Here is a 288,358-nt window from a genome sequence, read left to right as displayed (position 1 = left end):
GTTTATTGGAGAGGGCCCTTTTCAGAAGGTACAGTCGTTCATCATTTGGGCTGAGGGGGTTGGTCGGATGGGTTGGGGGGGGTGGGGGGGAGTGGTCGAGGGGCACCACAATTAAAAACACACTGTGACCTTGTGGCTGGAAGGACCTATATAGGTGGAAAATTTAAACAGGAAGAAGAAACAACAGGATGGTGCAGTCTCCATTATCCTGCCCTTCAATAGCCATTAACACCATCAAAATATGAATGATAGTATTCAGTATTGTTGATGGTTTCTGAACCTAAATAACAAAATTTGTTTTGCAAATGAGAGGCATTTTATATGTTGGTCTAACATCTGAATATGTAACAACAGCAGTCACAGATCCATTGATATTTCTGTAAACACTACAAATGTGCTGTGCCTTAAAAGCACTCTTATAAACTTATCACCTGATTGTGAATTGCTATTCAGAAAGAACATGGAATCAAGTTAATAAACCATGAAACACTGTGGATGGACCTATTTTATCTGCTCCATTCAAATCATTCATTCCATGTCAGATCAATCTACACAATATTTTTTCCTCTCATAGTGCAGAGAAATAGATTAAAGAGCAAGTTAAGTTTCAAAACAATCATTCCACAGGATCTTCTCAAATGGCCTGGACAAATTCATTATTACAATAAATGGTGTTAAACAAGTGTATTGTAGTTACACTATGTTCTTCAATTAGCGTTACAAGTGTCTTCAACCTTATAGTCAGTCATCCAGACTATTTAAATAAGAAAAGCCCTCACAGTGCTGGTTGGTATCATTGTGTGCATCACACTGTACAGGAGAAAGTAGAGAACTGTCTGAGGTAATAAGGAAGAAAATAACTGTCAAGCTTGATGGTCAAGGTAAAAGCTACAAGAGCATCTCCATGAACTGGATGTTCCTGTGACCACAGTGACAAATGAAGTTTAAGGTCCATGAGACTGTAGTCAACCTCCATGGATGTGGACACACAAGGAAATGCAACAGGACAGTTCAAACACAACCACGCTAGCAAATACAAACTGACCTCCAAGATCAATGAACGTCCAATCACAATGTCCTTACATGACTTACCGAATGAAAGATGAAATCATGGAAAAAGACACTGACTAGAGTTTTGTAAACTGCACATTGACAAACCACAAGGCTTATTTGAGAAAGTCTTGAGGACAGATGAAACCAATGTAGAGCTTTTAGGTCACATAAGCTCTGTATACATAGATGTAAAAATGATGCTTTCAGAGACAGAAATGAATCACCACCATGGAACATGGAGAGGCTCAATGAACTTACAGAATTGCTTCACTAAATCTGGCACAGGCCCTGAGTCTCCACTGGTTGTAGGACATGGCTCCTTCAACAGAAAATGAACACACCCAAGGCACCCGAGAACAGATGAGAAGAAATGAGTCCCGATTTAAAAAATGGTAACAAGTAGGAAGTGAAGAAGAAGTCTTTTCTCACAGTATTTTCCTCCTTTTTTTATTTGAAAAAGAAACTGTGCTGTAGACTGTGAATAATAAAGTAATCAAATGTTTAAAAGATCAAATAATACAGATAATAATAAATATAACAAATTATTAAAATGAGAGTGCTTGAACAGAGAAAGACCAAGTGTTTTTTATTTATTTATTTTCTTTGGGGGGGTCTATGTCCATGTGTGTATGTCCTCCATTAAGCCTGAGTCAATCTGTGCCATGTACCATCTGTGTGTATTTAATTAGTGCTAATTAAAGACATATTTTCATTTGGGGAAATTCTGTCTGTTTTCACCTCCCAGCTTCTCTCAATATTTCTTAAGTCTTTTCATCAATCTTTCCTGCTGCCCTCTGCTTTTCTTTCAGCACCCCAGCACTATAGATGCTTAATGAGCCATAAAATATTATTCAGAAATGATAGTTGTCTGAAATGTCTGAAAGAGATGGATTGGGAGAGAGATAGGACAGTCTTTCTATATAAGCAAAATAACGTCTTCTATTTTTGACACAAACCAAAAATTCCACCCTGCAAAACCAGGTCGGTTTCATTTCCAGAAAATGTAACTGTAAATGTAACTATGTGACAAATATGTCACATATGTCCAACCTCTGGCGTTTCATGTAATTCTTTCCTGGTGGGAACTATGTCTGTTAAGTAGTAAAAAAATGTAATATGGATTTTATTAAAACTCAGTCAAGTAGTTCATAAGTAATATTAAGCGTTAAACAGCAACATTGAAAAGACATATTTTGTATAAATAATAAATTACATTTTTATACTACATATGTAATATTTAATATGATATTATATCATTCTAGATAGGACAGAAAAAGATGATGAAAGTGATATATGGCATCACCATCTAATACACATATTAGATGATTGTAAGTGATTGCACTAACACTGCTGCACAAACATTCCTCCTGTGTCCTGCTGTAATGTTTGCATAGATGTCCATATCAGTACAGTCCGCTCTAACTTCATGAATATCCATATCGGCTGATGTCATTCTGTCACCGAGGCAAGAAAGAAAGAATCAAAAAGAGAGAAAGGCAGAGAGAGAGAGAGAAAGAAAGAAAGAAAGACACAGTTGTACAAATGTTCTAATGTGTTCAGTGAGTTTCAAAAGGCCACATTATGCTGCTTAATCCATTGATGTATTCAGCACCTTAACCTGCTGCAGTGTGACAATAGAAACCTTTCCTCTTCCAGCTCAACTTCACAGTTCACATTGAAAGCTGGCCCTCATGTACCAGTCAATGATGGGTGAAACAGCTCTTATTAGATCCAGTGACAGTGGAAGTCATACTTTACATGTACCGGCTGCACTAGGCTGTCCCTTTGTGTTCTCTCGCCTATAAGGGAGAATATCAAGATAAATGAACAGCAGAGTGGTTTCAAACGATAGATTCTACATCCTTTAAAATAGTGACTAGTTGAAATACTTCTATTAATTATGAATATAGTTCACAATGCTTTTATACCTGGCACGTGATGCTGAAAGGTTGTGCCACAAAACCATTGACCAAAATTCTCTACATTATCATTAGACATTAAAGCTCCATTTAGCAATTTTCAGGATAATAAATTGAATCATATGATTAAATGTTGAGTGAAAGTAGCTTATGCTAAACCTGTAGAGTCTGCAGCTGTTAAAAACATGAAATAGTTTACAGTCTGGGTTACTTGATCCACACAAGGACCATATGACTTATTAACCATGGTATGTTTAGACTGAACACAAAGGTAGTTATTCACTAAATAGGAACAGTTGAGTTCAGATTTAATAAAAAGATGAGTGAACTATGACAGTTTGCTGTCGTTGGTGCAAATTGAAGTGAGGACATATCTGCACAATTCCTAGAAAATGAGCTTGAGCATGAAATGTAATGGAGGTTTAACATCATAAACATAAAGACAAGAGGAGAAGACAAAGTCTGCAGGGGAAAACCTGCTTCCAGTTGGAGGTGCTCTCAGCCAATTACAACTGACATTTATATGGTTATTGCCTCTTTGTGGCAGATAAACTAATTAGCATCAAAAGCTCGACTTACTCAAATGTGATACTCGGGTTATTCTGTGTTGGCTAAATGTGTAGGCCAAGTGACAAGTTGATAAGCTCCAAATACACTGAAGGATGTCTTGCTGTCATGGTGGTTTTTTGTTCTCCAGGGTCAGTTGTTCTCAAGAAAACAGCTGAAAATCATAGGCTACCTGCCAGGAAGAAAACAAGATGACACAAGTCGACAGCAGTGCGAGTGGCTCTGAGACTGTGTTATAAAATCAGTATGCTAACATGCTCCCAATAACAATGCATGTCCTTCATGATTTGTTAACATAAGCTACTAATCTACTAATTCCACAAACATTGTTCCGTCTGTCTGTTCATTTTATCGGCCTCAAACTTGGCGAGAGTATTTCAAATTGCCTGAGAAGGTGCAGTACTGATTTTGGTGTGATTTGGTCATATTAATAGGCTAAAAAGGGCAAAAAAATTGAATTAGGCTAAAAAATGGAATAAGGTGACCAGCACTCTGTAGCAGTCAATGGGGGAATGGCAGTGTGCCTTCAGTCTGCGGACCCAGTTGAATATGTTTTCACAGATATTCACGAGTGCAGATCTCTGTCATGGCAACATCATTCATAGCATCACTTCCTCTTTAGCAGGTTGTCTTCAATGCTGTAACGTTTATACCAAGCTGAATTGCAGAGCTTTTAATTTGAAGAGTTGTAAGCTGTAATGGTCTGAGTGTATCTTTTATAATAATCTGTCAGTGCTGCATATTCAATTTATAAAGGCAATATTTGATTTTATGAATTCTAAAATAGATACATCAATTAAACTTCATCAAATCACCAGAGACCATTTAACGAAGGTGTGTGTCAGAGCTTCCTCTTTTTTTTTACTTCTGCATGTTAATTTGTCAGAGGTTTATATATTTGATTACATTTGTACATAAAGTAGAAAGAGACATTTCTTACAAAAAATATAGACAACAGAGCAGTCAGTAGATGTAGAACTGGTTTATTAATGATAAGAGTTAATTAAACTGAGAATAATGGCAGATGAAGGGGATAGGACTGTGTTTGTGTGTGTGGGTGTGTGTGTGTGTGTGTGTGTGTGTGTGTGTGTGTGTGTGTGTGTGTGTGTGTGTGTGTGTGTGTGTGTGTGTGTGTGTGTGTGTACTGGTACAGATATATTTGTGAGGACCATTTTGAGCCTACAACCTACAGAGTGAGGACAGAGTGAGGAGATCACGTGATTTTCTTGACAACACACAGACACCGGTGTCAGCTCTTATCATCACAAACTCTCTTGACATCTTCATCTGTGTCTTCTATTTGTGTCTCACGACTTTTTCAGTGGTAGATATTTGTTTTCTTTTAGTTTTTTTCATTTTTGCGTTTGTCAAGTGTTAGATTAACCCCCTCACTCGCTCACGGTTAATCCAGCAGGGGATCCCCTGCTGTGTTCACACATCGACTTCTCCTGGATTTCTACGAACTTTATACCAGGAGGCCAGGCGGAGAAAATCCACAGAGTCTGCAAAGCGTTTCATTCGGACGTTTGCGTTCACGCATGCAGCTCCTCCGGAGAAAATACGGAGGTACAGTTCAGTGCATGTCTGAAAACAGCTATACTGAAAACACACGTCTTGAGATATCCCTCTAAAAATTTAAGGAAAAAGTTTTGAGAAAGTGCTTATTATTTTCAGAAATGTTCACATTATTGGAGACACTATACTAAGTCATTTATTTCGAAATTCTCATTATTTTGCTATATTATGTCATTCTTTTGAGACACTGTTATCCCTGGAGAATTGTCATCCCTTTCAGATACTTTAGCTGTTCTCAAACAGGAGGATGTCTACAGAATTGGGTCCGGACTTTCTCCAGAGTTTGCCACATGAACAATGCAACAGGATATTCTCTGCTCAAACGTGTTCTCAACAGCACAGAAATCTCCAGAGTGTTCAGGTGAGGGCCGGTGCAGCAGGCAGAGGCAGGATGTCCCATACAAATGTCACCGTGGAGTTCATGTGTTCTGGTTCACAGCACATTGACACTGGCGTCAGCCCTTATCTCCAAAATCTCTCTTGACATCTTCCATATTTGCGTCAGTTGCATGTTAGATATGTCATCTCCCCACTCGCTTGTGGCCAATCCTGCAGAGGATCTCCAGCTGTGTTCTCACATCCACTCCTCCGTAATTTCTACTGACTTCTTACCAGGGGGCTGGCTGTAGGAACTGCGCAGAGAGGAGCCGATGTGAGTGGAACAACAAGCAGCCATCACCAGCTGGGCTCAATGGAACACAGAAGGTATGGAATTCTAAGGTGCATTTTTGGGCAGCGACAAGTGAAAACTGGGAGGCTTCAGTTGAGAAGATCAGTGCCTGACTATCTAGATGAACTTAGAACTTAGAGCCAGCCCATTGACCTACAGGGGGAGAGCTAAAAGGGTCAATTCACGTCAAATCATCACACTTTTAGGATGCATATGGTTGGTTTCTTATATGACCAAATCAAAATGCCAAATTATATGGTGGTGCAGCCAAACGTATCATTTTCACATGGACTATCCCAGAAGTACTGGATGCCTCAATGTTCTGGCACGGGTGTGCAGTTGTAGAACCTTGGGCAATCAGTCTGAATATCTTATGGGAAAGTTTTGGAAGATGGCCAGGGCATGATTGACCACTGCAATTGTGTTACAGAGAGTCACTGTCAATATCCTTGTGGAAAGACTTGCTTTTTATATACAGTCCATGGGCAAAAATAGCTGGAGTTCAAGGAACAAAAAAATGTGTGGAGGAATATAAGGGGAAAATAAAGGAAGAGAAAAACAGGTCTAAAGGTGCATTCAAACCCAACGTGACCATTTTAATTTTTTATTGATTAGCCTTGGTTTAGAAGATGTTTTGGAACCTAATCCTAGTCCTTGGAACATGGCAGCACCTGCAGGGAAGACATGTCACCTTGGTTTACTTCGTGATGGGTCAGGTGAAAATGAGCATTTGACTCAAGCAGCAAGATGAAAGACTATGGACTTGGTTGGTTGGTTCTGTTTCGCATCATGGAGATCATTTTTGTACTTAAATGCACCAAATCCCCTGTTCTTATTCTTTGTGTTTTTGCTGTGCATGTTGAGTGCATCAGAGAAGTTCTGTTTTTTATTTGTATATGTGTTTAATAAATGTTTCTCTCATCTCCTCCTCTCCTATGTGCTCTCATCTTCTCTACTCTCCGCCTCTCTATGATTTGTCTTCTGTCCCTGCATTTTCAGATTTCCCCCTGTACTGTTCATCTGACCTGTCATACATAGTATGATCAGGTAAGCGTTCTTAATATTGAATTGTTTCAGTGTTTGCGGAGTAATCTGTGGTTGTGTGTTTTGGAAGGAATGTCGTAATTCGGAGGGCAACCTCTGTCAAAGATAGTCCCGTCACATTACTGTGAAAAAGCTTCTTTTGGCTATAAATGAACAGGTAGGACATGATCAACAATCGTGGCATGTTTGCAGAGATGTTGTTGTGCAGGTTTCCCTGCTGTGAGTTCCCTCCACACAGATCACCATCTGTTCATACCTACCGAGGTGTTGGACAGTTGTTGGTCTGTTGCTTCAGCAGGTTTGCCAGGGGATTTAAAACATTGACTTTGAGGTGTAAGGATCCCAAACTGAATCACAGTCTCTGAGGTGGCAGGAATTGATGTTCCTGGACTCACCTACACAAACACTAGAGCTGCTCTAATACTGTGACGCTTAAGTCAGCTCAGGACAATTGTGTGGAGATAAAAAGATAGTTTGCTAGTTTGCTTCAATGGCTCTCCACTTGGCCTGTGGTCTGCAGTAGATCATGGTGCTTTTAGTGCAGTGGCTGGGGCCTCTGGTTGACATTCTGGAAAATTAGGTTTTACATAGGGAGGACCAGAATCAGTATGAGAAGCACCAACTGTCTGTGGCTCCATAGAACCTGTGCAGCCCCCGATCCACAGGCACAGTACAATCAGTGGAGACTTCTGAGGGAGGAGCCTCTACAAGTTCTGGAGGTACATTTATCTTCAATGAAAGAGAGTATTCATGAGCCAGGCATCATGAGGAGATGAAATGGAGTGTGACTTTTAGTCAGACTACTGCTGAAACCTCTAACAGGAACATTAATGCCTACACTTTAGAAGTTATAAATCATTTTCTGGATTAAACAGTTGGGAATTCTGTCAGAGTGCACGATAACTTTGGAGATACTGAAATTCATCAGATCTGTTAGCATAGTGAAAAGAAATGTGACCCCTGTACATTGCGACTCTGAAAAAAAGTTAGAAAAAGAGTTTAGTACCTAACATGATAATGGATGTTTTCCTCCTTTTACTTTTACTTATTCATCTGTTGTTCTACATTTAACTGTTCTTGTCTGTTTCTTTTCTCACATGTCTCTATAGACTAGGGTTTATGGTGGGAGGATTTGTATGCTCTTCCTCATGGCACTATCTGAAGAGCACAGGTTGCTGCTCTGCAAATGCAAGTTTTTTATCTTTTACTGAAGTAGTTTTTTCACTGTGCTAAAAAAGAATTACCATCATGACAAAGTTACCATTATCGTGGAGATCAACTGTACTGTACTTTATTGCAAATGGGACAAAAGAGGAACCCCACCCACTGTCACCTCAGAGGCTCACCCATCTACAATCCAGACTATACTGAATATTGGTAATGGTCAGAATTAACAGAGGGGGTATGCTCAGACTTGACCGGATTAAGATCGCCACCAAGACTTTGCTCTAGACTAGTCAACTTGTTTTGCTAGGTGAAGGAATAAAGTCCTACTGGTTTTAACTGCAATTCAGTAGTTTCTGTCAGTGCACTTTTGTCTAAATACAGATCGATTATGTTTTAGTACATCAAAGCTGTCGTGGGAGATTAGTAAATCAATGTTGACATTGTTTTGCCATTTCACTGGCAAATAATAAAGGCAGCTAAATGAAAGCCAACATTAGTAATATTGAAAAATAGCCATATAGAGACAAAAGTCCCACTTCTGGTCAACCGCTGTAGGAGGAGAGTTTCGAGTTGAGTTCCTTCCTGCAAGAGAGAGTGAAGGGAGCTCTCGTTCAATTTCCTCCAGCTTAATGATATGGATACTCCAAGCTCTTTCTTTTTCAGTTTGTGGACATCAGTGACACAGCAGAAGCAGATGCACTGCCACAAGCTACCAGGAGACAGTATGAAGACTCGTCCAGGATAAGGAGTCATGCAACAGACGTCTACACTGAACTCTTTGGTGCAGCACCATGGATAGCTCCTGGCTTCCCTGGCTAAGCCTGGAGGAGAAAGCTGCTCTGGGCTGTGAGCTGACTCTGGAGGAGTTGACTCCTATGAGCTTCTCTGGCATTTTACTGGACATGATTTCCATGGTGTTTTGTTAGATTGTTTCAGAACCAAACCTCTTCCTGTCTCCTTCACCTGCTGCCTAAACCTGGTATCTCAACAATTGGAGGCATGTTGCCGTCATCTGTTCAGGCTATACGGTATTTTCCAGAGCCTTATCATCCTGTAAGACATGGTGGTCCTCTTTCTGGTCAACTATTTAGACCTTGCTATGCAGTTTGAGGAGTTGGCTCAGTGCCTGGATCATTCATATCTGCTTATACAGAGAACAAAGACTTTGTTATTGCTTCTGTCTCCAGTCAGGAAGATGTTGAGTGTTTGCACATTGTATTCATGCCTCTCTTTATTAAAAGGCCTCATCTGCATGGGTGAAGCTTTGCTGGTTGGTTAGTGGAAGGATCAGGCAGTGCCCATGTCTTGCGCAAGGAGTTCAGTAGAGGAAGTATAGGGCTCAAATTGAAGAAAGAACTAAGCGGGCACTACGGAGAAAGTTTGTGTTCAGCTGTCTAGTAGCAAATAGTTGTCACATACTGAAAGACTTCCTGTTGCCTGTTACTCGGTTGCTTGGAGTCAGTGGCACAAGCTCATCACTCAGACACCAGGAGCAATGAGTCTATCAGACCCAATGCAGGACATTCAAAGGGCCATCCCCCACTTCATCCAGTCAGGTCAGCACTAAGTCTGTGGCTGAAGGAGGCAAGTCAGCAGTTGCTATTCAGTTCAAATTAACTGATTTGTAAATTTCTACAAAGAGAATATTATTTTTGAGTTTGGTTGAATGATTTTGTTGTATTCTAGAAGTTCTTTTCTCATTTGAACTCAGGTAATGGTTTTACAATGATCTAGTTTCTCCTGGTCTCAGTTTAATAAAAGGATTTTTGAAAACCAAAGATCCTATTTCCTCTCCTCTCCTGTCCTTTCTTCTCTTCACCTCCCTTCTCCTCTTTTCTCTTTACCTCTTTTGCTCCTCTCACCACCTTCCTATCTATGTCTTGGTGAAAGGCTGGTGTGAGCATAAAGGCCTGCTCTGGTAGGTAGTTATAGAGCTCCATTGTCACACAGCCTTTCTTTATCTGCTCCATCTTAATAAGAGCAGTCATCATTTAGAGTCTAAGTCGCTCTCAGCCTCCTTGCTTTAATTATGACGTATCGATTGTCTCGTTAAGTCTAGTTTGGCTTAATGAAATCTATTGTTACCTCTAATTCTGTCTTCCATTGTCCCGCCCTGCAGCGCTCGGTGTGTGATGTGGACCTGAGCTCTCTTTGTGCTGTCTAATCTGACGTGGTATATGTGTGTGTTTGTGTGTGTTCTCATGTCTGCTTCTATATGTTTGTGTCTCGGTTTATCTGTGTTTGTGTCTCTAGGTGTGTTTTTTTAGTGTGTGTAAATCTTGGCCTCAGAGCATCAAATCTGTGTGTGTGTGTATGTGTGTGTGTGTGTGTGTGTGTCTTCGCGTCAATGGGTCCCCGCTCTAAAAGGCGCTGCTGTCACCGTTTATCTGCTGCTTCCTGATTCCCTTCCATCGACTCTCAGCCAATCAATTCACTAAATGATGCAATTATACGCCCCCACCACCACCACCACCACCCACCCCTACATTTAAAGTTGAGAGGTTTATTTTGGATCAATCCAGACCACTTTGTGTGCAAATTACACAATTGCATTGCCTTCAGGTTCCTTAGGCAGCCCAATTGGAGCAAGTCCTTGGTGTGAATGCCTAATGAGAGACCCTGTCCTTCAAAAAGGCTCTGTCGAACACAGGCTGAGACAATTAAAGAGGCGGCAGCGAAAAAACAGCCATTCCTGTTTCTTTACAGGGCTGCAGTCCTCAAGCTGGCTTTACACCATATTGGATTCACAGGCAAGTTTCATTCACCCAAATCCATTGGCTTAAATGGTTGATCATTTTGAGCCTGTTAATATGTCTACACCAAACAAATAGTCCTTGATCTGCCACACCAGAGGTCCTAATGTACTTTTAAGAATCCTTGGTAAGGGCCCTCCTCATAGATGGAAATGGATAAGAGTACACCCTCAGTTACACAATTAGCTGTTCAGACAATCATTCCAATGGTTAAATGATATCAGTAATTTTTTATTGGTTCTACTGTAAAACAGATTTCTAAGAGCAAATGTATAAAAATAGCTCTCGCCTTCCATTACAGAAGAGTTGGGAAACCTCCAGCATGTTATGACCCACAAGGTAATTTGATCTTGCCTGCGAGACAATTCATAAAAACAAAAAGCAAATACAGCATTTATTTTTTTCTGCGATGAAGGAATTCTTTTTTAGATAGTATGATAGAATAACGTGTGGTCTATTGTGGCTGAATGCTTGTCAGGTCATGGGCAGGATGAAGGAAACACACACGTAGCTGTTACGTATTGTTGCTGAAAAGAATCGTGGTGACTGTCAAGAGAAGTGGGCTCCATTTGGACCAAAAGCACCAGGAACTTTTGGTTCCAAGAACCTTTTTCAATTAAAAGCTTCCTGCAGACCATTGTTCACCATTGTTTCCACTGTGGCAAATTAGCCTGTAGATGAATGAACAACTGACAGTTACAATGCTCGCAGTACACTTTCATGTGCACCTGACACAGCAATAGCAGGTGTGGCTGTCTGCTTGTTGACAACTCTTTCCTTATTCAATTCAATTCAATTCAATTTGATCTGTATAGTGCCAAATCATAATATACATTTTCTCAAGGCACTTTACATTGAAGGTCAAGACCTTAAAAATTATAGAGAAACCCAACAGTTCCCACAATGAGCAGCACTTTGGCAACTGTGGAGAGAAAAATTCCCTCAATAACTGGAAACAACTTCTAGCAGAACCAGACTCAATGTGGGCGGCCATCTGCCTCAACCAGTTGGGGTGAGCAGGGAAAAATGGGGAGGAGAGGAGAGATGGGTGGAAAAGAGGTGAGATAAGAGGGAGAGATAGGGGGGAGGGGGAGGAGAGGAGAGCGAGACCAGGAACACTTGTGCACCATCAAAATAGTAAGAGTGTAATGATTTGATTAACGATAGCAGCAACAATTCATATAATAATTAATAATAATAATAAGTATTATTATTATTATTATTATTAATAGTAATAATAATAATAGTAACAATCATAATAATAATAATAATAGTTGTTATCCTGCAGCTCTGGCATCAGAGATACCTGCAAAGTGAAAGAGAAAGGGAGAGAGAGACTATGGCCAGCCGAGGACAGTAAAAACATGTCTGTGCACCATCGACGTGGGGAAAGAGAGCCAGGAGGAGAGCTGCGGACAGGCAGACAGCAGGAGAATAATAGTGGCAGGAGCCGGGGAACAGGCTGAGTCTCTGAACTGTGTGGGCTCTGTGAGCAGTTGGGGTTCTGGAGGTTTGGAGCTGAGCAGAGGTGGGGAGTGCAGGATTGGACCAGAACAAGACCATTAAGCAGGTGAGTGTAGGACAAGGCTGGATTTAGCTGGGCAGCACAGATGAGTATGGCAGGTCTGAGGCCTAATAAAGACAGGTTCAGGCAAAAATCCAAACGCATTCAGAAAATACAAAAGGCATTTGCCTGAGAGTAGAAAGAGGGTGAGCCATGCCCAGCTTGACACACACACAACAGCTGAGACAAACTGAGGACAACCCCTCAATAATAGAGAGGGAGAAAAGTAAGGGGAAGTAAATAGACAGAAGTACTGCAAACCCTATCAAACATAGTTTTTGGTTTGAATGAAGTATGTTGGGTAGTACTTAGCTGCCTTGTAGTACAAAGGTTGAGTAATACTTACAACCAGAAGGTGATTTGTTGATTATTGACAGGGAGGACAGTCCCTGGATTAAAGGTGTAGGCGTTGACTTCATTGCATGAATATGTGCTTCTCTTACAATGCATACTCACAGCAATATATCTATCAAACACTATGGTGTAGTGTGTTGCTGTGGCATTTGATCCAGCTCGACAAAGTATACATATATGTGTATGCCTAATTGAGAGAGCTGTCTTTGCCCTAATGGTCTTCAACATTATTTACCAAAAAGTCAATAAAAGATCAAAAGAAGAGAAAGACACTGAAGAAGAACATCAGCAATGGCATTCATATCATCAAATTGGCATCAAATTAACTTTCAGCCTTCTGTTTGAAAGCAGATAAAACTGGTAAGTAAAACTCAACGCACAGTGATGACGGGGTATTTACTCAAGTACAGATGCTTGTACTATAAGTAACTAAGCTTTATATCTCCACTATATTTATTTGACAGTTTTACTTTGCAGGTTAAGTTTGAAAAATGTATATTTTTATACCTCTGATGTAACTTTTGATACTTGAAGTATATTTTCTGATAATACATACATACATACCTGGTACATTACTGTTTCAATGCAAGACTTTTACTTGCATTGAGTATTTTTTCACTGATGCTGTTTTTTCTTACTAAAGACTTTATTTGGTCGAATAAATAAGGAAAGAAAATGTCAAAGGAACAAACTGTTGTATAGAAGAATGTCAAAAACATACTTGATCCAGAAAAGAACAAATTTGCCTAAAGTCAACAAAATAACAATAAAATGAACCATCTTTGTCCAGGGCTGTCGTACAAGTTTTTGTGGTTACTATGATCTACTCACAAGTAACCAATGTTCCTCACAAAATGAAACCCAGTTTGCTATATTACTGTTCACGAGCATGGCTTATAAATATGTATATATGATTTATTAAATTGGTGATATTGTTTTCATAAATTGCATGTTGGCTATTTCTGTTGAGCAATCGACACAATCCTCAGACCCAAGTTCACAACTTTTCAAAATAAAAGCTCTGTAATTCATAGCGACGTAAAGCATCACAGCAACAAAATGAAAGTTGTGCTTTCACTTGGTAGACACATTGTTAAAGAGATTCTATGAATGTTGCTGCCATGACCACCTGTGAATGTTGTGTCAGTTGGATATGGTGACATTTTAAAATAATACTGAAAATGATCTGGCGGACCAGGTATTATTGCTGGTTGGCCAGTTTTGGCCCATGGGCTGGTAGAAGCAGACCACTGCTGTACATTGACCGAGGACATAGAAGAGGACATCACCTCGTTCTGCAGATTGCCTGTTAGCATGCTGACTCGCCCCATTGTATTTGCTGATGTTGTATCTTTCAAGACTTTATTATCAGAAATGAAATGTTATTTGAAAGCAGTTTGCTTAAGTTTGACTAAAATATTCATTCTTGGTCTGGACTAACACCGGACTAAAATGTTTTACCTTGACTAAGCCGAGACTAAAAGTTTCAGTGGACTCAAAACAAAATGAGAGAGTTTGACTAAATATCTCAGGTCTAAGACGAATTAAAAGAAAAAGACTAAATGAATGCTCCATCAGACATCTAGATTTGTTCATGTGCCAAAATCAAAGCGTAAACTTGGTGCTTGTTAACCTTTTATTTGCATATTATTCCAGCTGGCTGCAGAGGTTGGTGAGAATCACTGCTGCCGTTTGGGTAATACTTCCTATATGACTGACATTGAAGGAAGAGAAGGGGGAAACACTAGAGCACATAAGGATCCATGATGAAGACACCAACACATACATGGGTACATACAAATGTAGTTTCTGGGAGGGGGACAGATGTGAGTTAGATGACAACCACACAAAAGTATAATGCTGGGTTTATCACCACTACACAGTCCCTCTCTCTCTCTCTCCGTTCCAGTTTGTTCCACAGCCAACAGGAAAACTCTTGGTTCTCTCAATAGCCTCTACATTGATCCATTAATGGTTGATGTACCCTTTAGCACATGTTCTCAGTGTGACCACCCTCAAAGAGTGAACAATAACATCTATGGAGACATGACAACCACTATCAGAGCTGGGGGATTGACTATTTCACATCTGGTGTTCTGGAATTCACTAAAGTTTAGGAAGCATTTCATAGAAGAGAGCAGATGCTAAGGAAAAATATGCTAGAATTCTATATAATATGTGAGACAAACATCATCTGCTCATCTATTCATACACCTACCTGACCAGGTGATTAAGACCAATTCACAAATGATTCCGGTCACACTAAAGTATTTCTTTATCAGTCAACTGTTACATGCTACTGCAAACCGTAGTTGCAAACAATACAAATCTTGAAGCTATAGCCCTACAAATCAGCCTATAACAAACATGACAAATAAAATAAGCCTAGTGCATAATCAGTGATGAATAAAAAAAAAAAAACTTATACTGTTGTTGCCTGCTGACCTGGTAGTATCTGGTTATTTCATGCCCCATCCACATAGGTTCAGTTTGGAGCTGTGCATAATTAATACAATCACAGAGGAGGTTTTGTCAGCCCTTCACAGCATCTTCCCCTTAAACATGTTTCTGAATTTTTCGCAGATTTAAACCTGCAACCTTTCTTCTCAGCAGGATCTCAAACCTCTAAACAACTTTCTCCCCTTCATGAATGACACACAGACCGACAGCTCAGCTGTAGTGCTGGGGCTTTAAAGGAGTCATTCACCCAAATCCCTGTCTGACCCTGGCCTTTTGAACTCTCTTTTATGTTGGCTGCGCTTAGTTCAGTTTCTAACACCAGTCAACTAGAAAACACTCTGATCCCCGGCTATGACTGGTCCCGTGTGTGTGAATGTGCATGAGCTGGACAAATCTACCAATCTATTCCCCAGCAGCAGGCCTGACCAGTCAAACATGGCTGGCAGTGTTGGCTGACTGGAGGGATGATGGATGGAGGCTTGGTTTGCTCTGCATCATGTAGCCCACTAAACACAGAGTGCACATGGCAGCCTGAAACAGCCCTGTGATTACAACATCACAGGTTGTACTCCAGAAATCACCAAGAAAACCTGAAGGTGAAAATAAAACACAGCCGCGACCCCACACCTCTCCATGTAACACACACTCAGACTGCTGCCAAAAAGGTTGTACTGGTTAACTCCCAGTGGGCAGAGGTACAGACCATAGGGTACAGACTGGTTTTCTACAGGCCAAATCCCAGACTACAGAGGATTGGGATCAGGATCCGGGTCTATTGAGATTGTTATTGGCAGATCCTAGAAGATAGAAACATAGACTGAGGGGCAAGGAAGGAAGAACCCATTACATTTTGGCGTTGACAATATGTGAGAGATTTTTTGACAGTTTAATCAATTTCCCAGGGAAAAAAGAATGGATCTTCTCCTTCAGAGGACTCATATCCTTGAATGTGTACAATTTGTTGTGGCTTACTTGATTTAAAGAGGACTAACCCTAACCCTAACCCTGGAGGAGATATGTGCTACATGTAAACAGTCACGTTTGTGGCAGGAGAACTTAAACACTGAGCTGAAAGAGGCTAACGTGTTCTGCAAAGCTGAAGAAAACTGCAGTGTTGTGGATTCGTTCCTGTGAGTGACTCATTTAATTTAATCTGTTAATGTGCAAAGGTTGATCAGTGTAGCTGTAAATTATCTAAGACTTGCTTAGATAACTTGCTACATTGTGAATTTGATTAAAGGAACTTTAACCGCATTGTTTTTTTACATTTGAAGACGTAGTCACCAGTTATTTTAATTGTATTGGATTTAGCTGCAATGCTGTTTACCCATGAAACTCCAAAAGTGTTTTGTGGACTCAAACACTTCACGCACCTCTCCATCTGCATATTGGTGAGTAGAAAATGAGTGATTTTCATTTTTCCATGAACTATCTCTTTATCAGTCTGCAACATCAGCACTGTTAAGTGGAGAGAGGCAGTAGTGGGGAAGGTGTGGTTTGATCCACAGGTTTGACTATCAACCACTTACCTGTTCCATTTAGCTGTGCCAGTAAAACCCTAGTAAGCCCTATAAACATACACTGAATGCAGCCATCAGTAATAAATATATATATATATATATATATATATATATTCTGTGTTTGACAAGAGAATGGAGTAGAGCTGACTCAGGTCTGAGTCTGCCGAGGGCTCACACTGGTAAACAAAATGTAGTACAGTTTAAAAGTGGAGCTCCAAGATGCTAACCAAGATGAAGTGGTAAAGCATCTTTAAATGTGTCTGGAGTCCCGCTCTTCCTCCATCATTGGAACAGCAGCATTGTTTATATGTATAAAAAGTTGGTCTGTAACAATCGAAAATAGTCCTGTACTATTACATCAAAGCTTGGCTGACATTTATCTTGGTCTTAAAAAGTTCATTAAACATTTACTTTTCACGTGGAAAATGCACAGTGTGAGAATACCGCATGTGACTAACTTACTAAGACCATTCTTAAGCTCGGAACACCTTTAAATTATTAATTTGCAGAAAGAAAAACTTCCACCATATGTACTATATGAATGTTGACTTAGTCTTGTGTTTTCTTTATTCTTCTTGTTGAAGGAAACAAAATCAAGATGTATATTTAAGGAGTTTCTTGTGGCCATTTCAGTATTTAGTTTTTTTTTGTCTGTCATTCATACCTCTCGCTCGTTCTGGGAGGAGAGAAGAAAGTAAATGTGAATTAAAAGTAATGGTCAAGATGAGGAAAAAGGAGACAGAGGGATGAATATACCAAGAGAAAGACTGCGGAGAGAGGAGAGGTATAAAGAGAGGGGGTGAGGGAGACAGTGGGGAGAAACATGCAGCCCAAGGCAGCTCTATGTTGTGAGAGGAGGGGGGAGGAGGAGGCCCAGTAAATCAGCCAGCCTCTTGTCAACACCTCCCACCAGCTCATCCCCCACCCCACCTCCCCAAACCCAGGGGCTTCTGAAGGCACTGAACTGAGAATAACAAATGGCCGTCATTGGCCAGGCAAAAAGCTGTGATTATAATTATCACATCCCACACTGACCTTGCATAAACCTTAATCCTTCTCCAATGGAGCATTTAAATAGGCTGCCAACAGCGACAGAGATGAGGAGTGAGGGAGGGAGGGTGAGAGGGAGGGGAGGGAGGTGATGTGGGAAGGCAGAAGAAGGAGGAATGTGGAGAAGAGTGGAAAGGAAAGCAAGAGATGTACAGACAAGGAAGTGGAAAAGAAAAGAAGACGTAGTGGAACAATGAGGCAAGTGAGGAAGAGAAAGAGGAGGTGAAAGTGAGAGAGGAGGAAGAGAAAGGAAGGTAAAGCAGGGGGTGTGTGACAAGTGCAGTGATTCAGCAGCACACGTGGAGGATCAGCAGTTCAACATGAGGAGTAATGAGCAGGTGAGACGGCAAGTCACTGAACACAGCAAGAAGAAGAGGAGGGGGAGTACAGCCACAACAATTAGACTTAAGGTGTCGAGTGATTCTGTGTGACTCTAAGTGCGTATGGGTAATAGTGGAAAAAAGTCAGAAAGAGGGACAAAAGTGAGTCATAACCTTTACCGTCACTTCATTTTGACCCTAATGAACACATTTGACAGATTATGGTTTTCGTGCTCTCCACCATTTCCCTCATCATCGTCAGCAGCATCATCATCAAGGCATCCGATGAGGGGGTGTTTTGGAATAATACTGTTGATCATCCTGTAGATTTGTGTGAGACAAGCAGCACTGAAGCTGCTCATGCTTTGGACGTTGAAAATAAATTTACAATTACCGTCATGACCAAATAAACACAAGATCATATTGTGTCTGCTGAAAAACTGACACATTGAGTTTGGAGGTTTACCTGGAATATTTCTTTACCTATGAAAAGAATTTTAACTTCCAATGCATTTTCCAAATATCTCTAAAAAAAACATAAATAGCAGAAAAGATCCAAGGTGAAATCTTTTAGGAGAAATTTTGAAGATTGAGTATTTACCAAACAGAAGCAACAGAGAAATCTTAATTCAACTCAAAAAGAAAAATACAACATATAACATATAACATATATTTCAAAAGCAGTGGTAGTAGAGAACAGGTTGTAAAAGTGGATAGAGTCTTAGATGGAAACTGTAAAGAAATATAAAGGTCAAACTTACCAAACCTTTCTGTTGGACAACACCGCTTTTTTTCAATCTAACGTCCGGGCCACACAGCCTGTGGTTCAGCTAGCTGCTCTTCTAGAGATTCCATGTCTTGCCTATTTACTTCATGTACCACACACGGTTCACAGCAGAATAGATAGTGAAAATGATCTTTCACCACAATTTCAATGCTTATCTGTTGGAAAAAAAACATACATGTTTGCAACACTTTCATTTGAAAATAGAAGCACTCCAGCGTTTCTGTTGACTGAATCTAGTCATTTGTTTAAAATAGGTTTTGATTGTCAGATATTTTCAGAAGCAGAAGATGCACAGCTTCACACTGTAAAGTACTGGTATTTATTTGAATACATGGGACCACATTTATACATGGAAATACAGTAGCCATTTATGGCCATTTCTAAGGCAAACCCTATTTAAAAACATAGCGCTGGCAGTAGCTGTTCCGCAGAATCACAGCAGACACGCTGCCAGTGTGAACAACAGACGACCGTGACACACAGCCGAAACGCTGCGCAGGATGGCTGCAGCCAGTGTGGCCCGGGCGTAATTCATCACTTATTGTTTTAATGTCAATATGGATCAAGGGCAATTTTGGAAGATTGTTTTAAGGTACAAGAAAGAACCTTGGTGAATAGTCAGCAGCTTAGCCCCATATGCAGCCTCAGGGGAGCCCTGATTCTTTTCATCCAACCACATCAGCCTGTCAACTGAGTGAATCTACAAATAAACACATGCGTCTGGGGGGATAATTATTCAGTAAAGTATGTTAACTGCACATTTAAGCAAATCCAGATCATCTCAAAGCTTTTGTCAGCGTCATTTTTCTAATTACGTTGTGAGATTTCACTGAGAGGTTTATAAGCATTGATTCCATCACAGTCGCTCAGTACCCTGATAGACATTGTGCAGCAGGTGAGTGTTACCTCTTCTCAGCACTAGATGGGGTAAAACTGAAAACTATCACTGTAATCCAATGGACACAGCCCAGCGTGGCTCCAACCCAGCTCTAATGCTAGTAGCAAGGCACCGTGTCTCTTGGAGTTATCATCACAGAGTGAAGGTTTGGATGGCCACTGGAGGAACCAGCTGAGCTTTCACTGTATGGTCATTTTAATTCAACACAATATAAGCTGTAATGCTGCTGAGCACTGTAAAACTAACAGTTCATCCTAAAACTAAATGCAGCTCTGAACAAGAGAACAATTAAGAGACACCCCAAATCCCCAGAAAAAAATGATATCCTGGAAGCATGACTTCAGTGTCTAGTTACTTGCAGCAATATACACACAAATTCATGGACTAATTAATTACCTTAAGTCCAAGTTTATTTCAAATTGTGACTTTTTATAACTTATAATGTTATATGTGTGTGTGTGTGTGTGTGTGTGTGTGTGTGTGTGTGTGTGTGTGTGTGTGTGTGTGTGTGTGTGTGTGTGTGTGTGCACTCGTGTTTGAGTGTGTATGTGTCTGGTTGGATGGGTGCATGTGAGAGAGGGTGAGCCTCAGGGAGATCACAGGTCAAGTGGTTTGACCCTGAGGTCAATTGACTAGTGCTACCCTCACTCATATAATGTTTTACACACTCTCACACACACATAGACACACACACATAGACACACACATCTCCTTAATGAGATATGAAGAGCTGAAAATGTGTTGAAAATACTGCGGGGTCTAATCGTTCTGCTTTCGTCACTGCTATCAGCAGGTTTTTTTATGGACCTCTGTTATTCCCATTTAATGGCTGGATTAACAGAAATTATCACACTTGGCTTATGAAAAATTCATAAATGGTTTTCAAAATACTATAATAAAGGCTTTTCAGACATGTTTAAGTGTTTTCTTATATATTTAATGAATTTCTCCACTTATGGTACATTTTTAACTGTACTGCACTGCTTATTATTTAAATATTTTCTTAAAGTAAATAACTCTAATAAATACCCCCACAAGACTTGAGCAGGTTCTCTTCGCTAATGAAGACGACTACATGCATCTAGCCAGAAGAATTCTAGTAAGGGGCTCTTGAATTCAGAATCTTTGTTTAATACTATTTCCAATATTTAAAATAATCTATTAAGCATTACATAAACAATAAATGAATGCTTTTGAACACACTGTATGGTTTATGTGTGTTAATGTGAGTCAACCTACTGTGATATAAATCATAAACAGTTTTTCATTAGAAATATGTCTGTGAAAACAGTTTTCCGGGGTTCTGGACGAGCCCTGTCACATCTGAGAAAATAACCACGATTATGTTGTTTTGATGTCATCATGTTTATCCTGGTTCATTAACAGAAAAATTGACAGAAGGCCTGTGTTACAAATTGGAGGTGTGGAGTTCAAAATAATTAACCAGTGCCTGCATAACAGGCAGCTATGGCTCAGGTGGTCGAGTCGGTCGTCCACTAATCTAGAGGATTAGATTCCCGGATCTTCCAGTCCATTTTTAGTCAGCTTTTAAAAATGCCTTTCAATTTTTTAGCTTTAGAGTCAATTATCTCTTTACACAATGCTCTAGGTCAAATTTGAGCCTGAGTATATTGTTGGCTCTCACTCACTACTAAATGGTATGTATTTACATAGTATATATATTATATACTACTACTACGACTACTGCTCTCTCACTGTAGAAGCCAGAGTTACATGACTTTCTATCTTTGTCTTAATACTCAGTCAGACCTGCCATCTAGAAAATATGTTTATATATTAATTAACTGTTTTCACAGTTACATGGTTGCACCATAGTTATGGTCAGGATTATATTTGCCTGCAGTGATTTAGTTTTGAATGAATGTGCTAATTTTATGAACTGCTCCAGACTCTGACCTTAGACCATAATCTTTCTCTTAAGCAAATGCTGTTTGCCCTTCTACATAGATATGGCCAGTAAAAAGGTTTAATAATGCTGGAGTCACTGCAAATGGATTTTGTATTACAAGATCAAATTTTTCTAGGAAAAACAAATAAGGTATCTGGGAACATTTTACTTATAACGATCAACATTTTTGCAACTTGCCAAATACATAAATCAATAATATTTCTGAATTACATTATAAGCAAAAATAATCCTGCAAAAATTACATTTGCTGTACAATTTAATTGCTGTTGTCAATTAGTTGAATGAAAATGTGATTTCTTGGAGACAAAGTTGCCACAGAATAAAATAACCTAACCCTAAGGCCTAAACAACAGATTCACACATTAGCCTTGGCTACTGCTGCGTCTCACACACGTCTGTTGTTCACACAGGCAGTGTGTCTGCTGAAGAGCTGCTACATGACTACAGTATTTTATTTCAATCAAAATAGGGTTATGTACTCAACTAAATGCCAGAACTCTTCAGTATGAAGCTGTGCGTGTTCCGGCCCTGCAATAACAATAAAAACATTGTTTAAACACATGAATGGGAGTGCTTATATAGAGTGCTTCAGTCAGATAGTTAGAAACTATCACAGAAACTGTGGTGACGGATCATTTTCACCGTCTAGTTTACTGTGAATATGTTACGTGGAGAAAATAGGCCCCGACTGTCTGGAAGAGCAGCGTGGCTTACAAGCCTGAGTCGCAGGAAGTGTAGAAACTGTAACCTGATAACATCTAAATGAAAATGCAAGACGCTCATCCAGTTAGGGCCTGGCGTGAGACAAAGAAGTTTGGGCTGGAGTTTCAGGGTTGCTGTGCAGCTGAATGCGCTGGGCAGCTTGGAGGATCAATGCCTCCATTTTCTCCTGCAGCCTCCATGGACCCCCAGGGAAATGGCCAGGCAAGTTCCTTAGGGTCTTCCGGGTCTGAATTTAACAGATGGTTGGTCAAAGAAAGATCAGAAATCTGTGGGTCCAATGCTAGCCAACTTGCCAGGCTGGAACTATAGCTGATGGGTCAGGCAAAAAATGTATTCTCCATACTTTTTAAAACTTTACAGCAAGTCCGGTTAAAGGCTGTCTGTCTTTTCTTATTTTCAAATTCAGACTAAAGAGGGCATTTGTCAGTTCATCAAGGTCTCTTTTCAAAATCTCTTTGGTTAAATGTGTCGGTTTTTCAGGATCCAAACAGGAGATGAAAAAGGCTGGCAGGTTCATTAAAGATTCTTTAATTCTGTCTGTAATCTGAATTTTCGAATAAATCCTTATTATGTTTCACCAATGTACATTTATTTGTTTTCTTGTTGATATGTTTGTATGTCAGTAGGATTATGCTGAAGGCTACTGAATGGATTTCCATTAAGTTGGTGGAAGCATTTGAACCATGGAAATTTGGCGTGGATAAAGGAGCAGATGCAAGAAGTTTGAATCACTTTCTTTAACATTGTGAGATATTTTGACATTGTCACAGATTTCTCAGGGAATAATATGGATCTTGATAGAAAAAAATCGGTCATATTTACTGTAGGTAAGTGATATCTATGAATGTGGGCAATATGGTCCAGCTTGAATGAATTCAGTACAGAGTGCCAATCTATTAATATTAATATTAATATTAATAACCTCACGGCAAAAAGGTTCACAGTTTGAATCCTGGTTCAGCCGGGGTCTTTCTGTGTAGAGTTGTTCCCCTCGTGTCTGCATGAGTTCTCTTTTGGTACTGTGGGTTTCTCCCACAGTACCAAAACGATGTGGATTAATAGGGGACTCTAAATTGAACATAGGTTTGAAGGTGAGTGTGTATGTTGTTGGCCCTGCGATACGATGGTGACCTGTTCAGATTGTCCACCTCTTGCCAAAATGGGATTGGCTCCAGCTCTCAACATAACAAATGGATGGATTATTACAACTGTCAACAGTATTAATTAATAGTAGTGTTAATTGATTGTTATGGTCCATGTCCCTTCTGCTAGCATGGAGGAGGTGGGATCGGCATCTATTGCACTTCTGTCCGTCCTGGGAGAGGGATCCCTCACATGTGGCTCTCTCTGAGGTTTCTACCTTCTTTTGACCCTGTTAAAAGGGTTTTTTAGTAGTTTTTCCTTACTCTTGTTGAGGGTTAAGGGCAGAGGATGTCACACCTTGTTGAAGCCCCATGAGACAAATTGTGATTTGTTAATAATATAAATAATTATAATAAATAATAATTATACAAAATTTGATTGATTGATTGATTTATGGTGGCGAACCAGGATGCAAACAAGGGCTTCCTCCTTCATATACGCTCTATGGTTAGCACACACACATGCATACAGCACTTGCACGTAAACATGCACACATTTTCTTTCCACACAGGGACACACACAGATATGAGTGCTCATGGACAATGTGCAGGCCACTGGTGCTGTGCCCCCAATCCATAAATCATAATGTTTCAGCAAAAGCAGAATTTCATTTCCCTGCCGGTGTCTTATCAGGCTGAGAAGAGATATACAGCCCATCACCATGCTCGTTTATTATCTCTGTGAATAGGCTGTAGAAGGGATAGGGCTATACCCTGGAAACAGCAGGCATGGGACTAGATTAGACTATTAACTGGAATTTCATATCATGGATAAGTCTATTACCTAAAGCACTAGTATCTTGCTCCCTTCCAGATATTCACTATCCTGATGCAGCCATGGCCATAATGGGGAGTGCATTTCATTTGTTACATTATTATCTTCTCACTCTCTCTTTTGATTTGCACATGTGAATTGGTGTCCCTGAAAACCCAGTCTGGCCCTGACCTGAAGTCTGGCTTTGTAGCTTGTCGGGCTTCATCACACTGGCCTAAAGCTCAGATATAATAGTACCTGCTGCAAACAATTACATAGCCCTTGTAAGGAGTTTTCCTGTGGGCTGGGAAAGGAGGGGTCACTGCCAGCTTTGTAAGGATGATTTTAATTTGAAAAGTTGCACCTCACAATTGACCTTCAGCAGCAATGTCCAGTGCTAATGCAGGAAGTAGCACATTCAGCATGCAGTCAATGGAAACCAGAGTATGAATCCTGTTAGCTTTGCTGTCTCTTGGAAATTAGATTCATATACAACAAAAATGTTTTCCTAAAGCAATACAGTGGCTGGCTGGATTAGGCAATATTTATTTTTGAATGAATGAAGTGGTACATATGGATGGATGTGGATGGCAGCTGTACTCAATAGTTAAACTAACCAGAGACTGGGGTTTGGTTTGGTTTTGGTTTCAGAAGACAACAATCACCCAATTGGTAGTATAGCATTTAAACTGAGGATGCGATAAAAAGATATCTGATTACATTTCTGACATGTCTGTGTCATAAATAAACTCAAATATTAAACAGACATGTAAAATCTACAAATCAATTCTTTAAATGGTTTGAAGATGCGTATCCCACCATCAGCACACTTTCTGAGATAAAAAATTAATTATGGTCACAACAATTTGTTAATCTTTTCCAGATTTCACCACCTGCTGAGTTTGACATTGGTTAAACATCAGTCTACTGAAATGGAAGTCAGCAGGCAGCTAATTGGAAATCTCACAGAGCAGGACACACTTACACCTTATGTGATTCTTATTTTAACAAATTCTATTACGATTAAACCACAGAAAGCAATGTGCTAAAGGTGTATCCATTTCTCTCCCCCTCAACGACACATGTGTAATGTACATTTTTTAATACTATTCCTTTATAGTACAACCTTATAATCATATTTTGATGTGAAATCCATATTATGCTTTAGGAGATTTGGCAGTAAAGAATATACAATTCCTTGTATATACAATTTCCTTTGTTACTGTACATAACATTTTTCATGAGTCTGTATTGCACCTAAGTAGATTTATTTTTGGATACTTTTCACTTTTACTCCACGACATATATATGCCAATATCTTTACTTTCTACTCTTGGATGATCACATAATTATTTTATATTTTTAAAAGTAATAATGAGAGGGGAATTGGTCCAATCATAGCTGGCAGGTAACGTTACACCAGACCTCCTTCAGCAGCAGAACTCGCTGGTGAAGAAGAAACATCTCAAATGGATTCTGAAGAGGCCACCTCAGCAACAATGACCTAGTTGACTGTTGCTACTTTAAGTAAAAGCAGATGCTTACTTGCTTTTACTCAAGTAGAGATGTTATTGTGGTACTTTTACTTTTACTTGAGTACATGTCTGTCTATGTATTTGTACTTTTATTGAAGTAAAATGTTTGAGTTCTTCCTCCACCACAAGCTCTTTTCTGAAAGCAGTCATATTACACTGAAAGAGAGGTTGCGTTTAGGAAACATGACGACAGGCTGGAAACAAACTTGGGCAGCAGTTGCTTTTTTAGTATTAACCAAAGAGATGTTTTTCGTCACTAAAACTGTATTTCCTTAAGTAATAGTTCAACCTTTTGGATGCTCATGGGCATTATTTTCCAGTGTATGGTGAGAAGTCTAAATCCATTGACTAGTACAGCAGCCTCATTACAAAACAACCCTTGACACTATCGCCCCTCTAAAGAAGAAGGTAGTACATCAGAGGAGGTTACCTCCATGGCATAATTCTGAAACACATGCACATATACTGCCCAGTACAGAAACCTCAAAACCAACTGTTGCACCAGATTTATATTTAGAGCACTTTTCTTCAATAGATCTTTCTGAGCCTACTTCACTTGTTTTGTCCTCTAAACTATAAACTTGTCTGTTAGACCCTATCCAGACTAGACTTGGCTCAGACATAGCTCAGCTATGTGCCGCAAGCTTTTAAGGTGACAGTAATAAACTTCTGTTTGAAAAGCCCACTCTTGAGGCAGATGTTTTTGCCAAATATAGACCCATATCAAACCTTCCATTCATTTCCAAAATCATTGAAAAAAGCTGTTGCTAAGAACAGACTTTCAATTAGGATTTAGATTTCATCACAGCACATAAACAGCACTGTTAACTGTTCAAATTTACCAAGGACCTTTAATGGCCCAAGACAATGGACTCATCTCTGTACTTGTCCCGCTTGATCTGAGTTCCTTATTTGACAACTAGATCGTGAGATTATGTTACAGAGACTGGAAGACGTAGGGATCAAAGGAACAGCACTAGATTGGTTATACTTGTCCTTATCAGATAAATTACATTTATTAATGTTAACAATGACTCCTCCATGCACACAGAAGTTAGTCATGGTGTTCCACAAGGTTCTGTCCTTGGACCGATACTTTTCACTGCTTCTCCTAGAAAGGTTCCTTCCAGCTAATGAGGTTTTTTTTTTCTTCAGAAGCACCAAAGTGCTTGCTCGTTGTGGGAACTGCTGTGTTTCTCTTTAATTTTGTAAGGTATTGATCATTACGATCAAGTGCCTTGATATAATGTATGTAATGATTTGGTGCTATACAAATAAAATGGAATTGAAATTGAATTAAATTATCATCTCTGTTCATTCAGAAGTGAACTATTAATTCTTTTTGAAACATTCATTCAAAAGATATTTTAAAAATCTCAATGAGGTCATACAGTATATTATTTTAAAGCCAATCGTGTGTGCAGGGAGATAGAAGGAAGTCAGTTGGCTAAGCCAGACAAAGGTGGTGGGGTGCATTTAGTCACTCAGCATAGCCACAGGAGCAAAATGGAGGGTTAAATTCATATTGACTAAGCCTAGAAACTTCTTGGTGTATCTGTCCAGCAGGGGTATGGCTATGTGTGGACCTGGGTGGTCCTAGGCCCACCCACTTCTTGTCTGGGTCCAGCCGATCAAAAAAAAAACTTTGCAGTCCTAATTTCTTGATCCCTGTCTGTTTATTTGGTATTCAGAGCAGGGGATATTGTTTTGGTTCTAATAGGAAGCAATCTTTACACACTTAACACACAAGACGAGAATTCAAATTTCAGTTTAACTTTGAACCTTTGAACTTAAACACATTGTGACTAAAAAATGGGAACTATTTAATGTGAACAAGACCTATCATGGAAATGAAATGTCTTCTTGGCCTGTGCGCAGTTAACCAATGTCCTGGTTCTGACTGACTGAATGTTTGCTCTACAGCCTAAGAGGAGGAGACATCTGTGGCTCTGACAGCTGATTGGCTGTCTGAGGCTCCTAAGGATGCAGCCATGCGTTGTATTGGATGTGCGCGTCTCAGTCTAACTGACATGCTTGAAGTCGTCAGTGATAATGTCATTCAAGGTAGATAATGTATTTTGACTAGGCTGAGAGTGTGAGGTTATTGCTGAGATAATGAATTAGGACATTGAAACTACAGTTAGAGGAGGTGATCAACAGTGACAACTCACCGATGAATAACTTTATTATTTTCTACTTTAATTCAACATTTTCCTCTAATTTGTCTCCTTTAATCTAACCTTTATTTAAGCAGGAAGGAATCAATTGTGATTCAGAGTGACAGCCAGGCTAAAATTACAGCTTCAGAACTGGCAGCTAGGATTATATAGTGATACTCTTCAGAATGAGATAAGAATGGAAATGTAGTGCACTGTTCCTGGATGTAACTGTTCATCCTTTCTCCTCTGTCTTTTTATTATTATTTTTTAATTATCCATCAAATTTAAATATACATAAAATAATGCGAACAACTCAAAAACATTGAGCCAAAATTATCACCAGGGGTTTTAAAATTCCTTTTGAACATGCATGATGATCTCATGCCTGAATTAGCAACCTGAATTACAGGCATGATAGCAGTAATCTTACATTATTAGAAGGGTTTGAATGAATCAACCGAGACTATCAGAAAATGTTGATTCAGATATGACTATGCTCGATGATTTTCACCTACTGTAAAACGTCTGTTGATGAGATGGCTATTGGAGTCAACTGTAAGTGGATTCTTATCTTTTCAGTCCATTGTGAACAGATGTTTCATGCAGTTGATCATGTTACATTACATTACATTACATTACATGTCATTTGGCAGACGCTTTTATCCAAAGCGACTTACAATTAGTGCATTCAACATCTATGAGGGGCCAGTTGTGTTAAATCCTGAAAGGTTTTTTTGTTTCAGCTTTCTGACATATTGCTCGGCGCTAATATATAAAATTTAAATTAAATTAAAAAAAGACTCTCCTGGGACTAATGATTGTTTTCTGTATCAGTTCATCTCCTGATTATTTTCCTGATAATTCTATCACTTTTTTATCTGCTATAATTTCAGAATACCCTTTTTTATTCCACTAACAATCTAAAAACCCAAAATATTCATCTTACTATTTTAAATGACAATGAAAAGCAGAATCCTCAGTTAAATGGTTGGTAAATGGTTTGTATTTCTATAGCGCTTTTCTAGTCTTGATGACCACTCAAAGCTCTTTACATTACAGTTTGCCATTCACCCATTCACACACACATTCATACAGTGCATCTATTACAGCACCTTTTTTTCTATGAGGGGCAATTTGGCGTTCAGCATCTTGCCCAAGGACACTTCGGCACATGGGGAAGACTGGGATCAAACCGTCGACCTTCTGGTTGGAAGAACTGCTCTACCACTCAGCCACAGCCACCCTAGTTCTGAGAAGTTGTAGCCAGGGAATGTTTGATAGTTTTACATTTCAAAATGATTAATTGATTGTCAAAATAGTTGTTACTTAATTTTCTGTAGATTAATTCATCAATAAATCAACTAACTGACTACATCAATACCAATGCATCCTGTAAGCTATACGATTTGATTTAGAAAAGCTATAGTTAAGTTACTAGCACTAAGGACAGAGTATGTGATTGAAAATTTCAGCGAGTGTGAGAACAGCTTCACGGTGTTTTCTGTTCTGAACTCTGGTTTGCTGCCGTTCCTTATGTGCTGATTCAGTCTAACAGTAATGGCTGGCTTTTCCTCACTCTTGTAGCGGTCACAGGGTTGTGATGTGATGCCGGTGTTTGTGACAGGGCCCAGAAAGGCCTCCGCAATAGGCCACAGCATGAAGCCGCTTTGAGATGCAGATCTGCACTAATTAATTCTCATGTTTAAGGGAATTAAACATTGTGCTGGAGAAAAGAGCATTCTGGTGGGAGCCACTTTAATATCTCGCTCAGATTAAAGGAGGAGTGTATTTCTCTGTGATGGACATATATTTATTCACATTTCCCCAGCCAATTTCATTTCAGTGTAAAATGTGGAGATGAGGTTAGAGAATGCAGGGAGGAGAGTTAGCTAATAGAAAACAATGACCGGTGTTTTATTCTCCAGAGGCTATTCTGTCGTTGTCAGCGCTCTCTCTCTCTCTCTCTCTCTCTCTCTCTCTCTCTCTCTCTCTCTCTCCCCAGCCGCACAATGCTCAGAGACAAAGAGAGAGCGCAGCAAGGCCAAGTGCCTCTTCTAAAACACACAGCAGCTTATTAACCCCAACATGCACAAACACGCACACACACAGAGCACAGCGGCGGTCTGCAAAGCGATATCAGGTAGTAATATATTGAGGTTATATTCAGGTTGTAATGGTGTTATTAAAGCAACAAGCTCAGGCTGAATAGAGAGAAAATCCTATTAAAATAATTATGGAGGCCTGGGATATCTCTCTCGCATGTGCATTCGTGTGTGTGTGTGTGTGTGTGTGTGTGTGTGTGTGTGTGTGTGTGTGTGTGTGTGTGTGTGTGTGTGTGTGTGTGTGTGTGTGTGTGTGTGTGTGTGTGTCTAAAAAAGCAGAGAAAGCAAGCGAGACAGAGTGCCCTCATACGCTCAAATACAATATAAAACTGTGTGTGTGTGTGTGTGTGTGTGTGTGTGTGTGTGTGCGTGGCTTACTAATGTGTAATAATTGACTCTGCTAATAGTGATTGCCAGCTAATTTTATTGCTGCTTTACATCAGCCTCAAGATTAATTAGAATGTATTGCTTCTACATTCACTTTTACTAGACCTATTAAGAAATAATTATTCCTACATGTAATTACATCATTACAAAATAATCACACTGAAGAGCACTTTGAAAATAATGGATGAAAAGCAAACATTAAAAATCCTTATTTTGTGCAAAATCCATAAATATTTAATTGTTGTTTATCATGTCAATGTTTAGTTATTCTTGTTTTTAATATGTTAGGCCAATGAATTATATGTTACAGTAGCATAACTTTGTGGATACATAAAAAGAGATAGTGATTATACAGGAGAGGCAGGAAATATGGGTGAGGGCAAATCAGATTTTATTACGTATTATTTTAATGCGCACACACCATAGACTGTATATAAAAAGGCACACACTCACACTAGCATTCAACAAAGCTGACATTATTCTAGATTTCTGCCGAACAAATATTTAAAATTAACTCACAAATAAATAGTTTAATTTCTTAACTGCTGTTGGGGTTAGAGATGTAGTTTTAATCCACTTTTACTCAAAGAGGGGGAAATCACGCATTTGTTTAGGACTATATTTAGTGCTGGATTAATCCATATTTGGTGATGTAGTATTTATGGCAACAGGACAGTGTATCAAAATAAAGATCCATGTGACCTCCTCGCTGATGTGTTTTAAATAGTTTCTGGACAACAGTGGAGCTCTGTAGCTCAGAGGGATACGATATATCAGGCTCTGATACACACAGAGTGCTTTTATTCATTATCGGTTTTGGTCATTTCATGAGATTAATTGACAATTAAATATATCAGTAGCCTTATCCTTTAACGTTTAATTTCACATATTTGCACAGGGTTGTAATTGAATACACACATGCCAAAGGCTTGATTCGACTTAAGTAGACTGTCTAATCTTTCCCTCTATTGTACTTTTTTTTTTGTGGCTCATGTTTTTTGTTAATAACAAATTTAATATAGTCAAGGCTTTTGTGTGAACATTAGAAAGATGGTAATATGGACAGAACTTATCAATGTGATGTCACATACACACTCCTTCTCTCACTGCCTAGCGTAGCAGAGTGCAGCAGTTAACAAGCAAAGCCATAGTTAATGAGGAGTTTTCTGTCAGTCAGTCATGTAGTGGAAACGTACAGACAGACAACACTGCGGAAAGTCTTCCTGAGGTGTGCGTCAAGGTCATAGACTCCCGTTATAAATAATAATGCGTGAATAGGCCTTTTCTGTTCCTGTTCACTCAGCATGCTTGCTGGTGAGTTGCAAATTTTAGCTCAACTACTACATGGAACTACTTTGTCATCAGAGTTGTTGATGCTAATTCAGGTAGGCCTATGTGATATAAAAGAAGTAGTCAGTTTAATGCATTTTTTTCCTGTTTAATTTATCTTTAAAGGATTTCTTATTTCGATACATTCAATGTATCTGTTCCTTGTTTTATTACAGACCACAAACAAACATAGGTAGCCAATACATTTCTTCCTGCCTCATTTCTGTCATATCCCAACCCATACCAGTGACAGAGGTTACACTTCCCTCAGCATTTGGCACCCTACGATGTTGAGTATCTGTCCTCTCAGCGGCCTGTTACCGCCACAGCCCAAGTAGGACAAATTGGCCAGAAGAAGGCAGCCACGGGAGACAGTAAATCCAGTTCCCGGTCATGTTAGGGCTCAGGATATTCAGCTTGGATTCCATCCAAGTCAGGCTCTATTTGGTGTATAAGCAGTAGTGCTAGAGGACAAGGTTAAGCATTTGGAACTCACTGAACTTCAGCAGCTAGAAGAGGAAAATTAGGCACACCTTAAGTGGAAATTAAAAATCCCCAAGCCTTCTCTGGCCTACAGGAGGACACTTACAAGAGGAGTCCCTCCAGACTGAATTAATCATGATCAAGCAGCAAGAGCAGCACATACACCAACAGAAAGTGGAGAATGAGCTAGCCATTGCCAAGTTTGTCACCCCCATTTTACAGCCTCGTCAGTTTTGCTCCCTTATGCACACCAGCAATTGCTAATCAACAAAGCCACATGTCCCCCCTCCTTCTACTCTAAGGCACTACAGCATGGCAGCGGGATATGGTGCCTCTTCAGATGGATATCAATCCTCCCATGTTATGACACTAACCTTGTCGCATCCACCCACTAACGTTCTCCCAACACTAATTTGGTCGTGTGCAGGTTCCAGTTACTACATTGCCACCAGCAGGGTCTGTTCCTTTCTCGGTGCTCCACACTACACTTACCTTGAATGACAAATGACTCTAGTGCCACTATGGCAATATAATTTGACTAGACCCTTCAGCATGCAGAATGGGAAAGACTGGGATTGAACCACCAACCTTCTGATTAGAGGACACCCTCAGTCACAGCTGCCCCAGCAACCTCACTCTAAGCGGTCTTCTTTAAACTAATCCCAACTAAACAACAATAAGAAAAAGTTCAAGTAATTCAAGTAGAGTTCAAGTAGCTGTGAGGTTCTGTAGATGATCAAAGAAGGTGACTGTTGTTGGAAGTGCAATCGTAGTCACACAGCCACTGCCTGCACTTAAATTACTTGAGCTTATCTGACCACACTTACTCGGTAGCAACACTTAAGAAATGCTACGAGCATCTCAAGGGACTGTATTGGCCATCCATTCATCACACCAACCGTTACTTCTTATTGGCTCAGATATGCCACTTCTGCTGGTACCAACTGTCTGTGTCATCTGCACCTGATTTCAAATAGACTCTCCAAGGTTTTACTGGCAGCTACTTAACCCTCTTGTCTTCACATCACTGCTGTTTCTCCAGCTACAGAACTGCTTAGGAGCATTGAATGCTTTTAACAAATATACACACTTCCCTATATGAGTGAGAAGACTGCTTCTTGCTCTAGGCAGGATCAGCAAGCACCCACCCAACTGCTGACAGCCTCTATGCTGATCTATGTTGACGGCATCCAGTGCTATACAAACACCCTGCTTCGGTGCCACCCATTTAGCACTTTACAAGCTCTTAAAGAAGCTGTGCTTCCAAGTCCAAGCAGTTCGGAACAGAGGACCACAAAATAGGCAGGGCTGACTGCAATGAGATGAACAAACTTGTACAGGCTGGCTATGTGGCAAGCTGATTCTATCAAACTGCTGACCTTCTGGTTGGTGGCTGACCCACTCTACCTCCTAAGCCATAGCCGCCCTGTGTAAGTCAAGTGTTTGGTTGGAATGATACCATTCAACTACAGAATCTGTTGGAAATGCTGCGAACAGGAAATCCCTATGCTGAACCATCTAAAACACACCCGACCAACAGTCCACAATGTGCAGATACTGCTCTCAAAGTCCCACGGACAGTCACAGATGAACTGAAGGCCCTCAAGTCTGGTCGTCCTCTACCCTCTGACAGCCGACCCACTACCCTCTGACAAAGAATGAAAAGAATGACAAAGCCACAGAGTTACTCATGGTCATTGGATGGCTGCAAGATGCAATTACCTTTTATCTTGTACCCAAGTACCAAGTTGCTGATTCAAGACATGTATGAGTCACTCCTACAAGCCTACCAGTTTTAAATTTCATCAACAACACATACTCTCTTTTCTCACGCCCTCCACAGTTTAGTAGATATCTGAAGTTAACTAGTGCTGGCACATGCGGGGGAGAAACTTTTGATGGGGGGGTTGATGATGCTTCTAACCCGCAAAAGACGCAAAAATGAAAAAAAAAATGAAAACAAATATTTCCCAGTGAAAAAGCAGTGTCACACACGTAAAAGACACCAACGAAGATGTCAAGAGAGTTTTTGGTGATAAGAGTTGACGCCGGTGTCTGTGTGTTGTCAAGAAAATCACATGATCTCTGCAGCTGAGTTAATACGTCACTTCCTGCCTCTGTCTGCTGCATCCAGCTGCTCCACCTCAGGTCTGAATAACGCAGAGGATTTGTTGCTGTTGTGACCGTGTCTGTGCAGAGAACCTCCCGCTGTGTTGTGCATGTGTGAAAGGGAAACTCCATAGCCAATTCTCCGGAATCAACCCAGCGGTCAAGTCTGTCACTTCGTTTTCCTTTAGCCAAACTTACTTGCTAACCTCTGATATACAGTAGAACTATGTGGTTTGTTGTAAGATTCTAAATATATAGCGTCTTATTAAATTTACAGCTATAGGGATCTACAGTGTCCCAACCCACACCAGTATAGATTATGACCTCCGCCAAGTAGGGTATGTTTTCAACCTGACTGTTTGTTCCTTGGTTGGTTTGATTGTATGCAAGATAATGCAAAACCTACTGGAAACATTACCTCAAAACTTCATGAAAGGATGTGGTATGGGTCAGGGAAGAACTCATTTAAATTTGGAGCAGATCCGGACCATTTACATTCTAAGATGGGGTGTTTTTCAACATTTTCATGGATTTCACAAATTGATGAAAAAAGATCTGGCATATTTAGGGTATTGCTATTTACGAGTGTGCAATATTGTGCATTGGTTTCATAAAGGATCTGCTAGGCCCTGGCAGATGTATGCACTCTACCGAGTTTATAAAAGCTGCCATGTGATGGTATGGCTGTCCTAAACAAATAGGACACACCTCTTTTTGTTAAATTTCAGTGTGTCCACTGTTGTATATGAATATTTATATTTGAAACTTTTTATTGCTTTCATGTCACGTGACTTAACTCGTTTTACTAGATTTTAGTGCTTGTTATATTTTATAAGAAATATATTTTAAATCATGCTTTTTCAATAACTTCTATGTCATGTGACCAACAAACTCCAAACCAATGCTGAATTTGTATATTACCCTCGGCCAAAAGACTAAAAATGATCGAATTTCTTTTCCTCCGCCACGGAGGTTATGTATTCAATGGCATTTTTTTCTTGCAGTCAGCTGGATTACTCAAAAACTACTGAAGCAATTTCCCGGAAAATTTTGTGGAGGGTAAGACCATGGCCAAGAAGGAACCAAATACATTTCTTAGTGGATCCAGATAAATGGGCAGATCCATGGCGAGATAGGGCGCCAGCCTTGGTGGAGGTATGCTTTCTCTGGGTGTCATCAAGTGATGCAGAAGTCGTCACTCGTCTTTCCTGAAATGTCAAAGATTATAGATCAGTGGTTCATATACCATATAAGTACTCCATTGGTAACCCACAGTAAATTCTTCGTTAAATCATGAATTGTTACCACTGTATTCCACCGCTTCACATTTTATTTCCCACTGCATACAGTAAATGTGATTATTTATACTCTATTCGTACAGCGTTAGCACAAAAACTTACACTATCACTCCAAAGTATTTACCCCCCTGGCTGTTGGTATCTCAAGGCTTTAAATTCTCGCCTTAGTATCCAGTATCCATAATCTTCCAGTGGCCTTATTTGATCTGGTCTGTTTGGTTCCATCTGCTCTGCTGGTCTGGTTTGTTTTCAGTCAGCTCCTTTGTAATGAAAAGATTCCTGAGGTGATTTTTTTCTCACTTCATTCCAACTCTTTCTAATTTACAGGAAATTTGAGAAAATTGTTCTATTCCATTTTCCCAGGCTGGTTGGAACCGTGTCTATGTTTTGTGTGTGTGTGTGTGTGTGTGTGTGTGTGTGTGTGTGTGTGTGTGTGTGTGTGTGTGTGTGTGTGTGTGTGTGTGTGTGCACTCTCACATGCACGCTGATAGACATCAGGGAGCCAGATAGCTGAAGGCTGTGAAGGCATTAAGAGAGGAGGGGAGGACATTAATCTAAAGAAAATTAAAATCTGGAGAGGCGCGTTTAGGATGGAAAACGACCGCCACTTTTGATAAGAAGTGGTTAAGGAGAGCACAGATTTAGATAAATGGGCAGGAGAGAGGGGGAGAGAAGAAGGAAGTGAGGAGAATGGGGTGGAGAGACAGTGGAAAAGAGAGGAGGAGGATGAGAAGAAGAGGAGGAGATGGATGGGAATTTGTGGGGAAGACCTAGAGATGGGAGGAGGGAGAGAAAACGAGTTGAAGGGAAAACAGAAAGATGGGAAGAAAGAAGGTCTTTCACCAAGAGAGAGAGATAGGAAGGAGAGGAGAGAAGACTGTCCAAAACTCTCAGACCTGAGCTAGCTGCTAATATGGTCTCTCAGTGTGTGTGTGTTTGTGCGTTTGTGTATGTGTGTGCGTGCGTGCGTGTGTGTGTGTGAGTGTCTGTGTTATGCAGCACATGTAGATAGCAGTGGCTCTGTGGTCTTGAGCATCAATAACATCAGGTTATCTGCACTGTGGTCTGGTCGCACACACACACACACACACACACACACACAGTGAGTGATAGTGGTGCCACAGAGGTGGCTGTCTGAGGTTAGCAAAGCTATGCTCAACAGAATGTTGTAGATTTAAGACTGTGGCCAGCAGACAAGATGTGGAGCAGATTTAGCTGCAGCCTGCAGCCTCAGCTGCCCACTGACACACCACATGGCCTTTTACATGGAGAGCACCAGGCTGGGAAATGATATGGCACCCTTCCTTTTATCTTTTGTATTTTATTAAGTAATTTATGTTTCACTTTATTATTTTTGCACAGATTTTATCAGCAACAGATTAAAATCGGATAACAAACATAAAATTGACCAGTAAGGTCCAATGCCGCTCACAGATAAAAAAAAACATGTTCGACTCATTACTTATTCTTAGTACAGTAGTATGAAAAATATGTTTTAATGTGAAATGTTCACAAACCTCTATGATGGTGTTTCGTGTGATTATTAATTAATATTAATATTAATATTTTGGAATGTGACATTGCTATCAGTTATTTAAATGAACAATATTGTGCAGTGCCCATTGAACATGGCCTGGGTTAATCCAGTTTCTTGGGAGCATCATCCAAACAGCAATGCATTTCCTTGGGTCCTGAGCAATTCAACTGGTGATTGTGTCCCCTTTTTATTCTGACCTTTTGTGTGGTGATGATGGCTGTGAAAAATGTGCATTAGTGAGAAATATAGTGGGAAAAATCCGGGGAAAATTTAGGATGTCAAACTTGCCTTCACAATTATTATTATTATTATTGCAATGAAAATGAAAACAACACATAGGATTTTTTTTCACCAGAGAACAGGTTCTCCAACAGCTGTTCTCCCAGCAACAATCCTCTGAACCCGAAGAGGACGCGGAAGAGCAAGACCGAGAAGCGGACCGAGAAGCAGACCGCAAGTCTACACCGGAAAGCCGAGCGGCGGACGCCCAGAACGGAACCAGGGGTTGCGGGTAGTGCTCGATGTCATGGAGGGACTGCATGGTCGTAACGTCACGTGTTACTTCACCTCCTACGAACTCGCGCGGCAGCTCCTGGAGAGGAAGATCACCGTGGTCGGCACTGTTCGGAAGAACAAGCCCGAGCTCCCGACCGGGCTGCTCGCGGTCAAGGGAAGAGAGGTGTTCTCATCCAAGTTCGCATTCACGCCCACCGCCACTCTGGTGTCCTACATCCCAAAGAAAAAGAGGAACGTGGTGCTCCTGAGCACGCGGCACGCCGAGGCCGACATCAGCGACCGCGAGGACGGGAAACCGGTCATCGTCCTGGACTACAACTGCAACAAAGGAGACGTGGACAACCTAGACAAGGTGATCGGAACGATCGGAACGTACAGCTGCAGGAGGATGACCGCGCGCTGGTCCCTGGTCGTCTTCCACAACATTCTCGACGTCTCTTCCTACAACGCCTCCTTGATATGGAGAGAGATCAACCCCGACTGGATGCCGGGCAAGCAGAACAAGCGGAGGGTGTTCCTAGAGCAGCTGGGAAAGGCTCTCGTGACTCCGTTCATCGCACGAAGGGAGCGCATCCCCCGCACGGACGCGTCCGCCGCGGTTGTGAAGGCTGTGAGAGCTCTTGACCACGACGACGACGACGCTCGACCCGAGTGTCCGGCCTCCTCCCTAGCCCTAGTCGCCGCCGCAGCAGCCCCGCTCGGGGCGAGTAAGAGGAAGAGGTGTCAGATATGCCCCAGGAAAAAGGACTGTAAAACTCACACCATGTGCCGCGGGTGTAACAAATACATCTGCAAGGGCTGCTCACTTGTCTATTGCCCTACGTGTGCGTGCTAATATGTGGTGGGCTATGTGAGGGGGCCAACAGCCGGGGGAAGCAGGGACAACACAAGGGTTAAGTGTGTTTTTGCTAGTATGTCTGTTTCTACACCTTACATTGTGTAAGGCAAATCCCACCTACAACCGTCAAGCTCTTCTGACCATTGGAATACAGCAAAACCAGACAGTTACGAGTACATTTATTCACTCGCACAACATACAGGAGGAGATAGTCAGAACACCGGGCTCTCTGTGGATTGTTGTTTGCTCCGGCAGGCATCGAGAAGCACAAGCGCGGATGCCGGTTGGGCCTTTTTGCTAGGCTAAGAAAACAGCCACAAAAACCGCCACTGCCCAGCATTCTTCTCACCAACTAACCCTGGATGACAAAGGAAGTTAAATCTCTTCTCAAACATCGGGACACAACCTTCAGATCCAGCGACAGATCCCTGTACAGCACTGCTAGAGCCAACCTGAAGAGAGGCATCAGGATGGCAAAAGCAGCCCCCCACCCCATCAGCCTCAAACTGCCTCACCCTCACTCTACAAGAGCATGATGTGAGGCGTGTGCTCAGAGCCGTGAACCCACGGAAAGCTGCTGGCCCTGATGGCGTGACAGGAAGGGCCCTGAAGGAATGTGCAGACCAGCTCTCCGATGTCTTCACAAAAATCTTCAACCTGTCCCTGACCAAATCCATCATCCCAACTTGCCTGAAGTCTTCCACAATCAGCCCACTGCCAAAGAAGAACGCCATCGGTGACCTCAATGACTACCGTCCGGTCGCACTTGCTCCGGTCATGATGAAGTGCCTTGAGAGGCTGGTTCTGCAACACATCAAAACCAGCCTCCCACAGACCTTGGATCCACACCAGTTTAACTACAGATGTCTACTGAAGACGCCATCACCACTGCTCTTCATACTGCAGTGACTCACCTTGAACACCAGGGGAGCTATGTGACGATGCTCTTCATAGACTTCAGCTCTGCCCTGTCATACTGGGCAGACTGCTCACAAAACTGACAGACCTTGACTCCCACAAACCTGGAGGAAAACTGGATTAAGGACTTTTTGACAAACCGCCCTCAGACTGTGAAAATAGGCCCACACCTCTACTCCACCCTCATCCTTGGCACCGGCGCCTCCCAGAGCTGCATGCTGAGTCCCCTCCTCTACTCCCTCCAAACTCATGACTGTGCCCCTACCCACCCCACCAACACCAGCATCGCGGATGACACAACTGTGGTTGGACTCATCTCAGGAGGAGACAAGACAGCCTACAGAGATGAAGTCCAAAGACACGAGAGCCTGCTGACGTACTGCATCTCAGTGTGGTACACTGGATGCTCAGCAGCAGACAGGAGAGCTCTTCAGAGGGTCATCAACACTGCCCAGAGGATAATCGGCTGCCCAGTGCCCTCTCTGGAAGACTTATTCAGGTCTCGCTGCAGCAGCAGACCAGCAAACATCCTGAAGGACCCTTTTCATCCTGGACATCATCTGTTTGACCTGCTACCCTCTGGCAGATGCTTCAGGTCGATCAAATCACGGACAAACAGACTGAAAAACAGCTTCTACCCCGCGGCCATAAGAGAACTGAACCCTGCTAAATAACTGACACACTGACTGTTTGGGACCTGAAACATTCACAATGTTTACAGATGTTTACATCCACTGCAATGCACCTTCTGTACATATTCTAAATTGCACTACATGTACACATACACATTTATACATCTGCTGTACTGTTTTTATATTTAAATTTCTTCTACCTCATATATACACTTTTTTATTGCACCTTTTTACCCTTTTATTAATTTTTTTGTATATTATGCACCTTGAGGATTGCTGCTAAATATTGTTTTACACTATGCAATGACAATAAAAGATTGTGTTCTATTCTAGAGGAGACATGGCACAGCTTTTTGTGTTCTTTTTGCCAAAAAAGGAAATTCTGCCTGAATTTTATAATCTGGGACAGGTCACTTGGTAATAGGAGACACTTGTATTAGGTCTTTAAAAAAAAGCCTAAATCACCTTGCTTTATGCATCTCAACCTCAATATTACCAATTATCAATTACAATCTTACCCATGGAAAGATGAATAAGTAAATTTATATTATTCATGGAAATATTATTGCTTCATATTAACATGTAAAAGTCATACTTTTTTAGAACCCTGTCTTAAATAAAGAAACTATAATTTTCAATTAAAACATTATTTTAGAGGTGCATCACATTTTATTTAATATAATTTAGAATTCAATAATTTGCTGTTTTCTATTGGGCCTATTCAGGCCCCAAACAGTCCTTGCAGGTGAGAGACCATCATCATTGATCACCCAATTGTCTTCTCCACATCTCGTTTGGTAAAACGAGTGCCTGCAGACCACCGGACAGAAACTCTTCTGTGCTTTTTGGATCATCTCTGTCCTAGAGGGCAAACTGATTATGCGCTAGTTAGCTAACCTGACAATCACTTTAAACAGACAGGGACAGACTGTATTCACTATTAACTCCTGTCTAACAACTGCAGATCATATGTTACATCTCTTTAGTTTATCTTTTTTTTCCCTTTAAGTTTAAGTGCATATTTCCTCATTTAGAGAACATAATTGACTGTCCCAGATTACCTAAAGCATTCTAACCCACATTATTAGTCATATTTGATAAAGTGGCACAACAAAAAAATGGTTAACAAAAAAGTCACATGATGTCCATGCTAAATTTTTGTAAAGGTGCTGTTGACTAGATTTTTTCAGAACAGGAAATAAATAGACTGAAGCTTAGGTGTCCCACATTACCGAATGTCCCCGAATTCACCATAAGTTCTGTGCATGGCCTTTGTATATTACACAGACTGGTCCTGGTTGGAAAAGAAATTACAACATGTCCATAACTGAGGTTCCAGAGACGGCCAAATAAAGACCCACAACTCTGGCCACTTAGCTGAAGAGATACACCTGAGAAGCAGAGGCCAAGAGAATAAATGACCCGTTCTCCACAGACTCATCCATGCCTTTCTCCCAGTTGCAAGGAAATATTATCAAAGTTACAGACCCATCCAGAGCTGAGACTGAGCAATTATGGAAGGACATATGTGAGAAAAAGGCTTCACACATCAGAAATGCCAAGTGGATCTAAGAGTAGATCGCATAATTCTCCTGGAACAAGAATCAGTCGTGATCCAGATTCCCACAATGGCACAACACCTTCGTACTACCGGACGATAACCTAACTCTCCACCACATGGAAGCTCCTCTCAGAGGGTTAACTGGTTGACAGAACAATCAAGTGTATTCACTTTTTCTGAAATTCTCTCAAACCCTATGTTAACCTGGGTGTTCTGTCAGAGTGTGATAGAAAGCTTGGCATATACAGAAGCACTGTGTGAATGTGTGTGAATGGGTGAATGTGACTTGCAGAATAAAGCATTTGAGTGGTAATTGATGCTAGACTAGCACTACATACAGCCCATTAACTATTCATTTATTTCATTTATTTCCGCTGTGTCTGGTCTTTACAAAAGTAACCTTGTATGGTCAAACGTTTCAGTATTATACAGAGTAGAGTACATTTAAGAAGTATGCAAATATGTGCATTTCACAAAATGTTTATTTTAATCTTTAAGACAATCTAATTTGGGGAGTGTAATTAGTCCTGGTTTTTAAGGTAACTAATTGTTTGGGACAGTATCATACATTCATATGATATCATACTTTCCGTATACTATATTTATATATTTACTTTTTTCATAGCAGCAGTGTACATTAAAATACCAGTGTTGTGTGTAGCATACACTCTGCAGATTAAGTGGGCGTTGAGCGTTGACTGGCCTCCAGCAGTAGTGTCTGACACCTATTTAACACCAGTCAATGTTCTGACCACTTTATTCAGTAAGAAAACCTCCCATAATGGATTGTGGGATCAGTCAGGTACTCTAAATGTGTGTATGTCAGGTGAACTGACATCTCTAAGTCACACACACACACACACACACACACACACACACACACACACACCGTCGCAGGCAGTCAGTGACCAGTCAATCACTCAGAACAAAGCTTTGAAGCTCAGAGTCAAGCCTGGTAGACCATGTGAAAGAGTGATTGTGTGTGTGTGTGTGTGTGTGTGTGTGTGTGTGTGTGTGTGTGTGTGTGTGTGTGTGTGTGTGTGTGTGTGTGTGTGTGTGTGTGTGTGTGTGTGTGTGTGTGTGTGTGTGTGTGCATTTTATCATCTGCCACCCATATGTACCACCTCAATAGTTCTGTTCTATGTAGGTGTCCCACTAAGCCAGTGTGTCTGTGACCCTAAATGGACAAAACGTCAACCCTGAAAGTGAAACAAAACATCCAAATTAGATGTTGTTTATTGTATTATTTATGTCGATGATTTTCCTCCAGAGAATTTACAAAATATCTTCAAAAGCTCTGTAACAAATCAGAACTTGTATATCAGAAAACTTTCAGTGCCAACATGTTTTACTATGGAAACTACTGTGTGGGATTATTACATCCTGCCCTGTCTTTTCTCTTCCTTCTTATGTTTGTTTGTCCATGTTTGGGTGTGGCTTCCTGATTCCCATTTTATTTACAATAATTCTTGTAGGATGCAATATACATTTCCTTGCACAAGACTGTCAAATCAACTTAGAAAAAGTGCTGTCTATAGATGCACTGTAATGGATGAATCGAAAAAAAATACTCTACTGTAAATTTCTTTGAGTGGTCATCAAAACTAGAAAAGTGCTATATAAATACAGACCATTTTACCATGTATTCACTGGAACACCCCACTCTTCCCATTGCACAGTAACTGAATATAGCCCATCTATCTCAGGCTTGGCTCAATCATATTTCAGCTACAGACATATCTTGGCTACAATAGGAAAAGACATTTGAAAATGATGATGCGGTCGTCCTCCAACCAGAAGGTCGGTGGTTCGATCCCAGTCTTCACCATCTGAATGCCGAAGTGTCCTTGGGCAAGATGCTGAACCTTGAATGGCCCCTCAAAGAAAAAAGTGCTGCCCATAAATGCAATATATGAATGTGCGTGCGAACGGGTGAATGGCAAACTGTACTGTAAAGCGCTTTGAGTGTTCATGAAGACAAGAAAAGATCTATATAATTACAAACCATTTACCATTTATCTTGAAATGTTCATAATGTCAAGAATGTCTTGAATCCTTTCAAACTAGCAAGGTGCTTCATTTCTAACACTGTCCGACTGCAGCCAGGGAAAGTCTGTCAACAAAGAAATGATAACTTTAGTTATCATTAGTAAGATAGCAAGAATAAGGTAAATTATAAGCTACCTTTCGGCTCGGTTAAAAATGTCAACAAGCTAGTCTGCCTTAGCAGCTTGTTAAAAAAAGTAGACTTTGTGAACTGGTAACTGAAATCATGTTAGGAGTGTGAAAAAGGACTGTTCCCGTTGACTCTTCCGTGGAAATTATGTTTTCAGAAAAAGACCATCTCACTGGAGCATTCATTCTGGTGGTAAACAGTTTACAGGCAGCCTGAGTTCCAGTAATAGCTGTGACAACAGGTACTGTGTCAGTCTGAAGGCTGAGTTATTATTAGTTCAATGCAGGAAGGTAAAGATGCCGCAGCACAGACTGAATGCCAGGACAGGTCATATGAATTACATTGTGTCGAGTTGTGTATGATGAGGTATGTTTAGCAGCTATGTTGGGGTGTGCAGGTGATTTCCAGTGATAGGGTTAAGGTTGGCCAGATTTCCATTAGTCTAGACAGGATTCAGTCACCTTCACTTTCACTCTTCCTCAGGCCATACATTAGCATTACCGCCATGTCTGCCCTGTGTGTGTCTATGTGACTGTCTTGCTGCCATTTTTCCTGTTTGTGTCTCTGTGTATACTTCAATGTGTGTGTGTGTGTGTGTGTGTGTGTGTGTGTGTGCTGTAAGGGCTAGTGTTAGGATCAGTTAATGCTGGTCTATGTAATGTCCCCAAAAAGTACGTATGAAAACATATGTGGGTGTATGTGTGTGTGTGTGTGAGAGCGAGAGAGAGAGAGAGAGAGAGAGAGAGAGAGAGAGAGAGAGATGGTGTGGGTAAGTGCTAATCTCCTCAATATTGCCTCCATGAAATTGACATTTAACAGTAATTGTGTAGCGACAGCAATCCGGTCCGTCCTGTGCTCTGATTGGGCGAGGATATTACACGCACACACTCTGACCGGTCACACTTCCCGCCGGTTAAGGGTTCAAATATAACAGCAAAACAAATCCCCACAGTTTTACAGGATGGAGGATGGAAAGTGGAAGAGATGCATGGATCTGGATTTTCATTAGCCAGGAAAAGTTCAGAAAGACACAAAGAAAGAAATGAAGAAATACCTGTGTTAAAGACGTCTTTCCATCTAATTTGACCAGTTTTAGATGAATGTCTTTAATAAGAACATTTCCTACTTAGTGGTCTCTGATCTGAGCCCATTTTGATTTACTATTGATGCAGTTTGCAGCAATGTGATCTCAGAAGCACACAGTGTTTACCTTATTTAATATTATATACATTTCATCAGAACTAATTCCTTCAGTAAGACATCAACCACACAGTCATGTTATACTCCCCACTCTGCTGATCCAAGTTTCTGTTTAACTAAAACATTGTTTTTATTTGCCCACTTACTTTCCAGTTACTTCCATTTTGCACTTTTTAACACAGAAATGTTGCAGCTGAAGTAAGAACAAATCTTTGCACCAATATTTTTAAAATAAAGGTTTTTAAAGGAATTTAAAGATTTGTTTAGCATTTTGTTTGCTGAAGCTAAAGCCAGAAGGTAGTTGGCATGAGCTGAGCATAGAGAACGGAAACAGTCTCTATGTATAAAGAAACTCAGAAACTAAAACCTCTTTAGTCCACTAGTTAACAGGATGTGAGACCCTCATGGTGAGGCACCTGTCTACACCTGTGACCTTCATTATCTCTGTATGACCAGCAGGCCTCTCTGGTCCTGGTCCACTAGACTGAGAACAAAAGGTGGTCAAACCTTAGAAGTAGTTGCTCCAACATGATGGGAAATCTCTACCATTACAAATACAACCGGCATCTGTTGAAGTTGCCTTATATCTCACACTAAGGCGTCAAGTGCTTATTCTTTGGTGTGTTTCTTCTAAGGTCTTTTGTTGTTAAAGAGGATATTATTATGTTGGGATAAATGTGCATTACAAATCAAGAGAGCAGTGCATTTAGGTCTTATTTCAATGTGTCTAATATTGTTCCCGCCATTGTTGTTTTGTTTTTGCTCATCAACGAAGTATATATTAGGCTACATTTAATCATAGTCTTAATTTTCAAATATTTCTTCTAGTTTTTGTCTTAAAGAAAGGGTCGTTGAATAGTATTTTAAGTCATGCTTTTCAGTAGCAAAATGAACACTGGACCATCAACTTTATTTGTACATGCTGGACATTTTATTATTTTCATTCTAATACAAGCTTTTACATGCTTCTGCAGACAAGAATTTCCTTCGGGATTAAAGAAGTCTTACCTTAAAGTGATACCTGAAGTTTTAACTCTTTCTATTATTTTTAACTAGATGTTTTTCTATAAAATACGATGTCCAGCAAAGCCCCTTACAATTAGTATAATGCTATCTCTCTCCAGTCTACTCTCTCTCTCTCTCTCTCTCTCTCTGTTTACCCTAGAATGGGCCGTTTATATTTAAATACTTTATATTGACATTGGGAGCGGGTCCTTTCTACGGAGGCCGCCATGTTTTTTACAGTAGCCCAGACTGGACAAACTAATCATCTTTTGAGTTATTATGACAAATGAAGGCCACCACAGGTTCTCAAGAAAGAAACTTAAAAAAGAATTCATGGATCTGCCCTTTCACAATAATGGGACCTTCCTTGGCACACACCCCACCCTTCCATCAAGTTCCAATACAAGTGGTTCAGTAGCTTTGCGTAATCCTGCTAACAGACAGATAAACGTAAATGAAAACATAACCTCCTTGGTGAAGGTGAACAAATAGATAAATAAACAATTACATAATAAGGTGTGTGACTCACATGTTCACAGAAGCTTTTACTTCTCCCTGTGTACATTTCTTTTGGAGAATTACTCTCAAATTCTGTTTAAATTTGTGCTACATGTGGATTCAAAACCCACCCTCCATCTCTTTGTGTTTCCTTCCACCTCTAAGCACCTTGGATAGGACCTAGAGCCATTCCACCACTGATTAAACCTAATAATTAGCTGTGTGTGTGTGTGTGTGTGTGTGTGATTTTTATCATAGTTTTGAGGACATCCTATTCTTCTCCAATCATCAGCCAGCTCCCTGTGGGCAGACGCTAATTAAAATCAATAGTCTCCTCAGACTGACACTGAAGGTTCAGCTACAATGAAGCAACACAACCAGCAGACAATACACTTCGAATTGCACTGCCCCACATGGAGCAGTCTTTGCTAAGAAGAAAATTCAGGAAAACACATGGTTAAATGCACTGGGTGACATAATAAAACTGTTTAGGCCAAGCCTGTGAGTGTGTCAGTGTTAATAATGCCTTGTGTGTGTAAAGTCTTTGTTAGTGAGGGGGATGATGAAGGAAGGTGTAGAAGGTCATATGGACATGTTGACCTGAAGATGTGCACCAAGATAAACTCAAAAACCTTTTGTATACACACAACAGATGACAGGACTGAGTTACATCACTACAGTGCTGCCAACAATACACAGTAGACTCTATAGAGTCTGAATGCACCTGCTGTATCCATGATTTAAGACTCAGTTCTTAGGCATCAACACGCCAGAATATGTTTGAATTATAAATAGTCACCCTAACTTGCACCAAGGCTAGATTACCAAGTGGGCAGATCAAGTGCACCACAATTTCAGGGGCGTTCAGTGTTCAGCACTCAAGCACATCAGCTAAGCTTGGCTCCACAGTAATTACTATTTTTTATGATCTTTTAGTCTATTTTCAAGAAAACATGTATTTCAGCACAAGAGTGTTTCTGGGCCTCTTATTGAATATTGAAGCTGCTCTGTTTATCTTCAGTTTCCAGTGAGACACACTAGAGCTAACACGACTTCCACTGTGCCAACTGACATTAGACTGTGGTATTGCACGTTTCTTTCAGCTTCAAGGTCCTGCAAAGTCCCATTAAGGAACAATTATCTCAGCCAACACCTCACTTAAAAATCAAATGGGTTCAGTGGTTGTAGATTGCAGCTGTGGAATCCTGTTAGACTGTTGTCAGAATAGTCCTGTGGTACAACTGTATGGAATTAGAGCACAATTTTGATCTTTGATCACATATTCAAACCTCAAAGATACTCTGGATGGTCTAATTGTCCCACTCTTTCTCCTAGTGTGGGAGGGCTATGTCAGCATGCACCGTGGAGCTGACTGCTTCTAACTCATTCTGTTGATCTGCAGTGAATGCCCCTCTGACCATTATATTCACCTGGCAGAAATAAGCTTCAATAGGAGGACATGGTGCACAGGGGTTTTTGATATACCCCACTGGACCATTTTCCACCCTGAAGGTGCCCCAATGATAAGACTCACTAGTGCAGACACAAATATTTGATCTCTCAACAGCTTTCCACCTGCACACACTGACAATGCACTTTACCCAGGCAGAAACACAGCAGCCATGATCTGAACCTTGGTCCTTGTGGTACTGTGACTTCTTTCTTTGCGTCACCATACATTTTTTGATTGTACTTGTCCATATGTATCCAGGCTCTGCAACACTTTCACACCGTAATCACACTGGACAGTAACATTTTCTAAGTAGATGAAGGTGTTAATCACATCAGCTCTATATGCTAATTAAAGCATGTTAAGAATATAATTTTGATCGGAAAATAACCTAGAATATTATTTCTCCCATATCTATGTTAAATTAGAAGGTAATAAACACAGAATGACAGACTGAGATTGCCATCAACATTTAAGTCTACAACTAAACATTTAAGAAGTATAACAGCAGGAATAATAATATTGCCCATTGGTGGTGGCCTCTTGCACTAAGTATGTACAGCTGAGGTGTTAATAGCAGGATGGGTGTAGGTGATAGCAGTGTAGTAGTGTTTAGTCCGATCCCACATATTAGCAGCTGCTTTCTATCCATCCATCACACACAGCCAGTGTGCCTGAAACACACCACCAAATAGATACATTTATCAAAGCCTCTGAAGATGGCAACACACACACACACATACACACAGACACGCACACACACTGAGATGCAGAGACATCCCCAGACAGACCTACAGTAAATGCTTCTGTGGGATGGTTGTCATTGCAACACACACATGCACATACACACACACATGTTCTACCCCTGTCTCTAATAGTGTTGTGGTTGACAGAGCTGCATGTGATGAATTGTATGTCTCTTCTGGACTTTTCAAAGTTAATTTTCTAAAGACTGCTGCCCATTGGAGAGGAGAGGAGATGAAAGAGGAGACTGGCCATTGTGTGTGTGTGTGTGTGTGTGTGTGTGTGTGTGTGTGTGTGTGTGTGTGTGTGTGTGTGTGTGTGTGTGTGTGTGTGTGTGTGTGTGTGTGTGTGTGTGTGTGTGTGTGTGTGTGTGGGATGAGATGTCAGTATTATTCAGCTGGTTTTCTGTCTGCAGACTTTGTCCTGCTCTGGTGGCTGTTTAGACAAAGACTTCTCTCTCATTCCATTCAGTGTAATGCAACACATTACACTGTGTTGTGCAATTAACAGCAGAAAACCCAGTACTTGCCACACTGGCTTTGTCTGGTTTCTATAATGTCAAGAGAAAAAGCCCTACAACAGAAAAAAGGGAGACAATATACAACAAGAGTGCAAGTCTAAAGTAGCCTCTAGGATGGACGTGCTCTCTCACTGATAGTCTGCGGTCTGTTTCACGTTATGTCCTGTATGGATCTTCTTTCTTTCTGTCACACATCATTTACACACTGCCAGCAATACCCACCAGGGGTCAGTTTGGGGGTTCACTGTCTTGACCAAGGACTCTTTGGCATGTGGACAGTTGGAGCCGAGAATCAAACCATCTGATTAGTGGACGCTCTACCACTCAACTTCCTGAGCCAAAGCCTGTATTACTTTGTTCATTGACTGTCCTCAGTGTCCCTTTGGATTGGTGCTCTTTCTTTGAAAAAGCAATTCAGGCAGATTGGTTTGGTTTCTGTTGCATACTGCCACAGATCTTTTAAAGCACTGGTGCAAGGTTTTGGCCAAATAAAAATCAAAGCTCTTTTGACATCTTAATGGCACTGATCTTCAATACATCCTATGATACGACACTGAGTTCGATGATTGACTGCATCTATTCTTAGCTCAGATAGAACATTAAGTCAAAGCAAAGGTACAATTACACACAAATGAACAACAATGAAGGTAATAAGTCAAACTTTTTGGAACCGACACCTTCTGTAGATAAGAAAGAACATGAGGGTTTGGAACTCTTCAGGACAACTGTTCTATTATTTTCTGTATGTTTAACTGCCTTTCTCTCTCTCTCTCTCTCTCTCTCTCTCTCTCTCACAAACTCACACACACGCACGCAGGCAAGCACATATACATTCACACACACTATGAAAATTAGCTGGCGAGCTCATCGTGTATGTTCCTCTTTGTGTTTATGGCTGTGTGTGACAAAGTACCACCATTATCCCCCTCTGACAAAAACCTCTGAGGGCAATTTCTAGAAATGATTTCAACAATGCAGCACGCCAAATGTCAGCATTCACTAATTATGTTTATGCTAATTGTTAATTAGTTTCTTAATGGGATGATCTTAATTAACAAAAGATTTGCGGGTACCGCTGGCAACAGGGCCGCCATAAAGGAGATATAATTGCTGCACATTGCTTGAAGAACATGGATTTATTGGGCATTTTAACTACAGTGTGTGTCTTTTAATTCTGTGATGGATAGAATAGACAAATAAAGCAGAGAGATTAGAGAGTTAATAGAGGAGTGTGTGTGTGTGTGTGTGTGTGTGTGCCAGTTATTATGACAATCAGATTAGTAGCATTAAAGAGGTCACACAGGAGAGTTTGTTGCTGAACTATAGAGGTGTTGCAGACGGTAAGAAGGATTCTCTCCTGACTGACTGTGTGATAGACACTGTTACTGGGCCCCTTGAAACCACTAAAAGAATTGTCTAACACCTGATGAATACACAGAATGCTGGGTTGTGTTCCACAGGGGCTCATCACACGATACTAATTGTAATGATTGATTCATTAAAAATGTAATTACATCACTCTGCTAATGACCCAACAGACAAAGTAATTAGTTACATTACAGGTCAAATTAGTCTTTTTTCTTTTCTCTGCACAAACCCCTGCTCCTTAATGTATGCAGGTAATATATGAATACTTTGGAGTTACCAAAATGTTTGAGTTTGTTCTCATGGTCTGGACCAGTCTGTCTGAACACAGTCACAACTGTGACATCTGATCAGTCCTCCCATCCAGTGTGGAAACAAGCCAATTCAGCAGTAATGGCATAAATAACATTGTTAGTCATGAACCATTTCAGAACCGAAGAAAGGACATGAACAATATCAACAAAAGAAGGATTAACAGAGCTTGACAAGAAACATAGAGTTTAAAGTTGTTTAGCTAATAAGAATGAATGGCAGTGTGCTGAGAGAGTGTCTATTGCACTGAGCTTAATAAAAGTTCCCCACTTAGGTTTCTGGAAATCCATTGAAATCATTTTACTGATGTTTCCATGTTAGCTCTCTTTACAATAACTAAACCAATGGAACTACATCTGTTTGTAAAGTCATGGATACTAAGCAAAGTATCCGCCTTTGAGTAATTAGCAAGCATATTGTTATCATTTATGAAGCAAATGTATTAACATTAGGCCATCAACTTGGTTCAGAGTAGCATTCACATACTGTACACAAACACACACACACACACACACACACACACACACACACACACACACACACACACACACACACACACACACACACACACACACCACTGCACCAGCCCCATTAACAATGAGCACCCTCACAACAATGGTTCTGAATTGATGCGGCAACATTTTTTTATTGTGCGAATTTAGTGACCACTAGTGGTAGAGCCAAAAAAGACACAGCTCAGGATCATAAACATTCTTGGTCCAATTGTGTTGAATTGCTCTCCTGGGTGTGTTCCTATGTGTTTATATTGTGATAAGTGTGTCCCTACAGTATGTGTTGATAGACCCAAGGCTTGTAATAGACTGTGTGTGGTGCTAGTGGTGGGTTGGTGGTGGTGGCGTGGTGTGGTGGGGTCATAAACAGCAGAGTGGATACATTGTGTTGTGGAGATAAAAGATTCCACTGGACAGATCAATAGGCCATATCAGCCTGCTGTTAAATTACTGATAACACTATTTGCTTTATTTGCTTTTTTTCTGCTGCTGCACACATGCCACATTTCTCTGCCTGGAGCTCTGATGTTATACTTGACAGCTCTCTCTCTCTGTGTGTGTGTGTGTGTGTGTCTGTGTGTGTATGCGTATGTGTGTGCGTGTTCTTGTCCTATCATTACATTATAACCTGCAAAATGAAGAATAACTTTGGTCCCGACATGAACACTTCAGAGCACCTTTTACATTTTATTATAGTAAAAAGTAAGTGCTGTATATTCTTTTTTAATTCGTTATTACAATTACTGTGGTTCTTGGGTTCCCCTAACTTTTTCCTTTAAGTGCCTTATTTGAGCCCAAGCGATGAAAAGAAAATTGAACCTATTACATACAAGCATGAAATAAACACACATACAAATAGAATACGCAAATTCTTCTGTTTTTAAATGTTCTTTTTTTTAACTTATTCATCTCTGTAGTGTCAAATTTTCTTACCATTCAGTTTATTTTTTCAAGATGACAAGGAACGGGTCAAGTATAAAAATTGTTTATGACAGTCAATAAGGTAAATTGGCTTTTTCTCTGTTCCCAGAAGTGAGCAATTTTCCTTGTCAGACCTGAAGAAAGGCTACTGTACATATTGCTCTTATACATTATAGGTGAGGCAGAAATATAATATTTGTGCACCATAAATATATACCGAATGTTGTATCCTTAGGAGGTATAGCAAAAAGAAGTTTACAATAATTAGAATATTTACTGTAGTGGTAGAATTGGAAAATGCGTGTGTTTGTGTGAGCAGGCATGTGTGTGTGTGTGTCTGGTGTGCGTGCATGCATGCATGTGTGTGTGTGTGTGTGTGTGTGTTTGAGATTTATTTAGTCCCTTATTCAGTCTTTGACAATACAGATGGCTATCAGTTTAATTCAGTGGCTTAAGAGAAAGTGATATGTCTAGTTTTGGTCTATACTGAAACAGGAGTCTGTGTTTTTTATTTGGTCTCACTGGGTTTATACTCTCATTCACCTCAAGTGGCAGCCAGCAACACAACTACTTTAATAGGTACAAACAGTTTGTCTCCTCTGAAACCCACAATCCACTGAACTGAAGCAGTGTAGAAAACTGCCTATACATTCTGATGGTGGAACATTGTCGTCTCAAACTTATTTTGTCTAATCGTTTCTTGGACTTTCTAAGATAGCTATAATTGAATGGCTTTCATAATTCATACTTTTTGAATACATTACGTATTATGTGGATCTCAGTGTCTCAGCTGGGAGCCAGTATCTCAGGCAGCACCCATGCCTGTGTGGTCACACTAATATTTGCACAACACTGATGATATGTACTTACTTGATCCTATTTTGTGCAGTTGTTTTAATTCTCCCCAGAACCTATTGTACACCACATTTTTTCCTCTAATAGATTCCTCTGAGCTACAAGAATTGCCATGTTTAAGAACAGTAAATTCAAATACAACATCGATTATAATGTTATTGGCATCACAGCGCTGAAGGTAAAAGTTAAACATTTTAACCCCTTTCTTTGATGTTCAGGATAATTACGACACTTTCCAAACTTTGTATGTAGCTGGTGATGTTATAATTGTCCAAGAATATGACTTAATTATCCAGGCTGAAGCTCTTCAAATTGGAACATCTACTCATAATTAAGAAGAGTGGAAGACTTTCTTCTACTGTTATTGGATGTGACAGAAACAAGATAGCTGCTGACAATAGGGACATGAAACGGGAAGACAAGAAATGGAAGTTAGTGATGTCTTCTGTGAAAACTATTGGTCATATTATTATCATGGAAGCAGTGTACTGCACGCTCCTGAGAGACATCCTGTCAGATGTGACAGCTTTTACTTTTAAATGAATGTTTCTTCTGCTTTTACCCCATTCAAATCAAGCATGTGGTTATTTACAGACCGAACAGACCTTTTTTTTAAATTTTGCTGAATTATGTCCCCAAAAATAAGCTCAGCCTTCTTCCATCTCAGATGGAATATTTGGCTGCTTGCTTGTTGCGAAGGCATCAGCCAAGCCCATGAATAAAAAGGTTACTCTTGTAAAAAGTATGGTAAATATATCTGTCCAAACATTACCAGAGTTCAACAGAGTTTTAACAAGTCCAACCTGAACCTGACAGCAAGTCTGAATTCTTGGAGAATATACATTAAATAGGCCTGGTTATTATATCAGAGATGAATGAGACCAAGTTAAACAATAACGTAATAACAGATGTGTTTGTGTGTGTGTGTGTGTGTGTGTGTGTGTGTGTGTGTGTGTGTGTGTGTGTGTGTGTGTGTGTGTGTGTGTGTGTGTGTGTAATGTGTAGCTACAGGACAACAGCCCGTGTAGAAAATATTTCCCTCTCTATGTCCTTATAAATGTTGTCAAGTGGCCAGCAATGACCCGATAGCTGGCCACCGTGTGTGTGTGTGTGTGTGTGTGTGTGTGTGTGTGTGTGTGTGTGTGTGTGTGTGTGTGTGTGTGTGTGTGTGTGTGTATGTGTGTGTGTGTATGTGTGTGTGTGTGTGTGTGTGTACATGTCTCTGTCCAGCAGTAAAGTGTATTTTATTGCAGTTAACACTAAGGTCAAATAAAGCAGATTTATTTCTGCGGATTACTAGCACTCTGCTAGCCAGTCCATAAAACAGAAACCAATCACTGACACACACATACACACACACACACACACACACAAAACGAAGGACTGTGCTGCAAAGATATCATTGCTACTGTGTGAAAGCGCCACTGTGAGAATAAAGTGATATGTTTAACCATTTTAGCCCTGAAGATCCACAAAGACTTTTAAGTGATTTCAGGTTTTTAAAGCTGGACATCACCTCTCATCACTTCACAACCCTCTCATCCAGGAACAGAGTCTTGCACAGATGAACACTATTAACATTTTACTTTCCTAAAAATCCATAATTTTCATTGTGTTTAATGTTGTATTTCATTGCACTACCACAGTGAGCACAGTGGTTTGTTGTGTAGATGCAGCTTATAAACATGTTATTACTACTTCTACCACTTTAATACAAAACACTGGATTTTTTCCAATTATCTGAAGGAGACGAGCACAAAGAGTAGAAATCAAATGAAAAAAAGTCAATTTTATTCTGCAATTCTTTCTTACAGGAGGCAGATCTTTGGCAGCAGCTGGAATATGCTGATTGTTATTGTGTTGTCAAATGTACAGTATCCATTCAAAAGTGGCCAGCTGTTATTGGACATGTACAGTATGTACTATATGTTAACATAGCTTGTAGAGTATGAGCTATAACATAATGTATAAGCTGGTATATCAGAGATCTGCTGGACCCAAATATATTGTTCCCCGCTGCTCTGGAAACTATTTGTACTGTCAAGGAAAGAGAATATTAAATAGATGTCTCAATATAATGCAATTCAATTAAAAAACAATAAACATCGTGCAGTTTAAAATTGATCATGGAGCTGAATTAACACCTTTAACAAAGCAAAGGAGTACTCTATACCCATCGCTCATGTTGACCTCCTCTAGTGTTTAAAGGTCATTTCCAGACCACATATGGCTAAATTACCCTGCTTTAGTTCAATAAAACATTCTATAGGAATATGGTCATGTTCATTTTGACATAGGGACCTGGATATGTGAATTCACGCTAAAGTAAGGTGCTACATAGGTTTAAGGCCAGAGTTGCTTTATTGATACAATCAAATTACTACTGGATAAATGCAGATAATGTTTGTCCAGTTGGTAATCCAGCCCCATGTATACATCAGAACTGAACAAAATTTGACATGGTTTCATCAATATATCATTGAGAGCAGTCAAACCAGCTTTGTATCGGCTTCCTGGAATTGACATGATTCCAGACACATAAAAACACCCTCCAAAGTGAATTGAACTGAACCAACAACATGTTTACATGGCCAAATAGACAGTTGTAGGGCAGAACATCTTTCTAGAAGCAGGATCGCAATAGAAGCTGTTGAAGGATTAACTGCATTAATCAATTAGCAGACAATAAAATGGCTCTTCTGAATTTTTGTCTGTGCTGATTGTTTGCCATAACTTGGATGTGGCTCACTGGTTTGTCAGGAGCACGATAGTTCATAAATATTGATCTGATGGTCATCTGTGTGTGTGTGAGTGTGTGTGTTTATGTTAGCACAGTGCCTGCATGGTCAGCAGTTGAGTGCCATTGTTTGTTAGATCAAGCGAAGCAACACAGAGGCCTCGTAGGAGATTGAAAACACATTCATGTTGCAAGTAAGTCAGAGAGACTTGACCCTGAATGTCTTGAGGGAAGTCATGTGAGTTTTTTTAGAGGGAAGTAAACATTATTTCCTGGTGTGGAATAAGTTGTGTAAATGATTGATCTTCACAGGATTTCTTTTGCAGCACCACAATCAAACTAAGGGTACGTCACCTCGTCCTGAAATTATCAATCCATCCATCTTTCTGATTCCTCAGCTGGAAATAGTCCCTGTAACAAATACTGAGTAACCTAAGAAAAATAACCAGTATTTAAGAAAATAATTTATTCTTTTTGTAAATGAAGTTTACATACAGTATGAGTCAGTTGTCTTCAGTATGTGTTTATGACGGAACATGTTAGTGCAGCAGGATGGCTTGCTGATGTGTTTTACTATGGGGATGCTACTGAAGCTGTAGGAATAAGACGTACACACATACAGTGCTACAGAAGACATTCACTGTTAATGTTGTTCTGCCCGGATTTGTTGAATATTAGAAAAATGTAAAATATCAACAGTTGTATCATTGAAATGTTAATAAAATTACTGTAAATTTTGTGGATGAAATATAAACAAAGATGTTGGAAAATCTGATAACGAAAGACAGACAGACAGACAGAGAGAGAGAGAGAGAGAGAGAGAGAGAGAGAGAGAGAGAGAGAGACATTGGGGGAGACAGAGACAGGTAGACAGTAGAGTTTAATGATTCCAGATGAGCTGAGCGGTCTGCCTGACAACTGAAATGAACAGGAATCAATAGTGAGAGCGTCTGTCTGCAGCAGATAAGACACTCACACACAATGTTGACTATTAAAGACGACAGCTTGAGATATTACACTATTAGTTATGCTATTTTTAATCAGCTATCATATTTAATTAATTCTTCAGGTCAGATGCTATCTGAGTGTCTAACTGTTAGTATGTATTGTGGTCGAACCGTGTGAGTGTGTGTGTGTGTGTGTGAGTGTGTGTGTGTGTGTGTGTGTGTGGGTGGGTGGGTGGGTCAAGTGTGTGTGAGTAGAGCAAGGGGGACTATAACTCCTGTAATGGGGAGGAGGAGGAGTGCTGATCTAAAATAAAGAACCTTGAAAAAAAGCAGAGATGTGACAGAAGCAGAGAGATGTATGAAAAAGGAGGAAGAGTCATAAAAGTCATTTAATTTAGATGACATAGGTTTTTTCGGTATTTGTTGATAGCAGACATTCGTGTCAGTATTCAATATTTTTACATTTTTGAATTATATAAGTAGGCTTTATGAGTCTTGGCTCAGAACCTCAGAAACAACATTTGAATTGTGAACTGAAATTGTTCAAACAAATGCTGGCAAAATATAAAAGCATTTTAATACAAAGCATTTCATGACAAAGATATGTGTGATTTGAAATGTAATGTGATTTCCAGTGATATTAGACATGAGAGTACTGTATGTAAATATTTCACCAAAACAAGACAAGCAAAATTATACATTTATTTAAATATGACCAGAAGGTTGGTTGGATTTTCAGGTTTTCTAATAATAACAGGGGGAGGTATAGTCGTGCGAACTTGTGTGGAGCACATACATGTAACTGAGCAGAGACAGTATCAGCAGAGGGACGAGGAAATGGAAGCCTCTGTATCATCACCTCACTCTGACCAGCCACCACTGTGAGATCAAGCAGCTCAAGCTGCTAATTATAGTAATTATGATTCATTACTGGCTGAGATTAATTTAATAAAGAGGAGGTTGAGCAGAGCTCGTTAACCTTCATTAGAATAATTATAGACACAAGACACACACACACGCATTCTCTCTCACACATTCACACACATGCACACACACGTACACTTGTGACTAGAGAGAGGGAGTCTGTTGGCACACACTGTGGGAACAAGGACACACGCACACACGCACACACACACACACACACACACACACACACACACACACACACACACACACATACATACGCCTAATTAAATTATGAAATTTAGACAATACTATATTATAACAATATTAAATTGTTCTGACAATGTTCTCTTTTTGTTGACTGCTCTTTTTAATATATTTACTATTTATATCATTACATAATTTTATACTGTTCGTATGTAATTATTATCATTAAACCCACTTATAATTAGTATTATTATTGTTTTTGTTGTTGTTGCTATTATTATCTAAACAATCTGGAGGGGAAAAAAAGATATGTCCATTTTTCTGTAAGTATCTGGATTGTAGGGTCTACTTGGCTCTAACCACACTTGTCAGAGTCATGGAGTCAGACTGATATTTAAACTGCATCATGTTTTAACCAAGAGTAAAGTTGTCATGTGTCTTTTATTTGACAGGCCCTGGATTTATTCACCCCTGCATCTCACATGCAGATAAAACAAAAAGAATAAGAGCCTTCCATACTCCTCTGTTCACTCTTCCTGTTGCAGTGTGTGGTAGTGCTTTTCCTCCACTTCTTAAAATGCTAATATTTCCCAAGGTGAATAAGCTGCTGTGATATAAAGTTAACACATTGACTGTTTAAAATAAAGTCATAAAGCCTCCGGGCGGAAGCAGGAAGTAGATCAAAAGGCTCGTAATGGGTTCAGCTCTCTGATTGGCTAATCATGTCTCATTATTTCAGTCATTATTTTGCCCAACTTTTAATTTCGTCCCCTTAAGGATCATTGAGCAAGGCAATTACATGGAGCTGACCTTGCGTATTAGGACCCGGGAGGAGGACAGGAAAGATGTCCCGTCGCCTCTCTTTCTTTTTGTAATATCTTCCACAACAATATAAAAAGTGTTGCGTCAGAGCCTCATCACTGCTCTCTACCCTCTGCGGTTCAAAATGACAGTCAACGGAATATTAAGTCCCCAGCATTAGAATAAACACGTCGTGTGTTAAATCAAAATCCAATTCTGTGGTCTATTATTTTCTGGCATAGTAATGACTGCCAAGGATTAGGAATCAATATTTCACTGCAGCGGGGACATTACCGGCTTTATTCAGGCCGTAATTGAGTTTTGAGGAGAGGCCCTGCCCTGGAATCTGCATCCGAGATAAGAGCTGCATTCATGTGGATGCACTGGTCGAGTTTTACGCATCAGCTATAGTGTACACTCAGTTCCACACTAACCGCGTGTGTCCCCGCAGCTGCCCGCCTCCCTGCAGGCCACACACCTCTCACCTGCTCAGGCACGCGCACAAACAAACTCACATCCTGAGAGGTGCGAGCGCGCGCTTCCTTTGCTCTGTCTGGTCGTCCTCGTGCTCGTGATGGACTGGTCTGCACCTCGGCGTTATGTGCGCGCAGCCCCGAGATAATGGACTATTAGTGGAAACTGGATTAATTTGTAGCCAATTACAACCCGCAGAGTTGAATAGGAATGCAGAAACAAGGAGGAACGCACGCACACACACACACACACACACACACACGGTTATACGTGAATGTAGGATAGAGAATAGAGGGGCCGGCTAAAAACCTAAAAAGGAGTTGCGAATTGGAGGAGCTAAAAGAGAGAGGGGTGGGGGTCTTCACTTAACTAATAGAGGGAGGGAGGGAGAGAGAGAGAGAGAGAGAGAGAGAGAGAGAGAGAGAGAGAGAGAGAGAGAGAGTAGGTGTGTGTGTGTGTGTGTGTGTGCGTGCGTTTTAACCATTAGAGATAGATCAGCGTCCGTTCCGCCCTCAACTCCCGTTAGGCTTCCAGAGCGCGCACCCTCCGGTGAGCAGATTAAGCGCGCGGTGCTGGAGGTCGGGACGCTGCGCTGTTTTATGTGTGTGTATGTGTGTGTGAGTGTGTGTGTTGGTGCCAGCGCGGGACACCGGAGCCGAACGACACTCACAGACTCAGTGTCAGCGCAGACGCTGTGTTGTAGCGGGGGACGCGGAGGATGAAGGGACAGAGCCGGAGAGAAGAAGTTCAAAGTTTGACGGGACCACGTCCGGCAGCCTGACCCACGCACTCCCGCACCCGTCCACTCTCACCGATGGGAAACTTTACCGGGCTGAAAACATCCCCCCCACTGGATGTTGACCGCTGCGTGGTGTGAACTTAATCTTTTTGAAATATGCAGTCCCTGTAAAACGGTTTAATCGGAATCTTTTTGCATTCAACACCGCACCTGTAATTTAATCCGGATTTTCGATCTATGGGAAAAGGCGAGTAAAGTGATGAACCGGGACAGAGCGGTACCGGGGCCCGGAGGAGAAGGGGTCCAGGCCGTGATAAGCCGGGAAAGAGCCGTAGCAGGGCCCGTGGCGGACGCGGTCCAGTCCGCGATGAGCCGGGACAGAGCGCCAGACGGGGACGGGATTCAGACAGTGGTGGGCCCGGACAGCGGAGACGTGCTGGACGGAGTGGCCGCCGGGGACAAGCGGCTCTTCTCTAACGCGGTAGCCGGAGGCAGAGATGTTCAGGCCGGGGAGAACCACTCGGAGCCCGCGCCGACCAACCCGGTGTTAGTCCCGCCACCGCAGGTAGATGCATGGATCAATGTTGGGGGTCACTTCAGACAAACACACACTGACAGCAGAGATTCAACATGTCAAAAGTTACACGTGATTAAAAGTAGAAGAAAACTAATGATTGTTGAATGAGGTTTAGAGTGTAAGTGGCGAACTGTTTGGGGTTAAGATGATGATGATGATGATGATGATGATGATGATGATGATGATGATGATGATGATGATAGAATTGATCATGTAAAACGTCCTGCGGCCCTGTGGTGACATGTTGTCCTCCGGTGAGGCCTCAACTCAGACATGTAATCAAAACGAGGAGCCGGTTCTGAAAGTGGTTTTAAAACAGTAAAAAACGATAAAAAATCACACACATTTCCACGTGTGAAACACGCTCACTTCTTATTCTTACGCTATTTTATTGATAAAGAGGCGAATGAAATCCCCAGTTTCAGAATTGTGAAGTGCAGCATGTAAATGATACAATATTTCCCTTCCCTTTAATTAGAAAAATTATCAGCTAAACGAAAAATTAAGTATTATCGTTTAAAAATAGGCTACAATTAAAGAAGTAGACTTAAATTGTCGGGAGACCCTCGTGTCAATTTATCGGAGACAGATTAAATGTCTCTGGTGTAAATTACAACCCAGTTTTGTTATGATGTCCTGATAAGGATATATATAAATGTATATTTATATACACAAGATTGTGTGTCTTTTTGTTGTTGGCTGTTGTGAAATGATTCTTATCACCAGGTCCTATGGTCCAACCCTCACACTCCCTCGGATTATTAAAAGAGAGAATAATAATATTATTAATGTGAGATTATTCATGTAGACCTGCACTAGACTGACTTCGTTAGTGAGTGAATTGTCCTAAACCCCACTGAACTATAAACACCTTTTTGGTTTGGCATAAATCTTCAGGAAATAAATTCAATGCGCATATCAGCATCCTGTGGGGTCAAACTGATGTAACTTTTATGAGTGTTGGTGATTTTAAGGAAATAATAAATCAATGCTTAAAAATAAATGCAAACGATCTTTTGAAAATCACATGTTGGTTTCGCTCATCAAAAATCATAAGGGCTTTTCATCCTTTATTCTGCACTCTGCTTTTCCTTCAACAGCAGACGTGTAAAAGTACAAGTGGGCTTGATTCGTTTGCCTGCTGATAGCCTACTGACCGCTACATATTGGATACAGGAAATCTCGTTGATTTATGTCGCTGCTGTGTCTGTTTGCTTTATGAATACACTTTACACTCCGTTTTATTGGCTGTGATGTGCGCAGTTCACACTGCTGTTTGTCTGCCTCCAGGTCCCAGCGTGTTTCTATAGCCAACTTTAACACTAGGTACAGCTGTGGACGATACATGTCCCTACTCTGGCTCACCGATCGTAAACTTAGATTATTATTATTATTATTATTATTATTATTATTATTATTATTATTATTATTATTATTGAATTCATCATGTTACATGTAGCCTGTGTATTACAATAATTATAATTATTACATTGTAATGTAAAAAATTGAGGCACATATTCAAAATGAATAATCATAATGTGACTAAAATAATGATAATAATAATAATGATAATAATAATAATAATAATAATAATAATAATAATAATAATGTGGTAGTTGTGGTAGAAGTTATAAGTAATTGTAAGTCGGTTGGACATGATGAGACGCGGTGAGCTCCACAGGTTTGTGCCGTGTGAACAGCTGCACTTCAGGGCAGCTTGTAACGAAATGTATTGAATTGTGAATGAATTGTGGTGTGTTGTTTGTCAGGGCCCCACCGGGCACCGGACCACCTCTTTCTCCGTGCTGGACATCCTGGACCCAAACAAGTTCACGAGCAGCCGGCGACAGCAGCAACACGCGAGCCACCGGGGAGAGCGCGAGCTGAGCGCGTACGGAGCGGAGAACCGGAGAGGAGGAGCGGTGGAGCGCGAGCCCGGCCTGGAGCCCAGCAAAGGCTGCTACGGTGCCGAGGAGTACCCGAGCAGTAAGTGGGACTTTACACGGAATGAACCTTTAAACACGGGCTCTGGCCTCTTTTCACTCCGCTATGGTTCCCCGCCTCTCCCCCCTGTCCAGATGTGTAGAGCGGACACGTGCACACTCCATTAGAAATAATAATAATAATAATAATAATAATAATAATAATAATAAAAATAATAAATAATAATAAGCCTTATATATTATGGATACATTATTATCATTATTATTAATAATGCGTAATAATAATACAAAATACCGCTATTATTATTATTATTATATTAATAAATAATATTATAATTATAAAAAGAAAAGCTCAATTCAAGAAGAAAAAAGTCCCGAGGTGGGCTAATTGGAAATGTGTGCGTGTGCATGTGTGTGTGTGACATCGGTATTATTGGTTGGTGAATATTGGTTTCAAACAGCAGCCTGTACTGTGTGTGTGTTTCCTGTCTGTTATTTCAACCTTTCATTTCTTGTGTTAATTTCGTAACATTTAGATCAAAGGATGAATAAATTAATTATTAAGATAAATGTACCAATGCTTCAATCTGCTCCGATATTTTAAAGAATAAAACACAAATAAAAAATTAACAGAGAGAAAATTGATTCACAGAAAGTAAAACCAAACATGTATTTTAATCTAATGAAACTAGTTTTCATTGAAACCACTGGACCGTGGAGAAGGTGAATGTCATATATAAGTTGGATATGCTTATAAAATGAAATTATATTTGCTGTAGGGTTTATTCAAATAACAGTTAAGTGCTAATTAAAATGTCATCAACAGTATGTTGAAAAAGGATTGCCATCTATTGTCCTACAGAGGAAAGTTTTCCTGTTATATATATTGAAGTAGAACGTATAGTGATTCGGTGTTAGACGTGTGAGTTAATCAGAGGTTGTGGTTCAAACAATAAGTAAAAACAAATGTCAGCCTCTATAATCACTGAACTATTTCTAGAATTTATAATTATACAAGCTTTTACTTTACTAAGTCACTAGTTCAAATATTTGAACATTTATCTTTAACTTTTAAATCAATGTTGTTTGTTTTTTAATTATCAGTGGATGACGGTGTGTTTTTTTAAATATTTTTTTTCCATATCTTCCTGTTAAACCTGTTGTTCAAAGAAAACACTTTTAGTGTTTTCTTTGAATTCTTTATTCCAGACACATGTGAACATGAGTTGGAAAGATTTTGACCTGAATTGTTGCTTCACTGTGGTCACATTTCTATCATGATTTCAGGGCAGAGTAGGTTTTTTGTTTTTTTTCATGAAAGTAGCTTATTCAAATTATAGTAAAGTAAGGACTGATTTTAATTACACTTAGACAAAATGTTCACATTTTCACATAGAACTCAACATTTTTGACATTTGAACAACAGGTAAGGCTCCAGTTGTTTGTATAATTGCAAATTTAAATACTTTGTTTTATTAAATCCTAACCACAGTATTCACTGAAATTATTTTTTTAGTTCGCATTATTATTTTTTAATAACAGAAACTAATTGACAGACAGCCAAGCAGGAGTAGGAAGAACTCCAGCTGTCCTCAGTGAGGGCCCACAGCTCATTTTGGCCTCTTCAGATGACTCTGACCCTTTATGGAGACTGATCTGGCTGAATTGGACAATCTCCAAACGTTGGACTATAACAGCTCAAAGAGAATTATAATATGTGTGGTAATTCGTCATTTGATGAATTAGAAAAAAGTGTTTGGTAATACAAACTACTTTATCATAGTATAAAGTAAATAATACAATGTATTAGGCAACATAATAAATTATAGATAATAAGAAATAATACAACTAAAAAACGTTTTTTTGCTTTCATGGTGATTATCTATAAATATTTACAAATTCACTGACACACCACAAACAGAACAGGATTCTGGAATCTAGGGTACAAGGAAAAACTGTTTTGTTTGCTAAAATCCACATGAAGAGAGACTGGGAGAAAGAGGAGGTGGAAATGGGCCCTCAGGCCAAATCCTGAGGCTCCACAGCAGATCAGTCCACTCCGGGACAGAATATTTCCTTCACAAAGATTGACTCATTCATGTCACTTCCAATTGTTTTTTCAGTACTTTACTTTGTTGAGCCTGAAATGTAGCAGTGAGAATGGTCATCAGAGGAAGTGTAGCTCAACCCTCTGGTTACTGAGGGGTATTAACATCAACAGTTCCTTAGCTGAGTTGTGATTATGACAATAGTTGTAATCTGACATTGCTTTTGCTGTGTGTATTTTCAGAGGAAGGCTTTGCATACAGAAGCCCAGATGAAGATGACTACCACAGATCCGGGACGCCAGACTCAGAGGCTCCAGATGGCCCCTACAGCAGTGAAGAGAGCAGCTCAGCCTTGCCCAGTAGTGGAGAGAGAGAACAGGGCCAGCACAGCCACCAAGACCCCTCCAGAGACACCAAGAGCCCAGGAGGAGGGTCTGCAGGCCAGATCAGCAATGGCCAGACCAATGGGGGCCAGGGGGTCAAGCCCAAGAGGAAGCGCTCAGGCTCAGACTCCAAGTCAGGGAAGCCCCGTAGAGCCCGGACTGCCTTCACGTACGAGCAGCTGGTGGCGCTGGAGAACAAGTTCAAGTCCACCCGCTACCTGTCAGTGTGTGAGCGGCTTAACCTGGCCCTGTCGCTCTCCCTCACTGAGACCCAGGTCAAGATCTGGTTCCAGAACCGCCGGACCAAGTGGAAGAAACAAAACCCTGGTGCCGACACGTCCGCTCCCACCGGCGCAGGAGGACCAGGAGGGGCTGGGGGAGGAGGCATGGGGGGTCTCAGTCCTCTCAGCCCATCCCCCCCACTCAGTGGGCACCTGGCCATGCATGCTGGCTATGCCAGCCACCATCACCCTCCCACCGGCAGCCTGGTTCAGCTCCCTTTCCTCACAGCCAGCCACGTCCTGTCCCCCTTCATGTTGGGGACGCAGAGCTATGCTGCCCCCGCTTTCTACAGCACACATCTGTAGACACACGCCACAGAGAGGTTGGAAGCTACACACACAAACAAACCTGACAGATCCCCCCTCAGAAACACTCTGAGCCAGAGAGACTGAAATGTTTCAGTGGTATGAGTGAACTGCAGCAGCACAACAGGCAGACTGTTCATGTTCAGCTCTGCTCCTGTTTTTACTACCAACGTTTGAAGGCTTTAATTTCAATGGATTATTTTGATAGAATGTGAATCTCTACCAGAAACTGTACATAAACCTATGTTCTAGCTCCCTATTCTGAATGCTGTTTTAAAATATGTAATAGACAAATAGCTGAGTTCTTTGTTTGGAAAAAAATAAAAATCTGTATGAATATTGAATGTTTATTTATGACTTAAGGAATGGCTTGATCTATTGTCAGTACCGTGTAACTCCAGCTGTGATTGTTTTCATTTGGACTGTTTCTGTTGAATTTGTTTCCAGAAAATCCTTGGATGTATTAAATCCTCAGCTCAACATGATATTGTCTTTGATATTAAAATAATGACAATTAAACACTGAAACCTGTCCAGTGACCTTTTAATTATGAAGTGAAGGATGGCGCAGTGGAGCAGTGGAGCAGTGGTTCAGCTAGTAGCCTCAAAGCACCAAGGTTTTGTGTTGGAAACTGGTGGTTGCCTGCTGTGGGTACCTGCAGTTGGTTTGCAGTTGGCCGATGGTACGATGTGATGGACTTCACAGTTGAACTCAGCATGAAATCTTTATAAGTGAATTCACAAATTGCAGTGACTTCTTGAAAATGATTAAACCATGGTCCAAGCAGGCACTTCATGTCCTGGACCATGTGACCCTCAACATAATGACACTACTGATAGTGAAATTGAATTGACATTACAGAGCAGAGACTAGAGTTCTGCTGGATTTGATTCAGCTCAGTTTGTTTCAGATTCAATTCAACTAATCCTACTACTACCACTCACAGCTAGCAGCAGTGCTGATGCTCATACAGTCTGCACAAAGTAACATTTCAGAGGCTCCAAACACCAACAAAATGTCAGAAATTAGCCATATGCCAGATGTCACGTGCAACATCTCATATCATCAGATTGATTTGTTCATTTACAATTATAGCCAGTCATTTACAGGCACGTCTTTCTGTGCAGTAACACAGGGACAATTCAATGTGCTTCACATAAGTTCAATACATGCACTATTTTCAACTGAACTTCCAGGGAGCAATAAGAGAGTGCAGCAGTCATGTCAACACAGAACTTAAGATAGCTTTACCATTGACTAGAGCTCATGAAGTCCCTAAGGGACATATACTGAACATCTGGATGAGGTCATGTGACTTTGTTTGCATGACAACAACAACATTTCCAAAATGGCAGCCTGCATAGTTGGCACGTGTGACAGAACCAGGAAAATTCTGAAAGGTTTGTTTTTGGTCACTAAAGGTATCAGTCTCAACCCATTCAACAATTTAAATGCTTTAATACTATGTCCGATATCACATTTCAAAACTGACCACATTTCTTGAAAAAATTGATACAAACCAAGTTATTAAAATATCATCTTCACATCTGACTTTTTAAAATAGTCATGGCAATGAGCAGCTTAATTATTCAGCTGTTTCAATTGTTTAGATTTTTTTTTTGTTCAATTCAAAGCAATGGATGCAAACAGAAAACTTGTGAAATGATAATAATAACATTTGTTATGAAACTGCACTGCATATTAGTAAATAAAACAAACAAACAAATAAGTCATATTTTGCTATCCAATGTTGGTCTTATGTCACACATAGCGAAGGAGTACAACAAGTAGATTTCCTTGATGAATGTTTTGCAAGGTACAAGTACCACATGAGGTGGAGCCACTAGCAAGGTCAGGCCTTGTTAATGCATGGTGGATCTGCCAGTGTTACTGTACCGGTTGGAGTCCAAAAGCCACTGAAACAAAGGAGCTTCCAGGCAGAGGTTGCCACTAGCCATATTCTTTTGCGTTCTTCTAGGTCGTCCAACACTTAACACCACATCTCCACCACCAGAGTTCCTGTTGGTGTTCCAGATGATGTTTGCACTGATCAGGTCGGACACTGGCCTGTGAAATGTGTCAAGTGTGGTCGTGGCAATTTCTGCAATCAATCCAACCTCTAACCTCTGTGAAATTCAATGTTCGTCTTTGCTTCACTAGGGAAAGAAACAGTTTCAAACATTTATCATTTGGCCGAGGCTAAACTGACAAAACAAGTGTAACAGATGGAAGAACTGAAAACAATGGCTCAAACTTGCTGCTGATAATACGTTTTTTTTTCTTCCTTCAGTGTTTGTTCTTCTGTACATGTTTCTCAAGTTTACTACATAAGCCACTTTTCTACACAATGTTTTCTACAGCTACAGTAGCTTATTCGGTTAGCATATTTTGTGTTCTATACCAATTGCAGAGTTATTGTGATACATATTGGTCTGTATTTATACAGTGCTTTTCTAGTCTTGATGACGACTCAAAGCGCGTGTCAGTACAATTTTCTTTTACCATTCACCCATTCACACGCACACTCATACAGTGCATGGGCAGCACTTTCTTTCTCATCCACAGCCGCCCCAAAATATATATAATAGACCTGTAATTATATATAAAGGCAAATCTCTGTTATTAAGTATAAAACTGTCAAGCTGATGTATTTTCACATTATATAATAGATAAAATATGTAACTAGGAAATTGCATACCTCCACCAAGGCAAACTTCTCATCTCACCATGTTTGTAGTTTTTACATAATCCTGCAAACAAAATATTAATAGTTACTATAAATGCCCAATGTAACATATTTTAACAATTGATGACACTAGAGGTTGTATTAAAAAAAAAAAAGTTATGTGTTACATGACCAATTGGTCAGTTTAACGGCCCCAAAAGTTTCCTTTGTGGAGAAATGGTTCTGTGTTTTTGTTTACACATCAAAGCACTGATCGCATAACATTGGACAAAATGTAACTCACATGAGAGCTGTGATTAGTATTGATATGTAAACTGTCTGTTTGGGTTTAGACGGTTTCCACAGTTTATAACAATGTATTTCATAGGCAACAGGCAATTACAAACTGAATTAGTTTGTCAAATTAAAAACTAGTTGAGTTTCACCCTTCAGGGAGGAAGGTAGGCAGGTGGGTGGTCAGTGAGAAATCTGAGGATCCTCCCATTCTGTGAGAAGTTGCAGGTTTATGGTCACAGCTCAGTTTATTTCCCTCTGGAGACTGAACATGTTTTCACCCATAACTTCAGTAACCTGAAAGTTTACCACACTACTTCTACGACTCAACTCTTGACTCCTAATAGTTTTAGTACCCGGTTTCGCCTCTCTTGATAAAGTGGTTGGAAAACACTTGCCCTTGCAGCAGCCTGTACAGTTTGATTATGTAGAGAGGTTTGTTCCATCCTCATTCTGTCATAAAAGGATTTCACTGGATTTCTGTCCAGTGATGAACAGAGCTGATGTTTCAAACACCTTTAATATGAACTCAAGATGTGCCCTGCATGGTTGTTTACTTTACCCACACAGATGAGTATGTATGTATGTAACCCACGTTTGGACTACAGACTGATTAGCCAAGGGGGGTGCATCCCACATGTGCTTCGTAGACACAACCTCCATAGAGTGATACATCCTTTTGGTGTGTTCATTAAACTTTGCTCAAAAAGCAACAATCATACTAAGTATGTAAGACCTCAATGTAAGCCTATTAAAGAGATCCACTTTATGGAAATGCTGATACGAAATTAGTAGCTTAAAGGGATATTTCACGCAATGCCATTTACCCCGGAAACTCCTAAAGCGTTTTGTGAACTCAAACAGACTGAATTTATTTATAAATAATCACATTCATTCTCAGTTATGTAGCTGTATATCCATTTTTTTATTCATGTGCTGAACTAACCTTGAAATAACCTCTTCAAAGTGGAGGACAATACAAGGACACAAACACATAAAGCTGAGGGAAGGAAGTGTATTTCATGGCTTATTCCCCCAAAACACAAATCAAATATAAAATCAACCATAAATTTAACGAGTAAAAACAGCAGACACAAAGTGTGGAAATTTCAGTTGTACAAAATGAAAATTGGATTTGGCAGATACAAAGGCAATATTAAAACTATTAAAAGAAATGTACGTTTTATTTTGTTGCAGTTATTTATCATCAAAATGCAACAATACATTTGATTAATGATCACATTATTTTTCCTTAAAAAGTTGAGACAAGTCAAATCATTCCAACTGCACTGTTGTGTTCAAATAGTGTTTAAAATATGAAACACTATTTAAATTATTTATCTGGTAACCAGATTCATATACAGTTTTTTCACATCAACAATTAAGATCTTCCTTCGGATCAGTACAAGCAGAATCAATGAGAAGCACTCCTCAGTCCGTGTCATCTTAGTCAGAGGCATCAGAAACTGGCTGGAGGTCAGTTGAAAGCATAGTTGAACTGGTTGGAGAACTTGTCATGTTTTTTTCCGTCAGCTTTACTCATCACCTGAGCCACTCTGCGCATGCTGCTCCTGGAGGGACGGACAGAACCGAGGGCAGGAGAGGGAGATGGGAGGTGAAAAAGAAAAAAAAATATTAAGTAGATACATCTTACCACAGCAGGACAAATGTGCTGCAGAGACATGGCTGTGCACTGTGAGCGAACATAAAGTTACACACCATAACACTACAATACAAAACAACAAACACGACTCAGTTCAACCATCACTCCGTTTACACCTGGTTTGAACATGTGATCTGAACCATAATCATTTATAATATAAAGACACTTGATCACTGGATCCTTGCATTTATGACTTGTAAATGTTAAACAGGTTTCTTGCCTCTACCCACAATGTGATCAGCGATAGACTCGTCAACAACATGATGGCAAACTAACCTAATAGTGGGAGCTGTTATAGCACTGCTATAACAGGGGGTTTCAGTACATACTTGTTGAAGACTCTTTTCTCCAGTCTGGAGCGGGACGTGTTGGCGCTCTGCTTCAGATCACTGAGGTTGGGAAACTTCTTCTTCTTCCCCTTCCCTTTCCCTTTTTTACCCACTCTGTTCGAACCCAGGTCTTCTCCTGTTGCTGCCTCAATGTCTCGCATCAGCTCTGCATCACGCCAGTCTACAGCAGATAAAGAAACATTATTCCGGTTCTTAAACACTGGAATTTTCCGTGATAAAAAGTTGCCATTGAAAATAGAACATTCAACAAAATGTTTTCCAATTTTCATAAAACAAAAGAAACAAATGAAAGATAACAGTAAAGATGGGCATGTAGTTGTGATGGTTAAGGTAAGGGTAACAAAACATCCTTTGCTCAGACTGATTTTTCTTTGGAAGGAGAGAAAAACTTAAAGACTTCGGGGAAAACCACTATGCAAAACCACATCCTGCTTTGCGTGTATTAACGGGCAGCTCTTTCAACAACAGTCTGTTTCTTCCAGTAATGTTTGCTAACGTCACCTGTTGTAGCTCAGGATGTCGAGCGGGTCGTCAACTAATTGGAAGGTCAGATACAATCCCTAGCTCCTCTAGCCCTGCATGTCAATGAGTCCCAAACAGAAAGGAGAGCTATATATAGAAGCACTGTATGAATGGATGGATGTGACACAGTCAACATCTCCTTTGGAGAAAAAAATGGACAATGAGCAGTGACAGCAGAGCTGGGACAAACCACAAATATTCTGCCATTTTTAAAAAGGTAAGCTAATGAAACATTATCATGTTAATGGTTACATTTCTTTACGTGACATCAGTCAGAATGAACACAGGATAATTCTAAATTAGTGACAAAATGACACTTGAGACTGAAGCACACAATAAAAAAAACTTAACAGCAGTGATGGAACTAAGTCTTTGTGTAGGTTCACATCATCTGCGCGTAGTTAAATCCTTCATTAAACAACTACTCTCTATCTGCTGCAATTACAGACTCCAACGTTCACAAAAAGTCATTTGACAGAAAAGTGTAATGAAGTAATTGCAGCTGATAACGTAAATGAGCTCATACTGCCCAGTTTTGCAAACCATAGGTAGTAAACAGTGTGTTGTACAGAGCCATTTGGATCCAATTCTGGTGTTAATGAAAAGTGTAATGTCATAATTCTGGGTGATAAAGTAAAAGGGGCTGTAATGCAGAGTAATGATGTTCTAAACGAAGAGACACTTCTACTTAATGACGTCCTGCGCTGGAATTAGAGATAAACCTGCAGTAATGCAAAGTAATTACACTGTGATTGTGATGGGATTAAAGCTGGGCTCTCTGCTCTGTCAAAACACTGACCCCAGATCAGTGTGGGTGTGGGGTTATTAATCAGCCCGTATGACCCTGGGTCTGACTGGACCTTCAAATATCCCTCATTACATGACACACACACACACACACACACACACACACACACACACACACACACACACACACACACACACAAGCCAGAGCAGTAATTGAAAAGCAGCTGGTGTATTTAAGAGAATCATTACTGCTAAAAGGAGAGCAGCTGCATTTACATAGTGTGTGTGTCAGAGAGAGAGAGAGAGAGAGAGAGAGAGAGAGAGAGAGAGAGAGAGAGAGAGAAAGAAAGAAAGAAAGAAAGAAAGAAAGAAAGAAGAGATGCCCATGAGAGAAAGACAGTCTTTTGAATTTAATCCATGTTACAGCAGGGCTCTTCACTCTGTCAACACCTCTTAGCTTTTACAGCTGGGGTCTGTGTGTGAGTGTTTGTGTATGGCCTGGCTACTTCCTGGATAAACACACACATGCATGCACACACACAAGCACATACACACATTTGGGGTCTTTGGTTTGGGGTCTTTCAGCTACGCACCACTAAGCACAGCGACAGTGTGTTTGTGTGTGCATGTGAGATGGAGAGAGAATGAATCCAGAGAAGCACAGCGTAGCGGAACATCAATTCCCTGCATCTGTCTGTCACCTGCATGAACTCTGATGCAAACCTTCACAAGCAGACAATAAAGACACAACATCAGACTCTCTCTCTCTCACACACACTGACACACACACACCTACCTTAGTGAGGACACTCATTGACAAAATGCATTCCATAGCCCCTTACCCTAACCTCTACCATAATGCCTAACCCTAGCCTAAATCTAATTCTGACCCTTACCCTAAAACAAAGTCTTAACCCTCAAATAGCTCTTTAAAAAGGTGATGAAAGGCCATAATGTCCTTACTCTGTATGGTCTTTGCCTTAAATGGTCCTCACAAAGGTATAAGTACAGGAACACACACACCTTCATACTATTGTATTAAGACATGCTATCCTCTGCTAAGAGGTCAGTGTACGACATGTGTAGTGATGGAGCAGCACGTCATCCTGTGTTGACTTGTGTCTTGTAGCTGGTATAAATAACAGTACTGGCTGTGAATGTGTGTTTCAGACTCACATGTGTAGGAGGAAGAACAGAGTGAATTTAAACAATGAGAAAAGATTGAATGGGGTCAAAGGTCACCAACAAGGGACAGCTGGAGAGAGACCAATGAGAACAGACACATTTAACACCAGAGAGCATCTTTGAACAGAGACAGAGGCTACACCTGTTACTTTGACACTCCAGGGTAAGGATATTTTCTGGTACTACTTAAATAACAAGTAGGTGATATTTTCCATCCTTTAAAAAATGTGTTCGTGAAAGTCTTGTATTGTACTAGCTCACTTTTAGTCATGTTGTGTTCAGCTGACTTTGCATATTCTTCTTCTGTGCACTAGTTGGTTTGCAGATTGTTAAACAAGTTGTTGAGCTTTCTTTCAAGAGCAAGTGAGGGAGAATGATCCACATCTAGCAAGTAAATCTAATGATATACAACACGAGGCTGCAGGTGGACTTTTCCTCTGTCACTGTTTTTAACTTCAATAATGCACTTTTAGGCCAGACACAGTGTTAACTATGGCAAAGGTTTTAAGTATCGCCAAGTTCCTTTGAATTTGGTTTATTGACAACATTTAAATATATTTACAAAATATATTTTATACATATGTATATAAATTACAAATGTTGTCTCCTAATCTGTTACGATGGTAACTGGTGTCAGCTGACCTGCACAATGTCCTGTCATTGACTGGTTAACCTCACTGTATACAGTATTTATACAATGTGTGAATGTGAGACCGAATAGGTAGAGGGCGCTGAGGCCAAACATCCATCAACTCACTCAGGCCACTGTCCCCCTTCCTGCCAGATTGATTTGTGTATATGTGTGTGTGTGTGCGTGGAAGTGGGAAGAGAGAGAAAGAGAGAGAGAGAGAGAGAGAGAGAGAGAGAGAGAGAGAGAGAGAGAGAGAGAGAGAGAGACTAGATGTGAGATTGACTCATGGATCAATAGTGTTGTTTGTAACAAAAGATGCTATTTCACAACTCACTGGACTCAGCTACCCCCCCACTCCACACAAACACACTGTCAGTTAACGAGACACTGCAGGCAGCTAGTGGACATCTTGCAGACTAGAGACTCTTACTTTAGCGCGCGCGCGCACACGCACACACACACACACACACACACACACACACACACACACACACACGACTTCATCTGTTATTTTCCTTTACAAACTCTTATTGTTTGTTGTGTCATTTCAGACTGGACACACACTAAGCTGTGATAGACAATATCACTGGTGCACAAAAAGAAAAATATATCATCAAACCAGCCACTTACTCACAAACTGATCTGAGCATTTAGACCAGCAGCAAAACAGCCAATGCCACGAAACCAATGTCACTACCAGACCCAATTATCCGCTCATGACAGATTTGGTTTCTTAGGTTTGTGACATCACTAACCCTGGCTTTCTGAATATGTTTTTTCAGACTGACATTTGTTTATTACCATGTTAAGGTGGAAATAAAGTTAATGTTTCACTCAGTTTGCACACTGCTTCACCCACACTGACTGCAAGGCACTGCTATCATTCCAATCTTATTGATATTGAATGTATCACAAGTCCACAAATTCAACACTGCACCTCTATGGGCCCTTAACTATACACATGCCAAGAGTGAAGCTGATAAGATGAAAGGTTTCCGAGTTATGCGTTCCACAGACAGACAGAGATTTCTGGAATTAGTAGATAGATGATAATCGTACACAAAGATGTAAGCTCTGGAAAAAGCTAGTTATTGGACCTTGAGTAATACAAAATACTGATGTATATGAGTAAGTAAGTATGAAAATAAATGTTTGACCTTGAAATCAGTAGTTTATTCACAAGTTTATTCACAACTGAAATCCAGAATAAAGGCCTTACAGGCATATTTTTAAATGAGCGTGTATGGAGGCAGTTTACTTATATTTCAGTGTTTTACATTTTTCAGAGCTCAGTAGTGGTTACTGTATGTGTGAGTGTGTATGTGTGTGTCACTCCTCACCAGGCTGCTCTGTCCTCTTCCTCCTCTCCTCCTGCTCCTCCCTCACTTGGTCCTCTCGGCTACAGGGTCGACCCTCCTGGTCTCGAGGAATGATTCGGCCATGGAAAGGACACTAGAAGAAACACAGTCCTAGCTCAAACATATACTGTTGCCATTAGAGGAAACAGACACAGATGTAAATGTGTGTTTGTCCTGATACCTTGAGCCGGTCCTGCCTCTGACACAGCTTTCCATTACCCAGTGGAGCTCTACAGTAATGGCTGACAGGAGTGAAGCTTCCAGGGAAGGAGATGTATCTGCTCTTGCTCTCTGCCAGCAACTGCTCATTCTCCACCTCTTCCTCCACCTCAATGGGCACCCAGAACTGATGCTGAGAAGCCGCTCTGCACAGAGAAAAAACATAGGATCCCAAATAACACATAGCTGCCAGTAATCTGCAATAAAATGTAAAAATTATGAAACTAACTGTTACAGTATAAAAAGAGAATATTTTGTATTCAACATCCACTGGATACCACACTGTTTAAAACTGGCTGACAAGCTGACAGTATATGAAGAAGGAGAGCGTGAAATGTAGTTTCCAGATGCTGGGTTTATTATCATATTCTATGAATTTCATCGCAGACATAAAATTTCTTCTGTTTTAACATTAACTAACATTCATTCACATGTTCTAATAAAGCTTTTACAAAAAAACTCAGGAATAAAATTACAGAGAATAGTTCAACATTCCTACTAATTTATGTCTTTAGATAAAAATTAAACAGGTCAATGATATGCAGAGTCATGTAGGGCAACCTTAGTATCTATCAGTGATATGTTCCATGTGTGTTTTTTCATTACTTGATGATCTTGCCAGCATTGGGCTGCTCCTGTCCCCAGTAGTACAGGTCCAAACCAAATGGAACCACAGGAGCATCTACAGCCTTCTGGTCTGAACTGGACTGAGATGAACTGGGACCTGATGATGAGCTGCTGCTGCTTTGGGAAGGCGAGTGGAGGGAGAGTTAAACTAGCTTCATCCAGAAACTTCAAAATAGTGTGAGTGCAGCTGAAGGTAACCAGAACATTTCACATAATGGCTTGAAAAAGGACCGGAAGAGTGTAATCAAATGGAGCTTGTGTATGTGTTTAATGCAAAAGAGTAACAGTATAACAGAGCAGCCATTAAATACAGACTTCACTGCTTGAACTACAAACTGATGTTATCCTTGGTAATTATTTATTTGAGGTTTTAATCAGATAACAGCATTGCTCTGTGCAGACACACATCTCTACCACTAGTTTTCTAATTGACTTACGAAAATACGTGATTAAACAGACTGTTGCCCTGCTGGAACATGATTAGGTTCCAGGGTGCTCAGCTTGACCTAATTAGCCTGGTCATTAGATGCTGGAGCCTTGGGACCCAAGATAATGTCTGCTGACAGAGGCCAGTGTAGTTTGGGCAGCATCATTTGGGAAACAGGTTAATCTCTATCCATGTCTTAGATGTCAGGGCTAGGATCGGGTTTAGGATTAGCCATTAATAATTTACAACATAACATATCCATTTTAGGTTAGTGCTTGTGTTGTCATATCAATGTTTATAATGAAATTTACTTTTACAAATTTCAAATCATTAGCAACCTAAAATTACACATAACCATGCCTGCTTTCAATTATCCATTACTACTATCAATTACATGTTTAACTCACTGGGGCCCAAAACTGCATGGTTATCCCAAAAATTTTTTTTTTAGCTGGGCCTAAACTGGATATACATTTATCAAAGAATTGTCATAAACTCTAATCTTGCTACACATGAAACAATGAACATAAACATCAGCCGCTGAGGTGTCCCCTTAAAATACTAGGAGAGGATATCGTGCTTCACAGTACTTGCATTTCCTCTCTTCCTTGTTGAAGTAATGGAGTAAAAGAAAAATGTTTATTTAAATGCACTTTATATGACAATGTAAATCACATTTTAAATGTGCACCAAATTGCAATGTGCAAATATGCATTTTCCACATTTCTGCCCAGTCTGCTTATTTCAGTGACACATTACTCAAAGCTGAGCTCATTGTGTATTATAAGTGTACTTGCACAAAGCAAGTATAATGCTATAATAATATTTTTTTTATATTAGACTAACAGCTACAGTGTAATTAACTGGAGCTCATGCTCTAGTATTTGAGGTAAGAGGGAAGGAAAGTTGGAAGCTGGACCTGTGTGCTAATGAGTGATGGTGACTGCAGGTACACACTGAGGCTGATGGAAAGAAGGTGAAAAGGGTGTAGAACAGGAAAATATGGTAGGTAGAGGTAATGGAGGATGAGAGAACATAGACCAAGGGATGTCCAGGTTAAAGAAGGTGGAAATGTTAAGTTAGGAGGTAAGCGCAAGGATTTGTCACCTGGGCTCCACAGAAAGAGGAAGGCTCTGTCTTAGGAGGCGCACCGTGGCAGCTGCACAGGTTGGATCCTGCTCCTCTTCTGTGAGACGCTTCATACGCCTGAAGGTAGACGAGTGTGAGGAAGAATGAGGGGCTGGAGCTGAAGGTCTCTTAGCAGGAAGTTTTGCTGTGACAGGTGCTGCTGAGGTGGAAGGAGTGGGATCCAAACCTAACAACAAAGACAAGAAGAAATTATGATCAAACTTTAATAAGATAAACAGACCCTCTTTTGTCTTTGTATCCATCTTTCCTGTGTTTTTTCAACAATCTCTCATCTGATTGACTAACTAAACCAATTGGCCAGAGATTTAAACAGTGCTTCTCTGAAAAAAATGCATTCAGCTGGAGTAAGAGGTTAAATTCATCTTGAAACATGACACCACAGAACCCCCATGGTCTAGTTGGGGCTTGCCATGTGTGTTAAATCAACTTTTAGCTTTTATATCGGAAAACTCAGTTTGAATCCCTTCAGTCTGGTTTTAGAGCCGACCACAGCACTGAAACTGCCATTCTGAAAGTAATGAATGACTTGCTTTTAACTGTGGACGCTGGACCCCCCTCCATTTTGGTACTCCTGGATCTTAGTGCAGCATTCGATACAGTCGATCACACCATCCTCTTGTCCCATTTAGAGGAGTGGGTGGGCATCAGTGGTACGGCCCTGAAATGGCTTAAATCTTACCTCACCGACAGGACTTTCTGTGTTAACATTGGGGAAGCTAAGTCCTCCTCGTCTAGGCTGCATTTTGGGGTTCCTCAGGGCTCGTAGCTCGGTCCGATTCTGTTCATTATCTACATGTTACCACTTGGTCACCACATAAGATCTCACAACATCAGTTTTCATTTTTAATCAGATGACACTACTTCAGATGTAACCCCAATAAATTAAATAAATTAAATAAAATGATCTTCACTTTAAAACTGTTATTGAATACAGATATTCAAAACTGGATGGCACATAATTTCCTTCAGCTGAACCCAAAAAGTTCAGCTGAAATTTTTGATACCAACTCCTCACACACAGAACTCACAAACATGCTAGGTCCTTACTCCCATGTCATTACTCCTCCGTGTAGAAACCTGGGTGTTATATTTGACAACAACCTCACTTTGAACAGCCACATCAAATCTATCACACAGTCATGCTTCTTTCAACTCCGGAAGATTTCTAAAATTAAGCCTTTTCTCTCTAGAAACCGTCCTTCATGTATTTATATCAACACGGTTAGAATATTGCAACTCCCTTTTCTCTGTCTGCAGCACAAAATCTCTCTCCTCACTTCAGCTCATCAAAAATCCAGTAGCCAAAATTTTTACAGATACCCGAAAACATGAACATATCACACCCATTCTTGCATCTTTGTACTGGCTCCCCATTAGATTGAGAGTGGATTTAAAAATGTTGCTTATCACTTTTAAAGCCCTGAATGGTCTGGCTCCAAGCTACATAGCTGACCTTTTAACAACATTGTGGAGGTGGCTGGGAGAACACCTTAACCTGTACCAGAGGATCAATCAGCACAGGTGAGAGCTGTTAGCCAATTGATTCTCAGGTTGAAAAGGCAGCAGCAGAGCTGCCTCAGGGAGACACTGAGGACCGAGACACACAAGGACTGAGGCAGTCACGGAGAGACAAGACATGAGAGAAGTTCACGGAGGACTGAGTCACACAGAGAGACACAAGACACACTGGGACTGAGAGACTGAGCTGAAAAGCTAGTTGTTCATGTTAAGTTAAATTTATGGTTGCTCGTGTCATTATTAATAAAAGATGCTGAAAAGTGACACCTTTGTCTCTGGCCGTGTGTGGGAGAGCCCTGTGACATGGTCAATTGCCACAAACACATAAACCGTCACGAGCCCTGAGATCCTCTAATACTGCCCCCTGGTTGTTCCAAAGTCCAGCCTTATATCTAAAGGTGAGCATTTGCCATTCATGCCCCCAGACTTTGGAACAACCTGCCTGAGGAGATTAGGATGGTGAAATGTATCACCTTGTTTAGGTCTCTTCTTAAAACGCACTTTTATAGACTAGCCTTCCCCCTAATGTTTTTATTCATGTATTTATCTATTTTGCTTTCTTAATATGTTTTTGCTTGTTATACTGCTCTATTGATACTGTTATTGTGATCACACTTTTATGATTCCTGTTGTTTTTATCATGTAAAGCACCTTGTAAACCATGTTTTGGAAAGCTGCTATATAAATAAAGTTTATTATTATTAAGTTAGTAAGCCGGAACAAACCTTTAGTCCACACAGATTTTGACAAATTAATATCACCATGGATGAGTCTTATCCTCTTCCTCATATTGAGAGTTGTGTGATCACGTAGGCAAAGAAAAATGTGGCTCTGTAACAAAGTTGCTGATTGGTTTGAAGCTCAAATGGAGTGCTAAGGGGCGGAGTAGCTGTGGCTCAGGTGATAGAGAGGGTTGTCCACTAACCAGAGGGTTGGTGGTTTGATCGTAGAGGGCCTGAGGTTATACAAAGGCTGCCATCCTAGGAGTCTTCCATGTGGCCTTCACTTCAGATTAGGTTGATTTTATGTCTGTCTTTAACATACACTTTACAACACTGATGCCTGTATGACATTCTCCTTCCTTATAAGTTGTAATGTTTATCTTAAAAAACACGTGTTTTTGTTCATTTTCAAGTATTGAGCAAATATATATATGTATTTGTTATTTATAAACATTGTAATTTGATTGGTCAGACATGAAGTCAGCCAGGCGGACCTATTCTCTTTTAACAGACACATTTGTAAGTGATACATTTTTTAGTGCAAACGCTTACTGCTGATTTTGTGTATGCGCGTGTGTGTGTGTCTGTGTGTGTTCAAACACCAAGATCTCAGGGGATTGATCCAGACTTAAACACAAAAAGCCATGCACTTGTGCTGCAGGTGAGATCAGAGGGATGCAGTAAGCTGAGATCTGCCAACATGCTGATCCCACACATTATTAGGGCTGATCTGGACACTTCAAAGAGTCGACCGCTGCCACAGTGCACCAACAGATTCACACAGTGGACAGTTTTTAAACTATGTTTAAAGAGTATAGGATGGACAATTATATATTTTTTTCATTTCAATAAATGTATTAAAATATAAAAAAAACAAACTTGCTGATTTCTGTCCGAACACAACTGATAAAGTTGTAGAAGAATATAAATGTAGAAAGAAAAACTTGATTCAATAAAAAGACTGTGTTAAACGCAGGCCTTGTTTCGAATTCAAATAAAAATAACCAGAGATCTGCTGATACAAGTCTGTCAACGTCACAAAGGATTTCATGGATGCTAGAGTTTAAAAAAGACACATTTGTTAAAGGTTTTCTTGCCTTTATGGCAAAAGACAAATTCTAGTGAAGACAATACACTGTCACAAAAGATGTGTGTCTCGGATGGATATAATAATCTAAACTAACAGCATAATTCTGCCAGCTGGTTGCAGGTTTCACAGCTGATAATCCAAAAAAGCTGCAGAAATCATTTCAGGTGATTGAAGAAGGGATGAAACCATTAGTCATTTACTTGAAACCAGGATAGATCCCTTCAAAAGTTTTCAATCAGAGATGACCAGAGTCAGGGGTGGGAGCTCAGGGCAGTCAATCAACACATGAGCATCTTTCTGTTATTTTCTACTACTCCTTTTGCACTGAAGTTTCAATCTATTATTAGACTCACAGACAAGCTAAGTCCTGCATTTCCTGCATTAGCTGAGATAGTGAACGACATGGGGATGTAGGTGGAGGGCTGGGTGGAGCGTGCTGGAGCAGGGATCGGGAGGAACTGGAGGGGTTTGCTTTCAAGGCTCACATAAGCTTGAGTCCCAGATTTGTATATTGTAGCTAAATAAACTAGCTTAAAACAAAATTTAGCACAGAGCTAATGAACCCAGTGTTAATAAAAATCCTGATCTTGGTCCTGTTCACTGTGTCCTACAATATGCTACATTTTTATAACACAACCACGTATGTCAATAGTCAAGTGACGGACCATCATCCCAAACTCACCCTCTCTCCCTTCAATCATCCTGTCTTCACTCGCTCTTTCAAATACAGTCTCAATCTGCTTCTCTCACACCTTTTCAAACAAACCAGACAAAATAGCAGAAAGAAAAAGAGAAGAAGACAAAAGAGAGAAGGTAAGGGGAGAGAGATAGAAGCCAGTGGAAAGGCGGAAAGAAGTATTGATTTTCTTGGGTTAAGGAGGGCCTGTAATTAAAATGTTAATTTGAGAGAGAGATAGTGTCCTGACAGCAGAGAGAGGGATAAGAGGACTGATAATCAGGATGACACAACAGCACAGAGGGGAGGAAGAAGGTGAGAGCGGAGTACAGCTGTACACTCTGAGCACTTTATTAGAAACACCATTTCTGTAGATTTGTCAGGTGCACATTCATGCTGCCAATCTCCTGATCTACCACATCACAAAGGATCTACTGGATACACATCTGGTGATTGTGGAGGTCACTGAAGTTCATGGAAGGAGCCATGATAAGATGCTAAACTGTGACCATGAATGGACGAACATGATCAACAACACTACTCATATAGACTGTGACATTCAGAATATGATTGATTGGTATTAAGGGCCCAGAGTGATTCAAGGAAACATTTAACATCACACAACCAGCAGCAGCATGGAGTGTTGACATTAGGCAGCTCAGGTCAATGGAATCATGCTATTGATTCCAGATTGTTACTCTACCATCTGCAGCCTCAACAGAAATCAAGATTGTGTGCTGTGAGTCTGTGTCACTGCAGCCTCAGACTTCTTTTCTTTGCTGACAGGAGTGGAACCTGTCTCTGCTGTTGTAGACCATCCATCTTTTGGTTTGACATGTTGGTCTTTCTGAGATGTTTCTTTGCTCACCACAGTTCTAAAGAGTGGTTATCTGAATTACTGTAGCCTTTGTCAGCTCCAAGCCGTCTGACCATTCCCCTCTGACTTCACTCATCAACGTCTTGAAACATCTTGAAAACACATGTTACATGTTTTTCAAGGTATCAACAGGGGAAAGGAGAGAAAGAAAGAAAGTAACTAGAATAAGATGTGAACCACTGGCTGGGTTGAATAGTCAGAGGAGGACATAAAGCTCCATGATGAGACATTTTTAACTCCCAATTATTCCTTTGGTTCTGGTAATCAGATGAATAAAGTGAACATATACAGATTAAACACACCAAATACACCTGCTCCAGCTAAAGCTACATATGAACACATTTCTGTTTGCAAAGAACAAGTGTTAAACAAGTGTCACCTAATTTGTCCCAACACTCCACTGCAGAGCAGTGTAGGTCTACTCCAGTAAAAAGATATCAAAGATGAATAAGCAGAAAAGGTTTCCTAACTTGCAGCACAAAATCATGTTTTTGTAAATAACTGTCAGGATTCCTTTAAAATTCAGAAGAGATGGCAGGTGTGTGTGTGTGTGTGTGTGTGTGTGTGTGTGTGTGTGTGTGTGTGTGTGTGTGTGTGTGTGTGTGTGTGTGTGTGTGTGTGTGTGTGTGTGTGAGGTGGTAAAATCTGTGTGCGGGGCTAATAGGGGCTCATTAAAGAGGTTGCATTGTTAATTTGGTATGGCCTCTGCAGATCGTAATGATCTAGCCCACTAATCACCCTGACACACACACAGCTGGTTTGGACCCATCAGATACAATCTAATTACTTTTGTGTCTAATTGATTAGTAATGGCGGGCGGTGGGAGGAGAGAGGGACGGCCTCACAGGTAAAGAAGAGGCTCAGTGTGAATGTAACGACTCAGGAGGGGAGTACAGAGCAGGGGTCAGAGGCCACCTCACAACCACAACAACATGGCTGACCTAGCAATAACGGCACTGTCAACATGTTCTGTTATGGTGTCATTAACACACACATATAAATACAGACACTCACATAAACACATATGAATCCACATATAAATCTATACAAGGGATGGCGAGAGGTTTGAATATGGCTGACAGAGCAGCATTGTCAGAGAGTTAGTGTTTACAATTGCCTAGAGCCTTCACATGTTCACTGATAATGATATTAACAGCATTCAAATTCCACCTAATATTTAGAAAAAACATGTTGCTATGTAGCTGACACAGCAATAAAATGAACAGGCAGTTGGTTAATGACCTGAGCATTTAACCTCTAACCCACTGTGATGCCTGGAGGCTAAACATGATCCATACGAGTCCAATGCAACCACGATGCAAGAAGGACCAATACTTTAACAGGTACTGTAAATGGATGTGTTGACAAGACAATATCCATCAAAGGTACACAGGGAAAATGCTTGTGAAAAAGAAGCTATCTGTCTCCATTAAAAGTCACTGCTGCATTCAAATCAGACAAAAACAAACACTCAACCATCAGAACCCAGTATGTGAGACTGGGCCAGGTCACTACTCACTCCTTTTAGCCTGGCTAGGCTCAGGAGGCAGTTATGGTCATGTCAGTCTTGGGTTAACACTAAAAGTACTTTGTATTAGTGGCTATCAACTGATTTACTCCACTGTAACACCAACCTATGTAGGTAATCACACCAATTTTTGGCCTGTGCTTTGTTTTTGCTTTAGGTATTTAGATTCATAATGTGAAATAACTTAAAATGTACTTTTAATTTGAAAAGGGGAAATAAATTTCACTCTGTACATGTTGTAGTATAAATGTTGACAATTTTTGGCCTCACCCAGAATGCTTATGCATCGTGCACAGTAAGGAGGTATAACGCATATTTGATCTATCTCAAATTTTAAAAACATTTTATCAAGTGTTTGTCATTTTCTGCTAAAAAAGAATAGTTTAAAACTACAATCTTTACTCAAGAGTAAAAAATATTTAAAATATAAAATACTGATAAAACATTTATCGAGATAATCACTTATATCGACTTATAATAAAAATATTTATCTTGATATAATTTTTGGTTATATCACATAGCCCACATCATAATGTTTTTTCCTCACCCGTCAAGGGTAAAGGGTAGAGGATGTCACTCTTTGAACAGATTGGTAAGCCTTATGAGGCAACCTTTTTATTTTGTGAATATGGGCTATACAAATAAAATCTGATTGATTGATTGATAATGAAAACATTGGGAGACCATTATTTTACTAGGGATTTGAGTTAAGCTGGACCTCATATATTGAATTGCTAAAGTTAGATTTTAAAGTCAGAAGTAAAATTTGCGTATATTTTCATAAAAACGTGAATTATCAACTTAATCTGTAGAACCCGTTAGCATAACTAGTTCATACTGAGTTTCAGCTCATTGTATCAAGGGCAAAACGTTCCTGTTCTGGTTAATTCTCATGGTTCTTTACATCGCTCCAAAGAGCCATTGTCCACTATCTGCTGAGCAGAAAACAGCAGACAGACACAGTCGGGGAGCAGCTGATGAACAAAGTGGATCATTGCTGCTGCAGAGTCAGATATTTCCCTGAGGAAGAGGTGGAGACCCAACACAGAGCTAAATGAGAGGGAATACTGTACTTAAGTGTAATGAGGTGAACACAAACATCACTCCCCCACACAGCTGGATGTTAATTTCACTCTGTATCAGCTGGATTCGGAAAAAATCTACCAATTGCTAATAACTTCACCAGCAACTGAGAAGGTGGCGATATGTCGAGGTTGTTTCACAACTTGTGGTGGTGACCAAAGGAATTACCAACTAATGCCAAGTAATGCTTGAATCAAGATATTTTATCTTTCTTTCCAACCATGACATGTAAAAAAAATCATTCAAAATGATCTTAAACTAGAAACAACATTCCCTCACTGATCACTTTATTAGTAGCATATGTTGGTTATTGTAGTTAAATTCCATTTTCATTTCTTTGATTTCCCAGTGTTATATTGTATCGTGCACAGTGTAATCACTCACAAAAATGTGAAGAACTTCAGGACACTGACTTCATCAGTGAAGATATATGTTAAGCTGTTCTTTCTTCTGTTACTAATGTGTGTATCGCTAGAAACAGCAATCAATGTTGTGCTTTTAGAAATATTGAAGTGCAACCCATGTGCAGATGATGAATATGATGAATTTATGACAAATTAAACTCCATCGTATGAGAGATTAACCAGACCCGACTTGGATAAAATGCCAACCATCAGTCTAGCTGGCCAATTCCTTGTGGTTTCTAGGGAATTTGTTTTGTCTCAAAATAAACTAATTTGAGGAAATTTGAGGAAATTGTTCTATTCCATATTTCTAAGCTGGTTGTAACCATGTGTGTGTGTGTGTGTGTGTGTGTGTGTTTCTATGTTTGAAATTTGAAAGATTAGGGTTGCTCCAGGCCTTTTTGTACATTGACTTGCACCACTTATGCATATGTTTGTTGGATTGAGGTAACACACAAATGTTTGTGTAGTTGGACTCACCATACTCGCTTCTTAGATGCTCTGGAATGTGTGGCTCATATCCCTCTTTCTCTGGAACCTCATCAAAGTCATCATCGTCATCATCGTCATCCTCCTCATCCTGTCCGTCTGAAGAGGCCTTCATCTGAGGAAGGTTTAGCTTTTGTAAATATCAAAACTAGAAAAATATTTATTTCTTTTTAAATATAAAAAATAAGACTATTATTTGACGTGCACAATATTGTTTTGAGTGCAATGACATTGGTATATTGACATATAAGGTCTACAGATTTGTTTGTCCTGGGACCTTCAACCATATTTCAATGTCATTAGAAGACCTAGTCAACAGTTTATCAAACTACTAGTTACAAGGTTTAGAATTAACCTTCCAACTCAACTAGTGTGTTGTTGCAGACTGATTAGCTTCAGGTTATATTGTAGCCAAGACTGCAGGACAACACTCGCCCACTTAGTGTAATAAAATGGTTAAAATATTTCACTGCCTCTCTCACCTGCTGTCATTGCATTTGTGGGGCAGAAAATGTTTGCCACCTTCACCTACGAGCTAGCATGGGAGCAGGACTGTCAAAGATATTAACTCAAGAGGAAAAAGCAGCTTGGCAGTCTGATAGACAGATTATTAGGAGCTAATTATAACAAATCCAAAGAGTGGTGTGCTGAGATGGACACTTCATGATGTTTGAGTGGTTAACTCATGGGCAGAGATGTTAACCAGCTCTAAAGATTCCTTTAAGCCTTTAGCTGGTAGTGTAAGCTTCTTCATTACCTCACTGATCATTTTAGTTTGTGTATTTGGAGTCGTCTTAGTTGGATGCCACTTCTAGATATGACACTGTAACACTTTATAGCTTTAATGAACAATTCTTAATTGAAAAAAAAAGTGTGTTTTTTGAAAGTCAAAGCAGCTCTAACACCTCCATCACTGCTGTCTCAAAATCAAGTACCTCAATAATAGTCTCCAAAATTGCACTTCCTTATTAAGTGCAAAAGTGCATTTCACACTGACAATTATGGCAACATGCAGTACACTAGGGCACCCATAAGGTGTACTCAAACAGTAACAGGATGAGGGGAAAACATTGTATAAGGCTGGATCGCAGGAACGTATATTGGCATGTGAAATTGCATGTGAAGAATAGACTGTTGTCTTTTTTTTCATGTAGTGTCTCTCTTGCTGGGCTGCTGACAGTTGCCAGCCATTGCTTGGTTACAGTGGTAGTTTCCTCTTAAACTGTGCGTGATCCTTGTACGCACAAGATCTAATTTGTTCATACAGCTTTGCTTTTCTTTCTTTTCTCTTTCCTGTACTCCCCTTGGTTGTGTGATCTCTTTGGCTCTGGGGAGAATGGGATGACAATGATTGTGTGTGTGTGTGTGTGTGTGTGTGTGTGTGTGTGTGTGTGTGTGTGTGTGTGTGTGTGTGTGTGTGTGTGTGTGTGTGTGTGTGTGTGTGTGTGTGTGTGTGATGAGCTCCCATCAATGCTAAGCAGAATTTACGGTTTTTAATTTCCTAGTGAGGTTGTTAGGCATTGGCTGAGCTACAATGCAGAACACAACACTCATACACACACACACACACACACAGGGGTCATTTCCATGTCCTCAGCTGTTAAAGCCGAAGCAGCTACCACTCGTACTCAGACACGCACGTGCACATGCACACACACCATTCTAGCAGCATAATAATCACAGTGATTAGCTTTATGAGGAGCAGTCAAACCTAACGTTAAACTAACCTCTTATTCCCAAAGGCCTCTTTTTCATTAATGTGTAATACCTTTGTGAGAGAGAGAGTGTGTGTGTGTGTGTGTGTGTGTGTGTGTGTGTGTGTGTGTGTGTGTGTGTGTGTGTGTGTGTGTGTGTGTGTGTGTGTGTGTGTGTGTGTGTGTGTGTATAAGATAGAAGACTGCACTGTTACTGTTGATAAAGCCTATTAAAATGCAGAATTGGTTTACGAATGATGAGTCCTTAGATGATGATTGAAACATATCCACACAGACAACTGAACCACAGGACAGTCAGTTAACCATGGCGGCAAGTCAGTACACACTTCTCGATCCAGCAAACAGAGACCAATTAAAACACTTCATATTACAAATCAACCAGCAACCAAACAATCATTGCCTAATTAGTTGTAATTGATGCATGCACAGTGACAGAAACAAGGTGGGTGGTAAAAGGGAGCGAAATTAGGCCTCATTCATAAAATTTGGTACCTTGAAATGAAAAAGTTCATATTGTCTTGAGAGTATTTTACCTCTCTACCTCTCACACTGATTATATATACATAAAGATAATATAGATTTTGTTTCTAATTCTAAACTTCTATTAACTATTGCAGTTTTTCTAGCCCTTGCAGCACTGGTTTAATAGCCCAGAAAACTTAAAGACCAATTGCATGCCTTGTAAATCTTCTCGTGATACCACACAGAAATCAAATCTGTGAATTGAGCATTTTGTCCGTAGTCAGTGGACAGACGCAGACAGATGAGAGAAAGGATAAAAAGACAGTGAGAAGTGAGCCAGAAAAAAAATAAGAAAAGTGACTTCACATGGGATTCTCTAAAAAGAGAAAAGGAGACAGGAGAAAACTGAGTTTTTAATCAAGACTATTCATTCTACCGACAGGCAGTTCCAAAACAAAAAATATCTCGTATCTCATATTTAAAATCCTGGCAGGACGAGCAAGAGCTCACAAGAAAAGCTTCCAAAACATTGGTCGAGACTGTGAAAATTAGTTAACATAAAGAAGAAAAAGGGAAATTTAGTTTATATGTTTTGTTCTTTTTGGCACTTTGTTAAGGTGCACATTTTTAGAAAAGTTTTCTTTTTTTGTATTCTTATTTTTCCCTTGACATGAGAAAAGAGCATTTACTTTTTAATAGAGTACTTATTTATAATCCATCGAGTTCAATACTGAAATAAACATTGTTGAAATATTACTGCATTATAACGTATACGACAGTCGGTTGCTGGCTACACACAGATGTTGAAACATCTACTATTTAAATATACAGTATATTCAACTGAATCATAACGCCAGTTAAACATTATGACATTCTGGACCTTTGCTGGAGGAAATTTTCTTTATCTGCACTTCCTTGAATTTTGATTGACTACCCTAAATCAGGGGTATTCAACTAATATTTAAAGAGGTCCAGTTAGAGAAAATTTCTTGAAGCAAAGGTCCGGAAGATCATAATGTCTAACTATTTAGTGTGATATATATTTAATTAGCCTAGTAGTTGTATCAACATCTGCATGTACTAAATACCTGACTGTCAAATCAAATGAATTCAGTACGATTCAAAAACTTTTTGACAATATTTATTGTCACGTAACAAAGAACTGAACATATATGTATGATTGCAGATATGTATAATGTTCTCTCATTAACTAAATAAAAGTAGGGCTGCATTTCAAAATAAGAGAAAATAAATAAAATGTGAAAATTGTGCATGTTCAAATAAAGGGCTTAACTTCAGAAAAATAAAATAAAGGGAGCAAAAGCTTGAATTTCCCTTTTTCTGTTTCACATCTTGACTCAAAAGTCTCAACCAATTTTACAGATAATAAATCTCAACACATCTTAACAATTGAACAGTTTTAGAATCACTTTCTTCCCCTCTTATATCCCACTCCCCCACTTTGTTCGTCTGTTTCTCTCCCTTTCTCCGTCTCACTCCTGTTTCTCTCCCTTTCTCCGTCTCACTCCTGTTTCTCAACTTTCTCCGTCTCACCCTGTTTCTCAACTTTCTCCGTCTCACTCCTCGTTTCTCTCCCTTTCTCCGTCTCACTCCTCTGTTTCTCAACTTTCTCCGTCTCACTCCTCTGTTTCTCAACTTTCTCCGTCTCACTCCTCTTTATCTCTCCCTTTGTTTTCTCTACCTGTATCTCTATCTTTCTTTTTCTTTCTACCGTCTTTTCGTGTGTAACTTGCCTCTAACTCTCTCATCTGTCTGCACTGTAGAGTCGCAATGTTTACCATCTGGAATGCACAGACTTGATTGGCTGAGTGGTATCACGTGGGATGGCTTAACTCGCATGCAATTGGTCTGTGCGTTTCCTCATCCGCTAAACCACTACCGTAAAGACTACATAAGCTGCGCCGGTTACAAAAAGAAGCACCCCGTCAGGTTTTAAATCAGAACCTTCTGTTTTGGCTGTAGGTCCGGGTCCGTACGGGACGGCTTCTGGGTCCGGACTCGGACCGCGGTCCGCCTGTTAGTGACCCCTGCCCTAAATCATGTTTCTCATGTCTGTGAGGCAACATGGGTCATGGCCTTTGGGTTTCCAGTTCATCTTGCTGGTTACTTGATGTAAGTGGGTCAGTCTGAGCTGCATGATGTCTAAAATATCTACTTTGTGAAAATCAAGTTTTTACAACGTGTCCAAAAAGCAATGTAGAAAACAGCTACAGTCTATGTAGACCTGCTAGCGGTTTTCAGGACTGTGATGACTGAAAAGACTCTACAGATCTGAGCTATGTTTGTGTGTGTGTTGAAGAGATATTATCTCTGGTACGAGATGTGAGACTGCGGCAGTAGAGTGAACAGTTTTAGTCTCTAATTTATTTAGTCTGTCCCTGCTGCAAACAACAGTCTGCAGAAATCAGACAAGAACATCGATAAGTCCATGCTACCTGGCAAGCTAAAGCACGATGCCTAGAGTTTGGCCTGTTACCCAGACTGATGTGGCCACTTACAGTAGTTGTTGTTCCCCTTGCAAGAGTTGAGAACATGGAGATAATCATGATCAACTCCTATGTGAGAAAGTAGTGAGGAGAACCAAGATGCCTAAGCATCATCGAGTTTAAATGCACCAAGACAAGGCTGGAGATGACCCTCTCAGAGTCCTGAGACAAATCTATACGGGCTGTTGGACTATCCCTGACAACGTTCATCAGGGAAGAGGAGGTTTGGGCCTAGGTCAGAGTAGACCCCTGTGGAACAAGGCAACTCCTTCAGAGCGGCAAAAATTGGTAGTCCTGGAAATCCGGCATCAAGAAAAGGCAGAAAGATGTGCAAAGGCTGTCACTCAAGCCAGACAGGGGCAGTGGATGAAATGGGAGAGCAAAGAGAAAAGAAAGATCAGCAGGAAGGACCTGCGGGGAATGGAAGCAAGCCGGATCAGCTTCCTGCTTAGAGCAACCAATGACGTCCTTCCCTCGCCCAGGGATAGAGAAGGCCTTCTCCACTGACCAGGAGTGGTCAGTTTGAGCAAGCCCAAGACTGGGAAATGTTGGTGGACGTGGGCCAGCAGCTTACAGTCCCATCACATTTTGTCACTACCATTGTAGGACCAGCGTACCCTCAAGTTCGGCCTGTACAAGGCCAAAACAGTATGACGCTAAGGTGCACAACTCTAGAGTCTCTACTTAGCTGATACATCTGCTGCTGACAATCCCAGTGTAGATATAAGGGATAGTATTTATTTTATATATAAATAATATAATAATTATATATAATCTTTGCATCAAATCCTACAATATTGATAACTGCGATAACTGATATCTTTATGTTGACATCAAATCAAATGAGTCACCTAAACATCTTGTTTTAGCTGGGGAAACTTGATGTTCTGGTGCAATTAAAACCTTACAAAAGCTCCTTATGGACCTTGTGCTGGTACTGTTTTGTCATGCAAAAATCCCATGTCTTCATGTATACATGCACTAATTTCAGGGAATAAAATTAATAACCAGAATAAACTGAACTCGTCATAAAATGAAACAACAAATTCCCACAATTAAGTGACTTGTAACTGTGTGAAATGTAGAGCTGCAGTAAAATTAGGAGTAAAATCCCCCTGACTCAGATAAAACAGAGCTGTTATTACTACAAATGATCCTTTGAATCACAGAAAAGATACTGCACATTGTGAATTAGAGCTGTGAAATACTGAGACTGCATCTTGTTTGTTTCTTAAGAGAAAACCTGAGAGAATGCTCTTAAACAGAAGAGTAACACTTTAAACACCAAACCAAACTTTCTTCATTACTCCACTCCACTGCTACACTATTCATCCTCACAGTACAATAGATTCCCACACACACACACACACACACACACACACACACACACACACACACACACACACACACACACACACACACACACACACACACACACACACACACACACACACACACACACACACACACACACACACACACACACACACACACACACACACACAGATATAGTCTCTATAGGTTTTGTGCTTGTCTGCTTTAATCCTGGCTGGTTTATTCTGCTCTGATCAATGACCTAAGACTAAGAAGTGATCACCCAGCTGGAGGAAAATCCTGCCCCAACATCATCCTTTCTTCCCCTCTTTCTGCAGCTTTGTCTCTAATTCACCTTAATTTAATCCTGATAGCATCAACTGCTGTCGGCCGGCCTGGCAGAGCCGTAAGTCTCAGCGTAGAATTAGCTTTCCTCCAGAAACATTTTGCTGACGGGGAGCATGGCTAAAATATGGCCTCTATTCCCCCACATGGCTGCATGGGGGGGCTGCTTTGCATTTTAACAGAGCTTTGGTTTATTCTCCGGGACACACACTGGGAGATAATCACACAGTGCCGCAGAGATCCCCGGACGACATAAAAACTGCATCTTTAACTAAACCTCAAGATTTACCAGACAAATTAGAAGTCATGGTTTCAGAAAAGCAGGACCATGTGTCACTGTAATAGGAAAGAGACAAAACAAATATTGGTAACTTCAACATTAAATACCAACACAGATAGATAAAAAAAAACTGTTCCTGCACAGAGCAGAATGAATTAAGTAAAGTTGTTTAAGTAAAGCAGGGTTATGTGTTACTATAATGGCAATGTTTACTCAAAGATAAAAAATAAGAGGCTCCTGAAGGGAAAATAGGGAAGAAAGAAAAATAAGTAACACCCAAATAAAATAGAGCTTCGTTGGAAGTGTGTGCTTAAGATGGGACCATATGTTACCTGGGCAATAATAAAGTTTGAATGGATGTTGCAGCAACAACCATGTACAACTAATCACAACTGAACAGCTGATCAGGATCGTATTTATGAAGCTGCAACATTTTCAATTACATTTCTGAAGCGATTAATCCTTAGGTCTATAAATTTGGGGGGGGAAAGCCCACTACAGCTTTTCTATAACCCAAGATGATAAAGCCTGTTTTATCCAATTCAGCTAACAATATTAAACTACTAGAATAACAATATACTCTATATGATAAATAAATTAACAAATTTGTTGTTTATTAATTTTCTGTTGATTCACCAACTGACTCTTCATGTGAGCATTTTGAAGAATTTAAGTGACATATCACCATGAAGGACCTTTTTTTTGAAAATAATATTTATATATAATATGTTTCAAATAATCGTAATTTGTATTTTATCCCCAATATGGATTATTAAAATGCCAAGACGGATTTTCGCGTTTCAGTTGGTGTTGCATGAAGTGTAAAATATCTAACTGATGGAAATCAATTATTACGAGTATTAAAGGGTTATTGTAAGTTAATAAATAACTTGAATAATAGCTGGCTATATTAGCTAACATTAGATGTATATATCAGAAGTCTTGTCAACACAATGGTTATTTAAGTGGATGTGTGCACCTAGATGAAGCACCTGCTACTGTTCCTTTGCAGCAGTATATTATGACATTTATTCTTTAAAATATGTATTATGATTAAGCATTGTAAGTGGTGTAGATTCATGCATAAATAAAAAAAGCAAATAGATGTGTCATGCCAAGGAAAATCTTCGTATTCTTGGTCCACATTTTTAGATCTGAGAGGTGTGTTTAAAATGTAGCCTATGACATGACTTTACACATTTTATATTCAATAAAACAACCGGGTTGCCTTTGTGTTGAATTTAAAGGAAACATAGGTTCCAAAGAAGGTCTAACATGTTTAGTTAAAAGTAAGGAACAATTTTATATTCCTAAAAATGAGAAATCATAAATATAATCCCTCGTATTGCACACAGAAACTCTGGCATTGGAATCAATAACATTAAAATTATATTACTATCACCCTATAAATGACCAAAATAAAAAATGAATCCCACTAAATGAAAAACTCTGTTTTACAAGGTTAGGCTCTCATAGTTCCACTGAAAAGGAATCTCCAGCACTCAACAATTATTTCGACATTAGACCCATTGCCCCTGTGCACAAAGCCAGACCTGTAAAGAAATTGTTTTGGATAAACTTGGCTGGCCTCCAGAGCCCTGACCTCAAGCCCATCCAACACCACCCGACACCTGAGCCCGGCCTCATCATCAGTGTTCGACCTGGTGCACTGGTGCTCTTATGGCTGAACTGGGAGTAGTTCACTGAAGCCAGGTTAAACATCTGGTGGAAAAACTGAAACAGGAAGAGTAGTACGTTGAAGACTTTATATTTTTGTAATGTTTGGGTGTCCACTTACTTTTGGTAATTTAATGTATGCTCAGCATAAAGATACACTACAGAGTTATAAAATGTCAGAAGAGGATTAAAAACTGAAGTACATTCCCACAGGTGTCTTGCTTATTCAGCTTCTAAGGCATCTCCCCCTCTCTCCCCTCCCTTAAATAAGACTCTTATCCTTTAAAAAAATGATGTGAGGGCTCTGCCTCGGACAACTGCTCCCCTGACTTCATTTGTCTCTTGGCAAGTTTGATGGCACTGCATTTAAAAACCCATTCAATCTTATAAACCAAAAATTAAATGTAGTCGACTGTGATGGGCACTCAGTGCATCTGCTATTTATATGCTAATGTACACTCAGCCTGCCAAGGTCTGGCAAATTATTACTGCACAGCCATAAGTCAGGTGTATGGCAGGGAGGGGAGGGGCATGTTAACCATCACACACTCACATGGAGGAGGGGAGGAGGACGTGAAAGCAGAGGGAGATGGGAGAGAGGAGGAGAGGAGGGCAGAACACAAGGGGCTGAAAAAACCTTTAGAGATGTCTCCATTGTCTCCCTTGACAAGTTAATATAACTCTCCACCTGGTTTCACACACACACACACACACACACACACACACACACACACACACACACACACACACACACACACACACACACACACACACACACACACACACACACACACACACACACACACACACACACACACACACACACACACACACGACTGAAATGGAAATTGTCTTTTGGGGATGCTGAGTGTCTAATGCCACCATTATCACAAGACATTTCCCCAAGAGAGAGCAAGTGAGAAACAATTAGCTTAATGAACTCATACACAAATTAATTTCTAAACACAGTCATTTTCCTAAGAATATATATATATATATAGAAATGAGTGCAGACTATTGACATTGACACTGTACTGAGAGATGTTTTATTAAAAAAAGTTTCTGAAACCCGCTATTAGGCAATTTTATCAGAGGCAGGGTTTCCTAAAGGACAAGTTCAAAGACCTTTAAGAAAGTAAGAAAACGTACAAAAAAATGTTGTTAAAACTGTCAGAATGACCTGACTGTAAAATGTAAGGCAGTTAATATTAGAAAACAATCTGATGCTCTGGCTTCACCTGATTGTAATCCAATTTGGAGGAATCCAAAGCTCCCATTTCTAAACCACTAATGAGAGCCAGGAGGAGTGTTTGACAGAGTGTCAATCACTGCTCGTGCACAAGTTATGTTTCTGTACAGCAGTGTTGTTGTAGTGGTTTACGACATTGCATGCGTTAGCCACATATCTGATTCAAAGGCAATGATAATTCTAAAACGTAATAAAGCATTTGGGCTAACGTAAGCTTTTTTTCCATTATAACTTTTACTGGTGGTTAGGGCTTTGTTATTACATTTGCAACGTTGCTGAAATCATTGAATCAGGCATTCTCTATGTTGTTTTTTCTGGTTGCTGCAGTTACAGCAGTCAGGACATCAGTGGAAAGGTAACTCAAATTCTTAAATTTTTAGTTACCCCTCTTCTCATTTTACGAAATCTTACCAACTGCATCTATAACTGACAGGGGTAGTATTGGTGAAGCAGGTCAAAGACAAATAAGTGCTGATAGAATCCCAGCAATGAGTCCGGAAATTAATGGTTAACTATGGATGACTAACTTGAAAGGATTTGTCTGTGTGCCAGAGACCTGTCAATACTGTGGTTCATTCTGAAGAAGGCCATAACAAAATCTAATACTAATTAAGACAATTAGGAGTAAAAAAATGTTTTAGAACTCCACGAACCTCAATAGCATAAATGATTAATTTGAACCAGCATTCAGTTCAGGCTGGACTGAGCAAATCTGCTAGCAGCCTGAACCTCCCTGCCCTATTAAAAAATAATTTAAATAAAGCTAGTACACCTTCAACAGAATTATTTTTTTTAAATATATCTGTTCTGCTGAAGAGACTGAACGTGCTGCCTCTCATTGATTTTAACATATTTACAAACTAATTAGGCCTTAAGCTTCCATTGGAGTCTGACCTATCTAGGTCTTGATTTGCCACAACATCCCACATCTCTATTACCACCTTGCACTCCTATTCATTACAACATAGAAAGGATCCCATGGGATCGTAGACTAATGAGAAAAAAGCTTTCCACTCCCCCTGTTCGACTGCCTCCTCTCTGCTGCTCAACCCCATTATACGCCTCGACCCCCAACCTTCACACACACACACACACACACACACACACACACACACACACACACACACACACACACACACACACACACACACACACACACACACACACACACACACACACACACACACACACACACACGAGAGAGAGAGACGCATCCTTTGTCTCTGGGGAGCAGTCAGCTTATATGATGTATAAGGTGACATCTTTATTTCACTAACCTAGCCTGGCAGGTCTATTAGCCAGTCCAGAGCTTTCCAAACCTTCCCCTGTCACTGAGCTTATTCTCAACTGTCTAGTTCACTTCCCCCTCCCAGTCTGTCTCAATCTGTGATCAAAATGGTCATTATTATACATTTGTGCCGACTGCCATAGTGAAATTACACAGTGCTGTTCTTAATTTTACTGAGATGTCCTGAAAGCTCTATTAGGACACCTGTCCTGAAAAGGTGCAGGAGCCCTTCAGGGAGCCTTGGGGGCCTAGTTTGGCACTGTGATTACTGATATCAGGACGGCCCAGAGGTCTTCTGGATCACCTCCTGTCACACTACCAGAGATATCTCATGGTACCAGACTGTGTCCACAGTGTTTTAGTGTACTCATTAGATTTCACTCAGACTTCACAAACTGCCTATATATAGAGTTAATGTACTTATGTTAGCTATACAATGAAACTGTACAGTCTGTTAACTCTTTTTTGCGAATTTGTATTTTTCTACTCTCATGAGTGGTCCCACAAAATATACTAAAAAACATCTTTCAAAAAGCTCTCATCTCTTTGTCAGGAGTCAGTTCTCTCTTTGCTTCCTACCAGAAGGTACTTTTTCCCCCCCATTGATCAATCCATCAAATGTCTGCCGCTTATCTGAGATTGGGTTGTGGATGGGATCTCTGGGTCTACCCCTGGGTCTCCTCTCAGTTGGGCATGCCCAGTAAACCTCCAATGGAAGGGGCTCAGGAGGCATCCTGATTAGATGCCCAAACCACCTCAACCGTCTGCCTTCGAGATTGAGGAACAGTGATTTTACTCCTTACACCTTATCTCTAAGGCTAAGCCCAGCTGACCAAAGAAGAAATCTAATTTCACCCAGTTGTATTTACAATCTTATTCTTTTGGTCACTACCCATAGCGCATGACCATAGGTGAGAGTCACAACGTAGATCAACTAGTAAATTGAAAGCCATGCTTCTTGTTGTACCAGATCGTTGTGGTGTCAAGGAAGCTCCACACCTCAACAGTCCTGTACAATACCAACATTAAGGCTCACACTGCACTGACCCGCCTGTCCATCTTGCGCTTCATCTTCCGCCCATATGTGAACAAGACCCCCAAGATACTTAAAGAGATAATTCACTTACTATCTACTCACCATTACGCCGATGGAGGGTTGGGTGAAGTGTTTGAGTCCACAAAACTCAATGGAGTTTCAGGGGTAAACAGCCTTGCAGCCAAATCCAATAGAATTGAAGTAAATAGCAAGCACTTCTTAAAACGTAGAAAAAAAAACATAGAATGCCTCCATACTGCTCCTGTGGTGTCATCCAAGTACCTGTAAGCCCTGACATTCAAATTCAACGCGTAATTTACACCATGTTTTTAGCCTAAATGTCAGCCGTTCTCCTAGCCCAGAGCCGCGTTCATGGTCGCACACATACACCACACAAGTTCTTGCCTCTAAGCTCGCGCCCAAGGGGCACGGGACGTGATCAGCGTAACTGCAGCTATCGCAAGTTCTCGTGATACTCGCAAGACAAGATTAGTGAAGAATCACTATAGCTGCAAAGGGGAGCACAGATGAGAGAGCCCCAACCCTACAGGACACCTCAGGAGCAGTATGGAGGCATTTTACGTTTTTTTCTGTTGTTTTTTTATATTTGAAGAAGTGGTTGCCATTTACTTCAATTGGACCTGGCTGCAACGCTGTTTACCCCTGAAACTCCATAACAGATATGTGCACTCAAACACTTCACCCACCCCTTCATCGGCGTAGTGGTGAGTAGATAGATAGTAGAGTTCATTTAAATTTTTGGGTGAACTATCCCTTTAAACTCCTTCACTTGGGGCAGCAACTTAACCCCAACCGGGAGAGAGCAAGCCACCATTTTCCAGCAGGTGCTGATTCTCATCCAGACCACTTCACTGCTGCACAAATCCCTTGTGCACACTGCATGATCTGATGGAGCCAAAGGGTCACATTGATCCCAAATGAACCCTCTACTCAAAAGGTTGCGCCTTATGATTCTGTCCATGAAAATCACAAACAGAATTGGTGAAAAAGGGTAACACTGGTGGAGTCCACTATGAATGTGTTTGGCTTTGTGCTGAAGATATGGTGACAGCTCTCACTTTGGTTATACAAGGCTGGATGAGCTTAAGCAAAGGCCCCATACTCCCATTGTAACCCCCATAGGGTCCCCCAGAGAGGGTAAAAAAGCTGGTCCAAAGTTTGGCAGAAAGGACAGAATCAGAATTACTCCTTCTGTATCCAAGGTTCAACAATTGGCAAGAGCCTTCTTTCCTCGGGAGACACCCCAGTCTGCCAATCCCCAGGTACAGTTCCCAACCTCCATGCAACATTGAGGAGGCGTGTCAGCCTAGACAGCCCAACAACATCCGGAGCCTTCAGTATCTCAGGCGACTCTCATCTACACCTGGTGCCATGCTGCTGGGGAGATTCTTAACTACTTCGATGACCTAAGCCAGGGATATGGGCTTTTCAATATGTGACTCCTCCCGAGATTTCAGAATCTACATCATCCATAGAAGATGTATGGGGCAGGTTCAGGAGCTCTACAAAGTTCTCTTTCCACTGCCCAATGATGTCCTCAGTCCTGGTCAGCAGTTCCCCTTCCCGACAATACAAAGTCTGGACCAAGCCCTGCTTTCACTTCCCAAGTCATTAAATGGCTTGCCAAGACTTCTTTAAGGCCAACCGAAAGTCCTTCTCCATTTTTGCTTCGTTGACAGGCACCAACTTTAAACCACAGCTCCCACTGGCTAGGATGCACAAGAAATTCTTCCAGTGGTGGGAGTTAAAGACATTACAGAAAGGGATGTCCACCAAATGTTCCCCGTTCACCATCACAACTCATTTGAGTTTACCAGGTCTTTACGGAAGCCTTCCCCGCCATTTGATCCAACTCACCACCAGGTGGTGATCAATTGACAGCTCTGCTTCTTTGTTCACACAAGTGTCCGCAGATCTGATGATATGACTCGTGGTCTAAGGTGATCTGGTACCAAGTAATCTTATGAATCATCTTATACTTGAACATGGTGTTTGTTATGACCAATGCATCACTCAGGTCACAATCAGGCAGGTTGTTTCTCCCAAACAGGCTCCTACAGGTTTCACAATCATTGCCAACATAAGCTTTGAAGTCCCCCAGCTGAACCATAGAATCCACAATGTGAACTCTTTTCAGGATGCAGCCCAGCTATAAGCTTCAATAGGTATGCTTATATTTGTAAGCGGCATTGCCATGCCTATTGTCATGAATTCTTTAACATCCCCAATTTCTATTGTGTTTTATTTACCTCCTGTACTGATTTAAGTATAGATCAATCAATTTACTGTTGTGTAATTTATAAAACACCAATATTTTCTATTAACATAATGTATGATGCAAATGAAACAGAAATATAAGCAAAGTAAGTCAGAGAAAGACATATGGTGTACAAAGGAGTGGGAAGAAGAGTCATTCAGAGAATGAGTGTACAAATGAGAAGGAGGGAACTTTGGAGGAAAGAAATAGAGGGATAGGCTTTCTTTCTTTATCTCCAGTGAGAAACCAGCGGTCACATCCATTGTACTGTGATAAGATGGGTTATCAGCAGTAAACAAGGCCTGGGCCTGTTTGAATGGAGCCCAGAGTGACTGAATACACTCTTAAAAACAGATATGTTCAAATAAGTCTGCATGTCTTATCCTTTTCCAAACCCATGTTTTCACTTAGCAGCACTCAACGGATGCATTTACGAGTCTCTTCTCAGAGCGCTTCCTCTCAAACTTGTTCACATGAAAGGTGAGAGGTATTGCATAAACTGCCTTAACATACATCCCTTAAATGTGATGTTTAATCACAGCTAAATTCCCCCTTTGTTGTAGTTAAACTCATCACATAACATTAAATCAATTGCAATACACAACATAAAATATTACTTCAAAAATACCACTGATTTGTATGGTAACATTGTTATTTTATTAATTTCAACAATAAAACTCCCACTTCAAATTATTGTTTGTCCAGATTTTCAACCACATTTCACTGCCTTCATTGGCAGACATCTGTCATTGTCAGCTGAGATCAACTAGGCCTAAGTGAGACAATTTCAACCACTGATAAAAACCATGAGATTTGGTGAAAAGCTCAGACAAGGTTAGTGAGTGATTCCAAGGTCAAAGAAGAGCATTCATATTTAACATGATAAAAAGATGGATCATGGCATGCATTACTCAGCTGCATGTAACCAGATAATACACTGTTTTTGTCAGTGTGCTGTTTTTTCTGGTTAGATGAGTTGAAGCCACTCAAAAGTCTTTTGCTCAATTTGTTCCTACCCATCAGGTGGGTAATGTTATCCAGCACCTGTCTGCAGATATCAGGCCAATATTCAGTTCAGTTAGGGTTCATTAACAGCCAGAGCAGATGAATTACATTTGCTTTGCCCGAGGTGGCAACCATGCTCTGTCTAGCCCTATGTGGAATAACTTTTGAGTATGCACAACTGCTTTACACGGGTTAAGGTCTTAGAGCCTGAAAACAATAATGTTTCAATCATGTTTTGCTTTATTTTGGGGGGTAAATCTTGTATGTATTTATTTATAATTTTATTCTGATTCAGAACCAAGCTGAAAAGGGTATAGCCTGTTAGGCCAATCCTGGTTCTATAACAAAAAGCTCATAGTTTACCCACAACTTTAGCAATATGCCACCTGCAGAGGGCATCAGAAACCAACAAACAATTTGTCAAGCTCTACAAATTGTGGGACATACCAAAGTCCAAAATTTGCTTTTTGGAGAAAAACAGAAACTCTTATGCACATACACATTCACAAATAAAGGCAAATGTCACAGGTCAAAGTTTGCCTTCGTTGAACTCCATGCAAAACCACGCTGCAGATTTGTATTATTCGCCCCCTCTCGTTTACAGATTGAAAGTTTACAGAAGGCGAAGAATGTTATAAATCCAAGAACTCAACCCTTTAAAAAACAGCTTAGTTCATTTTTGGTACAATTGTCTTCCAACTTCACGTAGAGGCTTTTTCACTCTACCCTATGTCTTATTCTGTCATTCAATAAACAAGCCACTCTATCTACATAAGCCTACATAACACTCCTCTCTCTTCAGCTTACTGTTATGGGAGACTGTATTCAGAGGCCTGTTGAGAGAGAACCCAATCGTGTGGTGTGTCAGCAGCCCGATAGAAAAGGACCCAGTAATGGAAGGCCTTTTAAGGCTAAAAAGGAAAAGCTAATTATGATAAAGGGGCTGTAAGTTGTGTGGTTATCACAGTGCTGGGCCTGCTGGTGCAGCAGACTGGGCCCTGACAGTGATAACCAGGCAGAGTGAGACGCCCGGTGCTCTGTCACTGTCACTCTGCCGCTCTGTTCAGCAAAAGATGGATTTACACGCTACAACTTTATGTCTTTTTTTAAACTCATAAAGCAGTTTGCATTCATTGGTCCTTTAAAACCTGAAACTGCAGCCTGCATATGATTTCTCTCTTTTTTTCAACACCAGCACAACAGGTATGTAGCAATACCAGCATGCTTTCTAATAAACACTTTGAAACATTTCAACACCAATTAACCTCTCAAATAAGTAATACGTTTGACTGAACACACTCATGACACAACATTTATTCAAGACATCACTGATCTGGTTACTAATCTCGACAACAGGAAAATTATGATTCTATCCCAGATAAAGAAACACCCAGATAGACATATCAGCTGTCAAGATATGGAGCACATTAGTGGTAGTAAAGTGAATGAATGGGTACATCTTCCCCAATGCTCCCCAATTTCTTCTCCCTCTGTCTTTGATACATTATGCATTATAGCTGTGCCTTGCTATCTCACCTGTTCCAAATGTTTTTACTGTAAATATTTCCATCCTGTCCTAAAACAGAGAGATGACACATTTCAGACAGAGCAATGCAAGCTATCACATAATAATATTGGAGTGATTCAATGAGTCTGACATGAAAGTACACAATAAAAGGGTTTAACTGAACTCGTAACAGCAATTGGTCATTTACATATCTGGCATTATGTATTTAGCTTATTTTAGTGGAAAGATAAAACAAGAATTTATTTACTCTTCTTGAATTTTTGCCCACCAATCACAATTTGGGCTTTATTTATTTAATTGATATTGTTTTCTTAGAATCAAAAACTGAAATCTCTAACAAAATTCTTTCCCTTTGCTGTGGCACTCCAAATAGTGGTCAGTTGCATCCTGTTAGCATATTAGTATCGCTGTACCTGACTTAATATTTTGTCATTGGAGTCAATCAATAAATTTGGCAGTTCAAACCAAATATCCAACCATTGGATCTTTTTTTTTTTCCAGAAAGACCACCAGACCATCATAAATTCCACATCTGATGGGTGTGGTCAAAGAAAGTGAATTCCTGGAACAAAGGGCAGGCCTCCTTGAACTGATTTTACAAGTTTTGTACGAGCTCTTTGCTGTATCTATGGACAAATTTGCATCTCATTCACACGCTGCCTACACAGCTGTCAGGAGCAGTCAGGATTTCTGTGTCTTTCCCAATGAAATTCAACCACCGACCCTCCGATTAGTGGACGACCCGCCTTAACCCCCACTCAATGCAATCCTCAAGGTTTGTAGGAATGCCCTATAATATCTGACCGAACAATAGGAATCACAGTCCTTCAGGAAGTCAAAGACAGACATAACACAGCTGAGCCCTGCTGGTATTAGAAAGTAATGACACACGTCGAGCTGGAAATTCAAAGTGTGAGATCATTTCGAGAGGGTAAATAACAAGCCCAAGAAGAAGACATGCAATTCTGCCGGCAAACATTTGCCTATGATTTTTTGACCTCAAAGCATCGGCTTATCATTTGACTTAGTATGGCCACTCTCTTTTCCATTAGACAGCCTGAGGCTAATAACTTTTGTTTTTAAGTTGTGCAATTTTTAGAAAGACAAAAAAATAAATCATAAACACTTTTGCTGGTGTTGGTAACAGACACCTTGTTTTGTGGGTGCACTTGATAAATATATATTTTAACTTTTAGGATACAAAAAAATATGAATTTACCTTATTCTAATGTGTGCTATGACTTACAGACACAAACATGTTGATATTATGTATAATCACATATTAATTTAGAAGAGGATTAACTGTTATGACTAGAAAACAAACTGCTCTGGTGCTTGTTAATGCAGGCTGATGATATCCAGTGAAGAAGAGCCAAGTTATCACTACTCTTCTGAAGCTGGTCTATCAAAGTACAAATATGTATCTCTACCATGAGTATGTGGTCATGTTATTGTCCCACCTCTTTATTTCTGGTAGAATGCTACCATCTGCTGGCCATACTCCATACTGACAGTGAGTTAAATATTGCCCGGCACACAGGGCACAGTATGTGTAAACATACACACAAGCATTAGCCATGAGTGATTTCCCTCCATTATGACTACTAATATCGACTGTCTAATACAAATTTATAAGGATTCTGATTTCACCCTCAGGCGTATATTTGATATACAGATGTGGCTGAAGGTGTTGGAACCCTTACACCTCTGCCTGACAAATGTTGAAATCAAAAGCTCTTCTCTCACACATACCCACCTGCCTTTGGTTTGCTACAGAAAAACAAAGTTATGAAGAGAAGAAGGGCTGAATTGTGACTTGTTCTACAACTATCTTCTAAAATGGCATTTTTGAGGGTTGGTAGCTCTCAGAAATGATGTTAAATAAGTGGATGGTACATTGTAGTGATACTATTGTCTTCAACTAGAAGGGCAAGTGGAGAGCGCATAATTCCATCAAGGCTAAAGCCCTATAAATCGCGACCTTGGGTCATGCCCAACACTACAACATTCATGGAAATTGTTTCAGTCGTTTTTGTCAGTCAGTTTTGTTTGCGTAATCTTGCTACCAAACAAACAAACATGCTGATGGAGGCGGTAATTAGCATCAAAAGAGTCTTTAATGGAGAAAAGCCCTCACAGTGCTGTTTGGTATCAATGTGTACATAAAACTGTACATGGACAAGAGAGAGAAGAGAACTGTCTTATACAAGATAAGGAAGGTAAAGGCTACAAGAGCATCTCAATCAGCTGGATGTTGCTGTTACCACAGTGTTATATGAAGTTTAAGGTCCACAAGACTGTAGCCAACCACCCTGGATGTGACCACAAGAGGAAAATGGAACAGAGGAGAGGTTCATGGTGAAAAAACTAAACCAACAAACAAGCAAACCTCCAAGATCAAAACAGAACAATGTCCAATCACAATGTCCATACCCCAATTACTGAATGTAAGAGGGGGTCATGGAAGAACACAGAAGGAGCTCATTTTTAAAAGAGAAGTAAAAAAGCCTGACTGGAGTGGACTGCAGTGGTAAACTGCATGTCGACAACCCACAAGACTCTGAGAGAATGTCTTCAAAAGGGTGCTGTTATTTTTGTCCACACTGTTTTCATTTGTTCTATTCTTTAAAATAATGATTAACAATGTAAATAAGCATCTCTGTTTTTTAACAAGAAAACATGTTTCTCTTTTAAGTGGAAGGGCCAAAACTTCTGTAAAAGTTGGTAACTGTTTAAAACAGTCAGCACTGTGTCTTCATGTTAATAAACTTGTTTTAAAGTAACTCCAGTGTCAACATTGTTCATCTAAACTCGGACTAAAGTCTCCTTCCCTCTTAGGACTTAACACACTTTTCCATTTCCCAAAAGAATATAACAGGGGTAAATAACAAGCATGATCTTGTCCTGCATGTCATATGTTAGTAAGGTAAACTCAGGTTACTTCATGTGTTATGAATCAGCCATAGATTGTATATAAAGGAATCAGCTCAGCATCGAAAAACCCTGTGATATTGTATGACACTCACCACTCTGCGGACCCTGGTCTTATAGTCGATGTGGAGCTCTTTGTGTTTTTGCAGTGCTGCTTCTAAAGATCTCTTCAGATCCAGTGCTCTCCTTAAAAGCTGTTCCCCCGCACCAGCCTTAGTGAACACCTAGACAGACACAGACTTTTCTCAACAGCAAGCAAGACATTCAATCAGATGGAGACAAAAAGGTTGTACTTTGCAGATGGTTTGTATATTTATCTGCGGAATATGCAGTCCTCTGATATTCCAGTACAGGCTTTGACATGGTCATTTTTTACATGTTTACAAATCTAAACTCTCTGTGCGTTGTACTAACCTGCACCCAGCTCTGCACAGCTGGGAGGTGTTTGGTTGTTATCAGTCTGTGGAGGTCTATCACTGTGGAAACCACTGCCTCATTATCCTCGGACTCCTTTACATGAAAACCTGAAAGGAAAAATTGGGAAAGGAAAGCAAAATAACATTTTACTGGTTACTCATGGTAAATAATTCACTAATAAATAGAATTTATAAACTCAGCCACCACTTTATTAACTACACCTGCACAATAACAGGCAGGAATCTGTTTTGCCTCTTAAAAGGCTGAATTCTAAAAGCCAGGTGTTTTCATGTTGTGGATTTAGATGATGATCTTCTGACTTTACTATATGTACTGTCATCCTGGGTCAGATAGGAACCAAATAAGACAATGCATACTAAGTAAAACTACATTAACAAAATACACATAAACCATTGAAGTGTCCACAACAAACGGGTGTGTCAGTGAACTACCCACCTGGACTGAGGTTCAGGTCCAGACTGTAAGAGTGAGAAATGAGTCCAGAGTTCCGAATAAACAAGTCCTCATCAAAAGGTTTCTCTTCCTCTTCTTCACTACTTCCCCCCTCCTCCTCCTCCTCTTCCGTGTCTTCTTCCTCCTCTCCCTCCCCAAGCACTTTCTCAATCTCGTCTTTCTTCTCCTCCTTCTGCTCATTCCCAGGCTCCCTCTCCTCTTTTTGAGACATTTTTTCCTTCTTTCCATTCCCATTTTTCACTTCCCTGCTCTCCTCCGCCCCTTCTTTCATGTTATCCCTCACATCTTTACTGCAGCAGGGCTGTCCATCATCTGGTGGGCATTCGTTGGCTCGTTGGGAGCCTGAAGGACTGTTGTTGGCTGAGTGGATGTCTGTGAGACCAAACTCAGGGAAAAGTAGCCTCAAACAGGACTCCATCTCTGTCAGTGTTGCCTCAATTCCCTCGTACGACTCTGACAAACAAATATGACTTTGTTAGTAAACCCTATAATAGTTCAATACTTCAAACCTGAAAAAAACTAAGCCAGATGACAGACACATTTTAATTTTAGAATCACTTGTATGCATATCATTCAGTCCATTGATATTAATAACCATTATGAAATTACAAATCAGTTTATCAATCAAGTGACATCAGTTGTAAGAAAATGGTCATCACACAATACAATAAAGCCTGGACAAGACAGAGAAGGTCAGAGGAAGACCTGCCAACCCAGATTCTACATCAGCTTTAGTTTAACAGGCCTCCAGTCACTGAAACACAGATTAAGTCTTTTTTGGTTCTCACAGCTAAAGGAAACTCAAACTACCTGAATGAATGATGATATTATTGAGGCAGAATAGCCTCAGTCTTTCTAAGAACATGCTTGTTACAGATGTGAAACAGCTGTTCCTGGTGCACTCCAGTAATTTGACTGGACACCTTGAAAAGACTGTTAAGTTTATTTCTACTGCAAAAATTGGATATTTGTAGTTCTTGACAAAAAAATCATGATGATTATCACAAGTGTCTTTTTTGTTAAACGATGTGGTGTTTACCCTCCATGTCTTTGCATGCTGCCTCCACTCTCTCCTTGTAGATCCTCTCCATTCTCCTTTGTCTCTCCTCCTCCCTCCCCCTCTCTGCGACAGTCCTGGCCTCGGCATCCTGGAAGTCGACCTGACAACATGGACATTCAACAGGGAGAGAACTGATGGGTAGACACATCTACATGTCTAAGCAACAAATCTAATACTATTGAAAATTTGACATGCTAATCTTCTTGTAAACCCGCAGTACACTTGGGGCCTGAACTGCTAAGATCCTAAATAACGAGTGCTAAATTGCGTGTACATTAAAATTCCTCGTTTGGTTTTTGGGCGTTTTGCGGGTGATCTACTAAAAATAATTGCGCAAATGATAACAGGTACAAACATGGTAGAAGCAGTAATTTTAAAATGAGTGTTTTGCGTGCCTTACTGTTTTCCGGCATGGAAAATCACGGAGAGCAGAGCGACCACGAGCGCAAAGCAAAGCAAAGTTTAATGCCATGGAATTGGAGGTGTTAGTGGAAGAGGCAAACAAACATGTTGTTGAGCTGCAGCAAAGAAATATTAATATAACTCAAAGAAACACGATATGGGAGAGTATCTGAGAGAAAGTAAATGCTGTGGGTAAAACAAAAAGAACAACCCTTCTTAACCTGTTTGAGAAAGTGGTAGCCCAGTGCCAACTTCTTATAAGCTGTGCCATGTGAGGCCTGCCATAACTGGATGGTTTGGATGGCCAGTGACCTCAGTTTCCTGGCTACTTCTTTAGGAGGAGGGAGGGGCTGGTCTAAGTCCGTCTCCACTGTCAAGTCCAAGAACTCCTGCAGGAGCAGAAGGCAGGAGGAAAGACATGCACGTGAATTTCCAAAGCAGAAACTAAAAAAACTTCAAAACCAAGCGTGTTGCATGCAGTTTCCATGTAGACATAGGTGGGCAAATTGGGCATATACACTTTTGAATGCAGCTTTGCTTTGAAACTCAAGTTTAATTGCATGATTACAGACAGAATATAGCCTTTCCCACAGTGCTGACAAGAAACACTGGCATGGAAACAAAACAGCGATTATGTTTTTATTACTCTGCTCAGACCTTTCCTTTAGTGAAGTGTGGTGCTGTAATGATCTACCTGGAAGTTGTCTACCAGCAGCGTCCTGAAGTGGTGTGATCTGGAGAACAGCTCAGAGGTGATCTGGAAGGCTGACAGTCGCACCTCGCAGTGGTCTTGGTTGAGCTGAGCCATCACTAAGTGGTACAGGTGGTCGATGCAGTCATTAGACACTCTAGAGTGACAGACAGTGAGCAGTGGTCAGCCCCGTGATTTGTTTTTATACAATGGTATGATGAATACAATTATTGTGATGTATTAATAAAATAACATGACTAACATGTATCAGACAAAGATTGGGAGATGATCATTCACTCAGTTGGCAGTTTCCTAAGAACACCGTGCTAAAGCAGTCTATATATAATTATGTCTAATACAACAGACAATAAATCCTCCTTTATTGAATCAACACCTCTTTAACGCAGTTTCAACACAGATTCAACATGGATGAGTAACTCCAGGCCAGTTGAATTAGACTGTATTGGTTTGAGCTAGGTGTCCGGAATAGGGTGAAAACTGATGCTTTACTACTGTATTACTGTACATGATAGAAGATGTGGGAAGCGATTGTGATGATTCTTATTTGGGAAAACTGGTTTCTTTTCAATTATTACTTTGGACAGTGGCTCATTGGTGTTACAAATTATTTTCCAACCAAAGTTGTTCATGGATGTTCACAGATGTTTGAAAAAAAAAAACAAGTATCCTCATCATTGAAAAGGACATATTGTATCATTCTCACTTCAAAGATTTCACAGCATAATCTGCTGAAATGACAATAATGCCACAACTAGGAGCACTGGTTTGGATCAGAGCTCACAGCTCAGTCTCCTGATTGGCTGCCGTGTCGCTTGCTCCCAGCTCCACGGTGGTCTGTGCCCAGTGAACCTCTCTGTGAAGGTTGTGACTTACTTGCAGATCTTCTTGATTTTCTTCATCTTGTCCTGGTTGAGCTGTGGCTGCCCCGATGTGGTCAGCTCCTCCACCAGCTCGGAGAGCCGCTCCCTCTGAGACAACTCCATCACTGTGGTGTGCATCCACTATACACCTGGGACCAAAACCTACAGTGAAGATCTCACACAACTTGACTCGACACCAGAGGAAACAATGTGCTTTACTCAATACAGCAATGACACTGAAGAACCACCAACATCCAGTTTGACACGCGACTAACACACAGGGAGTTAAAGGCAGAAAGAAAGAAACATGCCCAGGTTGTGCTGGAGGATCATTGAGAGGCTAGCCCTAGTAGCTACTAGCTGCTACAATGCTAACAACAGTGCATTAACACACTTAGAAAACACTGAGCCGCAGGACGTTTTCACCGTTAGCTCGGAATTACCCTTTTGTCCAGTCATGCCTAATCTCAGAGGTATACTGTAGCTGGTTTGTCCTGTTTACATGTTGCTATCCTCTGCTGCTTCTCTGTGTTGCTTCTCTCAATGTATCCATTTGTTTCCCTAGGATAATTCGACTTCCGGTTCGGGTTTTCAGAATAAAATGCAGGGACATTACCTGTACTGTGTGTGGACCAAAGACTGAGGACAGTCTGTACTTTATACTAAAAGTGTTGTTTTTAAGTTTCTCCAGGTCCTACTGAGAGGTCCATCTCAAATTTGGTTCTAAACAGACTTTTAGAAATATTTCTGAAATGATTAAAACCGAAAAAGTTAAATATCACTGTGACAGAAGGCTTCAGACACTTAACCCATTGCTCGGTTGAAGCACCTTTGGCAGTAATTACAGTTTCAATTCCTTTTGTCTGTGACAAGCTTTGCACATGAGGCATTTCTGACATTCATCTCTCCAGATCCCCATGGATGGAGATCCTCAGTGGACAGGTCTCTCTGGAGATGTTTGATTGGTTTTAGTTCAGGGCTCTGGCTGTGCCACTGACTCAAAGACATTCACAGATGTCTCTAAGCTGCTCCCCATGTTTTCTTGGCTGTGTCCAGGTCTTAATTAGGGATTCTCTGCATTACGCTGGCAACCTGTCCAGGGTGTACTACACTTCTTGCCCAATGTCAACTGGGATTGGCTCCATGCATGCATGGATGGATGGATGCATGGGTTTCCCTCAATCCTGACAACTTCAATTCAATTATATTTGTTAAGCGCCAAATCATAATATACATTATCTCAATGCACTTTTCAAAGTCTAGTCTAGTGTGGGCGGCCATCTGGCTCGACCGGATGGGGTGAGCAGGGAAAAATGGGGAGAGGAGAGATGGGTGGAAGGAGGACCAGTCTCCCTGTCCCTGCTTTTGTAAAAGCCTTCCACCGGATGATGATGCCACCACCATGCTTCACCACTGGGAAGTCTGGGAGGTTTAAGTATGTTAAGCTAAACATCATATTGTAAAATTATATTGTAAAATTTGAATAACTTGAAAGAGAAACTTTTTATAATCAAAACTCCTGCAAAATTATTACCTTTATTTCTTTAGTATATGCTCAAATCTGCATTTCCACTGGGGAGAAGTAGGAGGCTCAAGTTGTTTTTTCCTGGTTACCATGATGAAATGTTATCTGTGTTACATTAATGAGGGCTTTTTTTTTAGTGCGGCTATCTAAGCTAGCGGTCTTAGCCACTCGATGGTGTGTTCGAGGGTCTGTGAATGCACCTCGTAGGAAGATATCAGAAGACTTTTAGGCTTAAAACAGTGGAAATGACCTTGTTTCGAGTCGAATATGAATGTCGGGGCTTGCGGACACTTGGATGACACCACACCAGCAGTATGGAGGCATGTTGTGTTTTTTCTGTTGTTTTATTACATCTGAAGAAGAGGTCACCATTTACTTCAATTGTATTAGATTGTGCTGCAACGCTGTTTGCCCCTGAAACTCCAGAAGTGTTTTGTGGACTGTTTTGTGTTTTGAAGAAATTCCCTCAAGTCAGATATCACATTTAAGAGCACATTGACCTTAGACCACCAAAATCTAATCAGTGAGGGACTCAAAATAAGTTTGAACCAGATATAATGCAATTCCCTACGGGCAGTCCTAATATCACAATCACAGCGACATTAGACTCAAAGATAAACTGAGATGAACAGTGCACTGTGACCTTGACCTTTGACCCCAGGCACTAAAATCTAATAAATTCATCTTTGAGTCTAAGTGAATGTTTGTGGGGCTACTGTGACCTTGACCCTTGGCTACCAAAATCAAATCCAAGTACGAGTGAATTTTTGTGCCAAATGTGTAGGAATTCCCTCAAGGCGTTTTGGAGATATTGCATTCACGAGGTAAAAAAAAAAAAGATGCTTTGTGAGGTGACGGACGAAAAACATAATGCCTCTGGCAAATGGCTGTCACCGGCACAGAGGCATAAAAACATGAAGGGGTCTGAATACTACTTACTGAATTCATTGTATGACTAACCTTTTGACCTTTGACCACCAAAATGTAATCAGTTCATCTTTAATTCTAAGTGAATGTTTGTACCAAATTTGAAGACATTCCTTCAAGCTGATCTTAAGATATCACGTTCATGAAAAACATAAACATACTTTGTGAGGCCATTGTGACCTTGACCTTTGACCCTTGGCTACCAAAATCAAGTGATTTGATCCTTTAATACAAGTGCATGTTTATGCCAAATGTGAAAGGATTTCTTTACAGCGTTCCAGAGATATCACCTTCACAAGGCAGGAAATAAGCTTGTCACAGTGACCTTGAGTTTTGACCACCAAAATCTTATCGGTTTATCCTTGTGGCAAGGGCATATTTGTACCAAATTTGAAGAAATTCCCTCAAGGCATTCTTGAGATATCACGCTCATTAGAATGGGACGGACAGACAACCAAAATACATAATGCCTCCGGCCCCTGGCTGTCACCGGCGCGGAGGCATAAAAAACATGAAGGGGTCTGAATACCTACTGAATTGTATATTAGATGGACCTTCATCATTAAGGTTATAGCTTTACAACTTTAAACTTAATTATAAATAATGTCTGGTTTAAGTGAAAGGTATTACAACAAGAAATCACCAAACTCAGAGCATTTGTTCCAAAATAATACTTTAAAAATATAAATTCATTTTTAAATTATCAACACAAAGAGCATTTTCCATTACAGACCTTTCTTACATGGATGCTTACTCAAATGAGCCGTCCCTAATGTTACCATGTATGTTTTCTGAATGATCCTCGTCCATGACTTATATCGAGTTGACTCTTGTCTTGAGGAATTTGTCACTCTGTGGTTGGTCATGCGCTGGAGACTGGTTGTTTAGTTTTCAGTCTCTGCATTGTGGCCATGTAAAGTGTCACTGTACAATCCTCCGGTCATTTCATTTTGACTTGTAGTGCGTCAATAAATTCCGCAATCTCTGCGAAGTAGCTGTTCTCCTCTCCTAGAATCATTTCTGACTGGACCATTTCCTGGTACTGTTCTCGGAGAGACAGCAGGGAGCCCAGCAGAGAGCTGTCAGAGCGGTACTGATCCAAACATGTGGGAGCCATCGCCAACAAAGCCCGTAGAGCCTGAAAGTGAAATGACACAAACAGCGTTTATAATTATGTACATAAATAATGTTCTTATTTTTAGCCAGTCTATGATTCTTAAATACAAAAACTGTTGATTTCGCATTGTAGCTGCTTACTATCTGTTTCATTTATGTATCAGATTCAGCCCACCTTCTCTCTGTAGTCATGCTCAGTGGACTCCAGCAGCTGTGGGATCAAAGTGCACCAGCCTTTCTCCAGTAGCTCCTCCTCCAATGACACCTCAGAGTACTGCCGCACACGGTCCTCATGGGCGGCATCCAATACCGGGTCCAGACCTGTCTGAGAGATCAGCTCCTGGAGGAACAGACAAGACCAGTCTCAGCATCATCTTACAAATCACCCTCATTATTATTACCTCCACCAAGGAGTTAATGTTGTCATCTGCCTTTGTTTGTTTGTTTGTCTTTAACGTCGCAGCATTGAACAAAAACCACAGGAAACTTGGTGGGAGGGTGCAGTATACGTAGGTAAATCTTGGTGCAGATGCGGATCAAGATGCAGATTTTCTTTTATCACTTTCTTAAATGTTGCAATATTGGGAATTTGTCAGATTTATCAGACAAACAGTATTTAGGGGGCTGATATCTATAAATGTGTGCAATTTGGTGCAGATTGATTGAATTTAAGGTGACCTTTGGTCCTCTTCATTCCTGGACACATTCTAATTATCATTGTGTCCAGGCCGGAAATTGAAAATCATATCTATAATATAATTTGGATAAAAGTGTCAGCTAAATGATATGTAATGTGTAAAACTGTAATAAAGTAACTACAAAAGGAAGCCTGGGGGAGAGTTAACCTCCTGGAATAACTTTAAATACAGGTTGTGTGTTGTACCTTCTCGCTGATCATGTCATATAACATGGTGGCAATTCGTGTTCGGAGAACTCCACCTCCATCTGCCCTAAACAACTCTGATAGGACCTGTAGTCCCCCGTGAGACAGGAAAGTACGTTGAGCATAGGGGAAGTGACGCAAGAGGGCGGCTACTGCAAACAGGACCTGGCATGAGGACAATGGCACACAGAAAACATTACGTGTTTGTACGGGCACTGGAGAGTTGATGGTCATGTGAGTGGGTGTCAGTACCTTCTTCGTTACTCTGAGTGGCTGTGCAGTGGCCAGTGCAGTTAACAACAATTGCAGCGCTCCACTCTCCACAGCTTTCACCTGAACCACTGGGTTACTGCAGGACACAAACACACCAACACTGAGACTGCTGCAGACTGAGCTGTGAACATGTTCATCTCATTTCATTTTTCCATGAATAAGACCAGAAAATGATGAGACGGTACTGACCTTATTTAACAGTAACCGTATGTATGGCTGTCACAATAACAGATTTTCCCAACTCTTCTATCATTATCATCGCCAAATGAATTTATAATACAGATGTTATCACAATATCTATGAAAAGTTTGAAAAAACATGAATCTTTACGATGTTTGTTCACATGGTGATAATTAATACATTTGGACAGGTAACAGTTTATACAGAAAATCTAAGAAAGTATGTGATCACCACATATTCACCATTTAGTGTTTTCATTCATAAGCTGAACCCTTTCCTATAGGAGCCAAGCTGCCTTGTGTTAACACTTAACAGCTGCTGGTGGTGGTGCTGTAATGGTGTGCTTAATAAATCTATCAAATCAAGCAATCAAAGTGAAGGTCACAATCTATCTATGGATAGTTACAGACCACGTTGATCCCTGTATGATCACAGTTTACCTTCTTCTAATGGTTTCTTCTAAGCCCTGTTCAGACCTGAGGGCACATTTGAGACCCCACATTGACCTCTCAACATTGGGAGGTAGTCTTTGAGTCATGGGACCATATTCTTTGAGCAGTGTGAAAACAAAGTTGTCCTGGGCCATTAGGCCACCTACTCAGCTGATATCCTCTCAGCTGCATTGATTCAGTCAGTCTCACACATTCAGACAGTGCTTCTATGAGCAGAGCATATTCTATCACACACAATTCAAACACTGTTACCACAACCATCAGGGGCAATTTGGGTGTTCTTGTCAAAGGAAATTTTAGAATAAAGACTGGAGGAGCTGGGATCGATCTACTGACCTTCTGGTTAGTGGACAAACCTCTGCATCTCCTGCCCACCTGTGTGTGTGTGTGTGTGTGTGTGTGTGTGTGTGTGTGTGTGTGTGTGGTTTTACAAGACCAATTAGACATGTGCAGCTACAGAGGACAGATGTGGTTCAGTTACTCTCGAAATGAAATGTAGAGAAGTGATATTGATATTGTACAGCTGTAGTGTGGAGAAGTTAAGCTCTTCATTCAAACACTAGCTACACACAGAACGTGCTGCTGTTTGTACCTGGCCATAGCAGATCCCAGGACAAAGGCAGATCTTTCCTGTAATCTGAAGTCAGAGCTGTTCAGGCCGTCTAGGATGACCTGGAGACCCCCCATCGAGCACAAAGTCTGAGCATTATCCACCTGACACACACAAACACACAGTTACTTTAAGGTGGTAAGCAAACATCTTCAGAGTTCTCATGTGTATGAATGGTAGGGCTGCACGATATTAGGAAAACATATTGTCATATATGGCGCACGGAACATGACTGTGTATATTTGGTATCATAAGGGACATGGCGCATCTGGAAACAGAGAGCGAGTGAGATGTACTGGGCGGCTGTGGCTGAGGGGTAGAGCGGTCGTCCTCCAACCAGAAGGTCGGCAGCCGATCCCCAGTCTTCCCAATCTGCATGCCGAAGTGTCCTTGGGCAAGATGCTGACCAAAAAAGTGCTGCTAATAGATGCACTGTATGAATGTGTGTGTGAATGGCAAACTGTAACTTACAGCACTTTGAGTGGTCATCAAGACTAGTGAAAGCGCTATATAAATACAAACCGCTTATATGAATTTGACTTGGGACAAACATGATCACTAGAAGTTTCACAGTAAAATTCAGTCTTGAAGAGGTGGAGCGAGATTTGATGGAGCCGCCTCGCAATTCTGTTTTCTCTTTATTCCCTTGTTATTCTTTTCTTCTGACAATGATTCATTGACGGAAACACCCGACAATGATCTGAATATCTTTAATTTATCATCTCGGGCAGCAGGGCGCCATCTGATTGGCCAAATATTTTGACATGCAGAGCGTAAATGCATGGCGCATGGAACACAATTTATCGCAGTTTAAGCAGTCTTTTGCATTATGTTTATCGGGCACGTTGATATCGCAATGACGATAACTTTTCAAAATATCGTGCAGTCGTAATGAATGGGTGTGCATTCAGTTACCTGGTGCACCAGATACTCCAGCTCCAGCAGAATGTTCAGTCTCTGCTCTGTAGTTGAGTTGCTGCTGTTGAATTGGTCCAGCAGACGCCGCATTATCTAAACAACATCACAACACACTTCATTTAGCTTCACCAACAACTAAGACAGGGATTTCCCTCCCGTTATAAGTCTAAGACAGAAAATAACTATGGTCTGTTCTCTACCACTGAAGAGAAAGGAAATGCATTGGCTCTGATATAACACATAGTTATTTACAACATACACTACCGTTCAAAAGTTTGGGGTCACTTAGAAATTTCCTTCTTTTTCAAAGAAAAACACTGTTTTTTTCAATGAAGATAACATTAAATTAATCAGAAATACACTCTATACATTGTTAATGTGGTAAATGACTATTCTAGGTGGAAACGTCTGGTTTTTAATGAAATATCTACATAGGTGTATAGAGGCCCATTTCCAGCAACTATCACTCCAGTGTTCTAATGGTACATTGTGTTTGCTAATCGCCTTAGAAGACTAATGGATGATTAGAAAACCCTTGTGCAATTATGTTAGCACAGCTGAAAACTGTTTTGCTGGTGAGAGAAGCTATAAAACTGGCCTTCCTTTGAGCTAGTTGAGTATCTGGAGCATCACATTTGTGGGTTCGATTATACTCTCAAAATGGCCAGAAAAAGAGAACTTTCATGTGAAACTCGCCAGTCTATTCTTGTTCTTAGAAATGAAGCCTATTCCATGCGAGAAATTGCGAAGAAGCTGAAAATTTCCTACAACGGTGTGTACTACTCCCTTCAGAGAACAGCACAAACGGGCTCTAACCAGAGTAGAAAGAGAAGTGGGAGGCCCCGGTGCACAACTCAGCAAGAAGACAAGTATATTAGAGTCTCTAGTTTGAGAAATAGACGCCTCACAGGTCCTCAACTGGCAGCTTCTTTAAATGGTACCCGCAAAACGCCAGTGTCAACGTCTACAGTGAAGCGACTCCGGGATGCTGGCCTTCTAGGCAGAGTGGCAAAGAAAAAGCCATATCTGAGACTGGCCAATAAAAAGAAAAGATTGATATGGGCAAAGAACACAGACATTGGACAGAGGAAGATTGGAAAAAGTGTTATGGACAGACGAATCAAAGTTTGAGGTGTTTGGATCACACAGAAGAACATTTGTGAGACGCAGAACAGGTGAAAAGATGCTGGAAGAGTGCCTGATGCCATCTGTCAAGCATGGTGGAGGTAATGTGATGGTCTGGGGCTGCTTTGGTGCTGGTAAAGTGGGAGATTTGTACAAGGTAAAAGGATTTTAAATAAGGAAGGCTATCACTCCATTTTGCAACGCCATGCCATACCCTGTGGACAGCGCTTGATTGGAGCCAATTTCCTCCTACAACAGGACAATGACCCAAAGCACACCTCCAAATTATGCAAGAACTATTTAGGGAAGAAGCAGGCAGCTGGTATGCTGTCTGTAATGGAGTGGCCAGCGCAGTCACCAGATCTCAACCCCATTGAGCTGTTGTGGGAGCAGCTTGACCGTATGGTACGCAAGAAGTGCCCATCAAGCCAATCCAACTTGTGGGAGGTGCTTCAGGAAGCGTGGGGTGACATTTCTACAGATTACCTCAACAAATTAACAGCTAGAATGCCAAAGGTCTGCAATGCTGTAATTGCTGCAAATGGAGCATTATTTGACAAAAGCAAAGTTTGAAGAACAAAATTAATATTTCAAATAAAAATCATTATTTCTAACCTTGTCAATGTCTTGACTATATTTTCTATTCATTTTGCAACTCATTTGATAAATAAAAGTGTGAGTTTTCATGGAAAACACAAAATTGTCTGGGTGACCCCAAACTTTTGAACGGTAGTGTATATTGTTTTTCAATTAAATGAGTACTAGTGTATCTACAGCCTTTAACAGAGTGTTGGCTTTAAGTGCATGTCCAGATTAACAGTTTTCTCTGATGGCTACTGTAACATGTTCTGCTGCCATAGAGGTCACGTCATTTTCTGACTTCAGTGTTCATCGTCATCATGATAATGTCACTCTTAAAATATAATGATGATTTATTTTTTGATCTATATAAGCTTTTAGTCATGTCTACAGACCTGGAGGATACAGAGATACCTGGAAAATGCATTTTTTAACTATGCGTGACGTAATTTTCTGCCTGTATAGGGTCTTCTTCATGACATCACAGCAGTGTTTATTATTGACCACTTACACTGCGGTGGCCTGCAATACTCTAATTTGTCCTGCACAGTTTTTAATAGATTTTTAAAAAATGGATTCAGAGATTTTTTTCCAACTTGGGCAAAGTACAAAAACCTGTAAATACAACACTGACATATAATCTTGATGATGATTCATGTGGAGTGTAGTATTAACTCGCTTTTAGCCAGTTTTTGGTAACTATTAACTGTGTCTAATTACAGATGTTCTATTGCTAAACACTGATGTACCTGAAAATCCGTCTCAACCAGCAGGTCCAGCTGAGCCATATCTCTCTTCAGCTCCTCTAGGGGGCGAAACTTGGAAGCCACAGAGTCCTACAAATACACAGAAGAAGAGTTTGTATTTTCAGTGTGATATGCTCCATTACTCATGAATAAAGGCACATACATGTTTGGATGTTTAGTAAGAGCTTAAATAGAAACACAAGGACATAAACTAAAATGATAACATCAGCCTTGTATGGATAACTGTTGGTCTCTGTTCTGGCTTACTGGGTTCAGGTCCTCCTTTATATTCTTCATGGCCTGTTTCAGTTCATCAGGGCTGAAGAAGGACTGAGACTCCTCTTCCCTCCTGAGAAAGACAGACTTAGTACTACGATCATAATCATAGGTTGTCTCATAGTCTGTGCTTTTACAGAATTATGAAGACTTCAGTTTTCTGGTAGAAGTAAACACAGGAAGACTCAAGGCAGTGATCAGTATCACTGGTACGTCTACAGAGAACTGTGCTGTCATGTGAAGATGTTATACTGACCTACACCTGTGATCCTGTGTCATGTGAAGTCTGACACTGTTCATGTGAAGATGTTATACTGATCTATACATGTGCATGTGAAGATGTATACTGATCTATACATGTGTCATGTGAAGATGTTATACTGACCTACACCTGTGATCCTGTGTCATGTGAAGATGTTATACTGACCTACACCTGAGATCCTGTGTCATGTGAAGATGTTATACTGATCTATACATGTGTCATGTGAAGATGTTATACTGATCTACACCTGTGATCCTGTTCATGTGAAGATGTTATACTGATCTACACCTGTGATCCTGTTCATGTGAAGATGTTATACTGACCTACACCTGTGATCCTGTGTCATGTGAAGATGTTATACTGATCTACACCTGTGATCCTGTGTCATGTGAAGATGTTATACTGACCTACACCTGTGATCCTGTGTCATGTGAAGATGTTATACTGACCTACACCTGTGATCCTGTGTCATGTGAAGATGTTATACTGACCTACACCTGTGATCCTGTGTCATGTGAAGATGTTATACTGATCTATACCTGTGATCCTGTGTCATGTGAAGATGTTATACTGATCTATACCTGTGATCCTGTGTCATGTGAAGATGTTATACTGATCTATACCTGTGATCCTGTGTCCAGTATTTGAGCTGCTCTTCTCCCAGTCTGACCTCCCTTTGACCTGTCTGCAGATTCAGCTTCACATGGGAACCTGCTGGCACTGCTTGGCCTACACACACACACACACACACACACGTTTGTAAAATTACCAGATATTTGTATTTGATTTGACTGTAACAGTGTCAGTTCACTCTCCTGTATATTACCTGGTTTGAGTGTCTGCCACTGATCAGTAGGTTGGATCACCTCTAAATTTAAATTTGCCTCTTCTTCTTCATCACCACCTGCTCCTCCTCCTCCTTCTGCATTCTCCACCACAGTTAGGGCAGAGTCCGACTGTAAAGACACAGAAAAAAAACAGTTGTCGCTTTACTTAAGTTTTGTAATATCGCCCTGTTATGTTACTGTCCACAGAGGGGCATTAAAGGAAACACAAGGCAACAGTTCTCTGGCCAAGACATCTCCCCATCTTCTCACTAGTCCTTGTCTGTTTGATCAAGACATCACAGAAGGTTCAGTTCCAACATATCTTCTCATGGATGGTTGCACAAGACCACCTCTTACCTGTCTTTTATTCCCTGTATTAGCAATAGATTCACTTTTAAACAAGGTTTAAGAATGTCAGTATATTTAAAAGTAAATCCAACATTACTCACCCTCCGGTCTGCTGCTACATGCTGGCAATGCAGCAGCAGGAGCGAGGCCACAGTGATGCAGGTAAGCGAAGCAGCTGTGACGGAGCTGGAGATCAACTTCATGGTGACTGAAACACACACACAGACACAATGACTGTCCTGGGTCTGCTCGCTGGATGTAGACCATAACACTGAGGAACTCACCACACTATTTATACAAATCGGACGTTCTGATGTCTGTTGATACTCCATCAGAGGAGCATGGTTACAGTACAACTACAATATCCAAGGCTCGCATTACTCACCTGTTTGATTGAAATCAGAGGGTGAACGCAGGAAAGACACATGTGATACTTCCTCATGTTTTCAGTGACACGTTTGACGTCATGCGTTCGTCACTGCCCACTCGCTCCTCATTGGTCCACGTGCACAGCCTCGCTTCAAGCGTTCTCAGCGTGTTTAACACCAGCACGTCACACTGCTGCCACCAGCTGGTGTGGAAGACCAGTAGGACGAGACACCGATAATAAGATGATGTTACAATCCTATCAGGTTAAATGGGGGTGTTTCCTACAGGTAAAACGCCACACTTTCATCACGCATTTGTACAATATGATCATAAAGTGCAAACTTATATGAAGAGCATGGATCAGAGAATCCAGAAACCTCAAGGTGATGGAAGATCCTGCACCACAAAGGCAAAAGACTACACACAGAACACACAACCGAATACAGGAACTCAAGTTAATACATTCATAAATGTTTATATTGTATAAAAAATATTAAACTGAGGTTCACAGAGACACACATCACACAGAGAATTGGAACTTGGTGGAACACTGCACGACAGAAAGCTTTCAGATCTCTTTACCTTTACCAGCAATATAAAATAAAATGAAAATCACTCCCCTCATTAATCTACAATCCACAACCCAAGTCAGATCAAATTGTACAAATGTTTGGAAATGTATTAAAAGGGAATTATTCAAACATCAAACAGGGAGAAGTATTCAGAAACACTGCTGTCTCTGAGCTCTGCAGGTACAGTACAGTAGTTCATTCAACTTCATGGTTTAGCTTTTGCTCTGATGTGCCATGTCAGCTGTGAGAGATTATACAAACATGTGGTGTGTGTATTTAAAAATGATGTTTAATTGTGTCATGGTACCTTGAAAGGCTCTATATTAATTATTATTTTAATAGTTGAATTAACTCGAGGTGAACTCCGACCAAACTCAATTTCAAGTGTCGTAGCAAAGTGTCTGAATACTTACTGTATGTCAATGTGATATTTCAGTTTTACATTTTTTACACATTTCAAAAATTATACTTAAGCATTATGTGGTAATAATCTTTATTTTCGCATCAGGCAGAATAACAGAATGTGAACAAAGTGAAGGGGTCTGAATACTCTCTGAAATAATTCATATTCCTGTTTAAAAAATCTGGACACAGAATACTCTGTTGCAAATGTTTTAATATCGCAATATTAATATATTTTTTGACAGTGTAGAGCAAATAAAAAAAAAAATTCTGTAGAAAGATGTACAAGTAAATAGTCAAATCTAAATATATGATATATATTTATATCATATGAGAGAGAGAGAGAGAGAGAGAGAGAGAGAGAGAGGGGGAGAGAGAGAGGGGGAGAGAGAGATCTGAATGTGGTGGCACATAGTGTGTTCCAGACGAGGCCTACTGCTGGGCACACTGGTTCTCTATACTGCTGTTAGAGCTCACGTGGATCATCTCCACTGCTCTCTGTTTCTTAATCCTCTCCTCTCTCTTGTTCTGCTGCTGGTTCTCCTCCATGTCAGTCTCTGTCCTGTCAGTCACAGGATAACTTTAGGGGACCAAAACAAAAACACATTACAAAATTACTCAATATTGTTTCCTATTCTTGCCAGATGATTTAATATCAGTAAAAGTTTAAATCTCTACACAAAGTCGTTTCTCGAGCGGTTGAGGCAGACGTGAGTACACACACTGACCTGAGGTTGGGAATCACAACAGGCTCCTCTCCACTGATCTTCACACATTTTGCAGCACGTGGCACAGTCAGCTCTAAACCTATTACAACAATGATTAATGAGTTTGGCACTATATTCATTTTATCTTGATTTGAGGTTCTGATCCTGTCAGCCCACACACTCCTGACTATAAATGCACACACCTTTTATGGAGCTTTGTGCCTCAGTTTTAGGTCTGATGTCAGCCTTGGGGTCTGTAGTCGTATATTGCGTTACATCGGTCTCCACAGTAACTATCTGCTCACCCTTGTCAAGTGTGCTTTCCTGAGAGGAGGGTGCAATATCCACAGGAAGTTTCTCTTTCTTCCTTTTCTGGATCAGATAAATTTTTGCCTCTGCAGACAGAAATTTACAGGAGGCAGCATCAGTTCAGTCATAACATAACATTTAAAAAGTACCTACATCCATGTCCTTAAAACCTTTGTTATTATTCTACTTACCTTTGGGTTCATATTTGTGTTGTAGCTCTTCTACTCGCAGCTGTAGTTTGATCTTGTCACTCTGAGTCTGCAGCAGGGAACAGAAGTATTAGGCACACTACGAATATCACAGTAAAATGCAGCATCTCCCATTGAGGAGCAAGGCTAAGTCCAATGTGTGAGACTGGCAACAATCAAAGCCAAGAGGAGAGATGGTTATGGATGCAGGAGGTGTTTCTGTAACTTAGTGTCATGTTAGCATCTGGGCAGCCATGTATCATTGTTTGCAGTGTATATTAACAGAATATGGATGTGTATCATTTCTTCTGACACCATTTCAGTGTTTTAGAACATCACATCATGAATCATTGTGTCTAACATCTATACAGCAGACAGAACAGACTGGCTTGGCTGCTCAAGCTGCTGACGTTTCAGTCACATAAAACACAGTCACACTTATATTATGCTGACATTACCCTTTCCATCTTTTCAAATCTGAGCTATGCTTTTCAAGTTTATGACTTTGTGATTAAACAATATTCATATTCTATAGACAGAATCCTATTTCATGCAGTATTTATGAAGCAGCCTGTTACCTGTTTGAGCAGCCGCTCAGATGTGAAGAGTTTCCTCTCCAGCTCAAGAGCTCTCTGGCTCTCTGACAAAGACTTCATCCTCTGCAGGGAAAGCTCATCCCCTAGACGTTCTGCATCTTTACTGAGGACACACACAAACCTGGAGTGAGCCAAGGGGGCAATTTATACACATATGACAAAGTCAAGTCCTATGTCAGTATTAGATACTGCAAGTGTTTCTGTAACCCATCAATTATTTTATTTCATTCCAAAATGACTTGATTGCATTGTTGAGTAAAATTAGCAATTTGTTTTTCACTGATAATTTCAACACCACTAAGCTCCATCAAATAATAGTCAATATGCTACCAATTAATGCAGATATTAAAATCATCTGACCACCACAATGAGAGGCATGACTTTGTCTCCTGATGTATGATGGGAGAATAACTGGCTCTGTAAAACAAGTTTATTCCAGCCACCATTTAGAGACATGGGGAGTCAGTTAGACTCACACAGTGTTGTTGAGCTTCATTTTGAGCAGGTCGGTGTAGTAGGTTTCATCTTGGCTATCACCGCTCTCAGCTCGAGCTAAATTAGCTGGCTGAGACTTCAGTATCATCTGCACACACGAACAAACACATATTAAACACAAGGTAAATCAAATGCATCATTAAACAAAGTTTATAGATTTTATGTGATGTTTTGTTAAACATATCTGTCAGTCCTCCTAGTGTGTTCATTTATTAATCATAATGAGATTTATTATTGTATTACTCCATACATACTGATAGATTAGCTGTGGATAAGATGACAGAAGTTGATTTTGTTTGCAAAGCATATGTCCATTGGAAAGTGACTTATTTTTTTCTCTCCATTAAAATATGAGTTGTTGTAAGCACGCACCTCAACCTTCTCCAGTCTTTGTAGTTTAGTCATGAGACTTTGGATCTCTCCATTCTTCTCTGACAGCATGGACTGGAGTCTCTCCAGCTGAGCAGGGTCAGCCCTGGAACCTTGGAGCTGCATCAGAGTGGCTACTTGAACCTGCACAACACATGTATATCCACACATGTAACAATTGGTTAAAAAACAAACAATAGTGCATGTTTATAGCTATGTATTGTGACACATAGTACCTTCATGCGCTGCAGCTGCTGTTTGCTGAAGCCATGTTGTTTCTGCAGGGACTGATACTGGACCTTCATACTGATCAGCTGTCTCTCCATCTCAGCCCGCTTATCCTCCAGCTGAAATACACAAGGTAAACACATTAACTGACTTCACAGGGTCAATTTTTCATTTAGACTCCTGTGTAGTACCTTGTATGCCAAACATTTTGGTGCATGTTGTTCCTGATTTTTGATAGACGGGGTTGGTTTTTACCTCAGCAAACAGAGAGTTCCCTTTGCTGTTGGGATCCTGCGCTTGCTGTCGAGCTTGATCCAACTGGATCTGGAGGTCCCGGTTCCCCTCACGAGATTTCTGTGCCATGACAGAGTGATATAAAAACATACAGTAAAATAATTGACAGACATAAGAGACAAAGACATACATAGACACAATGCTGGTTATCTCACAATGCAAAGCTGTGCAGTCTCATGTGGATGTTCCCTTCTCTCTTTGCGAGAATGACTTCAGACACAGACATTTTTTATCTCAGTTGTTAAATTGCGCTCTATTTACCTGTAATGCATTAAACCAGGAAACAGCCTCTTTCTCTCGCTCCTCTTTCTCCTCTGTGATTCGCTCCAGGTGACGCTGCAGGCTGCTATTGGTCAGCTCCAGCTGCTGCTCTCTGTACTGACATTCCTGCAGAGTCTGCTCCAACTCCACCTGGTACACAAAGAAAATCTGCTTATTTACTAGTGCAACTCCAACCGGGGTTAAAAAAATGGCATTACCATTCGGAATGAGCTGAAATACAGGTTGGCCATTTTCAGACATTGGGTCCAGACCGGATGTTGCCTTTCACACATAAACAATGCAGCAGGAGATTCTCTGGTTCTCCAGAGTTCAGTGCATGTCTGAAAGCCGCTTTATTCAGGAAGTGGCAGCAGCAGCCTGACTGCCTCCCCTCACCTTAATGGTCTCCAGCTCCATGATCTTCATCTGCACCTCCATCATCTCAGATGTCATGGAGCTCCCGGTGTGTTCATTAAGAGCTTGCAACTCTTCCATTTTGTTATTAAGAGTCTCAGTCTGCACTTCAAGTTTGTGTTTGAGTTGTCTCTCATTTAGCTGGGATTCCTCCAGAGCAGACTGCAACCTCAGTATCTGAAAAAAGTACACAGATACATCAAGTTCTACAAGCAATTAACTTCACATGGTTCTGAGGTACTGAATACACACAACCATTTGTTAGTTTTCCCCTCGGCCACTTTAATACAAAATGTTTTAGTCTCGAAATTACATAGATGTATCTGTGAAACTACAAGCTTTAATAATAAAATGTTTGACACATGACAAATGCAGTGAATGCTACTTAAAAAATATGACAAAAAATACTCAAAGATGCATTCATTAATCTGTTAATTTGGCATCTGGAAAAAAAATTGATTGCTGATAGCTAATTGAGCACCCTGAAGCTGAAGGCCACAACTTCCACAGCTCTCTGATTATACAAATTAAGACGGTAAAAAGCCGCAGAACTGCAGGGTTGGTGGTAATTCACTCGGTGTTTGGAAATCAAAACCATGTAAAGGTCATTCTGAGAGGACATCACAGAATAACAAGAATCAAACATTACATTATATTTAAGTGGTGGTACAGTCAGTTCATGTTAGTGTTACTAATGACATTAATATTGGCTCTGTGTCACAGTAAACTGTGACAGCGAGACAAACAGACCACACTAAGTTAGTGTACCTTGTTGGTGAGCTCACTGAGTGCCATGCTGTGGTTCCTCTCCAGATGCTGCTGTTGTTCCTGAAGCTGCTGTCTCTGCTGGTTCTTTATACATTCATAGTCTGACTTCAGTGACTGCAGCATCCGAGTCTTCAACTCCACATCCTTCTGCAAGGAGTACTTGTCCTGCTCAAGGGCCTATGATACACACATGACACAAGGTAAGATATAGGGACAATGCCCAAACTTTACTGTGAACAATATTCTTTGCAACTATTTTGTCTTGAAAGAATAGTACTTATAAGAACTGCTGGCATTCAGTTTGTTTTGAAGAAGTGGATAATATCTTAGACCTGGAAACATGAAACTGAAACTATCTGCACAGGTATATACCAATAGAGGTAGGAGAAAAAATGTGTGGGTTTATTGTGATTTACGTCACCTCAGTGCAGTGTCATACCTCAAGTGCGTTGGTCATCTCTACTCTCTGTTCATCCAGTGTGTTTTGTAGTTCCATCTGCTGCTTGAGGAGATCTAATCCAGCCTGAGCAGCCTGGTGGACCTGCTCCTCCCTCGCCTTCAGCTGGTTCCTGAGCAACTCTAACTCCTCTGCTGCTGCCATCTGCAGTCGGGGGGAAAGGGATAATCATGCTTCAAGCACAGTGCTGACTGCAACCCATCACACGCCTCACTACATTTTTAACTCTGCACCCCAACATCCAGCTGCTCTTGGGTGACATTCATTGTGTGACAACACAGGGACCAAATACTTATCACTGTCAGCATGTTTACACATTTAATTATGATATCCTTGTCAGGTTCAAGAGTGTGTGGCTGCAATGGGCCTGATTAAAATAAAGCAGGGTTTCCTGATGTATTTCGGGTGTGTGTGGTAATGTGCAATGAGCTGTATGGAGCTGGACAGAAGAGAAATACACAAACAATGATGGCATTGTTTCCCAGTACTGTGATTTGACATTGCCTAGACAGGACAGGACAAGACCGGCTGACTGACTGATGTTCCCAGTCGTATTTCCACGGAGTTGTTGAAGGAGCCTGAGCGTACGCTCCTCCATGGTTCTTTCTTCCGGTAACACTATCCTTAATGTGTGTTTTGGTGTATTCCAGAGTGAGCCCAATTCCTTAACCTTTCCCAGTTACCTTGCGCCCTAACTAGAGGCCATCCCATCAACACTAATGGAAACCGCCAGCAATCTGAAAGTTATCTTTGATCCGGACTCGTCCTCAGATGCACATTTAAAACAAAATTCACTGCCTTTTTTCACCATCACAACATTGCAAAAATCAGGGCACATCCTGTCTCAAAAAGTTGCAGAATAATTAGTGAAAAACAAATCTCTTCAATGTATTGTAATTGGATTTCCCCCCAAACACTCCAACACTCATTGACGTCTGTATTGACAGTAGAAATCCTTTGCTGTCTCTGACATCCACAATGGGATTTCATAGTAACAAGCTGCTTAGACTTTGTCTATATTTTAAACTACCTTTACAAAAACACTACAGCAAGACAAATAGAACAATGTAAAATAAAATGGACCATTTCCTAAACATATAAAAGATTTACAATCCCTTTGAACTGGGGTAAATATATCAGTGTTTGTTCTTTAGAAAAACAACATTGTCTGATGTCTGTAGACAGATCACTGTTGCCTATCGACAACTCACTGAGTCACTGCAAGGATTTACTTGTCTTTCTTCTCACATCATTATTTTCTCTTACAGTTACCAACACTTTCTTTTGGAGCTCATCATTGGTGACTGATTTATGTATTGGCTGTTTAATGGATTTTGTCATGAGACGCTTGTCATGAATTTATTTCCTTTGTGGCAACAGAACATGTGACAACTGGACTAACACTTTAAAGCTGATTGACTCTGTAAGACTACTACCCCGAGATTCAGGATATTTTTGGGGATTCTTTGTAACCGGAAAAAAAAAATGGAACAGCCCTACTGTAATATGAATATTTGTCAGCAGTATATCTTAAATGTCTCATTTATGATTTTTGTATTTGTGCATATTCAGATTGAACTTGCTCAGTGTTTCATTGTGGTTGTTGCTGTGTTGGTTTTGCAATAAAAAAAACACATTAGCAACAATAAGGCTACAAACAACCCACAATGCATCACTCCGTAAACAGACTGCAGCGAGTTACACTGCCAGTCGCTCCATTCAAAAATAATATCTGTTGTAACTAATAAACACAAAATTGGTTCTAAATTAAATGTTTAAACCCAAGTTTAACAACCGAGTCTCACATTATCACATGAAGGGCATAACCCGTAACAGCACATGGCTCTTATTTATCTGCTGTTGTAACGCTAGTGTTGAATAATGAAGCTAGTGGACGACATGTCGTACATCTACTTTACAAATCGGAAACGGGTCTGTTCCAGCTGCAGGAGGTAGAGAATAGATGTGAGCGATCAAATAGAAACAGCAGCTTGTTGCCACTACCCGCCGACAGACACAAGTAACTGAGGTTTCGTGTCAGACTCAGCTGTTAAACCACAGCCGGCAATTCTGGCGCAGGAGCTTTTTTTAATCACAGAGGCCGTTAACGCTTCAATTTCCGTTGGGGCGACAGTATACCGTCAACAAGAAGTACTAACATTTACTAACGTTAAAAACAGACATGATTAAACGACACACGTGAACATGTTTACCTTGTTAGTGAACAATCCTCTGTCAACGCCACGAACCGCCAGTTTGAATTCAGTTCTACCAAACTCTCGCGACACGAGACTGCCCGAACGAGAGTCGTGCCTGATTGGCCAGACAGGTCCAGCTCAGCCAATGAAAAGCCAGGGGCAAGAGTGTTGGCTACTCATAGATCAAACAGCGGCCTCCAGTGGAGCCTACCAGAACGTCCCTCACCATCACATCTGGAAACACGGGCTTTCTAGCACATTTTGTCAGAAAGCAGTCATGCTGCTCCGCTGGAGGTCTACACACTGCTGGGTATCCTGTTTTCCGTTTCTCATCTCATCTTTTTATTTCATTGCGAAATAGTACCTCCTAAAATATTAATGTTCACTTTCATCAAACAAAACAGACTTAAGGCAAAGCTGGATTCTGATGTACAACAAACCATGTAAAGTTTACTTTTAAATCACTATGTAGTTGTGGTGAATGTAGCTGCTCTCGACTTTGTTGCAGTTACATTTTAAGCCTGAATAAAAGTTGTGTCTGTTTTTGGAGCAGGTACAACTGTCCACCATTTTTGATTACACACTAAAACAAAGTTGACTCTGTGTATAGCAAATGCTTAAGTTACACAAATTGTTTCCATCACTTTAGTTTAATCAAACCTTCATTACATTCAGTTACAATGTATTACACTCTACCCAAATTTCCATATACATCACACAAGATTAATACAAGATTTTTTACTAAACATGAACATCAGAATATCAGGTTTCATTCACCAGCCTCATGTCATGCTCCCATCACGTCATCACATTCACTCACAACACTACACTCCTGATGGTCAATGGATGCTTTTCCTGGTGTGTTTTTACACAACAATGTAAAACAAATAGTGTTATTGTCATCTGTGAGGACTCATACATCAAGAACAAGCAGATTTATTTCATATTACAGTCAACAGGTTGTGTCCTTTTTAAGCTGCAGCAATGGAGGCATCATCCAGCTGTCGACCCTGAGGCTGAGGAGAAACAAAGAGGAAATTATCTTTACATTCACAAAACGATGACTGAGGTGTTATCTCAGTGGTGTGTGTGTGTTACCTTGACAAAGATGCGCTGAGGCAGGAAGCGTCTCAGTGTGTGTGTGTTGGTCGTTGCGCTGCGGGGTAGGCTGATGTTGAGCTGGGGCAGTGTTTGGTAACCAGCCATCAGAGGGTAGTAATTATACAGCATCTGCTGCTCAGAGCCAGGGAGGATACGGAGACGCACCTGCACACACATATTCAAACTCCACATGAATGCATCTTCTTTTTCATGCATTTGTTACTCAAATACATACTTTCAATTTCCAAAGGGTGAACAAAGGCTGCATCAGTTAAACAGCCATAGTATGAAAACTGCAGATAGATTCAAAACCGTGAATAAAGTGAAAGTGACTAAAACGGCTCAAGATCTAGATCTCTCCAGCATAACTTCTCAAAGGTGAACACATCCTCCTATACAACATGTATAAACAGATTAAAGTATACGATTAAATATAATTACATATATTCCCCAAAACAAATGTATCTGTTTGCCTGTTTGTTTGGTCTTTTTCAATCTGAAAGCTGTGGATCAAAAGTTGGTCCCGGTCCAGATCACTGCTAGATAACTTGGTAACCATGGAAACCCACATGTGCATGAGTTGTGGTTTGCTTCTTTCCAGTACAACATCATTTAGTAGTACCTCACTAAAAGTCTGTGAAACAAACATTTACTATTCCCTGTTATACAACTGAACTAAACATCTCACTCTAGTTGTTTCTTCAGGAGCTGATAACAGGTTCGCTGCACATCTTCTTGCAAAGATTTGTTTCAAGTAAGTCAGTGTGAAACTGACAAGAACCAAAAGCAAAAATGAATTATTTTTTTCTTGGGTTCAGACGTTAGTCTATTATTAGCTTTGACCCAGCTGATTGAAATGCAGTTATGTCTTCTTTAATTTGCCAAATCCTTATTTAAAATAGAGCACAGCTGTACCTGTTTGAGTCCAGAGAACATGAAGGCATCAGAAGGTTCAACAGCCATCTCCACCTCCTGCACCACAGCTGTTCTGTTCTCTATGTGGTAACGAACTGGTAGAGACTCTCTGACTCGGCCGAATGAGGGTAAATCTACACCAAAATGAAACAATACATACAACATAACTGACATGTACAGTAGGTGCAAAACAACACCTATAAGATCAGAGCCATTAAAACACAGTATTATGTGCACAAATGTTTAACATGTGTTACATTTGTGTACAGTGAGTGTGTTATTCCTTGAACTGGGAATATACTGACCAGCGTGGATGTAGAGAGGGACAGACTCCAGGATGACATGAGGTAGAGTGACTGTCGTCTGGATGAGAGGACTGTCTGCACTGGAGGGTTTCCTGTCCAACATAGTAAAAACAGAGTTAACAAACCAACGCATCTCGTGTGTGTGTGTGTGTGTGTGTGTGTGTGTGTGTGTGTGTGTGTGTGTGTGTGTGTGTGTGTGTGTGTGTGTGTGTGTGTGTGTGTGTGTGTGTGTGTGTGTGTGTGTGTGTGTGTGTGTGTGTGTGTGTGTGTGTCCTGGTATTAACATCCCTCCTGAGTAATCTGATCACTAGTGGTCAGCACTAAGTACAGGTCTGAACACACCCAAATGCGTCTTTAATGTGTCCTGTGTCCGGTCTCTCAAACCATATTTGGAGGTGATCTTGGGCCCATATGAAGGATCGCCTACTCAGCAGACGTCCTCTGACCCATTGCAGTTTAAAAGTATTTTTACGCTTTTCAGTGTCCATATGTTGATTTGTTTGTAGCCACCGTCACAATATCAACACTGACCACCAAATAATGATTGATACTTTTTTGATACTTTCTTGCTACGCCGACACACACAGACGCACATTGTCATCTGACACATCTGTAAAGTCAAACTGGGTAAAACATCATTTTGGGATTATTTGCATATAGAGCAGGGAAATGAGATCCAATTAAATGTGGTCACTGGAGACACATGCGGGATGCATCTTAATGCCAGGTGTGAACACACACACACTTGATGCTGTCCACTTGTGATTGGATCTGTTATGACAGATGTTAAGACCAGATCTGACCAGGGCCTCAGGCTACCATTGGGGAAAATGTTCATACTAAAACTAATTAATGGGGCAGCGCTTGTCCTGTGTGATGATGCCTCTTAAACTGTGAAAAAGCAGATTTTCAGGTCTATAGTTATGGTGGGGTTGGGGCAAATGTCCAGGAAATAATAGATGTCCATGTATTATTCCTGTGTGTGTGCGTGTGTGTACCTCCTCCATGATATCAAGTACTGTCCTGTAGCCACCGTGTTATTGCTGTTGGTCAATGGTGGACAGCGGAGACAGAAGCACTCACTGGCAGACTCACCTTCCTGCAAAACCACTGCACACGCACACAGAACATTACAGCCATGAGATTTACATATCACTATTTGTATTGGAATAAATAATAACAGCTATGAATGTAAAAGAAGTCTCTGGAAGAGAATTTTAACAAGTTGTCAAGTACCTTCCTGTAGCTGTGAATGAAGCTCAGGTGTGTTGCTGGTCATAGTAAGGAGCTGTAGAGAGGAGGAGGCCAACAGAAGAGGCCAGGGAGATGAGGAGAGGATGTCTGTCATCAACAGGAAGGGAATGTCAACTGCTACACGGTCCAATGGCTCAAACTGCAATCACACAATTCAATTTTATTTGATTTGTATAGCGCCAAATCAGATAATTAGAATGTAATCATTATACATTATCTCAAGGCACTTTATGTTGAAGGTCGAGACTTTAAAAATGATAGAGAAACTCAACAGTTCCCACAATGACCAAAGTGCTTTTGGTGACTATGGAGAGAAAAAAAAATTCACATTCACAAGAAGTCTTCTAACCTTGACCATTGCCTTTTAACCACTACACTCTTATCAGTTCACCTTTGTGTCCAAATTATCATTTGTCAAATTTGAAGGAATTCTAATTCAAGGCATTTTTGAAATATCGTGTTCAAAAGAATGGGACCGTCAGACAGACAGACGAACAACCTGATAACATAATGCCTCTGGATACTGGCTGTCCCTGGTGCACAGGCATAAATACCTAATTTATTTAAACAGATCCCTTCTACACTTGATTTGCTAATAACTGATAAGGCTACACACCTTGGTGGATACAAACTTGACAGACACTTCAAATGGGACCACAGTCTCTATGGTAACCGTCTCATCCTGAAAGACAACAAAACAAGAGAAGAGTAAACCAAGTGAAAAACAAAGTACTCAGTATCTAAAATAAAAATAACAGAATACATAGAAAGCACTTTACATCTATATGGAAAATGTGTTGTTTCTGCCATTTAAAGGAGAATGAGGTTATACCTTATGACATTTGCAGACAATCTGTCGTCCTTCCACAGTGGTATCGATGCTGTAGGCCACATGGAACAGGAACACCCGTGGTCCAGTGGAAATACACCTCACATATATACAGCTCTCCAACTAGAAACAAACACATACAAAATAATTTGTGTTTATAGGTACAATGCACAAAACATTGTGTTCTATGAGTTTCTCAGGATAAACAAACCGAGAATATAGGCTTTTAAATGTGTCCGTACCTTTTCGCCTGGTTTCAGGTCACCCAGAGGGACGTCAGGAAGTAAAGCAGGTGCAGAATCATCACAAACCTTTGAGCCATCAAATGTAACGTGTGTGGTCTGGCTTAGGTTGGCATCCTGGCCTGGACAGAAAAATCAAGACGAACATAAATGTATGTAGTCTTCAATGATCTACACTAACTAACATTTGAAATAACAAAAAATGTTATCCTTCTGGTGGACAAGACAAACTAGAATAACTGTGCTTGTAATGGGAGCTTGCTTTTCTAACAGTATTTCTGCAGTACTTTTATCAAAGTACCTGGTTTGAGGCCAGCTGTTAGTTTTACATCCTTTGCCACACCCTCCTCCTGTGATTGGACAGTGAGGCTGATGCAGTACATTTCGTTGTTGAGGGCAGGAGGCTGGTGGCTCAGCTGAACTGAGATCTTTGGAACTCTTGAGATGATCCTTAACACACAAACACAAACAAACTTAACATTTCAAATTTCAGTCGCACTAAGTGCAGAGTGGCCAAAAACTAATAGAAATACTGGGTTTGTGTAATATCTTAACCAAGGCTTACATGGTGCTCTGCTGCATGATCAGGCTGTCCCAATCCATTTCTGGCCGTGTCTCAACGGCTCGCCCCAATCGGCGTGATGACCTACTGGCCAGCAAGGCTTCATGGGTAGAGGCTGCATCTCCACCTGCCCCTCTCCAGCTCAGAAACACACAGCGGCCAACGTCACTCCCCAGCATCACCTCAATACCTGTCATCTACATAAAATAACAGAGTTACCAACAATTACCAACAATTACCAACAATTACCAAAAATTACCAACAATTACACATGCACACGCACACGCACACGCACACGCTTACCTCAATCTTCTTGCCAACGTCTTCAGTCTTTGCTACAAAGCTGAAGTTGTAGCATTTGGTTTTCCCCGGCAATAAGTTCATACTCTCCTGACCTGACGACTCCACCACACACCACTGGTTGTACTCCTACACACAAACATAAACTTTTTTAGCATTTAAGAAAAACAAATAAGACGTTTAAATGTAAACATTCAATTTGATGTCAGGTTCCCCTTGTGCTACAATCTTGCACTTGATGTGTAGTATATCCTTATTATAATTTTTCTTTAATGTTTGCACAAGGTCCTTAATTTATTTTGGAAATAAAAACACAAGGTAGATTAATGAAGTACTGTAAAGTACTGTGTGACTGCATCTCACAAAAAATGCAGCTACTGGTTATATAACATAGAACACACCAACTCAAATGTTGAAATATAGAACTCTGTATGTGCTCCTTGTGCCTTTCGTATGTTTATGTGTGTACCTGGTTACTGAGGCTGACGGCAAGCTTGTTAAGTGATACAGGATGAGGACAGTCAGCTCGGAGGAAGACCTGAAGCTGGATGGGCTGGTCTACATGGAAACTGGGAGAGTGGAACTTGGCCTTACATTGGACTGGAGTCAGAGAGAAAAACAACTGATTATGCATCTACTGTACACACAACTGTGAATTTAATAGGGTGAGGGTTAGAAGTCTGTCTTTAGTTAGAATTAATATAACTTTTAAAAAAGAAAACTTAAAAAATGTACTCTTTAAATGACACATTGTTGTTGTCATTAGTGGCTAACCAGATTTAAGGCAAGGAGAAAAAGTCATTAAAGAGAACATATATTTCTAAAAGTCATAAGTTACTTTGAATAAATGTATGTGTGTAATTGGTGAACACTAACTGAATGGTATGTAGTCCTGCACTTCTATGGTGAGGTCATTTGATCCAGCTAAAGCCATGCGGTCATTCCACAGCAACCTGGCTGCACTGACAGAGGCTGGATCACACTCTGGCTCAGGATCAGGAACCTCATTCTGGGGACGGTGAAACAGAAGGACAGGAAACATTTGAACAAAGTAAGAGAATACACTTAAACTGTCCTTGGTCACCTTGGTCTGGACTAACTTCATAACATACACAACAATTCTCTGAGGCCTTAACAAAGCCATTTTACTTCTTCCATATTACTTCTTCCACAGTATTTTTACAGTTTTGTTGTATAGTCTTATTGACCTCATATATTTTTTCGTTGTATCTCAGCATGTTTGGTAGAAAAACTGTGTTGAAGCAGATTTAGTCAGCTCACCATCATGGCTTTGATGAGATTCTTCTCAATCCTTCCCTTTTGTTCTTGCTTCAGTGTTGATGCTAGAAAACAAGTGAAGTCACTGCTTTAAGTATGGTTAGTTTGGAGCACTAAAACAGTGACTGCCTCAGATTAAAAACATATCAACGTTATCATTTCCTAAATAGGTCAGAGCCAGACCTCATTTAATGAATTTTTTTTTGCAGATCTCAAATAAATAAAAAACAATGTGCACTCAAGCGTTATTAAGGAAAGGACAGACAACATGACTTGTGGCTGATGCCCTCATTAACAACATGCTGCCTATCAACAATGTGAGGGTTTTAAAAGACACAAATACTTTAGTACTCTTTAGATTTGCTCTTTTTGTGAAGTTCTGTTGTTTTAAAAGGCCATATTCAGAATTCATTATATTCTACAGTATATTATACTCAAGAAAACATCTGGCCATGACACAGACGATTTTGGGAATCACAGCCACAGTAGGTCAGGTCAGAACCATCTCAAGTTAAGTTAAAAAGACTCAAAACAATGAGTTGAACAAACTGGATTTTATCCATCGTACAAGAGGTAGACAATGGTAATGCGCCCCTGAGGTCTCAGTATTTGTTGGTATCCTGGTTGCTTACCTCTGCCCAGCAGCTCCATGCAGTATATGATGTAGTCTTTGACACTTGCCATTAGATAAGCACAGCGCAGAGCAGTGGTCAATATGGCTGTCAGGAGTTCCCACCATCGCTCTGTACGATAGTCACACATCACATAGTCCAAAAGCCTGATAACATAACACACATATGTTTAATGAGGAGAGATCTTATTCACTGATTTTCGACCAGACTCGAAGCAACACATGATACGTTTTAGTGTGACAATTAATTTAAACGCTCGTCTTTTATAAAAGTGCTTGAAGTTTGCAATTGTTTGGTCAAGAGCATGAGAGTTTGAACTACAAAAACATGACCTCCAGCTGTTTCTGTAAACACTGACATGGATATCAGAGCACAGAAGTGTCATTTACAGACAAATGTGTCTTTTCCTTACTTTAGGGCTTTGGTGTAGTCCTTAGCATGGTAGTATTCCTCTCCCATTAGCACCACTAAGAGACAGACAGATAAGTAGCATTACAAGGTTAAACATGGACTTAGCAAAACAACAAAGATCACCAATCATCAGTCTGAAGATGAGCTGTGGTCACAAAACGTCTACATAAGTGTTATATTAATTTCCACAAGTGAAAATTCAATACAATGACAGCAAACAGATTGGTGTAAGTGTATGCAATATTGAATATGACCAAGGGTTGGTCTGAGACATGTGGAACCAAATTATATTAGCAGTGTGAACAGAAATGTGTCCTGGGCCAGATTGAAGAACCACCTATGCAGCTGATGTCCCCTGACCTGCTACAGTCTCATGATGAACAGAAAACCTTAAACATGTCTCAGTGTTTCATCTGCATTGATTTATTTGTGGCCACCACCACAATATCAACTTCGACCCCCACTTATTGATTTTACTATTTCCCAATGTTCACATGGGGAAAATGTCATCTTGTTGTAGAGGTATGCAGCACATTGATTGAGAGCACAATGATACTCACTGAGGTGACTCTTCATTCGGGGGCACTTGTATTTCTTAAACTGGGCAACAGCATTACTGAGAAGTGCTATTATCAGCTCCTGTAGAGGCAGAGCCAGAGATAGGAGCATGCTTTATTACACAGAATGCTGAAGGGGGTGCACACTGCAGGGAATATCAATATGTAACAGCAGAAGGTGCATTATTTTAAGAGTGGGCAGCACACAGTAATGTATGCCTCTACAAATAAACGTCATCATTTAACAAGGGGCAGTCAAATTAATAAAACCAAAATAATATGACATATCATAATCACATTTAAAGCTACAATATGGCCACAGCTATATATTAAGGGAGTGTTTGCACTTACAGAATGTGGTACATCTCCCTCTTTGATCTGCAGAGCCAGAATCGCTGTCTTTTCCTTCTCTGCATCTGGAGGATCAATACCTGAAGTACAAGCATAACAAAGTTCATATACAGTGGGGCAAAAAAGTATTTAGTCAGCCACCAATTGTGCAAGTTCTCCCACTTAAAAAGATGAGAGATGCCTGTAATTGTCATCATAGGTACACTTAAACTATGAGAGACAGAATGGGGGGAAAGAATCCAGGAAATCACATTGTAGGATTTTTAATGAATTAATTGGTAAATTCCTCGGTAAAATAAGTATTTGGTCACCTACAAACAAGCAAGATGTGTGGCTCTCACAGACCTGTAACTTCTTCAAGAGGCTCCTCTGTCCTCCACTCCTTACCTGTATTAATGGCACCTGTTGGAACTCGTTATCAGTATAAAAGACACCTGTCCACAACCTCAAACAGTCACAATCCAAACTCCACTATGGCCAAGACCAAAGAGCTGTCAAAGGACACCAGCAACTAAATTGTAGACCTGCACCAGGCTGGGAAGACTGAATCTGCAATAGGTAAGCAGGGTGGTGTGAAGAAATCAACTGTGGGAGCAATTATTAGAAAATGGAAGACATACAAGACCACTGATAATCTCCCTCGATCTGGGGCTCCACGCAAGATCTCACCACGTGGGGTCAAAATGATCACAAGAACGGTAAACAAAAATCCCAGAACCACACGGGGGGACCTAGTGAATGACCTGCAGAGAGCTGGGACCAAAGTAACAAAGGCTACCATCAGTAACACACTACGCCGCCAGGGACTCAAATCCTGCAGTGCCAGACGTGTCCCCCTGCTTAAGCCAGTACATGTCCAGGCCCGTCTGAAGTTTGCTAGAGAGCATTTGGATGATCCAGAAGAGGATTGGGAGAATGTCATATGGTCAGATGAAACCAAAATAGAACTTTTTGGTAAAAACTCAACTCGTCGTGTTTGGAGGAGAAAGAATGCCGAGTTGCATCCAAAGAACACCATACCTACTGTGAAGCATGGGGGTGGAAACATCATGCTTTGGGGCTGTTTTTCTGCAAGGGGACCAGGACGACTGATCCGTGTAAAGGAAAGAATGAATGGGGCCATGTATCGTGAGATTTTGAGTGAAAACCTCCTTCCATCAGCAAGGGCATTGAAGATGAAACGTGGCTGGGTCTTTCAGCATGACAATGATCCCAAACACACCGCCCGGGCAACGAAGGAGTGGCTTCGTAAGAAGCATTTCAAGGTCCTGGAGTGGCCTAGCCAGTCTCCAGATCTCAACCCCATAGAAAATCTGTGGAGGGAGTTGAAAGTCTGTGTTGCCCAGCGACAGCCCCAAAACATCACTGCTCTAGAGGAGATCTGCATGGAGGAATGGGCCAAAATACCAGCAACAGTGTGTGAAAAGCTTGTGAAGACTTACAGAAAACGTTTGACCTCTGTCATTGCCAACAAAGGGTATATAACAAAGTATTGAGATGAACTTTTGTTATTGACCAAATACTTATTTTCCACCATAATTTGCAAATAAATTCTTTAAAAATCCTACAATGTGATTTCCTGGATTCTTTCCCCCCATTCTGTCTCTCATAGTTGAGGTATACCTATGATGAAAATTACAGGCCTCTCTCATCTTTTTAAGTGGGAGAACTTGCACAATTGGTGGCTGACTAAATACTTTTTTGCCCCACTGTATAACCAACACCTTTCTAACACCATGTCAGACACTTACTCCTGAACAGATGATGATTTTGCAATGCAGTGCCCTGAATTACGTCATTCTTTTTTCACTTTCTTTTGTGTAAGCATTACTCCGTCATTGGAAAAAGAGTGTGTTTGTGCTTACTCTGGTGTCCTTGTCTCCATGATCTCTGCCCATAGAAGTCCAGTGCTCCACTTTGGGTGTCCAGTGGGTCAGGGGAAGGATAACTCGCTCCAACCTATTATCAAAAATAAATTTAAAGTTAATTGGACATTCAACTAATATAGCTAAAATAGTATCAGTCGTTCATGTCAGATTTAAGGTGGTGAATAATATGTGCAATATTCTTCTGCAACTGAATATATTAAAAGGGATAGTTCACCTGAAAACGATGCTACCGGTACTTATTGCGAGTTCTCGCTGATCTCATCTCGCACACCCTTGGGCGAGAGCTAATGTGCAGTGAGTGCGTGCAAACGTGAACATGGCCCCAGGTAGGACGATAACAGCAGACATTCAGGCTAAAAACATGGTGTAAATGATGCCTTTTCGAATCGAATATGAATGTCGGAGCTTGCGGACACTTGGATGACATCATAGGAGCAGTATGGAGGCATTTTATGTTGTTTTTTTAAGTTTGAAGTGGTCCCCAGTTACCTCAATTGTATTGGAGTTGGCTGCAACGCTGTTTACCCCGGAAATTCCAAAAGTGTTTTGTGGATTCAAACACATCCACCCCTCCATCGACATAGTAGATAATGAGCGAGTTTTTGTGGGAACTGTCCCTTTAATTAATCAGCTAACACAAAGCTATGCAAAGTTAGCAACATTAAGTAGGACCTGTAATATGTTTGCACACTCCCTGCTCTGATTGAAACAAACAGTATATGTGCAAATGATAGGTAGCTTTCATGTATATTATTAGTTGTGGTACTAGCAGCAGTAATAGTACCAGTGTAGCAGTAATAGTTGAGATGATAAATGTCTAGTAGTAGTACTAACAGTACTATTACTTGCAGTAACAGTTAGGGAAGTTTTACCAGCAGCAATATTGTCACCTGACAGAGCTGTTGAGCCAGCTGCTTCCTCTCCTGGCTGTAACAGGCAGCCTGCTGGTAGTAGAAACCAGGGTTCTGGGTCTGGATGGCTGTCAGACCCAATTTTATCGCTTCATCAAACAGTTCACCAAATGACTGGAACCTGACAAAAAAATAAGCATGAACAAAAAGGAAGAGTTGAGTCCTGAACTTTAGACATTAGGGGCAGGCAAGCAGGGATAAGGACTAGATCCTGACATTTGTGTATGGAAGACTGTAAAGATAACTGTGCTTTTACAGTATTGGTCACAGGGTTTTCCCTTTGAAATTTGCTCTGGTGAATCAAAGTGGCTGAAGGATCATTTGCATCATAATTGACAAATAGGTGCTAAATGTGACCATGGTTCTCTAATAATAGAAGTAATTAAAAAACCAGGGATTACTGATGCTGCTGTTATAGACCGAAAGTCTCTGTGCAGCAGCAGAGCAGAGTCTCATCACAGAGTAGCAGAGTCTTGTCACATAGGAGGAGGATTTTTTTTAAAGGATGTAAAAACATTGTGGAAGTTTTGAGAGAGCAAGCAAGAAAGAGCGTAACAGCAGGGCAAAAACAACTCGACAATGAAGCAAAGGCAGAAAACACTAAGTTACAGATTCTTTAAAAAAATACTGCACTGAAGGTGTGTGCCTCCGCCAACTAGGGAAGTTTACGTCTACAAAAACTTTTTTTCCAGACTCATATGAGGTCACTGTGACCTATGACCACTGAAATCTAATTAGTTTATCTTTGAGTCCCAGTGGCCACTTCTCAAAGTTGAAGAAATTCCCTCAAGGCAGTCTTGAGACATCACATTCAAGAAGCCAAAAACGTAATTTGAGGCCACCATGACCTTGCCATTGGACCTTTGACCACTAAAATCGAATTATTTAATCCGTGTGTCCAAGTAAACATGTGTGCCAAATTTGAAATAATTCCCTTGAGATGTTCCTGAGATATCACATTCACAATACAAAACATTTCACAGTGACCTTGACCTTTGACCATCAAATTCGAATCAGGTCATCCATGAGTCCAAGTGAATGTTTGTGCCAGATGTAATGAAATTCACATTGGGTATTCTTGACATATCACGTTCACGCGAATAGGACAGATGGATGGATGGATGGACAGACAAGCCGAAAACATAATGCCTCTGGCCAATGGCTGTTGCAGGCAGAAAAGGGGCCTAGAAAACGTTCAGATCATAATGAACGTGTTTCAGGACAAATTAAGACTATGACAACACAGTTTAGGTAATTAATGGGAAATACTTTCTTCAAGAACATTCAAAAGGTGCAGGCGCTTGTGTCTTACTGTTTAGACATCCATGCAGCGTGTTCAAAGGCCAGTTCAGCACTGCCAATCTTCTTCTTACACAAGTCGATGTGCTTCCTGAACTGGGCTATAGCATCTAGAGGAGTGTTGTGCTGGAAACACAGACGACAGATCTACACAGACAATAAAGAAGAAAAAGTATTGAAAAATGCATCTAGAATAATTATTGCATTATATATTTTTATGCGCAAACTTGCTTATTCTGATTTCAAGTTCTCTGCATACACAACTGTGACTGATTGTCAAGAATAGTATAGGCACACCTCACTGAAGGAAAATGTTTCTGAGTGAACCTATAGAACTTACTGCTGGGCGATCTACCATGAGCATGTTTGCCAGAACCAGAATATACATGTTGGTCACACACAAAATTGTTTGTTTTTTTCAGTTTGGGTCACTGGGTCTGTTAGACATTGTTAAAACAATGTTAATTAAGGTAGATACATCTTTTTAGGACTGATGCCAAAGTAAAATACTGTTAATTTCAAGTCTCCAACATTTTTCCCACTGGCCAGTAGATCCGTTTTACTGGCTCCTTATTTTCACTGGTCCAGCAGGTAAACATTAAGATAACATCATGAAAATGATTGAATCATCATTTAATAATTACAGAGGCCTTAGTAGCAGTCATGCTCTGAGTATTAACACTATGATGAGCAGATTTACTACAGCTATGACTCATTTAGCTTCAGCCTCGTACACTGATGATGTACTGGGATCCCACGTTCCCTCCGTTCTTAGAGAATAGTGACTGTCTTCTCACAAACAGAAAGATCAATTTCAGCTCTTAGCCCAGTATGAACCTTTAGTGGTCCCAGGCCTTCAGTTTGGTCAAATCCTGATTAACCAGGGGCCTAAATTTATGTAACATTATTGCATTGTTGTAACCTTTCTGTCTAAAAATTGTGAGTGAAATTGAGAGCCCACCCAGGGATGACTACTGCCCTCACACTCTGTCATCCCACCAGTGGCAGTAGGAACATTTTGAGTCACCAAAAAAAAAAAACAAGAGACATACCTTATAGTTGATGAATCCAGCCATAGTTTTGATTTCTAACATGTTGGTCTCGTGGGCTCTGAGCTCATGGACAAGGCTGTATGCAGTTCTGTAATACCTATAAAAACACAAACACACTCAGCAAGGTAACACTTTGACAATGATAAGCTCAGGTAAAGAGCAACCATTTATCATATTGTTTTGGTCTGAACAAAGAATAAACCAAAAGCACTTGGTTAGTTAAATTGTTGAACTCATGAAGTGGAAGACTTCAAATACTTTAAACAATCGAAGTAAAATTTCTATCTATCAGTTTTTCAGTCTTCTGTTTTACACACTCTTGGGGAATGATGGTGGTAAAAAATACAATAAGAATTGTGTAATAATGGCAGTGTTTCATGAGAAATAACACTGTGAAAATTGTTGTCATTATTTTAGAAGACCTTTAGACGACTTTCTTACTTTCTGAGGCCTGAAATATGACATCAGGTTCAGGTGCTCCACTCAGAAGTTAACCCATCAAACATTGAGGGCGTATTTGAGATCTGATCACTTGCATCGTATTCAGAGATGGTCTGAGATGCATGTGGCCACATTGCAAATATACTCAGATGACATCCTCTGCCCGCTACTGTTTGATTTTTTATTTATTTGTGGCGACATAATGATTTCCTTTTTGTTTTACTGTTTCCAATGAGTGATGTCTTCTTTAATTTTAAAGCTGTGAACAGTGCACTGATTCAATGAGCATCTCCTTACCCCTAAGAGCTGATCACAGTAATTTGTCAGTGAAAAACAAATGTAAATTATTGGCTTGAGACTCACTTCAGAGCGTTCTGCGTGTCCTGTTTCAGCTCACTGAAGAAAGCAATCTTGAACTGGTGTCTGACAAACAGCAGCTGGAAACACAGAGAGGGATCTGACATTTAAAAGTTGTTTTTACTTTATTGCTTGTCTTCCATTTGAGAAAATGTGTACAGTGTGAATATGCTGCATTAGATTGGACAGATGTTCAGACTTTCTCCACTCTCAATTAGTGGGTGTAGTGTGGTTGTACATACCTGATGTGTTGTCTTGTTAAGGAACTCCTTATGGGATTTGACACGACGAATCTCAGTGTAGTAGTACGTTTGAGCATGTTCATAGAAGGCATTCTCCAACCTGCAGGATTAGTCATTTTCTAAATCAAACCAGTTGAGTGCTGAATTACAAACTTTAGTTTCCAACATTACCCTCCTGCCCCATCGGTGGCCATGCAGTATCAATTAAATAGTTAATTACCTTATAATGTAGCCCACCAAGTGGTCAGTGTGCGGCAGTACGAAGAGACTCTTGCCTGACAGATCACACGCATTACAAAGAGCTGCTGCTCTCTCTGATGCTACCAGGTCCTCCCCTGTACACACAAGAATACTGATGATTTAGAACCAGTCAGAGACAGAGAAGATTGCAATGGTTTTGTTATGATCACAAAACACATGCGATAAAACAAAAATGCACATTCATGTTTTTGAAGCTGCTTTTACTTTAGTATGTCTAACAATCCCAGGGAATGAAAGCAAGTACAGTTTTTTGTCATTCAGTAGTACAAAGTTGTTTTGTAAGACTACCAGTCAGAGAGTGACTGGTAAAAACTGCACATTCAGAGTGAAACTTATGTGGATTGGACATGTCTAGTTTTATAGGATTCAGTGGAGGACTTGAGGTCTATACCTGGAGGTAGAGGAGTTTTCTTCTGGATTAGAACCACAGCAACCTTGGTGTTCCTGCCCTGAAGACTGGTCCTAAAGATAAACAAACAAAGCACAGATATCTGCAGGAGGAATTTACAGTGGTTGTGTTAATGCTCAGCATGTGCAGGGCAGTCCCTCTCAATGCTTCCCTGACTACCTTCTGTCTGTGAATTGGTACAACAGGGAAAACTACAATTAGTGCCAAGAGTTATATTTAAGACCATGGGAAGCAGCATGCTAAGAAACCAAACAAAGTGTTTTGTCTGTCAATTTCATCTGCTCCATGTCAGTCCTATCAGCAGACACATGCACACAACAAACATCATTCAGAGCTGCATTGGTCGGAGTGTGCATGTGTGTGTGTGCGCGCGCGTGTGTTTGTGTGTGTGTGTATTAAATTTATTCAAATAAAAATTATTAATCTACTAATCTTTTTTTATTCATCTACTATGTTAACACACATGACTTAACTTGGTATTAAGTGGCATTGTTTACACAGAAAAGTTGTACAACCCCTGCATGTACATGCTATCAAGCATTGGATTGTTTACTTGTCAGTACAAGATCACTCACAATGAGCTGTGCTTGTTCCTTAGAGCTCTTTCTGCAAACATCTCTCACCTCAAAACTTAGTGCTCACTATTAACAGATATTCTGTACATATATAAATTGGTAAAAGGCACTGGAAACAATGAGCAGAGTCCATTTTCTAAACAGAATAAACAGAGCAGAAAAGTAGGAACAAGATGGTAAGTTCACATTCAGAATCCTTGACACTGGGTTAATGTATCGTAAATAAATAAAACACTATAACTGACCCAATGAATCTTTGAATTGAAATGAATTGTCCCTCACTGAATATCACGAGTGGACACGCATGACCACATTCGGAGGTGGTCTGGGCCACATATGTCCACATTCTTTTAGCAGTGTATATCTGTCCTGGGCCACATATGAAGGACCTCCTACTCAGCTGATATCCTCTGACCCACAGATTCACCATGAATCAAACTTCTTGCTTCTCTTCTCGTTGATTTGTGTGTGACCACCACCACAATATCCACACTGATCACCCCATAATAATACTTTCCTTAAATTGGTCAAATCTTTCTTCACAGTGCAGCTGCACGGGATTCATTCAGACTCATCTCTCTAACTCTGTTTAGCTCGCATCCTGCTGACACACTCATCGGACACACTTGTGTACTCAGACTGAGTAAAAACAACATAACTTGGTCTTCGTGAGAAGAAATGACAACATGTTCGTAGGGGAGGTGAAATCCGATCTGAGATCCGATCATTAGACGCATGTAGGTCCACATTCAAATGCCAGGTGTGAACCCATGCACTCAGAGCTGTCCACTTGTGATCAGATCACAAAAATTGTCTATTGCCTATTGAATAACTCACCAATTTCGAGAAAAAAAGAAAAGAAATCAAGCTAAAACCATATTTTTATATTTAAATGTCTCTAAAAAAGGATCTATATCATCTTCGGACACCACACTAATTTTCTTTTTCTACAGAACAGACCCACACATATACAAAACATACATGAAAACTATGCAGAAAAATGTCACAATCAATCCCAAAGAAGCAAATGGGTACAGAAGGTAAACTGACCTGACAATCTCCACTTTAGTGGCACATTCAGACTGTTTCTCTTTCCACACTGGATCGTCCCAATCCAGTTCATAAAAGAGAACAACCAGAGCAGGTACCAGGTTCAGATGTTTATTCATCCAGCCTGTTTTCAGGATGCCTTTAGGGATGTACCACTCATAGGAGGTTCGCTGCATAGACAGAAAAGATACATCTGTTTAGAAACATTGAGAAAAACACCCTTCTCGCACAAAAAAAATTGTTTTGGTGTTTTAAACATCTGCACAGACAAATGCACACAGCGACTGTGTTACAATTGCATTACACTTTAGTTTGTTGGGACATTCCTTTCAAACTTTTTACAAACTTTTCACAAACTTTTCATTGAATTCTATCTGCCACTCACCTTGGTGCGACATTTAGGGTACTCATGGTCTCCTGGGAGAACTTTGAAAGAGATGGGGACTCTGTCTGCACGACGGTTGGCACAGAAGGCATCCCAGATGGCTCTGTGCACAGCATTGTACACCACATCCAGGCCGGTCAGAGCCACAAAGGCCATGGGCCGACAACATAACTCTGGAGGAAGCTCCCACTGGGAACCTGCCATCATGATTGTTCAATAATGGATACACCTTCACATGACAGAGCAACAAACGGAAAAGAGGCACTTGATTAAAATGGGACATTTCCGGATTCCTTCGAGTTAAAGTGAATGAAGGATCGTTAGGAACAGAATACAACAGAAAACAATACAGTAGAACACATTAAGCAGGCATAACCACACTGTGGCAACACATTCAGGCAGCTTTTCTGTACATCCTCTGAAAGTCAGTGTCTCCAGTGTTCTTCTGCAATAAATGTGTGTTCAATCATCCAACAAAAGGTTTCAAGGGATATTTGTGTGTAAATGTATCTTATCCCAAAAGAATTTAATTTTTCTTGTTTTCTTTAATCACTTCAACGTTGTATTAATAGTGGGTTCACGAGGCTCTGATTTTAAATGTTTGTCAGTACTTAATATAATTCCAATGCTGTTTCAGCAATTGCAATTCAATTATGTACAAAGCAAAACAGCCTTTTGCAGAGAGCAGCTATAACGTAGTAAAACCAAATTGTACATTGATGAATCGAGTATCAATATTCTATTGCGTTTCTGTTTCTACAGCTTGGGAAACTGATGATGGTATTGGTAAGTAAGGTTCTAAACTAAAATAATATATATAAAATAAATCGAGTGTGAGAGATCAGTGGAATGCCATTAGAGGATAACAACAACAAACGCTCATCGAAGAACCGGACGTGAACAGACAGAGGCTTTGTAGAGAGCCACTTGCAGGTCACGAGACCAGGGTGCTAGCGCTAGCTGTGCACAGGGGATCTTGTTAGCTCCTAATGCTGCAGTTGTGTTTGACAGGTTGGTCTTTGAACGGTGACACTTGTTTACATCGTACAGGCTGAGCTCAACAAGCGCACCTCTACTGGAGCGAACATGTGAATAGACACTGGGACATGTATTATCCATGAAACAATGTGCTGGAAATTCAATCAGCGGATGACATGCAATATTATTACAAGCAGTGTGTAGACATGCACACCGTTAAGACGAAAGCGGAAGTTAGTTAACTTCACTCGGCCAACACTACTAGCATTGCTCTTGTCTTATTAGAATCTTCGAATCGGTTCTACAAAATTGAATTAAATGTGAACGTATGGAAACATTACCCAGCAACTTACCTCATTACTTCAAGTGAACTGGTAATGCTAGGTACAGCTAGCCTGGTCGAGCTAGCAAGCTGCTCTCCACTGTTCCCAGTCTGCGTTAGCAAGAGGGCGAGGTTGGAAATGTAACTAGCATATACACATCAGGTGCAGTATTAGGCTGTGTCACTTGGCTTCAATCAAGTCCCAGCTCTAGTCGCCATTAGACAGCTCGTCACCGATGTCAACATCAAGGGATAGTTCAGCAGCTGCTGTTGAGGCAACATCCGGCTAGCGAACTAGTTAGCTGCCTGTGGCAAAACCAACACTTCCGGCCTGGCTTTTCAAAATTAAACGGCTATGCACAAACTTCATTGTTTGCAATTGATTACATTAATGATTTTAACAATATTGGCATATATATCCAATAAAGATGATCGATTATCGAATTCAAATTTCAACTGGAATGTCTATGAACATTGAGCATTTGATATGCTTAGCGCTAGAGGAAATGAAATAATATGAAATGATAAGCTGGAGAAAATGTAACTACTATGATTAGTTTTGTATGATAACAGTATGACGGCTGTAGCCCAAACGTCTGTATCGTATTTACCACGGGAAACTGTTAACACGGTAGGTTAAGTCAAATCTATGTAGAATGAACGTTCTAAAACAGCAATAGTTGGCCAAGGTGCTGTACAATCAAATAGCAAAAAACTAACAAAAAACACACACAAAACAACACAATAAAAACACAAAACATGTAAGTCAAGCTGGATTGATGACATCTTGAAGGTTACGTTAACACTACCCCTGTGTGTGTGCGCAATACATATAATAGTGTAATAGCATATAAAATAATACATTGAACAAGGCTGTGGCATGAGATTAAGGCAGCTTTTCAGAAGGGGCAAGTATTTGAATGTGCGTTCAATCGTTGATCCAATTAAGGAAACACATTAAAGACATCTGAAGACAGTTGAAGATAACCGACCCTTAATTTTAAGAGAAATTGCAGATTCTAAAGCAGGTGAAATGATGCAAAGTTTTTAAAAACTTTGAATTTTTAAAATAGATTTAGCTGGATAACTGCAAATTACAAGTAATAATTACAAGTTACAAGTAATAATCTATATTATAGAATACAGTTACTATAAATTATTACTTATAGAATCTATAAGGATACTCATTTATGATAAAAGATAACTACAGCATCGTGACAGATACAACACTCATCGTACTCTCTCTGGATAAAGAAGTTGAAATTCAAAGATGCTGCAGGAGCAGGGAGCCCACAGCTTCCTGTCATCCTGCCCCCTTCAACAGACAGCCGCATCCCCTGCTGCGGTCAGGACACGGACCGGGCTGCAGCCATGGAAGAGCATTCCAGCAGCAGGAACAGCGGAGAGGACCAGGAGGTTTTCCTGCCACGGGCTATTAAAGGTGAGTGTCTTATACACATCTTTCCGTTGTGTGCTGATTGTGGATTTGCTATCTGGATATAGTGACTGTTGAAGTATGAGATTGTTTTCGGGCTACGCTGCCTTGTGGGTGAATGCGCCCCCATCTATGAAGATGACGGTGTGGTCGGGACATTATTGCCTGGGTGGGGAGGATGATGCAGTGAATCTCCACCGCCACGTTAGGGGGTGGAACAGACCTGATACAAACAGGCCTGTGTGCGAAATCAAAAACGACACTGCATTCAAAACTCTCACATGTTTCCAGGTTCGGTCTGAATGGAGATACGGTACTATAATTATTATATTATTAAATATGTTGGCTACACTTACTAAAATAGGACCCAGTGTATTTCGGAGGAGATGGAGTCCTGTGGTTAGTTCGGCTGAGTAAGTAAAATTGTATACAATTCAAACTTTAAATGATATTTGTCTATAACTAAATAACAGCGTAGTACTTGGGCGGTAACAAACGGTAAGATGAACATTTTAACAGGATGAATAAGTTGTGTACCAGCCGAATTAAAGAGTAGAGCCATACTGTTGAATGTGTTGTATTCGGGTTCGTTGTAGAGCTGTGTAGCTTCTGACAAATCAAACCACGATAAGTTGAATATTTCCTATTGAGGTGTGGTATGCGTGATTCACTGGGTTGTCGAACGGGACATCGGTGCTTCGTCCTTAAAGGCGCACAGCAGGTCAGAGGAGTGGAGCTGGTGATGCTAAGAGACGTAGTCTTAATGACCTTCAGATAACGTGACGGATTCTGCATTTTCCATGGTCAGAATTTGTGCTTATTCTGCAAAGTGGATGAGAGTAGTGGGGGGAAGTACAGCCGGAGAGTTCCCAGACGTCCCATGGGAAGTTAGTCAAATATATATCGCACGCTATAGGCCTAGTGCATGCTATAAATAGAAATGCACAAAGCTTTTGCTAGTATGAATTATAGACTACAAGTAAAACGACTTATGTCACTGTAGTGCCAAAACATGCTTGGGGTTGTCCTGTCACCCCCTTTTCCTAATGTCCATATTGTTTGACCACATGGAGAGTGCCAGGCTGTTTGTCAGACTTGTGGCCAAAACATCCAAAAATGACTCTAAAGAGCACTCAGATTAAGTTGTGATTTATTGCAAATTAAACATATTAAGAAAGTAAAATGCAGTATATCTAGGTTAAAGTTCAATGTTTATAACTACAAAGAAAAATATCTAAGGCCCCCTTCCATTACAATCTTACCCAGTAACAACACTGTACACAAGTATTGTGAAAAGGTAATACAAACCAATGATATAAGACGTATGTCTCAACCCTGTTTTCCTTTACTGATAGTATTTCATATAAAAAGGGGCCACAACATAATAATCGGTGGGAAAGACGTAATAAGTCGTGGCCACGAGTTATGAATCTGTTCCTTAATAACAAGAACTGATGAAGTGAACTTAAGAGGACCGCTTGGATGAGAGATGAAATGTTTCATTTAATCACATAGCCTCTATAATTGGCTTTAGTTTGACACACACTGTATGCACTTACTCTGATTGAGGCCATACTGTGGTGGAAGCGTATGTAATTACTAGTCAATTAAACATAATCCCCTGTCATCGTGCGCCATGGTGCACCGTGCAAAGCGCAGTTAAATGTCCAGTGTGCAGGGAGCCTGATTGTGCATATCTGCTAGTACGTAGGTGACAGGATGTGCCTGGTGAATCTGGAAACAGGGTGAGATTGAGATGTACTGGGTGCGTTAGCCAGTCCAATGTTATTCAATCAAAGAAATCAAAGAAATATATTTTCATTATCAATGTTGCAACTGTTCAATAAGTCACACACACAAACTGAAGAAATGTCACACAATTTGACAAACTATGCAAATTCAGTATTTATTACACTATAGAACAGGCAAAGCAACAACAAACACACATATTTATTTGAAAGATCAACCTTCTTCAATAAAATAAACCAAATAATAATCATCAATGTTGCAACAATGCTGCTACAAATAAGAAAAACAAAACGTAACAATTAGTCACACAAAACAGTAGAAAATGTACAAAACATAACAAACTCTGCAGAACATAGTATATATTGCACTACTGAGCAGGCATTTTAAGCTGTTACATGAAGCTTTTCAGAAGCACATGTCTGCATTTCATTCCGAGGCAGGGACCCATGGCGCCATGCACAGCTCCACTGCCCCAGCCAGAGTGCAGAGAATCGGGGCAGGGACTCAGGAGGGGCTGCATAGCTCACTGGCCCAGTCAGAGTGTGCACAGCCCGACCAAAACAAAACACCAACCATGGGGGGAATCACTCAGGATGCCTGCACAGCTCTCCAGCCCCAGGTAGAGCTCACACACCCCCGGGGCAGGGGCCCAGGGACCCTTGACAGCTCTACTGGCCCAGCCAGAGTGCGCACTGCCAAGACACAGCACCACCAAGACTGGGGGAAAGCACCCAGCCCGCCTGCACAGCTCTCCAGGACGCCCAGTGTGCACAGAGCCACGGGGAGTGTCGGTTGTTAAGCAACATCCAAGCAACCTTCTGACGCCCCGGAGCTGGTTTTGGCTCTTCAGCCCTTCTGCAGTGGCTCCCTGTACAGTGTTGCCGTTCATTGAGCGCGTTCATATTTTTTGCAAACGATGAACTGAACCGGTGCAGTAGGTGGCGGTGATGCACCATGAGCTGGATGCCAACCTCTAACCGTAACCCTTATACAAGAAGAAGACTGCAGTAAATCGTTTGCGTCTGACCTCACGGTTAATCCAACCCTAACACAGACATTGAGAATATTTCAAGAAAAAGCCAATTTTCTCCCTGATTGTCTCATTTACTGATGTTGGTCATAAAGAGGCAGCAATATTAAAGTAAGACTGTTTCATAACCAGTTAAAAACTCCTTGTAGGGACTTTAAGTTCAAGATAACATGTAAGACTTCTCTGTGTTAATGACAGGTATACCTAAACATATCCCTTCCCTTCACACGTCCTTCACTCTATCTCCCTCAATCTTTATTTTTTTAGACAACTTGCTGAGCAATACTCAACACAAAAATGTCACAGCGAATAAATTCATTGAGGTCATGATGATGCTGAGTCATCTCTCTGCTGCTCTCTGAGTGTGTGTAAAGGACAAAGAGAGAGACTGTGTGTATGGGAGGCATGCATCAACATCCTTCCTTTAGGTATCAGATATGTTTGTTCCTCCATTCATTGGGTAGCAAGAAAAGATACTCTCCAAATCTTCTGTAGTTTTATTTCCTCTGCCAAGGAGGTTATTTTTTCACCAATGTCTGTTTGTTGGTTTATTTTTATTTTTATTTGATCAGCTCAGGTTAAGGAGGTATGCACTTTACAAGTGCCATTCTATTGATTGTAATGAAAACATCTTGTACACCACTTTGGAAACAAATCTAATAAAAAATATCGAAGGCATATTTAGTTTAAATGTTCCTTTAAAGCTTGATTAGACTTTAAACATTTTCTTTACTCTATATTGGAGGGTCTCATTTGATTGATCGGTCAGTCAACTGTGGATATCCATTGTATGCAGAGTATGATTCTAGGGATGTTCACAATGAGCTGTTAACCGACAATAGAAATTGATCAATTAACACTCACAGCACAAAAATTCTCAAACATTGGGCTTTTCGCAGCGGAATTTACAAGTCATGCCTTGCCTCCTGCATGCTCTACTCAGGCTCCACCCCTAGTCTTAATGTTCCAGAAATGTTCCTGTCATTGTAATAGCATCGGACTCTGACAATCTCCTGTGTTCTTCATATGTGAAATGTAGACTCCTGAATTGTCTTGACCCAATTTTCTGGACTGATAACAGTTCAAGTGGCTGGGATAGTTTACAGGAACATCCGTGCCAAGAATGGATTACAAGTATCCTAGTCCCTGTGGGACATACCACGGACAGCGGTTGAGAACTACGGATCCTATGGGGCTTCAAGTTCCAACCTGACAAACAGCTGCTCACTAACCAAACATAAATTACCTTCTGGAAGAATAACCATGATAAGATAGAGAAGTAGCAAGGTCTGAAAGAAGAAATGGACCAGATATAAAAGGTGAAGTCCAAAGTGGTCCCTGTGGTAATAGTAGCATTAGAGGCTGTTACAAAGTCTGGCCACTCTATGAGGGCACTATCTCTGGATTCCTGGAACATTAATACCATCTGAGCACGTAGGTCTCACAGTTAACAGACTGTCACCAGACTAACCCTACACTGTAGGGTTGACAGACACCTCACAGACTGCCTCAGACTGGCTATCTGTGGCTATGAGCCAAACTCCAAAGCACTCACAGACAATATTCAGTCACAGCCATCACATTAACTTGAGTGAGTAACATGATTGCAACAGTTTTACCTTCTGATGGCATTGTGGCATTGTGAAAAGTGATGCTGCATAAGATGGGACATAGAATTGCAATTAGTTTCATTGCACCGACTGAGAATTTTGTTGTTTGTTGTAATTTTGTTGTGCACATTACAGTTCTACTTTCTAAAATGCTAATTGTAAACGTAGTAACTTGCATGAAGCTTCAGAGGATAAACATTTACAGTTAACAATGGCACCTAATAAGATCTGCTCACTGCAAGTATGTTGATTTTTTCTGTCACGTCTACAATGAACAAAATAATTTCCTTATACAAAATGGGCCACATGCCTTTTTTTGGTGTCGGAATGAAATAAAATAAGGAAACCTCGAATTTAAAGTGTGGTGTAAAATTCTTAAAGCAAGACAGACCTGCTTGATATGCTAGTTACATTGTTTTCTTTGTTGCATCAATTTGAAAGTTGGTCATAAGCATTTCATGTAATTCAAATACAATTTGCCCAAATAAAAGTCTGCAAGTTGGAAGTTCAATATGGCCATCTTTTTCTCTCAGTGCTTCAATGGGTAGATCTTGCCTTTCACCAACGCCAAGGCCGACCTTTCCCCGAGGATCTTGAGTTTAAAAAGGTTGGTGACCACTGCCCTACAGCATGTCCACATGCTGTTATGTCTGAATAAAAATGAAGAGAGACAAACTGTAGGCTATTCTGAGGGTGGAGCCTGGCCTGTTTATTTTACTTTGAGGTCTGAATATGTAAATACAATCTTCCACCTAATGCTCACCTTTTGGCTTTTATTACAGTGCTCTGGCTAATGTTTGTTTTCATTATGTTTATCTCTCTAGTTTGAATGTAGAAAAGCACTATAAGATAGCACTATATATGCAATGCTTTTTCTATCACACAACCATTCGTAGAGTGTTGGCACAGCCATCAGGGGGTATTTTCAGTATTTTGCCCAAGGACACTTCATAATGCAGAGCTGGGGATTTAACCAACAACCTTCTGTTTAGTTAGCAACCCTCTCTACTCCTGAGCCATAGTCACCCAACTATCTAATCATGTGGCAGCACTGTAATGCATCATGGGAATAGAGGTCAGGAGCTTCAGGTAATGTTCATCATCAGTAAGATGAAACCTTTGATCTCAGTGATTTTGACTATGGGTGTCATTGTATTTTCAGATTTCTTACTCAGAATTTTGACATCCAGTGAGCACCAGTTCTTTCAATGGAAACACCTTGTTGATGAAAGAGGTTACAAGAGAAAGGTACGGTAATTCAAAAAAACAATCTCTACTGCTGTGATGAAGCATCAGAATGAACATATCAAAGATGGTCTACAACAGCACAGACCATGTCAGTTTCCACATATATTAGCCAAGAACAGAAATATGTGGCTGCAGTTGACACTGACTCACTCACACTGGACAGTTGAAGACTGAAAAACATAGCCTTGTCTGATGAATCTGGATTTCTTTTGATGCTGCAAATGGTACAGTCACAATCTGGAGTAAAGAGCATGATTCAGTTCAACAGTCCTGGCTGCTAATGGTGGTGTGAGGGTTTGGGATATATTTTCTTGATATAATTTTTTTTTTGGGATGAATTTATCCAGTCGATCCTCAATAACCTTGCCTATCAGATCAGAGTTCTTTTCAGTGCTTCTTTTTTACACATAAGAAACATCACCAGGACCTACCTTGGCCTCTCTTCATTGCCCACATCTTTTATGTGATCCTTCAAGCATCAATTTTTCATTTTTAACCCTTGTGTTGTTCCTGGGTCGAATTGACCCAGAGTGTGTGTGTGTCTGTGTGTGTGTGTGTGTGTGTGTGTGTGTGTGTGTGTGTGTGTGTGTGTGTGTGTGTGCGTGCGTGTGTGCGTGCGTGGTGCGTGAGTGCGTGCGTGATCATACGCAAGCCCTGGCCGGTCAGGGTTAGGGTTAGGGTGACCAAAGGATTGTCATGATCCAATTCTCCTGGGGTAATTGAGACCAATGGATTGTCATTCTCGATTGTCATGGGAGGGGTCATTTAGACCCCCAGAGAGGGCGCTGTGGTGCTCTGTGGGGTCATTTAGACCCACACCTGATTCCAATTGAAATCAAGGGGGGGTACATTATACCCACATATGAGTGTCAGTGTGCCACTCTCTCACGGACCATGGCACGATGTCGCGTCAGGAGCGTTTCACCAGAGAACAGGTTCTCCAACAGCTATTCTCCCAGCAACCATCCTCTGAACCCGAAGAGGACGTGAAAGAGCCAGACCGAGAAGCGGACGGACAAGGAGATGGAGAAGCAGACCGAGAAGAAGACAGAAAAGCAGACCGAGAAGAAGACAGAGAGGACGGAGACGGAGACAGAGACGGAGACAACGGCGATAGCGAAGAAGACGAAGACGACGACGTTGACTACGAAGACGACGACGGTGACGAAGACTACGACCCAGTGGGTGATGCTTCTGCAGATTCGTCATCCTTGGAAGAAGAAGAAGGAGGTCAAGACCACGGCGACACCACCACCACCACCACCACCACCACCACCGGACTCGTGGAAAGAGAGACCTTCCCCTCAAGAAACGGGGAAATAACATGGTCCTCGAGGGCGTACGGCCGAGAGGAGGGCCACTGCTCTTCCTCCTCCTCTCTGCCGCCCAGCGGGGTCCTCCGGGGCCCCACGATCCACGCGACGTCCCGCACCGGTGACCTAGCCTCGACGTTCCACCTGTTCATCACACCGACGGTAGAGAACATCATCCTGGAGATGACGAATCGGGAGGGTCGTCGAAAATACGGTGACGAATGGAAAGGGATGGACGAGACCGACCTGAGCGCCTATGTAGGGCTGCTGATCTTAGCAGGCGTGTACAGGTCCCGGGGCGATATTTCGTGCCACGATGCCCCTAAAAGTCTTCCACACGTACTCCAGACTGCTGCGCTTCAACGACCGCGAGACGAGCCACGGACAAATTGGCGGCCATGCGAGAGGTCTGGGACGCGTGGGTGTCGCGGCTACCGCACCTCTACAACCCGGGGCCCGAAGTGACCGTGGACGAGCAACTGGTTCCGTTCAGAGGTTAGTCTTTTTTTTTTTTTTTATATTATTATTATGCTATGTTATGTTAGTTATGTTATGTTATGTTATGTTATGTTATGTTATGCTATGTTATGTAGATAGCGGCTGCTAGTCCTCGTCCTCATCTCATCTCCTCTCATCTCTTCTCCTCCTGTTTTTCTCCCTAGGCCGGTGTCCATTCCGTCAGTACATGCCCAGCAAGCCGGCGAAATACGGGATCAAGTCGTGGGTGGCCTGCGATGCGAAATCAAGCTACGCTTGGAAGATGCAAGTGTACACCGGAAAGCCGAGCGGCGACGCCCAGAACGGAACCAGGGTTGCGGGTAGTGCTCGATGTAACGGAGGGACTGCACGGTCGGAACGCCACGTGCGACAATTACTTCACCTCCTACGAACTCGCGAGGCAGCTCCTGGGAGGAAGCTCACCGTGGTCGGCACTGTTCGAAAACAAGCCCGAGCTCCCGACCGGGCTGCTCGCGGTCAAGGGAAGAGAGGTGTTCTCATCCAAGTTCGCATTCACGCCCACTGCCACTCTTGTGTCCTACATCCCAAAGAAAAACAGGAATGTGGCGCTCCTGAGCACACGGCACGCCGAGGCCGACATCAGCGACCGCGAGGACGGTAAACCGGTCATCGTCCTGGACTACAACCACAACAAAGGAGACGTGGACAACCTAGACAAGGTGATTGGAACGTACAGCTGCAGGAGGATGACCGCGCGCTGGCCCCTGGTCGTCTTTCACAACATTCTCGACGTCTCTTCCTACAACGCCTTCGTGATATGGAGAGAGATCAACCCAGACTGGATGCCGGGCAAGCGGAACAAGCGGAGGGTGTTCCTAGAGCAGCTGGGAAAGGCTCTCGTGACTCCGTTCATCGCACGAAGGAGCGCATCCCCGCACGGATGGGCCGGCTGGTGGTTGTGAAGGCTGTAAAGCTGCCGCCGCCGCACAGAGAGCTGTTGACTACGACGCTCGACCCGAGCGTCCGGCCTCCTCCATAGCCCTAGCAGCAGCCCCGCTCGGGGCGAGTAAGAGGAAGAGGTGTCAGATATGCCCCAGGAAAAAGGACTGTAAAACTCACACCATGTGCCGCGGGTGTAACAAATACATCTGCAAGGGCTGCTCACGTGTCTATTGCGCTACGTGTGCATCCTAATATGGGGTGGGCTATGTGAGGGGGCCAACAGCCGGGGGAAGCAGGGACAACACAAGGGTTATATGATGTATTAAAAGGGGATGAGGGCCCACTGAGGTTGCACATATATCAACTGTTGCGGTGCAGTAACAACAAGCTATACCAGGCGGTGCTCTGCAGACTTTTTTAAATGCCTGTGTGACCTCTGTGATCTGTCTTCTCCCACAATGATTCCCATGAGGCTGGTCAATGTTGTTGGCAACAGGTGTTGACTCTGCATATTTCATATAAAACACAAGAGCTGAAGGGTCATCAACACAAGGTAGTTGCGTGCTCACTCATGGTGTTCGTCGTTATCTTTTTTTGAAATAATAATATAAAACTAAACTATAAATTCACATTGTGATTTAGTGGTCATATAGTGGAATTTGGCTCATGTAAAAAAATAAATAAAATACAAAACAGAAGTCTCTCTCTCTTAAAACAATATAGAAATTACTGTTTGCCTTTAAAATATAAATAATAGCATGTTATGTGAGGTCTGTAAAATAAATAAATAATTTTCAGACCTCACATAACATGCTATTATCATATTTTTTTGTTTCATCAACCCAAGGTAGTCGTGTGCTCACTGTTAAGACGGCATATATAATGTTAGCTAGGTCAGGGGTTCCCAAACTTTTCCATGCCAAGGACCCCCATATAGCATAAGCCTCTGGTGGAGACCCCCTAGTTGCAAACTTTTTTTAAATTACGTGTGCAATATGATGGCAAATATCCCAAAACCAAACATAAAGCTTCTTACTATATTTCCCTTCTTTTTATTAATAACTAATAATCTGTCTTATATCTGTTACAAACATTCCTTGTCATTTCTGTACAGTAATATTAACCGTAAACATATATATAAACATATATATTCTAGTTTTTCAATTTAGTTATTTATTCATTACATTCAGTGTCTCTGTTCCGTTATAAACAGTGCTTGTCATTTAAGTATGTTTGTCAGGTATACACATTTAAGTATGTGTATACCTGGTCCCTCACTAGTGGGAGGGGTGGGCTTGGTGGCTCCTACACAGTTTATATCTCCTAGGTTTTATGGCTGTCAGTGCCAGACGAATGTCATTCTCCACTTGCAGACATGCTCTGTGCTTTGTTTTCAATACCTTCAATGTAGAAAAGCCAGACTCACAGAGGTATGTGGTGGCAAATGCAAGAAAAGATTTCATACCTCCGAGTTTTAGATGCCAAGGTGGTATTCCGTGGTTGTGGCAGTTTTGCAGCTGAGTCATCTTCAGTCTGGTTGTCGGATCTTTTTCTTTTTAAAAATGTCTCCATTTTTGCCTTTAGCAGGAGGTAGCTAGCTATTTCTCAGGCACACAGCAACTTTCTGATGCAGCGGCTGCTCGATTCTGATTGGCTTGAGCGGTGTGTGTTTTTTTTTAATTAAAAGATTGGCATTAGAAGGAAAAGAAGATTGGCATCCAAGGACACATATATTTCGATATGCAGTGATTAATAAAAAACATTTAATTTAATAATTAATTAATTTTATTTTTATTGTCACATTTTCCCCCCTTTTCCCTTAGTTTCTGCGACCCCCTGGCGACCCCCCTGGGGGTCGGGACCCCCACTTTGAAAAGCAGTGAGCTAGGTTACACAGGAGAATCTTTACGGACAATAAAACATATAAGATGATCAGTAACTGAATAAAAAACATGGCGAAATGTATCCCAGACATGTAAAATCACACTAAATACATTCATAACTAATATCTGCATTTCATGTAGTTAACAATATATATGCTTACGGACTTCAACACACGCACACACTACCTCATGGCGTTCCTCGATATATTTGAGGAATACCCACAATCCCTTGCCCCTCTGGCTTACTACTTGCATGTACATATTCACAACAATAGGTGGCACTGTTATTCCATTTAGTGGGATTTAATATGAACCCTGGGTGGGGGCTACCACGGAGTTGTCTATGGTGACAGTAAGGTCATGGTTGGGAGAGCCTTTCCCTAGAAGTAAAGTAGGTTGTTCTTGTCATGGTTGATTTTCAGGTGGTGTGCGGACATCCACTGAGATATGTCAGTCAGACAGGCAGAGATTCGTCCTGCTACTTGTGTTCCTGTTTCAGATTGGGTAAAAGAGAGAATTAGTTGGGTGTCATCTTTGTAACTGTGGTAGGAAAGCCATGTGAGTGAATGACAGAGCCAAGAGAGTTGGTGTACAGAGAGAAGAGGTGAGGACCCAGGATGGAACCTTGAGGGACCCAGTAGTGAGAGGAAAAGGTTCTGACACAGATCCTCTCCAAGTTACCCGGTCAGTGCGGTCTTTGATGTAGGATGAGAGCAGGGAGAGAGCAGAGCCTGAGACACCCAGGTCCTGAAGGGAGGAAATAAGGATCTGGTGGTTCACTGTGTCAAACGCAGCAGAAAGGTCAAGAAGGATGACCACAGAGGAGAGAGAGGCTGTCTCAGTTGAGTGACCTGCCTTGAAACCAGACTGGTGAGGATGAAGAATGTTGTTCTGATGAAGATAGGAGGAGAGTTGATTAAAGATAGCACGCTAGAGTGCTTTGGAAAGGGGAAAGAAAAAGGGAAGAAGAGAGACAGGTCTGTAGTTGTTAAACTCAGACGGGTTGAGGGTGGGTTTCTTGAGTAGTAGTAGTAGTAATAGTAGTAGTAGTAATAATAGTGAGTGTCACTAAGGCCCACAGACCGCTATGTTATCAAATTTTTCATCTATTTTTCTGGGAAAACTAAAATATTTTTTATATTTATACAGACAATAATTAGACATTCAAAAAGAAAAGACAGAGTGAAATAGTACAATAATGTAATAAATCGTGGCAGAATAATATTCTTCACATTAACATGAATTTAACAAGTGAGAAATAAATAAAATAGTTCATGAGGCATAACATATTGCAAGATAGAAACACATCCTTATATTAATGAATGGAGCTGATCATTTGCTATTATTTATAGGTCATCATTATTCCACTTGCTGATTGATTACCACTATAAATGATCATAAATGATTTACTGGAACTCACAAGGCGAATGGTCAAGTAAAAATAAAATGTTCAGTTCAGAGTTCAGAGTTTAGTAGTAAGTACCAATGATGTAGCTACTATCAGTGTGTGTGTGTGTGTGTGAGAGGGGTGTTGCTGTATGCTGATAAGCCAGTGGGAGGGCAACACTGATAAACTGTTACATGTTCACAATCTACGCTGCGTGTATACACACATGCTTGTTTAGATAGAAGTTAGTCTATTGCTGATTAGGACTGGTGTATTTCAAATGTTTTCAGGTTCACTTGTGGGTTTCATTATTAAACCAACAAGGATGAGGTTCCCTTGTGTAATATCTGCCCTTTTCCTTCTCAAGCTGTCTGTATGCCCGCTTCTTTCTCTGGAGATAAGGTGGGGCTAATGGGGAACTGTCTGCTAAGTTAAGCTTCTTATCCAACAAACACATTTTACATGGTTTATCAACTAAATCGCAACAGCTTTTTCTATGTTTCTGTTGGCACCCTTTAGACTGACTACGATGGATGGATGGATCCACTGCTGACAGACTAGAAAATGGTAAGGATTATCTATTTGACAGGTAACAGACTTGAAATAAGTTGTAAAGCTTCATGTATTTTGTATTTGTAGGAAAATTACCATGCAAAATTACTTGTGACATGTCACTCTGTTATGTTATAATAGATTTATTTTGGTGCTAAATTGTTCAATGCTTTATAGACTGATAGCAGTATTCTGAAATCAGCTATTGGAGCTATAAAACAACCACATACACAAAAAGAACCAAAACACAAAATGACTATGAAAGATGCACATAGTGACACCACTTGCTATTTTACAAGGTCATAACATTATTGTATTTTATTTCATTTATATTTTATTATTTTACCCAGTTCTATCTATTTTATTTTCCTACAGATTTATCATTCTTATTTCTTTCACCTTCTTTCATCTTTTTATTCTACTCTTTTTAATCTTTTATTTTACTTAAATTGTTTTTTTAAACTGAGCTTTCAGATTTTGAATAGTTTTCTTTAAAAAAAAAAATGTCTGTCCCTGTACAGCACCTAACAAAGAGACACAAAACAATTTCAAAAATACAAATTATGACTACATACGAGGCAAAGATGTGAAACATAAAGACACAATATAACCAAAGAACCACAACAGCATCAAGATGGAACAATGCCTCACCATCCATTCCATTCCGTGTTGGTACCTTTTATACAGAACGCTGAGGTAGAATAAAGATGCAACATTTCCTAAAGAGAAGTGACAGGTGAAAAATGTATTCATTTAGATTGATATATAGGGGATAGTTTTTAATAATCTGTTTTCCTCCCTGCTTCACAGGCTGATTCTTGATGTTGACCAGTCTACAACAGAGGAACAACTGGAGATGATTTGAACCAAAAACAAAGCCTGTACATGTTTCTCCTCACACTGTAGTGTATATACTATATATAGTATATTTCTGTGTCTTTTGATTAAGGTGGGGGTGGGAGATATCACGGCAACTCCTTTCATTTTCTACATCATTCTTGTAAAATTCTCCATCACATTCCGTTTCTTTTTTACACACTCCCACTTATTAACTATAGTTGAATGAAGGTTTGACTGTAAAGACAAATTATGGCTTTGTCGCTTTCATCTGGGTATTAACAATATAACACAGATTGCATTTTCCTTATTTCAGGGTAAGGGTTGGTGTGAATTTACCAGGCTTGTATTTATTGCGGCACAATGCAATTTTCAACTTTTTTCAATTGGAACCAAATAACAAAGTTAATTTAACAGATATATATGAGACAGTCACATAACCTTTTCTTTATCACTCTCATATCCCAGTGTTAAATTGTAGCTCCTAAATAAATAGATTGGGTGGTTTGGGATGGAGGGTGATTTACGACAATTTTGTTTCATCGACATTTTCTTTCTGAAATGGTTAAATAATTAAAAAACGTGTGTCATGTCATCAATAATTATAAAAATTGATTCTCTCTTAATCTCAGATTAGATCCAGATTATGACTGACTCTGAAGCCTCAAGTGTGGGGGAGAATCCCCCTCCCTACATGATATTTGTGGTGGTGTTCCTCTTCTTCCTCACTGGACTGCTGGGCTTCCTCATCTGCCACCTGCTGAAGAAGAAAGGCTACCGCTGCCGAACTGGAGACATGGACGATGAAGATGAGGATGAGAAAGTTGGAGGAAATACAGATGGTGGGTTGAGAAAATTGTAATAGGAAAGAAACTCACAATTACTGAAACTAGCAGTTTCATCTTCATCTGAGGTCATTGCCGTGGCAGCAGACCAAGCGGGTTTATTCGTTTTTTTAGTTTCAGATCATTAGTTTCAGAGAGTACCATTCAGTCTGTGGAAACAGTAGTCTTGTGTCTTCTGTGACTTAAAAGAAGAAGAACCAGGGTCACCAGGGTTGTCTCAATTTGAGCTTGAAGAATTCTGAGCAGAGCAGAAAGTCTTTACAAACTGGAAGTGTGGCAATTTACCTTTTCTTTTGAATTTTTTGCAGTGATTTAGTGATACTATTGGTCAACAGGCGGAGTGTTGGACATTTTTATGATCAGCCACTTCACTTAAGAAATGATTATGCAGAAACCTCTACTAGTCCATCAGCAAATGTATCTTTTTTCTGTTGGCTCTTGGCTCTATTGCTGAAAACTGTATGCTCTTCACAGCAACACGCACAGCTTAAGTACCAGTATTATTGTGAGTTAACATAATCCTGACAAATTTCTCAGTAGCCCGCAGGAGAGACACTCCACGCTATGGTAGGATTTCATAATTGGCTGTGAAATAGCTGTGACCAAGATGCCCACTTTATGTCTGCATGACAAAAAGAATGAACAGACAACATTTCAGTTTGCCTGTCAATATACAACCCACCTTTATACAAGGTTTTCTTGTTGCATTAAGGGAAATGTAGGATCCAGTGATTTTAGAATTTGAGCCATTTCACTGCTGTTTTGACCTATTTCTGGTGTTTCAAGTTTCACCTGCATCAAAATGTCCACATTGCCAGTAGGTGCTGAAAAGCTTATCTATTAGGTAACGTTTTCAATTGAAGGCATATGTATCTTCAGTTATAGTCCACTGAAGACACATATGTAAAAAGCAGACATGGAGTTGTTCCGAGGTCCTTCGTTCTGACACAATTCTTCCTGATGTAACTGTCAGCCGGAATTGACATATCTATCACTACTGCTCCTTGTGAACCACCACTATGTCTGGTTGGTTATTCTCAACGCCTTTCAGGCATATGTCCCATTATGATTTCTTGAAGTCAGCCACTTCCTCTACGATGATGTATCCTATGTTGGGGCTTGGTCTTCCACAATAGTTTCTCTTCCTGCTCATCATCCTCACTGCAGCCTGAGGCTTTCTATTAGCAGTTCGTCCCAGGGGGCCTTCTTCCTAATGTCTTCATGGATGCGTGAGACCCACCATACAGTGTAGAAGAAATATGTGCAAGGGGAGCGGTATAACTCACTCATGTTCAACGATTTAGAAACACAAAACCAAGAGAAAAATGTACTAATTTGAAAGATCCATGCTTCCCTGCATCTGCAACACATGGATGATGAGTTACGATGATTATAATCATGGACTATGTCAAACTCACATGCACACAGGCCCTGCTCATCTGGCATACTTGAATGCAGAATCTCTTTGCCGTGAGGTGACAGTGGTCTGAATGTTATCTTAACTAAGAAAAAAATACATGATTTATTTCAGTTTTTATTTTCTTCTCTTTTTCTTTCCTTCTAGCACTGCATACAAAAATCCATATGCACTTCTTCAAAGTCTGTACTATAAGCACCTACACAAAGTTATTTAGGCTCTCAATTCGATACGTGCAATGCACACATATGCATCCAGAGTACGAGGGAAGGCAACACCACATTCTGATTCATATCCATTATTTTGGGGCACTTACCTTACCTTTGTTTTAATTAGGTAATGTTTAATTTAATAGTTGACAGACTGTATGGATGTGTCATTTGGTGAGAGGGATTGCATAATTTATGGGTTTGCAGTGAACACCCACAACATTACAACAAGAAACTGGTTTTAAGGTTGTGGCAGATTGTAGTATTTTTTTAATCTAGTCAAACCACAAAGCTTTGGACAATAATTGAAACTACAAAATAAAGCTAAAATCACATTTCTGATGGTTCACAATCAACACTTTCAATGACACAAATATACACTAATCAGTGTAATTTCATTCCTTGTTTTGCTGTATTTCAGAGGAGGATGAAGAGAACCAGGATACAGTGGAGCAAATCCTCAAGTGCATCATTGAAAATGAAGGTGATTAATACAAAATTACTGAAGTGTTTCTTGGGTTTAATGCTGTTTAATTATACCAATTTAAAGTTAATCTAGTCTTATCTTCTGGTTTTGTCCTGCTTCACTTTGTTCTGTGTTGCTGTTTGCTGCTTAGTGTTAAGATTTAATTCAAATTCAGAACACAGGAGCAGAGAGTGTGAAAGTGGTGTTTAAAGTTTTAATACAAAGATAGTAACAGGAATATTAAATGTGTTGACAGTTGAATAATTCACAGTTTCCAGTTTAGTGGTGTGGTATAGTGATCTGGCTGAGCAAGGTGGAAACAGAGAGCGGAGTCAGGTAAAGGCAAAAAAAACCACAGTCGTTTAAATTCAGACGGACATGCCACGGGCATGGAGAACCTAGCAGAGTTATGATGTTGATGTGTGGATAAATTAGAGGTTACATACCTCTGCTCCCCTCCCATCTCCTACTTTTGTTTTGATTGAGAATGAGAGATCAGAGATCAGTAGGTGTATGCTTCCCGTGCCACTGCCTGCAAGATGCTGCCCTGGGTGGCAGCCCATTTGGCCCATTTCTAAATCTTCCACTGTTTATGAATAAATCCACCTAGCACTTTTTTAAATTCCTGCTCTAATATGGGTTCTTCTTGTCTCTAGCAAACATGGAAGCTTTCAATGAGATGTTGGGAAACCACAATGTCTGTGTGCGCCATGACCCCAGGTAAATTCATTCAGCTGACAAGGCTAAACTGTGGATTAGTGTTTTATTGTGTTATTATTAGTGAATAAGATCTTTTAATCTTGAATTCATAAATTGTTGATTCTTTAAAATTAAAATCTAAAATATGATTTCGTTTTATTTTACAAAGTTTATCACACTTGTCAAACACATTTTCAAATATGATGTATAAGTGACATTTTTTAGAAAAATGTGCACTTATACATTAGATTAATGTTCAGACTTTAATCAAATTACAGCACTGTGGTAATATACACATCAATTGAATGCCTTCAGTCTGAATGCTATGAATTATGTATAGTTCCTTTTGGGTTGCCGGAAAATACTCTTTTTGAAACCACTGAGGATCGAAGAAAGTTTGGCTGGGTCCTGAAACCTCCCCCACTGGACCAGTGACTGTCAATGCACATTTTCAATGACCACTTTTCTACAGATGGTAACAAGCCTGCAAAAAACAAACCTGCTAAAATCTGAATAGTTTTTTTATTTCAGTCACAGGTATTCATCTGTTTTTCACAATACTGCATAATTCTATCCTGTGAGCCGCTGAGAATTATGTTTTCAGTGGATCAGTTCTTCACACAACCAACACACTCAGATTCTTAAACTAGAACTCTGCTTCTGACAACGATTTCTTCTACATTTTTGGGGATTTGGTTTGCAAAACATGACAGTGCTTAGTATAAAAAACACGAATGTGAACTTGTCTGAAGGACTTTCAGACTGCCCAGAAAAGGATAATTCCAGTTTTTGACTATACACCCCTCAATAAGAATAATATTCATTATAATTATACTGTCCAGGTTGCGTAAGGAGTCAATTGGTGGTGTTCCTCCCCATCACCACACAGTCCACTCAGGCACCGACCACAACTCCTGCCACCTCTGTGCTCAGGTTCAATCTAAAAAGGGCCGCAGACAAAGCAGAACCCCCCGATACAGACAACGGCCTGGAGAACAGACCGTATTCTCTGTTGGCAGGTAACAGATTATGTTTAAACCATTTTTGCCGGTTTCATTGGAGAAACAATGTCACTAAATAAAATGCATAAAGATGATGTATGAACAATGTAAAACTAATTAGAAAAAAAGGACATAGGTTTCATCCTTATATCATTGTCCCTTCAGATTTCGGGTGACGCACACTGATAAGAAGCTCCATGGAGGTCCCAATCCATTGGTCAGTTCAGGGGACCAGCTGGACCAATCCCAGGATAGTGAGGAGCAGAAGGAGGGCGGGTACAACCTGAGGAGCATGTTCAAGGATGTCGGGACCTCCTCAGAGGGGGCCAATGGGGTTGTCCCAAATGTGGGGAAGCGAAGGAAGAGTGTGACCATATTTGGGCTGAGGCGGGGCAGTGAAACTGTTGGCATTAAAGAGGTGGAGGGGACAGGTCGGGAGGCCGGAGGCGTTAAATTTGCCATTCAGAAGCAGCCTGTCGTATTGGAGGAGCTGGTACAAGCACAGAACATTGAGATTGCTTCTGAATGTGGTACTAAATGTGGTTCTACACCTGGAACTGAGCCCTCACAGAATGAAATGCCTGCTCCACTGCAAAGGGAGGTTGAAACATCAGGTTCTGTTAATTCTCCCTCTTTTCCAAGTAAGAAACAGCCCCATGACTTTAGCTCTGCTCCTGAACCTCGTATGAACCTCATAATTAAACCTTCAGTTGGGAGTATGGCAACTTCCGCCCTCAGCTCATTTCTCATTTCATCTCCCACTATGCCCGGACATACATATACTGCAACAGAGAAACAGGGACATGCTGGAGACAAAATTATGAAAAATGAACAGGATTATGATCCTGGGCCTCTTCAGACCTCTACACCAACTGTCCCCATGGCAGGATTTATTCCAGGTTTCACTCCTGTCATTCCTGCTGGTCAGAGTGAATCCTGTTTGAGCACAGTTTTTCCAGTCATCCAGACTCCCCCTGACCCAAGCTCCAGCCCAGATCTGGAACACGGCTTTGGTGCTAGCCTAGCTTTTATAAGTTTAGGCTCATCACCTCAGTCTTCATTCCCAATCAAGTTCCCATCTTCAACCTCTTTGTTAAAAACTCCTACATCACCTCAGACTGTCATGTCTAGCCCTGCACTAAGCTCAAGAAATAAACCACCAGAGACTACAAAAACAGCTCGATCACCTGCCCTCACTCCAAGTCCCAAACTTCCATCAGGTCAAGCGATGTCCAGCCAATCTAATATCGCCAGTTCATTAGAAGCCCAAACTCCCTCTCCTGCTCTTAGTAGTAGCCCCAAACTTACCACCTTTCCAGTATCATCACAACAACACAACATCACAACTCTCTCCTCTTCTCCAGCTGACCAAAACCCAGGTTTCAGAAGTTCAACTCCTCTGCAGTCAGAAAGTGTCATGTCTGTAAAATCTATGACCACAGGCGATATGGTTTCAAGCCCACTACCTATAAAGGAAGAAGAGCAAGCCAGAATCCCAAATACAGAAGAGAAGACAGAAAAAAAGATGGTTGGGATTCTCAAAACAGCTGAACGTTCCCCAGTGGAGGGAGGTGTTAAAGGCCTTGCCCTTTCCTTTCCCTCTGATCCGGTTCATAAAGATAGACTGAGCAGTTTGCAACCGTCTCCCTCCGGCCCACTGTCCACAGCCGCATCAGGAGGGAGCAGAATAAGTAGTAGGACCATCATCAAAGCCAGCCCTGACAGCAAGAGAGAGTTTTCTGTTGTCACTATGATGGAGGATGAAGAGTCCACTTCATTAACAAAAGACCAGAAAAGAGAAACATGTAAAGTTGGGGCGGAATTTGAGAAAGTTGAATTTAGTCCAGCAGTTGGTCAGGGGGAAACGTTTTCTGTTTCATGTAAGGGGCAAACTGAGAGTCAAAGAGGAGAGACTAAGCCAATGTTGAACCAAGAAAAAGAAGACATGGTGGAGATGGAAGATATAAAAGACTGCAAGGTGATGCAGTTGCAGGAAGCAGAGAGAGCGAGGGAGGAGGTGGAGAAGACGGTAGACACTCAGCTGACATAGGACTAAGAGGTGAATTCTCAAGATGGTGAAAGTTGAAGCCATGTGATAATCCAAGTAGTCTTGGATTATTATATGAAGTATGGCACCACTCAGCTGAGTTTTGATGATAAAATACATAATGAACACACCTTTGCTCATTTAACCACAGCTGTGAATATATTGCACTAAGGACTGGCAGGTTAGGGTCAGTTGTGGAAAGTCCCAGATTTTGACAAATGACATACACTTTACAACACAGCTAACCTTTTATATAACATGCTTTTGTGTTTTTGCCTTTTCGAGCAATACTAGTCACATGGCTCTAAGGATAGAAATGTCAGTTGGCTTTGGTCTAGGCTAATATATCTCAACTATCAATCCTTGGACTATTGTTATTCGCCGATTGTTCCTCTAACACCACCACGAGGTTAATGTTAGTAAAATATCTCAATAACTGTTGGATAGATAGCCATTCAGTTGTATCAACAGTCCCGGGTGATGAATCGTTATGATGTTGAGAGATTCCCACATTATTCATTCCAACAACCTTGGTTCTTACTTGTGCTATCCTCTGGAGTCTCCATGAGGTTTACGGAATGATTATTATACCTCAACAACTGCCATAACATTTGGTTCTGACACGTATGTAGTCTTCATGATGAAGTTTATCAGTGTTTGACATTTCACCTGGCACCATTATCAGGTCAACAACAGTAGTCCAAGTCTGGGGGCCCTGGATACCTCAAATACATCTAATAGAAAGAGCTCGTTGTAGTTTTTTAAGTGATATTCTAGACTGGACCAAAGTGGTGGTCTGACCAGCTGACTGGAAGGCTGGCAATCTCCCATTGCCAAAGATTGTTACCGAAAACGTGTATTTAGTTTCGAAAGCACTGCTGTAAATTTACATGTAGCATTGATGCAGACTTGATGCTTACTTTCATGGATCAACTCAACTCAAGGAAGCTTCAGGATTCTTTAACTATATTATTCATAAACATGACTTACTTGGAAAAATACAACATTATATCTCAAATTATACAGGATTAATTTTGAAAGTGGTCAGCAATTATGTGAAATACTGCTATAGTAAGAAGGTAAACTTGTCCTTCAGTCATGTCAGGATTTTATGGCAAATTTCTTGAGTTGTTTTATGATGAAAGAATATCTTTTTTTGATATACTCACCTTGCCTTGTTTAATTCCTAGTTGGTGATTTGTCAATAGATTCAAAGAATGAGTGGCAGCTTGTTGTTATTTCAAATCAACTAAATGTATGGACATAAAAACACAATTTAACCTTTGACTTACTACTACTAATGATATGCACAACCACAATGATGATTGTTTAAACAACACATACCAAGGCATGATAATGTGGTGTCCCATAGGCTATGTGAAAAAATCTCTTAGACTACAGAGTTATGAACCTTCCACAGAATAAACTCTGCAATCCTCAAAGCTGTGAATCTATAAATAATATAGACAATACATTTTAAAATAAGATATGTATTTCTAAGTATGATTTACAAGTCTGACAGTAAAGCATATAAGCAACAGGTGATGTTGTGCATTGGTTAGTGTAGCAGAACTCTCCTCTGATGCCTTTTGGTCCCCCTCATTTGCGAATACATTGAGCTCAATGAGAAATGTTAGAACATACCAGTGTCTGGCAAACTTCATTCTGTGATTCCAGTTGACAGAGCTGTCTTTTACAGGCATATGGCACTTTATATAAAGTCTTTATACACAACTTAACATATCATCTTTACTGTACAGTGTTATTCTAATGCCTCTGTTATTGTCGCAGTCATGTAGTTAAACAGTATATCCTGTAATAACAATCTGAAGTCATATGCCAGAGAACAGATTGTGTATGTCCATTTTGACACAGATCTAAGGAAAATATTTTTTTACAAGTATAGGATATTTATTATCAACACTGTCCAATGCAACACTCTCAAGCTCTCATGTTCCAACAGTGGACCTAATACTCTGCTGTGTAAAACTTGCATCCTCACAACAAGAGAGACAATCATCTGTCTGTTTTCCCACCATCAAAAAATGCAAGGTAGGCCTGTCACTTCCCCTAGTGGTTGGTCATGTAATAATGTTAGTTTTGTTGTGCTCATGGTGTCAGTGCAGGTGAACAAATTGCCCTTAACAGGTCAAATTAGGAGTTGGCTAGAAAATATTTATGAGTATCTAATTCTAATGAACAAAAACTTTAGAAATTAATTTCTGTATAGGGAGTCGGATTGTCCCTACATTTGTCATGAGCATGGTGACATCAAAGATATGTAGTTATTCCGATCTGTATTTATTTAGATTTGTACTGGCTGTCATTCAGTGAGTATACATTCCAGCCTCTGCAGACTGATTCACTAGAAATTGAAAAGAAGTAGTTTACTAGACACAGTTCAGAGGTTTCAAGTCTGAGGTCAATGTCATTTCCTGCCTTCATGGGAAAGCAACTAGAGAATTTGAAGTCTGCTGTACTAGTTTTTATCTCACTCTCTGTCTTCAATCAATCTTCCTGTTAACCATCTTAACCATCTTCATGTTAATATCCTTGACTTGAGGATGTTTTTTCCCCTGTCCACTTGTTTGTTTGTCGGGTTGTTTTCATGTTAGTTTGTCAGGATTGCACAGAAACTACTGAAGGGAGCTTTGTGGAAGGATGGGACACGAGAGAACTCTTTAAATTGTGGACAACGGGGCGTCTCCAGAATTTTTCACCAGTTACATCACCATTAACATCGTGAGATAGGGCATTTGTTTTGACATTTTCACTAATTTCCCAGGAAATAATGAATGGCTCTTGATGGGAAAAAAGGAACTGATATTTATGTATGTGTATTTTGATGTGATGATAGACTTTTTGCCCGTGGCAGTGGTATGTGCCCCATTGAGTGCCATTCTATTTGTGAACTTTGATCATGGTTTGCATGTCAACCTTTGCTGGTTGACATGCAAACCAAAGCAGCTGGTGTGTGTGATCTTGTTTAACCAGTTGAATAGTTAACCATACCAATATGTATAATTGGTGAATGCTAAATGTAAATGTGAATAAAGAGGACAATATATATTTTCTTTTAACTTGCCCGATGCAGCTACAGTCACTTAAGAAGCATAAGAAATGTATAGATGCATCATATATGTATTACACTGCACTGAAAATATAGAATAAATATGAAATGTCCTAACAGGGCAGCAATCAGCGTATCAGCCATATTATGCTCACGAAAGAGAACAATGTGAATCTATTTACTTGTCAATAAAGAACAGATTGCATTTGCATTGACTGTCTTTTATTTTTTATTAATAACCTCACAAAGTGCTTCTTACTCTTCACATTCACCTGTTCAAACACACATTTTTACACGGCTGAGAGAGTTGCCCAGTGTAGTCAGTATATCACAACAGGATCATACTGGTAGCCAAACTTGTTATTATGAACACTAATTTAATTAAATCAAATTCATAATCATACAATACATTGTAAAGACTTTTATTTTATAACTTTACAGATATGTAATAATAAGATTTCACACACAAAGTCACTTTATTTACATAACCCTCTAATCCAGTGTATGATTCTCAAAATATTTATAAAAACAACACTGTCTGCTGTAGTATTGGTGAATTTACATTTTGTCTTTTTAATATATTATAGTGTTCTTTGAAAGCATATTTTAGTACGGCACTATTTTATGTTGTTTTATATTTGTAGCTGTTAGAATCTAAGCTGTACTGCTGTAGGAAATATGTATTTGCTTATTAAAGTCATAATGATATCTTACAAAGTAATAGCTCAGTAGCCAAATACTAAAGGTACATTCTTATATTTTACATGTAACAAAATTGTCAATTGAAAAATTTCTCACTGCTTTCCAAATATATTGTGGACTCATCAGAGCATCTCGAGCTGCACCTGGGTGAGTGATTAGCAAAGCTGAGTCTAGTAGGCTAATCTCTCTTTGTAGGTTAAAAAAGTGGCACAGAGACCTACCACACAAAGAGGGGAGAGACTGGCAGAGGAGAGACCCAGTCTGAAACACAGCTGAGCTGAGCTGCCACCAGGTGGAGGTTATGAAGATTTAGGCTTGATTTATGAAATTTATGTTTGAGGTAATATTTCTGTTAATATAACAATGAAGTTGGTGAGTAGCTATCGTCTGGTTGATGTTAGGACCCATGATAGCAGGCAACTTTGCCACAGAGATGTTTTATAATATTAATTCTACCACAATGTTAATAATTTATCATCGCTATGCTTGTTGGAGCATGTATTTGTATTTGCATTTACTTAAGGTTTTGTACGCTCTTGGGGCGCTAAGTACCAGTCAATTCGGGAGACCAGATAAAGGACATGGGTATCCTCGGTCCTTTTGCCAACACCTACCAAGTACTTGTGTCAGAAAGAAAGTATTTGGGTGCCTTTGAATAGTCCACTTTGCTTAGCTAGGTTCCTATGAGATACATGACCATGCAGAAGCATTTAAGTGGCAGCCATGATAGGTTTGAGTTCTCTTAATTATAAGGAAAAGAGCTTCAATGCTTCCTAACTTACTGAACCTCCTTTACCATGGGAAACACCAGACCTTCATCTATGAAAGAAAAGAGAAAAATGCTGTCCCACAATTCATGGCGGCAGCAACACCTGGAAACACCCAGGTAAATATGGAAAAAAATAAACAGTTGTTTTATTCTCCTGACAAGATCCAGAACTGATGTAAATCCTAACATGGTCATCTGAGCTCCTGATTTCTTCTCTGTCACATCTGTCCAGTCATGAGTCACAGTGAAATCCTAGTTTACAATATCATCAGTTGGATTTCTTTTCCTTACTCCTTACTGCTTCTCCTTCACATCTTTCCTTGACCTTGTGACCTTTCCTAGCGGGATCTTGGAATAGTGATTAGGAGAGGTGATTATTTTGACTTTTCCACCGCAGCCCCTGTCTCAGGGATGAGGTGAAGGTTTCAGTGTTGGAGGAGGGGGAGGTGCTCGACACTAAAACAGTACAAGGGATGAGAGAAATCTGTTATCAAATACAGATGAGTATCCATACAAAAATACAATCTACAAATTTTGTCACAATAGACATATTGTAACATGATTCTTTTAACAGTACATACAGGTCTTAGTCGACTACTGGAGAGATCTGGAGATGTGTGGATGCTGCCCCCAGTTTCTGAGAAAAAACACAAAGACAAATTGACAACCATTACTACCTAAACAACTAACTACATTAACTACAGTAAAGTTTAATGCTACTCACCTACTGTAATGTTTGCAACCCTCAGAGGTAAGGGCTGCTGTTTGTCTTCCACACAGCTAGGGGGGGTAGTATTAAGTGTGGAACTACAGCCAGGAGTTGAGGGGATTCCTACTGTAGAAGAGAAGGGAGGCATGGTTGGGTTTGGGAGAGGCTGGAGAAAAAATAAAGATAGGGGCATCAAAGTCAAACAGACAACCAGCGAACAATATGATGAGTTGGGCAGAGGACAAACAGGATCAAGCTTCAGTCTTATGTGACATCGGAATCCTTCAACTGGAAAATAAATGGTTAAGAGGAGCAGTCAGGAAACCATTCTCACCTCCTCTTGTGGCTCCTCCTCATCCCCTTCATCATGTACGAGCTCTACCACCAACGATGGGAAGAGACCAATCCGTCCATTCAGCTCTCCCTCCCAAAATCCATCATCCACCTGACAATTTGTTTATGTAGATAACGTGGAAGGACACACTTTAAATAAAAGCTTTATTTTTAACTTTCAGCCACATGGGCCTTATCAGCAGCTGGAGTTGTTGACTGTAATTGTCTGTCAGATCCAGCATGTAGGCTATTATCTGTTACAACACACACCTCTCCATGTCGACAGCGCATCAGTGTGATTAGTGCCCCCTCCTGGAAGGAAAGCTCTTCTGCACTTTGGGCCTGGTAGGAGTAGAGAGCTCTGGCTATACCTGAAACAGATCAGACTATATTATAAGCATTATGAGCTATAGAGATAGATCACACTCAAAGGTTGTTATTGAAAATGGAAAGTACTCTGGGAAATGAGTTGGATCCTTAAATGGACAAAAAGTCAAAGATCTGTTCAAGTTCAGATACACCAGCTTTAGAAACAAGTAGAACTAGGGCTACGTTGTAGCACTAACGGGCCCGAGCACAGGCATTTTGAAGCCTGTTGCGGTTAGTGGAGAGAGCGATCAATGACCAAGCGCACGTCTCCGCGTTGCATGTGTTTTGCGCACTGCGGCAAGGACAAACGCTTCACTTCCTGCGTTCGGCGATGTTACGTCGATCCTTGCCTGCTAATTGCTCATTACGGTCCACGCTATCAATTGCACATCACACTGTGAAAATGTTATGTAAATCGAATGATAGTTGTAAAACAAAGCTTACTTCCTGTTACCAGTAGGTGGCGCTATGACACTGAGGAAATATTGACACAGAGCTGTTCAGGCTTGGACTCTAATCATGAGACAGAAGTTTGGCAGTGATAGGACTATGCACACTGGAGTTATGACAACATCGTGTCCTTTGGCGAAGGATGATCCTTCGCCGCACCGCAATGTTTACACGGTTTGAGGAAATGTCACGATTCTGACCATGGTCCAATGACTTGTCTCAGCTCATTTGAGCTGTATATTGTTAAGCAGCCAGGAGCAGTGCATCAAAGTATAAAACATGGCACTTCCTGTAGCCAGCAGGTGGCGCTGTGATTTTAAGAAATGATTTCTGTGTAGATGTCATCAGGCCGGGATTCTTGTCTTACATGTCTAGTTTGGACTCGATTGGACCTTGTATGTCCGAAGTACAGAACCTCATGTTTTGATGGCGTGTAATCAAACTTTGACCCCACGCCACAGTCACACCGTGTGACGAAAAATCGATCTTTGAGTTAGTTTTTATCTCCATCTTGTTGTGATGACACTCATCTCAATTTGAAGTTGATCAGATGAAAGCCCTGGGACAAGTTCGTCAAAGTAAAAATGCATTTACAAAGCAGAAGTTTTGTAGATTAGATGTAGAATCCATTGTTTCACCTACATGTGCTGACCCCAAGGAGCGAGGGCCCTTTAATACTCCTCGCACCTTTAACTTTACATTGAAGTTCTTAAACCATCATCAGAAATACAACTTTTCATCACTGTGTTGGGATAGAGTCGTGATTGCCATTTTGTCTGTGATTCAAAGTTTGAAAATGATCTGTTCGTGTTTGTTTACACCCTCCATGTCTTTTCCTCGTGTGTTTTTTTTTTTTATGTGCCTTTTACCAAATAGAATTTTCCTTAATCTTGTTGATAATTTGCAACAAGAATTTGATCAAGTGCATTTCTGAAAAAGATCTAAAACTTATAAAATGATATGTTTCCATGTAAATAAACGATGTATTTCATTGGCTCTTTTTGTGAATGTAAATCAACGAAATAACCAGTGTCTGCCTGTGGAATTACAGGATTTAATCTGAATTTGTTTGTTCTCTAAAGCTAATGTCCGATGTTTCCTCTTCACATTTGCAGTATGTTGTCCAACATCAGAGGTTAAAGGTTAACACTGCATCAAATGATAACATGAAGTCAGCTTAGAATCATGTTGAAAACTAAAGAATGTTAAAAGTTAAATTTGTTCAGTTTGATATCTTTTATTTCAGACTGTCAATTGTTGTATGGTCTACGGTTGTAAAATAATCAGATCATTTAAGTCAGATCAGTTTCACTCGAGTCATTTTGTGTCATGAATGGATTCATATAGAGACAACTAACTAACATTATTACGCTAGGGTCAGGCACATCCTCACTGGTTGTAAAATAAGTATCTCCTAAGGTAGGTATACGTTGATACACAACCAGATAATGCCGTGCAGCAACACTAGAAACTAAGTGAACTGCTACCAATGCCTTGCCATCCAAAACATCGAATGCAGTTTAAAGGACAACATTTATCCGCGAGAGGAACAGGAAAGAGAGGCCTCCTCCACTGGCCGGTAGTGGTCAGTTGGAGCAAGTCCGAGACTGGGAGATGCTGGTGGATGTGGGCCAGCAACTTACAGTCCCATCACATATTGTCACTACCACCCTAAGACCTGACCTGATAATCTGGTCTAATACCATGTGCATCGTCTACTTTTTAGAATTGACAGTACCCTAGGTGGATAATGTTGATGAATCAAATGAGAGGAAAAGGCTGTGGTATGCAGACCTTGCATTTGAGGCACAGCAATGTGGCTGGAAAGCAATAGCTTGCCCTGTGGAGGTTGGCTGCACCATTAGGTTGCACAAAGATCTGGAGATCCATCGACAAGCCCTGCGCCGGACCATAAAAGAAACATCACACACTGCAGAACGCTGCAGCCAATGGCTCTGGATCAGGAGGAAAGATCCCAACTGGGCCCCAAGATGCTAGGGACATGCACCCAGGTCTGATCAACCTGTGGTGGGCCTGCCTTAAAAGAGGATGTCTTGTGATTAAAAGACCTAAACACCTGATGACGCTAAGGTACACAACTGAAGATATGTCCCTAACATCCGCTGGTGGCCCCTAACTCCTGCTAACATCTAATGTTTTTTTAAAAGGGATATTCTACATCTTATCCTATATATTAAATCATATAAACTCTTGTTGCTTTTTACATAAGTGAGATATAAAAAACATGTTGCAGTTCCATCTTCCTGCAGAAATTTAACTCCAAAATTGAATTAGTTGAGCTCTCAAATTTCCTTCAAAATTAAGACAAACACAATCAAGTAACACTGTATCGATTTACGGTGATAGTCAGCAGCAACTGTGTCTTATTCTGAAAATATCTGACAGTTAGATGCTTACTATCGCTATTTGATCACCAGCCATAATGACGTCACTCTACTCTGCCTTATACAGCTTGTTGGAGCTAAGTTCAGGTGAACGTGCTGATGGCTGATGAATTAAAGGAAGAAACTAAACTTGCACCTGTGAAACAGTGAATTTTCAGCTTGTAAAACAGCAAAACTTTAGTCTCAGTGGAATAAATCCTGAGAACAAATTATTCGATTTTGAATCTTTTAATAATTGTTTTAAATATGGGAGGGAACCGGAGCACCTGGAGAAAAGCCACAACAAGACTTAAGTCTGAGTGGAATAAATACTGAGAGCAAATAATTCCATTTTATACATTTTATTCATTCTTATAAATGTGGGGATAACAGGAGCACATGGAGAAAACATATTTAAATTTGAAAGTGAAGCTATCGGAATAACATCATCCACCTTTTATCTCCGGAAGAAGGAAGAGAAGCCTGCTCTGAAAGAGGAGAAGAAGCCAGGCTTTTTGCACAGGCGTCTTTTCAAAGAGGAGCTAATTGATATCTCAAGTTCTGGATCTCTTAAAAGAAAGGAAACCAATAGCATCTCTGGACAAGGCCACTTCTTACACAACTCCTTGAAAATGACCTCGTCAAGGATTGTGTTGGGGTTGAAAGTTGAGTCAATGTCTTTGACCTCGGCCCATATTCTCTCCAGCAGATGATGACTTGTGTCTGTTATGTCGACATCAGTCCAGGTCACCTTTGCCTTATTATAGCTTCGTGTGATGAGCTGGTCCAAGAGAACACTGACATACATTTTACATCTGTCTGCTGCCAGCATCTTTGCAATCTTCTCCCTGGAGTTGCTGTCTGATGATGCTGAGTTCTCCTTTTCTTTGCTGACCTCTGATGATGTTGTCTGCTTCGATCTTTTCTCCTCAATGCTGCTGACCACTGCTGGTGTTGACTGCTTCGATCTTTTCTTCCCACTGCTGCTGACCACTGATGATGTTGACTGCTTCGATGTTTTCTCCTCAATGCTGTTGAACTCTGATGATTTTGACTGCTTCGATCTTTTCTCCTCAATGCTGCTGACCTCTGATGATGTTGACTGCTTCGGTCTTTTCTTCCCTCCGCTGCTGACCTCTGATGATGTTGACTGCTTCGGTCTTTTCTTCCCTCCGCTGCTGACCTCTGATGAAGTCTGCTTCGATCCTTTCTCCTCAATTCCGTTGAACACTGCTGGTGTTGACTTCTTCGGTCTTTCATTTCCTCCACTGCTGACCTCTGATGATGTTGACTGCTTCGATGTTTTCTCTTCAATGCTGCTGACCTCTGATGATGATGACTGCTTGTTTGTTTCCAGTGAGTCGATGGCCATAAAAGCCTCTGACACCCTTTTTGTGTGGCAGTTAACTTGGTTGTTCAGCCACCAGCTTATCAAGGACAGAAAACAAAACACCCTGGTCTGAATGTCTGCATATATGCCCCTGTGTGCATTAGTAACAGCCACCTTTTTCACTGGACCTGAACTAATGTCTGAATTCCTTCCAGGTGCGATGTGCGCATAGATGAGATCTGAAAGCTGTTCTGTGAATACAAGAACCTTTTCAGATGGAGGCTTTTTCAGTGTTTGGAATGCAGAACTTTCATTTCCACCTCCCGGCTTCTCCTTCTCCAGAAGCACAGCGTCAATACTAGCCATCAATGACTGTATCGTCAGCCTCCTATTGACTTTGGTCTCCTCCTTGAATTTTTCGCGACCCTGTCAGTATTTGAAGCGTCCCTGCTGTGGCAAAAGTCTTTATGAAAAGACTATTGATCGTCCTCATTCCTTCACTGATTGAGAGGTTTGGCTGTGGAGATTCCTTTCCATTTTGCTTTCCTTATTGATTGACTCAATAATTTCATCTAAAGCCATATCAATCTCTGGAGAAAACGATGAATTGAGAAAGAGGCTGTCATTGAACTCATTAAAGAAGTCTGTGATGTCAGTCAAACTATTGTTGATTGTTTCCTGGACAAGCTTCTTCCCACTGTCCATACTGCTTGTTGTTGAACCTCCCTCTGAGGAACTACCTGACTTGGAGCTGACTCCTGAAGAGTGGGAGCTTGAAGAGGTCCTACACATCCGAATGGGATCATCTGAAGCGTCCTGTTCCTCTGAGGAAATGGCCTGACTTCGCCTGCGCGATTGACACTCGAGCAAGAGTTGGATTTTTGCATCTGCCTTTAACGTCTCGCAGGCATAACAGATCATCTTCTGGACTTTAGCGGGGTTAATGAGGCGGGTTGGTATAGGCTTCTCAGAGCTCACACAGGTGGAGCTTGCAGACAAGGTGGAGTTGACAGTCTTCGTCACCTCCTCTACAACCAAGTCTGTGAGCTTATCCAAACTCTTAGACTTTGTTGTGCCTGGTGAAAGACTGTCGTTGAGAGTGTCGCCCAGAATGGACCGAACTTCTTCCTCAGACAAGGGTGCATCGGGACATCGCTTTGCAATGGCATTTGAAACGGTCGTCATTAACTTCAGCAGAAGATCTGCCAACATAAATGTTGTAGCTTCATCCGGTTTGCATGACTTCAACAGCTCCCACTGCTCTGCACTGATCTTCGTAAAAAAGGACTCGAAGTACGGGCGGACAGTCTCTACCTTTATATCCATTTGTTTCACTCTCCGAGTGATCTCCATTGCGACTGTTGTTTGTTTCAATGTGTGTTACGAATTGTTATTTTCGCTGTTCAAGATGTGTTTTCCAAATTCTCATGAAAAATCTCTTATCTTCTTTGTTCTACCAATTCGCTGGTTAGTGCAGACTGATTCTTCACTTCTTATTTTTCTGAGATAAAGAGCATCTTTAAAGAATAGAAAGGGAATTGAAGCAAAGGAGTTTAAAGGAATTGAAGCAAAGGGGGTTAAAGGAATTGAAGCAAAGGAGGTTTAAGAAATTCAAACAAAGGGGGTTAAAGGACTATGATGTGACTAATAGATCAAAGGAAACCATAAACTGTTCTGCCTGCTGCCGTCCAGCCGACGGTACCGCAGCATCCGGGCCCGCACCACCAGGCTCAGACACAGTTTCATCCCCCAGGCCATAAGACTTTTAAACTCCTCCAATCTGCAATAACTCCACTAAACCAGCACCTTAGCACAATTGCACTATTGTTTTTTTTCTTTAGGTGTATATATATATACACCTAAAGAAAAAAATCTGTGGAGAAAGGTATTTTCTTCTTCATCATTCCTGTGTATGCTGAGTGAATATTATAGAAGTGACACTAAATCTGATTCTGATTGTGTTGCAAGTTGATTTAGCGCAGCATCACACAAGCCAAGAAGTTAAAACCTGAACAATACGAGCTCTTCACAGAAATATCAGTAGTGGCATATGTACCAACCAGTAACTAACTAAAAGCTGAAGAGCAGGTTCACACTGAACACATGGGGAACATTATGCTGCCTGTACATTCTACACACTAAACCTTTAAGGTTTCTACATTCTATTGGCCAGGTATTCAGTATCCTAAGCATCCACATTTAGATTTAAAGATGGAAAAATAATTACATTACCAGAGTTTAAATTGATAAAAAATAAGAGTCGGGTTCACAACTACTGAGACAACCTATTTGAGAAAATAGGTTTAAGAATAGAGAGGATGACTGTGGTTTTCCAGGCATGGGAAGTCTGAGTTTAAATCAGTTATAGCAACTCAAAACTAAACTGCAATGTGCTGGATTGGGGAGCGTATGAATGTTGTTTAACTGAAGTGAATATCAGGGACTGAACTAATCTCCAAGTCTCAGTGTCTCCGACTACACCCTGATCTGGACTCAGCTCCACCAAGAGAACAACCACAGCCAGCAGTGGTGCAGCCTGATGACCAGTCGGACACTCAGCTGCTACCGCTGCAGAGGGCGCAGGCAGCAGCTCCAGCCGTCCCTAACCTCTATCCAGACTCCGACCTTGTTGCAGCGGAGGATGTGGACAGGCTTCCAGCATACACCACTCCATATGTGGCAGCCCATATTCCACGGCAAAATGGAAAAAGGACAATTCATGGCCTAAATGCAACCTCGCAAGCACCGAGGGGGCGCTAGTCAGTTATTTTGCCACGCCCATTCCTTAAAACCATCTGAATGTCTGCAGGGGGGGGCTGTTGTTACACAAATGTAGTTTGAGGGAGGTTGAACCTCCAACACCGAAGTTATAGTAATTTCGTGTGTCACGGCGAGTTGATGAACTTTGACGCCACGCCACTATTATGGCGTTTGATGAAAAGTCACAGTAATGTTATGCCTACATTATCAATGTCTTGAGACCCATTTGATACAGTTTGACATGGCTGCGAGCAGTGGGTGAGGAGGAATACCTCCAAGTGTAAGACGTTCCAAAAACAAGACATTTCTTGTTTCCACCAGGGGGCGCTGTGATTTTAAGTCAAGATTTCTGTGTAGATGTCATCAGGCCGGGACTTTTGTTTTACATGTCTAGTTTGGAGTCGATTGGACCTTGTATGTCCGAGATACAGAACCTCAGTTTCAGTGTTGTTTGGTAACGCACAATGCACAAAGTTGTTGTCGTGCTCATGTCCGTCCGTCCATCCGTCCGTCCAAAAAAAAATACGGACAGACAGACAGATGTCCGTCTGTCCGTCCCAAAAAAAAAAAATACAGACAGACAGACGATCAATGACCAAGCGCACGTCTCCGCGTTGCACGCGTTTTGCGGACTGCGGCAAGGACAACGCTTCACTTCCTGCGTCCGTCCACGATGTCGATCCTTGCCTACTAATTGCTCATTACGGTCCACGCTATCAATTGCACATCACACTTTGAAAATTTTATGTAAATCGAATGATAGTTGTAAAACAAAGCTTACTTCCTGTTGCCAGTAGGTGGCGCCATCACTATTATTACATACAGACATATAGATCAGTTCAAGTAGGGGCTCTGATGTAGCGTGAGCAATTTTGTGTCAATTGGACAATGTTACCACAACTTGATTTTCACGCTGATCAGTAGGTGGTGGTATGACCCTGAACTAATATTAATATATGGAGCTGTTCAGGTCAGGATTGTGATCTTAGGTCAGTAGTTCGGAGCCGGTTGGATAATGCAGAGTGGATTTACAAAGTACTTCCTGTTTCATGGCGAATCAGTAGGTGGCGCTATGACACTGAGGAAATATTGACACATAGAGCTGTTCAGGCTTGGACTCTGATCATGAGACAGCAGTTTGGCGGTGATAGGACAATGCACACTGGAGTTATGACAACATCGTGTCCTTTGGCGAAGGATGATCCTTCGCCGCACCTCAATGTTTACACGGTTTGAGGAAATGTCACAATTCTGACCATGGTCCAATGACTTGACTGAGCTCTTTTGAGCTGTTTATTGTAAAGCAGCCAGGAGCAGTTCATCAAAGTAAAAACATGTCACTTCCTGTAGCCAGCAGGGGGCGCTGTGATTTTAAGTCATGATTTCTGTGTAGATGTCATCAGGCCGGGACTCTTGTCTTACATGTCTAGTTTGGACTCGATTGGACCATGTTTGTCCGAGATACAGAACCTCGTGTTTTGATGGCGTGTAATCAAACTTTGACACCACGCCACAGTCACACCGTGTGACGAAAAATCGATCTTTGGGTTATTTTTTATCTCCATCTTGTTGTGATGACACTCATCTCAATTTGAAGTTGATCTGATGAAAGCCCTGGGACAAGTTCGTCAAAGTAAAAATGTGAAAAATGTGAAAAATGGCCACTAAAGTCAAAATGGCGGGCTTCCTGTTGCTTTTTTCCAATTGCACCTCTGACCTTTTTTGTTTGTCTGGTCATGATACACCTGGGCTACGATTTTTGTGAAGATCGGTGAAAGCTAACTGAGGGGCTTTTCCTTAGATGGCGCTGTTGAGCAATTTTTCCACGCCCATTTCAAATTACTCCAGAATACAATTACCTTTTGGGGTTTAGAATTCCCTGCAAACTTTGGTAACAATTTGAGCATGTCTAGGCCCTGAAAAAGCCCCAAAAGGGAAATACAAATCCTTCGAAATACAATAGGGCCTCCCACCGGAGGTGCTCGGGCCCTAATTACTGCTCTCTGTAAACAGAAAATACTTTTGTTTCAAGTTTGTTTTATGTTTCATTGTCTGGATGCCCTTTGTACCTAAACCTTCTTGGTCTCTGATGTACGGTGGCCCTGAGAGCTCAACGCACTGCAACGTCAGAAAACACATGCAAGTGGACAAAACACAAGCAAAGTAAGAAAACATCTTCATCAATTTGTCAACACAACACAACACATTACAGAAACACGCTGCAAATACAGAAATGCGTTGCAAATACAGAAACGCGTTGCAAATACAGAAACGCGTTGCAATTACAGAAACGCGTTGCAAATACAGAAACGCGCTGCAAATACAGAAACGCGCTGCAAATACAGAAACGCGTTGCAAATACAGAAACGTGATGCAAATACAGAAAACGGAAGTGTTTCCAGAGGACACCTAAAAGTGATGGACACGTCCGCTTGTTGTTGCTGACGCAGTTTGGAGTTGTTAAAGTCGGTGTCCGTCAGTGATATTGGAAAATTAGCTAAACTTATTTTAATAAATAATAAACTTTATTACTTCAGATGTCTACTGTTAACCCTCTGAGACCCACTGGGCTTTATATGATATCAAATATCATGTTGTCTTTAGAGCGTCATGACTCCTCAATGGTCTGAGCTAGAGACATGCCGTTTTCTCCTGTTAAACTGAATAAACAGCGCTAACAAGCAAGCCCCTGTTTGTGAGTAATTTACAGCACTTAGCATTCACATTCACAGTTTTCCTTTTTCTCCATGTATTGTCCATATTGTGGAACTGGATTTGTTGGATGTATTGGATGTTTTTGTGGCTCCTGTGGCAGCAGTGTCCATCACTTTTAGGTGTCTCCTGGAAACACTTCTGTTGTCGTTTTCTGTAATTGCAGCGTGTTTCTGTATTTGCAGCGCGTTTCTGTAACTGCAGCGCGTTTCTGTATTTGCAGCGCGTTTCTGTATTTGCAGCACGTTTCTGTAATGTGTTGTGTTGTGCGTAATGTGTTATGTTTTCAAATTGATGAAGATGTTTTCTTACTCTGCTTGTGTTTTGTCCACTTGCATGTGTTTTCTTAAGTTGCAGTGTGTTGAGCTCTCCGGGCCACCGTACTGATGAGTGCTTCTGGTTGAATGACTATAAGAAACTTGGATGCTAACCTCTTTGGTGGTTGATTAGTATCTGACATGTGTCCCCATTACAACTGCATTATATTGTACAATATGTGCATGACACGAAACATAACTAAGTACTCATATGTTTAGTGCTAGTATTAATAACACATATTAAGTGCTAACCTCTGCTCCTTGCCTTCTCTTTATTTCCAGTGGATGAGGTGGAGCTGAAGGAACAGTCCAGCTGAGCAGCGTCCTCTGCTTGTAGACACAGGAACTGCACATAACGCTCAGGAACATAACCCACCTGACCACATGAGTTACACACCTGCACAGAGACATGATCAGGTATCCAGCGATATGAATGAAACACTGGAAAACATACAATATGCACTGTACAGCACATAATAAAAGGCTAGTAGATCTATGTATATATGTTGATAAGTTGTGCACCATTATCCCAAATGTTTCCAGTCACTTTAAAAACCTGAAAAAAATCTATGATTTTAATGATTTCATTTTGTCACCTGTCGATGGCATTATATCCTCTATTTGTGCATACTTATCAGCATTGTGTTTGTGTGCCAGAATAGTAAAAATGCATATTTCATCCAATTTAAATCACATAGCTCGGCTCGCAGCTCCACAGGGATGTCCTGTCCACTGCACAGCATCAGAGAAACACTCATTTAACATGAAAATGCTTTTTTCATGTACATTTGTATAAATCTGGGTAAAAATAACATCATTTGGTAGTGCCACTTAAATGAATCTGGGTCATGACATGACCTATGAACTTAGAGCTGAACACTTGTAATTGGATCTCTACGAATGTAGCATCCCCAGCTGAATGATGGTCTGACTCTCTTTTACTGATGGTTCACAATACTTTATTTCCATCTCCATACATGCTGTGATAAGTGTGAACACACATAGAAGGAAAACAAAACAAATATTACTTCCCTTATGTACTCATAAACGGCTTGTATAGTCCTTTAAAGTTGTGATATTATTAACCGACTGTCTTTTAGATTGTCCTTCATAAGGCTTGACTTTAACATGAATTTATACAAACATAAAATCCCTATGAACTTAATAGCTATTTATCTTAACAAAATAACAAACTCTTAATAGAGGGCTGCATATAAACAAATTCAACTTAAATAAAATGATTTGTCACTTTATAAACCACATCATATTATCATAAACATAACGACAAATTATTAGTGTGAATGATACACAGTCTCAGTATGAGCATACTTTGCCCCACGTATTGTACAATTAAACACACACACACACACACACAAGTGGTAATGAGCGACCATTTTTACCCACGTGTGTCAAAGCCAACTTACACACAGTACAACTTACACACAGTGATGTTGATAACTTACACACACTCACACAGTTGTCCTTAAACTCAGCAAAACTGCAAAAGTACGTTTAGAATTCAGTCTATAATAATGACAATAAGAAATCAGCCTGTGATAGACTGGTGACCTGTTCTTGTACCCTGCCTCTTGGCCAATGTCAGCTGGGTCTGACAATGCTTCTTTATAACCCTTAAAGGATAAGTGTTGTAGCTGATGGATCGATGGATGACATTTTTTTATTCAGTGTTTTGGTGGAATTAATCAGCAGATTTTTTTTGAAAGGAAGACACCTCAAAGGATGATTAAAACTAATGAAAACCTAACTGGGAGAAGCCTCCTGCTGTCATGATATGTGAACAAAGAACTGTTACCTTCAGCCAGTCCTCCATGTCTCCATCTTCGATCACTTGAAGCTCCTCCCCTTCCCTGATTGACAGCTCGTCTGACTGGCCAGCCTGAAGGACACAACATGCTTTAAATTAAATTCTATGAATTCTTCAATGAAATGGGTGTTGTCATGATGCAGTTCTCCAGACACACTGCACATTTTCATTTGCTGGGTAAATTCAAAGCGTCTTACTGTGACACTAGATGATTTTATGCAACCAAGCAGACAGGAAATGCAGCATCCTGCACCATTTGTGAATTCATCAGCATGTTCCAAAGATTTTAGATAACAAAATCATAATGTGTGAGGATAAACATGACATTTTGGCATCTCTTAAATAACATCTCTAACCAGTTCTCTAGATAACATTTAATCCTCATATTAACTTCACATTGACCATGAGACTTTTATCTTTTATAACTTATTGTCTTTGGTCAAAATTTACCTGATCAGGTTTGACTGTTAATGAAGCATCAGGTATAAATTATCCTCCAATTATGTGTGACACCTAAATAACATCATTCCAACTCCTTAGGTTTACACATTTACACTACTTGTTTATGAGTAAAGAAAGGCACAAATTGTAAATACTTTTGAATGATCCCAGACTGGCAACGTATATATGTCAAATGTTAGCCAGGATATTACCAGGTCATATTGACTGATGCAATTATATTCATAAACAACAGAGAGAAAATGAATTATATATTATTCATCTAACTTGATTAAGAAAATCAAGCATGTTTATTGGACTGATTTATGAGTGTGCAATTTGGTGCAGATCCAAATGAAAATCTAGATCTAGTGAATTTAAATGTGGTCTCCTAAGGGTACTGCACTCTGCTGAGTGATATACTAGGAGGTTATGTTTTAACTGGTGTTTGTTTGTTTGTCTATTAGTTAGCAGCATTATGCAAAGTCTACTGGACTATGAACTTGGTGGATGTGGTATGGGTCACAAAAGAAACCATTACATTTTGGTGCAGATCCAGAATTTATTTTTCTTCCTGCAACATTGCGACATAATAATTAGCAGAGGTATGTGCTCTCCAAGCACCCTTGTAATTAACTATGGTGGGGGGGAGTAATAAATCACATATGCTTTGGATGGGATTATAATCACGCTAGCGCAGGCAAAGTTAAAATCACCCCACCTCACCAACTGACAGACATGCAAAGAAGAAATGAGACTAAGTCTCCCACAAAACAACTTGTGAGACTCAACCCCAAGACTAAATGACAGAGGTTTTGAGATGTATTTTTGCAGATGATACAAAACCAGAAAAGTGTGTATATTTTAGCGAGGACTACCTGATAGCTATAGATAACTCTGCAGGCTGCAGGATAAACACACTCTCCAGATGCTGACACTGGAGCTGCAAAAATGTCGGCATTCTCATCGTCATAGTCCTCAAAGTCAGTCAGCTCAAATTCATCCTCCTGTAAAACACACAAAAGCAGACTTATAATCGAAAAGATTTAATATTCCTCTTTCAAATATATATTTTTTTCATTTTAAACATAAAGAGGGTCAACAAACCACCTTACTTGGAAATGAGAAGTTTAAATATTTTTTTTCAACAAACACAATGTTTTCATCTTTGTTCATTTGTGTTTTTTGACTGAAATAATTTCTGTACAAGGTTTAAAGGATATATCTAGTATATCTTTTTTGACTATTGTAAATAAATTACATTAAAAGATAAAACCATCTTAAAGCCATCTCAGACCACAAAAAACCCCAATTCCCAGGCAGTGGGAGACCATAACTTGGTAAAATATCTCAATAAAATAATACTGACATACCTTTTTTAAATATATTTGATCTATGTAATATCATTTGATTGAATCTACTGACCATCCTCTTCCTAATTTTATTTCTTCTCATCTCAGCTACTTAGTGGAATTAGTGGAGCTGCTCAAACGTTTCTACTGTTTGATATAGTAGAGCAACATACAGTTTGAATGCATAGCTGTGGATATTAATTTAGAATTGAGACAATGGAACTATTTTACTCTGATGTGACAAAGGCCCCCGGCTCACACACCTGTGTGTGTTTGTGAGTGTGTGAGTGTGTGTGTTTGTGTACTGAAAAGTCTTCAGTAGACTTCCTCTGTTCACTGAGCCGTCTCTCTCTCTCCAGCTCCTCCTCTGCCTGGTTCATGGCATCATGAAGCCACAGTTCAATTCCTGGGACACTGTCTGACAACAGCACCAGACGAGCCTCTGCCTTCACTCTGCTGAGCTAAGACAAGAAAAACACAAGACACCAACTTAGACACACTCAGAGAGACAGAAGGTTCTGTATCTTACATTAAGATATGTCATCTATCAAAGTGTTTTCTAACTACAGTATAGGCTATCATCCAAACACCCCATCACCCAGCTAAGCTGAGCAGTTTACTGCATCACATTTTATGTGAGCTTTTATTCATGGTAAAAGGTCTGTATTTAATTGGCATGGGGGAGATGGGGATCAAACTTCCAACCTTCTGGTTAGTGGACGACTCGCTCTATCTCCTGAGCCACAGCCACCCTTTATTTGAAAGAAAACTATTGTTCAGATTTTATCAAAGAAATTGAGGTTTTAGCATCAAAAATCCCATGGAGTCATAACTCTGAGCCCACAGAAATGGTATGTTTTTAGATCCAGTGTGACATAAACTCAGGATGTAGTTATTTCCATATCATCATAGATAAATGTGCTCTTAGAAATCATAAGACACTCCTTAAAAATGCGGAGCTTGCTGTCTGATCTGGTCTCGGGTGACTGTGATTCTTCCCCCTCCCATATACTTTTCCAGTATTGTTCTCATCGTATTACCCTGCCACTTAGAGTACACTTTGGTGAATGGTAAACACCATGTTTCTCCTGGCTTCTCTAGTGTACCTCTTCAGGCATGTAGACAGAGTTGTGTCTTTGTTTGGCAGTTTCTAATAAATGGAGGTATGGACAGTCTGTTGTACTTCTTTGGTAGCCCTTACTTGACCACACTTTTCTGTAGCCTTGATAGCTGACTAACCTCTCTCAACGTTGTCTTAATCCTGGACTCTACCCTTCTTTATGATTATGGTGTTCATCTTTTAGGCAAGCTTTTTGATCTCAGGTATGGTCTCCGTTATGGTGACATGTATTCTAGCAGACTTCCGTAAATGACTTACATAATTGGCTATGGAGGTTCCAGGTATCCAACTTGGTTAGTCTGCTATCTGAATCTGTTATTGGGGCTTCAAACCCAATATCGGAATGTGGAGATGATGATGATATCTGCCCCATGATCTGTCATACTGGCTCCCCCTTGCCTTAACAGCTTTGATGTACCTCATCAATCTCTAGTTGTTAGAGCAGGTTGTGTTTGTGGAAATTGGGCTAATTGTTTCTGTGTCAGCTTAGATGTTGGGTTTCCAAGTATACATAGATCCACAGTCAATGGGGTGACTTGTATTGCATTCCAACAATTACATTTTCTTCATCTATGTCCATGATTGTCTTGATCCAGTAGTCTACTAATCTAGGCTCACGCTGGACCTGCCAAGTCGAACCCCTTGAAAAAATATCTCACCTTTGACCTTGCATACCGAAAGGTTTGTATGGGACGTACACTATTAGATTATATGAGACATGCATTAGAACGCATATTGTATGAACCTAGACATATAGCTTTTAGTTGTGCCTCTTTTTTCCACTTTTACAGGCACAAAACGTTGAAGAGGCCCTTTGATAGATTTGAGGATTGTGTTTTTATCAGGTGAGAACAGACATAAGTGGTGACACATAGATACACTGGGCTGATATGATATTGCTTGTGTTTTGTGCTTAAACATGCTCAACTAATATTTAACCGCAAATACATACTAAACCAAAGTGCAATTTCATCCTTCTGCCCCTTGCTTGATATTAATATCAATACTATGTTTCAGTTTATTGATTATCATTAACTCAGGCCTTTATTATTTGAAATCATAGTCTTGAATGTCTTGAATAGTGATATATCTATAGCATTGATATAAACATATGTACATAAACATATATCATAATGATATACACAACATTACAGCTCTCCGACCTAGTGTTCTGTACCGTTGCTTAATTGTAGGTCTGTGTGCAGTGCTTTGCCCTATTCTTTCTCTCTCTCTCTCTCTCTCTCAAAACACACACACACACACACACACACACACACACACACACACACACACACACACACACACACACACACACACACACACACACACACACACACACACACACACACACACACATTGACCTGTCATAGTCTCAGTCACTCTGTCGCAGTCAGACTGACCAACAGCAGCACCAACCTGTTGAGAGATCCATACCTTTGCTTTCCTGACACTGTCCTGCACCTCTGCTATCTTCTGCTCCACACTAAGCCCCGTCTCCCCAGACAAGAGCTTCAACCGACTTCCTAACATTTGTAGAGCCTGACAGGAGGACGTAGAAATATAAAATACATTCGTCATCAGAGTACAATTTTAAACATATCAACCATACTGTATATATAGCACGTCTAATTTCGGACACAAATTCACTCCTACTTTCATTGCTACTATGAATGAAAACATGCACAAAAGGACTTTCACAACACAGTGATGCTAATTTGGAAATTATATTTTGACAAAATTAATATTTTGAATAACAAAAACAAACAAACAAAATCTGAGGGCCACTGCTACAAGCATTTCCCGGCTCCAAAGTGAGGAAATGGCCATATGTGAAGTGTGTCCTGAAAAGGTTGCTGCTCTACATTCTGAAGTTGTTAAGTAAAAACTGAACTCAAACTCAAGCAGGGTGATCACCAAGCATTGCTTAAACAAGGATCACCTAGCCACTTAACTCGGAAATCCAAGCCTCACCCTCTCTCCGTGGGTGATGATTTTATAGTCCTTCGCAGCTTTAGTAGCCCACTTCTTGGCTTCCTTAACCAGACAACCCTCCGCTGCTGAGGCACAGACCTCCTGTAGAGAAGACACCTGCAAAGAAGACAGACATGACATTATTCAGCTTTTAGACATTTGCAGTGTTCAGTGCAGCATGCCATGTTGAATTCTTTAATGAGACTGCGTCAGAGACATGAGGGCTGGTGTCATTTACAATTTTGAAATGGCAGGTTTTGTCTGCATCACTTTTCAAAGTACATTTTGTTACAAATGTTCTAGCTAACCTAAGATCTCACATGTCAATAGCTAAACCTTTTTTGAAATTCATCCTGTTTCTCTCATGTTAAAGAAGCAGTATGGAAAAAACTAGGCAGTTTATCTTAACGTAAAGGTAAGACTGATTTATTATGTTTGGCTTAGTTTCAGTTATTTCTATTTTGTTTTATTTAAGGGAAGTGAAATTGGAAAGGGTGAGTATTACTGTTCTATAGTGGATGTGATATTTTTTTACAAACACATAAACACATCAAGTCTGGCACAGTGATGGCCATCTGCTAAACAAGTGTGTACTCGGACAAACATTCATAAGTAAAGATAAACAGAGGGAAAATAATTGCCTTTTGGGACAGTTTGCAATAAATGGAATTCAGGTTCAACTGTGTGAAAAAGGTTTGAGAATCTAACACATCACAATGTAGTACAATATTCAATATTATCATTCTCAAATTTAAAGGAAATATATTACAAGTAATCTAATCACACCTTGTCATGTTGAGCAGGTTGAAAGGGAAATCCGGTGGTTTTATTGAAGGCAACAGATTCTTGTAGAAACTGCTGAATATTTTTATCTCTGGTCACCTGACAACACAACAGCAAATCACTGTTAGCAGGAAATATTAGAAACATTCATTCCTCCATCAACCCTCTGAGAACACAGCTCCATTGTCACATCACTGGGAGTTCTGCAGAATTTGTCAGGAAAGTATAAAATAGCTTCATGACTTTTTCAATATGTGTGGGCAACTCAGACCATCAAAACAACCACAGTGTGTTTTTATGAAACAAGTGTAAGTGAACAACAATGCAGCATTTTCTCTTCTTCTGGCCATGGACCAGCAATACAGAGATATCCAAAATGCCTTTTAACCAATCACATGCTGAAGAGAAAACTGGAGGTGTTTCTCTCAGACTGCACTCACTTGCTAGTTCAAACATTTTGCGTATGTGCTGAAATTCTCTCTGTGACCTTTCTTCTTCTACCCTCCCCATGACTTTCTGCCCCCACACATATGTCGTCTAGAGAAAAGGTGAGACATTTCTTATGTCTGGTTTCTCAGAAGTCACTGAGTGATACCTGGCATTAATGCAACTTAGACAGAAACCAAAAGTCTTGGGCAGATAAGATCTGAAGGCCTTTTGCTAATTCTAACACCATTGAATAAAGAACCTCTAAATGGGTGAGTCACCGAAAACATACTCAGTTGTAGTTATGCATATTTATAATGAATACAGAAGAGAGCGTTCTGTCAAAACAGTACTCATACATAAACAAATCAATATACTATATGCTGAACATAAAAACGCACGTACTTTACCAACACTGTCCCATATCTTGCTGTACAGTTTGTGTATGGACAAACAGGAATCCATTTCTATCCCACACAGCAGGGTAAAATGGCTCCTCAAGTCATCATAAACGTCCCCATCCATTTGCTGATGAGATAAATAAAGAACAAGAGGCAGTTTTTATCAATAAAAAAAGCTGCGGATTTTATTCCATTCACATTCTTAGATGAACATATCAGAGGAGGGGATCCCAGAGCAACGTGTTTCTGTGGGTACCTAAAATACTCACAACACCCTCTCCCCCAGCTTTAGCCCTCCACGCTTTATATCAGCCCCAGGTGTGCGTGATCAATCTGGTTTTCACTGATCGACACCACCGAGCGATCTCTTAGTGGAGAGATAGTCTCTTCACTCAGAGAGCAATGGGTACAATGTGACCTACAGTTCTCTATCCTCTTGAGACTGTCTCTCCACCCAGATACATATTCCATATGTACAGGGACTTCTGTAAGACAACTCGTGAAGAAGCAGAGCAGTCTCAGAACCCCAGACCTATCACCAGTGCTCTAATCGTGTACCCGATGAGCTGTGCTACAAACTATTTACAAATGTAGGGGAGAATGGGGTAAGTCGAGTCAGTGGGTAAGATGAACCACCCCCTCTATCTAGGTAACCATAAAAAAAAGTAATCATGTGTGTGGTAATTGACCACAAATTAAGGAAGTGTAGCTAACATTTCTAATTCCATCTTTGACTCGAGCCCATGGAGAGAGTGGTAAGCAAACCAAAGCAAAAAAAACTGATTTTTGTCATTCAAAGTCAATTCATCATGTTACTAAGTTGTCTCAATTAAATCGATATGTTTTTGACACTATTATATGTTAAATTAATTCAATGTAAGCTACAAAACAAGAAGATTTGCATAACTGTTGATCTGAGCTACTGTGTGAAACAGTCAAATGGTGGTTGTGGGGTAGAACGAGCCAGTGATGTGGGGGTAAATTGAACAAATGGTCAGTCATTATTCACTGCACACATACACACACATGCACACACACACATACATAGACATGCGTACATACATGTACACAAACTCTTTATCTGTCACTGTTACAAGTTCATGTTGGTGTTTGATCACTGTTACAATGTTAACGAATGAATACCTTGTTGACTAATGTTAAGTTTAAGTCACACAAACATGCTGTACATACACAAAAGTAACATCTTTCTGTAGCTAACACACAAAGAATACAGTTTAATCCTTCCCTAAAATGTTAAAGTAACATGTTGAACAACAATAAACATATAATTGGTTTTACTTTAAGTATAATTTTTTTTGCCTTTGTTAAATTGATGGCATTAACACAAAGTTGAATATTCTCTCAGAATTGCTTGATTTTGGGTCATTTTTATATCAGTTTTTAATGGTGGCAGCATTTACCCACAGAGGGCTCAATTTAGCTAGCCCCATAGCTATGATCACTTTACCCCCACCTTGGGGTATAAAGTTGTGCCAAAGGTCCAACTTTTTTTGCTGGGTTTTTGTTCTGAAACCATAATAATATGATAACTTGTTTTAATTTCCATGGGTACACAACAGCCTGAGGTATAAATAGTAACTGTTGTTTGAAACAAATACACTTCTGTTATTCAGTAAAATCATCAAATGTAAAAAGTGGCTCATCTTCTCCCCCTTCTCCCCTACACTATTCACACACCCCTGAGCTGGCCAGACGCTGTCTGCAGTCATTTTACACTCCGGTGCAAGGCACCAGCTAGAGCCCTCTGGCCCCGCAAGACGCCAAGGCCAGCAACCACAGGGGTGAAGGGCCACTAAAGCTAATCCGCCAAATGAAAAGCTAGTGACAGGTTTTAGGTGGCACCCCAACCCAGGCCACTGAAGACTGGGCCACCAGATCTGTTGGGGGACCATAGACAATACGTACCGCTGGCAGTGGTTTCTCAATGCTTGTCTGTCTAGTAAGTAGGTCTATAAGTTGTCTTTTCAATCTCTGCTGAAACCCACGTCTGAACTGCTCAGTGGAGATCGGAAATTCAGAGTGATCACTTAACGGCTTATATACTGGGGCAGCCAGTACTACTGGTGTGTCTTAAATAATTATGGGATATGTATCTGGGTGGAGAGATAGTCTCGATACAATAAAGAACAGTCTATGGATTTGGCTCAAGCAAAAGGACCCATGCTGGACTCCAAGTACATCAAAATTACCCACTTGAGAACCAAACCCCTATCAGCCTTTCAGTGGTCTGCTATTCTCAACTTGGTGGATTTCAGGGACAAATGGACATGACACACAACCTGAGGGCTGATCATCCTGCAGCTGGCTGCCTTTGTGGAGGATGTATAGTGATCAAAGGCAGAAACACCCAATGACACAATGGTACACTACTGACGATATATCCCATGCCCAGTTGTCCACAACCTAAGCCAGGCCAAGAAACCCCCCACACATAGCTCTGAGAACCCCCACCAGTCAATCAGTCACCAGAAAGGGGAAAGCTGTATTAGGGAAGGTTCCTGTGTGTGTGTGTGTGTGTGTGTGTGTGTGTGTGTGTGTGTGTGTGTGTGTGTGTGTGTGTGTGTGTGTGTGTGTGTGTGTGTGTGTGTGTGTGTGTGTGTGTGTGTGTGTGTGTGTGTGTGTGTGTGTGTGTGTGTGTGTGTACCTCCATAATGAGCGGTAAATCAGTCCTAGAGTAGTTTTGGTGGTGGGCATTCACTGCTGCTAGGGCCAGCAGATAGTCATTACGAACTTCAGTCAAACGGTCATCACACTCCTTCAACCTAGCACTGAGCTGTACACAGATACACAGACCGTACACACATCGTTCTTCAGTACAAGCAATAAACATCACACACACACCATCATCATACATAGAGTACAGACCACTTTAAAAAAAAATAAACTGAACTAAACTATTCAGGATCGTGCATAGTCATTCAGGGTCTGTAAGCTTAAAGATAAAAAATAGTTTCACCTGATCATATCAGTAACATTCAGATACCACAGCTTGTTGCAGCTTCACATTACAAAATATGGTTATTAATGACTTCCTTGATTATTTGTGTGTGTCATTTCTGTTATTTTGTATTATAACAGTACCTTCATAACACCATACCTTAGCAGTCATTTTATATAGTCCTGCTTTAAAGTGGAAAATTCCATGTTCACTCTTTCTGGCTCTGGAAGACAAAGTTAAAACATTCTGATAAGATATAAAACATACAGAAGGAAGCCACACATTATCTAACTATCTAACTATATATCAGTTTGCAGAAACTGATATAGTGCACCCATGTAGTGTAGCAAACCTGGAAGTTACTGTATTAGTGTATAGCAGCCAAAATATTGACTGCGTGAAAGTTCAGTCAAAGACAAAAATGGTGTCCTAAATAATCACTATGGGAAGAAGTCTATCATGCATATTTACAGAACCGGCACTACATTCTGTTTGACTATGGTCTTTGTAACTAGAAAGCAGTGGAAACTGTGTTGGTGGTTCTGATCATTTGCATGAATGAGAAAATAACATCAAAGTGAGCTGCATCCTTCCCTGCAGATTTAACTAATAAGTTGGATGTACTGGCAGAATTTATAATCAAGCAGAGGGTGTTAAAAGTTCCAGAAAGTATTTTGACAAAGAATGAATTAATCCCCCATCCTAACCTTGTCTCTCTTGAGGTCGTAAGATGGAAGCCATTCAGTCATATGATAAATAAACAATCAACACAGGGACATGCTATAATAATAGGAACATGTATTTTTCATTTCATGGGGGCTTTAAACTCTTCAGGATTTTTCAACAACCTGACCTGCGTATTTTATAATGTATGTACCTCTTAGATGAAACCACTTGTCTTTTTCATGCAATCATATCAGAAATGTTTCTCTCTTTTTCTCAACCACAAAGATGCACTGACCTTGTCTGTGCATCAGCAGCTTTCTCTCTGGCAACATTTGCAATGTGGCTGAGTTGGTGATAGCTCTTCTTGAGCCTGTGCAGCTCTCGCAGAGCATCCACGACTTCACCCTGTACCCTCTGAAGCTGCTCCAGGCCCTTAAAAACACAAGCAACACGTACACACGTATACACACACACACACACACACACACACACACACACACACACACACACACACACACACACACACACACACACACACACACACACACTGAAGTGTAATTGTGTTGTGTGTTGCAATGATGACTTTCTAACTGTTTAAAGTACTTCATCACTGTAAGTTTACTCTGTGTGCGGCTCTCTCACTCGCTTAGCTCGGATGTCCTTTGCATTGCGAAAACTTCTGGAGGCTTGTCCTGTCAGTCTGCGGTATTCCTCTGCAGCAGCAAGTCGTGATGCAGCAGTCTGAGCTGTCGCATCAACCACTGAACGCCACACACCAAACACACCTCTGAAATCACACACATCCATGACTGCTAATCTACATTAACTGTACTTCTCTACACTCTTCTCTAAATGCTAACAGTGCACATTGAAGCCCCTTTTTGTAATTATGTGGCCTGGTCTCTCCCTCCATCCTCGCCCAAATGTGAAAAAGACATTATAAAAGATGGCATCACATGAAAGCAAGTCTAAAAAAATTGGTTTTAAGAAATGATTTAAAAGAAGTCACTGACCCTACGAGCCTTATCTCCTCAGATAGGTCGTTCCAAAGCAGAGGGGCCCTGATGCCAAAAGCATGTTCACTTTTAGTTTACAGCCTCGACTTTGGAACAGCCAGCAGGGCTCCACCTGAGGATCTAAGGCTGTGAACAGGCACACAGGGGGTAAACATTTCTATGATGTAGCTTGTGCTTCGAAAGTGATCAATAAAATCTTAAAATCCATTATAAAATGGACAGGGAGCCAATGGAGAGAGGCAAGGAGCGGGGTGAGGTAATGTTCTCTATTAAAAACCAGTAAGAAGCTGCATTTTGAACTACTCATCCAACAGTTAACATAATTTAGACAGCTAGGCCTTCAGGGTAATTAGGTCTTACTGGAAGGTAATCTGTACGAATTGCAGTGGAAAGAGACATGACGTTGGATGATTTGGCCAAGAGAAAGCATATAAACAGAAAATAAAACTGGGCCTAAAATTGAATCTTGTGGTACACCCCAGGTAATGTGAGTTTTAGAGGATGTTTAATTACCTATGGTGGCCGAGTAGGTTCTTCTAAGAGGTAGGAATGAAACCAACTAAGTGCAATGTCCTTGATGTCAACCCAGGTTCTAAGATGCTCAGTTAAAATGGCATGATCTACTATGTGAAAAGCTGCATTTAGGTCTTGAACGATTAAAATTGCTTCTAACCAGAAGGTTGGTGGTTCAATCACAGTCTTGCCTACTACACATGGCAGTGTCCTTGGGATACTGAACCCCAAAATTGCCATTGAGGGCTGTACACATAGATGCACTGTATGAATGTGTGTGTGTGTGTGTGTGTGAATGGGTAAATGGCCAAAACTGTACCTTTAAGTGCTTTGTGTAGTCATCAAGAATAAAAAAACACTGTATAAATATAAACCATTTACCATTACCATTTCACATTTTGCACATACCGTATGTTTACATCCATTCTTACAGCTAATAGTGTGAGTAATGTATTTGCTTATCTATTCACCTCCAAGTTTATCATTTAAGAGACACTATTACAGAGAATTAGTCTTGCATATGTCATGATTTAAAAGAGTTTGATGTAAAATGGCTTATTCTGTTCAGTGTATCTTGGTTACAGTTCCTATATGGCCCAATATCTTCCATATGCCCCCTTATAGGAGAGCTATTTAAAGAGTTTGAGTTAGCTATTTGAGTTTGACATACTATGATTCTTCATAATCTTCATTGTCAGGACCACATTATACATAAACTGTTATTGGCAAAAACAACGCATGATAGTATCTGCAACTTTCCCTACTTACAGAAAATGATATCAATCTGCCAGAGCCAACAGTCTAGGTTGTGTAAAAACAGAAGAAATGAGAAACAAATAGCTGGTGAGATTGCTGTGTACGTCATGTGTGTGGGCTTACCCAGAAGTGATAGCATCTGTATTTCCTCTTTGCCAGTCTCTCTTCTGGTACTGAACAGCTAACCTCTGAAGAGCCTGAAAATGATGTTTATCACATCACAATCCAAAAAAGAAGGGAAATTGTAGTGTGTTGACAACACTTACAGCTTTTCATTTTTTAAGTACTACTTGTCATTTGTCACACAGTGTAAATATTAGTGCAACATACAAAGGCTAATGTACTTCTATCCAATTGAGCGTCGGTGGGTGTGTTGGCCTTAAACTGAGGTGTCAGTTAATTGTTGGTAGGCCTACATTGCTTACTTGAGGCAGTGGAAAGTCATTGACAAACAAACTCTGATGGGGTGCAGTATTTCACTGTTATCTTAGGGATCCTTATTAACATAGTAAAATGAACCTACACAGACAGATTCACTATGAGCACACATTTTGCTTGTTATATACAGATTATCTATTTGTGTGCAAAGTGACACTGATTCATCTGATTTGTTTGTTTCACGATATGTCCAAGACATGACTCATAGTAGAACCCCTTTGAACCATGGTTTCAACAATGAGCAAATATGCATTTGGACTCACCATAAATGCACTTGTGCCATGTCCTTAAGAACATGTGCTTGTGGATAGCAATGGAGAAGTCATCATCTGCATAATCTGACCTGGGCATTTTGCACTGTAGCAGATTTTTTCTTCAAAACTCAAAACTCCATTTCAAGCATCTTATTTTATACTACCAGAGTAACGGTCACTGGGGAGGCTTTTGTGTCCGCAATGAACTGAGTGTTGTATTTTATCCTTAATGAACAGAGGCCAAACGAAGGAAAATATACAAGATAAATACATGGTACATACAGGTTGTCAATTCCTCCATTTATGGGGTTAAAATGCAAATTACTAGCTCACACAATAAGACAATGTGAGGATTATAAAAATCTATGCATATTTGGTTAACTTGGAAAGCTGGAACACAACCATCTTGTCATGCTGAGGCAGGAAAACAAGGTAAAAGTTACAAGGTAAAATAGTTTTAAAAAGATTGAACTCAATCTTTGTCTTCATTAAGGACTCTCCCTTGTGTGTGTAAATGTAAATTGCTTATATTTATATGGTAAATGGTTTTGTATTTATATAGCGCTTTTCTAGTCTTGATGACCACTCAAAGCTCTTTACAGTACAGTTTTACATTCACCCAATCACACACACATTCATACAGTGCATCTATTAGCAGCACTTTGTTGTTCTATGAGGGGCAATTCAGGGTTCAGCATCTTGCCCAAGGACACTTCGGCATGCAGATGGGGAAGACTGGGGATCGAACTGCCGACCTTCAGGTTGGAGGACGACCGCTCTACCCCTCAGCCACAGCCGCCCTTATATAGCACTTTTCTAGTTTTGATGACCACTCAAAGTACTTTACAGTATATTTTTGCCATTCACCCATTCACACACATGAATTTATTACATCTGCCCTTATGGTTGAATGCACTTATTGGAAGTCACTTTGGATAAAAGCATCAGCTAAATGAAATGTAATGTACAGAGTTTATGTTGAAATTTGCCTGCCTGCCGAGGATGGTACAAACTTTATGAATGTCTTATGGCCACAGACAAAGATGGTATTTCTCCAGATGCTATAAATGGCTGCACTGACCAAAGAGTGTCGTATACAGTACTTTACTGAACACAACAAATCTGTCATTATCATCAGGATATGTACCACAGTCTTTTAAAATAGCTGTAATCAAACCCCTTCTCAAAAAACCCACCTTAGACCCAGAGGTTTTAGCCAATTACAGACCAATATCTAACCTCCCCTTCCTGTCTAAAATCCTAGAAAAAGTTGTAGCCAATCAGCTGTGTGAGTTTCTCCAGGAAAATAATATATATGAAGACTTTCAGTCGGGGTTTAGAGCCAATCACAGCACGGAGACAGCCTTGGCAAAAGTCACTAATGACCTTCTAATAGCTTCAGATCAGGGATTTGTGTCTGTCCTCGTTCTGTTAGATCTTAGTGCAGCATTCGACACTTTTGACCATCAAATTTTATTACAGAGACTAGAACAGTTAATTAGCATTAAAGGAACCGCCCTAAACTGGTTTAAATCCTATTTTTCTGATCGCTCCCAATTCGTGCAAATTAATGATGTCCAAAATGCTGCAGCACGTGTCCTGACAAGAACCAAGAAAAGAGAGCACATTTCTCCTGTATTAGCTTCACTACACTGGCTTCCGGTTAAATCTAGAATAGAATTTAAAATTCTCCTCCTCACCATCAAGGCCCTTAATAATATGGCACCATTATATCTTAAAGAGCTGATAGTACCTTATCAACCCACTAGAGCACTGCGCTCCCAGAATTCAGGCTTACTTGTCGTCCCTAAAGTCTCTAAAAGTAGAGTAGGAGCCAGAGCTTTCAGCTATCAAGCTCCTCTCCTGTGGAATCATCTCCCACTTTCAGTTCGGGAGGCAGACACCATCTGTACGTTTAAGAGTAGGCTTAAAACCTTCCTGTACGATAAAGCTTATAGTTAGAGCTGGTCCAGGTTTGTCTTGGACCTGCTCTTAGTTATGCTGCTATAGGTCTAGAAGGTCGGGGACACATGACACTCGGAGCTTCTCTTCCCAGCTTCTCCTTCCTCTTCTCAATCGTTATCATATCAAAGAAATTAATATCTCATCAATACATGTTACTGACTTGACTTCTTCCCCGGAGTCCCTTTGCCTTATCGTCCGCAGATCCAGGGCCCCAGCTGTGGCCACATCATGGATTAGGATCTGTGGATCGCGTATCAGAGATCGTAATGGTGGATCCAGTATGGGGGATTCTGTATCGATCGTCGTGTTGGCATCTGATAATGGTGGTGGACCACGATCGAGGTGACAGCTGATGATGGATCCTAATGGCGGCAGTGGACAATGACTGTGGACTATAGTGGCATCCGATCTTGATGGTGGATCATGATCTTGCTGGCTGCTGACCATAGACTATGATTGCAGCAGGACTGCTGGATACATAGTATTTCTCCTCAGATACTCGACCATTAATGACAATAATCCACCAATTCACTGACCTTCAGTTATACTTCAAAATGTTTACCCTTATCAATGCTGCTAAAACCTTTATCTTGATGTTCTCCTTTACACTTGACATCTATTGCACTTCTGTCCGTCCTGGGAGAGGGATCCCTCACATGTGGCTCTCTCTGAGGTTTCTACCTTCTTTTTACCCTGTTAAAAGGTTTTTAGTAGTTTTTCCTTACTCTTGTTGAGGGTTAAGGGCAGAGGATGTCACACCATGTTAAAGCCCTATGAGACAAATTGTGAGTTGTGAATATGGGCTATACAAATAAAATTTGATTGATTGATTGATACAGCTCCATAGTGAAGCACCAGCGCAAAACACTATGTAATAGAGATCTATTATGTTGTGTAAAAAAAATTGTATCATGAAACTGTGGGCCGTGAAATAAAGGTATATGTGCAGTGCTATGCATGCTGTGTAATGAACATTTACTTAATAAACACTTAGTAGTGACCTTTGCTGCATTCTGTTTGAACTCTGTTTGTCCTCTGTTCGAGGAACTCAGCTAACTGACAAGCATCCTTATCAAACATAACACTTTTTCCTCTGCGCCACAGAATGGTTGCAGCCTACATATCACACCTATGACTATATGTTCCAGACACATAATGATAAATTCACCCACAACGTGTTTGTGGTCAGGGTGTAACACACACAGGGACACTTAAATCAGAGAGGTAATGTCCTACACAATATATATATATATATTCAGGGCAATTTTCCCTATGTGATATGTGATATGCACCCTAACCATTGGACTATCAGATTACGCATTTTTTACTCATTTTTGGCTGTGATATTTGAATGGCTAAAATATGAATGTGCCGATTATGTGACAAATCGAAACAAAACCTTTCCTTCCTATGTTCCACTTTTACTATTTTAAGCAATGTGCAGCTCTCACTCACATAGAAATAGCACAACACCCCTGGCCATCACTAGTGTGATTATCTTACTTATTTGTCTCATGGCTCCAGTAGCTCTGATAGTGTCAAAAAATACATCAGACACAGACACAGACATCAGACGATATCAGACATTTTAGAGCAAACAGCTCTCTGAAACTGATACGGGACCTCAAATCAATATCAACATTTTTATATTTCCAGTAAAGAACGAAAGATGCCAGAAACAGGACTAATAGTGAACTATAATAGTACTATGTTTGCTCACCTGGGCATACTCCTTCTCTATAGCTGCACGATGCTTACTGAAGGACCTAGGTGAACACAACAAAAAACACTTATGTAATTTAACATGCTTTCATTCTCAGTTTGGTATGTATCTCTCTGCCTGTCTGTCTCCTCCTGGGAGAGTATCATACAGCTCCACAGAAAGAGAACTGTACCTGATCTCCTCCAACAGTTCAGTGTCCTGATGTTGTTTGGTCTGCAATTTACTGTGCTGCTCTGAGAACACCAGTTTCACCTGCTGACTCTCCTTCACCTGCACACACACACACACACACACACACACACACACACATATATATACAGGGATTATTGAAATGTTATATTTTAATGAAGATAGTGAATTGGCTCTTCAGCAACAGCTTTATTGGCCAATTAGTGGTTGCTCTCAATGTCCTTACACAATAACTTTCAGGAAAAACAGAAATTGACATACAGCAAAGACAATCAAAGAGAGGTCAAAATAAACTACTATGTACATACAAGTACACAATAGTTGCAAAACTGTGAGTAGATAAGCCAATCCTTATTCACAACTAATCTTAAGATGTCAATTTAAGCTTTAAAATTAAATTCATCAATTGCAAGTTGTGGATTGCAGAAAAAAATAGTTTTAGATTAAGGGAATTAAGGGAATATGAATTTCAACTTTGATTGGAGAACAAAATTAAATTTCTCAAATCTCTGTAAGGTCTCAAATGAGCATGTAGTACAGACTTTCACGCTGTAAAATGAAAGTAATTTCAGTTGTTGCAGACAGATGCGTTCCCATCTATGCAGGGTGAAGAAAATATATCTACTATCTAAACACAAATTCCGTAAAATATTTCCAATGAATGCATATAAGCTGTATTTGGCACTATATGCTGTAAAATCCATTTACTGTAGTGTCAGTGTTTTAAATGAAATGGTCTGTAGATTTAATAAATCTTAAAGATGGAGGAACAGAAATGAAGGTAGAGAAGCAGTAGATATTTAAGCATGTAGAAGCAGTAAGCATGATACTATATATTCATTTCAAGTCATCTCCTACATGAGGCTCAGCACTTTCTTACCTTTCTGGGTGGTGGTTGCATGTTTCGATGCTATAATCTCCGTTTCTTTCAAAGTTTGTGACAGCTGTGTTGAACTACTTACACATGAGCAACTCTCATCTCACTCTCATCTCTCTCTCTCTCTCTCTCTCTCTCTCTCTCTCTCTCTCTCTCTCTCTCTCTCTCTCTCTCTCTCTCTCTGGCTATGTGCGTGTGTTGCTATTTTGAAGAAGGCCAGTGGAGGGCAAACGAGTCTAGTGGCTTCATGTTTAAATTTGTATTTTCTCAAACACATCTGGACCATGTATATTATATTATATTATATTTATTATAGAATAGATTATTTTATGATATAAAAAAAAAAAAAATTATTCAAATAGCATATTTTGCACGCATGGGCAATTCAATTTGATGATGCTTCCAGATCATCTGCAGTGAGTCATAAATTCTTTGAGTATATTAAATTCCACTAGAAAAATGCACATTGTTCTTTCAAAGGACATTTTCTAAGTTGTTGTTTTGCTGATGGCAGTGGGGAGTACAGAAACTCGTCCATACATTTGTTCCCTGTCGACTGGATTACTGTAATTCTTTATTATCAGGATGTCCCAGTAAGTCTGTGAAAAGCCTCCAGTTGGTCCAAAATGCTGCAGCACGAGTGCTGACAGGAACTAGAAGGAGAGATCATATTACTCCTGTTTTAGCTTCTTTGCATCGGCTCCTTGTAAAATTCAGAAAATAATTTATAATCCTGCTCCTCACACAAAAAGCCCTTAACATTCAAACCCTGTTTAAGATTAAACATGTTAAAGCCACAATATTTGATATGGCCACTGTAGCCCGGCTTTTGTAGTTCTTAAATACAATGTGTTTTGTTCTTGACATCGAAACATTATGCTGGAGAGACATATAGCAAAGGACAAATAGAGCCAACTATAAGTATATGGAAAATAAAAAGTTTTATAGATTAACATGTACCTTCCCTGGCATACAAGTGTTGTTACAATTGTGTTGAGATTCTGATGCTCTTCTGAAAATTATTAGGTTTTAACTATAAGCTTGCATGTGAGGCAGACTAATTTCAGATTACAAATAGATCATAAACACATTGGAATTATTTAATTGTAACTAAACAACAGGCTGTCCAGCAGTCATGCAACTAGGCAGAGGGGAGAGAAAGAAAATCATGCAGAGAGCACCAAAACTGGGAAGAAGGCAGCCCTTGTTAAACACCTAGAGGAACATGTTCAGAAAATGACTTGTTACTATTGGTGCGATTACATGAATCTAGGACACTGGAATGCAGATTATTAAATGAATAGAGGAAGAGCCCTCCAATTTGTAACATTATAACATTTGGAACATAATCTTTTTTTTATATTTCACTTGCTTATAAAAAATTTTAACAATACGGTAAATGAAAGTCATATTTAGTTAATTCTACTAATTCCTTTTAACACACAATAATACAACAAAACAAAATAACAATACTTTTTCTTTATCGTTTTTTACTATATTTTCTTATGCATTTTTCCCCCTTGTCTTAACTTTGTGTAAGTTACTGGTAACTTTTGAAGCGTAGTCTTGACCATATACAGTCTATGGTAAATTCCCACTGCTATGCGGATGACACCCAGTTATACTTGTCAATAAAACCTGGACAGTGTAATCAATTAACTAAACTCCAAGCATGTCTCAAGGACATAAAAACCTGGATGACCCCCAATTTTCTCTTATTAAACTCAGATAAAACAGAGGTTCTACTACTTGGCCCTAAACACCTTAGAGATGCATTATCTAATGATATAGCTGCGCTAGACGACATTGCCCTTGCTTCCAATGAAACAGTCAGGAACTTGGGAGTGATCTTCAATCCTGATTTGTCCTTTAATTCTCACTTAAAACAAATTTCTAGGACCGCCTTCTTCCACTTGCGTAATATCTCAAAAATCAGACATGTCCTTTCTAAAAAAGATGCAGAAAAACTAGTCCACGCCTTTGTTACATCCAGACTTGATTATTGTATTTCCTTATTATCAGGCTCCAGCAGTAAGTCGTTAAAGACTCTGTAGCTTGTCCAAAATATTAATAAACTGAAAGGATTAAGATGCATCAATAATAATCTTATAATTGCATAAAACCAACAATAAGAACTACCAGCACCCCTGGAATCTTGACAGTACCTTTGAAGCCCTCTGAAAACCTGTAGAAACCCCTGCTAAGGTATAATGATATTTATGGTAGGAAATGATTATACCAACTTGGCAAAAGACTTGGACATACTGGATTCTTGACAATAATAATCAGATTTTGTGAGTAACAGAGCATTAAGAAAAAAAATATGGTTGCACAAGAGTCCAAAAGCACAATTTGATTAGGAGGATATCTTTACGCTTAGTTGCACTTTTAACACACAGGTAAATCCTTGTGCACCATAGCTCAGTTTTTATGAAGTATAATTATTGTTGTTTATTCAAATAAACACTGTACATTTTTAAAGTTCAAATATATAAAGTGTTTTTATTCATCCCATTTGGAGGGCAATAACATCGATTGAATAGGTTTTATGAACATATTTCCTTGACACAATCAAAAACTCATAATAAATAAAAATAAATAAGTAAAAAAATAATACATTGGCAAATTTGCATCAATGTCAACAAATTAAAATCACAAAAACATACTGCTGCCGTACAGTGTACAAGTATTACCAGCAGAACAGTACTGTTTTCTGAGTTCCTCTGACAATTTCAAACAGTGGTATTTTTCATGAGTTGAATTTGTCCTTCAGTTCTGTTAGTGCCTCTTCGAGGGGTTTATACATCTCAGGCATCGGACACACCTTCTTTCTCTGCGGAGAGACAGAAGACATGAGTGTTGCAAATTAAAATGTAACAATGTATCGCTTGCAGTGATAAGGCAAAAAATGTAACAGGTTATTAGCCTCTTATAGCTCATTGTTTTGTTTTCATGAACATAGTTAAGAGACTTGTGCTCTAATGTGAAGGTTCTAAAGAAAGGTTGTCTTATGTTTTTAGTTGGAAATCATTAAGTTGATCCTGTAGATTTTCCTTTTAGATATCTTAAGGCGTAAATCAGATGCCGCGTATGGTCAGTTAGGGCTGGGGGCTGCTGCACACTAGAGGATTTTCAACTCTTGACCATTTAAAAGACATCATGACAGATTTATCAGATTTTTAATTTTAAAATCTTCAGAATACACACACACTGGACGATTTGGCCAGAACGTCAGACCACACACTTGCCATTTGAAGGAAAAGTTTTCCCAGTGGCGATTCCAGAGACTTGAAACAGAAACTCGTGATATCTTCTTCTAACTATGGATGTTGTCATGGATGAGAAGGCGTATCGATTTTGCAGCGCGAGCAGGAGGTGAGTTGGAAATTTATTGTTGTTTTTAGTCACAGCTAAACCACCGGTTGGTGGCGCTTCCCGGTCAGCTCTCTCTCTCACTCTTCTCTTGCTATTGTGGGTTTCAGCCGTATATCGTAAACATCAAACATCAAGCTTCAGGAGCTACATATCGAGACTGCGACTCAATCTGTAGCATTAAGATTATTATGTATACCCCTCACACTTCAGGATTATTTGGGCAGTTAACCGGCAGCCTTGTTGGAAGGGGCATATCGGGTCTAAAATCAGCCTGATTATCGTCTAGTGTGCAGCAGCCCTTATCTGATTGTCCCACCTTTACCATTGTGCAAGCTCAACGAAATGAATCCTGGGTTAGTTTGGACCTAATGGAAGGACGTTTTTCTCTTCTAAATGGGCAGCCTAGTTGTGCCAATGTGATGCCATCAGCCTTTGACTGCAGCCTCAGAGGGATGCGGTAAGAGAGTTTGGATACAAGACATTCATTGATGGAAACACTGGACAAAAAAACAGTCATACTGACATACTGGTGTGAGTAGGATACTGAACTGTTTACCATCTGAGCTGTCTGATTCAAGTCTTTCAGATTGTCGATCAGATCCTTGACGAGGTCCGTATTGGGCAGGGACTTCAGGCCTTCAATGTAATGATGAGGAAAGCCACATTCCTTTTCAGAGGATGAAACACAACAAAATTATTATACATTTTCATGTGTTTTGTGCTGAAGTGTCCTTGGGCATGATACTGAACCCTAAATTTCCTCTGAAGGCTGTGGTGGCAGTGTGTGATTGATGTGTGATAGAGAAAGTGTTGCACATAGATGTGAAAGTGTGTGTGAATGGATGAATGGCAAAACTGTACTGTAAAGCACTTTGAGTGATAAGAAAAACGCTATGTAAATGTCGACCATTTACCATTATCCAGCTTAATTTAACCTCACATCAGCCATCCTGGATAACCAGCACTATGTAGCTATCAACTGTCTCAGTTAACTATGTTGGTATTAATGTTCATGTGACAGAGACAGAGGCATTATTGTCAAAACCATGAATAATGTAAAGATATACTGTACTTAACTATAGGGATTTTGTTTAAATGTTATTACTGGTATTATTATCTTTTGTTTGATGAACTATTATGAACATATGATGCAGATAAAAAAAAGTTCAAATAATATCAGACTGTTCTGCTGCTAACGCAGAGAAGAGAGAAGATAAGTAGTTAATGTGTTATGAGCTCAGTTTGACAGAAATGCTTATATATAATAATGATAAAAAAGTGTGTGGATCATTTTTTTTTAATAAAATATGTCAGATGCTTTACTTTTTGTTTCTAATCATGTTGATTTGTTATGATATGATAAAACAGCAAAAGCATCAATGCTGTCAGGCAATATGTAAGAATCAAAGAGTACTAATTTAAATAAAATGAAGCTTTAATAGTTGGGATGTATTTACATAGTGTAATAAACTCTCCCACAGTTTGTTAGAAGCTCTGTTTTAAAACCAGAGTGGACACATGAAAGGTCTGGAACAGACAAATAATTCCACTCATCTATAAAGAAACCTGCTGACATTATTTCTAACCTAACACTACATTAGCTTGCCAGTATATATTGATTAATTCCACGTGACCATATTTTTGCAAATAAAGATCAACTGATAATTCCCGATTTGTTAAGTAGAATAAAATCAGACAATAACATTGTAGACAGCACTCTAGACAATCATCGCATGTTGTGTTGGTATATATGCCTACCAAGTATCATGGCAATTTTCCATTCTTGATTTTCTTTATAGTTTATCATAAAATTGTGTGTATCATCATTACATAATTTATGATAATAGACTTTATTGCATTAGTACTGACACACAAATACACACACCACTTACCCCTGCTGACAGAGTGAAGTTTAAACAGCGACATATTTTATCCTGGGGAGATGACATACAGAGATGACATTAAAATGTAATCCAGTGTTTGTTATAAACAATCCCTTCCCCAATTAACAATGTAACTTTTGTAACTTTCTTGTTTTAAATTGCGGTAACTTGTCATGCTACAAATGAAAATAATTAAATTTGTGTAAAAATAGATATATTATAGATAAATATTTGAAATATATAAAGGATGAAAGAGAAATAAATATTTACCACTGCACACAAATTTGTGGTAAAATAGAAACAAAACTGCATGTAGACAAAAAAACTGCACAAGAGTAACTGAAATTGATTCAGATGAGATTACAGCAAAGAGGAAGTGGTAAAGATGCTGTGGTGTGTATGCTCACATTAGTATAGAGCAACAAAATCACGTTACAGAGTGCAGATTGGAGCATTTCTGTCTCAGTGGCAACGTGAACATAACATTTTAAGATTATTATCTAATTCCTCAGAACATTCTCCTCTGTAAAAGGTAACAATACACAGTTTGTTTCATATGGTGTACTTTGGAAGCTTACATAAAGACTTAAATCAGTAAAACTATATCTGATTGCTTTACTCCTCCTCCCCTCCCATTATGTAACATGGCGTGTAACATCTTCTTATGTAATACTAAATCAGTTTGTTCTGAAGAGTTGGAATTTGTGACACTTAAAAGTCACAAAAACATGATAAAATAATGAGAGGTACATATATTTTTGAATCTCTTGTATTAGTTATCTTTATGTGCTTCTTAACACCGTTTCACCGATGGGAATCCCAGAATTCTTTCTTTTGAGTGTCCCATGAATCCAATATCAGACTTGAGATTTTAGCTTACTTGGTAAGCAGCCTTTTGATTTTTAAGTCATTAATATGAATCCAAAAAACATTTTGATTCGTCGTAGAATGAAGCTAAAGATGAAAGCCAAATCTGGTGAATGAAAATGACAGAGAAGGTGGCAGAGTGCTGAGATGCAGTCAGAGTAACAGCAACAGAGGATATCTGATGAAAAAACGAATGTTCAGACTTACATTTATGTGGGCTGAGCTGCAGTTCTTAGAACAATCCTGTCAAATCAAACAAGAAATAACATCTCAGAAGAGGTATCAGCACCATCTAGTTAAAAACCAGCTTGTTGGTTTGCTTTTTACACTCTCTCTCTCTCTATCTCTCTCTCTCTATCTCTCTCTCTCTCTCTCTCTCTCTCTCTCTCTCTCTCTCTCTCTCTCTCTCTCTCTCTCTCTCTCTCCCACTCTCTCTATCTCTCTCTCTCTCTCTCTCTCTCGCTCTCTCTCTCTATCTCTCTCTCTCTCTCTATCTCTCTCTCTCTCTCCCTCTCTCTCTCTCTCTCTCTCTCTCTCTCTCTCTCTATCTCTCTCTCTCTCACACACACACACACATGCTCACACCAAAATATCTCACATATATCTACATATGTGTGTGTGTAAAATGTGTCGAAAGTAAACCACCTTACCTTTTCCCTCAGTCCAAAAAGGTCCACATTTTTTGTGAACTCATGTAGAACTCGACCTGGCACGACGAATGAATGATGAAGGCTGATGAAAATTGGCAGCAACAGTAGAGGCAGCATCCATGTGGAGGTGGTGGAGAACCCAGTCATGGCTGATAGATCACTATAAAGGTCCAAATTCACTATGTGAATTAAGATATATAAATGTTTTGTATGTGAATAAGTAAATCAGTAAAGTTTTTGTCTGGGATGTTCTTTTGTAGCTCCAACAAATTATTTTAACCTACACCTGTACTCGCTGTATGTTGTAGAAAGTTGTACACACCTGAACCTCTACCTTTGTCAATGGATATGAGCCAGGTTTTTAGCTTTTAATACATCAGGATGGGTCATTTCCAAACTTTTGGGGAAACCCTGAATTATTTTGTCCATCGTTTGATTATTTGTCTCTGTCAACATGCTCCCACACAGGACGTCCTTACTCAACAGGACCCTGACACGATGGCAAGAGTGATGCAGCATGTATGTGGTGATGCTAGCCACATATCAGGGAAATCTGATTGCATATGACTGTTACGGCATTTCCTCAACTCTGTGAAGTCAGATAATTTTTCTGCAGTTTATAGGTCACTGAATGAACTGCAGTAGTTTATTTCATCCAGCCAGTATATCCTTAGCTGGGAATTCACATAAGCCTCAACTGTGCCAGAGTGTTTGCCTAAACACAAAATAATAATTTGATTGTGTTCTGTAAGTGCTTATTTTTAGCTCAAAAGCTTGGTGTGGATAAAAGCTCTGGCGAAAAAAGGAATATGTAAACTGTAACTTACACCTTAGTCTGTCCTCAGACTAAGACTGTGTCTTAAATAAAAAAAGTGCATGTTTGTGGTATTTCAGGGTTTGTATTAAAACATCTATACAAAAAGTGAGTGTTGCCTCAACCAGGCAATGTCAGTATGATTGTTGACTGACTGGTTTGAGTATTTCTAAAACTGTTAATCTCCTGGGATTATCACACACAACAGTTTCTTGCCTTTTTCTTTGGAATGAAGCAGAGGAGGATGGCCAGACCAAACAGAGGTTGGTATGGTGGTCCAGGGGTATGTATTGATACGAGATTTTTTTCCCCTGTGCACACACAGAATTTACAGCTAGTGGGGCCGTGAGGAGATATTAGCAGAATTTCACGAAAGATGTATTAAATTAATATGCCTACCCTACCTTTAATAAAATCAGATATTTTTGTAAAGTCAAGAAACATGGGTGCTCTACATTTAGCTCTCTTAAATATTCCGATGCCCCTATAAAATACTGAACGTATCCAATTTCAGGACTTTACTGGTGTTGTGGAAAAATGTATGGGCACATCTACAGGTAGTATACACCTGCTAAATAAAAATCTGGAGGATTTGGCTTTAGGATATTACAATGATGCTTATAGGATTTTTTTACACATACATTTTGGAACACAGAATTGCAATACACCACTGATTTCATTCCCCTTAATCGCCATGTGATTTAATTGTCAAGAACTTTGTTTGGTAGCATTTCCATTAGGACTTAATATTGTTAAATGTCTGTGATTAAGGTGTGGAAATAGAGAGAGGGAAATAAACCTCCAGGTTAATTGTGAGTTGTTTAATTGTTAAATTTCATTTCATCTTCTAGTCTAGCTAGTTTATAGTACTAGCAGTATGTAAATTGGAGTGGTTGGAATGCTACTTTGATTAAGCTGGGTTGAGTAACAGAAACTTTTATACCAGGTGTTGTAACAAGTAATTATTACAAACACCCAAACACACAAACACACATTCGTGTATATATGTGTGTGTTGTATGTCTTATGTCTTACTCAAGCTCGGGTCCTAAGGAGATTGAAGGTTCTGCACTCTTCTGGATAGAGGTTTCAGATGCCAGGTTTGTGCCTGGGATCTGCTGGAGCCACGTACTATATATATATATATATATATATATATATATATATATATATATATATATATATATATATTTATATAATAAGCCACTCTAATGTAATCTAAGCTAGGCTGTCCCAGACCTATAACTGCTCTGGACACACAGATGATGATCACTTACATGTGCTGTATTCACAAATGTTTATTTAAGGCTCTCTTTGTGACAGTTACAGAAAATGACAGCTTAAAGAAATGATTATATTCTAAATGCATTCCATAAGGATAAACTGTAGCCCAGCAGAGTACATTATGAAACACAAAATAAGTCAGCAACTTAAAGCCTCAAAGCTCCACATCTCATTCAGCAATTACAAGATCAAGATAAAAGCAACACATGTTTTGTCATTTTTTATAATTTCCTTTCTTTTTTAACTTTTTGCTGTCATTCTATTTCCTCCTCTTACCTCCCTTCATCTTTTCTACTCAAGAAACTCACTCCTCAAGCTTCCCTCACTGTCTGACAAGTTGATCAGCTCCTCAACCTGATCACCATCCTCATCCTCATCTTCCTCCTCAGCCTCCTGTGATGTCTGTGCCTCCCCCTCTCCTCCTCCCTTTCCCCCCAACTCCAGGTAGCCCTTGGCAGTTTGGTTGACCAGCCCGTCACTCTTGGTTCTCCCTATTCCTCCTCCGCCTTCAGCTTTTCTTTTGACCGGCTGTACCATCAGGATACCCTCATCCAAAATGGGGGTCCCTTCAGGGCTGACTTCCTCTCCTGCTGCCTGACTGGCTCGGTCTGCACTTAGAGTATGAGCGCTGGGATCAAGAGTGACAGTGGTCTTGCTTGTGCAAAGACCCATGATCAGTCCTTCTGATGTGGTGTTGATGTGATGTAAATCAGGTCCTTTTAACAATTCTCGTTGGTAGCTGTGGTTTGTCAAATCAGCTGTTGCGTTGTGTAAAGAATAACATTCATTCATAAGCAAGAATGTAAAATAGATTCCGTGCTTGATTCGATGATCCAAGTCTCCTTTCGCTCCACCTTTCGAAATGGTCAAACCAAAATATTCATGAAATTTTACGATCCAAGCATCTGTTTTCCTGTTGAAAATCCCTCATTAGCATTATATCTTCATGATTGTTAAATGGAAGTCAGATGAAAAAGAAAAGGAAAAGACTCCTCTTGAAGACTGGATTGCAGTTATCAAAGATTTTGTGAATGAAAGTGAACTTGGTAAGCTCAAGAAAGAATAAATCATTTTGTAAAGTCCTCAGAGTCCTGAGGCGTGTTGCTAGCAGAGATGCTCCCATCCACACTGGCTGAATTTATTCATATGGTTTGAAATGACCATAGAACAGAGGTGCTGGAGCCAGACTTCTCTTTGCCTGTGTTCAGTCCATACAATAGGTTTCCTCTTCTTCTGTCTGGAGATATAAATGGAGCCAAACCCATCCAGTGTATCTGTCTTTTGCATCGGACCACCTGGAAAATGTGGGTGGGCAAAGTGAAGTGGTATTATCTACTCTAGTTGTCATACCTATCTACCAGCTCAGTACTGAAATACTCAGCAAAATGATTCACTATTGAAGTTGCTCAGTGGTCAGTATCAGTTGACCCTAGACCCTAATCTTAGAAAGTCAAATTAAGTGAATAAAGTCAACCAAGGTCTGTAAGCAACAGAGCTCAGACCTATTTAGGATGATTACATGTTCATTTTCTATACTCTGTCTTTTTATTGTACAAGGCACTTTTCCACATAAGGTTTTAGCAGGCTTCATTGTTCTCTATATCTCAACTGGTCCTCTGAGGGTCCTTAACATGAACCCACAGAGCTCTTAGAATGCACAGTGTCAGAGACGAACAGTCTGTTTGTGGCAGGTCAGCAGATTTTAATAGGCACTGTAAATCACACGATTAGAGAACGAATCCAGGTTTATCTATAATAGTTTTATGTATAATTTATCTCTTCAAACCTGCTGGAGATCATGTTAGAACAGAGTCAGGGGTTAAGGGATTGTAAAACGGCACCTTCTCAAGCAAAAAGCAAACATTTGACCGCAGATTTGTGGGAACTACTAATAACAGCTACTTTTTCTGAAATGAACAATTCAACAATCATGCCCATTCTTACTTTTATCCCGATGGAAGAGAGGAAGCAGGGTTTGGACTGCTCTTTCAGGCTCTCTTTTAATTCCTCTCTCAAATTGTTCTGTCACTCTTCTTATGTACAGATAAATGCAAAACTATTAATGATTTTGAGTAAAGTGTGTACCATTATTTGAATTATTTCCCCAGTTAAGTGTGAAGTTATAAACACCTTCAACTTAAATTTTCCCAATTTATTTGTCCCCATAGGGCAATTTGGGTTCACAGCAAGGGGTGCAACACATAAAACATAAAACATGGATATATAGTACAATAAGGGGTCAGCATCTTGCTATCTGTTATACAACCAGCCATCATCAAGGACATTGTCATCAAATACATCATAGTAAACATTGTCACCACCACCACCATACAAGAGCCAAATTGTCTCTTGTATTTGCTCATGTCATTAAAAACAACACTACAACACCAAACTCAGCCAAGTGATCAGCCTTGGTCACACAGCTCTTCCCCCATCCTGAATTTAAAAGAGAGATGGCTGAGGGGATAAAAGAGTGTTTGTACCTGTTTGTCTTAACTGACGGGAATCTGAACCGAGAGCCGGAAGAAAAATCTAGAATTCAGAGTATAGGAGTTGGGAGCTGTTGGATTGCATAACCCTTTCTTCCTACCTGTCTTTTAAAACAGGTCAGATAACCTATTCTGCTGCACTTTTTTCTTTAAAGTATAGTTTCATTACTCCTCTTCATATTCTCTCACCCTTACATGACCAACTATAATCACTGTTCAGTCAGGCAACTCACATCTAAAATCGTTATTGCAGCACCCTGAACATCTTTAGTTTTGACTTCACTTTCGTACATTTCCCCTGTTAATTATTCTCATCCTCCTTGATCTGAGTGCAGCCTTTGACACCATTTTTCATAATATTCTCCTTGACATACTAGCCTCCATTGGCATCACTGATACACCCCTGGACTGGTTTAAATCGTATCTCTCTGGCCGCACTCAGTTCATCTAACTCAAATCTTTCAAATCCCGGCCATTTCCAGTCACTACTGGTGTTCCCCAGGGTTCTGTCCTGGGGCCCGTTTTGTTTATCATCTATATACTTCCTCTTGGCCATATCTTCCGTATGTTTAAGACCAATTTCTATTGCTATGCGGATGACACCCAGCTCTACCTGTCCACCAAACCTAACTCCATCCTCCCGCCTACCTCCCTCTCTGATTGCCTACAGGAAATCAAATCCTGGTTCTCCTGCAACTTCCTCAAACTCAACAGTGATACAACTGAGGTTCTCCTTATTGGCACCAAATCCACCTTAACAAAATCAAAGGTTTTTCCCACACCATTGAAAATTCCTTAGTTTCTCCGTCCTCTCATCCTTGACAGCACCCTATCTTTCCAAGCTCAAATCAATAATGTTCCCGGTCCGCATATTTCCATCTACATAACATTAATCGCCTCCGCCCAACCCTCACACCCAACAGCGCCGCCATTATCGTTCAAACCCTGGTTAAATCCTGCATTGATTACTGTAACTCCCGCTCGCATCGTTTCCAAACCCCCTCCATTAATCACATCACTCCTGTCCTTCAGCAGCTTCATTGGCTCCTGGTCAATACCGCATTGTTTTTAAGAATCTGCTCCTCAACTTAAAGGCCATCCATAATCTCGCTCCTCTATACCATTCTGTACTCCTGCACATCAACACACCCTCCCGCACTCTCAGGTCTTCTTCTGCCATTGACCTTACTGTTTCACCTGCCCGCTTGACCATGGGATCCTTTTTCCTTGTTACAGAATGTCAATTTTCATTTGACAAACCTACAAAATGTTTTATTCACTGTTAATTGTATTGATCTTTTTGATACATTGTTGTTGTTTTTTTGATTTTTATCTCTGCCTTGTAAGGTGGCCTTGAGTGCTGTGAAAGGCACCTATAAAATGTATAATTATTATTATGATTAGAGCAGCGCAGCTCAAGTTGACTGCCTGAACAAGCTCATAAGTGTTGCTCTAAACGTCATGACTTTATCTGGTACTTGAAAAATTAGCTTTAGTTCAGAACATTTTAGTGCTAATAAAAATAACAGCAGTAAGGTCTACATGTAGTCGTAAACAATAAGTTTGAATATGTGAGTATTGGATGCTCACAGCTAAGACACAATCTCAAGTTTAGACATTTTGGCTTTTTCAAAATTGGAAATTACAAACAAAAAGTTACAAACTGAAATAGGTTTTGTTTTCTTATTGTCATGTTTCCAAAGTTGAACCTAGCAGCAAATTAAAGTTGCAATTTAAATGTCATCTACCAGAACACTATTGTAATAAGGCATTTTTATTTAAGTTCTTTAAAGTAAGTAATCAATAAATTTGGCATGTGTCATTTTATCAATATTTATTCAAATGTAAATGTATCATTGGTTTTGTGATAACTAAATAGTTAATTCTATTGTTTTCTGTCTTAAGATGTGTCTTGTGGGTTTGAGTAACCAATTTAAAACTCATCTTAAACGCTCAGTCAATCTGAAAATTGAAAGGTCTTTATTTCTCAACTCTGACAGCCTGTCAGATGGCTGAGATAGGGAAAGTAGAAGCAGCTGGCTTGTCTTATCTCTCTGCTGTGACAAATAGTTCTGAACACAACAGCACATGGTTTTCCACCTGTCAGAAAGGGAAAATTCACAATGTTCCTCTGAACTTCCACAGTTCAGTCAATTATTCTCCCTATGAGGAGTGCTCAGAAACTGGAGTCACCAATTCATCAATTTTTTTGTATGATTTTGTGAATAGTTTTATGTGAATGAAGATAATAAGTGATAATAAATAAGTGAATTATACAGGTATTACAGATGAAGAGCTTTAATGGCATAACTGTGAATTTAATAAAATATGTTCCATGTTTAGACTGATTCATGTTTTCTTTGATGTTATCTCAAAGTGCTGAAGTTGTGGTAGTTTGAAGGATTGCAGCTTATCTTACTACTAGTTAGACTATGAGTCTAATAGGGCAACCACATCAACCTCTCCACTGCACTTGCAGTAAATCGCATAGATGATGTGGAATCTGAGGATTCCCCTTTTCAATACTTAAGTGATCCAGCTGGGGGAGTTCCAGTGAGCTAGGTCACAGCCTTGACATATCACTTACCAAAAACAATGCAACCTCATTCATTATAAGGAATATTATCAGCCTACTTGTAGGATGGAGATGAGTGGAGTATAGTTGGCTTCCCCTACCACCACCTATGTTTTTACTGTTTATCAGCATTAAATACTTAAATATTAAGTACTGTCCAATTATTGTCTGTGGACATCTTACTACATTAGTATACGCAAAAAGCAGCGTAATGCATTACTATGAACTGTTTTTGCTAACAATAGCTAGCTGGTTAATGTAAACATTGTTCCTGTGCAACTGGAAAGCTATCAACTTGGGTTATTCAGGTGTGACGTCATTCAGAGAGCTGAGCTCCGAGGTGCAATGGAACGCAGCAACCGACACTCGTAATGATAGCATATCCCTCAATCCATTTTCTATCAGGTAATGTTCATTACTCAACTCAAAGGGGTTTTTCCATGATATTCTAAACATCAGATAATGGACTTTGTGCTGCATTTGACACTATAGATCATAAGATTCTGTTACATAGACCGGAACAATGTAGGGATTAAAGGAACTGCAATAGGCTGGTTTAAGTCTTATTTATCAGATAGATTTCAATTTGTTAATGTTAACAATGTCTCCCCCATGCACATACAAGTAAGTCATGGAGTCTCACAGGGTTCTGTCCTTGGACTTATACTCTTCACCTTATATGTGCCACGTACACTTCCAATTGTTACATGGATTACACTTCTAAAATTAGACAAAACTGAGGTCATTGTAATTGGCCCACATCTCAGAGAAATACTGTCTGACCAGATAGTCACCATGGATTGTGTTAGTTTGGCCCCCAGCTCCACTGTGAGGAACCTTGGAGTTATGTTTGACCAGGACATGTCATTTGACCCACATATAAAACAAGTCTCTATGACAGAAGGATGCTGAGAAACTAGTCCATGCATTTGTTACCTGTAGACTAGTAGAACTGTAATTCTTAATCAGGACGTCCCAGTAAGTCTGTGAAAAGCCTCCAGTTGGTCCAAAATGCTGCAGCACGAGTGCTGACAGGAACTAGAAGGAGAGATCATATTGATCCTATTGATACATTTACTCTGTAACATGTAGTAGTTATTTCAACAAATTGTAATTCTGAGAACGGTTGTTTTGCAGAATACTTTTTACTCCTACTCGGTTACATTCATGATGAAAAAAAATAACTTCTACTCTGTTACATTCGGCCACAAACTTCTCGCTACTTTTCCATGTCTAGGATTTATTAATTTTTACACGCTGAGCGAACAAAGCTATTTCCTGACAGTGACGCCCGGGCCCCACTGGCTGCATGAGCGTAACAGCTGCTCCACATATCTGCTGCGTGTCATGTTTGTTGTTGTTCACACAGGTAGTGTGTCTGCTGCAATGTTAGGTTTCTGGTATGATCAGATAGAATGGGAGGTAGAGCCTTCAGCCACCAGGATCCCTCCTGTGGAACCAGCTCCCACTCTGGGTTCAGGAGGCAGCCAGTTAAGGCAGATGTCTGTCAACATTGAGTCTGGTTCTGTTAGAGGTTTCTTCCAGCTATTTTTTCTTCCAGATTTTTTTCTCTACCACTATTATCTAGTATTATCTACCACTGGAACTTAAGGAGGGGATTGAGCCTATAAAATGCCCCGGTGGTCAGACATTGGAGGCTGCAAGACAAATATTTTCACTGCACTAAGCACCATAGTAATAACTCTAGGCAAGAGAAATACCACATACAACATTCCTTGTCAGAAGATACAGATATCCTCATCAGGGAAACGTAGAAAAAAAGACCAAAGTCAACACAATTTTCTTCTGATATGGCCTCGGGAAACATAGTATTTTACCTGAAATAACGGCTTAAAAATTATTTAGATATAACAGTACACAAACTTGTGATAGGGAGAATGGGGTGTCTGTCATTGCCACAGTGCTCCCTGAATGCCTGGCTTTGCACTGTGTAACTCTAGTGTACTTGTGCAGAAACACTTGTTACATTACAGCATTCATCACACATTTGGAGTTTGCAAATATCTAATAAGAAAAAAAATCATTTCAGTACTGAGCCAGTAAAGAGACCAAAAAAGACTTGTTGAAGGAATAGAAGAGAATAAGAGAAAGTGAACAAGTAAGAAACCGGACAAAATTGTAGTTGCACTTATATGGCACTTACATATAGCACTTTGTAATTGTACTTACTTGAGCTTGTTGTTCTGGGTTTGTACCCTCATGGGTGAATGCACCTATTTTAAATCGCTTTGGATAAAAGCGTCAGCTAAATGTAACAAATGTAACAAATATCAGGCCGGCTTTCATTTGTTGGCGAGAGCAAAAAGTAAACGGATGCAGGACAGCTGCCGAAAAGGCCTTGTTACTATTGGAGTATTGATGACAATGCTATTACAGTATTAATTATGATGAATCAAACTTTTAAAATGTCACCTCTGTCTCACAGATTTGTGTTTCGTTCCAGATGCCAAAACTAATTTACCTAAATCCTGTCTGAGGTCACCATGGAAAGAATATGTTTATCTCATGCATAATAATCAGTCTTTGTACGTTTCATGACAAATAAGCCTTGGAAGTTCAAAATCATACATGACATAGCACTGTACAATGCATATTGTGTACAATATGTGCCCTTTTCATTATGCCAACAACATTGTATTTCATTAATACATGTTCAAACACTTCAGATATGTATATGCACTGAAAACGCATGTCTCATTAAAAATGCCCAAAAGTCTCTAAAACCAATCAATAAAGCTGGGAGTTGCAAAATTGATAATAGCAACATAACCTTGTATTAAATCATTGTGAAAATGAAATGTGTCTGGACTTGAGTTTACTTGATTTACTTTATTATGGACTAAGATTTCATAGTCAGACAAAAGAAGAGATGCTTACTCACCAGCCAAACACATTTTAAAATGGTATATAGTCAGCTACCATTGCGAGAATTATACAACATTATGGAGCATATACAGTATTTTTACAATTGTATAGACTGCTGTTAAGGAGCTCCGTCCGGATATTTGCCTTGCAGTCCTTACAGTTCAGAGCAGGTTTCAGTATGCATTTAACCTGAAAAATGTAAAGACATCTAACCTGGCTCAGTCCAAATTTTAACTAAGACTCAAAAACACCTCATTGGCTAATAAATTAACACACTCTCTCTTTTTTTTTAGGGACAATCACTGTATGTGTTAGAGCTACTTCTTGGCAAACAGATTATTAGTATAATGTTGCCAGGTTTGTATCATCATCTGTATTGACTAATCACCCACTGAAATGATTAATTACCAGGCTAGCTGTTTCCCTCCAGTCTGTCATCCAAGCCAGGCTAAATATGGTTCCAGCTCTGTATAACACACATGCATTAGAATTAGTGTCAATCTTCACATTTCAAAACTGTGTCTTCAAAAGGTGGAATGAATCCACATGTGAATATATAGAATGTGTGGATGGGATGCCCCTCTCAGCTATAGCCTGAGAAGGCAGCTGACTTTAATTATCTTATAAAGCTTTAATAAACCAAAAGTATCCATGTGCCCAGCAGCAAGGCACCAATAAAAGTTGTTGTCCTGTCACCCAGTGCTCCATTTTGGCAAGTGCACTGTGTCCAGATTTGTGAACTTCTGTCCTGTCTGTCATCACCTGCATTTCCAAGTTTCCCACGCTCCCTCCTCCTTCCCCCTGCTTCCACCTCCTCTCTCACCTCCCTCCATCTCTCCCTGAGCTCCTGTCTTCCTGCAGGTGGAGACAGAGTCAAGGAGAGGTCATCCACAACAGATGAGGAAGAGGTGGAATCAGGGCAGTCCAGCCAGTCCTCAGCCAAGGATCGTGGGTATCCATCTTGCGGTGAAGAACCTGGAAACATGAACTTCCAGTAGGACTCTCCTTTGAAGAGATAGATTGAGCCTTGGAGATAGGAGACAAACATCATACCCGTTTTTGCACAGTAACAAAAGTGCTTGCTTATTTATAACAATAATCTTATGGTTCATCTTATTTTCTTGGTCTGAAGTACATCTGATATTTACATGTGTAAATGTTAATCATACAAAACATTTTTATTTTGTCAGTGGTTGCTTTACAAATTATGGTGTGTGTGTGTGTGTGTGTGTGTGTGTGTGTGTGTGTGTGTGTGTGTGTGTGTGTGTGTGTGTGTGTGTGTGTGTGTGTGTGTCCTGGCACCTGGCGCGAGTTCCACACTTGGTCTCAATCTCACAATCAGCAGCTCTACAAGAACCCTGGTCTTCTCTCGGCCGATCTACATGTCTTATAGTGGATTCTATTTTTGTATGCTTCTAGTGAAACCATCAAATGCAATTTTTCTTGTTAACCTCAGGATCGCCAGAGCCGACCTGCCTGCCTACTCTCCAGCTCACAGGATCTTTTACTCAGTCTTAGCCAGCCACCAGCTTGTTACCTGCCTGCCTCAGCCAAAACCCATCCCTCTCTGTGTCTGCTTTCGGGTTCAGTTCAAAACAAAACGTAACAGTCCCCTCTCTTTATCTCCATGTTGGGTCTCAACTACCTCCTGAGGGAAATATCTGTCTCTTTAGCTCCTAAATGATCCATAGTGCAGCTTCTCTCTGGCTGTGTCTGCTCAGCAGGTAGTGGACAGTGACTGTTCACAACTGCCAGTTGAAAATAATCCAAAGAGAGCTGTGAGAGTAAACCAAGAGACTCTGGAAAGCTAAACAATGAGAATAAGACCTGCTGTGAATGTTATAATTCTCTGTAGATTAATCGCTACTAGAGATACATTTCAGAATGCAATTTGATATGTTATTGTAAAAAATATTATTGTTAAGAATATGTGTATACTCTCTCACTCACACACACACTCACACACACAAACAAACACGGAACCAGTTAGACGATGACCATGTATGACAGACGGATGACTTGGTCTGTTACGTATTTTCCTTCCATTAACACACCATTGCTGTCTGTCGTGATGCCACTGACTCCCTCTTTAAGCAGCTGAGTCCAGGTGTCTTCTTGTTTCTCTTCCTCAGCATTTCCTAAGTTTCCCCACATGGTACCCTCCTCTGGATCCCAGACCAGGCCCCACCTCCCTGCTGCTGCTTTCTTATCATCGTCATCTGCTCCAACCGTACTTAGCCCCATCCTGAGGGCAGAGAGGGGCTGAGGGTAGCCTTCCTGCAGGGACAGGTCCTTGAATAGCCAGAAGCTGGAGCCTGCAGCAAGACATGTGGAGAGTGAGATTGCTTTTGATTCAGGAGCTGTAATGACTTATTTATTTATTAATTAAATTCAGTTTAATTTTAGTTGTATATTGCCAAATAATTACATACATTATCTCAAGACACTTAAAGGTTCAGTGCGTAGAATTTAGGTGAAAGGGATCTATTGGCAGAAATTGAATATAAAATAATCCTAGTGACGTTTTCACTAGTGTGTAATAATCTAAATTGTATGAATTGTTGTTTTATTTACCCTACAATGGGACCTCTTTTTTTAAACACTTTAATTTACATCGGGAGCGGGTCCTCTCTATGGAGGCCGCCATGTATTTTACAGTAGCCCAGACTGTAAACACCTTTTGAGATTTTATGACAACTGAAGGTTACCACAGGTTCTCTTTCATGTTTGGAAGGGGAGGGCGAGGTGAGGGGTATTCAGCTGCAACATGCAGCTTCACCAGTAGATGTCAGTATATTCTACACACAGTCAAGCAAGACCTTACACAATTTTGGAAAAAACCCAACACTTCCCACAATGAGTAAGGACTTTGGCAACTGTGGAGAGAAAAAACTCCCTCACACTTTTAATAAGTAAATGTCTGTGGAAATAAAATAACATTAACTCTCTATTGTTGGAATTTACCACTGATAAAGATGATAGCATGATCTGACTGTCTCTCCAGCACAGCATGAAGACGAGGCAAGTCAGGAGGTAGATCCCTCCACAGCTTCCTGACTGAAGCCCCGCGACCCGACACCAGACCTGCACCACTGACTCGCCACATGGTCAGACCTGCAAAAGAGTGGTTTAATGATGAAGATGGAACGATCCTTCTATTTACTAATTTGTTGGGCCTAATTAAACAGTTGTATGCATTCAGACCTTTGAATAAGAAAATCTCTCCTCGTATCCTTGTCACAACGTCAAAACTGGTGTTACATCGATCTAAGGAGGAGCTAAGGGTAGAAAACACAGAGGAGGGGTGGTTGCATTAGTTTACATGCATTATCCAAATTGGTTGAGAGTTTTCAGTGAGCCCAATCTGGAAACACACATTTGGCTCACCCTCATTCAGTCTCATACAGACCATCCACCACTGCATGTACATACTGTCCAGCACTGTATTGTTTATTTGTCTTTACAAGATCACTCACTATGAGCCGTGCTTGTTCATTACAGCTCTTTCTGCAAACATTTCTCAGCTCAAAACTCAGTGCTCACTATTAACAGAAATTATGTACTAATGTAAATTAAGAAACCTGAAGACAAACAGAGATCATGTTCTAAACAGAGTGAACCGAACAGAAACGTAACAACAACCTGGTAAGTTGACATTTCGAATTTCTGACACTGAGGTAATGTAACACATATCAAGTGGCCCAATTAGTCTTAACTAAAGCTCTTTAAACAGGTTGTCTCTCACTGAGTCTCACCCATTTCCATACAAAACACACATGACAGTTTCACAAAGGTTTTATATTGTTAAATACCTGGAGAGAATGTGTGAACCTACGTGGCTCATTTCCTTTTCGGAGCCAGGATGGCTCCTTCATACACACTTAATCCAATTCCTTGTGAATTCATAGCTAATTGCTACCCCCTACTGATATCACAAGGGTGTGACATGACATAACACAAACAAACTAAGTAACAAATTCAGACAAAAAAGAGTTGAATTACTTGTTTGTCTTCTTAAAATCATGTTTTTTATTTACATTGATCTCACACATGGTCTCTCTGTAATCTGATTGATAGAAATTGTAGTGTCCATTGTAATGACTTTAATGTTTAATCCCTGTACCTTGATAAAATTAACACATATTTGTAAACCCACCCTTAATATTTTGTGCATATTTGTCATTTGTTATCAATCATGTAATAACATTTTTTGCATTTGTTGAAAGTTACGGCAAGAACTAGAACAAGAATCTTTAGTTTTGACTTGTAAATCATACCCATATCTATCGTCATGGTGGTGTGTAGCTTTGTGGCGCAACTGAGGCTCTGGTGCAAAGTGAGAAGCATCGGTAGGGGGCAGCAGGCTCCGTTTACCTAAACCAAGAACAACATACATTTATATCATGACAATAAATCATCTAGGTACAGTAGATGGTTCCTTGTGATAAAATAACACCTTTCAATGATTTCATGAAATGGTAAATGGACAGCATACAGCTCTTTTCGAGTCAGACTAGTCTCAAGGTGCTTTAAACTATGAGTCACATTCATATTCACACACACATTTATACAACACTTCTATAATTCTCTCAAAGTATCATTTGTCTATCATTCATACATTAACCATTGTGGGGGGAACTCCCCCCAACGTTCTGATCGGATACGACAGAATATCCCAGACTGTGTTTCGTGGATTAAATGGTGTGATGTCATACTCATTGATTATTAGATTAAAAGTAACCTCGACATTACTGTTTGGTCACTATACTGTTGACAACCACAGACTTTTCTATTGGTTGATTTACAAAGGTTATCAACTACTGTTAAACTACTACTGCCAAATTGGCTTTTAAATCTACTCATTATTGATGATCATCATATCAAATCTGTATCAAGTAGGCTAATAACAAAACCCTTTTTGCTTAATATCCACATAGTATTTCTATGAAAAAAGTTCAGTGTAATGTGGGACCATGTGATAACAGCAATTCTTCAAGTGAAATGCAGACATCATTGTGCTGACATGCTCACAATGACAACACTAACATGTTGATCCTTATCAGCTTTTGTTTTTAGCATGGCCATCAGGTAAGTGTGTTTGCCTGCTAACATTTGCTAATTAGCACCAAGTGCAAATTATAGCCGGGGTTGGTGGGAATGTCACAAGTATTTAACAATATCAGTGTAATACAGGAGGTTACCACAGTGGGTTCTCTCAGCATGTCGCACACAGGACATAGAGTTGTCAGCTTGAGATTTTTCTTTATTTCTGCATACGATCAAATTTACACAGTCCTTGTCTGCGTCTCTTTCCTGCCCGGCTGACTTCATGCTCTTTGTGTCTTTTCTTATGTCGGGGATCTCCGCAGACCTTGTGATGTCTGTCTCTTCCTCTGTGTCTCTCAGTCCAGCCGCTACTGCATTTGAAGAAGAGTGTGACCAGCCACCTCCATGTACCTATGCCAATCAATCACCACCTCTCTCCTACACCGCCTCTCTCCGAACCACGCCCACCTCCATAATATGGTTCCCCAAAATTATTACAATTCATCCTGTGGGGAATATGAAGGCGCATATCAAATTTCATTGGTATTGCATGAGCACATGTTAGTATATTTTTAGACAGCACTTTCTTTGCTCTTTATTGTTACTTTGATATTGCTCTCCAAACCCACAGTACCAACCCAGATGAGCATCCCAAATTCTGTATACGGTAAGGAGGAGATGCTAGGAATGCAGGGCCAGAGCCAAATGGAGACAGATGCTTTGGTTTGGTTCTTGTGCTATGCTATATGTATTCTCACATGCCAACAAGGCATGAATTAATCATCATAAGACTGGCTAGAATAGGTGTGGAAAAAAGATCACACAATAAATTGTCATAGTGGATTTGCTGATTTTTCAAACAGCAAAAGCCCAGTCAATCTTTACAGTGAAGAAGTCTTACCATAGAGCTGGGTGATGTCCTCCAGATCATTAGGTCCCAGTTGGTAGTGGAGGGGGTCGCCAGCAGGACCCTGGTAGTAAGGCCTCATCACTGAGTGGCGTGATGAGGAGTGAGCCAGGCCAAGTGCATGGCCAAACTCATGAACCAGTACTGTGAACAGGTCAGTACCCTCAGAAGCTAGGAATGAGAGGAGAGGAGAGAAAATCAGTTCAGTGAAAGGGGGGGAGGGGGAATGGTCATGAGCTTTTATTAAAATGTCCAAAACGCTCACCCAATTTAAGCTCATCCTTGCCTCCTTACCATTCTAACTTCATCTGCTCCCCATACAGAGAATTTCAACTACCACCTGTTGCAAAGATTTGATTGTTCACTCACAAAAGTTATTTTTCAGAATATTTTTTGGGACATTACTACTTTCCAATTTTTCAAAAACTTTTCAAAAACCCCCCAGGTTTTCCAGGATGCATGGTAACCAGGAGTTGGATTAAGTACCTGGAGTTCCAGGATGGCGCCGTACGAGTGGCAGCTAGTTACAGCAGCTCAGACCTCTTTTCTGTGTTTTTGTACTTTTTACGTGTTTTCATCGACACTGGTTTTGGTCGATTGTGTGTGCCTAGGGATGCACAACTGTTGAGGCTAGTTATATGCCTTTTACTATTTTTCAGGGCTTTTTAAAACAACTGTGGGAGGTCCTTTCAGCCATGGCTCCATTGTTTACACTCAGCTGTTAGCACTCTGCAACAGAAGGATACTCCCCGAGGAAAGACCAGAGATAAGAAGAAGAAGGAGGAGGGGATGCAGCGCTGGAACAAAGTGCCGGGAGAAGAAACAACAGTATATAAACTGTGTATTCCTTCTGTGATTATGGGGAGCGTGAGATCTCTCCACAATAAGATGGAAGAGCTAACGCCCCTAACCAGGCTGCAGCGGGAGTAACAGGAATGTAGCATCATGTGCTTCACAATGACCTGGCTGAATGAATTCACTCCCTCTCTGGACGGTTTTCAACTGCTGAGGGCGGACAGGAGAGCAAAGGAGAGTCGTTAGAGGAAGGGTGGGGAAATCGCAATGTTTGAGAACAAGAGATGGTGTAACCCGGGGCACATCAGTGTTAAAGGGCAGCGCTGCACAAGTGTCATCGAGCTGCTAGCTGTTAGCATTCAGCCATATTACCTACCGCAGGACTGATAACTGTCTACATCCCCCTGTCGGCCGATGCTGCAGCAGCCTGTGAGTTCCTACACACTGTAGTGTCACAGCTTCAGACATCACACCCCCAGTCCCTTCTCATCTATGGAGATTTCAACCATGCTTCTCTGTCTTTCACTCTTCCAACCTTCACCCAGTATGTTAAATGCCACACCAGGGACAATAAAACATTGAACTTACTCTATGCAAACGCCAAGGATGCATACAACTCCTCCCCCCTCCCCCCATTGGGCCGTTCCAATCACAACCTGGTTTGTCTGCTCCCTGCCTACATCCCTATGGTGAATAAACAAGAGGTTTGTGATGAAATGGTCTGAGGAGACCAGCATGGCACTGAGGGACTGTTTTTAGACCACAGACTGGGAAGTGCTATGTGTATCAAACAGGGAGGACATAGACAGTCTAGCCCACTGCATAACTGACTACATAAACTTCTGCGTGTAGAACACTGTGCCTACCCGGATGATGCAGTGCTTCTCCAACAACAAACCCTGGGTGACCCCAGCACTAAAGGCCCTGCTGAAAGAGAAGAAGCATTTTTTTTAAAGCAGGGGATAAAGAGGAACTGAAGAGGGTACAGAGGGAGCTAAGGAAGGACAAGGATGACTACAGGAGCAAGTTGGAGGAACGTCTCCAACAGAACAACACAAGAGAGGTGTGGAGAGGCCTGAAAACCATCTCCAGTCGCAGCAAGGACAGTGGGAGGGGCCCAGAATCTGGAATAGGCAAATAATCTGAATTTATTTTTCAACAGATTTGATTCACGGTACCACAGACTGCGCACCTTAAGGAGCTAAACCACTTCAGGCCAGTAGACTTGACCTCTCACCCGATGAAGACCATGGAAAGGATTATACTCAAGCACCTACACCCACTGGTGAGCACTGAGCTGGACCCCCTACAGTTCACATATTTGGTGTGGACGACGCGGTCATCTACCTCCTGCACAGATTCCTTGAGCCTCTGGAGAACACCAGGAGCACTGTGAGAGTCATGTTTTTTTACTTCTCCAGTGCTTTCAAGACAATCCAGCCATCACTGCTCAGGGAAACATTGGAATAAGCTGGAGTGGACTGCCACCTGGCTGCATGGACCATAAACACATCACCAACAGTCCACAGTATGTGAGGCTTCGTGACTGTGTGTCGGATGTAGTAGTTTGCAGCACAGGAGCCCCACAGGGAACAGTGCTTTCTCCTTTCCTGTTTAACATATATACATCAGACTTCAGACACAACACAGACAGAAAAAGACTAAACAAACTGGTTAGGAGAGCCAGCTCAGACTTGGACTGCCCGCTGGATTCCACTGAGGAAGTGGCTGAGAGGAGGATGTTGGCAAAGCTGAATTCCATCATGGACAACACCTCTCACCCCGTACATGACACTGTAGGAGCCCCTTATTCTCTTGTCTACCTCATTCTGACTTGCCTGCTGCTGTAACAACTGCATTTCCCTGGTGTGTTGATCAATAAAGTTGGATCTTATCTTATATCAGCTGAAGTCTACAGAAGCTTTCTTCACACCACTCTACCTAGTTGTCTGAAGGCCCACACCTCTTCTGCGTCCAAATGAACTCCTCCTGCCCGAGTAGGGTCTGATGGGAAAAAAGCATGGCCGACTGCACCACCTGCCCCATCGAAGGGATAGCCATCACCGTGGTAACCATGGAGGAAGTCTACCTGCAGGTCAGCTGCATGTGGACTACTCACCTAGGGACCAAGGGCAACAGAATGGAAAATGTCTAGATTTAGGCAAATAAATATAAAAAAACGTAAATATCAGCAGCTAGTTGTTCTGCCATGGATTTCTTTAGCAGGCCTTTGGCCCCATAGGATATGCATCTATGCATAATCTATCCTTTATCTCATTAATACAGCATTAGTTAAGATACACTAACCTCGTGGAACTCCAGAGTTGTCGGTTCTGCCCATACTCTTAAGGCATAGAAGACCAGTGAGCGAATTGTTTCCCGGGACAGATGGGAGGAGGAGGGATATGAATGCAACCTAGAAATGTGAGTGTGTGTTTGTGTGTGATGAAAAGACAGAGAGAGTGAGAGACATTATCACATTCAAAATGGCTGAAGCAAAGACGCATCTGTTGAAAATGGAAAATACTTATGTTTGAACCAGGTTAGCAGATCATAATCAAGTCAAGATAATGAGGGTATTCTTGTCCCACCTCCAGTTAATGTTCTTGCGTGTCCACATGGAAATAGTCCTTCTCCTTCTCTTGTTTCTCCTCTCTTGGTTGTCCAGTGATTTGGATGGTTCCTCTTGGTCTGGCATGGAACAGCGTGGACTGTTCATCAAGGCCATTGTCTCCTTATCTGAACACCACAGCACACCATAATCAGAGCAAACTCAATAAGGCACATATAGAACACAGAACAGAAACATCAATGTGTCTTAAAAGTAAGCTTGACTTACTTTTAACAACTATTGTCTAAAATCCTCACCCACAATTCCTGTGTCTTTGAGGCCGGCAAACCTCTGCATAATCCTGACTGCATTAGTGACAGCTGTCCAGGCCTGGAGCTGTCCAGTGGAGGGGTCTGAGGGTGGAAGGTAGCCATACTTAACCAACCAATCCTAAAACAAGGGCAGATAATCGCAGTAACAGAGTGTTATTCATTCATTTCAATCCTACAATGATCCAATCTCTATGCCTCAAACAGACTAACCATCTAAAAAAGAATGAAACCATTGTCTTCAAGTGAAAGCAGAAAACGTCCTGCTTGTGCTGTTTGACAAATTATTCAAACTGGATATTAACAATAAAATCTGGTTTTATTCTATGTCACCTCTTATTGCATATGCATGTAATGGTTTAGATACCCTTCAGAGTTTGACTGAAGTGTTTTCACATTTAAGATGCAAGTAATTGCCGATCACTCTTTCATACAAATCACTTTCAAACTAATTTTGCTTGTGTTTTTTCGAATCAGCCTCTTTGCCTACCTGTCTACCTTGTGTTCTTTGTGCCCAGGATCATCTGCTTGTTTTCTTGTCTACCTACCACACTCAGCTAGCACACTGAGCAGCCTAAACTTACTGCACACTCTGCCTTTGAGCTCCATTCTCACTCTAATCTTTTTTTCAACATATAACCATTTTTGTAATAATAGCGTTTTTGCTTTTGTTCACACCTCTGTGTCTATTTTCTGTGCTAGTAGCTTAATATCAGTAAGGATAGTATGTTTTACCTCATGATGATCACTATTTTCATTCTTTTCCTTTTGGACTAACTGGGATTTGGAGATATTTTCTCTTAATTAGGATGGACATGGTCTCAAACATTAAAACGGTTCAGGTTGTCAGAAAGCAGCTAGGGCCCAATATGCCATCTGAGCTCATCTCAGGTAAGGACATCCTCTCATTCAGCCAATTTCATACATACATCTTGCTGTAAGATTCCCCATCCATGTTGACAATTGCATATTTAAGGTGTGTGTGTCTATAAACTATTACTAATGCAATTCAGACTTTGCATGCCTCTGCCACACCAGGTCGATGTATTTTAATTTTTTTTACCACAAGTTGGGTGTTCTCATCTTCAGTAGGAGTCACTTGTGCGGATGGGGGTGTCAGGGTTACACCAGCAGTAAAGGGTGTTTGTATCCAGTTGCTGCTCAGGCAAAGGAAAATAATCCACATCTTCATCTTGGCTACATGTTTTTGGGTTAAATATTCATTTAAAAGGAATCTTCTGTGCTTTCAGCAAATGTTAATCCACTTTTCATCCCTGCAGTGCAACAAAACAACATATTTAACAAATTAAATATGGCACTAGAACAAGTACAAATCATTAAAACAGAAAACAATACTCAATAATTCTATACAGTATTTTTCATCCTGGACCCTGGTCACACAAAGCCAAGTCAATAGCTTTTTCCAGAGCTCTCAGACAAATCTAACAATACTAATCAGCTGATGGAAACTGCTCAGTTGTTGTAGAGATGGTTCTGCTTTGATTGAGGGACTGTCCACTTGTCCAATCCCTCACATTCCCAAGTGTTTGCGACATAGAAGACTAACAAGAGAATAAGAGCAGATAGCTCTTGATCTTCCAAATTAACTCTGTCCAATAAGCAAACACCAGAGTATCTGCATCACATAAGTGACAAAATACATAAAAATAACATTTGTTCTTAAACCAGTATTGTCAATGTAAGGCCCTGCTGCAGGATGCACATCATTTCTGCCCACATCCTCTTTCTGGTCTTTCCATATTTGTCATTATCACCTGCCTTTCATTTACACAAATGAAGAGGACACACTTTTCAGTGGGGTTTCATCCGCAATGCATTCACTAACACTAGAAAAGAAAGAACTCACTAATAATTTTAATAAATCACTTTATGTGTTTGATTAACAGTATTCCAGGTCAGATGACTATATAGTCTGTCATTTTATTCTGCAGTTTCAGAAAAAGACATCATGACATTCAGTGTCACAATAGCAGGGATGTGTTAAAGCAGTCAGTGAAAGTTTACGGGAAATATTCATAATGTATTCCCACTGGGGAGACAATCTACAAGATGCAATCAGAAGATGGAAGGGAATTACCATAAAATGTAGGGGAGGCTGCGAACTGTTGTGCAGGACACTGGTAGATGTAAGCATGTGTGTCAGTAGGAGGGGGCTTCATTTAATTAAGTTAGTGGATTTCAGTTAAAGCATAGGACAGAAAATAAAGGATGAAAGGGAGGAAGGATGAACGGAGAATGAGGACAGTGTTAGAGTAATGACATTAAAGCAGCAAAAAGAGGAAAAACAAAAGAGATCTATCAAACTTTGTGAATTATTTGAGTTTAATATGCTAAACATACTTTCTGAGAATAGTGAGTATATGTAGTACGGTTTTGTTTGGGTTTTTGTTCATATATAAAATGAAGATTCATCTTTTTGCATGAACTCTAACACATTGTTTAAAGAATTGTACACATTGTATGATAAGTACAGAACCTCTGAAGGGTAGTGGTGGAAGTTATTATGTTGGTCCAGACCAGTTGTCATACACTGCCAGTTCAGGGACAACTTCCTCTAGTTACTACATAACAGAAAGGAGAAATAAGGTGACACTTGATGGATTTATTGGTCATTCCTTTAAAAGGCTGAGTTGCACCAGTTTACTGGCTGTAATCCAGCTGAAGCTGTGGTTATTGATATATTCAAAGTGTTATCCATATATTTCAACTGTCATTCAATATACTCAGATATATAGTTGCATTGATATATATTTAATAATAATATTAATATTAATAATATATATGATAATATATACAGCCAACTGCATCTGCCTCACTGCTTGAAGCTGTACAGTAATTCTGATTATATTAGCCCTGACATATGCAACATTGTCACCATTTGGCACAGGTATTTAAAACCTTTCACACCAACACACACATCAGATTAACTTTGAGGGACATAAGATTGAGAAGATTTAGCCCAGATAGACTGCAAACAATGTAAGACTATATACTAGACACAATACTAGAGCATTTTAAAAGTTTAATTCATACTAAACATTAAAATGAAGTGTTTCCATGCTTACCTTCCTCTTTTTCCTGTGCGTCCGTTCTCCACCCTTTCTCTTTTCATCTGCCATGAGAGGAACAGATGGGTCCTTTCTCTTCTCTTGCTTCTACCCTCAAAGCCCAGCTCCTAACCCCCACTTCCCAGCCCCCACTCTCTACACCACCCTCTGCCACAATGCCATGATAAATGAAGTCTTCCATGTTTGCAGAAATAGCCTAGTTCTTTCACCCAAGAAGATTGGTGTCATTGTTTTTCTGTTAGCTCCACATTCACAATGAATATTAAATATACATCAAAATATTTTTTTTTATTGTATGTTATTCCTTTGTTCTAAGATTAAAACATTTGGTTCCAATATTTGATTTTCTGAACTTGAAATCCTGCCTTTGACACTGGGAGGATTAGTGTGTTGAATGGGTGTGTGCACATCTTAACATGTGTGCAACATCTGCATGTTAATGTATATAATCTCTAATGATCACATGAAAATTTTACTCAAAATCATTTTAGAATGAGGATTAGAAAAACTAATGAAGACAGATTTGTTTCTCTCTGTGTTTTCTTTTGTTTTGCCATTGCACCAACTGTTAGGGTCAACATGACCTCTTTCTCTAATTCCAAATGATATCCCTCTACTGAACTCTAAACTAAACTACATCCCATTAAATACATAAGAACATAAAGTGGGATCACCTTTTGGAATGATTGACAACAGCATAATAAAAATGTATGTTGAACTAGTTTATATCTTTCTTAATCCTTTAGACGGATTTGTGTCAATACTATATTTTCTTTCTGTTCCTATTAGCTGATGCAAACTATTGTGTATATTAATTTCAATCTAATCAGTTCTTTGTCTAAAGGTACAAGGACTAACACATTCAGAGTGTTTGTTAAAACCATATGGTCCTCTGATCACGGGCAGATCCAGTGACAAATCTTTCTCTGTTCGAGTCACATTTGCAGGCATTCATTTTTTTCCATAGTAAATGTATCATGATCTGCTCTCTCTGTCCCCCTTGCTCCCTTTATGCTGTCTCTATTCCTTTCTTCATCCCTTTCAGATCTGCCCTTTTCCACAAGATGTACCACTGCTCACATCCCTGCCAACTCAAACACCACTAACATAATTGATAGGTTTGTGGTGTAAGGTGGAAGATGAGTTACACAGCTTTTGTTAAATGCACATGCAATTAAACTCTTTGAGTGGTTACACATAAAGTTGATACTTTTAATGTGATTGCAAGTCAGCACTGTCATTAAAAATACATCAGCTGCCCCTGTCTTATCATACCATCAAAGGAGGTACACAAGACATTATGTGCCCCTTCCTACATACTAAAAAAAATATTTTTGTTGTACTGCTATATAATATATTGCCATTTATTACCATCTATTAGGCTGGTTGTAACCTTGGTTAGATAAACCCACTTTACACTATCTACTAAACACACAAAAAACAACCAAACTGCAGACAAATGACATTTAGCAATCCAGTAAATGGAAATTAAATGGTTCAGTCTGTCACCATGACAACAGGCTACTTCCTCATGAATGCAGATGCCAGGAGGGTCAAAGGTTACTTTGGGGTAACGGACAATGGATGCTGGGTGATGCATGGGTGGGGTTGTACATATGTGAATTGAAGTGATTGTCTGGGACTATGTGGGCCAATCCTGCTGTTGTCCACAACAGCAGAAATGCTCTTTTTGGACTGCATGGTGTGTCTGTTAACTTTTCAGAATGAGCCTCTCTGAAGTCCTGCCCACATGGGATCCTTCTGCACATAGCCACATTAAAATGTGACAGATGAAGGCTTTTGAAGACCAATGCTTATGTACAAAATACCTTTATTTGGAGTAGAACAGTTTGTACTCAACATTTTGTAACAATATATTATTTTCAACTCTTCCCGTCTACCGCAGTAAAATAATACGTTTATTAATTCTAATAAATTCTATTTTGGGATTCAGTATCTCTGAGATTGTGGGTAAGTGATGATTGAATATCTGTGGAACAAAAGTCTAGTGTGCTGTATGATAATGTTACTGACAATGACGTTGTTGTGAGGAAGCTGATCAGTTAGTGACTGGTCATCAGATAGTGGTAAACCACCGGAGGAGCTCTGGTTTGTTCTTTCTCCTGTTTTTCGCACTTTCGACCGTGTCCGGAGATCCTGTGTGGAGCCATGGCCCTCAGCTGTGAGCGCTCTGTAACACCGCGGTGCTGCCCGAGGAGAGACCCGATGCCCCCCGCGAGCTACGGAGAAGGAGACGGGGGAATCGTGCCAGAGCCCAGCGCCGTGCGAGGAAGAGACGCTACAGACCCGTGCTCCCGTCCATCGTCATGGGGAATGTTAGATCTCTTCCCAATAAGATGGACAAGTTAGTGGCATTGACCCGGCATGAGAGGAATTACCGGCGGTGTAGCATCATGCTGTTTACGGAGACATGGCTAACCACAACAACACCAGACAGTCGCCGCGCTGGACAGATTCCAACTGATATGAGTGGACAGGACAGATGAGAGCGGTAAGAGGAACGGAGGAGGGCTGGCAGTGTTTGTGAATGATAGATGGTGTAACTCTGGCACATCACTATTAAAGAACAGCACTGCTGTCGGGACATTAAGGTGTTAGCATGAGACCCCACTATACTATACTGTGGGAATTCTCCGCACCCAAAAGACCTCAGCAACTACAGGCCGGTGGCACTAACATCCCACCTGATGAACACCCTGGAGCGGCTCATCCTAAAACACCTCCGCCCCCTGGTGGGACCATCGATGGACTCGCTGCAGTTCGCCTATAAGCCTGGCATCGGGGTGGATGACGCCGTCATCTATCCACAACACAGAGCTCTTTCTCATCTGGAGAAGCCTGGAAGCACTGTGAGGGTCATGTTATTTGATTTCTCCAGTGCTTTCAACACCATTCAACCGGCACTTCTGAGGGACAGACTGGAGCACGCTGCAGTGGATCTGCACCTCACATCCTGGATATTGGACTAGCTGACCAACAGACCCCAGTATGTGAGGATCCGGGACTGTGTGTCGGACACGGCTGTCTGCAGTACGGGGGCCCCTCAGGGGACGGTCCTGGCTCCGTTCCTCTTCACCCTCTACACTGCAGACTTCACCTAGAACTCACCCTCCTGTCACCTGCAGAAGTTCTCTGATGACTCTGCGATTGTCGGCCTCATCACTGACGAGGACGACGGGGAATACAGAGGATGGACGCAGGACTTTGTGGATTGGTGCCAGCGTAACTGACTCCAGAGCAATGCAGTGAAAACCAAAGAACTGGTGGTGGATTTCCGCAGGCGCAGACACTCTCCCTCGATTCCAGTGAACATCCAGTCAGTGACCTCATATAGGTACCTGGGTGTTCACCTGAACAATAAACTGGACTGGACCAATCATGCCAGTGCACTCTTCAAGAAGGGCCAGAGCAGACTGTATCTGCTCAGGGGACTGAGGTCCTTTGGAGTGCAGAGGGCGCTCCTGAAGACTTTTTATGACTCTGTGGTGGCATCTGCCATCTTCTTTGGAATAGTTTGCTGGGGCAGCAGCATTTCAACAGGAAGAGACTGGACCGACTGATTAGGAGGGCCAGCTCGGTCCTGGGACCCGCTTGACCCAGTGGAGGGGGTGGGACAGAGGAGGATGATGCCGAAGCTGTCTTCTCTCATGGACAACCAGTCCCACCCCCTGCAGGACACCATCACAGCACTGGGCAGCTCCTTCAGCAACAGACTGATCCACCCTAAGTGTCTGAAGGAGAGGTATCGCAGGTCGTTCCTTCCTGTAGCAGTGAGACTTTACAACCAGCTCTGCTCCAAGTAAAACTACATGCACCACCATTATGGACTGCACTTTAATATTCTCAACTGTGCAATATTCACTATACTATACTAATTTGTAAAAAATTCTGTGCAATATAAACCGTTATGTGCAATCCATTTACTGTACTGTACATATTCTGAAACATTATATATTTCTTTACACTGTATATACCGGTTTAATCACATTTATATATTTTTTCTATATAATGTTGTATATTTCTATTTCTTTATACTCTTTCACCCAAGTACTGCATGCTTCTTATGTGTTGTCTTCTGCTGCTGTAACATTGCAAATTTCCCCATTGCGGGACTAATAAAGGACTTCTTACCTTATCTTATAAAGAGGTCAAGGCTCCAAATCCACAAAGATTGCAGTTTAAAACTCAAATTATTCATGTGGAGGTTCAAGGTCTCAGTTATAAAACAACAATTACTAAAGATAGAACCTCAACATCAAATTCCAATTTCAGTGACTTAAACCTAAATTATTCTGGGCAGAAGCAACAGCAGACTCTACTATAATATTTTGTCATATTACAAATCTAATCCTATTCTGAATTCATAATTTTTTTATATTTTTGATGATAATTAAATAAATAAAAAACAAGTATTGATAATTGGGAGGATGAGAAAATCACAGTTCAAATCCATTCACTATAAGACTTATAATATTGTATGTCACACACACACACACACACACACACACACACACACACACACACACACACACAGCAGCACCTTAGCCCTCCACAAACCTGGGGAAATCCCCGTAACCTTCTTTAAACCTGTGGACAGAAGTACAAAAGAAACACATACAGAAACAAAACAGCCATCATACGTGTTTTCCTCAGGCAGCAGCAGCACAGTGGTTAACTGGCAGATGTCGCCTAACGTAACTTGTACAGGCTGCGCAGTGAACACAGCGATATCAACCACAACCATGCATGTTCATTGCTCACTGCGTTCATGTAGAAATACACCAAATAATGTGCACACTGCTGCAAACCCCATTTAACGGCGTTGAAGCTTGCCCTCCCGCTGTCTCAGACGGCGCTGGGCGTCTGCAGTGTCCGCGCGAGGTCGCAGCTGCGCAAGACGGGAAGAGGGCACGTCAGGAGGAGCTCAGGTGAAAACTCATGTGACTGGCGGCAGCCAGGTCATTTTATTTATAGCTAAGTTATTATTAATTGTTAAATGTTCATCGTGAAGGGCCATGGGCATGATTTCACAAAAAAGGAAATAAAACATTTTTTTAAAAAGGAAAATATGCTTCTGACAAAAGGGCACATTTGTGCATCATGGGCAAAGGGGTAGGTGCTCCAGCGTAAAGTGTAAAACGAAAGTGCTCATGGAATCAAATCAGCGTTTAATGGTGACTGGCGAGGGGACAAGACAGCAGTTTTCTCCTTGAACCAGCAGGTTTTGCTGATGTCAGAATGACGGTGCAGGGTTAGGGTTAGATGATCCGTCATTAAATAAGAGTGACAAAGTTGAAGAACAGGTATGTTTAGTGTGAGGTGGAGTCTCCGCTGTCAGTCTGCAGTTCCCTTCCTCTAACCCAGTGATTCTCAAACTGTGTGGCGCAGAGGCATAACAGGTGGGGCGCGACCGGGAGGGGGAATGTGAGGCGGAACTAATGTTTTGACGTCCGCATTTCTCTAACGGCGGAACAGTAAACAAATCGTTCTTTCGCCGTAGCCAGGGGTCGGCCACCCGCGGCTCTGCAGCGGCTCTGCAGCGGCTCTGCAGCGGCTCCTGTAGAGTGTTGTGCATGTCGCGCATATTTTTCGCGAACAGTAAACTCACGTTCACGTTAATTTGTTAAATCATCATCGTATCAGGCCAGCATGAAATACCAGGAGCGGGCGAACGTGTGTGCGCCCCCAGACAGCGCACACACACAGGCCCCGGGGCTCCGCCCCCCCCCGCCCCCACTCATTCGCTCAGAGAGACACACAGTGAGATCAGAGCTCGTTCCCGTGAAGCAGCCGGTCAGTGACAAACAAGACACAGTGTTCAAAAACCAAGTTGAAAAGAAAGTACGATGAAGCCTGTCTTGCTCTTGGGTTCACAGTGAATGAAGGAGGACATGAGGAGAGACCAGTGTGTATTTTAGATCTGACAACTCTGGCAGCTGACAGTATGAGACCCAACAAATTAAGAAGACACTTAGAAACATTACACCCCAGTCACATGCATGTGTTCTTTTTGGTTGAGCTTTATCATCGTTGTAACAAAATGATTATAATTTAATTAATTTTGTTGGGGCAGGGGAGCGGGTGGGGCATGAAAACTATTCGAGCTCCAAAGTGGGGCATGACAGAAAAGGTTTGAGAATCACTGCTCTAACGACACCTCTACCTGCGCACATCACCTGCTCACAAAACGCCGCAGTAAAACGGAGGGACTGTCAGTGAGAGAGGAGATGAGGGTTTCCTCCCTGAGGTTTATATGTCTGCTGGCTTTCGTCTGTTTTGTGTCGTTTACTTGGATTAAATCGATCCACCGTGATGAAGGTAAGTCACCAGTGTACCTGTCGGCTGCATAAACCAACTTGTTCTTGAAGGAAATGCAGGAGATAAACCTGTAACTCCGCCGCCAGTAGCGGACACACAGCGCGTGTGAAAAACAGACAACCGACACACAGCTGATCTGCGGCGCGACGACAGCCAGTGAGTCCAGAGAGTTCGGGGATCGACAGTGAAGACTGGGAGATCGACCGGTAGATCGCGATCGACGGCTTGGCGACCACTGCTGTACGTGAAGCATGTTAAAGGTTAAATGCGTTGAAGCTCAGCCACGAATTCCACTGATGGAACCTCATGCTGCCAATTTGTGGATTGAAGAGTCGGAAGACTATATGGAGCTCTGATGCTTCTTTTGGCCTGAGACACGTGGTCTTAGATGGGCATGAAATTGTGGCATTGCAGCTTTGGAGACCTCATCTAACATTACAATACCTTCACCACAGGAATCAATAATTTCAACGGTTGGAGCTATTACCAATATATTTTTTAAATAGCCTCACTGATGACGTCAGGTTTTCCTGAAGCGTTAAAAGTGTCCAAATCAAAATATATTAATTAAGAATTTGACAACTGACATTTGGTTGGTCTCTGGTGCATTAGCTATATGGTTTGGGAGTGAAAAATCATAGGGTACACATACATTTGAGAAGCTTCGACAGTTATGCATGGCCTTATCAAACGAAAACAATTCAGGTTTGTTCTGATTGTCGTGGACATTTTCCTCATGCTCAAACTTTAGTTTAGAATCTAAAATGACACCTGGGTATTTAAAAATATTCACTTCCAATCTTTTCAGCCTGTCTTTTCTATAACATTTATAGCAACATCAGTTATATTGATGTGGTTGTTGCTTTTTACCCATGTTTCACACAAAAAACCGTCCAAATTGGAGTCACTCAAAAGTTATTAAACTCAGTCTCTGATAACACACCCTGTTCAGAGTAACTCAGATAATACCTTTTTTATTTTATTTGTAGCACCTGCTTCAGTATTCAAAACTATTGCTTCAACAGGCTACTGATCAGACAATAATTATTTCTCACACACACACACACACACACACACACACACACACACACACACACACACACACACACACAGAAAAGTTCGTTTATTTCGATAATTCAAAAAGTGACACTCATATTATATAGATTCATTACACACAGAGTGAAATATTTCAAATGTTTATTTCTTTTAATTTTGATGATTATGGCTTACACCTAATGAAAACCCAAAATTCAGTATCTCAGAAAATTTGAATATTGTGAAAAAGTTCAATATTGTAGACTCACAATGGCCCACTCTAATCAGCTAATTAACTCAAAACACCTGCAAAGGTTTCCTGAGCCTTTAAATGGTCTCTAAGGCTGCTTCAGTAGGCTACACAATCATGGGGAAGACTGCTGACTTGACAGTTGTCCAGAAGACACAAGGAGGGTAAGCCACAAAAGGTCATTGCTAAAGACGCTGGCTGTTCACACAGTGCTGTATCCAAGCATATTCATAGAAAGTTGAGTGGAAGGAAAAAGTGTGGTAGAAAAAGGTGCACACGCAACAGGGATAACCGCAGCCTTGAGAGGATTGTGAAGCAACGGCCATTCAAGAATTTGGGGGAGATTCACAAGGAGTGGACTGAGGCTGGAGTCAGTGCATCAAGAGCCACCACGCACAGACGTATCCAGGACATGGGCTACAACTGTCAGATTCCTCGTGTCAAGCCACTCCTCGTGTCAAGCCACTCCTGAACCAGAGACAACATCAGAAGCGTGTTACCTGGGCTAAGGAGAAAAAGGACTGGACTGTTGCTCAGTGGTCCAAAGTCCTCTTTTCAGATGAAAGTAAATTTTGCATTTCATTTGGAAATCAAGGTCCCAGAGTCTGGAGGAAGAGTAGAGAGGCACAGAATCCAAGTTGCTTGAAGTCCAGTGGGAAGTTTCCACAGTCAGTGATGATTTGGGGAGCCATGTCCTCTGCTGGTGTTGGTACACTGTGTTTTATAATAAACACTCATCACTAGTTATCAGGACCTGATCAGAACATGAAGTAACCTAATGTTGTTTGAATTCGCTCCAGAGTTTATGAATCTGCATTTAACATCATGAAAAAAAAAGACTCAACATTTTGTGCTCAGTACAACACGAGACGTGACGCTCACAGTGTTAAAATGAGCGGAGCGACATAGATTCATGTATTTACCCGTTAAACAGGTAACCCTAGCAACCATCGCAGAAATTGGTTGAGAATTTGGCAGCTCTTTGGTGCTCTGCACCTGAAGTCAGGCGCATAATTCCCACCGTCGCCAGAGGATATATTATGAAATTGTCAGTTATGTCTGCTTTAGGAAGCCAAGCACCTTGGCCTGCGAGCTTATTCATTTATTTGCTTTGTCGACCGCCTAGGTCTGATTATGCCTCGTAGTTAGAGAGAGATACAGGGCCGGCAGAGAGGTAGGAAATCATCGCTTGTCTCCTGAATATGTAGGATCCGGGATGGGATCGAGCGCCTGGAGAGACTGACCGAGATGAGAGTCTTGTGGCTGTTAAGAACTAGCTGTTGGAATGTACGAACTTCCAAGTTCGTTGATTTCAAATTGTAAACTTGTTGAATGATGCGCCTGACGCCTGTCGGTGCGCTGAGGACATGAGGGGGATCAATATGACACTTGAAATGTTGTTCGCATACTTGCCGACGTACTACGCGTGTTACCGGAGGATACCACTGGAGGGCACACCGGAGAAATCAGACCGAGTAGGACTTCTGGAATTGCATGACGTAAACAATAAGCATGTGACGCTCTAGGAGATTACTGTTTTGTTAATTTTAAGATTACAGCAGAAAAGAGACAGCGGCGCCACGTAGATGGTCTGTAAGGCCCATCAATCAAGTACGCCGTGACAAGCGAGTATGTTTCTATCGTTCACCGATGCGACAATTGATGGAGATTCACACCCAGTATTTTATAATGTCCGCCAGGACGTTTTGATTATTTGCTCCGCCGGATTGGCCCACTGATCTTACACCACAAGACACACAAAGTGAGCTTCCCCACCTTCTGCTACACTACCCCTGCCGTTCAAGTGCATATTGCATCTGGCGTTCGCGTAGCGTTAATTTCTGAGGACGTGCACAACTGACGCTCCAAATGGACTCAGGATATGCGAGACAGCCATCACGTGCACGCGTACGCGTACTCAATTAGGGGAGATGTAATTCGGGCCAATTCAGGTGTGTATTGCATGCTTTATACACGGCGCGGTTTTGTGATTCTGAAAGAATACGTTGCTTCCATGTCTCAGATTAGATCGCTGAATACGACAGATAGCGTCGAGTTGTTGACTCTCCCGGGGTAGACGAAGCAAATTGTGTTGTGGTTAATGCTGAAGCACGAGGAACTGCCGATCTACGGTCTCTGTTTGGACGCGGAACGCACTCTCTGAGTGCGGCAGAGATTAATTCGCCGTATTGGCGCTTTATCGCACTCTGGGATGGCGAAATGAGGCTGACTGGAATATGTTTTTTGCCTTGTAATACTCTGATTTGAGCTGTGCGGAATATCACTGAGGTGTGTGTGGCCACATTCAGCCGGAGCTGGGCCGCTGAGTGACCTATGCCTGGTTGCATCGGGGAGGCGCGCGCTGATGTTCGCTGAGCAATAAGCGCGGCTGCGGCGTTTGAGGGTTTTAGACGAGTGTCAATGTTCTGCACAGTGAGGACCGGGGACTGCAGAGTGGTCGTCAGAATATTATCTAAAGCTAAAGTGGTTGCAGGAGTGTTAAGAAGTACGATGTGATACTTGTCTTCGGGAGGGGCTTTGGCACAAGTCGCTTGTTGAACTGGGTCCGAACCTCTTGGGGATAATCATTGTCAGAGTCCGACATCGAGATGAAACCGATGTGAAATAAGGTGAGCGAAAGCTTGCGTTATGCGAGTCACTGAATGACAGCTGACTGCAGAAGAGAGGAGAAGGGATTTTTAAAGTTTGACAGCTGCTGAATGATTGGCTGAAAGAGACCGCGCCACACCTGATTGGATATGTAGGAACGCCCACAATCAGCTGATCACGATGCAGGTTAAGTCCTACTAGTAGGCCTATCCATCCCCAAGAAAACAATACTTCTCAACTGGAAAAGCAGAATAAAATCAGAAGGGTTGGATCTTTTAGCACAACAGATACCAATGGATAAAAAAACACTACAAAAAAAACAGTTTGAAGAGTTCAATAAAGTCTACTCAACAGTCCTCAAATATATTCTAATGCCTGTGAGTTAATGCCACAAAATATATGTGAAAAGTAATGTAATATAACTTGGGAGGAAGGATTTTTTTCTATGTCAAATATTCTGCGTGGTAGTGTAAATTGAAGCAACTAAAAAAGTTGAAAGTGTCATCTGGAGAATCAATGTGTACGAGCTAAACGCAGTTGTAAATGGTTGAAATGACATCATTGTAGGCGATTTAAAATTTCTAGTTTAAAAATGTAAGTAGTTAATTTGTTTGTCTATTGTTTATCGATACAAATGTCACTTGACATGTACGTAAGGACTGAAAGTAGTTCAAATTTAAGAGATGAGACATTTATTTTGATGTTTAGGTGCTGATGAAAGTTGAAGTGTAATAAAACTAAATCAGCTGAGGTAGGATAGTTTGGATCTGAAAACCAGCAAATTTGAGATGATGCTTGGAGTTTTTTACACTTCTCTAGGCTTCTACCTCAGCAACACTACACTGCTCAAAAAAATAACGAGAACACTTAATCATCACAGTATAACACCAAGTCAGTTAAACTTCAATCTGTCCATTTAGGAAGCACAAGTGATAATGAATCAGTTTCACCTGCTTTGGTGCAAATAAAAGTGGCATTAGTTGCAATGGAGAAGCAATATCAAGACAACCCCCAAAAAGGAAATGGTTTTGCATGTGTTGGCCACAGACAGCAGCTCTCTCTTTATTCTTCCTGACGAATTCTTCTTTAGTTTTGTTTTCTGCTAGTGTACTAGCATACTGGTAGCATGAGGCGGTATCTGCAGCCCGATCAGGTTGCACAGGTAGTCCAGCTCCTCCAGGACGGCACGTCCATATGTGCGGTCACAAGGTTTGCTGTGTCTCCCAGCACAATCTCAAGAGTATGGAGGAGATACCAGGAGACCAGAAGTTACACAAGGAGAGCTGGACAGGGCCGTAGAAGGGCATCAACCCAGTAGCTGGACCGGTATCTACTCCTTTGTGCGAGGAGGAACAGGAGGAGCACTGCCAGAGCCCCTCAAAATGATCTCCAGCAGGCTACAGGTGTGCATGTTTCTGACTAAACGGTCAGAAACAGACTCCATGAGGGTGGCATAAGGGCCCAACGTCCTCTAGTGGGACCTGTGCTCACAGCCTAGCACCGTGCAGCTCGATTGGCATTTGCCAGAGAACACCAGAATTGGCAGGCCCACTATTGGCGCCCCGTTCTCTTCACAGAGGAGAGCCGGTTCACACTGAGCACATGTGACAGACGTGAAAGAGTCTGGTGAAGCTGTGGTGAACGTTATGCTGCCTGTAACATTATCCAGCATGACCGGTTTGGAAGTGAGTCAGTGATGGTCTGGGGAGGCATATCCTTGGAGGGTCGCACAGACCTCAATGTCATAGCCAACTGTACCTTGACTGCTGTTACGTACCGTGATGAAATCCTCAGAGCAATTGTCAGACCTTACGCTGCTGCAGTGGGCCCTGGGTTCCTCCAAGAGCAGGACAATGCCCGGCCTCATGTGGCCAGAGTGTGTAGGCAGTTCCTTGATGAAGGCGTTGATGCCATTGACCCAAATCCAATTGAGAACCTATGGGACATTATGTATCGGTGCATCCGGTGCCGCCAAGTACCGCCACAGACTGTGCAGGAGCTCACAGATGCCCTGATCCGGGTCTGGGACGAGATCCCCCAGACACCTTTCACCAACTCATCAGGAGCATGCCCACACATTGTTGGGTGTGCATACAGGCACGTAGGGGCCATACACACTACTGAGTAACATTATGAGTTGCTGTGATGAAAGTCATGCAAGTTGGATCACCCTGTGGTTTCAGTTTTTTTCTTTGATTTTCGGTATGACTTTGAATCCAGCCCTCAATGGGTTGATGATTTTGGCTTCCATAGACTGTTGTTACATCAATTTGTTTTCAACAAATTATAGAACATCAGTAAAGATTTTTAACTTGAATAATTCGTTCATCAAGATCTGATGTATGATTTATGTGTTCCCTTTATTTTTTTGAGAATTGTGTTTTATAGTTTCAACAAAACGTTTTTTTCTCTGTCTCCAGGTTCAATCAAGCTGCCAGACCTACAGAACCTGTATGAGCGTCTGTTGGTGGCTGAGGAGTTGGGAGGGCAGGTCAGCAGGAATCTCAGCAGCATCCTGGAGCAGCTGAGGAATGTGTCCAAAGCTGCCAATAACACCCACCCCACCAGCAACACCACCAACACCATCCTAATCTCCACAATCTTCACAGGTAGATGCATGGCTGGATGGAAAAAAAATCTTTTTGACTTAATCTCATCGCCATAGATTTCATTTTATCTGCAATGTACGGTGGCCCTGAGAGCTCAACGCACTGCAACTGAAGAAAACACATGCAAGTGGACAAAACACAAGCAAAGTAAGAAAACATCTTCATCAATTTCACAACACAACACAGAAACGCACTGCAAATACAGAAATGCACAGCAAATACAGAAACGCGCTGCAAATACAGAAATGCGCAGCAAATACAGAAAATGACAACGGAAGTGTTGCCAGAGGACAGCTAAAAGTGATGGACACTGCTGCCACAGGAGACACAAAAACGTCCAATACATCAAACAAATTCGGTTCCACACAGGGGTCTGCAACCCGCGGCGCTGGGGCTGCATGCGGCTCTTCAGCCCCTTTGCAGTGGCTCCCTGTACAGTGTTGTGCATATTTTTCGCGAACGGTGAACTTAACGAATCAGTTTTCATATGATTAACGTGAACGTAACGATGAACGTCACGTTCATTTTTTAAATCATCATCGTATCAGGCCATCATGAAATACCAGGAGCGGGCGTGTGTGTGCTCCCAAATAGCGCACACACACACTGGCCCTGGGGCTCCGCCCCCGCTCACTCGCTCGGAGAGACGCACAGTGAGATCAGAGCTCGGAAGAGGGGGCATAATTGCTCTTTTGATAGTAAATATTTGTATTGTCCCTGCACAGTATGGACAATACATTGCCTCACGAACAGGGGCTTGCTTGTTAGCGCTGTTTATTCAGTTTAACAGGAGAAAACGGCACGTCTCTAGCTCAGACCATTGAGGAGTCATGACGCTCTAAAGACAACATGATATTTGATATCATATAAAGCCCAGTGGGTCTCAGAGGGTTAACAGTAGACATCTGCAGTAATAAAGTTTATTATTTATTAAAATAAACCCAAAACGTTTACAGTTTAGCAAATTTTCCAAGATCACTGACGGACACCGACTTTAACAACTCCAAACTGCGGCAGCAACAACAAGCGGACGTGTCCATCACTTTTAGGTGTCCTCTGGAAACACTTCCATTGTCGTTTTCTGTATTTGCTGCAAGTTCCTGTATTTGCTGCGCGTTTCTGTAAAGTGTTGTGTTGTGTTGTGAAATTGATGAAGATGCTTTCTTACTTTGCTTGTGTTTTGTCCACTTGCATGTGTTTTCTTAAGTTGCAGTGCGTTGAGCTCTCAGGGCCACCTGTAGCAATGGACTATTTACTTTGCATGTGGTAAAGCTGGTAGCAGTATTTCTTTCTTAAACTGTAAAAGTAACTGTCAAGTTCTCCAAGTTTTTTGTTCACCTCCTGCCCAAACTTGAAAACGGCCTGGTTAACTTTAAAGGATGCACGGGACAACTCACTTTTCTTCTCCTCCCTTTTGATTTTAAATCCACTTCTGTGCACAATGGAGGTTTGATATTGATTGTCGAATTTTCAAAGTTTTGTCTTTCAGGGTTAATCAGAGTTTTTTTTTCAGGTTGATAACCTTTAAAGACACAAATACAAAATATTCACAATATATAATAACAGAATATCCATTTACCTGTACATACAAAATAGAAACCAAACTTGATACTCTAAACAAAAATATTCACTTGTAATCAAGGTGAGTTAACTTATATCATTTTCATTAACTTAAATTACTACCACACCACACTTCCAATATCATAATCAAATTAAATCAGTCCATTTTCTTTTTTTCATACCAGTAGCGTCTGTGGTTAAGCCGCGAGGTGAATGCCGTCTTGCCTTTGTCTACCTGCTGAGACGCCAAGTGTCCAAACAGGTTTTTTCACTTTTTCTTAATGAAGCAGGGATTTTTTTTTTTTTCTCTCTCTTCATCTTATAGCTCCGCCGGGAACGGCAACCCAAAGTGAAACTTAGGTTCCAGCTGGTTCTTCTGCGCTACGTTAATCAGGTTTAAAGACGATTTTTGATTCTTATTTCTGCCTTCTGTTCTGAGTTTTAACTCAACAATAACCAACAGTATGTTGAGCTGCAGCAAGTAAAAACTGGCTGTGGGACACAGAAAGCTGTTCACCTCAAAGTTCAGTGAAGCTTTACTCAGTACACAGAACTCTGAACTGGAGATTCAGTCGTCTTATCCGTCGTAGTGAATGAGGCCCATTGTTGTGAACATGCTGTTGTCGTGATCGCCCTTGTGATCGTCTGCACCTTCCTAATGCATTTCACCTGTGTTCTATCATTCTTGCCTCCCTTGTGTGTATAAGTCTCTGTGCTTCCCTTCCTCTTTCTCTTGTCAGTTTGTCGTCCCTAGTGTTTCCTTGCATGTTGAGTTTTGATCTTCGTTTTTTGGAATGCTGTTTTTTTGTCTTAGGTTCCTTTTCCTCGTGTTTTGCCTACAATAAAGGACACTTAGTTTTTTCACCTGAATGTGTGGCTCCTGCATTTAGCTCCTCCTGCTCTCCTTTTGTCTGACAGGTGTGCCTATTAATCTGTCCTTTTATCACTCAGTACACACAGTAGCTAAAGATAAAAACTTTGTAGAACACTTAGCGTGTAACCTTGAGTGTGTTAGCCAGGTAACTCTGTTTATCACACTTCACTGTAGGAATATCCCGCACCATGGACACTGGTAGTAGAGACACAACAGTGATCAGTGCTATTACTGTCTTAGCTTCTCAGCATTGGCTTCATGTAAAATTTAGAATAGTATTCAGAATCTTGCTTTGTCTATCTCTTTCTCTGTCCCTCTCACTCTAGACAATGTTGATTCAAACATTTCTTGCAGCCACTCACTACAGCTGATAATCATCAATCAAACAATCATCAATTGGTTTGACCAGTGTCAGTGGCAACAGTAGTTCTACATAACTGCTTTGTATGCACAGACTCGTACATGTTGAGAGATCCTGACCCCCCGGAGATCCACATCAATCTCGAGGAAGATATTTAATATCATTAGTGACATCATCATATCAGCAAATGTATAGATCATGTTGTGATCAAAAAGACAATAAAACCATTAGCCATTAAACTCTGGATGAATGGAGAGAGGACGCTGAATCAAGAGTCATAAAATAGCTCCTTTTTGTCAGGTGGCAAGGAAGCATACAAGGCTGGCCAATAAGAGGCCAATAAGAGGCATCAGACTGGAGAGAGATCTCAAAACCAACAACACCAAGGATAAGTGGCATGCTATCCAGTACTAGGATTTAGCAATGGACGAATATATTGTCTATCTGTGATTGGCTGAGTCTATCGTTATTTTATATCTATCGAGGAAACATTTAACCATCAATTGTAAAAGAGATAAGAAAGGAAGCATTGAATCTATTTTCCTTATCATTTAGAAAATTCAAACAGGTCTTACTAAGGCGGCCACTGAAATAGTTCCAGATCATTTCACTCAGTTTGGAGCCTTCGAAAGCAAAATGGACTATTCAAACGCACCCCTGGTCTCGAATGACATCTTCTGGCTGAAGTGGCTGATGATGTTGGCATCAAGATGAATCTTATAGTAGCAAAAGCCAATTAGGGACAAATTAAAACTTAACAATAGCTATAAACTCTGTGCAGCACATTGACTCCTCTAATAAATCAGTAAATGATAATTGTTAATGTTTCAGGGCCTTGTTAGACACAGATAAGTGGGGTTGTTCCTAACTGAGTGAAAAGTCATATTCCTGTGGATGCTTCCTTTGGGTAGAAGTGGTACCTACAAAAGTGCCTCGCTTTGCCCAACAGTGAACGGATAATTTTGCTTCAAGAATTATGTGCCTTGCGAAACCAATGCCAGAATTTTTGTAAAGCTTGATGAAAACAATACTGTTGTGAGGGATGATAATCCCCCACTGGTAACATACAATATAAAGACTGAATCGGACAAAGCCTTGCAACACTACAACTAGTGTTGAATAGTGTTGAATAGCTTTGAACTGTTCTAAGTTTTGCTGTGTCTAACACTTCATCCCAACATATCCTAAAAATGATAAGTTCTTAAAACTAGATTTAGACACAGGACTTCTCAAGACAAGATAAAAGTAACAATGCATGATCCATTTACTCAAGGTGTCTAAATTCTGTATTTGCCACTAATAAAGATAATCAATCTTTATAATTTTATTTTATTCAAGGAGTTTCATAATTAGTTTAAAAGTTTAACATAGTAAAAAGTTACTCCTGTTTGACTGCTGAGTACTAGCTTTTGTACTGACAAAATACTTCTTCTGTTTCCTCCAAAAACAGTAATGCAGAGAGGCACTCCTGCTCGACAGATGTTCCTCCAGCCCAACATTTACCTCTACTTGCCTCACCTCAAACAACATTCAGACAGCCTTATTCCTAACATAGTCCTGGGTCGGGGACGCTATGGAGGTATGGAGCAGTCACACATAAACACAAAAATACACCCATAAAAAGACACACCTTTACTGAGGCTCTTTGCAGTCAGCGTCTCTCAAAACCTTATCTGAAAATTATTTGAACATGTTACATAAAAGTAATTTCATGATGCCGTCACATGAAGACCAAGTAGAATGCTGCTGTCTAGATGGAAAGAGAGAGAGTTCTGTCAGATAAGAATTTACAGTTGAGAGAGAGAGATATTTTGAATTCTATTCTGAATTTAACAAAGAGCCAATGCAGAGAAGCTATGACAGGAGTGTTGATCATTGTTGCTCTGTTTTCTCTCTCCTTACCTGTATACATGGGTGTCTCTGTCTACTCCCAGTGTCCATGGTGCTGGGCATTCCTACAGTGAAGCGTGATAAACAGAGTTACCTGTTCAATACACTCAACTCTCTACTCTACAGCCTGACTTCCTCGCAGCGCCAAGATCTTCTCATCATTGTCTTTGTTGCTGAGGTCACACAAATGCTCACACACACAACCACACAATTGTGACTCCATGGCCTAGTGTGTGTGTGTGTGTGTGTGTGTGTGTGTGTGTGTGTGTGTGTGTGTGTGTGTGTGTGTGTGTGTGTGTGTGTGTGTCTTTGTTTATTGCCACTGGCAGTCAGGGAAAAATGAAACGGAACACATGATACTACACAATAAGTTGAAATGATAGGTTGCTACATCAACCAAATATCAAATGAAACTTGAATGGCACTTGCCTTAGGGTGATGAGCACAATGAAGGTGTCTCACCCCATAAGACCTCCAAAATCTGTTCACTGTTGCAAAAGTACTCAAGGATTTTTTTGAATTAATTAGCGACATCATAAAAATATCAATGACATTTTTTTTTATCCTCCCATGTCAGATGGACTCAAACTATGTGGGCAGCGTAGCAGAGAACATCAGAAAGAAGTGAGTGTGTTTAGATTGCTTCCAATGAGGCAGTTCTACTACTATCACTGTTGTTCACATTGGTTTAATGTCCTCTAATGTCAGTGAATAGTGACAGCAGTTGTAACGACATTGCATAAAACAAGGTCTGATCAAGTAAAAGAATACCATCAGCCCAGTGCCTATATCACAAAGTAACACCTGGGTGAGGCCTCCCCTCATGCTTTTCCCCCTGCTCACTCTGAGTTTCATATATTTATAAGTATATGTGAAAATCCCCAACCAAAGCTCCAGCAGAGTCTATGTGTAACGTCTAACCAAAAACATAAATCTTGACCCTGTTATTATAGCTTCTGACAACAGACCATTGTACTTCCACCTTGTAATAATGACTATAGTAGAGTTTGTATATATACATGCTTATAAGGCAGGTGGAGCTGATTGAGTTGTTAACAAAAGTATTATATCTTAGGTAAAGGAGAGTGGTGTTTATTTTAGTAAGGGTTGTAATGAGAAGTAGTAAAGATGAAGGGCTTTTTGTCATTTTTAAAATACATTGTTAAGGACATTTTATTAGTGATAGTAAAGAGGTAAAAGGAAACAAGAGATTGGGAAGTATATGCAACATTGCCAGCATCTTAAGGCTTTTGGCCCCTTGGAAAGAGACTGGTTATTGAAATGAAAATGCGTTTTTGTTAGCATTCACATATTCCACAGCATAGAAAACACTGAACTATTTTACAGTAGGGATGACAAGGTATTAAAAATAGTCTAGCCTGCATAGTAATCTATGGCTGTTTATCTTAGATTGTTTACAGAAAACATCTTTAAGCTTTTCAGAATGATAATAATTTGTGAAATATTACATCGAGCATAAGTGGTAGTTAAACAAAAACTGACAAATGGTATTTATATTCACATAGCATTCTTGCTTTGAATTGAAAGGAAGAATCCATTAAATTTTGCAGTGGATCTGGGAATTTTTCTGACACATGGTGAGATAGGCGGAAGTATGCACTCTCCAAGCGTCCAGTCACAAATGTGTGCTGTGTTTTCAGTAATTTGTGAAATATCAATGTTCAATCCCTTGTGCACAGATTTACTTAAAGGTCAGCCTTTTTTCTGTAAATCTTTGTATAATTCACTAAACTGAAATGATTTTGCACTCAGTGAAGTAATGTCTTATAATTTCACAAGCTAAAATTATTTACACACTGTCTTGGACCCATAATTTAATAATTTTATACTGTGTAGGTGGTTTACAAATAAACCTGCTTTACCCTGTCTGACAGCCAAAGCCAAAGAGATGCTACTAGCCCCATGTCATGCAATTTCATGCAAGTATACAAATCAAAGCTGTGTATTGCATAAAGTTGAGTTTAAATAAAATACAAGGCACGAGACAGATCCAAATTTTTTTTAAATAATTTTAAAAGATCTTGTTTTTAAGGAATGTATACTTAACTGTGTATTTACCATTCCAAAGCAACAGTCCAGTAGACCATGTACAAACTGTGTTGAAAGTTATTTTCAATTATTCCGCATATGATGTAAAGCACTCTGTGTACCTCATTTATATTTTTCAGATGATGTCTGTTCATCGAGAATATGGTTCTGTAGTTAATCATCTCTTTATATATAGTTTTCCCAAGGATGTGCAATCAGGATTACTGGAGGTCATCGCTCCTTCACAGTATTACTACCCCGACTTCGACAGCCTAACAGAGACCTTTGGAGACTCCAAGGACAGAGTCAAGTATATTTACCATTTCTGTCACTATTTATTTGAAATTATATAATTGCTGGTTCTGTTAACTTTGATATATCTTTACACCATTAATGTCATATTTGTATTGGTTTCTGCTGTGATGGGATCATTTACATTGAATCACATCACCTTCACTTGAAAAGGGAGAGGAAATTAGTGTATTCAGTATATAAATAAGATTTTCAAGAAAATGAACATGAGTTGGTAAATACAACTTTCGTACTGAAAAGACATTAACATTGTGTTAACGCCTTGTCTCTTCATAGATGGCGAGCTAAGCAGAATCTGGACTTCTGCTTCCTCATGCTATATGCTCAGGACAGGGGAACCTATTATGTTCAGGTAGGGGTCAAAGGTCAGAGTTTACCTGCTGTCTGATATTAGTTGGTTCCCATACTTACATTGATAAAAATCATGTCTGTGTAGAATTAAGGTCCAAAGTGCTGTCTAGATAATGATTATATACAGGTCTTCTGATGGTCAGAAATTAACACTCAGTCCATACTCTAGATATGTGGACACCTACACATTTCTCTCCATCTATCTGTCCCATTCTTATCAAAATCTCAAGAACTTTGGTACAAACTTCCAGTTGGACTCAAATATGAACTGATTAGATTTTGGAGTTCAAAAGTTAAGGTTGCTGTGACCTCACAAAATCCACTTTTTGCCTTATAAAGGTGATATCTCAGGGACACCTCCAGGCAATCCTTTCAAAATTGGTACAACTATTCACTTAGAATCAAGAAAGAACTGATGGGATTTGATTGTCAAAGGTCAATGTCACTGTGACCCTACAAAACATTGTTTTGGTCTTGTGAACGCAACATTCAGGAAAACCTTGAGGGAATATATTAGGTTATACATAAGGTTATATATCAGGAACACTCGTTGGAAATTTCAATACATCTAGCAAAGACCATCCTCACCTCATCTATCACCGTATGGTACGTTGCTGCTACTGCCAAGGACTGGGCCTCCGCTCCGCTGAGAAGGTGATCGGCTGCAACCTGCCCTCTCTCCAGGACCTGCATGGCCCCAGGACTCTGAGACATGCAGGTAAGATTGTGGCTGACCCCTCCCACCCTGGACATGGACTCTTTAAGCCACTCCCCTCTGGCAGGAGGCTGTGGGCCATCAGGACCAAAACATCACGCCACAAAAACAGTTTCTTCCCGACTGCTGCTGGCCTCATCAATAAGGCCTGGGACCCTTTAACCGAACTGCACTGATGTCCCTACCTGTGACTTTGACAATTGACACTCTACAAATAACAATGACATTTTGCACAATCCCTCCCGCTTATAGTATATTTTTTATTTGCCTATAGTATTTTCTATTTTATTTTAATTTTGTTTCCTATTTTTTATATTTAAAATTGCACAAACTCACCACAACAAATTCCATGTATGTGTAAACCTACTTGGCAATAAACCTGATTCTGAAGGACAAGATTCACGAAAGCTTGTTTGGCATGGGTTTGCTCTCACCCGCTCCTTTAAGGAGCTGGAGGGTAACAATAGTAACGGCTGTTACAAAAATGGATGTGGTGATGATGCCATTTTGTCTGTTGTCAGAAAAGAAATTCGCAATAAACAGCCACAGGGTTGTACATGCAAAAAGAAAAAACGGCTTGATGCTTCACGCCAGTTACTCCTACATTGGTGACATTAACTTCTTCTGGACGTTTCCAGAGACGAGCATGGCAATGATTGCAGTTATGCCTGGTTTGCCCAGAGAAAGGCACAGTTTGCGCCCAGCGGCAGTAAAGTATTATTATGCCGTTGCATCCCTCAGCAGTTAACAGAAGGCAGAGTGGGGAAAATGCTGGATAATCCTCAGGCACAGGATAGATATGGTACATTGAAGGCTCAAGGACTTTCTTAGTCTGAGTAGGCTTGCTGGCTTCTCTTGCTGCCTGGCATTGGCAACAGCAACCCATCGGAATAAATGGAGAAGATGTTAGCTTTCCTGGGAAGCTATAAGCTTTTTTTTCATTTAACTGTTTCTGCAACAGCGGACTCATGTTGGCTCCAACACTGTCATCAAGGACTGTCGGGCACTGGCTGAGGGGCCATGTGGGACCCAGCCCAAGCTTCTGGATTGGTGCCAGGAGACAGTGGGCATCACTGCCACAGTTATTCAATAGCAGCAATTCATTGGCCTGTTTTTCTACCATGCAAGGTTTGAACCGAAGGCTAAGAAGTGCCCCTCACCATGTAGTTTCTCCGGGACATCAGCAAAGTGGGTAGGCTGCTGTTTGTACAGGACACCATCTGTGGGCAGTGCATTAAGTGCAACACAGGGGCGCAGAGTAGCATCTCATCTTGCCTGCATTGCAGGTGTACATGCTGACTGATGGGAACAACCCCCCCCTGGAGGCCGACAAGCATGGAGCTGTGTTTTGGAAGCCAATGTTTGTTACTGAAAAAGTAGCTATTAGCCTCTTTTGCATGGATTTCCTCTGTGCTTATGTGTTGTTGGTGGATGTCAAGTGCTGCTGCTTGATTAACGCTTGGGACTTATTGTTCCGATGCATGTACATTCAGTGGACCAGGTGCCATGAGGCTGTTTAGCATGATCTCAGCCAGGGATGAGTTCCTCCACCTCCTCTTTGCCCAGTTCCAAAATTTACACAGCCCACTTTCTCATCCACGACCACCGAACCTGGGGGTGGAACACCACATCTCTACTACCAGCCCTTTGGAGCCTTGACCTAGCTATGGTCAGTATCTTGGACACTTTGCTGAGACCTGCCTTTCATTTTTATTTTTTTATTTTTTTTTATCTGGATGACACTCTTGTCCCTATTTTTTCCAGGGCAGAGCATGTATCTCACCTACACAGTGTATTCGAGTGACTAAGTCACCACAGCCTGATTGCATGTCAACCCGGCCAAGTGCCAGTTCGTGTTGGCCACCAGCAAAGTCCGGGCACACAGACTCACTAAGGATGGTGCAGTCTCTCTCCAGTCAAAGGTGGATACCTTCTGAGGTGGCTGTGGCATTTATCCAGACTTTTGTTGTCATTTTGGCATGCCAGGGAACAGCTCCTCCAACCAAGGCCCTGAGTTCAAATCCAGTCACTATACTACAGCATACCACCAGCAGGCTAAGGGGTTGTGCGAGCAGTTCCATTGTTCCTTGAAAACCAACCAACAGATGGAGAATCAATAATATTCCCAATTGATGACCCTAACCGTGATAATTAAAATAAAAGAGAGTAGGCTTCACGGGACCTGTTGGGTTTCTCTATAAGTTTTAAAATGTTAAGATTTGGTACGTAAACATGAATTGAATACCTTTTATGCATTTGTTTTTTACCATGTATTTTGTGAAGAACTTTGTAACCTTGTTTAGATAAGTGCTAACAAATATAGTCATTATTATTATTATTATTATTATTATTATTATTCAGTGGATAAAACACCATCACTACTGGTAAGCGCTATTAAAAGCATATATCATATACATATCATATTCCACACAAAATAAAAGTAAAGACAAAGAACACACAAATAGGAAACCTCAATTCCACCAATACAAACTCAGACAAAAATGCATGCAGTAATGAATCTAGAAAATATCTGGCCGACCATTAAGCGAACAAAGAAAAAACAAGATTCTCACAGACATCTGAGGAAATAAGACCTAATATTTCTAATATATTTTCACTAATCTAAACTCAACATGGCAAATAAAAGTGTGTGAACCATTTGGAATGACCAAACATGGACAAACAAAATGTAGTTCAGCAAATAACACATGAACCATTATACTCTTTTGTGTCATTTAACACACCCATATTACATGCACAGTACTGTTTCTCACTGTTGGAAAGCAAACAAACCCTTGGGTTAAACAAACAGTAGGTGTGGATCAAACCTGCAGAGCAAATTCAGCTGAGACATATTGTTAGGAGATCTGCTATTAACATCTCTCTGAGCTCAGTATCTCTACTACTAACATCATTGTATCAATATTTACAGCCTCTGCACACCCACACAGTGATTTCAATGAAAATGGCTAATGAGACCTTGTCAAATGGAATTTTTTTGTAATTAAAGCTGGAATTTATGATGTCACAAAACTATATGTAAGAGTAGAAATGATAAGAAGTCATCCGACCCAAAGGAGTGTCACAAAATAAATGGGAGAGCTGTCAATCAAACAATCTGCCCACACCCACATAATCCTGAGAAGAGTGGGCTTTAATCCATGGCATTGTCATGCAAACTGGACCAGTTAATAGAGTTTTTTTTTTATTGGTGGCAGGAGCCATGTTGCATATTTTAAATGTTATTAGGGATGTTTAATAGTGAAGTAATAAGTTACTCCAAAAAAAGTCTACTTAATGAATTTTGTTTTTTAAATGAATTCTTTTTTGTGTGTTTTCCAGCTAGAGGATGATGTTGTTGCGAAGGCAGGCTACTACAGTGACATGAAGACCTTTGCCTCTCAGGAAGCTTCAAAGCCATGGCTCTACATGGAGTTCTCCCCCCTTGGATTTATAGGTGTGTCTCTGTGTGTTTATGAAGACGTTTGTACATTTTGAAATTTAAATCTTCCTCTTTGTTACAGCAATTTACAAACAATCTATTTGAACAATAATCATAGTTACGTACTCCTTCATGTAGCATTGTGATGGGGGAATGGTTACAAGGGTAAATTATCACATGGATTTATCTTAATGGAATTGAAATATGATCATTTGAGTGATAACATATCAAAATAGGATTGTGAGTGAATGAATGAGTAAATTAATCTACGAAGGTAAATTTAAAGATTATAATTCTGGTAACCACATCAACCCAGTCATTAATAGCAGAATCCAATGATTGGCCTGAGCCTGAGTGCTGCTGTGCTGTGGAGCTTCTCGGCTGGAACTCAGACTTTGGTTCGATGGCTGGTAACCTCACGTCGAGTCCAGGTGGGTTTTCCTTGAGAAGTCAGTTGTTCAGCAGTGAGTGCAGCCAGCAGGTCTTCGATTAAGACTGTTGGTGCAGGCCTGCAGTCGCCGTTGGAGGCGGTGCTGAATAATTAAGCTCAATCCTCGACTGGCATTGGTAGTACGACATAAAAAATTTCAAAAAATATTTAAACAAAGTCGTAATAAAGTTGTTTTAAAAGATTAACAATAAGAGCATTTAATGCACTATTCTCATGATCAGCAAAGAAAAATAAATATTGCACAGGAAATTAACTTAAACACGCTTAAGATAAAGTAATTCTTTAGATAAACTTCAACAGACAAAAAGCAAAGATAATATACTAAATAAGTGTGTGGAGAAGTATGAAGATGTGCAGGAGAGTGGGAGATTGCATATTCTATCTCTACAATGACTAGATAAGCATTTGCTGTATGGAAAAACAAAAAACAAAAGAATTTAAGTATTTTTTGTATATTTATATAGAATTGCAGTATATAAATATATAATAAAAACAATTGCAGAAAGTTTAACATTATTGCTCCAGACGTTCAATAAAATGACCCGGTTTTCATTTCAGAGTGGAAGGTGGGTTTATTGCCTTAGTCTGTGATATCTCCTGAAAATAAGCACATCTCTCTTAGAAGGGGGAGTGGCAGAAGGAAGTCCTGTTAGCTACTTGCATCACCCTTTCAGCCAGTTCCATCTGAATAATCCACAGTGGCAGTCATATATCGATATTTGTTCAGTGAAGAATGGAGACAGAATTTCCTCCACATCCATATTGAAAACAAAATTTAAACATTTACAGTGTGCGCTCCTCAGGGCCTTAACCCTCCAAGTCCACCAGGTACTGGAAGCCTCTCCCCAGTACTCAGGATTCAGGATACATTAAATGCTGTATGGTTGTTGATGATCCGGGTGGGTGGAGGGGGTTCAGTAGGAGGGCTCAGAGGAGTGGTGGAGACAGGCTTGATGAAGGATGTGTGAAAAGTAGGGTGTATCTTGAGGACGGGTGGGGGCTTGAGGCCAAAAGGTGACTGGGTTGATCAATCAATCAATCAATCAAATTTTATTTGTATAGCCCATATTCACAAATCACAATTTGTCTCATAGGGCTTTAACATGGTGTGACATCCTCTGCCCTTAACCCTCAACAAGAGTAAGGAAAACTACTAAAAAACCCTTTTAACAGGGAAAAAAGAAGGTAGAAACCTCAGAGAGAGCCACATGTGAGGGATCCCTCTCCCAGGACGGACACAAGTGCAATGGATGTCAAGTGTAAAGGAGAACATCAAGATAAAGGTTTTAGCAGCATTGATTAGGGTAAACATTTTGAAGTATAACTGAAGGTCAGTGATTTGGTGGATTAATGTCATTAATGGTCAAGTGTCTGAGGAGAAATACTATGTATCGAGCAGTCCTGCTGCAATCATAGTCCATGGTCAGCAGCCAGCAAGATCATGATCCACCATCAAGATCGGATGCCACTATAGTCCACAGTTATTGTCCACTGCCGCCATTAGGATCCATCATCAGCTGCCACCTCGGTCGTGGTCCACTACCAGTATCTGATGCCAACACGATAAAGGATCTGCCTTTGTTATCACGATCAGCCAGCACGATGCAGAATCCGCCATACTGGATCCACCATTACGACCTCTGATACGTGATCCACAGATCCTAATCCATGATGTGGCCACAGCCGCGGCCCTGGGTCTGCGGACAATAAGGCAAGGGACTCCGGGGAAGAAGTCAAGTCAGTAACATGTATTGATGGGATATGAATTACTTTGATGTGATAATGATTGAGAAGAGGAAGGAGAAGCTGGAAAGAGAAGCTCCGTGTGTCATGTGTCCCCCGACCTTCTAAACCTATAGCAGCCTAACTAAGAGCAGGTCTAGGACAAGCCTGGACCAGCTCTAACTATAAGCTTTATCAAAAAGGAAGGTTTTAAGCCTACTCTTAAACGTACAGATGGTGTCTGCCTCCCGAACTGAAAGTGGGAGATGATTCCACAGGAGAGGAGCTTGATAGCTGAAAGCTCTGGCTCCTACTCTACTTTTAGAGACTTTAGGGACGACAAGTAAGCCTGAATTCTGGGAGCGCAGTGCTCTAGTGGGTTGATAAGGTACTAACAGCTCTTTAAGATATAATGGTGCCATATTGTTAAGGGCCTTGAAGGTGAGGAGGAGAATTTTAAATTCTATTCTAGATTTAACCGGAAGCCAGTGTAGCGAAGCTAATACTGGAGAAATGTGCTCTCTTTTCTTGGTTCTTGTCAGGACACATGCTGCGGCATTTTGGACAAGCTGCAGAGTCTTTAACGACTTACTGCTGGAGCCTGATAATAAGGAATTACAATAATCCAGTCTGGATGTAACAAAGGCGTGGATTAGTTTTTCTGCATCCTTTTGAGAAAGGACATGTCTGATTTTGGAGATATTACGCAAGTGAAAAAAGGCTGTCCTAGAAATTTGTTTTAAGTGTGAATTAAAGGATAAATCAGGATCGAAGATCACTCCCAAGTTCCTGACTGTTTCATTGGAAGCAAGGGCAATGTCGTCTAGCGCAGCTATATCGTTAGATAATGTATCTCTAAGGTGTTTAGGGCCAAGTATTAGAACCTCTGTTTTATCTGAGTTTAATAAGAGAAAATTGCGGGTCATCCAGGTTTTTATGTCCTTGAGACATAAAAACCCATCAAGGTTGATGGCCTTCTCAATCTCATAGGGGGCCAACTTGCGTTACTCCACCTGGAGTGGAAGGTGGGAAGGAGGGTGGTAACCAGAGGATAAGCCCACTGACGCCCCCAGCGCCAGGCAGAAAGCCTTCCAAACTTGGGAGGTAAACTGGGGCCCTCGGTCTGAGACAATATCCAGGGGTAGACCGAGTAACAGAAACAGATGCTTGGTGAGAAGGTAACGGTCTCCAGGGCTGAGGGGAGTTTGGGGAGAGAGACAAAGTGCACACCCTTAGAGAAACAGTCCACAATGGTGAGTATCAATCAATCAAATTTTATTTGTATAGCCTATATTCACAAATCACAATTTGTCTCATCAGGCTTTAACAAGGTGTAACATCCTCTGCCCTTAACCCTCAACAAGAGTAAGGAAAAACTACCAAAAAAACCTTTTAACAGGGTAAAAAGAAGGTAGAAACCTCAGAGAGAGCCACATGTGAGGGATCCCTCTCCCAGGACGGACAGAAGTGCAATAGATGCCAAGTGTAAAGGAGAACATCAGAAAGATAAGGGTATTTGCAGCATTGGTTAGAATAAACACTTTGTAGCATAACTGAAGGTCAATGAATTGATGGATTATTGTCAGTAATGGTCGAGTATCTGAGTAGTCATATTGTATATTTCAGATAAAGCAGAGGTTCTAATACTTTAGAGATACATTATCTAATGCAGTGGTTCTCAACTGGTCTGGCCTCGGGACTCACCATCACCCCTTAATGACCCAAGTTGAGGAAAATTTTCAACTTCTCAAATTTATTTAATGAAAAGATGGTGCAGTTTGAACCTGAGATAGTACAGAATATCACAGTATGCCAACACAAAAAAAACAAGTTTAATGATAAACCAAAACGACCAGCAGGTGGCGATGCTAGAGAGGGAAATATTCCCTTTTACACTCAATTAGCTGCATTTTAATTAAAAGTCAGTCTACTGGGCCTCCTTAACCTGGGATTCCACCTCCCAGAAGGCAGCTGCCACAATACACGAAGGAGGGAGGATGGACTCTGGGGAATTGCTGGGGGGGTCTGTTGGGAGAGGGCATCAGGTTTCTGGTTGCGGGAACCGGTCTGAGTAATGAAACCGAATGAGCTGCAGGTGAGATGGTGAGCTGCCCTGGTAGCGCCTCCGCTGAGTCATCAGGAGGATCTGGCGCACACCTGCGGAGGAGAGACATAACAAGGGAAGGGGGGAAAACGCTAGGGGGCGCAAAAGAGCTATGACAGAAATCTCTGAGTATGTGGAACACATATGCCGAGAACCATTAATGTTATCTGCTTGAAACTTGGCATGTGTATTGTTAAGGGCATACACATTTATATGTATATATGTCTATGTCTAACGGCCCAAGACAGTGCTGTGTTGAATAAACAGGAATCCAGCAAACTGATTTCATGTGAATTCTACAACAGGTCGGGTTATTATGTCCCTACCATTGAAAAACCTCAATATATGAAAAAATTGGTGAATGACACAATTCTCCTGAATGGCTTGTACGCACAATTGAAGAGCAGAACTGTTAAAAAAAAATGGCTTGCATGAGTCCCATTGTGTTTGTGATTTATAAGAAGACCAGATACATTTTATGAACTAATATTGTGTGTGTGTGTGTGTGTGTGTGTGTGTGTGTGTGTGTGTGTGTGTGTGTGTGTGTGTGTGTGTGTGTGTGTGTGTGTGTGTGTGTGTGTGTGTTTCTGTCTGTCTGTCTGTCTGTCTGTCTGTCTGTCTGTCTGTCTGTCAGGGAAGATGTTTCGGACTAGTGACCTTCCAATGATCACTGAGTTTTTCCTGATGTTCCATAGAGACAAACCCATTGACTGGCTGTTGGATCATATTCTGTGGGTGAAGGTTTGCAACCCAGAGAAAGATGAGGTGAGTCAGTGGTGCCAAGAGGTGAAAGCACATCACATGTGTATTTTGGATGGTGAATTGACTAGTGGGGTGATTGTACACAATATGGAGGTGCTATGGGCCAAAGCAGTAATCTACTATAAGGTTTAAGATATAAGAACCTTATCGGTATCTGAGAGGGGAATTTATTCAGCAAAAGACAAAAACAACAACGTTTTTTGTTAAAAAACATATAGCACAGGAAAGATAAATTAGTAGATACATAAGGGATTTTAAGGCTGGTATATATAAAAAATTCAGTTGTTTGAGTGTTTTTGTCTGTCTGTATGTTTGTGTGTCTTGTCTCTGTGCTTAATCTGTCTGTTGGACTGTTTTATGTCTGAGTGTGTTTGTGTGTGTGCATGTGTGTTTGTGAGAGAGAAAGAGCAAGAGAAAGAAAGAGAGAGAGATTCACATTATTGTTCACACTGCTTAAAGAGTCTGGACACATTAATCTCAGACCACCTTCAAAAGTACATCCTCTATGTGCCTTGGATGAGTTCAAACCCCGTACTTAGAATTTACATGTTACCAGGTCTGAACAGGGTCTTTTTCTATCCAGTCAAATAGAAATGTACAGTCTACTTCCTGCAGTACAGTATTGTCCTGATGTATCAGAGGCTGTAGTTTCATAGTTTGTATTACTTCAAATTACTTCAAAAAAAATGAGAGCTCCTAAACCATTTCTCACCTCCAGACAGCTGACCAATCACAGAGTTGGTTTTGGAGAGTTACAGAATGAGATTTTGCGCTCACAATACAAAAATGAACTAATATGACAAATACTTTAAGAAACCAACTTCGAAATACGCATAACAAAAAGACTAACAACAACATAACATGGAAACACTAAGACAAAGATTAAACATTATATATTTTATTATTATATATATTATTACATATTATAATTATTATATATACATATTTACTGTTGGAACAGTAAAACTGTTCATTCAGCTTTGCTCATGACTATATTACTCACATGTCATAAACAAGTAGATCCTATCATCAGATCATATTATGCTGCTTATTTATTTCAATTATTTTCCTAAAAGGTTCCTAACAGAACTAAAATGGCCATCAACACTTCAGGAGTTTCAAAAACTAATTGTGAAGTCAATTGTATATTGATACAACACCCCAATAAACTCTGTAGTATGCAATGTAGTGATCTACATGCCTGTGTGTTGTGTGACGTAGAAAGACTGCAATGAACAAAAAGCATTGCTCAAGCAGAGGTACAAGCCCTCACTCTTCCAGCATGTAGGCCTTCACTCCTCTCTACGTGGGAAACTCCAGCATCTGGTGGTAAGTGTGTTACGTAAGCTCAACAGACAAGACAGACAATGGATATTTGTTGACTGTATTACTTAATAGTATATTTTTTTGCCTCAGTGTGCGACGCTACTTTTCTCACTGAATAGTGTGGCTTTCTGCTCTCAATAATATGGTGGCTGCAATTGAACATCTTTAAATCAGTAACAGTAACTTTAAGCTTCATGAGCAACAGTTTTAAACACTCGGTTATGTTGTAACCTTGGTTCTCTGAAACATTCATATGTATGGGGGGATGATCTCTCTGCTGTCAAAGTGTGTGGATACTTCTTTAAGACACACTGGCTCGCCCGGCCACGCCCTACGATGTATCTATAAAACACCTGTGTTGGTGTGGAGCCAGTTGATAGTTTAATTGACTCCAAGCAGCCTAAGAGTTGTAGAGATAGTCTCTTCACTCAGAGAACCAAGGTTACAAGATAACCAAGCTTACCCTATTGTATTGAGACTATCTAATCACTCCGTTACATATTCATATATACGGGGTAAGTCTTTAAGACACCCCGCAAGGAGATGCTGCTGCCCATAAACCTGTAACACCAATATATGACAAAGGAACTATTTACAAATGTACACTACTAACATACCAACCAGGTCTGAGCCCCGCAAGACACAAAGGCCCAGCCTGGGAGGCAGAGGGGATGCATAGGTTAGTTCGTAAGACTGACCTAGGGAAACAGGTAAAGACCTTGCCAGTCCGCAGAGGTCAAACAGGATAGCCACTTTGTTCAGCTCTCAAGCCACTGAGCTGACCAAGGGAGATTACAAACCATGAAAAGTTATCTATCGATGAGTCTCACCAAGCACCGGCTTGCTGAAGGAGTGTCTGGCTGCGATGTTTAATCTGTAGTACCTTGAAAATGTAGATTGCGATGACCATGTGGCTGCTGCACTTACGAAAGCAAGCAAGGCATCCCGCCACAAAGGCCATATGGTAGCCACACTACGGGCCGAGTGCGCTTGAACCCCAGATGGTGCAAGCAGACCAGAGACCTCATTGGCCATCTCAAATGCGTCCACAACCCAGTGAGAAAGTCTAGGCCAGTGGTTCTCAACTGGTCTGGCTTCGGGACCCACCATCACCCCTTAATGACAAGCCGCGACCCAAATGGAGGAAAATGTTCAACTTCTCAAATGTATTTAATAAAAAGATGGTGCAGTTTGAACCTGAGATAGTACAGAATATCACAGTAGGCCAACACAAAAAAAGAATTCATGATAAACCAAAACGACCAGCAGGTGGCGATGCTAGAGAGGGAAATATTCCCTTTTACACTCAATTAGCTGCATTTTAATTAAAAACCAAAAAGTGCATCTTAAGGACACAAGGTAATACAACATACATAACAATTCAGTAACTTCAGCCTTTTTTATCAGACTCAACAGTGCTTTCATGCACAAACTTGAAATAAAAAAGTCCAACTACTGAGAAGTAGTTTTAAAAAGACCCAAATTATGTAGCTTTAGCTGAGAATACTCACTCACTGAATCTATGACACCAACAAAACTGATCCTATTCACACTCCTTAACAAATACTGTTAAGGAGTGTGAATAGACGGCACTCCGCTGCATTCAAAAATCCCCTTCAAAATAAAAGCAAATTTTTTTTTGACCAGGACCCACTGAAAACGGGTTCGCGACCCACCAGTTGAGAATCACTGGTCTAGGCTACCTGTGTAACCTGCCAGGACCCTAAATTCTCCCCTCTTGTCCCTGAGGTATAATTTTTCCCTCTGGGAGCTACGGAGATGGGGGAACGTTCCCATTTTTCTCCGAAAAAGCGGCAACAGGCTTCTATGGTACGTGCAGGCATTATAAAGCAGTCCATACATAACTGTGGACTTTCCCTGCATGATAGTGCATGCTGATGTCCCAAACAGACCACACACGTGTTTGACCATCTTCCAGAGGCATATAAATTCCACAGCTCACACACAAATGAATATGGTGGCATGTCATCTTTGCTGGGGAGGCTTGCCTTTAGATAAAAGCTTAGAAGCTGATTTCTCATGTACCACCAGCTGTGTGTTAAAAGTCCCAGCTTTGTTTTTATCAAACAGTCAGCACCTATATGTTTTCAGTGATGGGAATTGCCTCAACTGGGACTCAAAGCCCAGGCTCTCAGGTTGAAAGATTGATGCTTTATTGACTGAGCTAAACAATCTGCCAGGAATTTCTCCCGGAAACCCCAGTCTTCATATGTCTTATAGATACATATGTCAACTGGCCCCACGCCAACACAGGCGTTTATAGGTAAACTGTGGGGTGTGGCCAGGCAAGCCAGTGTGTCTTAAATAAGTATCCATGGACCTTGACAGCAGCGGGATTATTCCCTGTACATATGAATATGTAACTGAGTGGAGAGATAGTCTCTATCCGATAGAGCCTACCAAACACTGTGACATGAACAGTAAACAGCCTCGTGAAACCTATTTGCTATGAACATATTTTAGAACATTTAGAACATTGTATAACTACACTTTATTCGGAATATTTGAAATACATAAAATACAGGTTAGTTTAAATGTCTGTGTCGGTTCTGTGACATGACAATGCTATTTTGAGATTCACTCCCAAAGTCTAAAAACATAATTTCAAACATGTAGAAGGTGGAGACCACCTCAAATCTAATATCAAAGTGAATTTACTCTATTGCAATCACAACAGTGCAGTATTACACAAATTGTGGCCATTTATAGATTTCAGGACTTTAAGGTAGCCATAATAATCATTGTCATAATAGTCATTGTGATTGCTGGCATCAACAACTTAATTACAAGATACAATCATAAATACATCACAGTTTTGTTTTTTGAAGTGCTGCCAGCAATGTAAGTAAACTGTGTGTGTGTGTGCGTGCGTGCGTTATTGTCTTTTTGGCCCTTCAGGATAAAGACTTTGGAAAGCAGATTCTGTACCAGGCCCATAGAAACCCGGCTGCAAAGCTGAACAGCAGCCTGACACATTACCAGCAGCACAGTCTGGACAGGGCTTACAGGGGAGAGGACTTCTTCTGGGCATTAACGCCCATCCAGGGTGACTACATCCTCTTCAACTTCCTCCAGCCAATCCACATATCTGGGTCAGTTAATTAGTTAGTTATAACAATTTCCTCTGTCGTGCATGAGGTTTTAATCACACCCCTATACACATTTGGTATAGTTAAGATCCTATTATCATCGAATACAGTAGAAAATGACTCCAATTATTACTAATGAGGTGTAGTGGAAAAGAAAAAAGTGTGGTGGAAAACTATTTTGTAGTTGAAAAGTAACTTTTTGTATACCTGTCTGAGACTTTTATGACTTGAACTGTTTGTGACCTGAAACCTGTATGACATTTCTCATAACTTTATGACCTTTCTATTACTTATTGACTGTCTAAGAACTTAGACAGTCGTTAGCCGTTTCGAGTGGTGGTCCACATCTACAATCAGATGTTAGTGACATGACTTAAGTTATGTACATTACTGTCATCAGGTGTTTTGCCCTTGTTATCAACGATACAGGCTGAACATGATGGTACCCTGAGGTGGCTACTGGCTTGTATGGCAGTACTATGAAAGCAATGTGGCCTGCTCAGTAGATCAGACATCATTTCTTCTATGCCCTTTTCAAACTGAACCCCTTCTGTCACAGGCAGCAGAGTCAAAAGCTGTCCAATTTTAGAACATAGGACAAGATGGAGAATATCCCTTACCACGCTAATTAAAATGCCTACTACCAGTTGATGTTAGCGGATGTTTGCGACCACCAGCAGATTTTAGGGACATATCTTCAATTGTGTAACTTAGAGTCATCCGGTGTTTGGTCTTTTAATCACAAGACACCCTCTTCTAAGGTAGCCCCACTGCAGGTTGATCACACCTGGTTGCATGCCCTAGCATCTTGGGGCCCAGTTGGGATCTTTCCTCCTGATCCAGAGCCATTGGCTGCAGTGTTCTGCAGTCTGTGATTTGAGCTTCTTTTATGGTCTGGTGAAGGGCTGTCTGTGAATTCCCAGATCTCTGAGCAGCCTGGAGGCGATGAAACCCCTGCAGCCAACCTCCACAGGGCAAACCATTACTTTCCAGCCACGTTGCTCTGGTCTCAGGGTGGTAGTGACAATATGTGATGGCCCACGTCCACCAACAGCTCCCAGTCTTGGGGTGCTCAAACTGACCAACCCTGGTCAGTGGAGAAGGCCCTCTCTGTCTCCGTTCCCACTCTTGGACAAATGTTGCTCTTTGAACTGCGATAATACCCTGCATACTTTTTTGTAGTTTTCGGTTCGGTTAGATTCAAGAGGCTTTCCATTAATGTTTGGGGATAAGTACTTCTGTGTGTTTTTCTTTAACAATGTGATGCGAAACATTATGGGATTTGAATACAGGTAATGAAACTACATTTTCATTTGACCCTTCTCTGTCATTATTTGATGTGACAGTAGAAATTAAGACTTTTTATTTTCTATTTGCATTTCCAAACACCTGGTGGCTGTGTTGTATGACAAGCAATTCAGTTTTAGTTTGTTTAGAATTATTTTGGAAAGATCTTGAAATTAATCATAACCGTATGCTATTTTAAATCAATATTGTCAGGCTCAAGGAATAAAGTATAACCTAACAGGAAGTGTTGTGATGGAGTATTCATTCGTTGTTGGCAGAAGTTTTGGTCTCTAGTCTCTACCTTTAAGAATGTATAGATTATATGACAGGTCTGAAAATGATATGTCACAATGTGATGCAATATTTTAGATATATTTACATTTGAATGTTGACCCTGGCAGGACACTGGTTATTACACCTTTGCTGTCTTCTTTGCTATAGGTACCTGTTTCGCTGTGGAAGCTTTGAGACCGGTGGAGATAAATTCTACAACACCACAGTAGAGGTGCTTCCCAGTAATGTGAGTACACTACGTGTGTGTGTTTTCCTGTACTTATATCTTTGTGTGGACCATCTTAAGCATAGACCCTACAGAGTGAGGACATTTTGGCTGGTCCTCACTTTTTCAATGGGCTGTTTCAGGGTTAAGACTTGGTTTTAGGGTAAGGGTTAAAATTAGGTTTAGGTTTGGGTTAGGATAAGGGTTAGGGTTAGGCATTTAGTTTCGATGGGTAATGTCAGGGTAAGGGAAACGTATTATTTCAATGAGTGTCCTCACTAAGATAGAAGTAAAACATGTTTGTGTATGTGTGTGTTCAGTTTGTTTCTCAGCCTTTTAGGGTGAATGTTAGCAAATTTGGAAGTTATTCTAGACACTAGAAACATTAATTTACATTTTGCTTGTGTCTTCAGGATGTATGTATGATTGTTTGTGTGAATACACAACTCATTCATCATTTATCATTTTAATTAGTACCTATGACAACTAAGAGCTTGTGTAATGCTCCAGTGATGACTACTGGTTACACATGTAACAATATAGTGATTATAAGCTTATAAGCTTAGATTTAGTTTTTCAATTTCAGTTCTTTTTTAACTTTCAGATCAATCCTGTTGCCTTTAGGAAATGTAGGTACTATGTACACCATATTCACGTGATTGGCATTAAAAGAACAAATGCTAGTGACAAAGTTGCATTTAGCAAGCTGTTATAAACTGTAGTTGGCACAAGTCTTAGTTTCCTACATCCATAATTGGCCGTGTAGAAACATGCTGCACAACATCAGGAGAATACGTCCCCTTTTCACTCAGAAGGTGGCGCCGGTTCTGGTCCAGTCTCTTGTCATCTCATGCCTAGACTATTGCAACTCCCTCCTGGCTGGTCTACCTGTTAGTGCCATCCGATCTCTGCAGCTCATCCAGAATGCAGCAGTTTGACTGCTCTTCCACCCGCCTAAATTCACTAACACTAATCCGCTCCTCTGCTCCCTTCACTGGTTACCAGTGGCTGCCCGCATCCGTTTCAAAACACTAGTACATGCGTACCGTGCTGTGAACGGATCGGATCCAGTCTACATCCAGGACATGGTTAAACCCTACACCACAGCCCGTCCACACTGCTCTGCATCTGCCAATCGGCTTGCTGCTGCCTCACTGGAGGGAAACCTAGCCACTTAACAAAATCACTAATGCTTGCTGTCCTGGCTCCCAAATTGTGGAACGAGCTCCCATTGACTTCAGGACAGCAGAAAGTCTACACATCTTCCGCCGCAGGCTAAAAACACATGTCTTCCGACTACACCTTGGTTAAGAAGATGATGTCTAATAAAACACTGTCAACTCTGGTGTTGATATTAAAACTAAAATTATGTTTAGTTGCACTTATATGGCACTTACATGTAGCACTTGTAGTTTGGCTTTTTTGAAGCAAATTGTACTTACTTGATTCTTGTTGTTGTGGGTTTGTACCCTCATGGTAAGTCGCTTTGGATAAAAGCTTCAGCTAAATGAAATGTAATGTCATGTAACTGTGAACGCAAAATAGTATAAGTTCTGCTCCACCAAGACAATGTAATGGGGCCAGCAGTTTACGTACATACGTCAGTCCTATTCTTGTGAACATATTTCAAGTGTCTTCAGGGAATTTCTTCAAATGTCATCAAATATGTCTCTCACCTCATAACTTTTGGTAAGACGCTGAAAATGGGGTGTGTTATACCTCATGTTGCTGCATCTTTTGCGTTTTCTTCCCTCAGGCATCAACGCGAAAAAAACTAGTCACTGGCTCATCCACACTCAACAAAGAGTCTGATAACGGTTTCATCATAATTGGTAAGGAGGCACAAAATAATGTCAAAAATAAATCTGTCCCTGTGTTTCACACACAAGTCCAGTGCCTGTTCTAAAAATGACGTTAATGTTTGGAATAGGCTGTTTGCTTTGCTCGTGATAACGCTGTTTGCAGCTTTCTTTCTGAAACTGTAACAGTGACCTGCAGAAATTGAGCTGCTGCAAGTAAAGGATGGTTGTGGAACCCTGAGACCACACTGCAAAGAGCTGGGACAGACAGACATTTCTGGGATTATTAGACAGATGAGATGCTCTTCACGATATCTGTTTTATCCCCAATTTCCATAAGAATATATGTGTATAATAATTTTAAGAATGACTGCTTCTTTAACACGCTCCGCAGTTTGCTTCAGAATTATTCCTTGTCATTAATGAGCCATCCTCAATTAGGTCTACTGTATGGTGTCACTTTTTTAACATTATTTAATGTAATGTTTGTGTGCTGAATGTTGTATGCAGATGTTTTAATATAGAGTCTATGGTGCAAGTAAATCCATAATGAAGCTGTTGTGCATCCATGATCAGCTGGAGAAAAAAAGAAATTGGGAAGCATTACAGACCTGAAATAGATCCTGATCAACTCCTGATGGCTTTTAATTATTGGTCCAAAAATCTCTGTCTGTCTGTTTTTCTCAACCTGGGCACTATTTTTATGAATGTGGGTGTGTAAATAATTTCGCACCTACAAAAACCTTTGCACTCAGTTTAGTAAATCGCCTAAGTCGGCAGCTGCAACACGGCAGCAGTGGCTACAATGTAATCATATGGGGCAACTTCAACATTCCACTTAATGTCCACTAAAAGTGCTTTATTCTCAAAGTGTTAATCTGGCTCTTTGCTAAGAGTCTGGCAACATTAAGCCAGGGGTGCACCCTAGACAGGTCGTTGGCCGATCACATGGCCAACAGAGAAATAAATATACGTATATACAAATGCATTTAAAAATCCAATTTCTATGTGATCTAATCTATTATGTGTGGTTTGTGTGTTTGAGGTGGATTTGAGGACGGAGTAGCTGAGGGGGAGATTGAAGAAGCGCTACAGCCGATCTCAGCGCTACGTCTGGTGGTTCACTCTGATTCCGACGTCTGGGCTCAACTCACTGAGGTCTGACCTGAGAGCTTGTGTTAATTAAGAGTGCATTATCCTGTGTTTGTGTTCAGATACTTAAACACATTGCCAATTAAACACAATTAGAGTATTAAATACTAGCATTAAACTGAATAATAACAAAATTATTGGGTGTTAATGTATAACGTCAGAGCATGTGACAGACCCTCTTTTAAAACTACTTCAGAGTAAATACACATGATATATACATGACCAAACACAGCCAGCTATCGGTCTGATCACATTTTATTCATACGGGACCAGGGTCCATGTAACGCTTACCAGTTCAGTTTTCTATATGAAAACTGAAACATTTTACATTTTAATTACTATTTTTTATTTGTCAGAACAATGATAAATTGAGATTAAGTAGCTGTTTTTTTTTTATATTTTTAAATCATTAAAATCAAGAACATTGAGAAATAGAAAAATCTGAAACTTTTCATTTCTATTTGTGTGTTGGGCTGACTGAGAATACAGGCTGAGAATACAGGCATTTCGATTCAACTTCCGTCTGATTGGCTGACAGGGGCTGCTGTTCCTGCTCACCCAATTTCACTCCGATTGGCTCTTTTATTTATAGTAAAACTGCAGCGGGTCAGAGGATGTCAGCTGAGTAGGAGGTCCTTCATATGTGGCCCAGGACGCATTTGTGTACACATTGCTGACAGAATGTGGACACATGTGGCCCAGACCACCTCCAAATGTGGTTTGGCAAGATTGGCAGGCAGCTCAACACATGAATAGAAATTAAGACGGTCACATTTTCTAGCTCTCAATTTTCTATTTTTCAGTGTAACATTTTAATTGGACAAATGGCTCCAAAATGTTGATTTAAATTTTTTCTGAGAACAGAACATAAAAATCCAATTAAATACTTTTCATAGAAATTTGAACTGATACGCTTTGCACGAACTGACCAGGTTTAAGTTGTTCCTGACACTTAGTGTGGTTGAGGGTGTGGTAACACTTCTCATTGAGCATGAGTTGTTTAAAGTGAACTAGAAAAATGTAATTAATGCAGCAACACTCAATGCAAATAAGTTTAACAGCTGCATTCTTCCATGTGTTTAGCATTAAACAACTCAGTCTTCAGCCTAATCTAGATTCCCCACATCCTGACTCCAGCTCAGTGTTGAGCACAATGAAGTTGACATCAGTCTTCAGCACTGAAGAGTAACTCTTACAGAGACTTCTAGGCCACAAATTTAAATGGACACGGTTATGATCCAATTTGTTGGTCCTCATGACCATACCGTGACAATAAAGGCATTTTAATATCTACGAAGAGAGAGCCTGGGAGTTTTTGTAATTTTTTATCCACATAAATCCTGATCCAAAGAGCACCTCAAACTAACTAATTCTGAGTCCAGGAAGTGCTCTTTCTCAACATTTTTTGAAGGTTATGATCCCAATTGGATTTTCATAAATGGCTGCCTACTCATCTACATTGTCAATTTAAATGTGTGGCTATTAATTCTAATTTGACACAACTTTACACTAAGAACAGACCACCTGGCTCTCTCCATGCTGCTTGCCACTAAAGTGATTGGACGAGCAGGCGTTAGAATGGTGAAATGGTTAGCTTGACTTTTCTGTTTCTACGCTGTTTAGTATAGAGCAGGGTCACAGAACCAGGCTGCAGATTGCTGGTCACATCTGCCACTGCCTGGCAATGCACATTGCCACTCACTTTACATTATCCTCTGCACAGTGCTCTGAACTCACCCTCCTGTGGGCCAAGACTGAAAAGGGCTGACAGACATGAAGGAGTTTAACAAACAAAACACAAGTTGCGTGAATGTGGTCTCAGATGGATTAGCTAGTTGAAACTTTTGCCAACTATTAACTGTTGCAGCACGCCTCACCTGCAAGCTAAATGACACTTCAGCCTATTCCCTTTCGTGTTTAGTGTAAAAGACATAAATAAGTAGGTTAACTGAAAAAAGCCTGTCATATCTGATTATTCTACTGCAATATATTCAAGTTATTTATTATCTTTATTTTTTTATCTTATTACTGTGTGCCTGACATTACCTAATGTTCATCTAAGAGATTTTATATACAAAATCCAAAGCAGTTGGAATGTTGGATGATATTATTTAAACTGTTAATCACGTAGTTCTACAACCTAACACTCTTGTTCTTGTCTGTCAGATTCTCATTAAATTTGAGGACTAGTATGGAAACTTGCTGGCATCCAGTCCAGTGCTTCTCCTGAACAAACCTGCCTCTTGCTGGACAAAGACTTTTCACTACAAAGGAGACCTGAGGTGCCTTCACTGACTGTTGTCTGTGGGGAAAGACGTTTAGATTTGCCAATCTGACGTCACTTACTTTATCTGCAAACTGCAACATGTTGTGAACTGACCAAATTGCCAATATTACTGCCTCAGAGAACCTGTACAATTTATTACACCGATTTTGTTGTAAGAAAGAAAATATATCAAACCTCTTCTTGTCTTTGTAGTATTAAAGGGCCCATATTGTGTAAAATACATTTTTGGGGCTTTTACTATCCATAATGACTTGAAGGGGGTCAGTAGGGACCCTCAAAGTATGAAAACAGTCCCTCAGCTGACCTTTTCACTAAGTCCATTCTAAGAAATATGTTATTGAAACGTCGCGTTTCGTACTTCCTAGTCGGTATGATGTCATCTTGAAATCGCACTCTCCTCTCAGCCCCACCCAGCCGGTACCAGTGCAGCCTCCGAACCCACCACCCCCGCTCCCCACCTCCACCACCACCACCACTCCTCCACTCCACACCCAACGCGACACCAAGCAGACATGTTGCTGAGCTAGCAGCTTGTTAGCTACCACAGGCTAACCACAACAAACAACACTGAAGAAACACTGCAGTGTGAAGGGTTGCAAGGAAGAGAATGTGTCCGTGTTCCACATTCTTCCTAAGAACGTTACTGTTCGAGACCAGCGGTCCTTACGTGGACTGTACACATTTTGTTTTCCTGTTGTGGCAAGGAACAGAGAGAATTACATCACTGGGTTAAGGCTGGTCACATTCAATATTATTATTGTAAATAAATCCAAAACAGAGAAGTACTGTGTGTGAATCCAAAACCTGGTGTATGAAGAATCACCAGGGAGGCAGATTTATTTATTGTAACTCAGTCCTGCTGCCACATATGCTCACTGCACTGCCCAATATTTCCTCCTGTCTTAGTAACATTTGATAAAAACTACTGTGAGCAGCAGGTTTAGGAAATTACTGAGCTTTTTTTTGAAGGACATTGGAAAAAAACAGGCAAAATAGGACAGATACAGTAAAGCTACTCACATAGGGCCTTTTACATGCATACATTTAGGAGGCTCCACCAGTCACTGGTGTCATGAGAAACAAAGCCAAATGCCTTCTGCTCCTACGCAGGCAGCACAGGACAAACCAAAGTTTGGGCTGATCTAAACAGACGTATTCACAAAGCACACAATAGTGTGTAAATAGCACTTCAATGATCTCTGTTCATTAAACTTCATAGCACTAAAGGTGTTTGTATTACGATGTTTATGGGAAATCAGATCCTCTTTAATAGTTTAGTATAAAAAGGCCAATACTCTCACTCTAGATTCATTGAACCTATGACTGTACACTATCAGTTAAAGTGCATCTAATATTTATCTAACATACAAACCTACAGGTGGAGATGAGGTGCAGAACGCAAATCAGCAAGTCACTTGTCACTGTGAGCACCCTTAGTGACAATGAGCATGTGAAACATTGAATTAACCAATGATTAAATTAGGAAACATGACTCATCAAAGATAATCCTCACTTTATTAAACCAAAGTAATTTAAAATGAGTAACAAAACAACCAATGTTACTGATGTACAAATGCAGTGCAACCTACAAGAAGCAGAGTGAACTTGTGCTGACAAATGGGCCTTTAGGCATGATCCCTCAACAGCTACCCACCTGGAAACAAGTTCAACCAAGGAAGGGGAAGTTAAACATAAACACTTCTAAAGAGGGTGGCAGGTGTGAGTGCTGTTGTTCGGAGGCTGCATCACAGAAATGTGTGGGCCAAGGAACGTCTGATCAAATGGCTTATCAGTTTCCTTCATATTGATTTCAGATTAGAGCGATTTATGAGTGAAGTCACTGTAAGTAACCAAGAGCTTACTATTGTATTGATTTTTAGCTGTTTGATTTGCGTCATTAACTGCACTAACATGTACTTGTGATCAGATCACTCAGGACAGATGTTAATACCAGGTCTGAACGGGTTAATGTATTATCAAACTGATTTTCCCTAACTGAAAAAAGGGTTAGGGTTCAGTTATAGAATTTTTGTATCCTATTCATTGCCAACTTCTGCACAAATGAAAGTAATGGCAAATGCCTCCACCTGCAGTATAAGATATTTCACATGTTTTAGGATTAAGCTCTAAGAGTCTGTAATGTTGACATCAGAGTCCAGTCATCCAGGCTGCTTTGGTATTAGGTGCTGGGTTCAGGTTTGGAATTTTCTCCTTACTTTCGTTTGCTCTTCGTCTCAGTGGTCTGAAAGACACTGGAGGCAGACATAAGGTTCTCAATATACTGACCCAGAACCTGGTTCTCCGACCTTAGCTTCAGGTTCTCCTCTTTGACAGCATCCACCCGGGAAGACAGGTCTAAGAAAAAGACATACATCAAAATGTTGATATGCTGTTAGTCATGACTGATCAACCAAATAACATGTCATTCTGCTTGCAGGGATAGTTCACCAAAAAATGAAAGTTCACTCATTATCTACTCACCACTATGCCGATAGGGGGGATGGGTGAAGTGTTTGAGTTCACAACACTTCTGGAGTCTCAGGGGTAAACTTTGTAGGAGCCAAATCTGATACTATTGAAGTAACCAGCGACCTACACTTCAGGTGTAATAAAACAACAGAAAAGACATAACATGCCCCAACATTCATATTCATCTCAAAACGGCGTCGTTGACAGCATGTTTTTGCTCTGCTGATATCTTTCTTCGAGGTTCTTTCACGAACACACCTTTGTGTGGCTATGTCCACTTTAAATGACCTCGCTTTGAGTCTAATATGAATGTCGGGGCTTGCAGACACTTGGATGACATCACATGAGCAGTATGGAGGCATGTTATTTTTTCTGTTGTTTTATTACGCAAGTATAAGTCACCGGGAACTTCAATTGTATCTGATTTGGCTGCAACAATGTTTACCCCCTGAGACTCCAGAAGTGTTTTGTGGACTCAAACACGTCACCCACCCCTCCATCTGTATAGCGGTGAGTAGATTAGTGAATTTTCCTTTTTTCTGTGAACTATGCCTTTAAAGGCTGTGTGTAGAATTAAGTGATATAAAGTGGTGAAGTGTCATGTTGCAGCTGAATACCCCTCACCTCGCCCTCCCCTTCCAAACATAAAAGAGAACCTGTGGTAACCTTCAGTTTTCATAAAAACTCTAAAGGTTTCTTCTTTGTCCAGTTTGGACTACTGTAAAAAAAACATGGTGTTTGCATTGATCACACAGCACAGCCTACTGCAAAACAGACTAACAGAAGCACTTATTTGTACAACCACATTATATGACTTACTTTCTCTCTGTTTAATTCAGCTGTGTCTGACTGCAAATGCCCCAAATGGATGGATAGATGGATGTCTGTTCAAAACTGTGTTGTGTGTTTACATACCCAGCAGAGATAGCACTTCCCTATCCCCCCCTTTATTTGTTTCACTTATCCGTGTAAATTTGCATACTTGCGACCCACTCACCTGCTCTTTCAAGCAGTTGAGCATTAGTTGTCTTCTGCTTTGTACATTAGTGTTGGGGTGAAAACAAAGATGTAAATAACTGCAGCTGCTGTTACATTGCCATTAATATTTGCTTCCTGACTTTTATTTCCCTTTAATTTGCTATTATTATAGTCAATTCCATGCAACCAGTCCATACAAAACAGTAGGAAAGCTATGATTAAGGACTCATACAGATGTACAAAAGGTTAGATCCCACCACTAAAAACAAAATGAGGTGTTTCCCTGACAAGTTCATATCCACAAATGTAGAAAACAAGATGAATTTAGTCAAACAGTATCCATTGAAGCCACTGAGACATAACAGAAAATTATTCAATGATAAGAAAAAAACACAAATGTGATATGGAGAAACATATTGATAATTCCAATGTAACTACAGAAAGCTCCATCACATCTTATTAACTTTATATAATATGATTTTGAGAATCTGACTAAATGTTTGTGGAGGAGCAACAGGAGAAACGACTCCTCTCTGCTCTGTCTGCAAGTACTACTGTTAAAAAGGGACAGGGGGGCTGCTTTGTCTCAGACAGCAGATATGTTTAGAGTTGAACAAAATTCATGAAAAACTAACATCACTCAAGCCATTTTCAGACATGAACTCTGGAAGATGTCCTAAGAATTGGGTCCAGACTTTCTTCGTAGGTTGCCTGTCACACATGAACAACGCAGCAAAAGGTTTTCTGCTCAGACACGTTCTCAACAGCACAGGAATCTCTGGATTGTTCGGGCAAGGGGTGGTGCAGCAGGCAGAGGCAGGGTGAGACGTGTTAATTCTGCTGCGGAGATCACACCAACACCACTGTTGGACAATATCAACAAAAGCTCTCTTGACATCTTTGTCTGTCTTCTATGTGTATGGCACAGCTTTTTCATCTTGAGATATTTGCTTTCTTTATTATTTTGTATTTAACGTCATCATCGTCCGCTTGCTATGGAGGATATCCTGCTGTTTTCTCACAGCACCTCCTCCGGACTTTCTGCGGTCTTTTGTCAGGACTTATGGACACACATGGACAACATTTTATGGTTTTTTTACTTTTGAAGAAGTGGACACCATTTACGTCAATTGTATTGGAATTGGCTGCAACACTGTTTACCCCTGAAACTCCAAAAATGTTTTGTGGACTCAAACATTTCACCCACCCCTCCATCGGCCTAGTTGTGAGTAGATAATGAGCGAATTTTAATTTTGGGGTGAACTATCCCTTTAAGGTTGCAACAGAGGATTTACATACCAGTGCAATGATCAATGGGCTTTATTTATAATGGCTTTGGTGCACAAAAACAATAAACGCAAATAAAAAAATGGGTTATATAAAAACAACCTTGATATGAGGCAGATTTTGTACTGATTCTTTCACAGTTTTAATTTCACTTTAAATAAACAAAGTATGGTTTTATATTATTATGTTTGTGAACATTTAAACAGCTACTGAATAGGTTTTTGTATGAAATGTCCTGCAAGCATTGACTGCAAGCATTCTAGAGACATTGTGTGACTGCAAGACGCACTCTGCATTTTTCAAATATATTTCTACTAAACACTGAGTAAAGTTTCTGAATAATTATGTCAGTGTGATACTTCAGTTTTTCCTTTTTAATACATTTGCAAAACTTTCTAATGTTCTATTTTCCACTTTCGTCATTATTGAGTAATTTATGTTTATTTAGATCCGTATTGGCCACTGTTTTCTAACACTGATTACTCTTCCTGGGGTCGCCACAAGTTTTTAGACAATAAGTATTTACAAAGAACACATTAATACACATCCATATAATTGTACTAACAAAAAAACCACAACAACACAGAAACAACCTCAAGTAAAAACCTCTCAAACGAACATTTATTGATTTTATGAGCTATGTTTGTATACGTCAACATAGATCCTTAATAAATAAGTGGTGACTGTGAAGTACCTCATCTGGTTGGTCCACATTCTGAGGATGCAGCAAAAAGTTAACCTCTTTCACCAACTTGTTTAAAATTGGAGATTGTCCTATTTGTTGCATTAACAGGTGCTTGAGCTGTTAGTCTCTTTATTTGTAACACTGCCATCAGTCTCCACATGATCAATATTTATTAATACTAGGCGATGAATAATTGTGTTCCTGTTGTGTTTTTTTGAAGTCTGACCAATTATTTTAATTATAATAATTGCAGTAGTAAATGGTCAATAGTCTGTATTTATATAGCGATTTCACCTCTTGATGCCCACTCAGTGCTTTACAGTACAGTTTTTTGCATCTATGGGCAGCACTAATTCTATTAGAGTGGCCAATTTGTGGGATTCAGTAATCTTGCGTAAGGACACTTCAGCATGCAGAATGGGGAAGACTGGGATTGAGCTGACAACCTTCTAGTTAGAGGACAACCTGCTCTATTCACTGACCAACAGCCAGGCCCAGTTGTGGGGCCTGTACTACCAAGCAAGGTTTCGGGCTTATCAGGGTAACTTCCGAGGTAACTTTGTGATGCGTGACGGGAGTACCTACAAAATGAGATTATGTTTAACCCGAGGTATGCTGCCAAGGCAACTTATGCTCAAAACTACTCCGTTTTGAGTTGCAAATGAAATTGAATGTTTTTATATTTCATCCTAAATTTGCTGCAGGTAAACTTTCCAATGTGGCTGCAGATACAAATTATTGTTAGAATCAAGTAAATACTTATACTCATACACATACTATCTAATTCAACAGCAGACAATCTACTGACCAAGTGCTTTAGGGAAACTCTCTAAATTCATTATCAGAGAGAAATTGAATGCATGTGTTGATTCAGTGTTAATGTGTGTGTTAACTATGTTAATTCAGGTATTGTCATAATTTTCACTTAATTTATGTGCACTTACATGTCAATGATATTACAAATTAAGTGACAAAAACATCTCCTTATGAATTAACTTGGTCACTTATGAGTTGTCAATAAACCTCCTGACTTTGTTCTCTGTCACAGTTTCACATCATCTGCTCAGAATCAACCTGCACTCTTCCTCTGTGAAATACAGTGCACAGGTTTGCCCTGCCGTACACGCCCTCTTGATGCACTCTCACATATGTTGATTCAGTTAGCGCGGACTCAACAGGCCAACATCTTAACCAGCTTCATAGTACCATAAAACACTAGGGTTTGTCAACCCAGATTTCCTATGATAACTGTGAGTTGAATCAGAGTAGGTTAAACTCATTTCTTAGTACAGGCCCCTGGTGGTAATGGTATAATGGTATAATGGTATAATGGTCCTGTAAACAGCAACCCATTTCTCCCCCATTCTGCATGCTGAAGTGTCCTTGGGTAAGATAGTGAACCCCAAATGGCCCTTGACAGCTGTATGATATAAAGAGTGCTGCACATAGATGCACTCTATGAATGTGTGTGGGAATGGGTGAATTGCAAAACTGTACTGTGAAGGGATTTGAGTGGTCATCAAGACTAGAAGAGAGTATGTACTGTATATAAATACAGAACATTTACCATTTATATTTGTTGAGGTGATTGAAGATTGTTTTTGCTTCAGTACAATGCTGTTGATGTAATCTAAGCTCATTTAAAGATGGTTGTGAATTGTATATGTTGTGTTTTCTGCTTATGTGTAATAGTACGTGTTTTGTTTCATGTACATCTATCAATTTAAAAGAAAGAAGGAAAGATGTGATTTCTCTACCAAACCAAGCGACCTCTCTGTTATCTGCAGATGGTCAGGTGAAGTTTGTGTTCAGCCTCGGTCATTGCTCTGGTTACAACAAACCCTAAAGAGCAAGCTGACGGCTGGATGAAGTACAGAGATCATGACAGTGATATCAATTTGGAGTGGAAAATTATCCCATGAGACATCATCAGTAACAGAGTGACTTGATGTAATCAAACCATGGTTCATTCTGCCATCTCACCAGTCTAGGTTTGACTAGTCTTTTATGTCTTGCAGAAGAAATATAGATTTTGATGTCAATACCACTCATAGGGATATTAAGATGAAAACTTTGGTCAAGTAATTGCTAGTGTTTGGTAGATGGACTATGGTCGATGGTAGATGTGTGTGTGTTTCTGTGTGTGTGTGTGTGTGCGCATATGATACCCTCTAAAGTGTGCTGAAGCTCCAAAACCTGGTTGATGAGCCTCGTCTTCTCTTCCAGCTCAGCCTGGTCACCTGCAGCCAAACACCACACACTGACTGACATGTGAACTCCACACAGGGTTATATATATATGTGTGTGTGTGTGTGTGTGTGTGTGTGTGTGTGTGTGTGTGTGTGTGTGTGTGTGTGTGTGTGTGTGTGTGTGTGTGTGTGTGTGTGTGTGTGTGTGTGTGTGTGTGTGTGTGTGTGTGTGTGTGTGTGTGTGTGCAAATTAAGGGAACACTGAAATCACACATCAGATCTTGATGAACAAATTATTCAACAATAACAGGCTGATCCAACTTGCGTGAATTTCATCACGGCAACTCATGTGACTCAGTAGTTTGTATGGCCTCGCCTGCCTGTATGCACTCCCGACAACATCTGTGTATGCTCCTGATGAGTCGGTGGATGGTGTCCTTGGGGATCTCCTCCCAGACCTGGATCAGGGCATCAGTGAGCTCCTGGACAGTCTGTGGTGGTACTTGGTGGCGTCGGATAGACGATACATAGCGTTCCATCGGTGCTCAATTGGATTAAGGTCAGGGGAACGTGAGGGCCAGTTAATGGCATCAATGCCTTTGTCATCCAGGAACTGCCTACACACTCTGACCTCTGGGCTGCAGGTTCCGCCTCATGCTACCAGTAGTGATAAGGACACTAGCAGAACACAAAACTAGAGAAGAATCGATCAGGAAGGACAAGGAGAGAGAAATTGTCTGTGGCCACCACATCCAAAACTATTCCCTTTTTGGGTGTTGTCTTGTTTTTGCCTCTCCATTGCACCTTCTCTCACTTTAATTTTCACCAAAGCAGGTGGAATTGATTCACAATCACTTGAAGTTTAACTGACTTGGTGTTATACTGTGATGATTAAGTGTTCCCTTAATTTTTTTGAGCAGCGTAAATTAAGAGGTTTAGAGGTTTAAATACAGTCAATGGTCTGAAGTCACTGTTCATTACACAACATGAAACGTTCGTATTTGTAGGTGACTTTCCAAACACTCCAGGAAATCATCTCCACATAAATTTTTCGGTGACGTGAGATATACAGATTCATTTCAGATTCACTTATTTGCAAAGTGGAATTTCCAAAATATAATTGTAGTGCTTCATAGTGCTGTGCCGACGTCGTCAAATGATAAGATAATGTTCATCCAAAAACAACCCAAGTCCCAGTACATGGTCCGCATATATCCCATCATCTCCACTGTCAGGTGTGGTGACTGCGCTGGTCTACCAGAAGAGCCTGCGGTAAACAAGAGCACCGAGCTGCTAGCATGCTAACACTCACTATTTGGCATTAAGTGTTGCACATACAGTGAACAAACAGCACTGTGGAGTCTGAACACTAGTGATGGCGAGATGAAGCTTCATGCAGCATTGAAGCTTTCCATCCAATTGGTTCACTCATGGGCCGAAGCTTCATGGTGCTTCATTTGCTCTACTGTGCCATCAAGTGGACAATAAATGTAAAACAGGCAGAGTGATTATAATGACACCATGGCTTTGGTGTGTGAAGCTTTGAATTGAATAAATGAATGAATGATGTTTGTGATGCCAATACATAAATTATGAACTTATTAATATGGCGTCTGTCTTTATGATACAATGTCGGGGTCAAAAGGGAAAGTGGAAACAAATTGGGCAGAGGGTTGTAATGTGAATGTGCTTGTGTTACTAGGGACAACATGTAACACGTGAAATAGGGACAACATTTTATTCATTTTTATTTAAAAATAATAACTTTTCCACAGTGCTGGGTTTCAGGCGGTTTCTTTTTTTTGCAAACAAACGCGCAATAAAGTCCCAAGTCCACAAAATGTGAGGGGGTCCATTGCGTTTCGCTGCCCCTTATATTTCGATTCGCACGCCAAACCCGCGAACCATTTCCTGACTTAGTCACGTGGTACGGCCGGCTCGCGAGGCTTTGAACGTCACCACATACGTCATCAACACGAGCCTCGATACGCGCTTCACAAAATTCTTCCTGATTACTCGACACACGCTTCGAAGCCTCGACACGGAAGGACACATCACTACTGAACACACCTCACGACGTTCACAACGGTTGTGCTGAAATGTAGAATGTTGACAGAAAGTGTGAAAGGTTGAAGTCATTTCACACAGCTTTGTCCGATATGTCCAGTTCACCATCAGTAACCTATACGGCCACCAGGGGGTGATATGAGACTCCATAGAAACGGAATTCTTCTTCTTCTTCTTCTTCTTCTTCTGTTTTTCAATGGCGGTTAGCAAACACCTGATGGGTGCATTACCGCCTCCTTCTAAACTGGAGTGTGGATCTTAAATTATAAACATCTTACATGTGACCCCTAACTTCACACTACTAAGAGCTTGTTATACTATCCATTGTGTAAAATCTTCATGTGGTGAGTAACTAATAACGGAACATTTCAAATAAAAGTAGAGGAGATAGTACATTTCCTCTGAAATATAGAGAAATTAAAGTATAGAGATAAAATATAATTGAAATACTCAATGAAAGTATAAGTGACCCTTTATATTGAAGTATTCATTTTGTAAAACGGGAAAACAAAATCCCCACTCTATTGCCCATATTTCTTCTCTGCTAATTGCTTCTTGTGTGTTTTTACTGTAAACCCTATAGCCCCTCCCCTTTTCCAAATTACTCCATCTGCTATTAAGCCACACCAATAGACCGATCTACACTAATAAATGTCATTTATTAGGACTGAAAACAAAACTGGACTGACAATACTCCCTTACAGACTGCAATATTTCACTACATACTTTGAGCTAGCCTTTCCCATATCTTAGTGATGACCATGACCATTTGAAACAAGTTTGTCGTTAACCCTTCTTTCTGTACCATGTCTTATGCCTTCCCACATCAAAAAAACACTGTTATTAAACGTTCTCTATTAATCTGTGCTATTTTAATTTCACACTCTAAACTCTAATCTATTGTGGCCTACTTCTTCCTTTCCTAAACCCACTCTGATGCATATGTGTCTATTTGATATCATTATCTTTGATTTATCAATTTTTTCATGACTTTTCCTACATGTGAGGTCAGTTGGCCTATAGCTTCCTCGGCTCGGATTCTTACCACGCCTGCATATTGGTACAATTAATGCCTCTTTCCATGCAGATTTTTTCTATAGTGTCAATAATATTTGTTTACATCTATCACTTTAAGTGTAACTTTATTATATTATATTTCCATATTATTATCCTACAGTGGTTCTATGTTTCTATCTATTGTTCTGTCTCTCTGTCCCTTTTCCTCATTACTCAAATAATCTGTGCTATGTACTTTTACAAATGTCCTTCCAAGTATTTCTGCTTTATCCTTATTTGTATGACTACATTTCTGCCATCTTGCATTGCAGGATAACCATATTCTTTTTCTATTTCAGCCGTTCTCCTAATCATAATCTTTCCCCATAGTGATGTAGTTCTATAGTGAGTCACAACACTCTGTTACCTCGTTTTATCACAGAAACTGCCTGCTTTCTTTTGTAATGTATTAAATTCTGAAAATGATGTGTAGTCTTCGATACTTTGAATGCCTTATTTAAATTTTCTTAAAATCATTTTCCCTTTCATTCCCACTTTTTTGAATTGACTCTTTTGCAGCTTCTACAATAATACAGCATATTTCTGGGTTGAGATCATCTATGGTGTGATGTAACTTTAACCTATTTAATATTTATTATTCCTCACTTAACCCAAATTGCTCCATACTTCCACCATATCTCTTCCTGTACTATTTCCTATTCTACTCATATTTATGAATACTGGATACTGATCACTCCCTATAGTGCTTCCTTTGAATACTTCCCAACTAGTTTGACCTGCTAATGACTGTGTTGAGGTCTAGTGAGGTCTATTACTGACTCTGTACTTTTTATCAACTTCACCCTTGTGCCTGACCATCCTTTAAACACATTTATTCCTTCTATTAACTCCTCTAAAATGTCTCCATTTGCATTCTCTTGCTCATCCTATATTGTACTGTGTGCAGTGAAATCACCACACCAAATAACATTACCCCTCCATTGTTGCACTATTTTCCCAAGCTTTCCTTTCTCAAATTGTTTACATGAGTTATAAAAATATATTACTCTAAAGCTTTCTTTGTTTTTCTATAACTAGCAGTTCCAATTTTTGTACTGCCCTTAACTGTCTACAATTTACGCCTACTTTAGCAAATATTGCACATCCTCCCCCATCTCCATTTATCCATCTTTGCTTATGGTAGTGTATCCTTTGCAGATGAAATCCAGATTTGACTTGAAAAAACATTCTTGAATACAAATGATTTCTGCTTCCCTTTTTAAATAGTCAATATAACATTTAAACTCCTGCCCATTAGGTATCAAACGTCTGACATTCCATTTAAGTATAAACTTTACGGTATGACTTTACAAGCCTCTTCTCCTTGACCAAGGTCTGCGTTAAAAACAGGTAGAAGTCCACCACCACCTCCAGTCACAGAGGCTGAGTGAGGAGATGTCAGGATATACTTATATCTGATGTGTCCCAGAAATTATCCCTTTGCACCAGATATCCTGCACTGCACCCTGCATCTCTAGTGTGCTGCATTTGAGCATGTGATTTCAAAAGCAGTTTTTTTATGTTTTTATGTTTATATATATATTGATCTTAATTAGTTTGAAAAGCTGTACAAAGACATACCAATACATCAAAGTGTGTTTCCTTGATGTCACCATTACAGGTTGGGGCATGCTTGCATTGAAATGATTATCAAATCAAATCAAATCAAATCAAATATATTGTCCCATAGAGAAATTTGTCTCAGGCCAAAGTGCTACAGCAGCTGCAAGGAGTACATTGTACAACAAACAAAGACCCAGAATAATAATGCAGAATAAAAGTTAGGTGAATATTGCACCTGCCCTAAAAACACTTAAAATGATAAAACAATAAAAGAATATGACAGATAAACAAGATGAAAAACAGAAGCCGGCATTAAAACTTAAAAACCAAAGTGTAAAATGTACTGCCAGAATCAACATGTCTCAACATGTCTCCTTATAGTAGTTCACTCCTTGAGTAGTGTGATAGACATCGGGACGAATGAGAGTTGAGGCGGTTGGTTTTACACTCATGGGCTGTGTAATGTCTGCCTGATGGTAACCGGTCAAATTCAGGGAACAGTATGTGTGACGGGTCATTAAGGATCTGTGTGCCAGTCTGACCACAGAACCTTCGTACATGGTCTAAAGGGAAGTATAGTCCTTTTTGCCCATCACCTTCACAGCCATTTTTTTCCATGCTCTCAATTTTTTTTATTTTAGCCGTACCATGCTGCCATTGCATACCTAATTATGCTTTCTAGAACAGCAGCATAAAATATTGACATGACGTCGATGCTCACACTGAACAGTCTAAGTCTGCATAGGAAGTGCAGCCTTTGAGCTAGCTTTCCACACAGAAAGTCTACATGGGCACTCCATTTCAGATTACAGTCCCGCTGTATGTCCAGATATTTAAAAGTGCTCACCTGCTCGATAGCATTGTCACTGAGGGTCATGGAGTCTCACCTCTCTGGGGTCGAATATCATCTCCTTCGTCTTTTTTATGTTAAAAATTAGATGATGACTGTCACACCGGTCTTTAAAGGAGTTGACCCAATCTAAGTATATTGAGATTGACACCTTTAAAGACTGTATGCT

The 288,358-nt window shown here is 40.5% G+C and overlaps 10 protein-coding genes across 16 annotated transcripts; 3 read left to right on the top strand and 7 right to left on the bottom strand.

The window, feature by feature from the left end:
- The first annotated feature begins 60,279 nt into the window (after positions 1-60,279).
- Positions 60,280-65,558, top strand: nkx1.2lb (NK1 transcription factor related 2-like,b). Its single transcript, XM_035161906.1, has 3 exons — positions 60,280-60,585; positions 62,367-62,583; positions 64,831-65,558. Exons 1-3 carry the CDS (start codon positions 60,280-60,282, stop codon positions 65,556-65,558), a joined length of 1,251 nt encoding a protein of 416 aa, XP_035017797.1.
- A 3,860-nt stretch (positions 65,559-69,418) lies between these two features.
- uvssa (UV-stimulated scaffold protein A) lies at positions 69,419-109,898 on the bottom strand. 3 transcript variants are annotated; one of them, XM_047340607.1, is made up of 15 exons: positions 109,766-109,898; positions 109,336-109,471; positions 108,445-108,598; positions 107,962-108,139; positions 107,328-107,447; positions 106,271-106,741; positions 105,812-105,921; positions 105,493-105,621; positions 85,774-85,897; positions 77,354-77,561; positions 75,799-75,936; positions 75,155-75,338; positions 74,956-75,067; positions 70,510-70,690; positions 69,419-70,088 (listed from the first exon to the last, which is right to left on the bottom strand). In XM_047340607.1, exons 2-15 carry the CDS (start codon positions 109,458-109,460, stop codon positions 69,995-69,997), a joined length of 2,328 nt encoding a protein of 775 aa, XP_047196563.1. In that variant the 5' UTR covers positions 109,461-109,471; positions 109,766-109,898; the 3' UTR covers positions 69,419-69,994. The 3 variants fall into 3 exon arrangements, with proteins under 3 accessions (XP_047196563.1, XP_047196564.1, XP_047196565.1); XM_047340608.1 differs by having other exon boundaries at positions 75,799-75,933; XM_047340609.1 differs by lacking the exon at positions 109,766-109,898 and having other exon boundaries at positions 108,445-108,560; positions 109,336-109,460.
- Positions 109,899-112,430: 2,532 nt separating this feature from the next.
- sil1 (SIL1 nucleotide exchange factor) lies at positions 112,431-120,869 on the bottom strand. The gene is made up of 12 exons (XM_035162320.2): positions 120,755-120,869; positions 120,471-120,577; positions 120,021-120,150; positions 119,818-119,923; positions 118,924-119,005; positions 118,660-118,746; positions 116,204-116,299; positions 115,271-115,392; positions 114,026-114,122; positions 113,774-113,938; positions 113,066-113,230; positions 112,431-112,912 (listed from the first exon to the last, which is right to left on the bottom strand). Exons 2-12 carry the CDS (start codon positions 120,570-120,572, stop codon positions 112,715-112,717), a joined length of 1,350 nt encoding a protein of 449 aa, XP_035018211.1. The 5' UTR covers positions 120,573-120,577; positions 120,755-120,869; the 3' UTR covers positions 112,431-112,714.
- Positions 120,870-121,789: 920 nt separating this feature from the next.
- spdl1 (spindle apparatus coiled-coil protein 1) lies at positions 121,790-129,108 on the bottom strand. The gene is made up of 14 exons (XM_035161319.2): positions 129,012-129,108; positions 126,781-126,942; positions 126,342-126,518; positions 125,556-125,750; positions 125,160-125,309; positions 124,860-124,958; positions 124,613-124,723; positions 124,380-124,520; positions 123,989-124,095; positions 123,495-123,615; positions 122,920-122,986; positions 122,623-122,814; positions 122,441-122,519; positions 121,790-122,292 (listed from the first exon to the last, which is right to left on the bottom strand). The coding sequence occupies exons 2-14, from the start codon at positions 126,940-126,942 to the stop codon at positions 122,145-122,147; spliced, it is 1,749 nt and encodes a 582-aa protein (XP_035017210.1). The 5' UTR covers positions 129,012-129,108; the 3' UTR covers positions 121,790-122,144.
- Positions 129,109-129,630: 522 nt separating this feature from the next.
- Positions 129,631-148,200, bottom strand: trappc11 (trafficking protein particle complex subunit 11). Its single transcript, XM_035161318.2, has 30 exons — positions 147,936-148,200; positions 146,605-146,833; positions 146,220-146,389; positions 144,577-144,647; positions 144,145-144,259; positions 143,925-144,024; positions 143,689-143,762; positions 142,885-142,981; positions 141,846-141,979; positions 140,513-140,654; positions 139,599-139,692; positions 137,734-137,813; positions 137,386-137,464; positions 136,827-136,881; positions 136,415-136,560; positions 135,786-135,847; positions 135,381-135,513; positions 134,974-135,104; positions 134,508-134,633; positions 134,208-134,401; positions 133,944-134,092; positions 133,643-133,764; positions 133,404-133,523; positions 133,188-133,253; positions 132,554-132,710; positions 132,316-132,427; positions 131,318-131,409; positions 131,013-131,146; positions 130,095-130,262; positions 129,631-130,012 (listed from the first exon to the last, which is right to left on the bottom strand). Exons 2-30 carry the CDS (start codon positions 146,809-146,811, stop codon positions 129,968-129,970), a joined length of 3,375 nt encoding a protein of 1,124 aa, XP_035017209.1. The 5' UTR covers positions 146,812-146,833; positions 147,936-148,200; the 3' UTR covers positions 129,631-129,967.
- A 1,013-nt stretch (positions 148,201-149,213) lies between these two features.
- Positions 149,214-169,758, top strand: rell2 (RELT like 2). 5 transcript variants are annotated; one of them, XM_035161951.1, is made up of 10 exons: positions 149,214-149,345; positions 154,262-154,335; positions 154,891-154,976; positions 161,480-161,527; positions 162,323-162,393; positions 162,982-163,191; positions 165,242-165,304; positions 165,943-166,006; positions 166,828-167,004; positions 167,152-169,758. In XM_035161951.1, the coding sequence occupies exons 6-10, from the start codon at positions 162,996-162,998 to the stop codon at positions 169,034-169,036; spliced, it is 2,385 nt and encodes a 794-aa protein (XP_035017842.1). In that variant the 5' UTR covers positions 149,214-149,345; positions 154,262-154,335; positions 154,891-154,976; positions 161,480-161,527; positions 162,323-162,393; positions 162,982-162,995; the 3' UTR covers positions 169,037-169,758. The 5 variants fall into 5 exon arrangements, with proteins under 5 accessions (XP_035017842.1, XP_035017836.1, XP_035017839.1 ...); XM_035161945.1 differs by lacking the exons at positions 154,262-154,335; positions 154,891-154,976 and having other exon boundaries at positions 149,218-149,345; XM_035161948.1 differs by lacking the exons at positions 154,262-154,335; positions 154,891-154,976 and having other exon boundaries at positions 149,218-149,345; positions 162,323-162,414.
- Positions 169,759-174,160: 4,402 nt separating this feature from the next.
- On the bottom strand, positions 174,161-204,634 carry LOC118112559 (F-BAR and double SH3 domains protein 1-like). The gene is made up of 20 exons (XM_047340662.1): positions 204,614-204,634; positions 203,717-203,814; positions 203,542-203,587; positions 199,288-199,361; positions 197,522-197,666; positions 197,175-197,311; positions 196,373-196,436; positions 195,920-196,048; positions 193,259-193,381; positions 192,431-192,526; positions 191,645-191,761; positions 191,108-191,212; positions 188,859-189,014; positions 188,080-188,208; positions 186,752-186,835; positions 185,191-185,335; positions 174,887-174,987; positions 174,618-174,728; positions 174,303-174,449; positions 174,161-174,211 (listed from the first exon to the last, which is right to left on the bottom strand). The coding sequence occupies exons 1-20, from the start codon at positions 204,632-204,634 to the stop codon at positions 174,161-174,163; spliced, it is 2,079 nt and encodes a 692-aa protein (XP_047196618.1).
- A 16,469-nt stretch (positions 204,635-221,103) lies between these two features.
- On the bottom strand, positions 221,104-234,218 carry mmp17b (matrix metallopeptidase 17b). Its single transcript, XM_035162323.2, has 12 exons — positions 234,147-234,218; positions 232,124-232,334; positions 231,049-231,181; positions 230,772-230,919; positions 230,488-230,596; positions 230,122-230,299; positions 227,380-227,556; positions 225,710-225,806; positions 224,637-224,710; positions 224,397-224,546; positions 223,487-223,747; positions 221,104-222,458 (listed from the first exon to the last, which is right to left on the bottom strand). The coding sequence occupies exons 2-12, from the start codon at positions 232,250-232,252 to the stop codon at positions 222,064-222,066; spliced, it is 1,851 nt and encodes a 616-aa protein (XP_035018214.1). The 5' UTR covers positions 232,253-232,334; positions 234,147-234,218; the 3' UTR covers positions 221,104-222,063.
- A 6,121-nt stretch (positions 234,219-240,339) lies between these two features.
- LOC118112749 (alpha-1,3-mannosyl-glycoprotein 4-beta-N-acetylglucosaminyltransferase B) lies at positions 240,340-275,267 on the top strand. Its single transcript, XM_035162285.1, has 15 exons — positions 240,340-240,488; positions 246,804-246,992; positions 251,238-251,366; positions 251,722-251,855; positions 252,255-252,301; positions 253,923-254,036; positions 254,315-254,390; positions 258,447-258,561; positions 263,458-263,588; positions 264,807-264,914; positions 267,831-268,024; positions 269,750-269,828; positions 271,564-271,639; positions 272,652-272,764; positions 274,925-275,267. The coding sequence occupies exons 1-15, from the start codon at positions 240,398-240,400 to the stop codon at positions 274,946-274,948; spliced, it is 1,620 nt and encodes a 539-aa protein (XP_035018176.1). The 5' UTR covers positions 240,340-240,397; the 3' UTR covers positions 274,949-275,267.
- Positions 275,268-277,185: 1,918 nt separating this feature from the next.
- LOC118112644 (short coiled-coil protein B-like) lies at positions 277,186-283,309 on the bottom strand. The gene is made up of 3 exons (XM_035162133.1): positions 283,285-283,309; positions 282,633-282,704; positions 277,186-277,400 (listed from the first exon to the last, which is right to left on the bottom strand). The coding sequence occupies exons 1-3, from the start codon at positions 283,307-283,309 to the stop codon at positions 277,258-277,260; spliced, it is 240 nt and encodes a 79-aa protein (XP_035018024.1). The 3' UTR covers positions 277,186-277,257.
- Positions 283,310-288,358: the final 5,049 nt, after the last annotated feature.

Source organism: Hippoglossus stenolepis, chromosome 7 (assembly GCF_022539355.2).
Source record: "Hippoglossus stenolepis isolate QCI-W04-F060 chromosome 7, HSTE1.2, whole genome shotgun sequence".
Lineage (NCBI taxonomy): Eukaryota > Metazoa > Chordata > Actinopteri > Pleuronectiformes > Pleuronectidae > Hippoglossus > Hippoglossus stenolepis.
The sequence above is the reverse complement of the archived record's forward strand: the minus strand, read 5'-3'. Positions and strand labels throughout refer to the sequence as shown.

Bases quoted from the DNA above. Each gene is read 5' to 3' on its own strand.
- trappc11 (XM_035161318.2), bottom strand. From the start codon at position 146,811: ATGATGGCAGGTTCCCAGTGGGAGCTTCCTCCAGAGTTATGTTGTCGG. The intron at 132,428-132,553 runs GTACTTGACAAC...GTGCGTGTGCAG, and splicing joins TCATTCACAGCTACAGGAAG to TGGTTTTGCAGGAAGGTGAG. The intron at 131,410-132,315 runs GTACACACACGC...TATGTTGGACAG, and splicing joins TACTTGATATCATGGAGGAG to GAAACCCTCCAGTGCAGACA.
- rell2 (XM_035161951.1), top strand. From the start codon at position 162,996: ATGACTGACTCTGAAGCCTCAAGTGTGGGGGAGAATCCCCCTCCCTAC. The intron at 166,007-166,827 runs GTAAATTCATTC...TATACTGTCCAG, and splicing joins TGTGTGCGCCATGACCCCAG to GTTGCGTAAGGAGTCAATTG. The intron at 167,005-167,151 runs GTAACAGATTAT...TTGTCCCTTCAG, and splicing joins ACCGTATTCTCTGTTGGCAG to ATTTCGGGTGACGCACACTG.
- sil1 (XM_035162320.2), bottom strand. From the start codon at position 120,572: ATGAAGTTGATCTCCAGCTCCGTCACAGCTGCTTCGCTTACCTGCATC. The intron at 119,924-120,020 runs GTAATATACAGG...GTGTGTGTGTAG, and splicing joins GTGGCAGACACTCAAACCAG to GCCAAGCAGTGCCAGCAGGT. The intron at 118,747-118,923 runs GTAAGCCAGAAC...GTGTATTTGTAG, and splicing joins TAAAGGAGGACCTGAACCCA to GACTCTGTGGCTTCCAAGTT.
- LOC118112644 (XM_035162133.1), bottom strand. From the start codon at position 283,309: ATGAGGCGGAACCTGCAGCCCAGAG. The intron at 282,705-283,284 runs GTCAGAGTGTGT...GTTTGGCTGCAG, and splicing joins GCGGAACCTGCAGCCCAGAG to GTGACCAGGCTGAGCTGGAA. The intron at 277,401-282,632 runs GTATCATATGCG...TCTTTTTCTTAG, and splicing joins GCTTCAGCACACTTTAGAGG to ACCTGTCTTCCCGGGTGGAT.
- spdl1 (XM_035161319.2), bottom strand. From the start codon at position 126,942: ATGGCAGCAGCAGAGGAGTTAGAGTTGCTCAGGAACCAGCTGAAGGCG. The intron at 122,520-122,622 runs GTGTGTGCATTT...TTGTTGTAATAG, and splicing joins GGCACAAAGCTCCATAAAAG to GTTTAGAGCTGACTGTGCCA. The intron at 122,293-122,440 runs GTCAGTGTGTGT...GGTCCCCTAAAG, and splicing joins GTTGTGATTCCCAACCTCAG to TTATCCTGTGACTGACAGGA.
- LOC118112559 (XM_047340662.1), bottom strand. From the start codon at position 204,634: ATGCAACCACCACCCAGAAAG. The intron at 191,762-192,430 runs GTGTGATTAGAT...TCTTCTTTGCAG, and splicing joins AACCTGCTCAACATGACAAG to GTGTCTTCTCTACAGGAGGT. The intron at 185,336-186,751 runs GTAACAGTTCTT...GTCTCTGTGCAG, and splicing joins ACATGGAGGACTGGCTGAAG to GTGTGTAACTCATGTGGTCA.
- nkx1.2lb (XM_035161906.1), top strand. From the start codon at position 60,280: ATGAACCGGGACAGAGCGGTACCGGGGCCCGGAGGAGAAGGGGTCCAG. The intron at 60,586-62,366 runs GTAGATGCATGG...GTTGTTTGTCAG, and splicing joins TGTTAGTCCCGCCACCGCAG to GGCCCCACCGGGCACCGGAC. The intron at 62,584-64,830 runs GTAAGTGGGACT...GTGTATTTTCAG, and splicing joins TGCCGAGGAGTACCCGAGCA to AGGAAGGCTTTGCATACAGA.
- LOC118112749 (XM_035162285.1), top strand. From the start codon at position 240,398: ATGAGGGTTTCCTCCCTGAGGTTTATATGTCTGCTGGCTTTCGTCTGT. The intron at 246,993-251,237 runs GTAGATGCATGG...CTCCAAAAACAG, and splicing joins AATCTCCACAATCTTCACAG to TAATGCAGAGAGGCACTCCT. The intron at 251,856-252,254 runs GTCACACAAATG...CTCCCATGTCAG, and splicing joins TCATTGTCTTTGTTGCTGAG to ATGGACTCAAACTATGTGGG.
- uvssa (XM_047340607.1), bottom strand. From the start codon at position 109,460: ATGCACACCACAGTGATGGAGTTGTCTCAGAGGGAGCGGCTCTCCGAG. The intron at 105,622-105,811 runs GTTAGTACAACG...GTGTCTGTCTAG, and splicing joins CTGTGCAGAGCTGGGTGCAG to GTGTTCACTAAGGCTGGTGC. The intron at 70,089-70,509 runs GTATGTACTGAA...CCGTCCCTCCAG, and splicing joins GAGAAAAGAGTCTTCAACAA to GAGCAGCATGCGCAGAGTGG.
- mmp17b (XM_035162323.2), bottom strand. From the start codon at position 232,252: ATGAAGATGTGGATTATTTTCCTTTGCCTGAGCAGCAACTGGATACAA. The intron at 231,182-232,123 runs GTAAAAAAAATT...CCCTTGTTTTAG, and splicing joins ATGAGAACACCCAACTTGTG to GATTGGTTGGTTAAGTATGG. The intron at 223,748-224,396 runs GTAAATTCCAAC...GTCTTGCTGCAG, and splicing joins TGCTATCATCTTTATCAGTG to GCTCCAGCTTCTGGCTATTC.